The sequence below is a fragment of the Podarcis bocagei genome, assembly GCF_964188305.1.
Source record: "Podarcis bocagei genome assembly, chromosome: 7".
In the NCBI taxonomy this organism is placed as follows: domain Eukaryota; kingdom Metazoa; phylum Chordata; class Lepidosauria; order Squamata; family Lacertidae; genus Podarcis; species Podarcis bocagei.
This window is the reverse complement of record NC_138132.1, coordinates 83,976,378-84,193,544: the sequence shown is the minus strand read 5'-3', so window position 1 is coordinate 84,193,544 and position 217,167 is coordinate 83,976,378. Positions and strand designations below refer to the sequence as shown.

Sequence of the window (217,167 nt, the reverse complement as noted above, 5' to 3'; positions counted from 1 at the left end):
CCTCGACGGGGTGAGCTCCCATTGCTCGGTCCCTGCTCCTGCCAACCTAGCAGTTCTAAAGCATGCCAGTGCAAGTAGATAAATAGGTACCGCTCCAGCGGGAAGGTAAACGGCGTTTCCGTGCGCTGCTCTGGTTTGCCAGAAGCGGCTTAGTCATGCTGGCCACATGTACGCCAGCTCCCTCGGCCAGTGGAGAGCCAGTGTGGTGTAGTGGTTAAGAGCGGTAGTCTCGTAATCTGCGGAACTGGGTTCGCGTCTCCGCTCCTCCACATGCAGCTGCTGGGTGACCTTGGGCCAGTAACACTTCTCTGAAGTCTCTCAGCCCCACTCACCTCACAGAGTGTTTGTTGTGGGGGAGGAAGGGAAAGGAGAATGTTAGCCGATTTGAGACTCCTTAAAGGGAGTGAAAGGCGGGATATCAAATCCAAACTCTTCTTCTTCAGTAAAGCGAGATGAGCACCACAACCCCAGAGTCAGCCATGACTGGACCCAATGGTCAGGGGTCCCTTTACCTTTACTTTTTACTGCAGCCCACACCTGCACATGTTTGCATTTGTTTATGGGGACCAACTTCTGTCTTTTCCTGTTCATACCAGCAGACATTCTTCTTTTTTGGGGGGGGGGTCATTGCTTTCTAATCTGTTGATTCTATTGCACCCATAAAACACCAGCAGAGCGTGCACACAGAGAGCTACTAATGCTACTAATGCACCTTGTTTTTCACAAAACTGTAGATAGTTATGCAAATAAGGGATCAAAAGTGACGTTCAGTGATTCAACTCAGTGATTCAGCTTAGAGAGTGGCCGCATCTGGCTGTGCTCTGATGTCCATCGATCCCACCTTCGTCGCCAGTGTTAGGTTGTGGGTGAACATATCAGACGACACAGCGATTCTTCAAACAGCTCTTGTTTATTGACAGGCCAGAACAGAACTGAACTGAAGGGTTCAGTCGGCCTGCTTATATAGAGCTCCAGTACAACGTAACTGTAAATTTTCTAAAACTATCCAGTATCACTGAGCTACAGACTGGTGTTGCAACCCAGAGGGACCGTAGGGCCTAGTCCACCAGGCTTAAAATGGAAAGGGGGAGCAGGCAGCGCAGGTGGTGAGACTTCGGGGAACCCCAGTTTGGGACAACACTCCCCACAAACTCCCCCCAGTAGAATCATGGAATCAGAGATATTTTTTTCCTGGGATGACATCACTCCCCCTGTAATCCTGGCAGCCTCACTCTCCCAGCTCTGCTATTGCTTTTTGCAAACTAACGCACAGCTGGAGTCTATCCCCTTTCTTGCCTGAAACTGAATGTCCCGCCTTTTCTGCCATCACCTGTTTTTGTTCTTCAATGGCACCTCTCCCAGCCACTCTCCTGAGGAAGCTGGCTTGACTTATATTTTAGGCCTGCCAAATCTTTTAACCGAACCCCTCATTTACTAATTTCAGAAACTGTGGGGAGAACCGGGCACCCAGGAATTTTAGGAGACCCTTGCTCCCTGCAAACCCATAACTATATAGTTTATGCTTACCCAACAGTTTCATAATGTGAAGGCAGTCCTCTGTTTTCATTTTTAGCTGTGTACGTAATAAAGCTGTACCAATCTATTGCAAAAGAGTCTTTGTGCTTTAAACCATGTGTGAATTTTATTCTGTTAGTCAATTTTCCCACAAGTGCTGCTTAACATACTTCATTGTACCAGTTTGTCAAAGAAGCAGACCCCCCCCCCCCCGATTCTTCCAGCATCTCATTATTACAAGCCTGGCCACCAGGGGTTTGAACTGTAACTTAGTGCTACCTCGTGCAGAAAGGCTGAGCAGAACCAACTCTGGACATTTAGACGTGTTTGGTTCAGTATTTGCTTCTATTTCAACAAATTCTTCTTGGAACTGAGCCACTTTCCCACATGCCCACCACATGCTGATGAGACCCCAACGTTCTCTAGCATTTTGATGACTAGGAAGAGCCAATGTCGGATGGGCGTATCGGTGTGAGATACCATTTTTGCAATGCAGTGCAATTGCATCTTATGGGCAATTGACTTGCACAATTTCAACCCTGCAAATTGAAACCTTGCAGATTAATTACATGCAAGGTGGAGAACATAAAAAGCTCATTTTGTGCTGTGTTTTCCTGATGTGGAAAGAGCTTTTAAGCACCCCACGTTGCCTACTGGGCTTTGGGATGCTCTCACAAGATTTCACGGGAACTTAAATGGCCCAACGAGATCTCGTGAGAGCATCCCAGAGCTTGTGTGCTAAATGAGACTTGCACAGTAAGGAAAACAGAGTGCTTAAAAACTCTGTCTTGCTTGGGGGGGGGGGGTAAGGTCTGCTCTTGTGCCGGCTCAGGAAAGTAAGGAGGGTCACAGGAGGGCAGTTCAAGTATATGTGGTTTTGCATATATGGGGCTGTGCAATATCTGGTTTCCAACATCGCAATATATCACCAGCTAAACATAGCAATATACCGATATATCATGTTGTCTGAAATAAGGCTGGAGCTATGTAGAGGCATTGGCTGGCTTCACGGTTTCCCCCACATTGTGATTTTTGCATAGTACACACACACGCACATCACGTTTTGCGATATATTGCCAGGTCAAAAACTATGATGCCAATATCACAGTATAGACTTCAAACCACTTTTGGACGTTGTATCAATATATCGCCCAGCCCTAAATGTAACTCACATGCCAGATGCGATTTTGCTGTATTTTTAGTGCTACCTGTTTCATCTACTTCATTGCTATTATAAGCAGAAGGTTGTGCTGAATTTTATTTTATTTACACATTGAGTGTATTGCTCATGGTAATGAGATTTATAGCAAGACCTTCCTCTGAGGAAGTCAGGGTGTATTTCATCCTGGGATTCATTGCTGCCTGGGGCTTGGAGCCCACGCCCTCCGCATTAAACGTGATCAGAAGGAACTACAGTGGAACCTCGGGTTGTGGACGTAATCCGTGATGGAGGCACGTCCGCAACCCACAGCGTTCGCATCCTGAAGCGCCGCGTCTGCACAGGCGCAATTCAGTGCTTCTGTGCATGCGCGATTCAGCGCATGTGCGAGCGGCGAAACCCAGAAGTAACCTGTTCTGGTACTTCCGGGTTTCTCGCAGTCTGTAACCCGAAAACACGTAGCTGTGTACGTAATAAAGCTGTACCAATCTATTGCAAAAGAGAAGGTGGAGGCTGCTCCTACTTGACCTCTATCCAAAAGGAAAGCCGTGCCCAACCTGGTGATAACAAAATAAACAATGCAAGGAGGGAACTGCAGCCCAATATAGGAGAAGTGGTGGGAAAGGAACACCTAGCTACGTTAAACAAATTCAAAGCTCCAGGATCTGATGAGCTGTACCCAAGGGTACTAAAGGGGTTGGAGAATGTAATCTCAGAGCCTCTGTCTATAATCTTTGAGAATTCCTGGAGAACAGGTGACGTCCCTACAGACTGGAGGCAGGCAAATGTTGTCCCTGTTAAGTTGTGGGTGAACATATCAGACGACACAGCGATTCTTCAAACAGCTCTTCTTTATTCAGAGGCCAGAACAGAAACTGAGCTGAAGGGCTCAGTCAGCCTGCTTATATAGAGCTCCAGTACACATAATTGTTACAACTTTCTAAAACTATCCAATCACTGAACGTCACTTTCGATCCCTTATTTGCATAACTATCTACAGTATCCCCCTGCTGGCCCAGGGTGAGAACTTCAGTACATAACAGTCCCCATCTTCAAAAAAGGGGGAAAGAAGACCCAGGTAACAACCGACAAGTGAGCACCGACATCAATACCAGGAAAGGTCCTAGAACTGATAATTCAAAAGTCAGCCTATGAGCATTTAGAAAAGGATGCTGTGATTACTAAGACCCAGCATGGGTTTTTCAAAAACTAAGTCATTCCAGACAAATCATATTTCTTCTTGTGATAGAGTTACAAGCTTGGGGGAATGCTGTGGACATAGTGTATCTTGATTTCGATAAGACTTTTGACAAAGCCCACCCATGATATTCTTATGAGGAAGATGGTAAAATGTGGGTTTAATTAGGTTAACAGGTGGATTTGTAGCTGGTTGTAGCTGGTTGACTGGTTGACTGACTGAATGCTGGGTCTGGTGAGACACTTGCATGTTTGCATGTCTGGGCCAGTTCAAACTGCTCTGGGCAAGTTGGAACCTACCTGAACATTTTCCAACTGGTTTGGGCAGGTTTGAACCTCTTGCACTGGATCCAAATGGTATGAACTGGTTCCAACTGCTCTGGGCTGGTTCCAAGTGACATAGGACAGTCCCAACCGGCCTGGAACTGTTCTAACCAGCTTGGGCCAGTTTCAAATGGCCTGCACCTGCTCCAACTGGCCTGGACCTGCTGGAAGCTGTCTGGAACTGTTCAAACTGGCTTGGGCCGGATCAAACCAGCCTAGACCTGTTTAAACCAGCCTGGACCGGCAGAAAGAGGCCTGTTGTTGTTGTTGTTTAGTCGTTTAGTCATGTCCGACTCTTCGTGACCCAATGGACCAGAGCACGCCAGGCATTTCTGTCTTCCACTGCCTCCCGCAGTTTAGTCAAACGCATGCTGGTAGCTTCGAGAACACTATCCAACCATCTCGTCCTCTGTCATCCCCTTCTCCTTGTGCCCTCCATCTTTCCCAACATCAGTGTCTTTTCCAGGGAGTCTTCTCATGAGGTGGCCAAAGTATTGGAGCCTCAGCTTCAGGATCTGTCCTTCCAGTGAGCACTCAGGGCTGATTTCCTGAAGAATGGAGAGGTCTCCTCCAGCACCATAATTCAAAAGCATCCATTCTTCGGCGATCAGCCTTCTTTATGGTCCAGCTCTCACTTCCATTTATAACTACTGGGAAAACTATGGCTTTAACTATACAGACTTTTGTTGGCAAGGTAATGTCTCTGCTTTTTAAGATGTTGTCTAGGTTTGTGATTGCTCTTCTCCCAAAAAGCAGGTGTCTTTTAATTTTGTGACTGCTGTCACCATCTGCAGTGATCATGGAGCCCAAGAAAGTAAAATCTGTCACTGCCTCCATTTTTCCCCCTTCTATTTGCCAGGAGGTGATGGGACCAGTGGCCATGATCTTCGGGTTTTTTTTTGTTTTGTTTTTTGATGTTGAGCTTCAAACCATATTTTGCGCTCTCCTCTTTCACCCTCATTAAAAGGTTCTTTAATTCCTCCTCACTTTCTGCCATCAATGTTGTGTCATCTGCATCTCTAAGGTTGTTGATATTTCTTCCGGCAATCTTAATTCCGCCTAGGGATCTATCAAGCCCAGCCTTTCGCACGATGAATTCTGCATATAAGTTAAATAAGCAGGGAGACAATATACAGCCTTGTCATACTCCCTTCCCAATAGGGATTTTTTCAAAAAAAGTTGTTCAGAGGTCGAGGGCTAATTCTGTTTCCGATGATAAAAGCCGATCTGTTTCCACCGAAAAAGATTTCAGGGGATCGTTTGTAACAGTTTGCAAACATTTTTGAGTGAATAGCAGAACATCACATTTTTGCTAAAATTGTGACCGCGCGGCTTAGGGATTTTTTCAAAAAAAGTTGTGCAGAGGTCGAGGGCTAATTCTGTTTCCGATGATAAAAACCCATCTGTTTCCACCGAAAAACCTTTCAGGGGATCGTTTGTAACAGTTTGCCAACATTTTTGAGTGAATAGCAGAACGTCACATTTATGCTAAAATTGTGACCGCGCGGCTTAGGGATTTTTTAAAAAAAAAGTTGTTCAGACGTTGAGGGCTAATTCTGTTTCTGATGAGAAAAACGCATCTGTTTCCACCGAAAAACCTTTCAGGGGATCGTTTGTAACAGTTTGCCAACATTTTTGAGTGAATTGCAGAACGTCGGATTTTTGCTGAAATTGTGACCGCGCGGCTTAGGGATTTTTTCAAAAAAAGTTGTTCAGACGTCGAGGGCTAATTCTGTTTCACATGACAAAAACGCATTCGATTCCACCGAAAAACCTTTCAGGGTATCGTTTGCAAGAGTTTGCCAAAAATTTTGAGCGAATAGCAGAACGTCAGATTTTTGCTAAAATTGTGACCGCGCGGCTTAGGGATTTTTTCAAAAGAAGTTGTTCAGAGGTCGAGGGCTAATTCTGTTTCCGATTATAAAAACCCATCTGATTCCACCGAAAAACCATTCAGGGGATCGTTTGCAACAGTTTGCCAACATTTTTGAGTGAATTGCAGAACGTCGGATTTTTGCTGAAATTGTGACCGCGCGGCTTAGGGATTTTTTCAAAAAACGTTGTTCAGAGGTCGAGGGCTAATTCTGTTTCCGCTGATAAAAACGCATCTGTTTCCACCGAAAAACCTTTCAGGGGATCGTTCGCAACAGTTTGCCAACATTTTTGAGTGAATTGCAGAACGTCGGATTTTTGCTGAAATTGTGACCGCGCGGCTTAGGGATTTTTTCAAAAAAAAGGTGTTCAGACGTCGAGGGCTAATTCTGTTTCCGATGATAAAAACCCATCTGATTCCACCGAAAAACCTTTCAGGGGATCGTTTGCAACAGTTTGCCAACATTTTTGAGTGAATTGCAGAACGTCATATTTTTGCTGAAATTGTGACCGCGCGGCTTAGGGATTTTTTCAAAAAAAGTTGTTCAGACGTCGAGGGCTAATTCTGTTTCCGCTGATAAAAACGCATCTGTTTCCACCGAAAAACCTTTCAAGGGATCGTTTACAACACTCTGACAACATTTTTGAGTGAATAGCAGAACGTCAGATTTTTGCCAAAATTGTGACCGCGCGGCTTAGGGTTTTTTTCAAAAAACGTTGTTCAGAGGTCGAGGGCTAATTCTGTTTCCGATGATAAAAACCCATCTGTTTCCACTGAAAAAGATTTCAGGGGATCATTTGTAACAGTTTGCCAACATTTTTGAGTGAATAGCAGAACGTCAGATTTTTGCTAAAATTGTGACCGTGCGGCTTAGAGATTTTTCCGAAAAAAGTTGTTCAGACGTCGAGGGCTAATTCTGTTTCTGATGATAAAAACCTATCTGATTCCACCGTAAAACCTTTCAGGGGATTGTTCGCAACAGTTTGCCAACATTTTTGAGTGAATAGCAGAACGTCGGATTTTTGCTAAAATTGTGACCGCGCGGCTTAGGGATTTTTTCAAAAAAAAGTTGTTCAGACGTCGAGGGCTAATTCTGTTTCCGATGATAAAAACCCATCTGTTTCCACTGAAAAACCTTTCAGGGGATCGTTTGCAACACTCTGACAACATTTTTGAGTGAATAGCAGAACGTCGGATTTTTGCTAAAATTGTGACCGCGCGGCTTAGGGATTTTTTCAAAAAAAAGTTGTTCAGACGTCGAGGGCTAATTCTGTTTCCGATGATAAAAACCTATCTGATTCCATCGAATAACCTTTCAGGGGATCGTTTGCAACAGTCCGCCAACATTTTTGAGTGAATTGCAGAACGTCATATTCCAAAAAAGTTGTTCAGACGTCGAGGGCTAATTCTGTTTCCGATGATAAAAAGCCATCTGTTTCCACTGAAAAACTTTTCAGGGTATCGTTTGCAACAGTTTGCCAACATTTTTGAGTGAATTGCAGAACGTCGGATTTTTGCTGAAATTGTGACTGCACAGCTTAGGGATTTTTTCAAAAAAAAGTTGTTCAGATGAGGGCTAATTCTGTTTCACATGATAAAAACGCATCTGATTCCACCGAAAAACCTTTCAGGGGATCGTTTGCAACACTCTGACAACATTTTTGAGTGAATAGCAGAACGTCAGATTTTTGCTAAAATTGTGACCGCGCGGCTTAGGGATTTTTTCAAAAAAAGTTGTTCAGACAACGAGGGCTAATTCTGTTTCCGATGATAAAAACCCATCTGTTTCCACCGAAAAACATTTCAGGGGATCGTTTGCAACAGTTTGCCAACATTTTTTAGTGAATTGCAGAACGTCGGATTTTTGCTGAAATTGTGACCGCGCGGCTTAGGGATTTTTTCAAAAAAAAGGTGTTCAGACGTCGAGGGCTAATTCTGTTTCCGATGATAAAAACCCATCTGATTCCACCGAAAAACCTTTCAGGGGATCGTTTGCAACAGTTTGCCAACATTTTTGAGTGAATTGCAGAACGTCATATTTTTGCTGAAATTGTGACCGCGCGGCTTAGGGATTTTTTCAAAAAAAGTTGTTCAGACGTCGAGGGCTAATTCTGTTTCCGATGATAAAAACCCATCTGATTCCACCGAAAAACCATTCAGGGCATCGTTTGCAACAGTTTGCCAACATTTTTGAGTGAATTGCAGAACGTCATATTTTTGCAGAAATTGTGACCGCGCGGCTTAGAGATTTTTTCAAAAAAAATTGTTCAGACGTTGAGGGCTAATTCTGTTTCCGCTGATAAAAACGCATCTGTTTCCACCGAAAAACCTTTCAGGGGATCGCTCACTCTTGCCCAACGTTCCTGTCCCCTTTGGGACCATTCTGTACAAACCCAACACACACCCACACCCCAAAAAATACCTTCAGTCCCAGGCAGTCTGCAAGCAGGAGACAGAGAGAGGGGACCAGTCTAAGGACACAGGGTGGGGAGGAAGATGAACTGAGAGACATGGAGAGATTTGCTAATGACTTTTATTAATCCTTGCAAGCTTTCATCGTACATGAATGCCCGTGGAGAAAACCCACATAAACCGGGCAGGGCTTGACACCGCAAATATAAGTTAGCTAACTTCCGGCAAGGGGCAGGGTAAGTGGAGCTGAGAAGCAAAGGGCCTGAAGGGATGTCAGGCGCTGACTGCCTTTTCCTTGTAGGTGGCCATCATCTTCTTGATCTCAGCAATCGCTTTTCCAGGGTTCAGCCCCTGAAACAAGAACAGGAAAGGCGGAGAAAGTCCTTCAACTGCTAGTGCAACCCCATTGCCAAGTCCGACACAAGAAGGCAACATCTGCTCATCCAAGAGGCAAATGGAAATGTGGCAGCAGGTAGGGAGCTCCCTTCATCCCTTTGCACGATAACTGGCAGACGGGGAGAGACAAGAGCCCTCAAGGTGCTGCTGGGATATGATTCTCACCTGCAGAAGTCCATGACCACCAACCCTGCTGACTGGCATGATGGGGCTGCTGGGACTGCAGCAACACCCGGAGTTCCCCATCCTGGCCACCATCTGCCCCTGACCCACATGGACTGAGTCACCCATTTCCAGAGGCTGCCCCCAAGAAAACACAGCAGAGCAGCCTGCATAAACAAGCCCAGAACAGCCGCACGGAGTCAGTACCTGCTGGACTCACATGGAGCCAGAAACATCCCCATGTCCTTCTCAAAGTGTCCCAATAGCATTTCTGGCCAAGCCCCTGGGGGAAGGGGGAGAGAAACGACTGCAGGTTCTTCCCTCCCCTCCATTCCCCCAGTGTGGACTGTGCTGGCGAGGTGAAGGGGGAGAGCCCTCACCTTGGGGCAGGTCTTTGTGCAGTTCATGATGGTGTGGCAACGGTATAGGGAAAAGGGGTCCTGCAGCTGAGCTAGGCGCTCCTCTGTGTAATCGTCCCGGGAGTCAATCATCCAACGATAAGCCTGGAAGACAGAAAAAGAGGGTGCTGGGTGTGAATGTTTGCACAGAAGAGGGGCTTACATGCCCAGGGGTCTCCCTAAAGCCTCCTTCCCCCTCCCTCTGCCTTTCACCATGACACCTTTTGCCCATTCAGCTGGCTCCCTCTTCTCTTTCCAGGGTCTTCTGCACCCACCTGCTGGCCCACCAGAAACGCACCCCCTGGCTCCTGTCCAATCCAGCCTCTCCCTCCTTCAACCTGAGAACCACTGAGCATCTCCCCATACCTGGTCCTCCCCTCCCCTCATACCCCATTGATGATTGGCAGGAGTCTTCCTGCCCCACTGGAAACATGGACTGAGTTCTGGGCTTCCCCACCCGGCTATTCCCTGGCAGCCAGTGGGCACTTCTGGTCTTTTTACCTGCATGAGCACAGCGGGGCCCAGGTACTTGTCTCCGTTCCACCAGTAGCTGGGGCAGCTGGTGCTGCAGCAGGCACAGAGGATGCATTCGTATAGCCCGTCCTGGCAGGGAGCAAAAGAGGAGCCACAGAGTCAAAGGACTATTTAGCATCTGCCATGAGGGGAAATGAAGCGCAGCCCCACCAGAGGAACAGCTTGTGTGGGTCCCAATCCACCCAGACAACCGCCGGTGAAGTGAACAAAAGCAGGGGAAGGGGACTTGGTGGGCCACCACAATTCCAGTTTGTTCCCTAGCAAGTGGTTTTCAGGGGTGCACTGCCTTGAAACACGGAAAGCTCCCTCCCAAACTGCAGTGGCAAGGAGCAGGCCTGACACGGCCACTGAAATGACACTTAGAGGTCTTCTGAAACCACCCAAGGCGGGGTACCCCTGTCATCACATCAAATGGCAAGTCTGTAAGTCAAGAATTGTGCAGTGTGTGTGTGTGTGACAGCTTGTGTGCAGCAACTGCAGCTCCTGTTTCACTACATGCCCCCCCCCCCCGTTTCAGTCTCTTTCACGTTTTTTCCCTTCTTACTTCTTACTTCTCTGCCAGGTAAATTTACTCCTGAGTAAGCTTCCTTTAAAGGAAACTGCAATGGGGGGGGGGAGCAATCTTTCCTAAGGTACCCTGCATCTCACTTTCCTATGTGTAGTTATTAAAAAAATAATAATCTAAATTAGGTTTACTATTCCTCTGCAAGTTCAGGAAAAATTGTTCACTTTTGTATTCCTTTTAAATCAAATCTATGGGTGTTTTAACTATGCTTTATAAGAGATCCTCTCCCTATCTTAGGAAAAAATGTTCACTTCAATCTTCCTTTAAAGATCATTTCTCTAGGAACTTGCACTCTTTAGTCTAAGGAAGCAAACTCACTCAAACTATCTCAAGATCTGCTAAAAGGGTTCTGTGTAAAGTTGGGTACTTTTATTTTCCTATTCCTTAGTACATGTGCGTGCTTGCATGATAGGAGCATAGATGTGTCAGGAGTGCTCTGGTGGTGTTTCCTGCTTGGCAGGGGGTTGGACTCGATGGCCCTTGTGGTCTCTTCCAACTCTATGATTCTATGATTCTAGGATGTTTGGCATGGAGATCCCCTGCCTGGCTCCAGGCTCTGACATAATGGAACTGCCCTCCTCCCACCTGGCTTCAGGCTGAAGGACCTGAAGGCTCCTGTAAGACCCTTCAAGGGGAGGAAGGCCAGCGATCTGCTGAAGGAGGCCACTTGGGGGCATGAAGCGGGAGAGGGGGGGTTCCACCTCTCCGCTAAGAACTGCACCAGTCTTTTAGCCAGGCTCGATGTGCAGACCCCTGCCCAATTGCCCCAGGCAACTCAGCTTTGCCTCTGAGTGACCGACCAGGCAGAAAAGGAGGCCATTTTCATCTCCTAGACTACCTCAGCCTCGAAGCCCAGAGCAGCAGTAGCTGCTGCTGCCACCCAACAAAATGAAAGATGCACAACTTCCTGGGCAGAAAGAGAGGCTGAGGTGGGATGGGGCAGATTCATGGCTTGAAAGGGGGATTTAGACAAATTCACTGAGGAGGACAAGGCTTTTGATGGCTACGGTTGTGCAGTACTTCCATTGCCAGAGGTAAGAAGCCTTCGTGTGCCAATTGCTGGGGACCAAAGGGCCAGAGAGTGGTGTGTGCTCCTGTCCTGCTCGAAAATGCCCCACAGGAAGAGAGGATATTGGGCAAGATGGGCCTGATCCTGCTTCAGGGCTCTTCTTAGATGCCCATAAAAACTAGCGGCAGGGGCTTGGTGCACAATGTCCTGGGTTCAGTTCCTGGAGGCACTTCTTAAGCAGAGCTCTTGGGTAGCAGCAGGGACAAGAGAGGGCTTCTTCTGACAGTAGAGGAGCAGAACCCTGAAGTAGAGTAAGCCAGGCAGGCCTCTCAGTGATGAGGGTCTCAAGACAGGAAGGAGGGGTGACCTGGGGAGGTGAGACTGCAGCTGCCAATACTAGAGGCTGCCTCCCCATGGGAAGAAGTTAAGACAGGCCAAAACACCAATGAAGAAGAATGAAGAGAAAAGAGTAATGACCAGCTTCTCCCGATCTTCTATGGACTGGAGGTATTGCTCTTTGCCTTGCTGCGACTCATCCTTCTTTTTCAAATACGGCTGGATGGCTTTGTACTGGGCATAGAAGTTGCTCAAGTCCTGGAATGAGAAAAAGCATTTGTTGAGTGCAACGGACTCAAGAAGGGGCAAAGGCTGGGCCCAGTTGGACAGCCCCCTGCGTCTCAGAGCCCCTCACCCCCGTACAAGGGCAGGGGGCCATCTCAGAGACAAAAACTTGGCACCCCAATACATTCTGCTATATTTCCTTAGTTCTCCTGCTTCCAAAGAAATAACAATACCTTCTGCCAACTGGGCTACAAAGAAGGTGTGAACTTACTGGTACAAGATCCTTCACCACATACATGTGGGGGAGAGGGTATATTTTGGCGACCTTGCCAAGGTCGGTGTCAATCCTCGTGGTACAAGCCAAACTGTTGCCTCCACCAATGTTCATTGCGCAGGAGCCACAGATGCCTAGGACAAGGAGAGGACAAGTCACAACAGGGCCGGTGGCTCACTGCCTCCCGCCACAGGAATACAGAAAGCTGCCTCACATCAAGTCAGGCCACGGGTTCATTATCAGCACAACGGCAGGGATCTCTCTCAGACTGACTGAGAGTTGCTGGGGACTGAACCTGGGACCTTATGCAGCAAAGCTGATGTTCTACCACTGAACTAAGGCCCTTCCCTGGTCCTACTCAAAATCTCCATCTTCCTACATCTAAGATCCTCACGTCAAAGCTGTTTTAATTTTTCAAAAGGAAGCATTGCTTCTCTTTCCTCAAAGCCTCTTAAAAAGCTTGTGGCAATTTGAAGAGACAGTGCAAACTCTTTGTTTGCTTCTTGTTTTACAACAGGCCTAAGCGGAGAGAGTATGTTATTAAACAGAGCTATTTATAGCCACGTTATGTATGCCAATTACAGATCTAATTATAAACAACAGAGAACGCTTGTCCCAAAGAGCTTTGAGGTTATATCCAAAGCCTTTTTTCCTAGGCAGTCATGGGTCTGTCCCAGCATACTTTCCTCAACCTGATGCCTTCCATAAGTTTTATACCAGAGGTTCCCAATCGGTGGTCCACGCACCCCAGGGGGTCCGCATAACCCACCCAGGAGGTCCATGGCAGCATTCACATACAATAATTACCATAGAGATATCAACATTTTCAAAAGCCCATAGCTTTTGAATTGAAAACCGCTGTTTTTGACTACAGTTACTATCATCAGCCTCGGTCATGGCTATGGGGTCAGAGGATGCTGAAGCTGATAGGAGTTAGTCCTACTCAGAGTAGCCCCATGAAAATTAATTCTCATTATCAGCTTAGGTCCATTAATTGCAATGGGCCTATGTTGAGTAAAACTTAGCTGGATTCAACCATTAATCTTTTAAGCAATTCTGATTCCTAAGTCTGGTTAGACGGGCTTTAACCATCTCAACCTCAAAACTTGCAAAAGCTGCCATGTGTTGATTTCAGAATTTGGCCTCTTCACAAGGTTTTAGCAGGTGATGGAGAGAGGTGGCTCTCTCCCATTTAGGCCAACCTAAATCGAGTTGTTCAAATGCTCTGACAGCAGAAAGGCTGTGATGTGAACAGGTAGGAGGTGATAAATAAAAAAATTCCTTCCTGTAGCACCTTAAAGACCAACTAAGTTAGTTCTGGTATAAGCTTTCGTGTGCATGCACACTTCTTCAGGAGGTGGGCCTTGCCTTGACCATCCCTCACCTGAGCCCACCTGGGCTCCTCAGAAGAAAGCAAACAGGGCACAAGTTTACCTTCTCTGCAGGACCTGCGGAAGGTCAGGGTGGAGTCCATTTCATTCTTAATCTTGATCAGGGCGTCAAGAACCATCGGTCCACATCTAGAAAGAGAAATACCAAGTTCTCTGCTCATCTCTAAGTCCACTGCTCTCCTTCCTTTCCTTCCTTATATGGTCCCCCCACCACACATGGGATAAATGGGATAAAGCAGAAGAAAGATGTCACCGCATTACCACAGCAAGGTCACAACCTGTCCAAGCCACCAAATATGATGCCAGGTCACTTGCTAGCAGCAGCAATTCAAATGTTTTTGAAAAGCAGGCGGCGGCTGCTCTGAAGCAAAGTCCAGCTGGAGGCAAGCTACATTTCTGTGTGCTATGTTGGCCGGACTTAACGTGTGGCCCTGCTGAAGGTGCCTGCTACAATTTTCCCATGCTCTGATGAATGCCTCCATCTTGGGTTACCAAACTGAAGGCACCTTCATCTTTGTGCCTCAACACCTGATACCAACGCCCTTTGCTTGCTGCCATTGATTGCACTGTTATAATTGCTATACAGCCCTCCCCTCCCTCAATGGATCACCTTGTTGGTCAGAGAAATGAACAAAAACGGAGACAAGGCCAGGCTGTAGAAAGCAAGGCTGCCTTTTCTTTATTGGCTGTTTCATTTGCAAACAAGAGTCCCTCCCCGTTACCCCGCCTTGTAAGAGAGGTGAGAAGCCTCAAGCAAAGTTGTGTAACATCTTTCAAAACCTCAGAAAGTATTCACCCCCCTTTTACAGAAAGACCGCCCCAAAACATCACAGATACATGACAAGTCTGTCAATCGAGATGCCTGACAATACCTGATAATTGCCCTTCCTGGCCTGGCCTGAAATGGTGGATACCTTGACACCAGAATCCATTGTCAATGAGCTTTTTCTTTTATACATAGATATTGGCTCTTTTGACAAGTCCACTTCCTCAGGAAGAATTTCCTGCTATGTGACTGGAGAGGGTCTTTGGGGTTGACCAAAGCTAAACTTGGTCTTGGACTTGTTCTGTGTTTTCGTTTCATTCTCATGATTTAGAGATGGATGCCATTTTATTTGAAGGCAAAAGGAGATATTTGGGATTATGCATTTATGTATGTATACTCCTGGCTGTGTGTGTATTGTATAACATGTTATAATTGTTACGTAACATATAAATTGTTGTATAACATGTTATAATTGTATAACATGATGCACAGGAGCACCCAAGGGTGGGCAACATCCCTTGGCGGAGGGCAGAGGGGTCTTGTCCAGCCCCTTCTTCAAAGCACTACTCACTTGTTCAGATCAACTTCATATGTCTGCATACGAGGTTTCTCCCCGGGGTTGTCTGGGTTCCACCGATATATTGCAAACTTCTTAATGCGAGTGGCTGTCTGTGTGTCAGGCGCGGCGGCAGCAGCAGCTGCGTGTGCCCTGCGGCAAACCTGTACACCAAGGAAGAAGGAAAGGAGACGCAAGCCATGAGCAAGAGGCATGCACAGCAGGGCACACAGTTCCATCTCTGAGACAAGTGTGCGCTTGGGGCCAGCCAGAGTTTACTACCATCAACATTATGTCTCTTTTGCACTGCGGGTGGGGGGACTTGGACTGAGGGTGCCTTGCTTGAAGCAATGCAGACACAGTTGGTAGGGGCACCTTGCCCTCCTCCATTGCCTGGTAGGCTACGGCCGCTGCTCCCTCCTTCCCGCCGCTGCAGCTGCCCGTAGCATTTGGTGGTGGGTACTTCCCCCCCCCATTCGAGAATGGAGACAAAGGAACCAACTCCTAGGGGCCAAGGTCCCTTTGCTCCCTCCCCCCAAGTCAATGAACATTGCCATTCAATGCCCCCTCCAAATTTTATTCAATCTGGCAGCCCTGGGCGGAGATACCCAGGCATCAGCCTCTGCCCCTCCAGCCCCTCTCCGCTGCAAGCAGAGTCCCCATCTGCCCTTCCGGCTACAGCAGTCAGGAATGAAGATAGGGAGCGGGGCGGCCGCATAGCTGTCAACTTTTCCCTTTTCTTGCGGGGAACCCTATTCGGAATAAGGGAATTTCCCTTAAAAGAAGGGACACGTTGACAGCTATGGGCGGCCGGGAGGACGCCGCTGCTGTTGCTCCCTCGGCAAAAGCCTCCTGGGTTGGACCCAGCCGCCCAGGCAGCCACGTTCCTCGGAGCCAGGACGGCAGAGGACAGGACTGGCCAGCGGCCCGGCACCTTCCTCCTTTTCCTCACTGAGGACTAGCCGCCTCCCGAGGCCAACCGCTGCGGAGCCCCTCCACGCGCCCCCCCCCCCCGGACACTCCGGCCTCGCTCGCCTGCAGCAACCGCAGCGCCCCCGCCGGGCCTCGCCGAAAGGACAAGGACGCGCCCGCCGCCCGCTCAGCCGCCAACGCCGCCGCCACCGCCACGGTCACAGAACCCGCTGCCATCTTGCGCCCTCTGAGCGGACACCCTGACAGCTGCTTCCGGAAGGGGAGGAGCCGTAAGGCCCACTTCCGGTCTGCGGACATATTGAGAGAGGCGACGGGGGAAGGCGCCTTGTTGGGAGTGGCCGTGGGTACGCAAGCACGTAGGTGCGCGCGGGAGGAGGCGGTCCCGCGGCGTTTGGAGCGCCTGACGCGAGAGTGGGGCTTTCGACGTCGGCCGTAGTGGGACTAGTGCGGCCGCCATGTTGAGGGTGGCGGGAGGAGGAGAACGTAGACACAAGAAAGCGCAAGAGCTGAATTAATCCTGACTGCGGCCATGGAAGAGACCTCCCCTTGCTCCCGAGTTAAGGGGCTCGTGCGTGCGCGCTTCCTGCCCCTGCTCAAAAGTTGCCGTGGGTGTGTCGGGGGGTCCCAGGGAGGGTCACGGAGCTCCGAGGATCGGGGTGCCCCGACGGTCGCCTGGTGGGTGTGCCACGTGCTACGTTCACGTGTAAATGGGGAGACGCGCGTTGAGCACGGAGAAGGCTGCTGCGATTCTCCCGACCCGCCGCCTTCCTGAGTCCTTCCAGCAACGGGTAGCCTCCCGACTGTGGAGGCAGAGCAGAGCCATCGCGGCTTGTAGCTGTTGGCTACCCTCTCCCCCAGAAATTTGTCTACTCCTTTTATGACTGCACTATTTCTGGTTTAGCGGAGGCTGTAACCTGAAGCGTCTGTAACCTGAAGCGTCTGTAACCCGAGGTTCCACTGTATAGGACAGGATAGCGGTATTGGTGTGCTTTTCTTTCTCCACCTGGTGCTGAAATGACTTCAGAGCAATCCATTCCAGTCTACTGCAGCCTAACTCTTACATTTGTCACACGCACATAATTTTGTAAATCTGTGCTTTGCTCTCCGGAGCTGGAATATACAACCTTTTCCACACATACGCAGTCCTGTGCAACAATGCATGCAGTAGGCGGGGGCATATTCTGATGAGGGGATGAGCTTTCTTCCACTTGTTAAATTTCTGAAGAAGAGGGAGAAAGTGTGGTTGGAAGGAGTTACTTCTCCCCCGCCCGGCTCCTCTCTCAAATATCATGCAGATCATGTTCAGAACAGAAGCTTCTGGGCTACACTGACACAGAACGACTTGTTGCTGGAGCCTCGGAAGGGACAGGGCCTGGTGCTCCCAGGTGGATGGCTACAGGGGACTGGAAAGGACAAACATAAAACCCTTGCCCTGGTTTGCTCCACCTTGGGACCAGGTGAGAAGATGGAATGAGGCGAAAAAAGGAAAGGAAAGAAGTGAGAGGCAGGGGGAGCAGCAGCAGCCGCAGGGCAGAAATAGGGAAAATACAGGACAAAGTGTGCCATTTTACATTGAAATAAGGGACAATCCTGTATTCTACAGGGTGGGTGGCAACCCTGCCTGCAGTGCAGGAATCACAGCTCAATAATGACCACACAGAGATTTTACTTTCTTGGGCTCCATGATCACTGCAGATGGTGACAGCAGTCACGAAATTAAAAGACCCCTGCTTCTTGGGAGGAAAGCAATGACAAACCTAGACAACATCTTAAAAAGCAGAGACATCACCTTGCCAACAAAGGTCTGTACAGTGGTACCTTGGGTTACATACGCTTCAGGTTACAGACTCCGCTAACCCAGAAATAGTGCTTCAGGTTAAGAACTTTGCTTCAGGATGAGAACAGATATCGTGCTCCGGCAGCGCGGCAGCAGTCAGAGGCCCCATTAGCTAAAGTGGTGCTTCAAGTTAAGAACAGTTTCAGGTTAAGAACGGACCTCCGGAACGAATTAAGTACTTAACCCGAGGTACCTGTATAGTTAAAGCTATGGTTTTCCCAGTAGTGATGTATGGAAGTGAGAGCTGGACCATAAAGAAGGCCGAAGAATTGATGCTTTTAAATTATGGTGCTGGAGGAGACTCTTGAGAGTCCCATGGACTGCAAGAAGATCAAACCTCTCCATTCTGAAGGAAATCAGCCCTGAGTGCTCACTGGAAGGACAGATCCTGAAGCTGAGGCTCCAATACTTTGGCCACCTCATGAGAAGAGAAGACTCCCTGGAAAAGACCCTGATGTTGGGGAAGTTGGCGGGCACAAGGAGAAGGGGATGACAGAGGAGGAGATGGTTGGACAGTGTTCTCGAAGCTACCAGCATGAGTCTGACCAAACTGCGAGAGGCAGTGGAAGACAGGAGTGCCTGGCGTGCTCTGGTCCATGGGGTCACGAAGAGTCCGACATGACTAAATGACTAAACAACAAATGGTTTCTTGGGAGAAGCTATAGAAAAAAGATATGGAATTCACTGCCTGTTGCGCTTTAAATGAAAACTGTTTGAAAATGATGGACTCATAGAATCTTAGAGTTCGAAAGTACCCAGGGGTCATCTAGCCCAACCCCCTGCAGTGCAGGAATCTCAGCTAAAGCATCCATGACAGGTGGCCATTCAACTATTGTTTAAAAGCTTCCAAGGAAGAGGGAGAAGAGTCGGTGGAAGAAGATTGGAAGAAATTTAAAGACTATCTACAGAAATATTGTAAAATTAATGAATGTTAGAATGATGTTGGATAGAAATTAAGTGGTTTTCAGCTGTAATACTATAAGGGAATATGAAAAGTGGATTATTAATAGGTAAAAATTTAACGTTACAGTAGCTTAAGATTAAAGGCTAGGATAAACAAAGAGGGTAAGGATTTGCTGAACCAACAAACTGAACTGGAATACAAAAAAGGGAGGTGTGAGGAGGTGCGGGAAATAAGCTAATGAAAAATAAGTAATGGAAAGAATGAGTTGTTTTTAACCATTTTTATTTTGTATTTTCTTACTTTTTTATTTTTATTTTGTAATACTTTGAAAATCTTAATAAATATCTTATAAAAAAAAAAAAGCTTGCAAGGAAGGAGAGTCCATCACCTCTCGTGGGAGTCTGTTCCAGTGCTGAACGGCTCTTACTCCTCCAGAAGGAGGAGGACTACCAGGAAGAATGGAAGAAATTTAAAGACTATTTAGCTAAATATGTCAAAACAATTTAATTAGAAAAGCTTGCAAATACAAGATAGGCTTAAGATTTAAGTACGTAAGGATAGAATTCAAGATCTTTAAAGACAAATTTGAAAGAATGAAAGATGTTAAGTGACTAAGTTTACTTTTCGAGAAAATTGAGTTTGGAAAACCGTTAAAATGATATACAACAAAATTCAACCAAGGGGATTTGAGGAAGTCACTAATTAATGTTACCAAGATTTAAATAGGATATATGTTTGTGTGTTTTAAAGGTTTTGGAAAATTACGGTAATTTTAAAAAATGGGGGGGAGGGAGTTTTTCCCCCCCAAATGTTTAGTTAGAATCTCCTTTCTTGCAACTTGAAGCCATTGATTCGAGTCCTACCCTCCGAAGCAGGAGAAAACAGAGAAGCAGACACGGAGCAATGGATCCAAACTACAAGAAAGAAGATTCCACCTAAGCATTAGGAAGAACTTCCTGACAGTAAGAGCTGTTCGACAGTGGAATTTGCTGCCAAGGAGTGTGGTGGAGTCTCCTTCTTTGGAGGTCTTTAAGCAGAGGCTTGACAACCATATGTCAGGAGTGCTCTGATGGTGTTTCCTGCTTGGCAGGGGGTTGGACTCGATGGCCCTTCTGGACTCTTCCAACTCTATGATTCTAACAAGCATGCTCCCTCCTCCAAGTGACAGCCCTTAAAATATTTGAAGATCGCTATCATATCTTCTCTCAGTCTCCTCTTTTCCAAGCTAAACATACCCAGCTCCTTCAAGCGCTCCTCATAAGGCTCTTGATCATCCTACTTGCCCTCCTCTGCACACATTCCAGCTTGTCAACATCCTTCTTAAATTGTGGTGCCCAGAATTGGACACAGTATTGCAAACGTGGTCTGACTAAGGCAGAATAAAGTGGTACTAGTACTTCCCCTGATACTTCTGTTGATGCAACCTAGATGTACAGGTGGTATTTAACGTCATAACACAGACAGAAATGTCATTCTTTCGGATGTGGTGGGCATGTAAAAGGCTAAAGGCTTTGGGGAAATGATTTATAACGAAATGAAGAAGCTGTTCAAGAGTGCTATTCCCAAAAGACCTGACGTTTTTCTTATAGGGATAACAGGGACAGACATTCTGAAGAAGACAACCAAACTATTTATACATGTGACAACATCAGCTAGAATATTGTATGCACAGAAATGGAAAGAAGAAAAGGTTCCAGTGAAGGAACAATGGCTTTTAAAAGGACTGTGTGGAAATGGCAAAGTTGAGAACAAAATTAAGACACCAAAATGATGAACTTTCTGTAGAAGAGTGGAGGCCTTTTTCGACAATTCGGATTATTCCTACTTAAGTGTAGAACCTTGTATTTGTTCCTATTGAGATTCATTTTAGTTAGCTTTGGTCCCATTCTCCAATCTGTTAAGGTCCTATTGAATCCCAGTTCTTCTCTTCTGTTTGGAGTCATCTGCAAAGTGGATGAGCATCCCTTCAGTTCTTTCTCCCAAGTAAAGATGCTGAACAGCACCAGGCCTGGGACAGAACCCTGCGGCACCCCACTTGGCACTCCCCCCCCCCCAGGATCAGTGCTCTTTGGGTTCTGTCAGTCATCTCCAAATCCACCCAACATTGACATTTCCTGCCATACCTTTTACCAGCTTCTCAAGAAGGCTTTGTGGAAAGCCTTGATGAAATCAAGACGTTTTACATCCACAGCTTCCCCCTGATCCACCAAGCTTGCAACTCTTATCAAAAACAGAAGTAAGGTTGGTCTGGCATAACTTGTTCTTTAGAAGCCTGTTATGTACTGAGTTGAATAGGATCCAAACTGCAGCAGTCTGATTGGTCCTAGAACAATAGGATCCAAAATGCAGCAGTTTGATTGGTCCTAGAACAATGCAGCAGTATGATTGGTTGGCAGGAACCACCCAATCCTGCTCCAGATAGAAGTGAATCCACAACCTGATTGGCTTACAGTAGAATTCCGCAATTAGCCAATCATGTGCAGCCCATTGTGTAAATAATGTACCGTATATAAAGCAGATACTGTGAGGGGACTTTCATTCATTCCTCCTCACCACTATGAGCTGAATAAAGAGCATGAAATCACTTTGCGACTCTGAGTATATTTCAAAGCCCATGCTTGCTCTAGCGACCTCAGTATACTTTTCTAAGTCCTCACAGACCAATTGTTTAATTCAGTGTTTCCCAACCATTGTTCCGCGGCACACTAGTGTGCCGCGAGATGTTGCCTGGTGTGCCGCGAGATGTTGCCTGGAGGGAGGCGGGCGAGTCAGGCGGAGAGAGGCGGGGCGGCGGCGGCGAGGAGAGGCCGCCCAGCGCGGGGCTCTCGCCATCTGCCTGCCTGGCTGCCTGCGAGCTCAGCGGGCAGCGCCTCCGTCCGCAGCGCCCGCCTCGCGGCTCTCATTCCCTGCCCCTGCCAAAGCTCACCCAGCCAAGCCGCGCTCTCCTTCCTGCCTCGCTTTGCTGCCTCCTCCACCCCCACCCCCAAAGCTTGGAGGTTCCCCGGCAAGGGGGAGGGGAAAAAATTGTGCGTCCCTCCCGGCGTGACGCTGCGCGCTGACGTCACGGGGCTGTAATGGTGGTGTGCCTCGAGATTTTTTTCATCAAACAAGTGTGCCTTTGCCCAACAAAGGTTGGGAAACACTGGTTAATTATCTGTTGTAAGACCTTTGCTGGTCTCGAAGTCAACCTGTCTGATTTGTAGTTCCCTGGTCCTCTTCCCTCCCTTTCTGAAGATTGGGGCAGTTGCATGCCTCCAGTCTGCAGAGACCTCACCTGTTGTTGTTCTTCCCTGCTCCTTCTCTCTGGTTTTAATTAAGTGGGATGGGGTTGAAATGTGTGGAAACCCGCTGCCTTTAAAGCAAGGTAGCATTAGGACCCAGGGGAGAGGCTGCATTGCAAGACAGATTTCTTTCCTCCTCTCTTGAAAGTGGGCAAAAGAGATCCAGTCTCTGGGAGGATAGCAGGGGGACTGAGAGGAAAAGAGACCTTCAGACCAGTAAGTCACTCCTGTGTGTCTCTGTGCATGCACAGAGCTTTTGTGCCATTTTTGGATGTTCCTCTTTAGAGCTCACCAGTAGGCAAGAGTGGTGGGCAAAATGTACAGGGACCATTTCGCCTTCAGTCAGGATCACAACCCCCCCAAAACTAAAGCAAATGGCAGTGGAGGAGTAAGGGGGTGGGGTGGGAATCATTCGTGTTTTTCGGAAAGGCAGGTTTACATTTCTTGTTTTAACTCCAGCTTTTAATCCAGAGCAAAGGTGGCTTTGAGGGGTCCCTGGTTAACTTTTGTCTAAATACCAAATTGCATGTTGGCGTTGTTCTAAGGGAATTTCCAATGGAAGGGGAAACTTTGGTAGGATGAAGAAAAGGTAGTGAGATTAAGGACAAGATGTGTGCTCTATTCATTGTAAATGCAACAGCTCAGCGAGTGAGTTGGCCGGGTAGATGTTGAGCGCCCCCCCCCTTTCCATTTCCTGATGTCTGGAATTTTGGCTGGGGGCAGAGAGGAGGGGGATTGTCTTTCTTGGAAAGTCACTATGAAAGCTCTTGTAAGTAAGGGCTTGGGGGGGGGGGAGACATTGTGGGTTGATTTTGGAGGTCCAAAATCCTTGCAATATCTGTGTTGGTGGGGGGGGAGGGGGGTTCCCTTTTGTTCTCTGCTCCCTCTCCTGGCCTTTGGAGGAGGGGGCTTTTCCTAGAAGGTGGGGTTTCAGGCGGTTCCTGAGGCATTCTTTCCTTTGCAGGAGCTGACTGATTTTTCCCAGATGTGCCTTGCAAAAAAAACATCTGGTTTCCCTAAAAGTGTTACCCTCCCACATCTTGGGCATTGAGGAGGGCCTTTTCTCTCTCCCCCCCCCCCCCAATTTCAGCATCTTCTGCCAACAGCATCAGTGCAGTGGGGGCCTTGCAGGAGGGAGGGAGAGTGGGAGCAGGGTCTGGGAAGGGAATAGTCTTTTCTGGCTAGAGGGGGACGGTGAGGGAGGTTCTTTGATGTGGAGGAGGGAGGGCTCAACTACCCTATCTTGCTCCAATGCCCCTAGTGAACTTGCATTACATCTCTGCCCATGCGCAAAGGGCTTTCCCCCCACACCATGTAATTGGAGCCAGCCCGACCTACAAGCCAAATTTAATACATCTATTTAAACCAATTGCTGAGAAGGAGGCCCTACAGTCACTATGTGCTTAATTATCTTCTTGGGATGTGGGGGATGTTAGGTTTGGGGGGACACCGTTGTGCTCCTCCTGGGGTAGTTTTCCACCTTTCCCCCCCCAAAAAAATTATTGGTTTTCCAAATTTATAACAAACATAAAAGAAAAACATTACAATAGAAAAAAAAACCAACATTTATCCTAACTGTTATAATCCCACTTTTGTTACCATTGTTAGATGACTTCCTCAAACCTCCCTAGCTGAGTTTCTATATAGCTCATTGTAGCAGTTTTCCAATACTATTTTCCAATAAAATTAACTTAGTCAATTAACATCTTTCTTTCTTTTAATATTTACTTCTATCCATAGCGTTATGCAATTTAACATATTTAACTCCTAAGCCAATTTGGTACTCGCAAGCAATTCTACTTACAGGGGTACCTTGGGTTACATACGCTTCAGGTTACAGACTCCGCTAACCCAGAAATAGTACCTCAGGTTAAGAACTTTGCTTCAGGACGAGAACAGAAATGGTGCAGCGGCAGCAGGAGGCCCCATTAGCTAAAGTGGTACCTCAGGTTAAGAACAGTTTCAAGTTAAGAACGGACCTCCGGAAAGAATTAAGTACTTAACCCGAGGTACCACTGTATATTATCTTAGAGTATTTAACTAAATAATCCTTGAATTTCTTCCATTCTTCTTGGTACTCCTCCTCTTTCTGTTCGCGGATTCTTCCGGTTAGGTCAGCCAGCTCCAAAAAGTCCATCATCTGGTAGTTTGGCCACCTTTGGCCCCTACCCTGGGCTCTCACATGTGGCTTCCAGAAACTGACAGCATCCACATGCTGGGAGCAACATCAACTGCCCAGCTAAACTAGGTGAGGGTAGCCGGTGGATCTCAAACCCTCGGGTGAGTTAGGGTCTTCCCCTGCCTGTAAAGACAGGCTCTGACGGAGATTGAGCAGACGTAACCAAGAGTGGGTCTAATGGTCAAGAAAGTGGCTTCAGCCTGTGCTGTAGAAAGAGGCGAGGGGCAGATGGGGCTCATCAACCTGAGAAGATAGCTCACCAAGAAGGAAACGCTGATCCTAAACTTTTGTGGGTGCATTTACCTCTTGTTACGTTCCTGCACTTGTTTACAGTTTGCCTAATTCCTATGACATGGACGCGGGTGGCGCTGTGGGTTAAACCACAGAGCCTAGGAATTGCCGATCAGAAGGTCGGTGGTTTGAACCCCCGTGACGGGGTGAGCTCCCGTTGCTCGGTCCCTGCTCCAGTGTGGTGTAGTGGTTAAGAGCGGTGGACTCGTAATCTGGTGAACCGCCTTCGCTTCCCTGCTCCTCCACATGCAGCTTGCTGGGTGACCTTGGGCCAGTCACACTTCTCTGAAGTCTCTCAACCCCACTCACCTCACAGAGTGTTTGTTGTGGGGGAGGGAGGGAAAAGGAGATTGTTAGCTGCTTTGAGACTCCTTAAGGGGAGTGAAAGGTGGGATATCAAGTCCAAACTCTTCTTCTTCTTCCCCTGCCAACCTAGCAGTTCAAAAGCACGTCAAAGTGCAAGTAGATAAATAGGTACCACTCCGGTGGGAAGGTAAACGGTGTTTCCGTGCGCTGCTTTGGTTCACCAGAAGCGGCTTAGTCATGCTGGCCACTTGACCTGGAAGCTGTACGCCGGCTCCCTCGGCCAATAAAGCGAGATGAGAGCCGCAACCCCAGAGTCGGCCACGACTGGACCTAATGGTCAGGGGTCCCTTTAACTTTACCTTTAATTCCTATGACAAAGGGAGCAATCATGTTTTAAGCTGGCTGCACTGGAGATGCCCAGCCAAAGGACAAAGCAACTCTCTCCCTCTCTCCTGAACTGTGCAAACAGGCATGGCGAGAGAGGGGGGGCGGGGGATTTTGCTGCTGTTGGAGATGGATTCAGAATCCCAGCGTGGAAGAGGTCCTGCTGGCAGCCTGCTGCAGCATCCACCCCCCACCAGACTCTTAAATGACTTCTGCAGAGGCAGGGGAAAGCATTCCAGGAAACTTTCCTCAACTACGAGTCGGGTTCCAGGCCAGGCCTCTTTGTTCAGAGCACCTGGGCATCTATTTTAGTATCTGGCAAGGAGCTTTGCGCCTCTTTCCTTTCCTCTTCCCCTTCCTGCTCCTGCAGTGTTGGGCAACGATGCATGGAGAAATCGAAGCAATTAAAAATAAAAAGGGCACTGCATTGCTGGAAAGTGGTCAGGTTGAGTTTCTTTCAACAGAACATTTCCTGACAGCATCTCCCCTCTTAATTGGTGTTTCTGGTCTTTTGTGACCTCCAGACTTGAAGCCCTGCACCGCCTTCTACAGACATAAAAAGGGTTACAGGGAGTCCATGTTTAGGCTCCCTGCTCATTGTACCCGCAGCCTACAAAATTATGGTGGGAACAACACTGACACAACAAGGATGGTGAGCAGCCATGGTTTTTGTTTTTTGTTTTTAAAGTGGTGCTTCAGGTTAAGAACAGTTTCAGGTTAAGAACGGACCTCCAGAACGAATTAAGTTCGTAACCCGAGGTACCACTCGTGAGCAGCCATGTTAATTGAGATCCTGTTCTTTCGGTCTCTTGACGGACAGGTATTCAGATGCTGAGGGTCTTGGAGACAGAACTACCGTATTCTTCTCTCCATAAGACGCACTTTTTTCTTCCTAAAAAGTAAGGGGAAATGTCTGTGCGTCTTATGGAGCGAATGCGTGGTCCCTGGAGCCGAATTGCCCAGGGGCAAAAAGCAGATCATGCTTTCTTTTTTGAAAGAGGGAAGTGGGTGTTGAAACAAAGCCGCTGATCATTTGCCGATCGGGGAGAGAGATAAGGGACACTAGAGATAAAGGAGGCTGTTGCATGCAAAAACGTGGTTACAAAGCACAGATCCACATGGATCCTCAGGATTTTTGCATTGGATCACCCCAACTTCACCATCAGATCACATGTCTGTGGCCACAGCATGAACCACAAAAATCATACGTCCACTGTTTCGTTCAGAATATTTTTTTCCCCTTGTTTTCCTCCTCTAAAAACTAGGTGTGTCTTATGGTGTATCTGAAGAAGTGTGCATGCACACGAAAGCTCATACCAAGAACTAACTTAGTTGGTCTTTAAGGTGCTACTGGAAGGAATTTTTTTATTTTGATTATGGTCAGGTGTGTCTTATGGAGCAAAAAATACGGTATATATTTCAACCGCCTATGGGGTACATTTCCTTAGGCATCTCTTGCAGGGGCTGCATGCAAAACCATACCCTCCAAGTGTCCTGGTTTTCCAGGGACAGTCCCGGAATTGTGAAAGCCCTCCCAGTTTCTGATTTCATCCCGGGATGTCCCCATTTCCCCTGCCGGTGCTGAGCTCTGGTGCTTGTCCTTAACGACAGTTTGTGGCTGTGCGAGAGCATCCCATTGCCAGCCTCCTTCCTTGGGCAGCTCATAGTGGCTGCTGGAGAGTTGGCAAGGAGACGAGGCTGCAGCCAGTTCTGAGGGGCAGGAAGAAAAAGGGAGCGTAGCTGTTGTAAATAAAAAATATGCCCTTTTCCCTTATGGGGTATCCAAGAGCCCATATAGAGTCCGTACATAGGTTCCCTATTGGTAGGAGAAAATAACAGAGGCCAACCAGAGAATATTGAGAAGCAAAGCAGCTAGTAAGCCTGATCTTTATTGATCTGTTGCAACAGGGTGCTCCCCTTCACACGCAGGAGAGAAAGAGGACCCACAAAAATGTTGTGCAAGGGCTTATAAAGAGTTTTGAAATTCCCATCCTCTAGATCAAGACCACCCCCAGAAACATTATGCATACATCACAGAAGGGGTGTGACCTAAGACCACCCCTCAGATACATCCCACCTACATCACAGAAATTTTAATGTTGTTTTTCTCCTGTCACAGTTTATCTCCTGTCTGGCAGGTTACTTGACTGGATTTCCTGGGGAGCCTGGCCATTCTTTTGTAGTGGTAAAATACTTATTTCCTGGGCCAGGTCACAGGCTCACACCTTATTCATATCTTAAATGTGTCCTTAAGACAGGATTTGTGAGGAAAGAGACAATGAGGAGACTTTTCCAGTTTGACCTAGCAGAGAAAACTTTTGGTCAGTTTAGGAATCAAAATGGTTCCAGGTTGGCCTTCCCGTGCTGATCTATGTATGTGCGGTTATGAACATTGCCATATATCTAAGACCATAAAATTCCTATCACATAGCGAAGCTGAGTTCAAGGAGTCCTGATACTTTATTTTTTAATAAAATGTTGTGTGTCTGCGTCTAATCTTGCCCCTTTCTAAACATTTATTTATTATGTGTGTGTCTTTCGTTTTGTAAATCTACCAAGGAATAAAACGAAATCGGGACTTGCCCATCTTCTGATAGGAAGCACTCCGCAGGGGAGGGGAAACGTTGGGGGGAGGCAGCGGCGTAGCGTGGGTTATCAGCACCCGGGGCAAGGCAAGTAATTTGCGCCCCCTAACCCGGGGCAAGGCAAGTAATTTGCGCCCCCTAACCCCTAACCATGGTCATTAATACTGACGGCTCTACTCTGGGGCAAACGTCGTGGTGACTACTGCCCTCCGTGGTGTTGTTTTTGCAATTAAAGGACCCCTGCCTCAAATAAAGCATCTTGGGGATTGGGGACTGGGATTTGCCAAGGGAGCTGGAAATTGCAGTTCAGTGGCGGGTCAGGGGGAGAGGGTCCCTTCCGTGTCTGGGTGCCGCGGGCCCCTTTGCGCCAAGACGCGCGTCTTTGGCGCGGGTGGGGGGGGCCCCGTTGGGGCGGGTGGGCGGTCTTGGCGTGCAGGCACTAGAGCGCCGCCGATGGCGCGTTTGGCGGGCTGCGCGCGTCCAGACAGCGACCCGAGCCTGGGCGGCGTGGCGCTTGGTGCCGAAGCCTCCGCCCGCAGCGCCCCGTCGGGAGACCCGGCCGGAAGGAGCCTCGAGCCGGCTGTCGGACGCGGTTGAAGCAGCCAGTGCGGCATGGCAGGCGGCGTGCACCCCCTGCACCCCCCACGCTACGCCACTGCTCTCCGCCCCACCGCCAGGCTTCGGAGCATCCTTCCGAAGGCTGGCGGCGGGAGGAGGTCTCTCCGCCCCACCGCCAGCCTTCGGAGGAGGTCCGAGGACAGTGGGGTTCCTGCTTCCTCGAGGAGGGCCGGCCAAACGCGCCCCCCAAATGTTGCGCCCGGTGCGGCCGGCACCCCTGGCACCCCCCACGCTACGCCACTGGGGGGAGGGTCGAGGAAGGTCAGTTTTGGGGAGTGAGAAATGTCCCTACAGTGGTACCTCGAGTTAGGAACTTAATTCGTTCCGGAGGTCCGTTCTTAACCTGAAACTGTTCTTAACCTGAAGCACCACTTTAGCTAATGGGGCCGCCACACTGCCGCTGCACGATTTCTGTTCTCATCCTGAAGCAAAGTTCTTAACCCGAGGTAATATTTCTGGGTTAGTGGAGTCTGTAACCTGAAGTGTATGTAACCTGAAGCGTATGTAACCCGAGGTACCACTGTATTTTCATCTGAGGAATGTTGGAGGGTATGCAAGACCTGAGTCATCTTTCAGCGCAAATGTAGTTTATCTGAATGAATTCGCCATGGCCCTCAGGGTGACAGCAGTGAGCAATCATTCTTCGACGAAGACGTTGTGGAGGGTTCTCAGCAGTTAAAAATGGGGAGGGGGCAACCAGGGGCAGCCTTCCTGCGGGTTCTGTGCAGCTCTTGGCTTTGTTCTGAAAGCTCTGTGCAAGCAGTCAGTTTAGACTTCTGGAATGAGCTATTTAACCATCAGAGGAGGAGGAGGGGTGACCCCTCCCACCTTTGGCTTCTTCCACAGTTAACATGTGTCTTCCCCCTGACTCCCCACAACACACACTAAGGAATGCAGCCCTCAGGCGGAAAACTGCTTGCCTGCCCCAGCTTTTGGCGAGAGCTCTTGGTTTTGTGTTGCTTGTTAAATGTACAGTGTTCAGTCAACAGAACATTTGGCAGGTGCCCCCTTTCCAGTTTTCCTCTCCCCGCCAGGGTACCGCAAACCACATCTGGCTATGCGCTTCTGATGGAAATTGCAGCGTCCCCAATGGAAACCAACAATAACAACTGGGCTCCGCTGAGCCTACACATTTGACTTTCTTTGTGCCTAAATCCCCCCCAAAGGTTTCCCAGGTCTCCAGTGCCATTTGGGGACAGATTTATTGGTTCTGCAGCAGGGCACAAGATCAACAGGGGCTTTGCAAAGTCGGCATAACTTTTTGAGAGCTTGTTTTGAGGGAGGGGCAGGACTTCTGCTTTCCAATCCCAACAGAAGCTGAAGGCAGGAGGTGGAGGAGGTGTATGCAGACACTGCTAGGCCTGCAGAGGCCATGCCTGGCAGGACCCAGGGGGTCTCTTGGGAGTGGAAAGGAATCTCCATCTTTCTTTCAGACAGGAGACAGCCCAGATCTCCTCTAAGGTGTGTTTTTCTGCACAGTTGCCATGTGATTACTTGGCATGCCAATAAAATAAATGCGAAAGGGCGGCCGTATGAAACATAAAGGTAAAGGGACCCCTGACCATTAGGTCCAGTCGTGGCCGACTCTGGGGTTGCGGCGCTCATCTCGCTTTATTGGCCGAGGGAGCCAGCGTACAGCTTCCAGGTCAAGTGGCCAGCATGACTAAGCCGCTTCTGGTGAACCAAAGCAGCGCACGGAAACACCGTTTACCTTCCCACCGGAGTGGTACCTATTTATCTACTTGCACTTTGACATGCTTTCGAACTGCTAGGTTGGCAGGAGCAGGGACCGAGCAACGGGAGCTCACCCTGTCACGGGGTGACGGGTATGAAACATATTGCAGTACAAAATGGCATTAAAACATAAATATGGGCACACTTTCCATAAGGATAGATGTGGTAAGGAGAACAGTCAACACAAATGTCAAATGAACGGCTGCACTTTAGCCCAAGCTGTGCTGCTCAGCCTTTTCCCCTTCCTGACCCTACGGGTGTTTCTTCCCCAGCCCAGCAGGACTGCCCCAGACTGAGAATGAGGAGGACATTGAATCTCTTCCTCCTGTGCCTGCCAGGTGAGTGGTAATGGAAGCAATCTGATCCAGGGCTCTGCCTCCAGAACCTCTCTTAACTTGCTGCCCTTGAAAATACAAGGTGTGACCGGAAAGTTCGGTGAATGGTCACAGAAATCAGACAGCGAGAAATATTCAAACATACATGCCTTTTTTTGTTGTTGTTTAGTCGTGTCCGACTCTTCGTGACCCCATGGACCAGAGCACGCCAGGCACTCCTGTCTTCCACTGCCTCCCGCAGTTTGGTCAGACTCATGCTGGTAGCTTCCAGAACACTGTCCAACCATCTCGCCCTCTGTCGACCCCTCCATCTTTCCCAACATCAGGGTCTTTTCCAGGGAGTCTTCTCTTCTCATGAGGTGGCCAAAGTACTGGAGCCTCAGCTTCACGATCTGTCCTTCCAGTGAGCACTCAGGGCTGATTTCCTTCAGAATACATGTCTTACAGGCCTTCAAAGTAGGCCCCCTCTGATATAATGCACCGTTGACAACGTTCTTAGAACTGTTGGAAACTTCTGGAGAAGCCCTCTTTTCATAATGCTTTCAGTTCCCTCGTCAGAGCAGCTCGGACGTGTGAAATGTTGGGAAATCTTTACGCTTTCAGTGCAGATTTCAGTTTTGGAAAAAGAAAGAAATCCGGTGGGGCCAGATCGGGAGAATATGCAGGGTGGGACAACTCAGTAACCTCAGTAACGATTTCACACAGAATATGCAATTATTCCGCCATCTGGATGCACAAATGCCGATCCCGCATTGTCAGGGAACTGACATCGGAGCAAGAGGCGAAGGGGAGGCTCCCAGATGATGCTGGCGAAGGACCCAGCAGCAGGGGGAGAAACAGCTCAGTAGAGGGGGAAGCCAATCAGCGCAACACCAGGGATAAAGGGAGGCAGACGGGGGAAGTGGAGAGAGGGCTCCAGGACTCTTCACTGGACATCAGTGAGGAGAGCCCAGGTCCTCCGCTACCCACGCCTTCCCTGCGCAGAAGACTCCCGCGCAGTGAGAGGAGGAGGAGACTGGGTGTCAAACAACTTTTATGCTAGAAGAGGTTCAAGAAACGCCCACTGACGGATTCTGCCAGTGACTGAGGCAGCCACTATGAGAAGGGGCTGTGCAGTCAGAAAGGTTTAACAAGGCAAATTAACCAAGAAAGGCACCAGTTTACGTACGAGTAACTCATACCTATTACACGCATCAATAATTCATGGACTCTGTCGGCATTTGCTGCCGTTCAGCTCGTCAATGGTCTTCCAAACAGAGGGTCCTCTTCGATGGTTTGATTTCTGTGACAATTCACCGAACTTTCCGGTCACACCTTGTATTAAAAAATGATCATCAAGAGCTTTTGGGGGGCGGGTGTAGTGTGTGTGTGTGTTTGTGTGTGTGTCCGTCTGTCTGTCCATCCGTGCAGCGAGAGAAGCATTTCAGGGAATGAATGTGGCTCAGGGGTGGAGAATCTTTGCATGCAGAAGGTGGGCTGCACTGGTGTGCCTTTTCCATTTGGCCCTTTGGGGAGCCAAGCTTGGCTCTTGCTGCAGAGTGCTCGGGGCAGGCAGACGCTTCCTTCTGGATTCTCGCAGTATGCAGCTGCAGCCCCTAGACTGCACCCGTGATCTGGTGGTGATGGGGAGACCCAGCTGAGCCCCTGCCTCTTTCTAACCAGCAGCACTCCTGGCTCAAGGGCAATACGACATCGAGGACCCGGCCTACCATGACACACCTTACGTGCCTTATGAAATAGGTGAGTGCATTGCAGCCTGGCGGAAACTCCCCACTCCCTGTCTCATGCCATTCAAATCAAGGACACTAGGCTGTGCATACCTTAGAACTCTCTCCATCTGGGGAGCAGCCAAAGGTTGCAAACCCCAGGATCTCCCAGCCACAATGTGGGGAAATGCTATCGCCTCTGCCCCCTGCTCCCCATCCTCCTGCGAAACACAGCCTCAGTGGAATTAAACTGTGCATCTTTGGTGTTATGTACTGAAGTTCTCCCCCTGGGCCAGCAGGGGGATACTGTAGATAGTTTTCACTCAGGTCCGCATATGCAAATAAGGGATTGAAAGTGACATTCAGTGATTGGATAGTTACAGAAAGTTGCTACTGTTTCATTGTAGTTGAGCTCTATATAAGCAGGTTGGCTGAACCCTTCAGTTCAGTTCTGTTCTGGCCTGTGAATAAACAAGAGCTGTTTGAAGAATCGCTGTGTCACCTGATATGTTCACCCACAACCTAACATTTTCCTTCCTTCTTTTTTTTTAGACAGCCAAGATTATTATGACTATGCTGGTAATGGTGAGTCAACTTTTCCCTCTGCTCCGTGGGAGTTTGGGGGAAGGGAAGAACTTATTTCCACCACAATCCCCCTCAAAAGCACGTCCTGAGCCTTAGACTTTGGGGTGGAAATGGGAGAGCCAGGCTGGCTGAAGCTGAACCTCCTCCTTTTCCCTCCCCACTTTCCACAGCAGACATTGCTCCACAGACCCCGGAGGAGCAATATCAGTACCAGTCCCAACAGCAGAACCAGCAGGAAGTCATCCCTGCGCCAACCCAAGGTAAGCCCACCTTCTTTTGGTAGGGAGGTGTTGTGCAAGGGGCATTGCACCACAACCACCAGAAGGAGAAGCAAGGGGAACAATGCAGGGAATCAGGGCCAGATTAAGACCTTCAGAGGCCCTAAGCACTTAAAAGATCTTGGTGCCCCCATATATATCCAATTCAAAACTTAAACCATAAAATCAAATTTTTAGTTTTCAAAACAAAACAGAACCTGCAGTAAGATGGAAAATGTTTATTTTTGCATACTCCCACTTTGTTTATATTTGAAATTTTTTAATCCGACTTTTAGCCAAGTCTTTGATCAGATCCTCAAAACCAATCTTACGTAACACATCTGCTTCTACAATTAGTAGAGAACAGGCATCCAGCCTGCCTTGTCGCATAGTTGTTCTGAAGTTAAATATACGTCGGCTGAGAAAATGAACGCTCAGCTGAGCAACGGGTGACCATTGATGTTAAAAATCCGGCCATGGGAAATTTCTGTGGTCCCCCCTCACTTTCCCTTGATGTCCTAAGCATGGGCTTATTTTGCCTAACGGTTAATCCACCTGGTGGGGGGGGGGGGGAAACAACGCTTGGCCCCTGTTGCTGGGAGCTGTGCAAAAAATGTCAGACTCCTCCTCTTCTGGAAGGTCCAAACTGATCTGCTTCAGTTATAGAGAGTTTAACTATTGAGATATCCCTGGCTGGCTGTGTTGTGGCTTTCATATTGTGGTGTAAATAAAGGCAAGGCCACAAGCCCATCCCTGTTTGCACCTGTGCTTGCAATGAAAACTATCAAGAGCCCTGAAGTTGGATCTGTAACCCTAATTCTCTTTCCCCCTACCTAACCTGTTCTAGATGTTCCCGAGACAGAACCCACTGAACCAGGCCCCCTCGGTAAGTAAGCATGCTGTAAAATTTGGGGTTGCTTGTGTCAGGAGCTCGCCCTACACTCGAGTAGGACCCTGGCAGAGACACATGCCCAACTGGCATGTTCTCTCCCTCCTGGTCGTTCGTTCAGGAGCTTAAAAAGTTTTCTTCAGCCCGAACATCACAGCGACCGATGCCAACAGACATTGGCACACTTAGGGATGTGCAGAGTCTGCGCAGTTCGCGTGAGAGACCTCAGCATTTTGGCTAATCTACTTTATTTACATATAAACACACACGGAGCACTGCAACATGGCTCCCTCTCTCTCTCTCTAGCATCAGACAGCAAAGAGAAAGAGCAAAAGACAATAGTCCCACTTCACGGAACACAGTAACACAAACATCCTGTCTCCGTCACTTCCCACTCTGTGGAGTCAAAACATATACCGTCATGTGATAGACAACAATCCCATGACTGCAATCACAGAGCAGGAATTCTAACAGCTTGGTGGAATTTAAATCAGCTTCCCAGCTGTGACATTCATGTTCCCATTCTTATTTGTAACCACGATACTGTGCTTTCTTAACGGGGAGGGGGTTATGATCAAACCCTCCCGATTTTCCAGGGACAGTCCTGGAATTACAAAAGCCATCCCAGCTTCCAGTTTGATCCCAGAATGTCCCTATTTTCCCTGCCTGTGCTGCAACTGCTGCCGAGAGCAGGGAGGGAGATGAGCCTTGTACCAAACGGTGGCGGCAGCTGGCCGAGTTTCGTGTTTTCGTTCTTATAAACCAGCCTGAAAATTCTTTTGAATGAAAGCCAGTATAGGAATGAATGGAAACGCTTGTGATCATTGCTCAAGTTGCTTGCCTCTTAAGTGTTAGTGAATGAAGGCAGCCTATTGCAGCTCTGAGCTCAGCGTTGACCCCAGTGCCATGACTTGATGCTTCGGCCTGTAGACTCTGGCACAGCCTTTCTCAACTTGTGGGTCGCCAGATGTTGTTGAACTACAACTCCCATCACCCCTAGCTAGCAAGGCCAGAGCTCAGGGATGATGGGAGTTGTAGTCCAACAACATGTGGGGACCCACAGGTTGAGAACCGCTGCCTGAGGGCTGGTGTCATCCAAAACAACCTCTGCCCCTGAGGCTCTACAGAAGAAATCGCCCCACCCCAAAGCTCAGGGGGTCACTGCACTTGTAGTAACTCACTCCATCCCCTTCCTCTCCATTCCCAGACTGCCAGGAGGAGCAGTATCCCTGCACCAGACTCTACTCGGTCCATAAGCCTTGCAAACAGTGCCTGAACGAAATCTGCTTTTACAGGTGAGCAGCCACTGGAGGAAGGTCACTATCTGGCTTAGGGAGAGTCCTTCACCCAAAGACCCACAGAGGATGGGGACAGATCTAAAGAGGGTGTTCACTTGCACCTCCGCCAGGCATGGAAAGCACCTCTGTTGCTCTTTCAAAGCTCGCAGTAGATGGAGGCCCCCCCAAACATCTGGATGGGCCACAGTTGGTTGCCTTCTCTGCAGAGATTTGAGCAGAGCTGGGTGATATCTGGTTTCCAACATCGCTATATATCGCCAGCTAGGGACATGGGTGGTGCTGTGGTCTAAACCACTGAGCCTCTTGGGCTTGCCAGTCAGAAGGTTGGCGGTTCGAATCCCCGCAACAGAGTGAGCTCCCGTTGCTCGGTCCCAGCTCCTGCCAACCTAGCAGTTCGAAAGCACGCCAGTGCAAGTAGATAAATAGGTACCACTGCGGTGGGAAGGTAAATGGCATTTCCGTGTGCTCTGGCTTCCGTCATGGTGTCCCGTTGTGCCAGAAGCAGTTTAGTCCCGCTGGCCACTGACCCGGAAAGCTGTCTGTGGACATACGCCGGCTACCTCGGTCTAAAAGCGAGATGAGCGCTGCAACCCCAGTTGCCTTTGACTGGACTTAACCGTCCAGGGGTCCTTTACCTATATCACCAGCTAAGCATCGCAATATACCAATATATATCACAATGTCTGAAATAAGGATGGAGTTACGCAGAGTCACTGGCTGGTTTCACAGTTTTCCCCACATTGTGATTCTTTCATAGCACACGTACACATACCAGATCAAAAATTATAAAACCTATATTAGATTTTGTTGTTGTTGTTTAGTCATTTAGTGGTGTCTGACTCTTCGTGACCCCATGGACCAGAGCACGCCAGGCACTCCTGTCTTCCACTGCCTCCCGCAGTTTGGTCAAACTCATGTTCGTAGCTTCAAGAACACTGTCCAACCATCTTGTCCTCTGTCGTCCCCTTCTCCTTGTGCCCTCCATCTTTCCCAACATCAGGGTCTTTTCCAGGGAGTCTTCTCTTCTCATGATATGGCCAAAGTACTGGAGCCTCAGCTTCACGATCTGTCCTTCCAGTGAGCACTCAGGGCTGATTTCCTTCAGAATGGATGCGTTTGATCTTGCCTCCTCCAGCACCAGAATTCAAAAGCATCAATTCTTCGGCGATCAGCCTTCTTTATGGTCCAGCTCTCACTTCCATACATCACTACTGGGAAAACCATAGCTTTAACTATACAGACCTTTGTTGGCAAGGTGATGTCTCTGCTTTTTAAGATGCTGTCTAGGTTTGCCATCACCTTTCTCCCAAGAAGCAGGCGTCTTTTAATTTCGTGGCTGCTGTCACCATCTGCAGTGATCATGGAGCCCAAGAAAGTAAAATCTCTTACTGCCTCCATTTCTTCCCCTTCTATTTGCCAGGAGGTGATGGGACCAGTGGCCATGATCTTAGTTCTTTTGATGTTGAGCTTCAGACCATATTTTGAGCTCTCCTCTTTCACCCTCATTAAAAGCTTCTTTAATTCCTCCTCACTTTCTGCCATCAAGGTTGTGTCATCTGTATATCTGAGGTTGTTGATATTAGATTAGAAGGTGATTTCTAAGGCATCTGGCCCTCGGTGTGTTCTGTCTGTGGTACGAGATACTGATCCCCACTCCAAATGCCTGCCAAGGCAGAGGATTGAGAAGCAGTGCTTTTTAATTTCTGAACGCCATAAATCAACTTCACCACTTAACAGCCATTGCTGTCCTCTTTTAACGGGCTTCGTGCGCAAGCCAATGTCACAGGAGGACCTTGAACCCTGGAGGGTGGGAAAGGGTGGCATTGCTCACTAATATCTTGGGCAGAGCGAAACGGCGGAAAAGGTTCTAGTGCAGAAACGGCCACGGAGGGGCGAGGCCCAACTGCAGGGCTGCGACGTTCTCTTCACCCCCTCGCACAATCTCTCCCTAGCCTCCGCCGCGTTTACGTGATCAATAAGGAGATCTGCATCCGCACCATCTGTGCCCATGAAGAGCTGCTCAGAGGTAAGCAGGCCTGGATGGGCCACCTTCCCCCCCCCCCACGCGTTGCCTCGGAAAGCCCAGCAGATGAAGCAGTCCTGGGGGCAGACATGGGCTGTGAGGGCCATGGGTGGGCAGTAGCTTTCCAAAGAGGGCATCTAGCCCCGATACGATGGATCTCCGCCTGCTTATGAGGTCTCTGAGGGGCTTGAGGAGACCTCTGTTTGCTCCCCGCTTCCCCCTGCAGCTGACCTTTGCCGGGACAAGTTCTCCAAGTGTGGCGTCATGGCGACCAGCGGCCTCTGCCAGAGTGTGGCCACCTCCTGCGTCAGAAGCTGTGGCGGCTGCTGAGCTGGAGCTGGACAAGAGGGGAGCCCTTTCTGCACCACGGATGCCGCCGCAGGAGCCCACCCCCAGAGGAGGAGGGAGAGTGACTCAGCCGCAAGACCGCCTCTCCTGACTGGCGTTTTGCTCCTTCTGCTTGGCCTCACAGGAAGTCATTGGTGCTATTTGAGGCGGCGGCGGGGGGCAAGGGCAGAGTCCCACCTTGTGCACATTCATAGTCTAGTGTGTTTAATTTTCATTACTTTTTTTTTATTAAAAAACGGTGCTAGAGGGAAAGCAGCTTAACCCGTGATTCACGGGCTCTGCAGGGGCCAGTGGGATATTAAAAACCACTAGGAGGGCCAAGGGGCTATTAAGACTCCCATTTCCATTTCCCCACCACCATGAAGCGCAACCAAAGGTCAGGGTGCAGCTGTTTTTACTTCCCCCATAGCTGTACGCCTACTTTTTGTATGATTCCCCCTCCCTACTTTTCTACAAAACGTTTAAATAAATAAAACAAACCCCTAAGTATTGCAATTTCTTTCCTCCAAGAACCAACCGAGTGTGAGGAGGTTTTTATTCTTGTTCACATTTATCCATAATAACAAACACCACCAGAAATATAAAAATATAAGTTTCTACGTTCGTTGATTAACGGTTACACAAAGAACCAAAGAAAGAGAAATATATACATACACAATTAGTGTGAGCATTTTGGTAAAAAACAACCACCACCAACACCACCTTGGTCACATTTAAGAAAGGGAGGAAACATCAGCCTAGATGGATTGATCTGTGCCTCCTCTCAGGCCCCTCTCCCTGCAGGGCTTTGCCTGCCCCCTCACGAGCCCCACAGCTGCCCATGGGGCAGGGGGAAGAATAGCGCTATTTGAAAATAAACTGTGACAAAATGCATCTCTTTGCAATGGTGAGCCGAAGGGAGGAGTTCCAGATGCAGTCCAAATAGGCGTCAATTAAAATAAAAAGCGCGGCTTGTGGCCAACATTAGTCCTATTCAGAGTAGACCCAGTGGAATGAATGAACTTCAGCCTATTAATCTGAATCGGTCAGATCTGAGCAAATGGGCAAGAAAAAAAGAAACCTTGCCATTTGTCTTTTACACAAATCAATGGAGAGGTTTGCAGATCCCAGAAGCAGGCTGGCCAAATGGTGGTTAGCTTGTTTAGTAGTAAGAAGGTGGGACACAGGGTTGTTCATGGTGGGGGGGGGGGTGTCCAGCCTAGGGGGCCGAGAGGATGGATGCTGGGGTGAACTTGGCTTGGCCCTTCCGTACCTCCTGGTGCAGCTGCTCCTTCAGGGTGGAGATCTGTGGGAGAAGCAGGAAGCAGGGGTCATTTGGGTCCTCCTGTGGTCATAGCACCCCCCCTGCCTCCCGGACTGCCACGGAGGCAGAGAAAGAAGCGCACCTGCTCCTCAAGGCCCTTGACCCGCTGCCGGTGGGCCCTCTCCCGGGCATCCAAGGTGTGTTCTGCCTGGAGCTGAGAGCTGCGCAGCCGTTCGGCCTCCAACTGCAGGTCCTGCCGGTGTCGGGTTGAGGAGTCCACCCTGGTCTGGGCCTGCTCCAACTCTGCCACCTGTGCCTGGGCAAGGAGAGGGTGGAGGACAACCTCGCCAGGGGGGCCAGCGCCTTCCCGAGCCTCATGGTTGCTGGGAAAACCTGCCGCCTCCCCAGCAAATCTCCCAGAATTCAATAGTTGCAACCACCTCTGCTTTCAACCGACAGCCAAGTTCCTAGTCCTTAAGACTGGAGATAAGCCTCAGAAGCATGTGCAGTGCCTGCTGATCTCCTGCCAGCCTAGCCAAAGGCCCATCAGGGGCGGGTGGTCAGTGTTCTGCAGAGCTCCTTTGGCCCCTCCGTGGTTGAACCAGAGAAATGAGGCAAAAATGGGCTATGCTGAATCCTTTAGCTCCTTGTGGGCAATGCTCGCATTTCCTTAACAGGGCCAAAGGCAGAACTGGCAGGAGGAGACCAGCAGGCAGTTCTCTCTTTCCCCTCCAAACTCCTTGTAGAGAGAGACAGGGCTCTTTGTCTCCTCCTAGCCAAAGCAGCTGGATAGCTCAGTTGGTTAGAGCGTGGTGCTGATAACACCAAGGTTGCAGGTTCGATCCCTGCAAGGGACAGCTGCGTCTTCTTGCATTACAGGGGGTTGCACTAGATCATGGACAGGCAAACTAAGGCCCGGGGGCTGGATCCGGCCCAATCGCCTTCTAAATCCGGCCCACGGACAGTCCGGGAATCAGTGTGTTTTTACATGAGTAGAATGTGTCCTTTTATTTAAAATGCATCTCTGGGTTATTTGTGGGGCATAGGAATTAATTTCCCCCCCCAAAAAATATAGTCCAGCCCCCCACAAGGTCTGAGGGACAGTGGACCGGCCCCCTGCTGAAAAAGTTTGCTGACCCCAGCACTAGGTCCCTTTCCAACTCTAGGATTCTGTGATTCTATGGCTGAGGTCCAGCCTTGGGCCGTAGGGGAGTTGGAGCAGGCAGGGCTGCTCCCCTGGGAAGCACTTGGGTCAAGCTTGCCAGAGTGGCCTGGGAAGGGCACAAGGACTCCATGCTAGGGTCCGCCAGATGGTGCCGAGCTTCTCCTCCAGGGGGAAGGCAGCCCAATCAAAGGAGAGAAAGCAGTTGAGCCCACCAATCGGAATGGAGGAAATTCGAGTCGGGAAATTCAAGCGTCGCCTAAAAGCGGGGAGCAGAGCCTGGCCAGGTAACCGAGTCAGATTTCCCAAGGAGGAAACCCCACAGAGACCAATTGGGAAGGGGCCTACTCCTGAGTAGGTGTGCCTAGGACCACTGGAGCAGATGGAGAAAGGAGATGTGATGGCTCTCCTACAAGGCAACCGCAGACAGAGGGACTGGGTACAAAATGTACCATACTAGGAACGACTTCTGTTAAAGGTAGAGAGTTGCTAATGAAGTCTTAGTTCTTGGTATGGTGGTCGCCTCTGCACATTCCCCCAGACAGACTGGAACATTTGAGTCAGCTGTGGGGGGAGGAAAACCTTCGCTGGGGGGCAGGGAGAGTCGTTACCTCAAGGAGCCGGATCTGTTGCTGAGCCTCCGTCAGCTCCTGCTCCAAACTGGCAAGGGACCTGTCCAGGCGACCCTTTTCGGCAGAGAGGCGCACAGAGTCCTCATGGGTCTTCAGCTTCTCCCGCTCCACCTGGGGGAGTGTCAAAGCAGAGGTGTCAGGAAGCTGAGTGCCCGCCCCCTACCCCCCGCTGCCTCTTGCGGATGTGTTTCTTCACGGAAAGGCACACTGCACATGCCCAAGCTGTTCTTTCAGAAGGAAGGCAAGCTCCGAGAGACCACCTGCCCATCCCGCTGGCCCCTGCCCTCCCTTCTGCTTGGACCCCGAGGGGCTCACCTTGTCGAGGGTCTTCCTGAGGGCGTTCCTGTCCTTCTCCAGGCGCAGGGACGAGCGCTCTGCCTCCCGCTTCTCGTTCTCCAGCTGCGCCAAGGCACGCTGCAGGCTGCTGGCGCGCTCCTGGAAGAGGCGCCTGTCGCCCTGCACCTTCTGCAGGCTCCGCAAGCCGATGGCCTCGCTTTCCTGGCTCTGGCGCAGCAGCTGCAATGGAAGGGAGGAGAGAAAGGCAATGCGGAGCTCTGCAGGTCGCCCTGGCGGGACCATTCAGCTCCCTCCGCCCCTGCCCACCTGTCTGGTTCAAACCACATGGTACCTCTAGGGCAACAGGTGGGAGGCTCAGGGGTGGAGAAGCCCGGCTCTGGGCACAAGATCCCACCCCCAAAACTTCCATTAAAAAAACCCCCGACGAAAACATCTCAGGCTCGAGTCTGCCAGACCCTGCTGGGACCTCAGGAGGATGCTCTGCAGCTACCGTATTTTTTGCTCCATAAGACGCACCAGACCATAAGACGCACCTAGTTCTTAGAGGAGGAAAGGAGGAAAGCCCCGTTTTGGGGGGGGGTCAGCTCACAGTTTTGCAGCTTCTTTTGCAAAGGGGAAACGCCCCTTCTTTTGAGGATCAGCTCAAAGCTCTTGAGTTTACTTTGCAAAGGGAAAAAATCCTGTTTTTATGGGGTTCAACTCACAGTTCTGCAGCTTCTTTAGGAAAGGAAAGGGAGCCCTTTCTACAGTTTCCAGACACATAATCTAATGTCGCTGGGGAAACAAACAGCCTCCGCCTGCAGAACATTCAATGGAGGCCTGGGCAAGGGAGCGGAGCCAGAAAGGGAGCCAGCGATCGACCACACATTCACTCCATAAGACGCACAGACATTTCCCCTTATTTTTAGGAGGGGAAAAGTGTGTCTTATAGAGCGAAAAATATGCTACTTCCCAAGCAATAAAGCCGTTCTGCGTTGTATTATGCATGCCTGGCAGAATTTGCACAGCAGGTCGCAGAATTCCATTTTCCCTGGAGTATTTTTGCTGGGGGAACCTGCTGCCACTGCCCCCTAAGTTTTCCGCTGGGAGCCTTTCCTCCAATCCCCCCAACCCCATGCTCTGTCCAGGGACTCACTTCTTCCTGCTGCTTGACCAGCCCCTCCAGCTCTTCCTTCTGCAGTTCCAACTCCCCCTGCTGCCCCTTCATCGCCTGGAGCTGCTCGGAGAGGATCCCGTTCTGCTTCTTGGCTTCCGAGAGGGCCTGGCGGGCCGCATCCAGCCGCTCCTGAAACAGGCAACAACATGGACGTGGGTTCTTGCTGTGAAGCCATCCCCCTTCCCCCATTCTGCTGCCTCGCCTGCCCTTCTTGGAGGTGGGGGGACTTACCAGTGGGGCCAACCCAGGGCGAGGAGGCAGCAGTTGCCAGCCCAAGGGCCTGCCTGGCACACTGCTGATCAGCCCCCTTACCTGCAAGACCCTCCGGTCGTGCTCACTGGCCGCCAGGGCCTTCTGCAGCTGCAGCACTTTCTCCTGGGCTGAGCTGGCACTGTTTTGGCTCTCAGAGAGGGAGGCGCTGAGCCCCTGTACCTTCTCCTTCAGGGAGCTTTCGGCCTCTGTAGCCTTCGCCAGAGAAAGACTGAGGCGGTCTAAGGAGAGCTGCAGGGAGCTGGCCTTCTGCTCTGCCTCAGACACCTGCGGGGTGGGAGAGGACACAGATTAGGCTGCCCGGTTCAGACCCACCAAGTGTCCCTATTTTCCAGGGACAGTCCCAGATTTACAGAAGCCGTCCCAGTTTCCGATTTCATCCCAGAATGTCCCGCTTTCCCTTAGGACGTCCCTATTTTCATTGGAGAAATGTAGGAGGAAAAGGAGTTATGCAACACACACACACCCAAGACAAGGAGAGAATTGTGGGAATGTTCTGGGGTGCAGGAGAGGATATATTGACTAATTATATCCTTATCCAACTTGTCCTAACAAGTTCCCAAAATATCAGCAGAGTTTATATACATTCCCCTTTAAGTTTGCAACGGTAACGTGTGCACAGGTTCGCTAGAACCTCTATAATAATTACCCTGGCAATTTCCCCTTTGTTCCCTCTTAAAATACAAGACACAACACAGTCTTTATAAAAGTATAAAAGAGTTTACTCACGATCTGTTCACAATATGATCCCAGACGGCAGACAGGCTTAAAAAGGTAAAATACACTTAGAATCTATCTTATGGGAAGATAGCCCTCTCCTCTCTTGGCTGAGAGCCAAGAGGGCATCCTGCTTCTTCGAAAGGTGATGGCAGAGAGAGAGAGATGGCTGCCTGCCCTGTGCTTTTTGTCATTACCTGCACAGGTGAGGCCACACCCACCTCTGGTCACATGCGGAGGAAGTCCGTCCCCAGGAAGTTTACCTGCTTGCTGGACAGACATCCCTCCCCATGTTTCTAACATGTACACTCTAGGAATGTTGTCATTGACTGCTCCTGTGTTTACATCCCACATACCCCTTCTCAGGCAATACAACATATACAAAACATAAACAACTTTATTCAACCACCCAGAGTCCCAGCTTGACACGTAGATTCTGGAAACTCTCTCTTGGTAGGGGTTTCGTCAGGATGTCAGCAGTCATCTCTTGGGTGCTGCAGTAGGATAGCTCCACAAGTCCATCCTGGATCATCTGGCGTATGTAGTGGTATTTAACCCCAATGTGTTTCGTTCTGGCCAGGAACTTCTCACTCTGCGTCAGCTTCAGGCAACTTTGATTGTCCTCTAGCAAGCTGACAGGCCCTTTTCTCACCAACCCAAAGTCCTTTATGAGTTGATCAAGCCAGGCGATCTCTCTGCAGGCTTCTGTTGCTGCAACATATTCTGATTCTGTGGAAGATAATGCTACACAGCTCTGTTTATAACTGCCCCATGAAACAGGTCCATCCCCAAACATAAAAACATGACCACTTGTTGATTTATAATCAGCATTATCCCCAGCCCAATCAGCATCAGTATACCCAACCAACTTAGGGTCTCTGACGGCTGGTAACCTTAATTTACAATTCATGGTACCCTTCAAATATCGCACCACCCTCTTTACACCTGCCCAATCATGCTCAGTGGGAGAATTCACTTTTCTGCTAAGAATCCCCACAGCATTAGCTAAGTCAGGTCTACATGTGGTAACTAAATACAAAAGTTTACCAATCGCCGACCTGTAGTCATTGTTGTCTGGCAACTGCTTCGAATCCTGCTGATTCTTCAGGAAGTCAGTAGCCATCGGTGTAGCAACTGGATGTGCGTCTTGCATCTGCATGTGCTCAACTAGCTCGTGGATCTTCTGTCTTTGGCTGAGAAGAAATGAGCCGTCCTCTTCTCTTTCCACCTGGATCCCGAGGTAATACTGGACATCTCCTAGCTCCTTGACCTCCACCTCCTTGCTAAGGTGTTTTACTATCTGTGTATAGTCTTTCTCACTTGCTGTGGCAATAATCAGGTCATCAACAAATGCTAGGATATATGAGAATTGTCCATTATTTGACTTACTGTACAAGCACTTGTCAGCGTCGCCTTGCTTGTACCCAAGTTGCGTCAGCATTTTATGCAACTTCTGGTTCCAGGCTCTGGCAGCCTGTTTAAGTCCATAAAGTCCTTTCTGCAGTTTGCACACTAGATGTGCCTCATGTGGTTTTACAAAACCTTTGGGCTGTTTCATGTAAATTTCCTCTGAAATCTGCCCATGTAGAAAAGCGGTAGCAATGTCTATGTGTTTCACCCTCATTTTCTTGGAGGCTGCAATGCTTAAAAGCATTCTTACGCTGCTGTACCTCACAGTTGGTGCAAAAACTTCATCATAGTCTTCACCAAAACGCTGTGAAAATCCCTGTGCCACAAGTCTAGCTTTGTAGCGCTGCACTTCTCCTTCTGACCCCTTCTTAACCTTGAAAACCCATTTACTGCCAATGGCCTTCTTACCGGGAGGCAGCTCAGTGAGTGTCCAGGTCTTGTTTTGATGCAGTGCATCCATCTCCTCCTGCGCGGCCTTCCTCCAGAGACTGGCTTCTGCAGCTGGCATCTCCCGTATCTCTTCCCAAGTGGAAGGTTCCTGTGGAAACGCCGACCCTGCAAGGTAGGACAACCGTACTGGTGGGACACCTTTGTTGGTTCTGGATGAGCGTCTGACTTCTGGTTCTGCGACCGCATCAGCTTCCTCATCCTCCTCCAACGCAGGCATGTCCCCATCTGAGTCCTCATCTTCGTCTCTGGTGCCGCCAGGGTTCTGGTCCTCTGCGTCTTCTGGTGCGTCGCCTGTAGGGGGCGCTGTAACACTCGAAGGCAGATAATTACTTTGTGGGGTCTCAAAAGGGAAATATATAAACTCTTGAGTCCTTTCTGACTCGCTGGAAGAATCCACAACAGTGTTCTTAGTGTCTACTTTTCCATATTCATCAACATAAACTGCATGGTATGCATTTGTCTTACCAGTTTGTAAGTCCATAATTCTGTATCCTTTGCCTCCAGAAGCATATCCCACAAGGATACCTGCTTTTGCCCTGGAGTCAAGCTTGTGTCTGTGTTCCTTGGGCACGTGGAAGTAACACGGACTTCCAAACACACGTATGTGCGACAGATTGGGAGCTTTCCCATGCCAAAGTTCAAATGGTGTGCGCTCTGCACCTTTAGTTGGCAGTCTATTCTGCAAATAGACCGACGTGTATACTCCTTCGGCCCACAGCTTTTGTGGCAAACGTGCATCCTTTAGCATGCACCTTGTCATGTCCATAATGGACCTAAACTTTCTCTCAGCTATGGCATTCTGCTGTGGTGTGTAAGGAATTGTGGTTACGTGTGCAATTCCTTCCTTGGCCAGGAGAGCCTGCATTTCATTTGAGCAGTACTCACCTCCATTGTCACTCATTAACACAGCTGGAGCTCTCTGGAATTTGTTCTTGACCATGGCAATGTATTCCTGGAGCTTCTCCACTGTCTCACTCTTCTCTTTGAGGAAATATACAACACAAAATCTTGAAAAGTCATCCAGAAATATTAAAATATATCTATTCTTTCCCAGTGAGGGAACATTCATGGGTCCACATATGTCAGTGTGCACTATGTCAAGCACTTTGTTGCTTCTTTGTTCTGCACAACGTGGAAATGAAGGTTTTATAGCCTTCTCAGTAATACAGCTTATGCACTTTGCTGGAGCTTTGTTGCTCTGCTTTACCTGCAAACCTCTTACAAGATTTCTTTTCTGTAGATCCAGAATGACGCTGGCGTCCCTGTGTCCTAGCCTTCTGTGCCATAGGTCCAGATCTGCTTCATCCTTCTGGCTGGAATGTGCCACTTTTGCAGACTGGTTCTCTGAAAGATCAAGCTCATATACACCATTTATTAGCTTTGCTTGAGCAAACACTTTGCCATTTCTAGTCACTTTACATTCTCCATTTCCAAATGTGATCTGGAAACCTTTCTTGTCCAAAGTGGACACGCTGATTAAATTGCAGCTCAGCTCTGGAACATACAAAACTCTAGAGATTGTGTTCTCAATGCATTCATTGTTTATATTGCATTTCAGGCTCATGGAACCTGCACCTTTTGCTTTAACAATGTTGCCATCTGCAATCTCAATTTCAGATCCTTCTTCATCATTTATTTCATTAATCTCATTAAAATAGTCCTTTTTATATGAAAAATGCGAACTGGCACCTGAATCTAAAATCCATTTATTACGTTTACTTTCACGATTCTGGACAGCTAAGTTCCTTTCTTGCAGTAACCATGTGCATTCACATTTCCCCTTCTTTTCCCCTTTTGGCTGAAAGGGGTGGGGTTTCCTCGCTTTAGGAGCTCTGCAGTTCTTTGCAATGTGTCCTTCTTTGTTACAATTAAAGCAAATCACTTTCTTAGGCATCTCTTTGGACTTTGTACATTGCCTATATGCATAACTGCTGTCCTTGCTTCTAGCATTTCTCACTGGAGATTCAGCTCTATCTCTGCATTCTTCTTTTAAATAACCAATCAAGTCTTTAAAAGTCAGACCTTGTCTATGAGCCATCAAACTTACAAATGCGCTAAAGCGTGGTCCAAGTGATGATAACAAAAATGCTATCTTTGTATCCTCATCAAAAGCTTTGGGAGTCAGATCAATTCTTTGAATAATCTCAGTAAACTTGATGTGCTCTGTGAATTCCTCTTTTGAATTCATCCTCAATCTGGTTAATTTACACACCAAGTTTCTGAAGCTGTTTATGCTAGATTCTCCATACACGCGCTCAATATCTCTTAAGATTTGAGATGCATCATCTGTACTATTTATTAATGATAGCTGCTCATCACGAAGTCCACTCAAAATTATGTGTCTAGCTTCACTGTTCATGCGTTTCCAAGCACTTATCTTGGCTAAATCCTCCTCAGACGATCCTGTAGGCTGAGGCTCTAAAGCTTCCAAAATGTGCTTATAATCTAAACATGCTATCAAGCGCTGCTTCCAGTGCATGAAATTGTACTCATTCAGCACAGGCATTCCTAGCTTTGCATCACTATCAAAAGCTGCTCTAGCCATCTTAAAATCCAAAATTTGAAAATTCTTCAAAATTTCAAAAATTTCTCAAAATTTTAAAATCAAAATCTCAAAAATCTCAAAATACAAAACAATTCTTCACTGCCTTGGGTCACTGTGAACTCTGAGGGAAGGGGGGGTTGCTTAATCCCCACTGCACAATGGAACAAAGGACCATGTGCTTACCAGGAAGTTAACTCAGAAAAATACTACTCAACTCAAAATCACAATCCAATGCAATCCTTCAAAAATACGCAGAAATATGCAATACTGGGGCCACTAACCCTTTGTGGGAATGTTCTGGGGTGCAGGAGAGGATATATTGACTAATTATATCCTTATCCAACTTGTCCTAACAAGTTCCCAAAATATCAGCAGAGTTTATATACATTCCCCTTTAAGTTTGCAACGGTAACGTGTGCACAGGTTCGCTAGAACCTCTATAATAATTACCCTGGCAATTTCCCCTTTGTTCCCTCTTAAAATACAAGACACAACACAGTCTTTATAAAAGTATAAAAGAGTTTACTCACGATCTGTTCACAATATGATCCCAGACGGCAGACAGGCTTAAAAAGGTAAAATACACTTAGAATCTATCTTATGGGAAGATAGCCCTCTCCTCTCTTGGCTGAGAGCCAAGAGGGCATCCTGCTTCTTCGAAAGGTGATGGCAGAGAGAGAGAGATGGCTGCCTGCCCTGTGCTTTTTGTCATTACCTGCACAGGTGAGGCCACACCCACCTCTGGTCACATGCGGAGGAAGTCCGTCCCCAGGAAGTTTACCTGCTTGCTGGACAGACATCCCTCCCCATGTTTCTAACATGTACACTCTAGGAATGTTGTCATTGACTGCTCCTGTGTTTACATCCCACAAGAATTAACTATACAACCTTTAGAAGACACCTGAAGGAAGCCCTGTATAGTGAAGTGTTTTTTTTATAAAAAAAATTAATGTTTTATTATGTTTTTATATGCAGTGGTACCTCGGGTTAAGAACTTAATTCGTTCTGGAGGTCCGTTCTTAACCTGAAACTGTTCTTAACCTGAGGTACCACTAATGGGGCCTCCCACTGCCGCCGTGCGATTTCTGTTCTCATCCTGAAGCAAAGTTCTTAATCCAAGGTACTATTTCTGGTTTAGTGGAGTCTGTAACCTGAAGCGTCTGTAACCTGAGGTACCACTGTATATTGGAAGCCACCCAGAGGGGCTGGGGCTACCTAGTCAAATAGGTGGGCTAGAAGGAGGAGGAGGAGGAAGAGGTATTTATACGCTGCCCATCTCGCTGGGCTTCCCCAGCCACTCTGGGCAGCTACCAACAGAATATTAAAAACACGATAAAACATCAAACATTACGAACTTCCCTAAACAGGGATGCCTTCAGGTGTCTTCTAAAAGTCAGATAGTTGTTTATTTCCTTGACATCTGATGGGAGGGCATTCCACAGGGCGGGCGCCACTACTGAGAAGGCTCCCTGCCTGATTCCCTGTAACTTCGCTTCTCACAGGGAAGGAGGGAATTGCCACAAGGCCCTCGGAGCTGGACCTCAGTGTCCGGGCTGGAAGATGGGGGTGGAGACGCTCCTTCAGGTATACTGGGCAGAGGCCGTTTGAATAGGACGTCCCTATTTTCTTTGGAGAAACGTTGGAGGGTATAGAAGCCCAACGGCTCTTGAGAGGTGGCAGCCAAAGAAATCCTCTTCCCCGCTTGCCGGTCGCATGTCCTGTCCACAAACTGTGGCCAAGCAGAGCCGGCTGCCACCTCCTGTGATCGCAAGAAGCCTTCCAGGCTCTGACCATGGAGGTCCTGGGTTCAACCCCAGAAGCACCTGCAAGAGGGACGGGGAAAGCTGAACCCCTACCCTGCCCACCCAGCCACCCTCCTCTCAGAGGCCCCAGAGAGCAGCTGCTGCCAGTCCAGGCAAGGCTGATCAGGATGGCTTGAGGGGGGTCACCTGTCTCTGCAGGATGTCGATTCTGTCATGCAGCCCCTGGATCTCCGCCTCGCGGTCGCTCAGCACCAGCTTGGACCTCTGCAGCTCGCCCTCCAGCGACCGCCTCAGGAGCTCCAGCTTGGTGCTACGGCTCTCAGAGGCATCCAGGATGTCTTTGAGGCGACGCTTCTCCAGCTCCAGCTTGGCCTCGCCGGCCTTCATCTTGCCGATCTTCTCCTGAGGGAAGAAGAGAGGAGGGAGAGGGCGGCCACTGCCAGTTGCCTCAGGCCTTTTCTGAGGAAACTGGCCGGGTTGAAGAAGCCCCAGCAGAGGGAACAGAGAGCTTAGAGCAGGGGTAGGCAACCGAAGGGCCGTGGGCTGGATGCGGCCCAATTGCCTTCTCAATCCGGCCTGCGGACGGTCCGGGAATCGGCGTGTTTTTACATGAGTAGAATGTGTCATTTTATTTAAAATGCATCTCTGGGTTATTTTGGGGGCATAGGAATTCGTTCTTCTTCTTTTTTCCCCAAAATATAGTCCGGCCCACCACATGGTCTGAGAGATGGTGGACCGGCCCACGGCTGAAAAAGGTTGCTGACCCCTGGCTTAGAGGGAATGAAAACCTGCTGAGAGGCAGAACTGGACAGCAGGCCAAACAGCGTTTGGGGGGGGGCACAGAGGGGTCCAAGAGCTGCGCTTTGCCAGGGTCTTCTTGCTCCTCTCAGCCAATGGCTTCTGAGGGTCTCTCTGGCAACTCTGAAGGACTCCAGAGGAATCCCAATGATAATTTGGGGCTCTGGGCTTCATCTGCATTCATTGCCTTAGAATTTGCCTCCTTTTCCCCATTGGGAACGATATGCTTCCTTTCACTTTTCCTCTGCATAAATTATTGCTCTTTTTATGGCGGATGGGGGGGTCAGTGGTTTCAAGGAGGTGCCTAAGACACAAAAACTTCCGGCAATTCCCTCAGTCCTGAGGGAAAACTCTTTTCCTCTAAATTTGCCTCCTTTCCTCCGAGAATTTGGGCATCTCACATTTGTCTGGGGAGGAAATGACCTGGAATAGGACTCCCCCCCCCCTTCACACACACAAAAAGGTAAAGGTAAAGGACCCCTGACAGTTCAGTCCAGTCATGAACGACTCTGGGGTTGCAGCGCTCATCTCGCTTTACTGGCCGAGGGAGTGTTTGTCCGCAGACAGTTTATCCGGGTCATGTGGCCAGCATAACTAAGCTGCTTCTGGCGAAACCAGTGCATGGAAACGCCGTTTACCTTCCTGCCGGAGCGGTACCTATTTATCTACTTGCACTTTGACGTGCTCTCGAACTGCTAGGTTGGCAGGAGCAGGGACCGAGCAAAGGGAGCTCACCCCGTAGCAGGGATTCGAACCGCCGACCTTTTTATTGGTAAGCCCTAGGCTCAGTGATTTAGACCACAGCGCCACCCACGTCCCTTGTTTCACACCCACAACTACATGGTTAAAAACCTCCAGTGTTAACCATGCCAAGCAGGGGGGGAAGGCAGCCTTGAAAACAACCATTTTCTTCTCATCTGGCCATATTGGCGATTAATTATCCCCACCAGCACTCAAGAGATTTCACTGCTCTCCTCCAGCCAAATTACCTCACCCACACAAGTGCCACCCTTTCCACAGAGAAGCCAGGACCAGCTCCAGGCACGGAAAAGCACTCTGCACACGCTCAGTGGCACTTTAAAAACAAAACAAAACCCCACACCTTCTTCTTGTATCAACAGTTTTCAGAGCAGTTCAAGTATCACGCGGGAACATTTCACTAGAATTTGACCAGCTCAGCAACATTCACCAAGAAAGAATGTCTCTTCTGAGCCAACATTTAAGCAAATGTTTTCTAGCATTTTATTAGGCATTAGTCACACGCTTTAGTGCCCCCCCATGCCTCCTGCTCCTTTCTCCCCATCCCCTCATGGCTCCCCCCATCGCATGGGGACCCCTTCTTCCAACTCTCAACCCAAGAAAAGGGAACAGCAGCCTCCTTCTCTACGAGAAACGGTGCCAAGCTCAGGGAGAGCACGACTGGTGGCCCAAACCTGAGCTGGACCTGCTGCTGCTGCTGCTCGCCCCCCTCTCCCTCATCAGCTCAGCCTATTCCTTGGCCTCTGCCAGGCCCCTTGGCAGCCACCCAACTTTGTTCCTTGATCGGAGCAAAATTTACACGAGGCTTAGTTTGGTCAGAATTGAGTATACACTTTCAGAGTTAACGCTAAATACATTACTTCCGGTCAATGAACCACCATAGCTGCTAGACGGCCATGGCTTTTTAGACTCATCTACCCAGACGCGGGTGGCGCTGTGGGTTAAACCACAGAACCTAGGACTTGCCTATCAGAAGGTTGGCAGTTCGAATCCCCGCGACGGGGTGAGCTCCCGTTGCTCGGTCCCTGCTCCTGTCAACCTAGCAGTTCGAAAGCACGCCAGTGCAAGTAAATAAATAGGTACCGCTCCGGCGGGAAGGTAAACGGCGTTTCCGTGCCCTGCTCTGGTTTGCCAGAAGCGGCTTAGTCATGCTGGCCACATGACCCAGAAGCTGTATGCCGGCTCCCTCGGCCAATAAAGCGAGATCAGCGTGACAACCCCAGATCTGCCACAACTGGACCTAATGGTCAGGGGTCCCTTTACCTTTACCCAGATATTATCTGAAACCAAAGCGGCATGTTGGTTGTCAGATGTGGAGTTCTCCCCCGGCTCTCCTACCCCACCAGAGGAGTAACCCACACAGATCAGCTGACGGCTAAGCCTTGTGTGTGTAAAATGACCCCTCCTAGCCCATCCAGTGATGGACCTGGTGACTGGGGAGGGAGCTTCAAGTCCACTGTCCGTCCCCCCACCCCCTAAGTTTTGCTGCCAGGACCAAAACTGAGTCCTTCCAGGAGTGAGGAGGGCGGACAGCAGAGGTGGAGCTCACAGACCGACCTTCTGCCGGCACCTTCCTCACCCTGCGGTCCCGCTTCCCTGCCTAGCGCGGCCTCACCTGGGTGGCCCTGCGCTCGCTGTCAGCCGCCTGCAGGCTCCGCTCCAATGCGGCCAGCCTGTCCGCCAGGGCCTTGCGTTCCCTTTCGTTCCGGCGCAGGGTCTCCTCCTGCTGCATCAGGGCCGCCTGGGCACTGCTCAGCTTCCCGTCCGCACTGCGCCTCCCTGCGGAGGAGGAAAGAGGGCAGAGCGCTCAGCGGGCAGAGGCAGGGCAAGGCAGGGCTTGGGACCCTTGAAATCTCCCCTAGAAATCTCCATCTTGGTGGAAAGCAATTACACATCACGGCATGGAGCTCCCAGTGACTCAGGAGAGTCAGCAAATCCCGCCCCCCCAATCTCTCAGCAGGAAATGGCGTCACCCACCCCAGTCCCTTAAGGCTGATGAGTAGAAAGAGACCTCCTTTGCCCCACCCCACCCCCTCACATGGGCTCCATCCTGCCACATTCTGCTAGGTCCTTAAGGCCAGGCCAGGCAGATTCATGACCCAGCTCCTCTTAGATAGGGGGCACCCCACACTTCACTTCCCCAGTGGGAAATGCAGTTTAACGGCTTAGCTGATGTTTTCTTAAACCCACCCCCCTTGCTCTGCGTACAAAACTCGGGAGGGGGTGTTATTCAAGGGAACCTTTGAAAAAAACCACCACAGAAACGAGGCTGGTGGTGATTAGGGCTGGGTGATATATCAATATATCATCCAAAAGGGATTTGAAATCCGTAATGTGATATCGGTTTCATAGCTTCTGACCTGGCAATATATCATGAATCACGGCGTTTGTGTGTGCTGTGCAAAAATCACAATGTGGGGAAAACCATGAAGCCAGCCAATTCCTCTACACAGCTTCATCCTTATTTCAGACATTGCGATATATCAGCATATTGCAATGTTCAGCTGGTGATACAAAGTTGAATACCAACTCCACTCTTATTTCAGACACTGCAAAATATCAGCATACTGCAATGTTCAGCTCGTGATCTATCGCGACGTTGGAAACCAGATATCGCCCAGCCCTAAGGGTGACACAGCAGAGTAGACAGAGACCTCCGACCCCACCTCTGACCCACCTTCATCGCATTCGGCCACCTGCTTTTGCAGCTGCTGCACTCGAGTCACAGCGACGTCCCGCTCGGCCTCCATCTCTGCCAGCTGGCCGTTCAAGGTGCCCAGCTGGGAACGGGCTTCGTCCTGGACCCCAAGGAGGACGGACGGGAAGGGGGAGAGGAAGGGAGGAAGAACAACAAGGCAACTGGCTGTCAGGATCTGAGCATGGAGGGGCCCACGAAGGCTCAGAACCTCGTGGGAAAGCAGAGATCCACCCGCCCCTGCGCCAGCCATACCCGCTCTCGCTGCGTCTCCCTCAGTTCTTGCAGGAAGTCCCGGAGCGCAGAGCGCACCACCTCTGGGTCGATGTCGGCTACCAGCTGCTCACTCCGACTGGGGGAGCCAGCAAGCTCCGGGGAGAGAGGGCGGGAGGCCAAGCTGCCTGCCTGTGGTGTGGGGCTGCCTGGCCCGTCTGCGGTGACATCCCCTAGAAAGAGAAAGCGTGAAGGTTGTGGAAGAAAGGGGTTAAGTTTACTGCATTTACTGTATTAAAAGAAAATATTATGAAAATGATGTATAGATGGTACTTAACCCCGGCGAAACTAGCAAATATGCATCATACGAATAATAACTTACGTTGGAAATGTAAAGAAAAAGAAGGTACTTTCTATCAGATGTGGTGGAGGTGTCCTAAGGTGAAAGACTTCTGGGAAAAGATTTATAATGAGTTGAAAAAAATGTTGAAAAATACATTTATTAAGAAACCAGAAGCCTTTCTACTTGGAATAATAGGATTGGAATTGTCCAAAAAAGATGTTAGATTGTTTTTGTATGCCACTACAGCAGCAAGACTTTTATTAGCCAAAAATTGGAAATCACAAGAGATACCAACAATAGAAGAATGGCAGATGAAGATGTTGGACTTTATGGAGCTCACCGACCTGACTGGAAGACTCCGCAACCAGAAAGAAGAGGAGACACAAGAGGATTGGAAGAAATTTAAAGAATATTTAGCTAAATATTGTAATATAAGATAAAGAGAAAATTCTTGGAAGTAATAAATAGGCTTAGGGGTAGAATAAGAATATGTGTAAGTAAATATTAAGGATGAGAATATTAATAAAGAAGATGAGGTTAGTAAAGGAAAGGAGTTAATATTATTAGAAATATGAATTTGGAGAACAGGTGATATAATGAAATTCAGTGATTTGAGGCAGTTGGTTATCAATGTATTGAAATTATGGATGTGAAGTACAGTGGTACCCCGCAAGACGAACGCCTCGGAAGACGAAAAACTCACTAGACAAAGGAGTTTTTCGTTTTCTTAGCCACTTCGCAAGACGCATTTCCCTATGGGCTTGCTTCGCAAAACGAAGCTTGCCCCGCAAGCTCCGGGGATAGCGGGGAAGCGCAGCGCGTCTTCCCTGCTGTCCCCGGACCTCTTTTGAAGCAAGGGGCGGCGGGGAGAAGATCACTTCTCCCCGTTGCCAGCCCCGCAATCTCCGGGGACAGAGGGGAAGGCACGCGCACCTTCCCCTCTCTCCCCGAACCCCTTTTGAACCAAGGGGCGGCAACGGGGAGAAGCGATCTTCTCCCCTCCGCCCCTTGCTTCAAAAGAGGGGACAGAGGGGAAGGCGCACGCACCTTCCCCTCTCTCCCCGGACCCCTTTTGAACCAAGGGGCGGCAACGGGGAGAAGCGATCTTCTCCCCTCCACCCCTTGCTTCAAAAGAGGGGACAGAGGGGAAGGCGCACGCACCTTCCCCTCTCTCCCCGGACCCCTTTTGAACCAAGGGGCGGCAACGGGGAGAAGCGATCTTCTCCCCGCCGCCCCTTGCTTTAAACAGGTCCGGGGACAGAGGGGAAGGCGCGTTGCGCTTCCCCTCTGTCCCCGGACGGTCTCCATAGGAACGCATTGAGTGATTTTCAATGCATTCCTATGGGAAACCGTGCTTCGCAAGACGAAAAACTTGCAAGAAGAAAAAACTTGCGGAACGAATTAATTTCGTCTTGCGAGGCACCACTGTAATAATTCTCTTTTGTGTTCTTTCTTTCTGTCTTGTATGTTTTGATATGTTTTGTAACTTTTTCTTTCTGTGATAATTATGAAAATCAATAAAAAAAATTGATTAAAAGAGAGAGAGAAAGTGTTAAGGAAGTGGCTGCCAGTGTCAAAAAGCCGCCAAGATCTCAGCGAAAGGCCAGTGGACAGTGGATCTACCCTCCCCTCAGAGTGTGGTACTTACCTTTCGGGGGGGAGAAGAGCCTCTTGGGGGAGCCGCCACGGGCCCTGAAGGCAGGGCTTGGGGCGCGGCCCCCATGGCCGATGCCCATTGTGCGCCGGAGGGCCGAGTGGAGGCGGCCCAGCTTGAACTCCACGTCGCGCTTCAGGCCCTCCACGCGGGCGAGCTCTGCTTCCAGGCCATGGACCCGTCCTTCGGAGGCGCTCAGCCGCAGGCTCAGCTCAGCCCCCTCGGCCTGCGCCTTCTCCAGCTTGATCTCCAGGTTGCGGCCGTTGTCCATCAGCTTCTTCTCGTTGCCGCGGGCCTCCTCCAGGCTCCCCAGAAGGCCCCTCTCCCGCAGGCGGAACTCGCCCTCCAAGTCCACGATCTTCCTCTGCAGGTTGAGGAGCTGGCGAGGAGGGAAGAAGAGGCACAGGCTGGGCAAGCATATCAACCGCCCCAGACTCTGTGTTCACCATCAGAGGCCCTTCTTTGTGTGCCTCCTCCAGGTGAGGTCTGGAAGGTGGCAACACGAGGCGGGGCCTTTTCTGCAGTGGCTCCCCGTTTGTGGAACACTCTCCCCAGGGAGGCTCTCCCAGCGCCTTCATTACATATATTCAGGCGCCTGGAGAAACCAGGCCTTTGGCGGATTAATATCCTACAGCCTTTTAAATATGTCCGTGGGACGGTTGGGTTATTGTTTTGTTGTCTTGGTTTAATTATTTACTGGTGTATTTTATTCTGTGAACTGCCTTGAGATCTTTGGATGAGGGGCGCGGTATATAAATTTAATAAATAAAATAAAATAAGTCTGCTGGGGGCCACATACAAGAAGTGGGCAGAGTCAGAGGCAAAGAAGTGCTCCCAGCTTCAGTTTTCACCAGAGGAACCTCAGAGTAAAACTGTTAGTCTTGTGCAGGTCTACTCAGAAGTAATCTCCTAAATAAGCGCAACAAGCAACTAAGAGGGAGGGATGCAGTCCATCCCCCCTTAGTCAGTGGTAGGGCTGACAGAATGAGCCAATAATTTTATAAGTGGTGTGCCCTTGTTTCTCAGTTTGATCCTTTTACATGGTTGGGTCTGTTTTGTGGTCTTTTATGTCATTACTTGTTACCGATTATAATTTAGTAATTATTTACTGTAATCGTTAAGTGCAAACTGCTTAGTTATTACTTGCTGATATTTAATTTTACTGTTTACTATGCTATTCTAAGTGATCACTGGATATTGCTTTGTTCCGTGTGAGTTGCTTTTTTAAAGTTATATTTTTATTGTGACTTTTTTGAATTGGATCAGATAGCTATTAGGAGTGTGATCTGTGCTATTCTGTTGTTTCTTCGGCTCGAAATCCGCCTTGTGTATAGTAATACAGAAAGGCGGGATACAAATAAAAAAACGAAATGAAAGGAAGTGCACATGACAGGTCAGAAACGGAGCTTTCATCCAAGGGCACCCTGAAGGCTGGGCTCAGGTCAATCACACTCTGCCGTGGGAATTTGCCATATACAGTGGTGCCTCGCAAGACGAAAAGAATCCGTTCTGTGATTCTCTTCGTCTAGCGGTTTTTTCGTCTTGCGAAGCAAGCCCATTGACGGATTAGCGGATTAGCGCTATTAGCGGCTTTTAGCGGCTTATCGGATCAGCTGATAAGCGGCTTAGCGGCTTAGAAAAAGGGGGGAGGGGAAAAAACCCCGCAGGAACTCGCAAGACATTTTCGTCTTGCGAAGCAAGCCCATAGGAGATTCGTTTTGCGAAGCACCTCCAAAACGGAAAACTCTTTCGTCTAGCGAGTTTTCCGTCTTGCGAGGCATTCGTCTTGCGGGGCACCACTGTATCAAGGTCCCAGGAAGCAGCGCCCACCCCAAAAGAGCTTGAGGGGATTTCCTGGCTGCCCAGGACAATGCCCAGTTGCAAAAGATTTGCAGGCCAGGCCCTCACCTCCTTCCGGGTCGACTCCCGTGTGGCTTCACTCTCCACGATCTTCTGCTTGAGGCTGAAAGACTCCCTCCTGCTCTCCTCGTCCCGCTGCTCATCCAGGGCCACCCGGGCCTGAAGCTCAGCCACTTCTTGGCTCTTCTTGGTGTTTTCGCTGTCAAGCATCTTGACCTGTGCAAAGGGCGACAAAGGGAGGGGTCCTGGTTCTTGCAAGCTGAGAAAGAGCGAAGGGGGTGGACCCGGAGGTGGACGGGCCCTTGTCTTTTCAGAGGGGCAGAAGGAGGTTCGAGAGGGAAGGAGGATGTGGCGCTGCAGCAGGCTGCCGCCATTCGCGGCTCATTTCGGCCTGTGGAAAACAGGTCCTGCAGGCTCCTGAACAGTTTCCAAAGCCTGCCAAACCTATCGGAGCCAAAGGCGGAACAAGCTTCCGAAACATCTTCCACAGCGCTCTTGGAAGCTAGCTGTCTCCAACCAGATAAACAGAGAGAAGGTGGGTGGAGGGAGGGAGAGAGATTCAGAAACAAAAACAAAAAAGGCATGCAGGTGGCGCTGTGGGTTAAACCACAGAGCCTAGGGCTTCCCAATCAGAAGGTGAGCGGTTCGAATCCCTGCCATGGGGTGAGCTCCCATTGCTTGGTCCCTGCTCTTGCCCACCTAGCAGTTCAAAAGCACGTCAAAGTGCAAGTAGATAAATAGGTACCGCTCCGGCGGGAAGGTAAACAGCGTTTCTGTGCGCTGCTCTGGTTCGCCAGAAGCGGCTTAGTCATGCTGGCCACATGACCCGGAAGCTGTACGCCGGCTCCCTCGGCCATTAAAGCGAGATGAGCGCCGCAACCCCAGAGTCGGTCACGACTGGACCTAATGGTCAGGGGTCCCTTTACCTTTTAAGGCTGGGTAAATTCTGGTTTTCAACACTGTGATATATCACCAGCTAAACATCACGATATACCGATATATCACGATGCCTGAAATAAGGATGGAGCTATGTAGAGGCATTGGCTGGCTTCACGGTTTTCCCCACATCGTGATTTTCTGCTCTTGTGAGAGACCTGAGGCGGCAGAGTTAAAGGGACTGCAGGAATCAACAGAAGCATTGGTGGTTTCCCCCACATTGCGGTTTTTGCATAGCACACACACACACACATCATGATTTGCAACATATTGCCAGGCCAAAAATTAGGAAACCGATACCACTATGTGGACTTCAAACCAGTTTCAGATGATATATCGCCCAGCCCTAGCAGCGGCATGAAAACGTGAGAAAGAGAACTGGGGAAGAGAAGAGAGAACGCGTCAAGGAGGAGGGAGCAAGAAATAGGGGGGTGATGGAGCCCCACAGTGAATGACCTGGAACCCCCACATTCAGGCACTACATCTAACAAGATGGCTGTCTAATACTTTTGTTCTAATTACCCATGTACAGTGGTGCCCCGCAAGACGAATGCCTCGCAAGACGGAAAACTCGCTAGACGAAGAGAATCACAGAACGGATTCTTTTCGTCTTGCGAGGCACCACTGTACTATCAAACTTCCAATCCAACCAGAAAACCTAAAAAATTGATTCTGAGAGACATGCTCATTATAGACTATGCACCAGGGATCCCATTTAACACCAGAACAGAAACGAAAACCATCAGCTGAGCCCATTGATCAACTTCAAACTTCTAAGCAGCAGCCCAAGGATGGCAGCCAAGGCAGCAAAACTCTCTGGGAGACGAGACGATTGCCAGTTTCCTTCTCACTGAGCTCACTGCCCAACTGGATAAGCCGAGAGACGAGATCTAAGGCAAGATCTAACCTTAGAGTTAAAAGCACCTTTGACCCCGATCGAGAAAAGACTCGACATGGCAGAAACCCAGGTCTCTGATGTCCCAAAGACTGCAAATGAAGCTCTAAACTCAGGAATCAGACAGATGGGGGAAATCAATCAACGAGGAGCCAAAACTAGAGAGAGAAAGCTTTGTCTGAAGGAAGCAAGCAATAATTCTCTCCAATGTGAGAGGCCTACCAGAATCTCTGGAAGACCAAGATTTACTTCCTTTTATGATTTCCTGGTTTAATCATATGTTCCCTAATCTTTTTTTTTTATATAAGATATTTATTGAGATTTTCAAAGTGTTACAAAATAAAATAAAAGCAGAAGAAAATACAAAATAAAAATAGTTAACAAAGTAGAAAAAGAAAAAAATAACAAACCCCTTCCAACCATACGAATGCAAATTCAAAAATAAGAAAAAGATACAGAAAAAAATATAAAAATACACCACAAACAATTAAGAACATTTAAAAACAAATTCATTATTCTTCAATCCTCAACTGTCATTACCTACTTTCTTTGACCTCCTCCTCCTCCCTTTCTTTGTATCCTAGTTATTAATTATCCCAGCAAATCCTTTCCATATTTCATAATATTCTGTCATTACATTACCCTAAACTGTTTTAATCTTATCTTTCTATAGAAAAATAAACCTTAAAGCTTAAAACTTAAATCTTATCCTTACCAACTTCTCATAACCATAATATTCTTTCATAATTCTTTAAACATCTTTACTAAAGCCGAGTAATTTCATTCCAACATTTTTCTGACATTCATCAATTTTATAAAACAGTTCTAATGGTAAAAAAAAGAAATACAAACAGATCCAATCTTCATCCAACGTCCCTTCCATATGTTCCCTAATCTTAAGCTTAATGCCAGGGTTAGCCGACAGAGCAGGCCAGCACTTCCAAACTGTCAACAGCAGGTCCAGAGTCATTATTTTTGAACTTCCCTGCTTTTCTACTAAGGAGACCATTTTAAAAGAACTTTCTACACTTGACGGTCTGGAATGGGAGGGCCAAAATACACCTATTATGCAGGATTTGTGTCTGGCAACCTTAAATCACAGGCGTGCCTTTAAAACCTATACAGAAAAATGCTGGAATGTACTATAGATGGGGCTACCCATTCAACCCGACAGTGCCGCTGGAAGGGGTACAATGTGAAGCATCAACCCGCAAGGAGGCAAGACAACTCATGAGCGTGCTAAAACTGTCTGTAATGAACAACCTCGAAGCCAGCACCCATGATTCAGACCCATCAACAATGTTCTACGTTGGCAGGAGCTGCAAGATTGCCCCAAAACATCTCAAAAGCGCTGCTTTCAGTGCACTGAAACCCACCATGTCCCAGGAATCGGAAGAGGGTATGTATGGGCAATCTATCTGGAAGATATTTGCATTTTGAGGAGATAGTGCTCTAACATGGTTATCATTCCTGTTCCTGTTTGCTTCCCCCCCTAAGCTCTTTGATGGCTGAAAAACAGCCTTTAATTTCCTAGTCCTAATCTGTTGGAAGGACGTGGGTGGCGCTGTGGTCTAAACCACAGAGCCTAGGACTTGCCGATCAGAAGGTTGGCGGTTCGAATCCCCGTGACAGGGTGAGCTCCCGTTGCTTAGTCCCTGCTCCTGCCCACCTAGCAGTTCAAAAGCACGTCAAAGTGGAAGTAGATAAATAGATACCGCTCCGGCGGGAAGGTAAACGGCGTTTCCATGCGCTGCTCTGGTTTCGCCAGAAGCAGCTTAGTCAAGCTGGCCACATGACCCGGAAAAACTGTCTGCGGACAAATGCCAGCTCCCTCAGCCAATAAAGCGAGATGAGTGCCGCAACTCCAGAGTTATTCATGATTGGACTTAACTGTCAGGGGTCCTTTACCTTTACCTTTTTAATCTGTTGGAAGGTAGTGATATTGCTGAGTACAGTGGTACCTCGGGTTACAGATGCTTCAGGTTACAGACTCCACTAACCCAGAAATAGTACCTCGGGTTAAGAACTTTGCTTCAGGATGAGAACAGAAATTGCGCAGCGGCAGCGGGAGGCCCCATTAGCTAAAGTGGTACCTCAGGTTAAGAACAGTTTCAGGTTAAGAACGGACCTCCAGAACGAATTAAGTTCTTAACCCGAGGTACCACTGTACCTTCTTTTGATGTTGGACATTGTTGAAGAAAGTGAGGTATTGGAAGAGGTGGCTAATGAATAATTTGTTCGTAGCTGGTAGCACATAGGCAGTCAGGCAAACCACACAGGTTAGCTATCTATAAATCAGATGGTGTTGGGCCAAGTTCTGAGAAGCTCCTGCACAGACTGATCGATCGCAGGGCCATGCAAACTAAGGCTACCTGGGGGAGTCGTTTCTCTGCTTCTTGAGGGCTTCCAAGTGGCATATCGAAGTGCTTGCTTGGTAATGTATACAATGCTTGCTGTTTAGAATAAAATCTTTAACCTTCTCACTCACTTGTGTTTGTATTGCCTCTGAATCTCATTTTAAAAGAGCCGCATTTGGCAAGACATACTGTATTTTTCGCTCCATAAGACACACTTTTTTCCTCCTAGAAAGTAAGGGGAAATGTCTGTGCGTCTTATGGAGCGAATGTGTGGTCGATCGCTGGCTCCTTTTCTGGCCTCACCCCCTTGCCCAGGCCTCCATTGTTGAATGTTCTGCAGACGGAGGCTGTTTGTTTCCCCAGCAACATGGGACTGGCTGATTAGATTATCTGTCTGGAAACTGTAGAAAGGGCTCCCTTTCCTTTCCTAAAGAAGCTGCAGAACTGTGACTTGAACCCCATAAAAACAGGATTTTTTCTGTTGAGCAAAGTAAGCTCAACAACTTTGAGCTGATCCTCAAGAAAGGGGGGCTTTCCCCCTTTCCTCCTCTAAAAACTAGGTGCGTCTTATGGTCAGGTGTGTCTTATGGAGCAAAAAATATGGTAAATTGGCCAGAGCAGTAGTCCACAGAATACCTTTGCATCAACTAACTGTGCACCTGCTGTCTCTTCCCACCCAGTGGAAAGGGAGGCTGAGTTGTGGCTCCCACTTCCCTGGCAGCCCCTCCCCTCTCCCGTGCCAGGCCTTACCTGCCGCCGCAGCTCCTGCAGTTCCCGGCGGGCCTCCAGCCGCGAACGCTCCACATCCTGGAGGCTGCTGCGGAGGTCGGCTGCCTCCTTGCCCACAGCTGCCCGGGCCTCCTCCAAGATGGCGACTTTCTGCTCCTTCTCCTCGTTGGCCCGCTTCAAACTGGAGGCAAGCAGAGAGGAGGGGTGTTTGGATGCCAGCGATGTGGTCCTTCCTGCCCCCAGGGGGAGAGGCCCAGGAATCAACCACCAAGATGGAGCCAAGCTGCGAAGCTATCACATGTTTCCTCCATCCACTCCGTGGAACTGACTTTGCCATTATGCCCCTTTTACAGTCAAAGAACCGAGGCCGAGAGACACCATGTGGGGTGGAGGAAGAGATTAAATCTGTGGCAGAGGTGGGATTTAGGCAGTCAAATCCTGCCCCCCCTCCATTCTCCCCTTCCCTGGAGCAGAAGGCAGCAGGGCAGTGGCGTAGCGTGGGTTGTCAGCACCCGGGGCAAGGCAAGTAATTTGCGCCCCCTAACCCGTGGGTTTTAGCACTCGGGGTAGGGGCAGAGAGCTGCGAGTGCGAGCGCCCCCCAGATGTTGCGCCCAGTGCGGCCGGCCCCCCTGCACCCCCCACGCTACGCCACTGCAGCAGGGTCCTCTCTCCCCACCTGACGCGCTCGCTCTCGGCCCTCTTCACAGCAACGCGCAGCTCCCCATTGGACCTCTGCAGGGCCTCCTTCTCCTTGGCCTCATCGCTCAGGCTCCTCCGCAGGTCCACGGCCTCCTTGCGCTGAGCCTCCAGGGCCTCGTGGGCCTCCCGCGACTTGCGGTGCGCTTCCAGCAGCTCCCGGCGGGTCTGGTCCCTCGCGTCCTCCACCATCTGCACCTGCATCTTCAGCTCCTCCACCTGGCCAGGAAGAGGATGGAGCAAAGAGCCAGAGTTGGGCTCCTGCCAGGAATTCTGAGGCTGTCTGAAGTGGGAGGGCAGGAGTGTGGGGAGCTGCCTTATGCAGGGTTAGGCCCTCAGCCTGTCCACCTCTGCTGTGATGGGCAGCGGCAGGTGCTCTCCTGGGTTCAGGCAAGGGCTTGAACCCGGGGCCTTCTGCATGCAGTGCAAAGCAGCTGCTCCACTGAAGGGGTAACAGACCTCCTGCAGAATAATGGTGGGATAACCAGCCTCACATAACCAGCATGCTTAAGTCTAATTAATGCATGAAGGGGTTAATGCCATAGAGTAAGCTGCCTTGCCAGGCTTAGCAATGTCCATTGCCCTCACCTTGGGAGGAAATAGGTACCGTATTTTTTGCACCATAACACTCACTTTTTTCCTCCTAGAAAGTAAGGGGAAATGTCTGTGCGTGTTATGGAGCGAATGCCTACGGATGACAGGGGGATCTGCTGCAGTCGTGAGCAGAGGATCCATGGTTACAGCCTGCACCAAAAAAATCACGCACCCACTGTTGCCTGGGGCCACAATGGTGCAAAAACATGGTTACAAAGCATGGATCCACATGGATCCTCAGGATTTTTGCATTGGGCCACCCCAAACTCACCGTCAGATCACATGTCTGTGGCTGCAGCATGAACCACAAAAATCATACATCCACTCGTTTAGAATATTCGTTTAGAATATTTTTTTTCTTGTTTTCCTCCTCTCAAAACTATGTGCGTGTTATGGTCAGGTGCGTGTTATAGAGCGAAAAATACGGTGTTTTGGTCTTCCCCAGACTATCAGAGCAGCTCAGGGGGTGGTGTTATTGTCACTGACTCTCAATGAAGGCCTCCCTCCCTCCCATCGCCCCCTCACCTCGCGGAGGGCCGACTCTCGCTGCTTCATCAGATCCCTGGCCTGTTCGTGGAGGACCTTCACCTCCCGTTCGTGGCCCATAATGGCCTCCTCAAACTGGGCACGCAGGCCCCGCAGCTCCGAGTTCAAGGCGTTGATGGTGCTCTGCAACAAGGCGAAGAAATGGAGCTCTCTGGCCTAGAAGACGTGCCCCCCACCCCTCAGCAGCCAGGCACCATTTTGTCTTGGTAACGGAGATAGGGAAGAATATTCCACAGGGAGAAAATACAGAAAAGGCCATGGAGGAAGAGGCCTGAACAAAGCTCCACAGAGCTTCTGCTTTTGGCTTATCCTTGCATAACGCTCCATATGCTACCAGCCAGGGTGGGCTTGCATGCGGTGCTATTTTTCTAGAAAAGGAGGTGCCGGAACTCACCACGAACACCTCCCTTGTTCTCTTATAGTGGCAATGGCACCCAACTAAGTTCCGGCTTTAAAAAAGAAGAAGCTTGTATGCAACACAGGATGAAGCACCAGGCAAAGGGTGCGACCTCCTGAGAAACTCAGATCATGCTTAGAACAATAAAGGAAAAGATGGAGCAAGTTTCTAGCCCTCAGTGTCGAAAGCAAGTTGGAAACATCTGCTTTCACGTCTGCTGTCGAAAAGGGAGAGGCAAAATAAAGCTTCCAGCAGCACAGGGCGCTGCAGAGGCGCTCAGTATGCAGATGACACCCAGCTCTACCTCTCCTATAAATCAGAACCAGTGAAGGCGGTGAAGGTCCTGTGTGAGTGCCTGGAGGCAGTTGGAGGATGGATGGCGGCTAACAGATTGAGGTTGAATCCGGACAAGACAGAAGTACTGTTTTTGGGGGACAGGAGGCGGGCAGGTGTGGAGGATTCCCTGGTCCTGAATGGGGTAACTGTGCCCCTGAAGGACCAGGTGTGCAGCCTGGGAGTCATTTTGGACTCACAGCTGTCCATGGAGGCACAGGTTAACTCTGTGTCCAGGGCAGCTGTCTACCAGCTCCATCTGGTACGCAGAATGAGACCCTACCTGCCCGCAGACTGTCTCACCAGAGTGGTGCATGCTCTAGTTATCTCCTGCTTGGACTACTGCGACGCGCTCTACGTGGGGCTACCTTTGAAGGTGACCCGGAAACTGCAATTAATCCAGAATGCGGCAGCTAGACTGGTGACTGGGAGTGGCCGCCGGGACCACATAACACCGGTTCTGAGAGATCTGCATTGGCTCCCAGTACGTTTCCGAGCATGATTCAAAGTGTTGGTGCTGACCTTGAAAGCCCTAAACGGCCTCGGTCCTGTATACCTGAAGGAGCGTCTCCACCCCCATCGTTCAGCCCGGACACTGAGATCCGGCGCCGAGGGCCTTCTGGCGGTTCCCTCATTGAGAGAAGTGAGGCTACAGGGAACCAGACAGAGGGCCTTCTCGGTAGTGGCGCCCGCCCTGTGGAACGCCCTCCCATCAGATGTCAAAGAGATAAATAATTACCTGACATTCAGAAGACATCTTAAGGCAGCCCTGTTCAGGGAAGTTTTTAATATGTAACACTGTACTGTTTTTAACACTGATTGGGAGCCGCCCAGAGTGGCTGGGGAAACTCAGCCAGATGGGCAGGGTATAAATAATAAATTATTATTATTACAGAGCTCCTTGCTCCAGGAAAAAGTTGTGTATGGGGTGGGGGGGAATGAGGGGTTCAGAAAAAAACCAAAAGTACAATTCGAGCCTGCCCCATTCACCTAAGCTGAGCCAGGTTGCAGGAGCTGGCCCTTCGTGGTGCAAATATTGCCCGCCTGCTTCCACACACATTTGTTCTCCATCAGACAGCCCCCCCCCCCGACCCTGACTCTGCCACCGCCTACCCGCTCTTGCTCCTGTAGACTCTGAGCGTCTCGCTTGTGCCTCTCTGCCTCCAGGCTGACGCTGGCCAGGCTCTGTTGCACCCCTGAAAGCTTCTCCAGGAGAATGGCCTTCTCCGACTCCTTGAGAGAGAGCGCCTGGGGGCAAGGAGGCGAGGGAGTCAGTAGTGGCCTCTGGAGCAGCAGGGAGACCCACTGGGGAGCCGCATCTCCACTCTTGTAGCCCTCCTGCGCACAGAGGGAGGCTCAACGCCACAACTGCCACATTGGCGGAACAGCGAATCATGCAAATTTGACGCCTCGGTGGTCTCTGGAGCTAGGTGGGCTGTTTCTTTCTCCACCCCAAAGCCTTGGGCTATGGCCAGTGAGGAGAGGCACCAGGCAAGGTTCCTCTGTGGTAAGATTGGGTGTCCTGCTTTGGGGAATTTACAGTGTGTGGGGAGTCTTGCAGAGCTGGCAGTAGACTGGGGCCTTGCACCCAGTGGCATAGCATGGGTTGCCAGGGCCCGGGGCCATGCAGAGCGGGGTGGTGGGGTAAACAGATGGAGCGTGCATGCATATTCAACTGCCTAAAAGAAGAATTGTTCCATTGCCTGGTGAGGTCGCTTCCTGCTTCGCACGGAGGAGCCATGTGATGGAAGCGTACAACTTTAATACAGCGGCACCGGGTGTTGAAATTTTGCACCCCTAAGAATTTTGCACCCGGGGCAGCCTCCTCCATGGGCCCCCCATGCTACGCCACTGCTTGCACCTCCTTCCTTCCCCGTCCCCCAGACTTTCACCTGCTGCTTCTCATTCTCGGCCAGAAGGAGTCCCTCGTCCCGCTCCTGCTGGAGGCTGGTGATCTCCTCGCTCAGCTCCTCCTTCTCCGCCTCGTGGCGGGCCAGGATCTCCTCGCGCTCTTGGCTCAGCCGCTGCAGCATCTCCTCGCGCTCTGCTTCCAGCTCCAGGCGCAGCGCCTCCTGCCAGGCCGACAGGGTGAAGAAGCTCAGGAGTGGACCCTCCCCTCCCCATGTGGACAAGGAGATGGGGGCCCCCAGCACCCATAGCAAGGCCTCCGCCACAGCCAAGTTTCAATGGCTAAAAAGAACCACTCCTTGTCAATCAACCGAAAGCTCTCATACCAGGCGAGTGAGTGCTTGGCACAAGATTGATTCCAGGGCGATATCGGGGTTTTCGACATCGCGAAATATTTCCAGGTTTAAAAATTACGAAACCAGTATCACGATTTGGACTTCAAACCAGTTTTGGACAATATATTGACATATCGGCCCGCCCTACCCTGCAGTATTATTATTATTATTGTTGTTGTTGTTGTTGTTATTGTTATTATTGTTATTAGAATTTATATACCACCCTATACCCGGAGGTCTCAGGGCGGTTCACAAAAAAGGATCACAGTATATAAAATAAAAATAAAAACAATAACCCAATAACAAAAAGACCCACATTTTAAAAGGGTATAGGATGTTGATCAGGTCAACCAAAGGCCTGGTTAAAAAGGAACGTTTTTGCCTGGTGCCTAAAGGTGTGTAATGAAGGCGCCAGGCGAACCGCCCTGGAGAGAGCATTCCACAGACAGGGAGCCACTGCAGAGAAGGCCCCGTTCTCATGTTGCCACCCTCCAGAGACTTCTCAAGGAGGAGGCACATGAAGGAGGGACCAAAAGATAGGAAATGAAAACCCGTAAGGTTAATGGAATTTAATTTTAACCAAACCAAAAAAAAAAAAACCTAAAAATTGAGGGAAGCAGGGAACATGTGACAGGCAAGCATGTTAACATGCTGTGGTGAAAGCTGAGCAGGAAAAAGAGGCTTCTCCCTCATAGTTGGGGGTCACCCAATGAGGTGGGTGGGCAGAGGATATTTATTTATTTATTTATTTATTCTATTTATATCCCGCCCTCCCTGGCCAAGACAGGGCAGCTAACATCAGGTATAAAAACAATTGATTAAAATACAACTTAAGAACAAGATTAAAATGCTACTTAAAATGCAGCCTCATTTCAGAACTGTTTCAGGCAACACGGTGCCCCTGGCTTTTAAAAAGGGTCAGACAGATTCCTGGAGGGGAAGGATTGAGTCACCTGCCAACGTCAGAGCAGCTGCGCGTGCTTAACAGCTTAGGGACAGCGAGAGCCAGCAAAGAGCAAATGGCCTGCATGTCAAGGGATCTGGCCGGCACCTTTGTATCCATTCCTGCGAGCCCCACCAACATCTGGGGCCTTCTGCAGTCCAGGCTCCTCACTCCTCTGCAGTTCTGTCCCCCGAGGGCAGCGTGTTACCTGAGGAACAGAGCGGTCCTGGACCCAGCCCTCTGCACCTGATCGGGGGGGGGGGGGCGGCACGTACTTTCTCCCTCTGGAGACGGTCCACGTCCTCCTCGTGATCCGCCTGCGCACTCCTCAAGGCGGCCTGGGTCTCCTGCTCTGTCTGAATGAGCTTCTGGGCTGCCAGGTCCTTGTCTCGCTCTAGTCGGCTCACCTCGGCCTCCATCTCCTTGTGGACGGCCGCCAGCTCCGCTGGGGCAGGACAGATGGACAGAGGTCAAGACAGCAAAGGGGATAAATAATAATAATAATAATAATAATAATAATAATAATAATAATAATAATAATAATAATAATAATAATTTATTTATACCCCGCCCATCTGGCTGGGTTTCCCCAGCCACTCTGGGCAGCTTCCAACAGAACACTAAAATACAATAACCTATTCAACATTAAAAGCTTCCCTAAACAGGGCTGCCTTCAGAAGTCGCCTAAAAGTTTGGTAGTTGTTTTTCTCTTTGACATCTGGTAGGAGGGCGTTCCACAGGGCAGGTGCCACTACCGAGAAGGCCCTCTGCCTGGTTCCCTATAACTTGGCTTCTCGCAGCGAGGGAACCGCCAGAAGGCCCTCGGCACTGGACCTCAGTGTCCGGGCAGGACGATGGGGGTGGAGACGCTCCTTCAGGTATACTGGGCCGAGGCCGTTTAGGGCTTTAAAGATCAGCACCAACACTTTGAATTGTGCTCGGAAATGTACTGGGAGCCAGTGTAGGTCTTTCAAGACCGGTGTTATACGGTCTCGGTGGCCACTCCCAGTCACCAGTCTAGCTGCCGCATTCTGGATTAGTTGCAGTTTCCGGGTCACCTTCAAAGGTAGCCCCACGTAGAGCGCATTGCAGTAGTCCAAGTGGGAGATAACCAGAGCATGCACCACTCTGGCGAGACAGTCCGCAGGCAGGGAGGGTCTCAGCCTGTGTACGAGATGGAGCTGATAAACAGCTGCCCTGGACACAGATTTGACCTGCGCCTCCATGGACAGCTGTGAGTCCAGAATGACTCCCAGGCTGCGCACCTGGTCCTTCAGGGGCACAGTAACCCCATTCAGGACCAGGGAGTCCTCCACACCCGCCTGCCTCCTGTCCCCCAAAACCTTGTATGGAGCGAGGAGGGGCGTTTATCTGAAGAGGGGCTTGATTGGGGGCAAGGACAGCCCAGCGGGCACCACTGCATGCAAGGGGGCGTGGCTAGGCTTGAGAGGGCGGCGGCTTAGCAGCCGAAAGCCCCGCCTCTGTTGGGAGAAAGCCCCGCCCCTTCTAAAGAACAGGAAAGCAAGGAGGGTCCCAGGTGCATTCGAAGGAGGCAGGCACACAGCTTAAAAGCAGGTACATCTGCCGGCGAAGTCGGATAATAAAAACCTCCATCTGCACTCCCACACCCAGTCACTGAAGGGAAAGAGACGGGGGTGGCACAAGAGGACCCAAAGGAAGACCTTCCTCCCAGGATACCTTGCAAGGCTTCCTTCGCATGGAGCAAGCCCTGCCTCTCGGCTTCCAGCTGCTCCTTCCGGGTCTCCAGCTGGGCGAGGTGTTGCTGGATCTCAAAGAGGGTCGTCTCCAAGGCGTCTTTTTCAGACCTGGGCAGAAGGGGAGAGGGGGGACGACAGAAGGACTGTATTATCATTCCCCCCATCTTTTGTCGTTTTCGTCTTTGCTCATCAGCCATCTTGCATCTATTCTGCCTGGTAGGCTCTGTCTGCATCCTCTTTCGGGGCTTAGGCCAGAAATCCCAGCTGGGTCAGTGAGGAGACGTGTCTGTGTGCATCAAGGTGGAGATGCAAAGCTGAGAAAAGGAAAGCAGCTGAGCAGAAGATGCCTCTCTGCTGGGGCAAAGGCTCTGCCTCCCTGCAGCCTCCCCTGCCCCAGCCTGTTTGCAAACACTGTGTGAGGTGGCTACCATCTTCCAGCAACCTCAGGGGGGACAGAAGTGTTGGGATACTGCCAGGGAGACAAAGTCCATCATGGCCCCAAGCCGTCTGCCGGACGATCCATCGATCTCCCGTAGGCACGCAGTATCAGCAATTAGTGACATGAGTTTCCTGAAATATCTTGCCACATTCCAGAGCTCATGCACACTCTATCAGCAGATAATACACAGCAAAAGTCGCACTCGGGAGAGCATTATTTACAAGTTTTATTCAGCGTTGATCAGAACAAAGAAAGACATGACTGCCTGCGTCAGTGTCTCCAGACAGAGAGAAAACGAAAGCAATAGAAAACATAAACTTCCTGTGAACAGGAAATACGCAGACTCTGTGACTCACAGCCTGCTCCCTTTTAAGGTGGAACGGAAACATCCTAACAAGAAGAATCAGCCGGACAACTGTTGTGGTTCTGGACAGTTGAGAGTTAACACTCCCATGAGGTGTTCTTATTAAGTGGGTGCACTGCCCATATAATCCGGGCATTTTCCTTTGAGCTGAGCTCTCTCTGGGCTGCAGAGTGTCTGAGAATGTGAGAGAGTTACCATATTTTTCACTCTATAAGACGCACCTGACCACAAGACACACCTAGTTTTTAGAGGGGAAATGCAAGAAAAAAAATTCTTTAAATGGAGCGCCGAGCAGAGCCTGTATGCATCTCAGGTTCTGCTCAGCGTTCCCTTTCACGAGCCGCGTGGAGTGTGTGTGCGGCGCTTGCACACACTTGTTCTAGCTTCTGGCTTAGTGGGCTTTTGCGGGAGGTGGTAGAAGGGACAGAGCGCAGCTAAGCCAGAAGCTAGAACAGCGAGAGGGAGCGCAGCGCAGCGATCCCTCTCGCTGTTCTGGCTTCTGGGATAGCTGCGCAGCCTGCATTCGCTCCATAAGACGCAGACACATTTCCCCTTACTTTTTAGGAGGGGAAAAGTGCATCTTATAGAGCGAAAAATACGGTAGTTTCATTTTGTTAGCGGGAGAACGCTGCAAGCATGCAGCTTGATTCTGTAGGTTTTCTTTTGTTTCTGTATGCTTCTAAATAAACAGTTGATAGAATAGGGCTGAGTTATTGAAGACACCACATTGACACAGACAAAGCCATTTTTTGCTGCGTATAAACTCTGCTAACGTCCGACAACTGAGAAGAGAGCAGTGTGGGCGCCATAGAAGTGTCAGAGTGCTCGTAAACAGACTAATTGCAGTGCCGATGCAGCAGACCTGTGGGTCAAAGGATTTACAACCCACAAACTTCACCAACAACACGCTGCCCCTCCCTGCCAGCCCCATAACAAAGCCCCAGGCTAGGAGGCAGGAGGGCTATGTTTTAAATCTCCACGCTTCCACGGAGCTCATTGGGCGACCTTGAGCTGGTCGCTGCAACTCTCAGCCTTATGGGGCTGTTGCAAAGAGGAAACGGGACAGTGAACTGTGTTTGAGCTCCTTGGAGGAATGGTGGGACGCAAATGGAAGAAATAAATCAGAATAAATAATAATAGGTGCTAAAGTGGGGGCACACACGCACATGAATTGATTTTAGAATGTATTTCAATTAATTGATTGTGATTTTATGTAAATTGTGTTATTTTTATTGTTCTTAGCCGCTCTGAGCCCAGCTTCAGCTGGGGAGGGCGGGATATAAATAAATTATTATTATTATTATTATTATTATTATACATACCTGAGGCCAGAGATCTCCTCTGCCAGGCCCCGGTTCTCTCGCTCCGAGGCTGCCAGCTGCACCACCAAGCTGGCTTTTTCCTTCATCAGTGACTCCTTCTCCTTGGCTGCCCGCAGAGATGCTTCACTGTGGCGTTCTAGCTCCCTTCGCACCTGCCCCAGCTCCTCTCCCGTGGCACTCCTGTGGCGGGAAAGCTGAGCGGGAGAGAAAGAGAGGGAGGGAAATGCTGTATAGATGGTATATAACACCAGTACAGATAGCAAAAATGTACAAAACCGGCTCAAATACTTGTTGGAAATGTAAAGAAAAGGAAGGGACCTTTTATCATATGTGGTGGGAGTGTAGAGAAGTTAAAAAAAATGGGAAATGATATATAATGAATTGAAAAAAATGTTTAAAATGACGTTTGTAAAAAAAACCCAGAAGCATTTTTGTTAGGGATTGTAGGACAAGACCTGCCAAGGAAAACAAAGAATTTATTCATGTATGCTACAACAGCGGCAAGAGTCTTGATAGCACAAGGATGGAAGAATGAGGAAACCCTGACGAAAGAACAGTGGCAAGAGAGATTGATGAATTATGCAGAACTGGCCAAATTGACTTACAAGTTGCGAGACAAGGACAACTGTGACTTCAAGGAGGAATGGGTACTTTTTACAAACTATCTAAAAAGACAACAAAATGAACTGGACTCCTTGGCAGAATTTGAATAAACATACACAAATTTATTGGTTGATAACATGATGGATAGATATGTAAGGATATGTACAATTTTATAATATGCAGAGAAAATATGTGAAGAGAAATCAGGCAGAGGAGCTGAGGGAAGTCCTCGGGGGGCGGGGAAGGGGGGGGAAACAATGTATGTGATTATAGGGTTTGATAATTTGTTATGTGGAAATTGATCAATAACAAATATTTAATGGGGGGAAAAGAAAGAGAGGGAGAAAAGGAAGGAGGGAGGGGCAGCTTAGACACCACTTAGATGCCCCCTTGGCTGTTGTGGTCCCTCTCTGTTCCCCCAGCCCCTCCACCCAGCAGGGCTAAAGCAAGAGCCTGGTGTTGACGATGCCAACCTCAGCCCTGCAACAAAAACCATTCAGCCACTGCCAGCTCAGCAGATCCCAGATTTGGCTGCGAATATTAGAAAACATTAGCTTTGCAAGCTCTGTGTTATGAAGACCTGAGCGACACAGCTTCTGCAAAGGTCTGCTCCCGAGATCTCAGTTGTGAGCTCTCTCGCAACTGAAGATTACATTCTCGTGAGCTGCCCTGAGATCATGTGATGGGAGGAATATAAGTACAGTGGTGCCCCGCAAGACGAATGCCTCGCAAGACGGAAAACTCGCTAGACAAAAGAGTTTTCCGTTTTGGAGGTGCTTCGCAAAATGAATCTCCTATGGGCTTGCTTCGCAAGACGACAATGTCTTGCAAGTTCCTGCTGGTTTTTTTTCCTCCCCCCCCCCTTTTTCTAAGCCGCTAAGCCGCTTATCAGCTGATCCGATCAGCAGATAAGCCGCTAAAAGCTGCTAATAGCGCTAATAGCGCTAAGTCACTTATCAGCTGATCCAATCAGCAGATAAGCTGCTAATAGCTGCTAATAGCGCTAAGCCGCTTATCAGCTGATCCGATGAGCAGATAAGCCGCTAAAAGCTGCTAATAGCGCTAAGCCGCTTATCAGCTGATCCGATCAGCAGATAAGCCGTTAAAACTGCTAATAGCGCTAAGCCGCTTATCAGCTGATCCGATCAGCAGATAAACCGCTAAAAGCCTCTAAAAGCCGCTAATAGCGCTAATAGCGCTAATCCTTCAATGGGCTTGCTTCGCAAGACGAAAAAACCGCTAGACGAAGAGAATCACAGAACGGATTCTTTTCGTCTTGCGAGGCACCACTGTATAGTAAATCACCACCATCATCAAAGTGGTGGAGGTCTGTGAGGAATGACCAGCAACTCAAACATCGCAATGATCAACTAGCTTGCACTAAGTAGCTGTGTCCTGTCTTGCAGGACAATCTGCTTTGAGCTTTAGAAAAGTGAATTGCAGACAGAGCAGCAGCAGGAGGATGACGAAGAAGAAGTTTGGATTTGATATCCTGCTTTCTCACTACCCGAAGGAGTCTCAAAGCGGCTAACATTCTCCTTTCCCTTCCTCCCCCACAACGAACACTCTATGAGATGAGTGAGGCTGAGACTTCAGAGAAGTGTGACTAGCCCAAGGTCACCCAGCAGCTACATGTGGAGGAGCGGGGAATCGAACCCGGTTCACCAGGTTACGAGACTACCGCTCTTGACTGTTATAAGAATTTTAAGGTCTCAAATATAGAATAAATATTCACAAACGCACACATATCTAAGTATATGAACCAGGTGTCTGAAACAGTATAGGAGAGCAATCCTGAAGCCATTTTGACTCTCCCAGTGACCTCAAATATTCCTCTGCAGGAAGGGAGGCAAATGGGGAAAGCTTCCCCATTGTCTTTTTGCTTACAAATCCTGTCTTGAGGGTGCAGTTGTGTATGAATAGGGTGAGCCTGTGACTTGGATTCAGGAACTGAAGTATTAACCATGACAGAAGAATGGCCAGGATGCCCAGGTAATGCAATCAGCAACCATTATCAGGTGTCCTGGCAGACAGGATTTCTGTTGTAGACTGCCTCCTTCTGCGAGGTATGTATGATGTATCTGGGGGTGGTCTTGGGCTACAGGTTGGGCAATTTCAAAAGTCTATATAAGGGCTTGCGCACCATTGTTCTGGGTTCCTCCTCCCTCCTGCGTCTGGTGAGTGAAGACCCTGTTGCAACAGTTGGATAAAGATCAGGCTTACTAGCTGCTTTGCTTCTCAGTATCCTCTGGTTATATACTGCCAGTGTGGTGTAGTGGTTAAGAACGATGGACTCGTAATCTGGGGAACCGGGTTTGATTCCCCGCTCCTCCACATGCAGCTGCTGGGTGACCTTGGGCCAGTCACACTTCTTTAAAGTCTCTCAGCCCCACTCACCTCACAGAGTGTTTGTTGTGGGGGAGGAAGGGAAAGGAGAATGTTAGCTGCTTTGAGACCTCTTAAAGGGAGTGAAAGGCGGGATATCAAATCCAAACTCTTCTTCTTCTTCTCTGTTATTTCATCCTACCAATAGGCAACCCACTTAAGGATTCTATACAGGCTCTTGGATAAGGGAAAGGGAGCAGTTTTTTTTCTCCTAACAGGACAAAGGCTGCCTGCCAGTGCTGCCCTCACCTGTCCCAGCTGCTCCTGGAGCTGCCCTCTCTCCTTTTGCAGGATCAGCACCTCCTGCTCCAGCGTCGCCCGGCTCTGCTCCACAGCCTGCAGGGAGTGGCCCAATCCGTGGCGCTCTGTGTCCAGGTCCAGCTTCTCCTGCTCCAGCCGCACCAACTCGTCCCGGATCGTGGCTTTCTCCTGCTCCACTTCCTGCTTCTTCCCCAAGAGAGAAGACTTCTCTTCTTCTAGCTGAGCCCAGAAGGGTGGGGAGGGAGAAAGCGGGAGGATGGCAGTGAGGGTTACTCAGCACACAGGATGCTGAGCAGGGAGAAAGCTGTTCTGTCTTCCCCCCCCCCAAAAAAAAACAACCACACACGTATATACACAATAGGACACCTCTCACAGAAAGTTGTTTTGCCATCGTTGGCATGACTGTATACTTTGGAAAAGCCAAAAACACACACACACCCGTTTATAATAGATTTAATTCACACAGAAATGGAAAATGTATGTGTAGTATCGAAGTTTTGAAATGGAAAACGGCTAAATGTGCATTGCTGAAGGGTTGCTAACATTGGGTGTTTTCCAGCATTGTTTTCTAAAGGACTCTGAGCTCCTTAATGAGGTAATGAATAACCGCTGATTGTTTTGGAGAGTGAAACTTTAATCATGTGATAAAGGTATTGAGTTGCAAATTCGCCATCTTGAAAGCTTGGCGGATGTTCAAGTTTCTCTGAACTATGCGTGCCAATGTCTCTCCAAGAGCTGCATTAGCCTAAGGCAGGCATAGGCACACTCGGCCCTCCAGATGTTTTGGGACTACAATTCCCATCATCCCTGACCACTGGTCCTGTTAGCTAGGGATCATGGGAGTTGTAGTCCCAACATCTGGAGGGCCGAGTTTGCCTATGCCTGGCCTAACGCCAACTGAGGCTTGGATGGGGGAAGAGACACAGTTTGGATTTTTGAAATCTTTTATTTCTAAGAAGACGCTGAGCCTGTGCTGGACAGAACAAGATAATGTATGGATTTTTTTTGGATGTATCTTTGATGCTTATGTTGTTTTTAAAAGAGTTCAGCAAGCAAAAGTTTGAATAATAATTTCATGCGCCCAGACAATGATTCCTTCCAAAAGGAGTCAGTTCTTACGCTTCCAGTCGCTTCAAATTGCGCAATATTAATACCTGCAACATCTGCTGTCCCAAATAATTATGGGCAAAGCAGTGCTGGACCTGGTGCCCAAGCTGGAAGGAGGTACCGTATTTTTCGCTCCATAAGATGCACTTTTTTCTTCCTGAAAAGTAAGGGGAAATGTCTGTGCGTCTTATGGAGCGAATGCATGGTCCCTGGAGCCGAATTGCCCAAGGGCGAAAAGCAGATCATGCTTTTTTTAAAAAAAAAAAAAAAAAAGAGGGAAGTGGGTGTTGAAACAAAGCCACTGATCGGCAAGCGATCGGGAGGGAGATAAGGGACGCTAGCAATAAAGGAGGCTGCCTGGGAGGGGGGAGGTAAAGACAGAAAACTTGCATGGAGAGGAGACAGGAATACTAAAGCAAGGAGAGAAATTAGAAGAAAAGGAAGAGCAAAAAACTGCTCCAGCTAAGGAAAAGACACTAAGGCAAACAAGAGGGAAGGGGGGTGTTGAAAGGAAGCAGCTGATCGATAAGCGATCGGGAAGGAGATAAGGGACGCTAGCGATAAAAGGAGGCTGCCTGGGAGGGGGGAGGTAAAAGCCCATGGATCCTCAGGATTTTTGCATTGGGTCACCCCAAATTCACCATCAGATCACATAGCATGTCCTACAGCCTGCACCAAAAAAATCACGCATCCACTGTTGCGTGGGGCCTCAGTGGTGCAAAAACATGGTTACAAAGCACGGATCAACATGGACCCTCAGGATTTTTGCATTGGGCTACTGCAAACTCACTGTCAAATCACATGTCTGTGGCCACAGCATGAACCACAAAAATCATACATCCACTGTTTCGTTCAGAATATTTTTTTTCTTGTTTTCCTCCTCTAAAAACTAGGTGCGTCTTATGGTCAGGTGTGTCTTATGGAGCGAAAAATACGGCACTTCCTGAGCAGAAACTGTTTTTCCTGCCTCATGGACAAAGACCTCCAGACATTCTCCCACTCCCTGACAAACCCTACACTCTGACACCTCCTTCTGGCACAAATCCTTCAGATGTGGATGTTCTTGGCTTGCAGACAATACAAGACACACTTCTCTCTCTGCAGCCACTAGCCCCCCTCCCTCTTACCTGGATGATTATCCGGTTGAGCTCCATCTTATCCTGTGCCAGCCCCTCGTTGAGGGCACTCATCTTGGAGAGCGAGTCGCGCAGGGAGGACTCCTCCGACTTCAGGCGGCTCAAGGCCAGCTCCAGCTCAGCCCGGCTCGCCTCGGCCTGGGACAGGAAAAGAAAGGAGGTGCAAAAGAGCCTGTGACCCCAGGTGCCAAACCTAGGCCCCTGCAAGAAGCAAGAGCCATCCCACAAAGGCCTGGCGCCTCAGGTTCCATATGAACCTCCTTGGACCCTGAGATCATCTTCTGAGACCCTCCTTCGTGTGCCTCCTCCTAGAGAGGTCCAGAGGGTGGCAACACGAGAACGGGGCCTTCTCTGCAGTGGCTCCCCGTCTGTGGAATGCTCTCCCCAGGGAAGTTTGCCTGGCGCCTTCATTATACACCTTAAGGTGACAGGCAAAAATGTTCCTTTTTAACCAGGCCTTTGGTTGATCTGATTGACACCCTATGCACTTTTAAAATGTGGGTCTTTTGGGGGGGAGGGTGTTATTGGGTTATTGTTCTAATTTTGATTTTATATATTGTGATCTTTTCTGTGAACCGCCCTGAGACCTCCAGGTATAGGGCGGTACAGAGATTCAGTAAATAATAATAATACAGTGGTGCCTCGCAAGACGAAAAGAATCCGTTCTGTGATTCTCTTCGTCTAGCAGTTTTTTCGTCTTGCGAAGCAAGCCCATTGACGGATTAGCGAATTAGCGCTATTAGCGGCTTTTAGCGGCTTATCAGATCAGCTGATAAGCGGCTTAGAAAAAGGGGGGAAAGGGGAAAAACCCCACAGGAACTCGCAAGACATTGTCGTCTTGCGAAGCAAGCCCATAGGAGATTCGTTTTGCGAAGCACCTCCAAAACAGAAAACTCTTTCGTCTAGCGAGTTTTCCGTCTTGCGAGGCATTCGTCTTGCGGGGCACCACTGTAATAATATATATATTTTTTAATACACCTGCTTGCTGGGACTAGAGCAAAGCAAGCTGCCAAGACAGGCTGAAGGCTGCCTGTGGCCTAATCCTACAGGACCCACCTTATGGTCTCAAGCAAGCATGATGGTGTGCATGCTCTGGATCCCTAAACATAGGCATGAGGGCAGCCTTAGCCTCATTGATTGCACTTCTTGTTTTGGACGTACTGAAAGGCACCTGGGTGGGCTGCCAAATTTTATTTATTTATTTAATTTGTATACAGCCCTCTATACCTGCAGGTCTCAGGGCCGTTACAACATAAAATCAGAATATACAAACGCAAAATACATAATAAAAAGAAAAGCAAAAGCATCCCAATAACACACACACACACACACACACACACACACACACACACCCTGCAGCCTTCCCCTAACATTTTTTTTTACAAGGTAATAATCCTAAATAAATAAGAATAAAAAAGTGGGTGCACACCCCAAGACCATTCCATTGTAACTATCCAGCCTCCAAAACTTCAATGCCTCTTGCGATGGTTTGACCCCTTTCTGTTTTAACAGTACAAATTCTACAAACACCTTCCATATCTCCTTGAAATCATTTCTCCTGCATATTCCCCATCTTAACGGTAAAGGTACCCCTGACCATTAGGACCAGTCATGACCAACTCTAGGGTTGCGGCGCTCATCTTCCTTTATTGGCCAAGGGAGCCGGCGTACAGCTTCCGGGTCAGGTGGCCAGCATGACTAAGCCGCTTCTGGCGAACCAGAGCAGCGCACGGAAACGCCATTTACCTTCCCGCCGGAGTGGTACCTATTTATCTACTTGCACTTTGACGTGCTTTCCAACTGCTAGGTTGGCAGGAGCAGGGACCAAGCAACAGGAGCTCACCCCATTGCGGGGATTCGAACCGCCAACCTTCTGATCGGCAAGTCCTAAGCTCTGCGGTTTAACCCACAGCACCACCCACGTCCCCATCTTACCTTAATGTTAATTCATCATTAATAGCTATATCCCACACTTCTTTATGCTATCCTTCCATTTTATATTCTGCTTGCCCCTTCCACTTCCTAGCTATCATAATTCGTGCAGCTGTCAATAAATTTGTGAGCAAGTCCTTCCTAGCCAACGAACCTTCCGCCCCAGGCATCCCCAACCTTCGGCCCTCCAGATGTTCTGGACTACAATTCCCATCATCCCTGACCACTGGTCCTGTTAGCTAGGGATCATGGGAGTTGTAGGCCAAAACATCTGGAGGGCCGCAGGTTGGGGATGCCTGTTCCACCCCATCGTAAATTGATAATAATGCTACCTCTGGACCCCCAACACATTTCAGAAGGGCATTGGGTGTGCAAGTCTCTCCCTCCCCAGCAGCTGCCTCCTTGCCTTGGACAGGGCTTCATCCCCCTCGGCCTTCTCATGCTGAGAGACCTCCTTCTCTAGAAGGGCTTTGCTCAGGGCTTCCTTCACCAGCACAAGCTCCTTCTTCAGGCTGGACTTCTTTGCTTCCAGCTGCTCCAGCTGCTTGCGACTGGGAGACAGAAGAGGGGAGAAACTGAAATTGAAATACTTTATTGTCACTTGTACAACTTGTATACAGTGAGATTACACGAGCACCCCCCACTCAGCTCTCTAAGTCTTAATTCCCCTCGTTTACTGATGCACACCCACCAAACCCAAAAGTCAGTTGCCCTGTTGTTATCTTTTCATTCAGCAGCCTAACAGCTCACGGATAGAAGCTGTTCTTTACCCTGTTGGTGTGACTAATCGTGCTTCTATATCTTCTGCCTAAGGGCAGGAGATCAAGAAAGTGCCGGCCAGGGTGTGAATCACCCCTGAGAATTGTCCTCACTCTTCTGAGGCAAGGTTCTTCCACTATTTCATCCAGCGGATTCACGGGACAGCCCATAATATCTTGTGCTGTATTCGCCACCCTCTGTAGACACTTCCTATCAGTTGATGTCAAACCAGCGTACCACACTGTGATGCAGTATGAAAGGACACTTTCTATTGTTGACCGGTAGAAGGAGATCATCAAACGCTGATTGACATCGTTCTTCCGCAATACTCCAAGGAGATGGAGTCTCTGTTGGGCTTTCTTAACCACCTGGGTTGTACTGATTTTCCAAGTAAGATCTTCTCTGAGATAAACTCCTAGGAATTTAAAGGAAGAGACTCTCTCCACACAGCCCTCCCCGATGTACAGCGAGGCTAGTTTTCTCTTCCTCCGAAAGTCCAACACCATCTCCTTTGTCTTGCTGATATTAAGGTGCAAGTTGTTCCCTAGGCACCACATGATTCCTGGGCAGACAACATTCAACGTTTTTGCAGAGTCCGCTGCTTTTGACTTGGTGTTTTGAAGGAAGCTCCATACCTTCCCAGCATGCCTCTGTGCCACTGCAAGATGTCCCCCAACCCTAGTGCCAGAGAACTGGACCTGAGACCACATCAGCTTCAGTCCCTCTCGAAGAAAGGGGACACCCACCCCCAAGAAAAAAATCTCACCAATCTCCCACTTTACCTCCGCTCAATTTCCTTCCGAGCCCTTTCCTGGTCCTTTAAGATGTCCTCTTTCTCCTCTTCCAGGCCATCACGCTGTCGCTGAAGGTCGATGTTAGCCAGCTGCAGTTTCTCCTTTTCCAGATGGAGGACCTCCAGCTTCTGCTGCAACAGCTGAAGGTTCTTTTCCAGGTTCGTCTTCTCGCTGGAGAGGAAAAAGGAGGGGACACTACAGCACGGCGAGGACAGTAAGGGAGCAGAGGACAGCGCTCATTCCATCAACTTCCCACAACAGCCGTTGAGCCTGTTCCGTCCCAGTGCATTCACAACCATGAGCATCTCTCTCTCTCTTGAGAAGAGGGGGAGTCCAATGGGCAAGTGGACAGACATCTGTTAAGGGCAATAAGTTTAAAATAACCAAAAAGAAAAAAGAAAAGAAGGTAATATAAGGTTAGCCTAAATTTAACTACCCATTGTGTGTTTTGGTTGTTCTGCACAATCTGTCGACTTGAGGGAACTGGAAACCAGGGTCCCAACAATCGTAGTAGCCTTCTCTGCTGAACTGTGTTTATTGGTGCTTAGGTCATTTTAGACATCAGGGAAGTATTTAATGTGTGACATCTTCGTGTGTTTTTGGTCTTTTAAGTCAGATGGGCAGGGTATAAATTATTATTATTATTATTATTATTATTATTATTATTATTATTATTATTATTATTAGGAAAGGGATGTGAATTGGAAATAACTGGGAAAACAATGCAGCAAAAAGAGGCGGAGTAAAAGGTAAAGGGACCCCGGACCATTAGGTCCAGTCGTGGTGCAACTGGGGTTGCGGCGCTCATCTCGCTTTATTGGCCGAGGGAGCCGGCGTACAGCTTCCGGGTCATGTGGCCAGCATGACTAAGCCACTTCTGGCGAACCAGAGCAGCGCATGGAAATGCCGTTTACCTTCCTGCCTGAGTGGTACCTATTTATCTACTTGCACTTTGAGGGGCATTCGAACTGCTAGGTTGGCAGGAGCAGGGACCGAGCAACTGGAGCTCACCCCGTCGTGGGGATTCGAACCGCCGACCTTCTGATTGGCAAGTCCTAGGCTCTGTGGTTTAACCCACAGCGCCATCCACGTCCCCCCAAGAGGCGGAGTACAAGAAGCCAATTTTTGGAAATGCTGGGGTCAGTAACTCTCCTTCAGGTATCCAGGGCCAAGGCCAGGTGAGGGACCCCCCGCTCCAACAGCACAGTGCTGAATTACTCCTCCAGACTGGAAAGAAGGCAGCCCAGAGCGCTGACTCACACAGAGACACACAAGCCTCCTCTGGATACAGGTTGTTCTGCCCCCCTCTGTGCAGAGGGGGGTTCAGTCTTTATATGCCAACATACACACAAGCCCTTTCAGCGGAGGCTGCTGGGAAGGAGACACAGCCAGGGCAGGAACTCAGACAGAGAAGCAGTGGGGAAATTTCACAAAGGCATGCCTTGCCTTCCTGGTGCTCCTTGCTTCCTTCCAGAGGGCAATTTGAGGTGCCTCACCTGCCCAGCAGTTCCGCGGATGACCGAAAGCGGTTGGCATCGTGAGCCGCGTCCTCCTTGGCTTGCGACAGCCTGTCCAAGTCCCCCTTCAGCTGCAGGATCTTCTGCTCCAGGGAACGGCGCTCGTTGTCACTCTCTGCCAACTGCCTCTTCAGGGACGACACAAGGTCCTGCGCAGCCTCGTATTTTCCCCGGAGGTCCTGGGTGTAAAAAGTAAAAGCCAGCAGCAACGTCAGGCTCAGGAACAGACCGGCAGGTAGCAAAGCCCACACCCAGATGAGGAAAAGGAGAACTCTGATCGCTGGGGTTGTTACCACTGTATTTCTCTCCCAGAGAGCAGCTCACAGCACAGCAAACCACCATAAATGAAGCAGTTAAAGGATGTCTAAAATGACCTAAGCACCAACAATCACAGTTCAGCAGAGAAGGATACTACAATTGTTGGGACTCTGGTTTCCAGTTTCCTCAAGTCGACAGATTGTGCAGAACAACCAAAACGCACAATGGGTAGTAAATTTAGGCTAGCAAGGAGGGCTTACTTGTCGGCCTTGCATTCTGGTTGCACATGTTTTGTGTACATGTTTACTTTCTCTATCTATTGTTGTCTTGTACAATTCTATGGAAGCCTCCTGAGAATCTCTCTTTCTGACTGTCTTTCCCAAAGGTAAGGCCCCTGGACGGTTAAGTCCAGTCAAAGGCGACTCTGGGGTTGCGGCGCTCATCTCACTTTCAGGCTGAGGGAGCCAGTGTTTGTCCACAGACAGCTTTCCAGGTCATGCGGCCAGCATGACTAAACCACTTCTGGCACAATGGAACACCGTGAGGGAAACCAGAGCACACAGAAATGCCATTTACCTTCACACCACAGTGGTACCTATTTATCTACTTGCACTGGTGTGCTTTCAAATTGTTAGGTTGGCAGGAGCTGGGACAGAGCAATGGGAGCTCACCCCATCACGGGGATTGAGCTGCCGACCTTCTGAGAGGCAAGCCCAAGAGGCTCAGTGGTTTAGACCACAGTGCCACCCATGTCCCCTGTGTCTTTCCAAAAACCAGGCTATTAGCCCCCCCCACACACATCATGGCAGGTGATGAGGCTGCCAACTAAGTCTGCAAAACCAGAGGTGAGAAGCCGGATGCCATTTGGAAAACAGGTGTCCCTGATCCGGGTGACAAGAATCAAAATAAGTTATGGAAAACGAGACCAATTGAGGACATTTGCACGGTCTAGACAGGGAAGAAGCCCAGTTTGTATTCCTGCTCTCACACAGGGAGAGTGAGCGATGTCTTTTTGGGGGTGGCCTCTCCCATTGCAGTTTAGGGACTCCTCTCTCCCCTTCCCGCCCCCAATCTTGAGTGTCAGTCAGTCAAGCTTATTGCTTATAGACAAAGGCTGCTGCAATGTATACAATGTCATTCAATAAAATATATACTAGTTTGACACAAAAACTTAAAACATTTACATTGTCCAAACATGACCTAATCTGAACAAAGCTATGGAAACTCCTCAATATATAAATTGAAACATTAGACAATGAAATTTATAAGCTAAAATCACTGTGGGGCCTCTAATATATTAAAAGTAATATTAAACAATAAAAGACAATTATGTACAAAGTTTAGCGAGAAAGATACAGCTTGGTGTAGATGGGGTCAAATAAATACATCTCCTTTGCAGTTGATAGCTATCTCGGCTATATAATATTTTTCTAATTTTCCTGGCGGCAGTTGCAAAAAGTGCTACACGCCAGGCCACATACTTATCAATGTCTGCAAGGAGATATAGAATCATGGCCCAATCTTAAGTGAGACAAACACTGTTTAGGGAAGCTTTTCAATGTTCAGTGTTTTATTATGCTTTTATATATGTTGCAAGCGGCCCAGAGAGGCTGCGGCAAAATTATTATTATTATCCTCTCCTGCGCTCCCTTCCATGAAGTGGGCCTGCTCAGGATTTTGGAATAGGCCTTCTTCCCCCAAAGTGCCCCACCTGCCTCCCTGGCCTTTGGGGTGATTGGGGCTGTGGGGTGGGAATCGGACGCCCCCTCCTCCCTCACCTGAAGCTGCAGCTGGCGCTTCTGCAGGGCCGACTGCACCACCACCAGCGTGGAGTCAGGAAAGATGGGGGACAGGCTGCGGCGGTGGGGGGAGGAACGGCGCAGCGGGGAGGGCGTCCGGAAGCTGGAGGACAAGCCCCGCAGACTGAGCCCGGTGGCGTCACTGTCTGAGGTGTCCGTGGCCGGGAGGTGGATGGCACTGTCCGCATCGGAGATCACGGCCTACAGGGAGAACAAAAATAAAAGCTCACAGTGGGACCAGGCAGAAGTGCCCCCTTGGCTGCATACCTGTATACCTGAAGGAGCGTCTCCACCCCCATCATCCAGCCTGGACACTGAGATCCAGCACCGAGGGCTTTCTGGCGGTTCCCTCCCTGCGAGAAGTGAGGTTACAGGGAACCAGGCAGAGGGTCTTCTCAGTAGTGGCGCCTGCCCTGTGGAACCCCCTCCCAGCAAATGTCAAGGCAATAAATAACTAGTAAAGGTAAAGGGACCCCTGACCATTAGGTCCAGTCGTGACTGACTCTGGGGTTGCGGCTCTCATCTTGCTTTATTGGCCAAGGGAGCCGGCGTACAGCTTCCGGGTCAGGTGGCCAGCATCACTAAGCTGCTTCTGGCGAAACAGAGCAGCGCACGGAAACACTGTTTACCTTCCCGCCAAAGTGGTACCTCTTTATCTACTTGCCCTTTGACATGCTTTCGAACTGCTAGGTTGGCAGGAGCAGGGACCAAGCAACGGGAGCTCACCTTGTCGTGGGGATTCGAACCGCCAGCCTTCTGATTGGCAAGTCCTAGGCTCTGTGGTTTAACCCACAGCACCACCCGCGTCCCTAATAAACAACTATTTTACTTTTAAAAGACACCTGAACTTCCTGTTTAGGGAAGTTTTTAATGTCTGACACTGTATTGCTTTTGATACTTGGCTGGAAGCCACCCAGAGTGGCTGGGGAGACCCAGTCAGATGGGCGGGGTATAAATAATAAATTATTATTATTATTATTATTACATCCCAGCTTCAAAATAGATGAGCCAGACAGTGGGGGTCCTCTGCCCTGTACCTGAGCGAGGTCGCGCAGGGTCTGCTGCAGCAACTCAGATTCTGTCCGCAGGGCTTCCACCTCCTCGGCCTCGGCCGCAGCCTGTTCCTGGGCATGGGAGGCTTCCTGGAACCAGACATGGGGCAGGACGATCAGCAAAGCAAGAGGGGCTCTCTAACAGGTTCTGGCTGCTGGGCATTTGCAGGCAGGCAGCTTGGAAGGAACTCAGAGGAACAGAGGATCCACGAAGAAATAAAGAAAATACTAAGAATATCATATAGTAAAAGGCGAGAGGCATTCCTTTTAGGAATTTTAAATGATGATATTCCGAAAGACAAAACTAATTTTTACTTATACGCGACGTCTGCAGCAAGAATCCTGGTGGCTAAGTACTGGAAAGGGAATCAGTTACCCACTAGGGGAGAGTGGTTATGTAAGCTTTCAGAATATTTAGAATTAGCCAAATTGAAAGACATAATAAAACAAAAACAAAAAAGTGAAGTAAAAAAAAGAATGGGAGTGCCTAAATGAATACCTTAAAAGTCAAGGTTCGAGGATAGAAATCTGGCTGAGTCTGGAATAAGCTTGTGAAGTGAAATGGAAATGAAAGGGACATCGGTATTCAGACCAGGAATGTAAAAATCAGGCAGCAAAGTTTCTTAAAGAAAAAGTTTTTATTTGGATTTTTGTCCGACAAAAAGCAAATAGGGTGCATTCAGGAAAATGAAGAATGCCCGCCCCCCCTTTGGGGCAGTCAACTTATATATCTTTCTGCAAAGCACAGTTCAGCCCCTTGGCATCCCTTTAGCCAATGATTGACAATTTCCTATGGTCATTGATACATATTCATTAAAGCTCAACCAATGAATAAATTTGGTGTGTCCTTTTGGTTCCAAGTTGCCTATTCCACTAGGTGGCGCTACTGGCTTATAAACTAATTAACCTGTTTACTAGTTCCAGGAACTGCCCCTGAGCAGGTGTTTACTGGAAACGCGTCCTGTGGTTTTGACAGTTTCTCTCTCAGAGTTATATCTGGATTTAGGTGGTTAGCTACGTCCTGCTACTTGCCTTTGTCAGGGGTCGTTTCTCAGAAATGGCTTAACCTCAGGTGCAAGCTACCCTAACCACATCCTTGCAAGCTTGCATGCTTGCTGCCTCTGCAAAAGGTGGCAAAGTGACAAACATGAGAAAGAGAAATAGTCTTTAGCTCTCTAAAATGGCTTCAGAGGTTCTTAGCCTGGCTCTCTATTGGTCATCCTGACCTTCACCCCTGCATTCCCCCCTTTCCATCACGAAAATGCTGACCGGTCACGGTTCTCCATTTTCGCTTGATGGACCTATAGGTGCAACATCATAGAGAGCCAGGATATAGGTACGTGTTGCTGCATTAACTGAGCGGCTTACCATTTGGCGTACAATCTGAATAAGGCAAGGCAAAAAGCATGATAAGAGTAATATGGTAACGAAGAGAAGTAAAATCACAAGCAAAATCTCTTTTAACCATGACCAACCTGGGAGCTAAGAACTAATTCAACTACATACACTGGGGAGACCTGCACCATCTAGACTAATTTTGTGGTACAAATCAGCCTGTAACACTCATACCTGTTCAGGCTCTTAGCTACAGCTGTTGTCATATTCAGGAAGGTGTTTTCCTTCCACCCTGTGGCCATTTGAGAGGTGAGAACCATCAGGAGGCAGGGTATGATCCACATCCTGATTCGAGGAATGTTCGGTGCCCCAGAACAAAGAACTGTACCACGAACACAGAAATACCACAAAAAGGGTAATACCACAAGCCAAAGGGATGGTGGCCCACGAAGGCCAGGTCATGGGGCCTCTAACTCCTGGCCCTGCTACGGCGTGAACAGCGTCTACCCACAAAACGTTCCCACTCTACACAGGGAAAAGTGGCCGCCTGGCACTGATACACTGTTAGGCCTCGGGAGCTATAGGGATGGCAATAGACTCTGTAAAGTTCAAAGGCTGGTCCTACTGGGTAGCGGTCACCTACGTGGTCTCTGACCAGGGCCTATGGAGGCTGAAGCCTGGGGTGGCAACCATTATGCAGCCACAAGAATACCCTACCACATTCAAGGGTATTAGATGTGGAGTTACCAGGCCCAGTAGTTCAGGCAGTATTCTGGGATTTTTTTGGGAGGCTCGAGCCACCACGACAACCACAGGTGGGGCTGCAGGATTTACTGGCACTTGTTCAGCAATTTCAATGTGCACCTGGTTCAGGCTCCCTCCCCTGCAATATTTGCATTAAGATAGGCTCCGTCCCATGCAACACCTGGATTAAGATTAGGACCTGGTCTACCAGATGGGGTTGGTACAGTGCTCTACCTCCCGATTGACAGTTGGTTACCCCCCCCCCACAACAGCAAGAGCGGTCCAGAACTCGATAGATTTCGACTGTCTCTGCAACTTCCCGTAGGAGCAGTACCCATGTGCGCTGGACAGTGGTGTGGAAGAGAAGCCACAGTGGGGTAGTGGGATGTTTCAATACGGCAACCTCATCAAACCCCTGTTCCCAATAGCCAATGAGCACGCCATTTCTTACCACTGGCAAGACGAACCAGTCGTAGCAGAGGTCCGCAGGCCAATAGGGTTGGTATGGCTCAGTGGGGTCAGGACAATAGGACATAGAGCAAAAAGGGCAGTAGGACATAGAGCAAATCAATACAGAACATAATAGAGAAAAGGGGAAAGTCCTTGTGAAAGTCCTTGTGATGATCAGTCGCAGGATCTCGTTGCCCGTGGCCTAACGCGTTTCCGGTAGCGTCAGACACAAGGTGATGATCAGACGCGTGTGATGCACCCAGGGAGTCACGTCGGCTACTCTCACCGCAGTTGGGATGGAGAGGAGGACGGTATATGGGCCTCGCCACTTAGGGATGAGGGGGTTGCGCTTCCACACTGTCACCCGGCTGGAACTGGTGGACCGCTCAGCGAGACTGCACGGTGTAGGCTCGAGGTAGTACCTGGAAAGGGAAGCAAACACACACGGGGACAGGAATTGCACTTGTTCCTGAGTGATGTGATCTCCCACCCGCCCCAAACTGGCGGGGATGTCTCGGACGAAAGGGGTTGGCCTGCCATACAAAAGTTCAAAGGGTGATAGTCTCAGTCTCTTGGTTGGAGTGTAGTCCTGACTCCTGGGTCAGCTTGGCCAAGTGGGTCTTCAAGGTGCGATTCATACGCTCAGGTTTTCCCGAACTCTGGGGTCTGTAGGCTGTGTGTAGCCTCCAGTTTATCTGCAGCGCCTTGCACACTTCTTGCACAACTTTATCAATGAAGGCAGGGCCATTGTCACTGCCAATACTTCTGGGGAGGCCAAATCGGGGTATGAGTTCATGTAACAGTTTCTTGGATACTTCACGAGGTATCTCTGTTCTAGTGGGGTATGCCTCTGTCCAGCCCGTCAGGGTGAAGACAAACACAAGCAGGTATTTGATACCCCTAGCTGGAGGCAATTCAGTGAAGTCCACAATCAGGCTTTCCATAGGGGTAAAGCCCACGTGTTGTACACCCGGTGGGGGGAGGTGGCCTTGTCTGGGGGTGTTCTTGGCGCACAGGACACACCTCTGGGATATAGCAGCAACTAGTTGAGAAAGGTTAGTGATATAGAAAAGTCTCCCAAGGTGTGCTCTGGCAGCTGGACCCCCTAGATGAGTGGACTCGTGGTAATTCTTCACAATCACGGTAGCCAGATGTTGGGGCACAAAAACACGGTTTTCTGGTAGACGGAACCATCCCTCCTGGAGTGTTGCTCCTTCCTGGCGTGCCCACTGTTGCTCCTCCGGTGTGTAGCATGGTTCCACATCGTCTGGAGTGAGTTGTGGGATGAGGGCTGCGTTGAGTGCTGGTGGAGGTTTCAAAGCTGCTTCACGAGCTGCGTTGTCTGCCTTCCGGTTGCCCCTAGTGTCCATGTCCCGGCCTCTCCCATGGGCTTTGCAGTGCATCACGGCAATCTCTTCGGGACCCCATACTGCTTCCAGTAACGTCTCAACTTCTGGACATGCAGGGCAATGCCTTTTGCTGTTGGACTTCGCCTCAAAACACAAACAACTCTTGGAGACTTTGGCTTTCTTAGAGCTCTTGGAACGGCTTGCCTGGCTTGCACCCCCACTTCTGGGTGCTCTGCTGCCTGAGGAACAACTTATTGAAGCGTAGAAACAGCTTCCCAAAACAGCCTCAGCCCCCTCTGGGCTTGGTACTTTTTCTGGGCATCCTCTAGCCCCCTCTGGGCTTTCTGGGCGTCCCACAGCCCCTTCTGGTCTGGCTGCCACTGTGGCCTGACATGCTGTCTTCAGTGGCTGCCACGCTACCCAGGGCTTCCTCCCTTGGAGTATTGCCAACAGCCAAGAATCAACGCTGGCCCTTAAAATGACTAGGACCCTTTGGTCTCTCTAGAACATCAGGCACGTCTGCTTCACAAACTTCCACTGCGCCTGTAGACTCCTCAATGGGTTGGGCAAAGCCTGTTTCAGTCTGTGTACCCCTTATATTCCATAAGGGTGAGAACCAAATGGGGCACATTCACATGCATCTCCTGGCCAAACATGAACTTGTCTGCTTCTTCCACTAGTGTGGCGGTGGCAGTGACAGGCCACAGACAGGGTGGCCAGCCTTTCACTGTGGAATCTAATTGCTTGATAGTCTCAAAGGCTTCTTGTTGGGCCGGTCCCCACTCAAAGGGGTCACTTTCCCTTCCTCTGGTAACTTCATTTAGAGGTTTTGCTAAAATACTGAAGCCTTGGATCAGGATTCTGCAAAAGCCTGCTGCTCCACAACTTTAAACTTGTCTTTTAGGGATATCCCAATCTCTGCCTTTTTTGCAGTGACCTTTTGACAATTTCTAGATGGTCAGTATGTTCAGCAAGTTGTCTGGATAAATTAGCCAAAATCTTCATCCCCCCTTTTTTTTTGCATTTTGTAAAGTGAGCTGGTTGTGTGAATCTTTCACTGATTTCAGCTCATTCACAAAACTTTGTTCTTTGTTTTTCTTTTAATTTTAGTAACTTGTTCAAGTTCTCCTTTACAGAGATATGTTCATCGACCTGGGATTTAAAATGGTCTGTTTCCTCCTTACATTCTATTTCTGTTTCTTGCAATTTTTAGCTGATTTACTTATTTGTTCTTTAAGCAATTTAATTTGTGAGTCACACTCCATGAGTTTGTTGTTTTAAGTAACATCACAAGTATTGATTGTAGAATGAAGATCTTTAACTGTTTGGCTAGTCTCTTTGTTTTGCCTAACAAATTCTTCATTCTCTTTTGTTTTACTAGCGTTTTTAATTTTTTTTTTTCTCAGCCAGTTATGATTTTATTGCACTTAACTGTTCAGAAAGTTCTGAAAGCTTTCTGCCTCCACTGTTCACACCTTTGGTTTGTAGATCTTTCAGTAACTGGACTTCCCTTTCAGCCTTAGACAACACTATTTCCCTGTCTTGCATTTCATCCTCTTTGCACTTGATCTGACATTTCAGAATATTAATCTGCTCAGAATACACATTTGTATTTGAAATAATAGCAGAAATTTCTTTGTCTTTCTCAGCTAAAACCTCTCTGAGGTTGTCAAATTCTCTTCCATACCTCTGGAGGTCTTGAATTAGTTGAGACCTCTCTTCTAAATGACTTGTGTTTAATCTATTAAGTCCTTCATTTGTCTGTTCAAGATCCTGTTACATTAATTCTATAGCAGCATCCTGTTTCATGCTCTTTTCTTTTATTTTCCTCTGTTAATGCAGTAATAACTGCTTACTGTTCTGTACACTCTTCTCCATAAACACTGCACTTCTTCTGGACATCTTCCCTCTCCAAAACCTGACATGAGGGAGTGACTTTGCAATGTTCAGTCCTGCATTTCTTCAACCAGGGGGGGTGATTGTCATCTACCACCTTCAGCCAGTTGTCTATATAGGGAATCTGGTCAGGATGTCCCCCCTGGTCTATGCTGATTTTGGTCCTTCCTTGAAGTTGTTTAACATACATTGAACGGGAATTACTGGACCTTTCAAGCCTTTCAAGCCTCCCCCCTCCCATTTTCAGTATGGCCCTGTACAGCGTCCCCACACCAAACACTCACACATTCATTTCGCAACTTTTCTCACCCAGGTGCGGTCGCCCGACTGGGAAATGGAGTAATTGTTGCTACGACCCCAGGGGAATGCCCCGGGGTAACACACATACATGCACAAAATGCCTCTCTCGTTGGACGCTTGCACGACACACTAACCACCCTGTGCCCTCCCTTTTTCTCCTTCCTAATACCAAAGCGTGGGTGGTTGTCAGCAGTCAACCCTTCTACTTAATGCCACTATCCACGCTGGAGATGTGATCAGTATCTCCCTTCTCCTTAATTAAAAGGAGGATTTCCTATCCCCTCAGGGGTTATTGCCATGTACTCACCCCAGCCGGCTTTTCTCTGTCCTGTCCTCCCAACCTCGGCTCTTCAAATCCGTTGTCCTCTGTCCCAGGATACAGCAAGAGGGTCAAGTTGCCTTCTGCCCCCCTCCGAAGAAAAGGTTCGGTGTGCACGTGGAAGCCAGGAGGTCTGTTGACCCTCCCCTGTCTCTGCCCAGAGGGCAAGGGAGCTGCCTCCTGGTCTCTGAGGACACTTAAAGTCCTTCTGATCCGAGTCACTTTTGGCACCAGAAATGAAAGGGACATCGGTATTCAGACCAGGAATGTAAAAATCAGGCAGCAAAGTTTCTTAAAGAAAAAGTTTTTATTTGGATTTTTGTCCGACAAAAAGCAAATAGGGTGCATTCAGGAAAATGAAGAATGCCCGCCCCCCCTTTGGGGCAGTCAACTTATATATCTTTCTGCAAAGCACAGTTCAGCCCCTTGGCATCCCTTTAGCCAATGATTGACAATTTCCTATGGTCATTGATACATATTCATTAAAGCTCAACCAATGAATAAATTTGGTGTGTCCTTTTGGTTCCAAGTTGCCTATTCCACTAGGTGGCGCTACTGGCTTATAAACTAATTAACCTGTTTACTAGTTCCAGGAACTGCCCCTGAGCAGGTGTTTACTGGAAACGCGTCCTGTGGTTTTGACAGTTTCTCTCTCAGAGTTATATCTGGATTTAGGTGGTTAGCTACGTCCTGCTACTTGCCTTTGTCAGGGGTCGTTTCTCAGAAATGGCTTAACCTCAGGTGCAAGCTACCCTAACCACATCCTTGCAAGCTTGCATGCTTGCTGCCTCTGCAAAAGGTGGCAAAGTGACAAACATGAGAAAGAGAAATAGTCTTTAGCTCTCTAAAATGGCTTCAGAGGTTCTTAGCCTGGCTCTCTATTGGTCATCCTGACCTTCACCCCTGCAATAAGAAAGAGGGGTTTATATCTAGATGTTAGGATAGAGATGATAAGGAAAACAGGAAGACACAATGAGAGATAAAGGAGGTGCTGTGGGACTGGTAGAAGTCAATGTTTGTTGTTCTTTTTAGTGTTTATATTATTAACTTGTAAGATATGGATTTGCTTTTTTTGTTTTTTGAATGTTGGTTTTTGTGTTTTCTTTCCCCCTTATCTCCCCAATCTCTCAACAAATGCAACTGATTTGTAAAAACGTTACATGGAAAAAATATATATACGAGAGAGACATTGCACACACTTTTGTAAATCAAGAAAAACATACATACATACATACATACATACATACATACATACATACATAAATAAATAAAGGGAATATTGGAGCACAGAAAGCAGGAGGAAGACAAAGGTTGGATGAAAGCAACAGAGTCCCAGGCTCAAGTGGGACAGGAAGGGGAGGGGGGGACACATGCCAGCCTGGGGGGGGGCAGAACCAGGGGGGGCCGCGGCACCAAGAGTGGAGAGACCCCTTAGGGCCACACGGCCCCTGCCAGAGAAGATGCCTGGCGAGCTTCTTCTTCTTGAGGGCCACCCAATCCTCCCCCTCCCAAACCCAGCTGCCTCCTCTCACCAAACTCTCCAGCTTCTGGGTCAACGCCTCAATTGCCTTGGTCTTCTCTGCGTTCTGGCCTTTCAAGCGCTCCAGGCTGGACGTGACTTCGTTGATCCTGGAGGGCAAGGGAAGAGAAAGCCTTGGTGGTCAGTTCTGGGCCGGTGGGGGCGCTTGGGGGTCCTTTCTGGCCTTGCGGGGGCGGCGGAGAGCTTTGGAAGTAGTCCTCTTGCAGGCAAAGCAGATGGGCCCTGCGCCTGAGCCAAGCTCCTCAGCAGAAACCCCACATGCAAAGAGTGAGGAACATTTCAAAGGGGGGGGGGCAGGCCATAGCTCAGTGGTTGAAAGACATCTGAAGCCAGCCCTGTATCAGAAAGGTTTTATTTTATTGTGTTTTTAGGTGTTAGAAGCTGCCCAGAGTAGCTGGGGAAGCCCAGCCAGATTGGCGGGGTATAAACAATATATATAAGGTAAAGGTACCCCTGTCCGTTCGGGCCAGTCTTGCCAGACTCTAGGGTTGTGCACTCATCTCACTCTAGAGGCCGGGAGCCAGCGCTGTCCGCAGACACTTCCGGGTCATGTGGCCAGCGTGACAAGCTGCATCTGGCAAGCCAGCGCAGCACACGGAAAGCCGTTTACCTTTCCGCTGGTAAGCGGTCCCTATTTATCTACTTGCACCCGGGGGTGCTTTCGAACTGCTAGGTTGGCAGGAGCTGGGACCGAACGACGAGAGCTCACCCTGCCGCGGGGATTCGAACCGCCAACCATGCGATCGGGAAGTCCTAGGCGCTGAGGTTTTACCCACAGCGCCACCCGCGTCCAAATAATACACACACACACACACACACACACACACACACACACACAAATATATATATTTCCCCCCAGCCAATCTGGGTGGCTCCCAACAGAAATAAATAAATAAATAAATAAATAAATAAATAAATAAATAAATTAATAATAATAATAATAATAATAATAATAATAATAATAATAATGCAACAAAGCACCAGACATTAAAAAACTTCCCTAAACAGGGCTGCCTTCGGACGTCTTCTAAAAGTCAGATACAGTGGTACCTCGGGTTACGAACTTAATTCGTTCCAGAGGTCCATTCTTAACCTGAAACCGTTCTTAACCTGAGGTACCACTTTAGCTAATGGGGCCTCCCGCTGCTGCCGCGCCGCCGGAGCACGATTTCTGTTCTCATCCTGAAGCAAAGTTCTTAACCCAAGGTACTACTTCTGGGTTAGCGGAGCCTATAACCCGAAGTGTTTGTAACCTGTGGTGTTTGTAACCTGAGGTACCACTGTAATTGTTTATTTCCTTGACATCTGATGGGAGGGCGTTCCACAGGGCAGGTGCCACCACTGAGAAGACCCTCTGCCTGGTTCCTTCTACCCTGACCACAGGCCATGCTGGAGGCCAGAGCAGGCTTCACCGCCGGGTGCTCAACCTGTGTCCCCCAACCGATACCCCCTCCCTGTTACCTGTTGCCCAGCTCGGCCTTCTCCATGTCGCAGCGGACCTGCAGCTGGATCATGTCGCGGACTTTGTCCTTCAGCTGCTCCTCCAGCTGCGCCATCAGCAGCGCCTGCTTCTCCAGGGTGGCGCCGGTGCTGCTCTCTGACAGGCGCAGGTTGCTGCTCAGGTTCAGGCAGGCAGCGTGGACCGTGCGGCTGGAGCGGGAGAGTTCGTGGCCCAGCTCAGAGAGGTCCCTGCCGAGACAGGGAGCAAGAGGAGTCGCTCAGGGGAGAGAAATCCAGGTAATAATATACCATATTTTGCGCTCTATAAGACGCACTTTTCCCTTTCTAAAAAGTAAGGGGAAACGTGCGTGCGTCTTTTGGAGTGAATGCAGGCGGGAGGCTCTGCTCAGCGCTCCCTTTAAAGAGCTGCTGGAGCGTGTGTGCGGCTCTTGGGGGCTTTTCCACTCTTTAAAGGGAGCGCGGCTCTTGGGGGCGCCTTAGCCAGGCACAGCCTCCCCCAGGCAGGGGATGAAGGCTCCCCATGCCAGGGAGAGGATGCGCGCGGCTATTCCATAAGGCAGGACAGCAAGCGGGATCGCTGCGCAGCAATCCCGCTTGCTGTCCTGGCTTATGGGATTCAGAATTTTTTCCCCTTGTTTTCCTATTCCAAAAACTAGGTGCGTCTTATGGCCTGGTGCGTCTTATAGAGTGAAAAATACGGTAAGTGCAGTGGTACCTCTGGATACGAACGGGATCCGTTCCGGAGCCCCGTTCACATCCTGAGCAGAATGCGACCCGCATCTGCGCGTCGCCGCTTCTGCGCATGTGCATGCCGTCATTTTGAGCGTCTGCGCATGCACGAGCGACGAAACCCAGAAGTAATGCGTTCTGTTACTTCCAGGTCGCCGCGGAGCATAACCTGAAGACGCTCAACCTGAAGCGACTTTAACCCGAGGTATGACTGTACCGACATCGCAAAGGAGCAGAAAAGACTTTTTATGTCTGGGACAACAGCTGCTCAGATGCTACTAGCCCAGAGATGGAAAGAAGACAAAGGAGAGAGAAATGGCAAGCTAAGTTGATGGACTACGTTGAAATGGCAAAGCTGACTGGAAAACTCACGAACCAAGAGGACAATTTTTTTAAAAAAAGAATGGGAAAATGTTTATAATTTATCTAGAGACCCCTGCAAGCAAATAGAAACATTAGCAGGATTTGAAACCCACTTGTAATGTAACAAATACCATGGATAATATGATTTAAAATATAGAATACGGAATAATATGCAGCTGTAAATGTTGACAATAGGACCCATGGAGGGGATGGGGTGGAAGTTTTGAGATTCAGAGTAATCTCTATAGTATATGGATATGCATTTGGAATGTTATAAATTTGTATTTGTAAAATCAAAGAAAAATGATTTCAAGAAGAAAAAAGAAATGCAGGCAATAACATGCACCTCCTCCTCACGAGCCACTGTGCAGGCAGCACCACCAAGAGTGCGCTTAAAACTGTGCTCTGGGCTTCTTAAGATTCCCAGCTACCATTTTAGCTCAGGTTACTAGACCTCATGTGGTATGCTGATCTAACATGATTTTCAAATGACTAGGGCAAGGTGCTCAAAATGATGAGCAGACAAGGGAAAAAACATTCCACACAAAAAAAGCACTGAGAGGGACATCTGCTCGATTTAATCAATTAGTATATTTTTGTGCAAATTATTATTTTATTATTATTTATTGAATTCATATACAACCCTGTACCTGGAGGTCTCAGGGCGGTTCACAGAACAAAATCAAAATATAAAATGACAAAATATATACAGTCATACCTTGGATCTCGGACGCTTTGGCTCCCGAACGTTTTGGCTCCTGAGTGTCGCAAACTCAGAAGTGATTGTTCCAGTTTGCAAACTGTTTTTGGAAGCCGAACATCCGACGGGGCTTCCGATTGGCTGCAGGAGCTTCCTGCAGCCAATCAGAAGACGCGCTTGGGTTTTTGAATGTTTTGGAAGTCGAATGGCCTTCTGGAATGGAGTCCGTTCGACTCCCAAGGTACAACTGTAATCAAAATGAAAACAACAAACCAGTAACACACACACCCCAAAACCCCACCACATTTTAAAAGGACAGAATCAAGCCGTTTTGTATAACTTATCAATTATACACAGATCTGCCCAGTTTTCTCAGTGGCTGTTTTTGGAAATGTCCACTAATACTGGCTCCAAGGGAGTTTGTGGCACAATCAGGACCAGATTTAGGTTTGATGAGGCCCTAAGCTACTGAACGTAATGGGGCCCTTTATATGTCCAGATGTCCTTTGTCAACAACAAATTGTCATTTTTGTGTGTGTTGAATATACGCTATATGGTCATTTATGGACCTCATAGATATCTAAAGCCATTTGCACATGTTGCCATGCAACCAGTACATGCAGAACGTAGGCACCCTATGTATAGAAACGAGCAAACCAGTGATATTTTAGGGCAGGGGTAGGCAACCTAAGGCCCGGGGGCCGGATGCGGCCCAATCGCCTTCTCAATCCGGCCTGTGGACAGTCCGGGAGTCAGTGTGTTTTTACATGAGTAGAATGTGTCCTTTTATTTAAAGGTTATTTGTGGGGCATACGAATTCATTCATTATTATTTTTTCAAAATATAGTCTGGCCAACCACATGGTCTGAGGGACAGTGGACCGGCCCACAGGTGAAAAAGGTTGCTGACCCCTGTTTTAGGGAACAGGTTAGCAGGCGGGGCTCATTACTTACGGTACATCATAGGAGCCTACACAACACAAAACACTGTTGCTGTATGTAGGTTTTATTTTATTTGTTTTTTTATCTTATATTTTGGAAATGTACATCCAGGCTTTTTTCCTTTAAATTTTTTTGGGGGGCCCCCGAGAGAGTGGGGCCCTAAGCTATAGCTTGTTTAACCTATATGTGAATCTAGCACTGGGCGCAGTAACAACAGCAGCTTGAGCCTGGGCAGTGCGGACAGGCCCAGGGTTGGGGCTGTGGCCAAGGTTCGTGTTCTGAGGGCTGACCTTTCCATCGTGGTCTTCATCTCCCCAAAGTGCCTTCTGAACCCCACCACTTGCCGCCAGAGGGTGAGCAGGCGGCTGTGCTCATTGCGGAAGTACGTGTTGAAGGTCTGCAAGGGAGAAGGAGAAGCCGCAGGCTGAGGACGGTGCCGGCAACGAGAAAGCCCTTCTGCAATGCTAGCCCCGAAAATGTCAGCAGTCGGGGGGCAGGCAGCCGGCTTCTAAGGGAGGCAGGTCCTGCAAGTTCCCCCCTCATTTCATTTTTTTTTTAACTAACCACCAAAACACAAACAGTAAAACCCCCCAGGCGGCTGATACATTGGGTATACAATACTCAATAATATATATATTCAATAATAACATTTTCAAATTAACCATATGTACACTTCTATATACCTTAACACTCCTCCTTCCACAACGTTTATTTAACTTTTAACATTTTAAAGGTAAAGGTAAAGGGACCCCTGACCATTAGGTCCGGTCGTGGCCGACTCTGGGGTTGTGGCGCTCATCTTGCTTTATTGGCTGAGGGACCCGGCGTACAGCTTCCGGGTATTGTGGCCAGCATGACTAAGCCACTTCTGGCGAACCAGAGCAGCGCACGGAAACGACGCTTACCTTCCCACCAGAGCGGTACCTATTTATCTACTTGCACATTGACGTGCTTTCGAACTGCTAGGTTGGCAGGAGCAGGGACCGAGCAACAGGAGCTCACCCCGTCACAGGGATTCAAACCGCCGACCTTCTGATCAGTAAGTCCTAGGCTCTGTGGTTTAACCCGCAGTGCCACCCGCGTCCCTTTAACATTTTAATTGCCCCAAGTTGTTCAAACCTACTCAAATAATTCAATATCTTCTCACACCAATCATCCTCTTTCTCACTGACCTTAAACCCTTTCATTCTATGTATCTTCATGGTTAGATATTCTAAAATTATAATATTATTCAGTTTTTTGCTCCATTGGTTCACCCCTAGCTTTTCTGCACTTTTCCAATTGCTTGCTATAACCTGTCTGGCTGCAATAACCATTAATTTTACCCATTTGCATTCCTCTTTCCCCCCTCATTTCAAAACCTGCCAAACCCTTTTCACCAGAGGCGACGAAGGCACCGAGGACAGGCTCTGTGCTCTGGCATCCCTCTGCCTCTTCTCAAACCGCTTTCCGTCCCTCCCCAAACCTGCCCCCTACCTCAAGCCCCCCACCGCACCCCAGGTTCTCCCGTGCCCCAGACCTCCTCCTCTCGCCTCCAGTCCACCTCCCGCTGCTCCAGCTCATCCCGGGCCTTGGTCCAGTCAGCCGTCAGCTTGCGGATGTCCTCACTGAGGGCCTGGTTGGCCGTGTTCGCCTGGTCCAGCTGCTCCCTCAGCATGGCATTGACCTGGGCAAGGCTGGTGCTCCTGCAGGTGACAGGGGGCAGCAGGTAAGGAGGCAGGTCTATTTGGTTTTTTATATACTGGTAATCTTTTCTTAAAAAACCCCCAAAGCCTTTCTTTTAGGAATTCTCGGTGCCGAAATCCCAAGGGAGCTGAAAAGACTATTTAAGTATGTGACCATGGCTGCGTGGATGTTACTGGCCCAGAGATGCAAAGAAATTCCTGCCGGAGAAGAATGGCAGATCAAATTGATGGATTATCCTGAAATGTACAAAATGACCGGAAGAATCAGAAATCAGGAAGACCAAAACTTTAATAAGGAATGGGGAAAATTTATAACGTATCTCAAAAACCATTGTACAGTGGTGCCTCGCAAGACGAAAAGAATCCGTTCTGTGATTCTCTTCGTCTAGCGGTTTTTTCGTCTTGCGAAGCAAGCCCATTGACGGATTAGCGGATTAGCGCTTTTAGCGGCTTTTAGCGGCTTATCAGTTTATCAGATCAGCTGATAAGCATCTTAGCGGCTTAGAAAAGGGGGGGAGGGGGGAAAACCCGCAGGAACTCGCAAGACATTTTCGTCTTGCAAAGCAAGCCCATAGGAGATTCGTTTTGCGAAGCACCTCCAAAACGGAAAACTCTTTCGTCTAGCGAGTTTTCCGTCTTGCGAGGCATTCGTCTTGCGGGGCACCACTGTATACAGTGAAAATCATTAGTAGGATTGGAATATGCCTCATAGTCTAACGGTGAATTTTGGACACACTGGAGAGGTAAAAGATTTGATGATCATAAAAGATGCAGAAGGAAATGATTAACAACAGGACCCACAAAGGGGAGGAGGGAAGACCAGGAGATTCCATGGAATCTTGTTTTTATGTTGTATGTTGGATAATGTAACTGTAAAATTTTAATCTGAAGAACCAAATAAATATTACTATTTTTTTTTTTAAAAAAAAAGGTACATAAAAGGTAAAGGGACCCCTGACCGTTAGGTCCAGTCATGACCGACTCTGGGGTTGCGGCGCTCATCTCGCTTTATTGGCCGAGGGAGCCAGCGTACAGCTTCCGGGTCATGTGGCCAGCATGACGAAGCCACTTCTGGCAAACCAGAGCAGAGTATGGAAATGCCATTTACCTTCCTGCCGGAGCGGTATATATATATCTATTTGTACTTTGTGCTTTCGAACTGCTAAGTTGACAGGTACATGAACGAACGCAAATGGCTTGCAGAATCTTTCTGTTTGTTTGCTTAAATTAGGTTGATTTCCAGGGGGGTGCTGAGTAATTTATTTATTTTTCTGAAAATTTATTATTTACATGCCACCCATCCGACTGGCTTGCCCCAGCCACTCTGGGAGGCTCCCAACAAAAAAACCAGTAAAAGCGCAACACAACATCACACACTAAAAACGTCCCCAAATAAGTTTGGGAACCACTCGCTTGGGGGATGGACAAAAGGGGTTGGGGTTTAGTGACTTGGGTGAGCTGTGCCTTGTAAAAGGCCCCCGCCCTGCCCTGCCCCCCCCTCCCACACTGGCCTTTGTTGCTCTTCTTCCAGCCGGATGAGAGCACTTTCCAGGTCACTGCTGTGCTCCTCCTCCTGCCGCAAGCGTGATTCTGTGATGTCCAGACGGCTCTGTGGGAGAAGGGAGCAGAAAGAAGCCGCTGCTGGGGCTTTGACAGACATGCACGGGCTCAAAAAAGGCTTAGCTCCGGAAGCTGGGGCAGCAGGACTCTGCGCCGGAGCGTGTCCAGAAAGGAGCAGCGTTTATCTGAGCATGCACAAAAGCACGGCTTAATCCAGGCTTCTTCCCCCCTCCCCAGAAGATTCCACACCGAATCCCAGTCCTCAAATATGTGCAGGGATCCTGAGCATGTGAAGAGGGCCACCCATTCACATAAAGGGCACCCCAATGGCAACAGGGAAAACCCACACACTTCTGGGAAGCAAAATCAGCTGACAGTTCGAGGCCTGGAGGGAGAGAGGGAGCAGAAAGCAAGACCCCATGTGAAAGAGGCACTCACCACTAGGCGCTGCTGCTCCAGCTCCGTCGATTTCTCAAGCAGTTGCTCTTCTTGCTCCCCACACTTCTTTTTGTACTGGACAACCTAGAGAGGTGGGAGGTATGGACTTCAAACCGGTTCTGGACAATAGATATTGCCCAGCCCCAATTGCAGTATCGGTTTCCTAATTTTTGAGCCGGCAATGCGAATCATGAGGGGTGCATGTGTGTGTGTTTGCTCTGCAAAAATCACAACGCAGGGAAAACCATGGAGCCGGCCGACGCCTCTACAGAGCTCCTTATTTCCGAAACCGTAATACAGTGGTACCTTGGTTGTCGAACTTAATCCATTCTGGGAGTTCGGAACCATTCAAAAACCAAGGCACAGCTTCTGATTGGCTATTGGAGCTTCAATCAGAAGCTGCAGAAGCTGCATTGGACGTTCGGCTTCCAAAAAACGTTCGCAAACTGGAACACACACTTCTGGGTTTGCGGCGTTCGGAGCCCATTTGTTTGGGAGCCAAGCCGTTTGAGTACCAAGGTACCACTGTATATCGGTAAATTGCGAGGTTTAGTTGCTGACATATCCTGATGCTGAAAACCAGGTATTGCTCCATTCTACTCATCGACCTGGTCGGCAGGTGCCGCCGTGGGGCAGGGGAAGGGTTGGGTCAACTGTCAACTTACAGATTTGAAAATAATGGCTATCAACTTACAGATTTGAAAATAAGGGACCAGCAGCCTCAAAAATAAGGGATCAGCTGCCCAAATAAGGGATTTGGCTTAGCTTATAGAGAAATCTGGCACTGATGGAGCCATGCTGCTTTTGCTGCGACTGACTGTGTTTTGCAGGGGATTGGACTACATGATCCTAAGGGTCTACAGCTCTGACCAAAGAAGACGGGCAGACAGAACTGATGAACGACATCGAGATGGCAAAGCTTACAGGAATTAGAAACCAGGAAGAGGACCTCTTTAATAAAGAATGGGGGAAGTTTATAATTTATTTGAAAAGCTATTATAAAGAGTTACATACTGTCAGGGGTTCAGAAGCAGAGACGCAGAGAAGGGAGGAGACAGAGAGCGAGGGGGAGGAATACGAAGGAAAGATGAGTGGGGATGACGAACCGAGATCGCCGAGCTTATCCAGTGAGTCCGAGGATTCCCAGAAGGGAGCGCCAGCAGTCAGAGCAAGGGGGGAAAGCAGGGGGACATCCCAGGAAGAAGGGTCCAGAGAGGAATCAGAGAGCAGCAGTTGGAGATCGGGACCCACGTACCCAGACGGGAACAGCGGGGAGAAAGGGGACCAGATATCGGGTTCCGGAGGCTTTCAGAAGGAGGGAGGGCATGAGTCAGGAGTAGTCACGCCCACCTCGGGGAGCGACGAAACGATCAAGAGGAAGGTTGAGAGTTGGGCGCGCGCGCCAAGTTCAAATGTAGCGGAAGCTGGCGCAGTAAGCAGCCCAGAGAGTGAACCAGGTCCCAAAGCCCGCCGCAAGGAGGCGGAAGGGTCAGGGGGGTCCGCGTCAGAAGAGAGTAGGAAAAAGGAGACCCCGGGGGGCAGAAGGACCCAGAGACGGAGGGAAAGGCGCAGGAGGTGGAGCAAGGCTAGGGTATTAAGCTGGTGTGCTAGAGGCGGAGACTCAGACGGGTCTTCGCCGGTCTGACCTAGAAGAAGTAGGGCTGCACATTGCAGTTTGGAAATGGAACCTGTAATCCAATAAAGACTCTTTTAACCTGAACGCTGGCTAGCGTGGTCCTATGTGAGCTGGGACTGAGTGGCAGCACTGACAGTAAGACCCGTCTCTTTAAAGCTTCGGACACCTGATACCTCGCAGCGGAGGCAGAAGCAGCGAGAGGAGGAAATTGGTGTTTGGGAGCGAGCTCACAACGGTTGGCAGAGATGACGGAAGCAGAGAAAATTTCAGCGCTGCAACAGGCAGTGACCCAATTGAACGCGGAGGTACAGGCATCCAAGAAAAGGGAGGAGGATGCGGCAGCCGCCTACAGAGATCTCCACGCCAGGTTTGAAGCATTGGTTAAGCATGGGCAGCCAGGACCCAGACCGGAGGGGGTTGGGTTGGCACGGAGAGCAGGAGGGCTTGTGGCTCACTTCGATGGGAATTTACAACAGTACCCCAATTTTCGAACAGACGTAATGTGCGCACTGCAACTGCTGGCGAAAGACTTTAGGGATGAGGAAGAGAAAGTGGGGTTTATACTATCCCATTTGCATGGGGATGCGAAAGCGTGGCTACGCAATTTGTGGAGGGATAAAGATCCGGCGCTTCAGAATGCAGATGCCTTTATCAAAGCGATGGATGCGTGCTTTTTATCTACCATTGACGTGGATCTTGCCCGACGGGAGATTCATGGACTGAAACAAGGGAGGGCGAGCGTACGCCAGTATCACGCCCGCTTTTTTGCGCTGGTCAGTGCCTTAGAATGGGACCGGGATTCGCCCCCAGTCAGAGACCTCTTCTGGGAAGGTTTGAGCAGTGCTGTTAAAGACGAAATTGCGAGGGGGGAGAGGCCCCGGAGCACGCAGGAGGTGGTCCAAAGGGCGCTGACTGTGGGGGTGAGGCTGGAAGAACGTCCATGGTGCAGAGACGAAGGACGTGGAGGGCGCGAAGCAGCGAGAAGTTTCTCTTTCGTTCCCAGGGAAGCTGCGCGTGCGCAATCCACACCTCCGCCAGGAGGGGGAGTGGAACCTATGGAGGCGGGAGGCACCAGGGCTCAGTCAGCTACCAGAGCCCCTGCACCGGCGGCAGTCAAGACTAAACCTCCTAGAGGGACCAGGAAGTGTTATATATGCGACAGCTCTCAACACTTGGCGAAAGAGTGTCCCCAGAGGAGCTCCAAGCACACTGCAGCCTCCGCAATGGTGAAAGCGGCCACGCAACACAGCGAACAACAGCAGGGAAACGACGATGTCTGGCTGGAGACAGAGGCACTGGGGCCCAGCCAGACGCATCACTGAAGCAGTCCCCAGCAATCTTGCAACCCACGGACCCCCTCCCACCCAAACCAGTAGTGCAACTCACAGCATCTCTCCAGCTGCCCGATGGCGTCACTATCGAAGTGCCGCTTTCTGTGGATTCTGGAAGCAACGCAGACTTTATAGCACAGGATTTTGTGGAGCAGCACGCTATACAGCTATTACCGGCCACTCTGCCCCTGCAAGTCGTCACAGTGGATGGTAGAGAGTTGCTGGGGGGGCAGGTGGTGAAGCAAACGCCGCCAATGGTGATGCGCCTTGGCAACCACAGGGAAGTCATCAGTTTTAACGTCACCCGCCTGTCGGACACGCCCATTGTGTTGGGCATGAGTTGGCTGGACAGGCACAGTCCGACACTGGCTTGGTACCAGCGACAGCTGATCTTCGGCTCCTCTTACTGCACAGAACACTGCATCCTGCCCGAACAGGAGGGAGAGGAGGAGGAATCACACCTGCAGTTGGGAACGTTGCAAGCAGTCCCCCACAAATATGCAGACTTTCTGGAGGTCTTCTGCGAGAAGGAGGCAGACAAGTTACCACCGCACAGGCAATATGACTGCAAGATTGACCTCCTACCAGGGGCGACGCTACCGAAGGGGAGGCTGTATTCCATGTCGGAGGATGAACTACAGGAACTCAAACAGTTCATAGATCACAATTTGGAGCGCGGTTTCATCCGGGAGTCCAGGGCAGTAGGGGGCAGTCCTGTTTTCTTTGTGAAGAAAAAGGACACGCCCCAAAAAAGGCTGGTGGTGGATTTTCGCCTCTTGAACAAGATGACCAAGCCCTCTGATTTCCCCATGCCCAGGATTGACGACCTACTGGCGACGGTGCGCAAGGGACGCGTGTTTACCAAGTTGGACCTGCGAGGGGCGTACAATCTCATCCGCATGAGGGAGGGCGATGAGTGGAAGACAGCCATGTTCACGCCTCTGGGAACCTACGAGTACAGAGTGATGCCGTTTGGATTGCAAAATGGCTCCCACGTTTTTCAAGCTTTCATGCATCATGTGTTGGCGGGACTCCTCTACAAGAAGTGCGTCTGCTTTCTGGATGACATCCTGATATTCTCCGAGTCGCAGCAAGCGCATGACCAGGATGTTCGGGAGGTGCTGGAGAGGTTGCAGCAGCATAGACTGTACGCCAAACTGGAGAAGTGCCAGTTCGACACGACGGAGGTGGATTTCTTGGGTTACAAGTTGTCGGACAAGGGGCTAGCCATGGACAGCGCCAAGGTGCGAGCGGTGTTGGATTGGAAGAGCCCGCGCAACCGGAAGGAGGTCCAGCGGTTTGTCGGCTTCGCCAACTTCTATCGCAAGTTTATCAAAGGGTTCGCGATGCAGACGGCGGCTATTACGGACACGCTAAGCTCCAAGAAAAAGAAATTCATCTGGACGGAGCAGGCAGAGCAGTCCTTTCAGGCACTCAAGCGTCTCTTCGCGTCGGAAGAGCAACTGCTGCATATCGACCCTAGCAGACCGATGCGGGTAGAGACAGACGCGTCCGATAGAGCAGTGGGAGCTGTCCTGCTGCAGAGGGACCCACAGGGGGTCTGGAGACCGGGAGCGTTCTACTCCAGAAAGCTCAGCAAGTCGGAGCAGAACTACACCATCTGGGACAGGGAGTTGCTTGCCATTCATGCAGCATTCAAAGCATGGAGGCACTTCCTGATCGGCGCCAAGCACACGGTGCAGGTCTGCACGGACCACAAGAATCTGGAGCACTGGCGCACGGCGAAGTTCCTGAACCAGAGGCAGATACGTTGGGCGGAGTTCTTTGCTGACTTCGATTTCCGAATAGAGTACGTCCCAGGCGACACCAACATCATGGCGGATGCACTGTCCCGAAAACCGCAATACCTCGAAGAGGCGACGCCAGCGGCAGCCATGCACATCTTCGCGCCAACAGCGTGGGCGTGCGCTTCAGCCACAGTAGACCTGGATGCGGTGCGGCGGGCGTTGCAGGACGACTCATTCGCGCAGGCGAAGATGGCCGAGGTGCACAAGGGCACGGCGAAGAGCGACGAGTTCCAGATACGGGACGGCTTGCTCTTACGTAAAGGGGCCATCTACGTGCCGGGAGATGAACTTCGCGCCAAGGTACTGCAGCAGTTGCACGACGCACCCACGGCCGGGCACTTTGGCACGGAAAAAACGGTGGAATTAGTCGCAAGGGACTTTTGGTGGCCCAGACTGAGAGGGGAAGTCGCGGACTACGTCGCGAGGTGCGACACCTGCCAGAGGGCCAAGCCGGTGCACAAACCACTGGCGGGACTGCTCGAACCGCTGCAAACGCCGTTTGAACCGTGGGAGAGGGTGGCCCTGGACTTTGTCACGGATCTACGCAGCTCGAGAGGCAAGACGGCTGTACTAGTGGTGGTGGACTTGTTCACCAAGATGGCACACTTCATACCGTGTGCGAAGGTGGCCACGGCAGAACAAACAGCCAAACTGTTCATAGATCACGTGTTCAAAGTGCACGGGCTGCCGCGGTCTATACTGTCCGACCGCGGTTGCCAGTTCATCTCGAATTTCTGGCAGAAGCTGATGGGCTTCCTGAACGTCAAAATCAACCTGACATCAGCGAGACACCCGCAGACCAACGGGCAAGCGGAGAGGGTCAATGCCATCATGCAGCAGTACCTGAGATGCTATGCCAATCAACAGCCTGCGACGTGGGTGGATTACCTGCCGCTCGCCGAGTTCGCCTACAACAACACGAAGCACGTGTCCACAGGGGTGACACCGTTCTTCGCCAACAATGGGAGGAATCCCAGAACCTTCCCGGGACTGGACAGAGTGGGGGAAGGGGAACCGCAGACGGCGGACGCTTTCGCGTCTGAGTTGCAGGAGGTCCACGATCAACTCCGACGGCAGCTGGAGCTAGCGAAGCACGCATACAAGGTGCAAGCGGACAAGCACAGGCGGGTTGGCGAAGAGATCCGAGTGGGAGACTGGGTCTGGTTGGCAGCCCACGCAGTGCCGACCAGATCGTTAGCCAAAAAGAAGTTGGGGCACAAGCAACTCGGTCCATACCAAGTCGAAGCGCAGATCAATCCAGTAGCTTTCAGGCTGGTGCTCCCGGAGGGTTCCAGGATGCATCCGGTGTTCCACAGGTCAGTGCTCACTCCCTACAGGACACCTCACAGGTTCCAGGAACCAGGAACAGCACCGAGTCCGTCTCAGGAGCGGTCGGAGGCGGGAAGATTGCCACAGCAGGACCCCATCAACGAAGTCACGGAGATTTTGGACTCCAGATGGGGGGAAGACGGAGTGGAATACCTCCTAGCCAGAGAGGGCACCCGGGCTAGTGCTAATAGCTGGGTGCCAGACTACGCGTTGGAGGAACCCCTGCTCAAGGACGAGTTTCATGCCCTTTTCCCACACAGACCCATGCCAGCAGGCTTCTTCGACGACTGGTTGTTCACGCCCACACTTTCCTCCAGCACGTTCCATGGCTTCGACTCGGACGGGGAGCCCGCACAGCGCACACATTCCCCAGAGGGGTCACCGGAGGGTTCGGCGTCCGACACCTCGTATTGGTGGGACGATCGGCCAGAGGAGCAGTGGCGCCGGAGGTGGCTGGAGATGCCAGGTCAAGCGACCGACGCAGAGACTGACATGGACGTGTGCGGGGAGGATCTCGGTTTCGAGCACGGCGGCACTGAAATGGAGGCGGAGCAGCTCACCGTTGACGAACGCGAGGAGGAAGACTCGGAGGTCTTCAGTTGGCGGCCAGCAACGAGGAGCGAACTGTATCCGGCATTCACTCCTGTGATGATGGAGCACCCTGCAACCACCCTTGAAAGTGGGGAGGGGGGAAGGGGGGGCTTCGAGGGGGGGATGGATGTCAGGGGTTCAGAAGCAGAGACGCAGAGAAGGGAGGAGACAGAGAGCGAGGGGGAGGAATACGAAGGAAAGATGAGTGGGGATGACGAACCGAGATCGCCGAGCTTATCCAGTGAGTCCGAGGATTCCCAGAAGGGAGCGCCAGCAGTCAGAGCAAGGGGGGAAAGCAGGGGGACATCCCAGGAAGAAGGGTCCAGAGAGGAATCAGAGAGCAGCAGTTGGAGATCGGGACCCACGTACCCAGACGGGAACAGCGGGGAGAAAGGGGACCAGATATCGGGTTCCGGAGGCTTTCAGAAGGAGGGAGGGCATGAGTCAGGAGTAGTCACGCCCACCTCGGGGAGCGACGAAACGATCAAGAGGAAGGTTGAGAGTTGGGCGCGCGCGCCAAGTTCAAATGTAGCGGAAGCTGGCGCAGTAAGCAGCCCAGAGAGTGAACCAGGTCCCAAAGCCCGCCGCAAGGAGGCGGAAGGGTCAGGGGGGTCCGCGTCAGAAGAGAGTAGGAAAAAGGAGACCCCGGGGGGCAGAAGGACCCAGAGACGGAGGGAAAGGCGCAGGAGGTGGAGCAAGGCTAGGGTATTAAGCTGGTGTGCTAGAGGCGGAGACTCAGACGGGTCTTCGCCGGTCTGACCTAGAAGAAGTAGGGCTGCACATTGCAGTTTGGAAATGGAACCTGTAATCCAATAAAGACTCTTTTAACCTGAACGCTGGCTAGCGTGGTCCTATGTGAGCTGGGACTGAGTGGCAGCCCTGACACATACATTGGTAGGATTGACAGAAAACTTGTAGTAAAAATTTGAACTATGGATGGACAAATGATTTATAAAAATAGTGTTATGAAAGGGATGCAGAGGGGGAAATCACTACATTAAGATGCTGCACTGGTTTGAGGGTATGCTAAGCAGCACGTCGGGGCTGCCGTCGTCCTGGTGCGAGGAGTTCCATCGGCCCTTCCCCGCCTGAGAGGGAGGGAGGGAGGGAGGGAGACTCCCACCCATGCCGCCCACGAGCCCAGCATGAGGCGGTTGCGGCGCTGCAACGGCAGCTGAAGCACCGCCCTTCTGCGTCCCTCCCCTGGCAGCATGGCGGAAGTCTCGCAAGAGAGGGCCTGCCTACCCGTCTCCTCACGGCGTGCCCTCTCATGCGCGCTCTCTCTCGGCGGAGGACTCCGAGCCGCTGCTTCCCTCCCGAGCTGGGCGAGCATGAAACCCGGGAAATTTAAGGGACATCATCAATCCGGGACAGCAGCGGGAAACGGCGCTGGGATAAGGGAGTTTCCCACCAAATAAGGGACGGTTGACAGTTATGGTTGGGGGTGCTGCTGGCGCATGGAGGGACTTATGGGGGTCTCACCTTGGCTTGCAGCTTCTGCACCAGCTGTGCCTGCCGCTGCTGGCCTTCCTGGTAGGCCTGGAGCTTCCGCTTGTAGCCTGCCTGCTCTTCCTCCAGCCGCCGGCGCAGCTCCACGTTTTGCTGAGCCAAGCTCTTATTCTCCAATGCCTCCCTTTCCCGCTCACCCGACTCCAGGCGCAGCGCCTGCTCCAGCTGAGGAGTCCAAGGAAAGAAAGGGGAAGAGGATCAGGGCCCCTCGTGCCTAAACCTCGCCTGCCCCAACTCCCAGGAAGAGCAAGAGAGCCATCCCCTAAGCTTGTGCCCATTGCCCATCACGGTTGCGTGGAACTTCCATGTCCCAAGGCAGTCTACCCTCTGGGCACCAGTTGCCAGAGGGCCTTGGGGAGCCCGCAGCCTGTCAAAAGAAGCCAGCTCTGGGCTGATGGACTGCAGAGGACCGCCGCAAGGCTAAGAAGAAATAACAGCCAGACTGAACCACACACACCAATTTGGCAGGTAATTTGGCAACTAATCCTTTTTTTAAAAAATCAATCTTCCCAAGCCTGGGACAATTTAAACACAGAGCATCTGCAGGAGATTGCCCTTTGCTCCCACTTTCAAAGGCTTTGTCAAAAGGGTTGTGCATGGTTTTGTTTTTGTTTTTAACAGAAAAATGGCTTGGGGGGGGGGGAATTGGGTGCAAGATGTAGAATGCAGGAGCGAAGTTTGCCCTCTTCCCAGGCAACGGCTGCCATGGCAACCTGCAGCCCATTTAAATTATCCTGCTAGTCGCCATGGTCACCGGAGCATGTGAGCCCAGCCCCCAATACAGTCTTGTAAGGAGAGGAGCCCCCCAGCCCCCCCCCCAGAGCAGAAATTCTTAGGAGAATTGTTTCCTACAACCAAGAGGTAGGCAGACCCAGCTATGCTTTGAAGAAAACATCCCTCTGGTTCAGAGCTCTAGAAGGTTTCAGGAGCAAAAAAAAAAACCCCCAGCCTGAGCATATATTCCTTTGGTTATGGACTCCCCAATCTCAGCCTCAGTTCCCCACCCCCAGCTGCAAAAGAGGGAAGACAACACTGTCTTTCTGTACAGAGCTGTTGCAATGATTATGGCAGCCCCTTGAAATTTGATTTATTTGTTTTTTTAAGAAAAGCCCTGGGGTGCCATTGGCAGCCCCTTGAAAATTGCTGATTTATTCCGGTGCCATCTCAGGAGCCAGCTGAGCCCCTCCCTCCCTCACATTTCTAAGGTGGGGCCTGGTAGCAATTTAAGCACAAAGAAATATTTTTTTCGGGGGGGGGGGTACGAAATGCTTCATCCTGATGTGAAATTACAGAGAATTAAACTAGCTAGCTAGCTAACCTACCGATATTTCTTTGATCCAATGGACAGCCCTGCTTTGAACACTGGGGAGCACGAGATCACTGTCAATACGTATTTTTTGTGTGTGCCTCCTTCCTTCCAAGGCGTTTCACGCCTGGTTCTTAAATCCACTAATTCAGGTCAAGCGTGAGTGGCAGGGCACATGCAAACACCCGCACGTCCCCTTTGCAAACTGCACAGCCGAGAGGCAGGTCTCAACCAGCCCGGGTGCCATTCAGTCAGCCGGACCTGTCCAGGCAGGCCAAAGCTTTTGGACATGGAGGAAGAATTTTAAAATGCTCAATTCCGCCTCCCACTCCCCCCAATACTCTGGAAAGCAGCCAGAAAATGTTTTCCATAGAGACCCTTAGCCAGAATTGAGCACAGGAGACAAGACTGGGGTGGGGGGAGCAGGGCATGCTGGGAAACTGACCAAGGAAATAATGGGACCCATTCTAGTATGCCAGGACTTTTTTGGTTTTTGGAAGGGGCCAAGTTGGATCCTGGCAGGGCCCTCTGATGCCTCTCTTTCTCCAGCTCCTCAAATCTCCCTTGCCAGAGCTCAACCCCTCCCTCTGCGACAGCGCATCTGTAAACACCTCAAGCCATCCTCACCCCAACAGAGTCTGCGCCTTCCTACTTGCATTGAGTGTTCGAAATTAGCCACGCGCCAGGAGCATTTTGCACCTGGCTGCTGGTCACTTGTGACCAAGTGCAGATGGCACATGACATCTCCACCATCTGGGAATCATTGGATCTGGACTGTTTTCACATACTAATACCATATCCTGTGGAATTCTGTGAGTTATATTTGATCTGCACAATCAGGGTAATAATAATAATAATAATAATAATAATAATAATAATAATAATAATAAATTTATTTATATCCCGCCCTCCCCAGCCAAAGCCGGGCTCAGAGCAGCTAACAAAAATAAAACAACAATAAAAGTACCACAGCATTATTTTGGCTTTACATGCTATTCCTAGAACAGAACCTGCACAAAAGATGAGAGTCGACTGGACCATAAAACCTATTCACTAGCTCTATTATTCATAAAAGTAGAAAACTGCAAAGCATCATTGGGTTGCTAGCCTCCAGTACAGACTGGATGAATCTCAGGAACCAAAATGCTTTTTCTGTGCAGCCTGAGCAGAAGCAGTAAACAACATTACATTCGTACCTTGGTTGTCAAACGCCTTGGTACTTCGACGTTTTGGCTCCTTGGAAACCCGGAAGTGAGTATTCCGGTTTGCGAATGATTTTTGGAAGCCGAACGTCCAACACGGCTTCCGATTGAGTGCAGGAAGCTCCTGCAGCCAATCGGAAGCTGTACCATGGTTTTCGAACCGTTCCAGGAGTCAAACGGACTCCAGGAACGGATTAAGTTTGACGACCAAGGTACCACTTTATAGTTAATTGTTGAAGCTTGTTTTCACTTATGAAGAAGAAGAGTTTGGATTTGATATCCCGCCTTTCACTCCCCTCAAAGTCTCAAAGCGGCTAACATTCTCCTTTCCCTTCCTCCCCCACAACAAACACTCTGTGAGGTGAGTGGGGCTGAGAGACCTCAAAGAAGTGTGACTAGCCCAAGGTCACCCAGCAGCTGCAGGTGGAGGAGCAGGGAATCGAACCCGATTCACCAGATTATGAGACTACCGCTCTTAACCACTACACCATACTGGCTCTCCCACTACCCTGCCTGCTCACAGTTGTGAAGATTCTTACATTGTAAATGATCCGTGTCACCATTAAGAAAAAGAGGTCGGAGTGGGCCAATGTATACGTGGATTGTCCCTAGACCAAGCGACTTTTCTTCTTTTAAGCTCTCAAAGCTCTTAGCCTAGCTCAAGGCTGCCATCAGAACTAGCCAGATGTCCAACTGAGAACCAATCACAGTCAGTGGGTCATTTGAAAAATAAGACTTTAGAGCTATTTTGCCCCAAATGGCAACTAGACAGTCTGTTTTGGTGGCTGTCATTTAAGGAGCCGTTTGGTGCCTAAGCGTATATATCTGAGTTTTTCCCACTGCTTGCATTGCTCTGCAAATCTGCAGGTAAGTCCTCAATGTCTTTCAGAGAAAGAGAATACACAAGTAATAATAATAATGATAATGATAATAATAATAATAATTTATACCCCGCCCATCTGGCTGGGTTTCCCCAGCCACTCTGGGCGGCTTCCAACAAAACACTAAAATACAATAACCTATTAAACATTAAAAGCTTCCCTAAACAGGGCTGCCTTCAGATGTCGCTTAAAAGTTTGGTAGTTGTTTTTCTCTTTGACATCTGGTGGGAGGGCGTTCCACAGGGCGGGTGCCACTACCAAGAAGGCCCTCTGCCTGGTTCCCTGTAACTTGGCTTCTCGCAACGAGGGAACCGCCAGAAGGCCCTCGGCCCTGGACCTCAGTGTCCACACAGTAAGTAAGCAAAGGGTGCCCAGCAGGGCCTCCAAATGACACCCACCCCTGGTTGCTTGGATCTGCCCCCAGAGCAGAGAACCTGCACTGCCTGCTTGCTGGCGCCAGGTGAAGACTTCATAGACCCATTTGCCTGGAAAGGCTTGCTGGGAAGGGAGGAGAGGTCCCTGCCTGCCTCCTGCACCTACCCGCTCACTGATGGCGTTGTACTTGATGGCCAGTTCATCCCGCTCAGCCCGGCTCTGGGCCAGCAAATCCTCCACCCGAGAAAGCTCCTGCTGCAAGATGCGGTTCTCCTCCTGGAGGGAAAGCAAGGACGACATCTCGGCGTGGGAGGCCACTGTGGGAAGAGAGGAGCACAGAGGTAGAGAGACAGACACACACACACACACACACACACACACACACACACCAAATGCATTTCCGCAGTTGGACAAGCCGCCCTGGGCTCCCTTTGGAACGAAGGGCAGGAGAGAAGTTTAAGAAATACAGTGGTACCTCAGGTTAAGAACTTAATTCATTCTGGAGGTCCGTTCTGAACCTGAAACTGTTCTTAACCTGAGGTACCACTTTAGCTAATGGGGCCTCCCGCTGCCGCTGCACCACCACCGCACAATTTCTGTTCTCATCCTGAAGCAAAGTTCTTAACCCGAGGTACTATTTCTGGGTTAGCGGAGTCTGTAACCTGAAGCATCTGTAACCCAAGGTACCACTGTAAACAGAACAAAGCAAAGCAAGGGAACCTGGGATGCACTGCCAGAACACCTGGAATACAGGTGTGCTAAACGGACTGTTGCGATTCCATAGAACAGGGATGTCCAACAGGTTGACCGGGATCGATGGGATGATCCCCGGGAGCTTTTGGTAGATTGCGGTAGATCGGTGGTTCCTCCATCTGGCACCTCCCCCTCTCCACCCTCTAGATCGCTAGAACAGAAGTCAGAGTTCGCGCAGCAAGGCTGACTGTCTCCTTATCGATCGCTGAGCGCCTCTTTCCATTCATTAGGCCTGAACACCCCCCCAAAAAAAAACCCAGGACGTTCCTCCCTAAAATAAACTCAACAACTTTGACCTGAACCCCCCAAAAAGGGGTAGATCACTGCCAGATTTTAATCGTGTGAGTAGATCGCAGTCTCTTGGAAGTTGGACGTCCCTGGCATAGAATATTCACAAACATTTTCTTGCTGCTGGCTGGAAAGGCATCGGCAACAGGTTGTTGCTAATGGGGCAGCTTCTGCCAGGGAAGAGGCAGCGCTCACCTCGTCCCAGAAGCGGTCCTGCAGTTTTCGCCTTTTATTTCAGCCCCCAGAGACTCCCCTTTATTGGGATGAGCGACCATGGAAGAAATGGAGGGGTGGCTCCCCTTTGCAACCACATGTCTTCTGTAAAGCTCATTCTTCTTGAACTGCGGGCGCCGGCATCAGCCGCCCTCCCCCTCAATGCACAACTGATTTATAGGATTTGCTGCCACAATCTGTGGCAAAAAGCCGTGGGCTTTGGTTCGGACCTCCATGTGAAGTAGCAATCTATCCCTGAACGCCAGATACCCAAATGCGCCAGCAAGAGAAAGTTGTTGCCTTCCATGTCTTGCGGGAGCATTTGTCTGGTCACCGTGAGCGCCATAAAACTGGGTCTGATCCAGCAGCAGCCAGACTCCTTCTGATGTCTTATGTGAGTTCCGAAAAGGTGCATCACCCATTGAGAGTCACTTACACAGCGGCCGCAAGAGTTCTGGTAGCACAAGGATGGAAGACTGAAGAAACCCCAACTAAATAATCGTGGCAAGAAAAATTGACGGATTATGCAGAACTGGCAAAACTGACATAAAAGCTACGAGACAAGGATAACTGTGACTTTAAGGATGAATGGGAACCCTTTACAAAGTATCTGAAGATGCAACAAAGTGAAGTGGACTCCTTAGCAGGTTTTGAATAAACATTCACAAACTTTTTATTGATAATAACCAGCTAAATAGTTTGAGGATCTATACTACTTTGTAACATGCAGAAAACAGCAGTCTCAGAGAAACCAAAGATTGGAACTGAGGAAGGTTGGTGGGTGGGGGCGGGTGGGTTTTTTTGGGGGGAGGGAGGAAAAATGGGAGAAAAAACAAGGATGATATGTTTTTGGATAATATGTCTTGTTTTAATTTTGGGAAAAAAATATTTTTTTTAAAAGAGAGTCGCTCACACAGAGTCTCTCCCTCCCTCCCTCTCACACACAGAGAGAGCTTCCTATTTGCTGCCTTCCCTCCTTCCGCTTCTCTCTCCTCATCCATCTGTTCCGAATTCCTTTTGCCTCCCAGGTATTGTTTGGAAACAGAGCATGTCGCAGCAGCACGAAGCCCCTGGTCCCAGCCAGCAGCACTGTGGCCAGCTTGGCACAGTTTGGCCTCTTTGTCCTGTCCAGAAGGGATGACAGGCAGGTGGGCCAGGCAGGGGTGTCCTGAAGCTCAGCAGAGGATGAAGTGTCATATTAGACAGCAAAAAAAAACTTGTTTTGATGAATTGGAAGAGCCACAAAAAGATTCCTTTGAGCACATGGATTGACAATATGGACAAACTAGCTACATACAAACAAATTGCATATCGACGCAAATTAAGAATGGATAAATATTAAGAAATCTGGAAGGAATACTTAAGCGATAAGGCGGACAGTGGTGGGAAGTAGGGGGAGGAGAGGTGGGGAAATATTGTTAAAAAGGTGTAGTTATAGGTACCATGTTTTTCGCTCCACAGGACGCACTTTTTTCCTCCTATAAAGTAAGGGGAAATGTGAGTGCGTCTTATGGAGTGAATGGCGCTGCGCAGAGGGAGAACTGCGCAGCGCCCCTTCAGCCACGCGCCTGCCCTGTTCTTGCTGTTCTGGCTTCAAAATATTTTGTTTTTGTTTTTGTTTTCCTCCCCCCCAAACTAGGTGTGTCTTATCATCTGGTGCATCCTATAGAGCGAAAAATATGGCATATCAGTACTCAAATCTGAATTGTTAAATTGTGTTATTAGTGTCATTGTGGTTTCCGTTGTACAGTGGTACCTCGGGTTAAGTACTTAATTCGTTCCGGAGGTCCGTTCTTAACCTGAAGCACCACTTTAGCTAATGGGGCCTCCTGCTGCCGCTGCGCCGCCAAAGCACGATTTCTGTTCTCATCCTGAAGCAAAGTTCTTAAGCTGAAGCACTATTTCTGGGTTAGCGGAGTCTGTAACCTGAAGCATATGTAACCTGAGGTACCACTGTATGTGGTTTTTGTGGTTGCTGTTTGTATTGAAAAAAATGATTTTATATATATATATATATATATATATATATATATATATATATATATATATATATATTTTAAAGCAGAGGATGAAGTGTCGGATACAACAAGATGGAGTACCAGAATGTCAGGAGTTGGGTTTCATCCTTTCCACCTGTCACTTCCCAGGAGTTGGAAGAGGAAAGGACCCATCCTGCCAGGTACGCAGCCAGAGCGGAGATCAGCTCCCTCCTCCTTTCTGAAGGAGCGTCTCCACCCCCATCGTTCTACCCGGACACTGAGGTCCAGCACCGAGGGCCTTCTGGCAGTTCCCTCACTGCAAGAAGCCAAGTTACAGGGAACCAGGCAGAGGGCCTTCTTGGTAGTGGCTCCCACCCTGTGGAACACCCTCCCATCAGATGTCAAAGGAATAAACGACTGTCTGACTTTTAGAAGACATCTGAAGGCAGCCCTGTTTAGGGAAGTTTTTAATGTTTGGTGTTTTATTGTGTTTTTAATATTCTTTTGGAAGCCGCCCAGAGTGGCTGGGGAGGCCCAGCCAGATGGGCAGGGTAAAATAATAAATTATTATTATTATTATTATTATTATTATTATTATTATTATTATTTCTGTCTTGCTTGCAGGGGGAACCAAGCCAGGCCAGGAGATGAAGAGCCTAGCAAGAAGAAGCGTCTTCTCCAAACATACCTTGGCAATCGCTTTGCGAGAGGTTCTTGGTGACGATCTCCCGGATCCTAGCCGGCAAGCGGGTGGGTGGAGAGTCTTCACAAGAGCCCCTGACAGAGAGGCTTTTTCCTTCTGCTGAGACCAGGATGCTGTCTTCCACTTTCTGCAGGGTGAGAACAAGCCAGTCTCAGCAACCAGGGACCGGCCCTGAAGAAGCCAAGACAGAGTCTCCTCTGGGCCAAGATGGGGAGCCCAAGATGGTGTTGCCCAACTGCAAGATGCAGAGGCAGCATGGAGCAGGAACAGGCCACACTGGCCAAAAAAGGTTGCCAGCCGCCCAGCAGGTGAAAAATTGGCCTCTGGTGCCAGGAGAACTGAGGCAGCCTCTTGCCTCTATTCCAGGCTCCCTGGCTTGGCTTTGGGCTCTTTGAGTCAAGCCTCTCCCTCAGTGGCCCCATCAATAAGATGGGAATAAGAGTGCCCTGTCTCTGGGACACACACACACACACACACACACACACACACACACACACACACGGAGACATCAATATCATTGCTAAATTAAAAACCAGATGAAGTTTCTCTATAGTTTTACACACCTATATAGCAGTCAGTGAACTACATATCACTCTGTGGTTTGGGTGGAACCAAAACTTCCATGCAGGCTGACCCATATATCAGTCCCCGGCCCAGTTCAGCAACTGGGACTGTACTGGGTAAGCCAAGCGAGGCAGCAGCCTGCAGGCTGCAAGGAGAGATGAGTAACCCCAGAAGGAATCCACAGGGGTGGAGGGAAATCTGAACATATTCCGCACTTAGGGGGCAGCTCTATCCTCATGCAGCAGAGGGTGGCCTGTCTCAGGAGTGGGGGTCCCCAGTACAAAAACCCAACCTTCTCCCAGAATCTCCAGCCCATGAAGCTCACGGAGGAGGGACTAAAATGAGTAACTGGGCCTGGCCGCAAATGGGGCTCAGTACTTCATTGTGGCCTGGAGCGTGGAAAGAGAAGGGAAGTGGGCAACTCAAATGGGCAACTTGGGGCGGGGGGGGGCTCTCTCTCCCTTGCCAGGGCCGGGCCTTGAATCAGCGCCCCCCCCCTCACTGTGCCTTGGGACCCTGTTCCTCCACGGCTTCAGTATAAAAGGATGTCCAGATTTAGTGTCCTAATGCCCAGCAATCCAATAAATGTTCCTCCTTGGCCCTTTGTTATCCCATAGAAGGTTTAAAGGTCACCTCCAAAACGGGACTCGGGACTTGGCTGACTTCTTTGCGAAGTGTGGGGGAGGGAGAGGCTCCCCCCCCCCAACTTAGGCACTCAACATCAACTTCGTTGGACTGGTCATGTTGTGCGGATGCCTGATGATCGTCTTCCAAAGCAACTACTCTATTTCGAACTTAAAAATGGAAAGCGTAATGCTGGTGGTCAACAAAAGAGGTTTAAAGACTCTCTCAAGGCAAATCTAAAAAAAAGTAGAATAAACACCGACAACTGAGGAACACTGGCCTGCAACTGTTCCAATTGGAGAACAGCCTTTACCAAAGGTGTTGTGGGCTTTGAAGACACTCGAACTCAGAACACAAGGGAGAAATGTGCTAAGACGAAGGCACGCTTGACAAATCCACACTGTGATCAACTCCCGCCCGGAAACCTATGTCCCCACTGTGGAAGGACGTGTGGATCCAGAACTGGCCTCCACAGTCACTTATGGACTCATTGTTAAAACCATATTTATGGAAGACAATCTTACTTGGCTATGAGTGATAGAAGAAGAAGAAGAAGAAGAAGAAAATCATACTACTCCCCCTAGCTCCCAGACTCAAGACACATCCCCCAACCTGTTCACGGAAGAAGCCGCCAAGGATGGAGATGTGAAAAAAACAACCCTGGATCTTTTGGTCAACTGGCCCAGATGTTCTTCATCAAGCGCTCCCCAAAACCGAGCAACCCCTCTTGCACAAACCCAACAACAACTTTGCAAGGTAGCTAAGTATAGTTATGCCTTTGGTTCAGAAGGGGAGCTGAGACTGAGAAGTTGTGGCTGGAATGGGGAGTTTACTCAGTCTGATGGGACTTCATCATGCCTCCTTCTCGCTGGATCAAGCCCACAGAGTCATTCAACACCATGAGTAGGCAAACTAAGGCCCGGGGGCCAGATCCGGCCCAATCGCCTTCTCAATCTGGCCCGCGGACGGTCTGGGAATCAGCGTGTTTTTACATGAGCAGAATGTGTGCTTTTATTTAAAATGCATCTCTGGGTTATTTGTGGGGCTTAGGAATTTGTTCAACCCCCCCCCCTTCAAAATATAGCCTGGCCCCCCACAAGGTCTGAGGGACATTGGACCAGCCCCCTGCTGGAAAAGTTTGCTGACCCCTGTCCAACACCTTCAGAGTCACCAAAGTCCTAAGGAGTGCAGAAGATTTCGCTCCACAGTGAGGCTACATTTACTTTAGATGGCCCGCCTGTTAAATCAGGACAGATGACTGGGATGCAACTTCAGATTGCAGCGCGAATTTAGCTTTACACCTGTAAACCTCCTGTAACACTAAGGATCCAACAGCAGCTCCTACACAAATAAGATTATTCTCTTTTCCAGTAAACACTTGGGTTGATTTTAGCTTTCTAATGCAATCCCTCACGATTAAACCTTGCTTTCCTCAGCTTTTAGATCAGCTACCAAAAGCTAGTTTGTTTGTTTTTAAGGATAACTAAAAGGGGGGAGGAGAGAGAGATTTGCCTTCAAGAGAGGAGACATTACAAACCTTTGCCTGATCCAAAGGTACAAATATTTTTCAGCATCCAACCCGCCCCGCAAGGCAAGACTAATTTGGAAAAAATCCCATAAAAGGCAGGTAAAGAGTAGAATAAAGGGAATTCAGCGAGACGACGGGCTAGGGGGCCTTTCTTTTAGGGGGTTGTTTCTGGCGCCAACTTCGGAGTCTGTATGCAGAAGATGCGCCCAAGTTCCCCAAAAAAGGAGATTATATTCTCCCAGAAAGAAAGAAAGAAAGAAAGAAAGAAAGAAAGAAAGAAAGAAAGAAAGAAAGAAAGAAAGAAAGAAAGAAAGAAAGAAAGAAAGAAAGAAAGGCGGGTTGCCGGAGGGGGTTGAAGGATGCTCCCGCTTCCGCCGCCAGGCAGCCCCCACCGACCTGAACCGCAGCCTCCAGCTTCAGCTCCGCAGCCTCCGCGTTGCTCATGGGGAGGGGGCCGCCGCCGCTCTACTGCCGGGCTCCGGGGGGCTCCTGCCGGGCAGGGGGGGGCGCCTCCATGGCCCTTTGCACGGCAGATGCGATGCTTACTGCTGCTGCTGCTGCTGCTGCTGCTGCTGCTGGAGAGGGGCAGGACCCGGGGAGGAGCGCCAGCCCGAGCAGCCCCCCCCCCGCCTCTTTCCCGGGTCCCGCGGCTGCAGGGGGGAGCCGGGCTGGACCAATCGCCGCCCGGCAGCAGAAGAGAGGGGGGGGGGCGGCGGCTGCAGCCTGCCTCCCCCGCGGACTCAACCCGTGGCGCTCCCGGGTCCTAGAGGCCGCCGCTTCTCCGGTTTGATGCAGTCACGACGACCCCTTCCCCAAAGTTTGCAGCTCGGATATTCTGCAGGGGGCAGATACCGGGCGGAGCAGCAGCCCGAGCCCCCACCGAGCGAGCCGGCTCAACTTTCTCATCGGGGAATGTGCCCCTTTGCCGGGAGGGCACGGAGCAGAAACTCAACAAATGGAGCCTCGCCCGCGCCTGGCCGAGGCTGCACCTGTTGGATTTCTGCCCCATCCAACCTGTCAAAGGGGAAGGAGCCCCATCTGCAGTTTTGAAGGCGCTGTGCAAGCGCAGTGGGGAGTTTTTAGGTCGGTTGAATTCAAAGGCGCGAATTCCTTTGCTTGCAACTTGTCCAGTGTGCGAAAAGGGGTACCTGGCGCCCCACCTGCGAAAGCTCAGTCCCGACGCTGCGCTTCTGGAGCCGGAAGGGGGTGGACGGGAGGCTGTTGTGCAGTGCCTCGGAGCATGTGTGGAGTGCAGGGCCTTCCCTGCCCAGCAGAGCATCAGCCCTGGCCCCTAACCTCCTAGTGACCCAGGACAGAGCAGCCCCCCATCGCCAAGCCAGCCCCTCACCTGGCACAGGTGGCTCTGCTGAGTGGTCAGCTGCCTTCTCAAACTGCAGCAGCGTTACTATAGCGCCGGGCAGCGGTGGAGGAGGGCGTGTTTCTGATGGCGCCCTTGGCCGGCCCAAGAACGCCGCTTCCTCCTCCTCTTGTTCTTCCAGGCCAAGGCGCGTGCCAAAGGCTCTGGTTGCACCGGGGGAAAACCCAGGCAGCACCAGCATAAGCTGCTTAAGTCTCTGGGAATTACGGCCACCCTGCGGGGCGGCTGAGCGCTGCCTTCTTACCGAAAGGGAGGCTTTTCTTGCATGTCCCAGTGACCCCCAACTAGGACACAGCCGCCGCTTCCCGCCAGGATTTTGCAAAAACTGGAAGCGGCTCTGTATGCCAGGCCTGACATGTCAGGAAAAGTGAAAGGGTGATAGGGCTTTGGGAGGCAGCCTCTCCCTGGGTCATCTTCTTCCATAGCTAGAAGCTTGTTTGAGGCCTGGGGACACCACCAGAATTTGTGGGGGCAAATTCAAAGCCAAGGAGATTGTTCAGAGGCAGCACTGCAATTCCCCTGTCCCAGAGAAAGGCAAGCAGGACTCAGCATTTGGCTTGAGAGGGGAAAATCCCACCTTGCATCCCCCGAAATGATACTGCTTTTTGGGGTTCTGGGGCTGTTTTTTTTGGCTGGAAAAGGTTCTTTGCTCACAGTCACAAAAGCCAGCCAAGGAACTTGGGGAACAAGAGAACTGTACCTCTGGGCATGAACAGAGTGCCAATCCTCAACAAACAAACACACACAATAGAAGTCCTAATCAGAGGAGCCCCACTAAAATAGCCGCATCTACTAAATTCAACGGGTCCAACATTGGGCACCACGCTTTGGTGTAGGAAAGTGTCCTTGGGAACCCACCCATGATCCACCCAACATGTGAATCTCACTGAGACACTGTTTTTAACTTAGTTGGTCTTTAAGGTGCTACTGGAAGGAATTTTTTTATTTTGACTATGGCAGACCAACACGGCTACCTATCTGTAACTGTTTTTACTAATTCTTTTGGCATTTTCACTCTCCCACCTGGGTCCATTTCTGCTTCCCCAGCCCCTTTCCCAAAGACAAATAAAGGCTTTTATACAGATAAATATATATACATATACATTTTTAATAAGGAACCAGCTCAGAATTAACAAAACAAAAGGCAGCAAAAACTTCATGGAGTTTCACAGTAAGAAAACGTTCTGTAAAAGGCCTTCGTCTTAGAATAAATAGGACAGGAGTGAATACAAAGATCTATATTTCAAAAGAGAATTAAAACCCGGTTCCGTAAGAGGGCCCAGAGGGCAGTTTTTGTCCTTCACAATGTCTGAGGCACCTGCGATAGGAGAAAAACCCAGGGTCTCTCCGAAAGTAAAAGGGTAATTTGTTGTGTGTGCGCATGTTAAAAGTTACACCAATATGGAATGTGAGAAGTTCCACTGCTCTTGCTGCTCAAAAGGCCAGTTTTAGCAGGGGAGGGAGAAGGAAAAAGAGAAGGCACTTCACAAGGCAAAGCAGAGCCAGGGACCCCCGCCCTCAAAGGACATCGGCGTGGCATCATTGCTCGCCGCCTCTGCAGCCAGCTGACGACTCTCCTCTCGTCTCCACCACAACCATCAGAGGCAGAGCAACATGACAGAATCGGGGCCCAGCGTCCTTCCAGTGTGGAAGGCACCCTGGAAATTCCGAGAGGGAGATGTGCAACAGGTAAGCCCATTTCAAGTTTGCAAGGTGGGCTGCGAAGGCAGGGCACTGCCAGTCACCTCCTGCGAGGGAAGCCGCCTTTGCCCGCGTGCAGAGTGTGTGTTTCCTAGGGCGGCTGCGCCACAAAATCCCTCCAAGCTAGAAAGGGGGCGAGGCGAGACAAGCATATCAAAGAAACACCGTTAAGACACCACACAAGACAGGAAAAAAGGCAAGAGACAGGAAGGAGCCTCTTTCTTTCTGGACAGGCCCAGCTGTCTCCCTCTTTCCCAGGTTCTTAAGCTGTGATCTGAACCCAGGAAAAACTCCCTCCCCTTTCAGGAACCCCAAGTGCTGAGGGAGTAGATGGAGGTAGAGGGAGAGAGAAGAGGATCTGCACAGCCCCAGCTGACCCCCACCTTCCCTATCCCATAAAATGCCCCAAGCAAACATCCAAACACGTCCAGGACTGGGATCTCAAGATGCACGACGAGGGCAAAGTAGCTTCCTCTTTGGTCCACAAGGGTCCTTCCGTGGCCTTCACCCCAGACCAGAGAAGCACAAGATGCTCAGCTCAAAACTGGACCCAGCTGGTGGAGCTCTGCTGAGCCTGACTGGAGGCAGACCTAGGAGGAGAAAGAAGAGGCGCTCCCTTCAGCAAGGAGTGGATTTGCAGGGGCCCAGGGCCTGCACTGGGGACAAAGAGGGTCCCTTCCTCCTGAACATCTGGACGTAACCTCCTCCCATCACACAGTGAATGGCATGAGGAGGCAATGGAGTTTCACTGCTTCTCCAAGAAAGCAGCCCTACCCTTTGGATAAGAGGATCTCCCCACCACTGGGACTTGAACGTCATGAACCTGGCACCCCTTGGGTCCCATCAACTAATAATAATAATAATATATTATTTATACCCCGCCCATCTGGCTGGGTTTCCCCAGCCACTCTGGGCAGCTTCCAACAGAACACTAAAATACAATAACCTATTCAACATTAAAAGCTTCCCTAAACAGAGCTGCCTTCAGATGTTGCCTAAAAGTTTGGTAGTTATTTTTCTCTTTGACATCTCGTGGGAGGGCGTTCCACAGGGTGGGCACCACTACCGAGAAGGCCCTCTGCCTGGTTCCCTGTAACTTGGCTTCTCGCAGCAAGGGAACCGCCAGAAGGCCCTCGGAGCTGGACCTCAGTGTCCGGGCAGAACGATGGTGGTGGAGATGCTCCTTCAGGTGTGTCAGATGTCAGATTAGGGAGTTTTCCGGCTAAAGGGTGGGGTGGGTGGAAGGGGACACATTTCAACTTCTGCAATCCACGTGTGACTCTCACCCGGAAGCTTTTGTGAAGTCTCCCCAGATGTCCGCAGCTGCTTCTGCTGTAGAATTTGAAGCCTGCGGAGGCGGCCACGGGATGGAGACGTCTGCTGATAAACAGGATACAGGGAGGGAGAGTCAGAGAGATAACCGTTCGTCACTTGGGATATATATTTGGGATATATATTTTGGGATATATATTTCACAGCCCTTTCTTGGCCAGCCCTTTAAGAGCCCCTGGGACCTGGTGGAGAGGAAGACTCCAGAAAGGCAGGCAGCCGAGACAATGCTGGGGGGCGGGGCGGAGTTTAACCTGAGCAGCCTCCTCTGCTCTGAAGCTTGCCTACCCCGAGAAAACCAGCAATGCAAGGCTGGGAAATCGCCTGCCCATAACCACAAGCAAGCCTGGCTTGGGGAAAACCAGCTGGAAAGTAGGATGGCTGTGCATTGCCATAAGGGACTTTCCACTTTGCGAGTGAGATCAGCAGAAAACACAGACCTGCCTCAGCAGCAGACGAAAGCTGCTCCCCTGTCAGGGTGGCCTTTCCTCCAGGAGGGGGTGGGATGAGGCTGGGGCCCCCAGAGCCTGTTGCTTGGGGCCTGCTGGCCGAGGAGGAGCCGTCCTTCTTCTTCACGTTCTGAAAGGAGATTGAATGGCATGGTCAGTCACTCAAAGGGGCGAAGGGCGTTCCCCGGCCCATGGCTGCATCTCTGCGTGGGTAGCAATCCCAGCTGAAAGGAGAGAAAGGCTTCATCCACCTGCAAGCAACCTGCAGCTCCAGCCAGCATGTTGGGGATGTTCCCTTGACCACAAGTCAAGGCCTGGGCTGAGATGACTTTGAACAATTGCCTTTGTCTCATCTCCTTGCACACACTGACACACAGTGGACACACGAGCAAAAAGACTCTCCCCCCACCCCACTCCTTTGACCTTGTATAGTGTTGTTCGTTTCTAAAAAGCCATTATCATGTGGTCAAGTGATATAGAGGCAGAAACAGGGCACAGGGGTATGATGCTGGTGTGTGTGTGTGTGTGTGTGTGTGTGTGTGTGTGTGTGTGTGTCTATGTCTCAAAAGAAATCCCTTTGGGATGAGGGAGGGTATAATCTGCTGATGATCGGATTAAGGTAAAGGTAAAGGGACCCCTGACCGTTAAGTCCAGTCGTGAACAACTCTGGGGTTGCAGCACTCATCTCGCTTTATTGGCCGAGAGAGCCAGCGTACAGCTTCCGGGTCATGTAGCTAGCATGACTAAGCTGCTTCTGGCGAACCAGAGCAGCACATGGAAATGCCGTTTACCTTCCTGCTGGAGCGGTACCTATTTATCTACTTGCACTTTGACGTCCTTTCGAACTGCTAGGAGCAGGGACCGAGCAACAGGAGCTCACCCCGCCACGGGGATTCGAACCGCCGACCTTCTGATCAGCAAGCCCTAGACTCTGTGGTTTAACCCACAGCACCACCCGCATCCCTCGATGATCGGATTAGTTCCCCATCCATTTGGGGTCAGAAAGGAACTTTCTTCCAGGTCCTACAGGCTATCAACTCTGGGTGGTGTCTCTTGGTAACCCATGGCTTGACTTGCTGATTTCAGCCTCTCGTTAGCATTTGCTTTGTGACTCCTTTTCCACAGCCTATCCCCCACCCCTTCTGCCACAGCCGGACAAGCCCAGAGAGGTCCCTCCTCCTCACCGCAATGTTGAGCTTGATTGTCTGTCCTTCTTTGAAGCCCAGGTCCAGTTTGGGACCCTGGTCTGGATTCAGGGCCTGCTTGGCCAGCTCACTCTGCTGTTTGACCCACCTGTTGAGAGAATAAATTGGGGTGGGGTGGGGTGTCATGAGGGAGCAGGGCAAAAAGCCTAAGGTGCTGGCAGCGGGCAGTGTAGGGAAAGTAGCTATGTTGCGCTCAGCACCCAAGGCCATGAAAGCAAGCACCTTCTCTTTCAGAAGAAATCTGTCGCAGCCACAAAGGCAGCACCCAAAACCCTGTGTTTGATTTCAATTGGTGGGAGGAGTGTCTGCAGGGAGTCATGGCTGCTTTTCCCCTGCAACCCTCATCTGTCTGGGATATCCATCCCGCCCCACCCAGCCTGGGTAGATGGAGAGTTGCAGGGGGGAAACTCCTTCCAGCTGCTGCTCCTCTGCAAGTCCCCCCCCCCCCGCTTCCATCCTCAGAATCAGCCCCCTCCCCGGTTCCCCTAGCTCGCCTGCTGAAATCCTCCAATTTGCCGGCGGTTTACCAGAATGCAGGCTCCTTCAGGAAAGCAGACACCAGGGCTACAGAGAGCAAAAGGGGACTGCAAGTCGTGACAGAATCTGCCCCCTCCTGCAATCGGCAGCTGCCCAAAACCCCGCTTTCTTTCTTTCCTTCACTTCTCACACTGCTGCTTTCACAGGGTTGAGGTTTTTGTTTTGTTTTGCACCAGCAGAGCCAGGAAGGGGCATTTGAAGGAACCCCAGAAGGCAAAAGGTAGCTTGCACCAGCTCAGGAGAATTAGCTTGGCTCGCATGAAAAGGCGCCTTGCTCTTCCAAGGCTCCACCCGGTGTAGCATAGATTCCACCTGCTCCCCTTGGGCTGGGGAAGGTCTGGACTCCCAGGCACTCTGCAAAGTGGGAGGCAGATGCTCACTTGAAATGGTCCTGCAGAGCGACGTTGAAGTCGAAGGCATCACCTCGGTCAACAAAGCCGACTCCAATGAAGGCCCGGCGCCCTGCAAGAGAAGCCATGCTCATTCTCTCGGCAGCAGAGCTTTCATTGTGGCACACCAAGGAAGTGCCGAGAGGCCCCGGCTGCCCACAGAGTGGAGAGGGAGCCAGGCAGCCCTAGGAGCAGAGGAAGGGCAGCACCTACAAGAGGGGCAGCTCAGTGGCACCAGGGGTGCCAGGAGTGGCTGTGACAGCAAGCTGGCCAGAGGCAAAAGGCCCACATGGGGCCTCACTGGCACCGAGGACAGAAGCCAACTTCCCAGGGACAAAAACCACACCAAAGCAGAAGAGCCTCGCAGACACTATGGCAATTGCAAGGACAGTGCCCTCTCCTATCGTTGGACCTGACTGTTAGTGTAGCCTTATTGGAGTTCACTGATTGGGTCTGCGTTGCTCCGGGACAGGAGGAAGGAAGTCAAAATGACACCGAGTTGGTTCAAAGAGTTTATTCTGCTCTCCGGATAGCAGAAGGCACTTGCGTGATTAGTCCACAGCAAGTCCAAAGAAATGACAAGTTTCATGCAGTATTTATATCCTCCAGGCACCCTCTCCCTCCTTCCAACCACGTCAGCCTATGTATGCAGGTTGACATCACATATGTTCCTGCTCTGGTACTCTCAACCATAAAAGGGATTTCCTTCCTGCACTCCTGACCATAAAAGGATATTCCTGTTCCTACTCCTATCTTGGAGCAAAAGGTCACTACTGGTGACCTTTGGGTGTGTGACATTGATGCAGAGATTCTGAGTATTATTATTATTATTACTTCCGAGAACATGCTCTGGCGTTAGTCCCAGACTTGGGTCTCCCCGTCATTTGTGGTCAGAACATAAGATATGTCTGTGTCTGTTCTACTGGTAAAGTCAAGGCCAGTCTTGCCGTCAAACTGATAAGGGAGAGAGCTGTGTTCTTGTTTTGCATTTGCTCAACGGCTAAAGTTTATGCATTTTAGCTAAGGAGAAATGGGGATTTTGGTGCAGTTTAAAAATGCCTGTACAGTCAGTTTTGGGTTTGGGAAACCCATTCCTTCATTAGCCAACCCAAACAAGGCAAAAAGCAGGAGGCTGGAAGAGATCTGAGGGCAGAGTGAGAGGGGGGGCAGTGACCAAAAAGCAGCAGCCCTGGGGGAGGCAAGCTGTGTCAGCACCAGGAAGGCCAGAAAACAGCATGCTGAGGAAATGGGTGCAGAAGGTCCTCTTCCCAAAGGCCCCCCAAGTCCTGGCAAATCCCAGTTTGCTGCAAGAAGGAAGCTTTGGGTTTTGAGGGAAAAAGGAAGGGGGGCTTGCAGGTGCTGCCTTAGGATCATTCCTGGAGATGCACAATTGGGGAACTGATTCCCGCTGCCCTGCGTGCCTAGGAGGACACGATCCAAACCTCCGCCTCCATACCGTTCCCGTCCTCAATGCGGATGACAAAGTATCGGCTGGAATCCGTCACACCTTCCACAGTACTGCTGGGGAACTGGTCCACAGAAGCCTGGGCAAAAAGTTCTCCTGGAAGGGGGGAAAGTGAGGGTGTGAAACCCGCTGGTCAGTTTCTCCCTCCCATCCGACCAAAGATGAGTGCATCCCATAGTTAGCAGATTGTGTTACTTCTCTTCATACTTGTGCATTTTGGTTCAATGAAAGTGACCCCCCCCCCAACGCAATGGGTGTGTGACATTGATGCAGAGATTCTGAATCAATGCTCATTCATGTCCTTCAAAATTCTTTGAACTGGAAACTTAAGTTCACAAATAAGTTGGGGGGGGGGGAGGGAGGACTCTACAGTTTAAGATGTGCCCTTTCTGCCTTCCGGAAAATTAACTATTGGACTCCTGGGCACTGCAAGCGAGTCAGGCTCACCACCACCACCACCCTGAATGTAGTTTGCCCAAGATTAGCACACATGCACACCCTGCAATTGCTTCCGTTCGGGTGTGGCAGTGAGGGCTGGGATTCAGGGTAGCTTGACAGACCCATAAAAGAACCTCATTCCGGCTTTCTATGGACAATCAACCTGGCTAAAAAGGATTGGCCTTTTGCCTGAGGCTTAGCTAAGGCCTGAACCAAGTTCTGGGCTAGGAAAAGCTCCCTTGCTGCACAGAGACGACAGACACCTCACTCCCCATTACCTGAGTTTTTGTCCTCCAGCTTGATGTAGGCCATGTTCCCTTTGGCTGTTATGCGCATGCGCCCGCTCCATGCTGGCTCGTCCAGCTGCCACTCCGCAGCTCTAGCACCAGGGAGAGAAGACAGCGCCGCTGCTCAGGGCTAAAAGTCACCCAACAGAATCAAAAGCATTGGAAGGGGCCCCCGGAACACCAGCTTCCCAACCCCCTCCCCGCTTTTTGCAGTGCAGAAAAACCGCAGCTGCAACACACACAAAGACATCAGGCGGCCTCGTCGCACTTCGGAGCAAATTTCTCTTCCACGCCATGTTTGTTAAAGGAGTAGGCTAGGCACTGTGGGTTAAACCACAGAGCCTAGGACTTGCCGATCAGAAGGTCGGCGGTTTGAATCCCCGCAACGGGGTGAGCTCCCATTGCTCGGTCCCTGCTCCTGCCAACTTAGCAGTTCGAAAGCACATCAAAGTGCAAGTAGATAAATAGGTACCACTTCGGCGGGAAAGTAAACGGCGTTTCCATGCGCTGCTCTGGTTCGGCAGAAGTGGCTTAGTCATGCTGGCCACATGACACAGAAAAACTGTCTGCGGACAAACGCTCCTTCAGCCAGTAAAGCAAGATGAGCACCGCAACCCCAGAGTCGGCCACGACTGGACCTAATGGTCGGGGGTCCCCTTACCTTTACCTTTACGCAGATATTATCTGAAACCAAAGTGGCACGTTGGTTGCCAGATGTGGATTTTCCTCCCCGGCTCTCCTACCCCACCAGAGGAGTAACCCACACAGATCAGCTGACAGCTAAGCCTTGTGTGTGTAAAATAACCCCTCCTGGCCTATCCAGTGATGGACCTGGTGACTGGGGAGGGAGCTTCAAGTCCACTGTCTGTCCCCCCCCCCCCAGTTTTGCTGCCAGGGCCTGAAAGGAGTGAGGGGGGCAGGGAGCGGAGGTGGAGCTCCTTCCTCACAGACCGACCTCCTGCTGGGCACCTTCCTTGTCCTGCGGTCCGCTTCCCTGCCTAGCGTGGCCTCACCTGGGTCGCCCTGCGCTCTCTGTTGGCCGCCTGCAGGCTCCGCTCCAATGCGGCCAGCCTGTCCGCCAGGGCCTTGTACGCCGGCTCCCTCGGCCAGTAAAGCGAGATGAGCGCCACAACCCCAGAGTCGGCCACGACTGGACCTAATGGTCAGGAGTCCCTTTACCTTTACTAAGCACCTTATCCAAAAAAACCCCCACCCCTGCCATGTTCCTCCTTCGCGGCCACCCCTTCAAAACTCCCCTTTCAACACGACGGTGGTGCCACTGTAGGCCCCTTCAGACTCCCCAGCAGCGCAAACTGAGCCTTGAGCCCCAACCCGCAGCGACACCATTGGTTTGAAAGGGGGGGAGGGGAGAGAGTCCGAGGCAGGGAAAGGAGGACACTCTGCACATGCCCCGGGGCTCTCCGGCTCACCTGTAGCCCCGGTTAGAGGCGCGCGGGGGCACTCGGTAGACGTGGACCTCCGGCTTGACGCAGAGCACCGACTCGTACTCCTCGCCCTCCGCCATCTCAACTGCCTACTCCACGGAACCCGGAAGCGCGGCTCCTCTCCGCCCACGGAGGCGCATGCGCAGACGCGAGCGAACCGGAAGGGTCCGTCACCCTTCTTTTGCGTCACTTCCTGGGGGGTGTTCCGGCTCCAAGGTACCTCCTGCCTCTTGCGACGAAGGCGAAGACGGCAGTGAAATAAAGCCTCGCCGGCCAAGGCAGCGGAGCCCCCTCAAAGGCCTTTCCGGCTCCGCGGCCCCTCCTTCGTCTCCGTTCGCTCTTGCGGACAACCTCCGCTCGGGGAATGGCCCTCGCCTCCCGCCGTCAGGCTGAGGAGGGCGCATAGACTTGCGAAAATTGTAGAGTGGTGCTCGCTGTGATTTCAATGGAAGCTTCCGGGTTCTTCGGGCCTTTTTAACGTTGTGGTTCCGAGGGGCTGCCTGATGGAAAACAGGCAAAATCCACGGCACTGAAGCGCCGTCTCCCCACCTTCGCAGTAAGCAACCAGAAACGTGGGACCCCAGCCTTCTTCCGCGCTAAGGACTCCGAATCCAGGAATTGGGGAAGGCCACTCTACCCTTTCTTATATCTACGCGGGCGGGGTGGGAAATGTTTTGTTTCTCCATGGTGGAAGCATAGGGCTAGAAGGGACATAAAAGGGAGAGCGAGAGAGAAAGAATGGTTTTCGCTGTTCCCCTTGGTGGCCGGGAAGGGCGTCGGCAGCCGCGTCTCCGCTGAGCCGACGGCGCTCAATGTGTCGAACTTGCGGGAGGCGGGCCGAGAACTATTTTAAGGGACCCGGTTCGAGCCAGGGCCCCTTTCCCGGGGGAGGTGAGGGTCCAGGGGCAGGAGGCGGCATTGCACGGTGGGGCAAAAGAAAATCCAGTTCATCTATGCTAAAGGTGGGTACATAGCTGTCAACGTTTTCCTTTTTTTAAGGGAAATTCCCTTATTCCGAATAGGATTCCTCGCGAGAAAAGGGGAAAGTTGACAGCTATGGGTGGGGAGCGGGGGCTGCAACTGAGCAGGAACGAGGGACCGGCGGGCGGTGTGGGGTCGCACCCGATGCCGGGGCAGGGAGACGGTCCCCCTAGCTGATTCTTATCAAATGACTTGAAAAATAAAAGTGTCAGAACTTTGAACACCCCGCGCCGAACTTCTTGCTTCCGCCTGCAAAATGACATTTTTGGATCTGGAAAAGGCTAGCTTGAGAGAGAGTAGCGATCCAGCAAGCGGAGTGGCCATTCACAGGCTTCTGGAACAGGCACGAAGCTAGCAGTGCTTTTCCCACTGGGTGACTCCAGAATCTGGTATGCGGAAGATCCATTCCCCAGAAGTAATAATGCACGTTGCCTAATGTAGGGGAATCCCCAACCCCACCTCTTGCCAACATAGCCCAGGTAGACTTCTGTCTCCTCCCCCACTCCCGTCCTCCATACTGTTTTGCAACCAGAAGCAAACCCCCCTCCCCAACGCTGCCCTTCAGTCCTACAGGAGAGCATCTTCATCCATAAAAGCTGGCCTACATCAAAGGGGCAGCCACCCCCACCCCAAAACCCAATTTGATTCTAGGCTGCATCAACAGAGGTGTAGTGTTCAGATCAAGGACACTATTCTGCCTTGGTTAGGCCACACCTGGAGACCTGTGTCTACTTCTGGCCACTGCAGTTTAGGAAGGCTATTGACTAACTGGAACATGTATAGAAAAAGGGGAACCAAGACCGTCAAGGTTCTGGAAACCAAGCCTTATGAGGAATGGTTGAGAGAAATGGGTATGTTTAGCTGAGGAAAAGAGGAGACTAAAAGGGAACATAGAAGAGGGAACAAGCTCGTTTTCTCCTGCTCCAGAGGCTAGAACCCAAACCAATGGCTTCAAAGTCACAAGAAAGCAGGTTCTGCATAAAGTTCAGGAAGAACTTTCCAACACTAAGTGCTGTTTGACAGTGGAATGACTTCCCTTGGAAGGTGGTGGGAGTCTGCTTCACTGGAGGTTTTCAATCGGGGACTGGACTGGGTGGTCCTTTGCCAAGGATGCTTAACTAAAGCATCCTTGGCAAAGGACCACCCACTCCCTGATTGACAACCTCCAATGCATTGGAGATTCTTGCATTGCAAGGTGTGGGTTTAGGTGAGCCTTGGGGTCCCTTCCAACTCCACAATTTGATCATTCTATGCCTGGGAAATGCATGCAAGCGCACCAAGAGGAAATAAGAAGAATAAATGAGGCCGCATACTTAAAAGTTAACACATTTATTTAAAATACATTTATAAAATGTTTTGTCTGCATATGTAGGATGGCTGTGGGCTGGTGAAGCCTCTTTGCTTGCCATGTGGGAACACATGCACACACCCTAAGAACTGTCCCCCTTTCTAACACACGCACAAACACACACTCCCCCCCCCCCCCGAAGAGGGCCTTCAACTTATTCCAACACTGATTCTTGGACAAGACCATAGCCCCATTGTCCGTGCCAGAGAAGCCCCCCAATGGCAGACAGCGAAAAGGGTGCCACCACCCTGCCTGCAGGATGGAAGCACCCCCCCCCCTTTGACCATGGTGCAGCTGGTGGCACAGCAGTAACCGCCTTTCTTCTTGGTGGGGCTTGGGCCCTCCTCCTAGGAGCAACTTGCAAGTAGGTAAGTACAGCTCCGGGGGAGATGGGGGAGACTTAATCCTAAGTGGAAGAAAGGAGGCAGCCAGAGAAGAGCAGTTGGGTGGAGCAGCAGCAGCAGCAGCAGCCAAAGACGGCATTTCCCGCAAGGCAACCAATCCCAAAGCAGAGTTAAGGAAAGTCATGGTGATGCCAGGCAGTTATTGCTCACATATTTCTCCCTACTCTTGGGCAGGAGGGATAACTATCTCTCTCCCACCTCCCTCGCTACACCCGGAAAGAAAGCGTCAGGGCCATGTTACAGAAGCCATCCAAGGGTCAGGGTCCTGCAGAAATGTCAAGCTCTCCCAAGGCCCAGCGCTCCCGAGGAGGACGAGGAGACGACTATCTTGCTGCCAGTGCTCGGGCAAAGCGGCGCAGAGCAGCCCATGAGGCTGAAGGATGCCACTGGAGGAACCAAATGGAGGAAGGGAGCAAATTCAACACAGCAACGGTCCATCGTGTCTTTCACTTTTTATACACAGGTAGTTTTATTGTTATTATTACTCTTTTGACCAGTTATTTATTCTGCAATATTTTTGTACATGTCTCGGGTTGATGTACAAACAGACACCTTTCCCCACAACTCCCACCCCCTCCCAAAGTAGGCAAAAGTTCCGCTTCCGTTCCAGCACAAGAGGAGGCATCGCTGCGGTGCGCTGGGCACTTGGCCCCAAACCAGTCAAAGCAGCTCCCGCATACCCCACTATCCCACCCAGGACATCCTCCAAAACCAGACAGTAAAACCAAAAGAGAGAGAGAGAGAGAGAGAGAGAGAGAGAGAGAGAGAAAGGCAGACTCTGGAAACACAGTGAAGCAAGCAGGCCCACAGTCACTCAGAGAGGGGGGTGCTGGGGGAGCCCCTCCCCAATATGGCTACTAGAGAGGACGGGGGAGGCCCAACCGAGCACCTACAACGCAGCAGACCTGGGCCAGCATGCATGGAGCTGCTGGCTACACGCCAGGGATTGGGCCCAACCAGGGGCTTCTTGTTGCTTGAGGAAAAACCAACTGATTCTGTCTGAGTTAGAAAAGCAACACAGAAGAAGCTGCTTGCCATCCTGAGTCTTACTCGGCGGCGTCTGAAAACAGATTTCTGCACCCAGCAAGACATGCAGCAGCTGAGCCCGACGCCCTCCCACTTTGCAAGGGAAGGCAATCCACTCCCTGCCCCGCATGGCAGCTACTGCTTGTGCCCAGCTCCTTTGCCCCCTGGTGGCAAACTGACCCGAGACAGGACCGGAAGCACACCTGGAGCAACAAGCCACGATCCTGGCCCACGGCTCACAGCTCGCCTGCCACGGCTTCCGACTCTGGCCAGCACAAGCATCGCTGGGCCACGGGGCTTCCCCCTATCCCTTTCCATGGCCTCAGCAGAGGACAGCAGCAGGGAAACTAAACTAGTCTAAGGCCGGGGAAGCTCATCGCCCCAATGGCAAAAAGCACCTGCCCACCCTCCGCCTGGAAGCAGCACAAGCAGTTGAGGGAGGCACTGGCCACGGCCCCTCCACCCTCCAGGCCAGGGGTGCAGGCCAAGACGAGTCACCCCAAGCCAGAGGCCTCGCCAAAGCCCACCACGCAGACGGCTGAGAGCCCTTTCCATCTGCTTCGCAGCAGCAGCAGCAGCGGATAGGGGAAGCCGGGCACGCGAAAACCTCTCCCCACTACTATCTGAAGCGCCTCCAAATCCATTTCGCTTCTCTTCGAACTATGCCAACCCCCGCTTCTGAGATAAACAAGCCAAATAGTGAACACACCCGCCCCTTCGTCACTGGCGTCTTCTTCCCCTCCGGTTCCCAGAAAGCAAACCAATGCAGTTCTGTACACGCCTCGCGCCGAGCCTAGCTCCTCGCTCCTCAAGCAACCTGGACAGACATGCACATTCCCAGAAGCAGAATGCCGCCCGGCCCTTCTGCCATCCCGCCCGGAGACGCAAACGTTTATTATTACTATTATTGCTGGTGCTGGCTTTGGCAGGCGTGGCTGTGTGGGCAAGCCCAGCAACCCGGAGGAGCCTGCCCTGCCCTGCCGTGCCCCCGCCCCCTCAGTATGCCAATCCCAGTGGGGGAAGCGGCAGGCGGGGGTCACAGTGCCAGGGGCAGAAGGGCACAGGAGGCAGAGCAAAAGGGGGGGGGAGGAGGAGATCACAGTGCAAGTCACCCGGGTAGTTTCCCCCTGCTCAGGTTCGTGTGTCCACTGCCGCCACCGCGCAGCCCAGGGTGGGGGAGGTGCCCGCTCGAGTGCCGCCAAGTCGGCCGGACGGCCATTCCTATCTGCGCTGCTTGAAGCCTTGCGAGCCGTCGGGGCCCAGCGGCTGCCGGATCACATTGCTGGGCTGCCGGGCCTCCTCTGGCTGGGAGATTCTTGTGGGCCTGTCAAGAGAAAGAGCAGGGAGGGCAGCCTTAAGAGGACGGCAACGCAGCGCAGCGCTCCAGAGACTCACACAGAGGGGACGCCCAGCATGGCCGAGCAAAGGGCCCGCAGGCAACATGAAATAGGCGATTCCCCTGGGAACCACGGGCTCAGGACAGCTCCCTTTCTGAGGGGGCTGGGTTCAGGGGACACAACCTCCCACCTTCTGGCTAGAAAGGAGAGCAGGCACAAGCCAGGCTCCTCATCTGTCCCCAGTAGGGCTGGCTTGGGACTGTCAAACTAAGCCTGCTGCTCAGGTGCCTGGTGTGGGGGCATGTCCTGCAGCTGGGGGCAGGGCGAGCCTCTCCACCGCCTCCCCCTCAGCTGCAGGGCACCTGAGGGAGAAGCAGTAGGCAGACGCACGTCCCACACTGACATTTCAGGCCGCGCGGAACCTGCAGGTGCCTAAGCCACCACATCACTCCTAAAAAGTTTTGTGAACCCACCCCCTTTTTAAAGAAAACTCATTTTGCCACCCTCCCAATCAGTGATGACACCTGGTGTGGGGGCGCACCCCCTTCCTCCGCCACTGCCTGCTGCACTTGGGGGGGAGCAGAGGGGGAACCCCAAGAGCTTATTCTCTCTCACAACACAAGCAGCTGGAACAGGACAACAGCTGAGCCCCTGGTGGGTCCCCGTTCCTGGCTAGCACATGACACATGCCTGCTTGCTGGGGCAGAAGAACTCAGCTCAAGGCCAGCCAGTGTGCCCCCACCTCCTCCTGAGCCCCAGTCCCACCGGGGCCTTGCCCCAGAGGGGGAACTCCAGCTTGTCTGGGCCTCTTGCGGTAGGAGATCAGGGCCCCGCCGTTGCCGCTGCAGCCCTGCACCTGTCGAGGATGGGCTTGTCCTGCTCCTCCTCCGGGCTGGCGCTGCCCAGGATCCGCTTCCGGGCTTCGGCGTATTCGGCCTCCCTCTGTGCCAACGTCTTCACCGGGAGGGCTGGCCGGCTGGCAGAGTTGGGGTTGCTGAGCACCCCGTTGCTTGTAGGCCGCTTTAAGATCCGGATCTGCGGAGGCGGCCCCGAGGGAAGGCTGTCGTCCTGGATCACAATGGGCACTTTAGGCGGGGACTTGGATTTCCTGCTGTTGAGAGGGAGAGAGCGGAGGGGGAAATAAGGGGTCCCGCTCTTTGCAGAGGGGCTGAGGACCCTCACCTGGCCGAAAACAGACACATGCAAAGCACAAGTTACAGAAAACACACCTCAGACGATGTTTACAGCGAAGGAACTGTCAGCACGCAATAAAACCCACCAGGCCTCCCCACTGTGTGCTCCTTTTCCACTCCCACTGCAGAAAGTTCAATTCCCCTTCCCGCAAGCACCAACACTCCTGCAAGAAACAGTCAAGGAGCTTAGGCAGCAGCCCTGGGCTCCAGCCCTCGTCTCCTGGCAGCTGGATCAGCAGAGCCCAAGTGAGACTGGCTGGGAGAGCAGAACCAAGCAGCATTCATCTGGGAGAGCTCGGTCAGTAGAGCATGAGGCTCTTTGTCTCAGTGTTGTGGGCTCCAGCCCCACAACGGGCAAAATGTGGGTTACTGCATTGCAGGCAGTTGGACTAGACGACCTCTGTGGTGCCTTCCAACCCAATGATTCTATGTTTCCCCTGTTCAGCATTCACAGATACACTCAGCACTTTCCCTCCAAAGCCACCTAGCGGCCAGAAGTGGCCTCTCCGGAATCAGCGGAAACTGAAGGCACTACCGCCCTGCAAGAAGATGCTTCAGGCAGCTCTTATTCCTTAGACAACCCTCCTTTTGAAGGAAGTGAAATACAACCCCAACTCTCCACTGACCCCCACAAGGTCCTAGCAATAGCCAAGCCCAGAGGATGAAGCGTCCTCACCTTTCCTTCTGGGTGATCTTCAGCTTTTTTTCTAGCCGCCTGTCTATTTCCTGCAAGGCAACAAAACGGGGCAGGGTTCAAATCTCACATAGTGCATTTCAGAGTCACAGGTGAAGGGGGATCCCCATTGGCCTCCCCGAGCCAGGGTGAACCCTCTGTGGCTGCCCTGCTGCTCCCAGGGGAACTTGAAGATGCTCCTGCGGCATCGCAAAGATCAACTGGGTCCAGCCTCTTTGCATAATGAAAGTCTGGCACTCACTTCCACAGGAAGGAGAGATAGTCACTAACTTGGATGGGTTTGGAAGAGGATCAGGCAAATTCATGGAGAAGAGAATGCTCTGGTGCTCGAATCCTGGTTGAGGGATTTTCCTAATGGGCACCTGCTTCGCCAATGTAAAAACAAGATGCTGGACTAAATGGGCAATTGGCCTGATCTACCTACAGTGCTCTTCTTATGCTCTTATGTCAGGGAGGATAGGAGTGGGCATCCAATGATTATCTGGAGGGCCACAGATGTTCCCTATACGGGGGGACGGGATGGGATGAAAAAAGGTACATGAGAATTGTGGAGGAAGGGCAGAGCCTCCCCTTTGCCAGGCTCTGTCCTGACATCAGATCTGCCTGTAACTATTCCTGCCAACCGCTCTTGGCGGGTGCTTGGCCACCGAGCTGTGCAGAAAGTGGGTTAAAATTAGTGTCCGACTTTCAGCCTGGCCAAATGAAGCAGCTGACAGATAAGTCTATTTTTATGGGTGCAGCAAACACCCCTGGGTGCAAGTGTGGCACACGGCAAATGCATCACCTGGGTGCCTGTACCTCCCAGGCAGACCCACAAGGAAACCGGTGGGTGGGGTGGGTGCTAGCTGTCTTGGGCCCAAAGCAGAGAGTGAGCACCTCCAGTTAAAAAAATTATCAGGGGGAGGGGAGACTCCCCCAAACAAGCAGAACAGGAGACCCACAAGGCCTCTTGCAAAGACCCAACTGGAACAATCCTACTTGTAGGGGGTACCCCTTAAAAAGATACCCCCTCCTCCTATGAGGATCAATTTCATCACCACCCCACACCTGTCCTGGATTGCATGGAGGAGGGGAAACCCCTCACTGTGCCATGTGCTAACCCTTTATGGTTCAAAAATTAACTCATCCACCAGACTTTGGACTAGGAGACAAGTTCTGTTAAACAGAGCTATTAAATTAGAGCCTCTCCATTGCGAAAGAGGCAGCCAGAGTGTGAACAGACACTGAGGGACGGGTGCAGATGGCCCCTGGCCTCTCTACCCAAAAAGAAGCCACGAAGCCCACATTTGAACAACAGCGCTGCTCAGTCAGAACACGGGAGCAATGGGGGGGTAACATCCTGGTCCAGCTATCCCACCCCAGCTGGCCAAACAAGTGCCTCCAGGCAGCCCAAAAAAGGAGCACAAAACTATCACCCCACTGCCCAGAACAGCCCGATTCAGCGGCTGTGATTAATCGAGGAGTAAAAAAGGCCCCTATCTGTCCTGGCTTTCTCAGAAGCTTCTGACAAGCTTGCTTTTAAGCCTCTTCCAAACAACTACCAGGCAGTATGTGGGTGGGTGGGGGGATAGCCCACAACTCCCACTCCTCAGTTCCTCACTTGCCAAAAGCGCTTCTCTTCCCTCCACCTCTTCAGAAAGGCTGAGGAAGTGTGGGTGCTGCAGGGCCAGCTCTGAGGGGCCCTGGAAGAAAGTGGCTGCTTGTCTGGCCCGCAGGAGCTGAACCGCACATAGCAACAGTTCTTCCTTCTGAGCCAAGGGGGGTTGCCAGGATGCTAGCCAGAGCAAGGGGTGCATTCTGTGGGAGCTCCCCAAATCTACCATCCTGAAAACTGTAGTGAAGGCTTCGCCCCTTCTCGCCAAATTCGACAGACAGAAACCGCCCACGTTTCCTCAAGGGCTTCCCGCCCGCAATTTAAATATGCAAAACAGCACAGTGCCATCTCTCAGCAAGCCTGACCCACAGCCCCATCAGCTGCTGCAAGGTGCTGGATCCTATAAAAACAAGGGAAATGCCTGGAGGGTGGAGAGGCAGAGATGGAGGAAATCGACTCCCGAGGGAGACCAGACAGCACCCCAAGGCAAAGGGCAGCCCGCAGGCCTTTAGGTCTCTGCCACCCAGAACGCAGGGTGCAAGACTGAACAATGAGATGCCCTGGCACCCTCACACACACATATGGCCAGCCACCAAGGCCACACTCACATCTGGAGGTCAGTTGGAAGATGTGGGCAGGCTGCTTGGATGAGTGAAGTCAACCACTTGTCTCCTTGACTCTTGCCCATCTTGGCTCATGAAAGCAAGCCAAGCAGGGATGGGCAATGAGCTCCATGGAGTGGTGAATGCTTCCCTCTATGAATGAGTCTTCCTGGACGCCCTTAATGGTTATGAAACCACTTCTTTAAAAAAAAATATTTGGACTCGGCCATTATGGCCAATTATCACCCCATTCCAAATCTTCCATTCCTGGGCAAGGTGATTGAGCAGGTAGTCACAGAACAGCTCCAGTGGTGGGGGGGATGAGTGTTCGGACCCTTGGGCACTCACTTGTGGGATGCCTCAGGGCTCCATCCTCTCCCCCATGCTTTTTAGCATCTGTATGAAGCTGCTGGGACATCTATATGGTTTGCGCAGGGTGTTCACCAGTATGTAGATGATACCCAGCTCCTCGTCTCATTTGAATCGGAACCAGTAAAGGTGATGAATGTCCTGTGTGAGCATCTCAAGGCAGTTAAAGGATTGAGGTTGAATCCTGACAAGTCAGAAGTACTGTTTCTAGGGGACAGGAGGCAGGCAGCTGTGGGGGCTCCCTGATTCTGAATGGACTAACTGTGCCCTTAAAGGACCAGGTGTGCAGGCTTGGGGTCATTTTGGACTCTCACCTGGAGGTGCAGGTTAATTCTGTCCAGGATGGCTACAAGTCCCATCTGGTATGCTAGCTGAGACTCTACCTGCCTGCGCGCTAGCTTGTCAGAGTACATGCTCTGATTATCTCCTGTTTGTATCAGTGCAGTGCACTACCTTTGAAGATGACTCAAAAACTACAACTAATCCAGAATGCGGCATCTAGACTAGTGACCAGCAGCAGCAGCCGGGACCATATAACACCAGTCCTAAAGGATCTACATTGGCTCCCAGTATGCTTCCAAGCACAATTCAAACTGTTGGTGCTGAACTTTACAGCCCTAAATGGCCCTAGCCCTGTATATACCCCCATCATTCAGCCTGCACACTGAGATCCAGCTCTGAGGCCCTTCTGGCAGTTGCCTCACTGCAAGAAGTGAAGTTACAAGGAACCAGGCAGGGGGCCTTCTTGGTAGTGGCAACCGTCTTGTGAAATGCCCTCCCACCCGATGTCAAACATATAAACAACTACCGGTATATGACTTTTAGCAGACGTCTGAAGGGAAGTTCTTAATGTTTGTTTTCTTGTGTTTTTGTATTTTGCTGGAAACCGACCAGAGTGGCTGGGGCAACCCAGTCCAATAGGCAGCATATAAATAATAACATTGTTGTTGTTGTTGTTGTTGTTGTTGTTGTTGTTGTTGTTGTTGTTGTTGTAAAGCTCTCTGCCTGGAAGGCGGAGGGCAAAACTTGATAGACCTTTGCCTACCCGCCCTGCTGTAGCCTCTGACAAGGTACTCGGGGGCTGCCAGAGGCAAAACCAAAACAGATCACTACCTCTTAGGCAAATGAATGGTCCAAAGGCACTGCATGCAGCACCAGTGGGAACCAAGAAAAGAGTGATAAAATGTATTTAATTGGAGTCTACCTAGCTGACCAATGGCTAGAACCTGGGTGAGCAGACGTGCTGTCTACTGGTGGGACACTTAAGAAATTCCTGGGATTCTTCCAGGGAAGACTCTGCTGATAGGAAGCAAGTTGACCGACTCCAAGCTGCTCTGTGGTTAAGGGATCTGGAGCCTACAAGCTCCTGCTGTGTCCATTTCAACACATGCTATGCAGACAGCCTCTCAAATCCAGGCCATACAACCACCCTCCCTCTACATGCCATGTCCCTATTATTGAGATCCCTGCCTTGGTGGTGTCTGAGGGCAGAGCTTCCTGGAAATATTCTCGAAGTCACTTACTAGTCCTAAGCCTTCAATTGCCTCCAAATGAGGCATCACACAACCATCCCTAGCAGCACAATCCTACTACATACTGTTTACTCGGAGATAAGCCCACGGGTGCTCAGCAAGGCTCGCTCCCAGGGTTTGGAGGCCCCCGCTTTGCATGTACTGTAGAAGATCCCCAGAGCCGTGGAGCTGCCCCTTACAGCCCCGGGAGAGGAGTACCAGCTGGGCCAGCAAGCGAAAGAGCCTAGTCCGGGCCCAAGGCGTCTCCCTCTGTTGTTCGAGGGGCGACGCGGGGCCACCTGCAGCCCCTCAGAGGCCGGGGTCCCCTCTTCCCTCGGCCCCAACAGGCAAGGCGAATGCGGGGAGATGCAGCTGAGCCTTTTCACCCTGAAGTGCAAACCACCCCTCTTTCGGGTGGGCCACCCAAGGGAGGGAGAGGCGTCCCAGAACCACATCGCGCCCCTCCTTGCAAAAGAGGAACGGGAGGGGGAAGGCCCCCCCACACACGCGGAGATCGGAGCCCCGGGACACCTCCTCGGCAGCTCCCTTAGACAGCCCCTTCGGAGAGCTTGGGGGGGTGGGGGTCCGCGCAGGGAGCACGTGGTCCGGGGAAAATGGGGCGCGGCCCCTTTAAGAGGCCTAGCAGGCGCCGCGGAGCCCAAGGCGCCTCACCGCCAGCCATGAGAGGCCGGGCCCAGTCGCTCTTCCCGCGGCCCCCCCCTGCTGTTGGCGGCCTCCCCCGCCGCCCCCGGTCCGGGCTCGGGCTCACCCCGCTGTCGGCCGCTTCCTCCCAGCTCTCGGCGACCTCCTCATCTTCCATTGTAATTCCCCTCCGCCGCCAGCCCGCCCAACGCGCATGCGCGCGACGCTCCCCGCACTGGCGGCGGCGGCGCAGCTGCCAAAGCGCCGCTGTTCACTTCGGCACGCGCACTCGCGGCTCTGCTTCTCTCGGCGCATGCGCGTTTCTGGCGGTTCCCGTTCCCTTTACCGAAGCAAAGGGTTTTTCCTGCGCGTGCGTGGGCAGCGCGGCTCTCCCCTATAGAATACCCATATGCGAGATTCCCGGATGGATAAGGCACATGCGCATTCGCCATAGCTCATGACAGGCGCATACAAATCTCAGGTTGGAGTCGCCGCGCATGCGTAACTTTTTGGCTCGCTGGTCTTTAGCGCATGCGCAAAAACAGACGTGTTATTACCCGGGAATATAGTACCGTATGTACTGTATTGTATCACCTTGCCAACAAAGGTCCGTATAGCTAAGGCTATGGTTTTCCCAGTAGTGATGTATGGAAGTGAAAGCTGGACCATAAAGAAGGCTGATCTCCGAAGAATTGATGCTTTTGAATTCTGGTGCTGGAGGAGACTCTTGAGAGTCCCATGGACTGCAAGAAGATCAAACCTCTCCATCCTGAAGGAAATCAGCCCTGAGTGCTCACTGGAAGGACAGATCCTGAAGCTGAGGCTCCAATACTTTGGCCACCTCATGAGAAGAGAAGACTCCCTGGAAAAGACCCTGATGCTGGGAAAGATGGAGGGCACAAGGAGGAGGGGATGACAGAGGACGAGATGGCTGGACAGTGTTCTCGAAGCTACCAGCATGAGTTTGACCAAACTGTGGGAGGCAGTGGAAGACAGGAGTGGCTGGCGTGCTCTGGTCCAGGGGGTCACGAAGAGTCGGACACGACTAAACAACTAAACAACAACATGTACTGTATTCCCCTTCTCCCGAGGCAGAGTGTCCACTCCCGAAAGAACCGTACAGTTTAGCGGAAACACAGAGCGCTCTACACACAGTAGCACAATAAGCACAAAACACAGTAAAATTATAATATCACAGTAATCAGAGACAATGGAGCACCCACCGCTGTAGGCTATGGAAAAAACGATTTTGTGGGAGATGAATGGCGCCTCCTTATCCAGGGACAGTCTGCCTCTTAACACCAGTAGCTGGCACAGGACAGGAACCAACAGAGAAAAGGGTTCTCTGAAAGCACTTGCTTGGTGACAGGATAGTGGGTTGGAGGGATCTCCTGCCTGACCCAGGACTCTTCTTTCTAAGAGCATAAGGAGATCCCTGCAACTCGATCAGATTTAAAGGAGGCCCACCTAGTGGGCAAAAAGACACCGGGTCTCTGGGAAGCCCCCAAGAAGGACCTGAGCGCAGCGGCAGCCCTCTCTTCATTTGTGTCCTCTCGGACTCGTATCCAGAAGCAATACTGCCTCCGACACACCTTCTGCTATGAATTTATCTAATCCTCTCTTAAAACCATTTGGCTTGGTGACCCCCATTGCCTCTTGCAGGAGTGAGTTCCCTGGTTTAACTGGGCCCCGGGTTAAAAAGCTCTTCCTTTCCTTTGGCTTGTCCTGAGCGACAGTCGGCTTCCTTGCTGGGACTAGTATCACGAGAGTGGAAGGACAACCCCAGAGGCTTTGATGGAATTGCCAAGAATAAAGGAGCATTCCAGCAGCTGGATCAAGTCCAGTCTTCTGCTCCCCAGGCAGTGGCCAACTAGGGACTCCTAGAGCAGGCATAGGCAAACTGCCCTCCAGATGTTTTGGGACTACAGTGGTACCTCGGGCCATTCTTATTAGGGATAATTAATGAAGAAATTCATTAAAAAGATGTAAATTTATTTATGTATGCCACAACGGCAGCGAGAATTCTCTTGGCTCAAAGGTGGAAACAGCAAGAACTCCCTACATTGGAAGATTGGAGAATTAAGATGGTAGAATTTGTGGAGTTGGCGAAGCTGACGGGGAGAATTAGGAATCGACCCGAAGAAAAATACCAAAAGGACTGGAGCAAATTTATTTATTATTTGAAAGAAAATTGTACTTATATGAAAACGTTTGTAGCATTAACGTGATATGTTCTGTAATGAGGAATTTTGATGCTGATTTATAAACAAAAATATGATTTCTTAAGGCTAATATATGATAAAGAAGTGATCATGAGAATGCGATAGATATGTTAAATGTCATAGGGATGTCAGAAAGAGAGACGGAAGGAAGTCAAAGCTCATTTGGAGCAAATAATATAAGTTGTGAATATGTGTATGGAATTAAGATGAAATACAGAAAAAATCAATAAAAATTATGTTAAAAAACAACAACAGTGGTACCTCAGGTTACATACACTTCAGGTTACAGACTCCATTAAACCAGAAATAGTACCTCGGGTTAAGAACTTTGCTTCAGGATGAGAACAGAAATCGTGCAGCGGCAGCATGGTGGCAGCGGGAGGCCCCATTGGCTACAGTGGTACCTCAGGTTAAGAACAGTTTCAGGTTAAGAACGGACCTCCGAAACGAATTAAGTACTTAACCCGAGATCCCTAACCAACTCCCATGATCCCTAACCAACAGGACCAGTGGTCAGGGATGGTGGGAATTGTAGTCCCAAAACATCTGGAGGGCCGAGTTTGCCTATGCCTGTCCTAGAGCAAAGCGCCAGAAGATCCCTGGTTCAGTCCCCAACTGCCTGGGAGAGATCCCTGCATGAAGCCGAGGAGAGTCGTCGCCATTCAGTGGAGGCAGCCCTGAGCTAGGTGGGACAGTTGCCAGACTCAGCAACGAGGCACCTTCGCGTGTTCCTAGTGCGAAGACCGAAGACGGCGCCTAAGCGCAGCCTCCTCCTTCCGGCGGACCTTCCATGCGCAAGAGCAGTCTACCCCGCCGGTGTCTGAGGGAGGCTCCCGCATCCCGCTAGCGGCGTCTGGTTGGCTACAGGTTTCTCGGCTGACTCCGCCCCACTGAGACCCCTCCCCGTCGTCCCACATGGCGTCACAATCCCTCCAAAGATGGCGCGCGCCTGCCGACAGGGGTCCCGTTAGCCCCTCCCCTTCGCCCCATTCCATCCCCCGCCGGCGCCGCCTTTGCCCTTCCCAACATGGCGGCCGCGTAGCGCCCTTTACGTGGTGGGGACACGTGACACTCGCTCTTCAACAGGACTTCTCCCTGCCGTTCCGCCGCGGGTCACGTGTCCGGCGGTCTTGCCCGCGCGCGCCTGCGCGTTAGCAACTCTCGTCCCTCTTCGCCACCTCTCCCTCGGCCCCATCCCTTCCCTCCCCCTTTCCTCCTTCCCCGGCCGGGACGGCGGCGGCGGCAAGATGGCGGCAGCGACGGTGGCTGGGAGGGCTCAGGCTCAGACTCCGCGCGAAGGTGGCTTGGGCTCCTCTGGGCGCCCGCCCAGGCGGCAGGAAAGACTCTGAGGCGGCGGCGGCGAGGAGGAGGAAGCGGCAGCCAGGTGAGGAAGGGGCTCCCGCGACTCCCCCTGCCACACCCTCCCCCCCGCACGCGCACCTGAGCACCGGGAGGGAGGGGCGCCCCACCTCCCAGGAGGCGACGGGGTGGGGGGGAGAAGGGCTGAAGGAGCACTCTAGGGTGACCCCCCCGCCCTCTTATATGTGGAAGGGGACGCAGGTAGGCAGACCCCTCCCCGCAATAGACACCCGTGGCACCTGCGGAGGGAGATAAGGAGTCCCCCCCCCCATCCACGCACGTTGCCTGTTTTCTCCAGAGGGAGGGGGCTTCGCCTGGGCAAATGGGGAGGAGGGTGGGGTTGGCCCGAAGGGGCCACCCTGGATATCTCCGCCGGCCCCCCCCCCCCCAGCGTCAGAGGAATGCCTGGACAGACGTACCTGGGGAGGGGGCTTTTGGGAAAGGGGGGGAGCCTCATTAGCTCAATTTCCAGCGATGCCTGAAAAGGGGGTGCAGTTATCAAACAAGGACCCCCTTGTTATCAAGCGAGGACCTGAAAAGGGGGTGCCGTTATCAAGCGAGGGGCGGTGTTGAGGGGTTTCCACGCAGCGAAGGCTGGAGGGCGATGCCAAAAGCCGGAGGCTCTGACTGAGGCTTGGAGGAAGTTCCTTCTGGCCCAGGCAGGGCTGAGGACAGGAACCGCCTGGCCCCTTTGCTCCGTCATGGGAAGGAGAGTGGCCCCGCCTGAAATGGCAGTCGGGATAGGGACTCCGTCGTGGGACTGGGGCCAGGCCAAGGCAAGGGCCTCCTTGGCTGGGTCTCTCTCTTTAAGGTAGCTGAGCTGCCTGCCCAGCAGGGGAGAGCGAACCAGGGGGTGCCTCCTCTGCCTGCAATGGCTGCTGCGCTGAGCTGCGCCTCTCCTCTCCAGCCCAGAGGGCCCACCCCTCCTGTTTTTGCCCAGGTGGGCTCAGTGTTTTCCTGCTCCGCTGAGGCCCCCAGAGCCTCTTTGCCCAGCAGGATGACACAGGCACTGGCTTCTCTGCCTCAGCGCCTGCTCCTCCTGCTGCCAGAATTTGTCATGTGAAGAAGACAAATTCTGCTTTCACTTTCTTGGCTTTGCTTGTGCTGGTCTGATGTGGCAGAAATGGCCCTGCTGCGAGGGGGGGCATGTGGGTTGTTATTTTGTGGGGGGGATGCCTTCCCAGCAGCTATATTGAGGTGCAGTGGCGTAGCGAGGGGGGTGCAGGGGGGCCGGCCGCACCGGGCGCAACATCTGGGGGGGCGCTCGCACTCGCAGTGCTAAAATCAGTGCTAAAATCCACGGGTTAGGGGGCGCAAATTACTTCCCTTGCCCTGGGTGCTGACAACCCACGCTACGCCACTGTTGAGGTTTCTCACCGCTGTTACCCATGGGCACTCTTGCCAACTCCTTCTGCGTGGTGGCGGTTTTGAGAGTGGTACCTCCAGAGCAGGGCTTGGCACAGTGGGCCGTTGTTCGTTTGTGTTAAGTGGTATTTTGTGTTAAGTGGTATCAGAGAATATTCTAGATTCTTAGCCAAACGAGGGGTTGGTTTAAAAAAGCAAAACACTTTAGCCAAGAAATGGAAGTTGCTTGTTCTGAGTGGGAAATACTGAGGAAAGTTCTTGAGCAGTGTCTGAATTCAGCACCAATCCTAACACACCCACTGTGAACAAATGGAGGTGTCCCCACTCCCTGAACTTAACTTCAGCTGAGCCCTTGGAAGCCTCTTTAACCAGTCCAGCATCCTGTCTCTCACGCTGGCCCAGAGAAGTCACAAAAGCAGGTCATGAGGCCACACTTACTCTGTTGCCCCTTCCTGTTTGCCGGCCCACAAACTGCCTCCTGGGGGAAAGGGCCAAGGTGGCTGGTACTCCTGGGGCTGGCATCCTATATGGCATTTAATGCCCAAGTCAACGTGGGCAGGACTGGAGTGTAAACTCTGAAAGGAGGCTCTGAAGTGTTGCTCTGCTTGGGCAGAAATTACTTCAACCAGAGGCTGCGAGGGTCAGGGACGCTCCATGGGCAGGCTACCTCCGCTTCTAGGGGTGAGAGAACTGTATCTCCCACTTTTTGCCAGCTGGTGTAAAGCTCTTTCCGTGCATCCTGGGTGCAAATGTCAACTGTGGCACTTTGCAGTGGGACTTTGATCTCTGTGGGGTGGAGCACACCCTCTCCCAGCCTCACTTTTGGAGCAAACAGGGCTGGTGTTCCTCTGCTGGCTTTCCATGGCCCTCTGAGGGTTGGTCTTGGGTTTCAGCTCCTCTCAGCCGCAGCCAATCCTTGTAGCCAATGAGAGTTGTACTAAAGGAACTTCAGGGCAGCTCCGTTTCCCTAGAGTCATGGTCCAAGGGCATAAGCCTCACTTTTGGTGCTAAGCGGCTAAAATTCAAATCCACAACTAGCACGTTTTATTTTCACGTTGCAATATTTATATCCTACTTGATTGTAATAAACCTTGATGCCCATGTGAGCAGAGAGGAGAGGAAAGCACATGCCAAAGAATTTGAGGGGAAGGACACTTGTTTTGCATGCAGAAAGTTCAGCATCTCTAGGTAGGACAGGGAGAGACTCCTGCCCAAAACTCTGGGGAGTTATCACTGCCAGTCAGTGCAGTACGCAACTAGGTGAACCTAGGTGACTGCACAGAAGGCAGCTTCCTAGCTCCCGAGTTTGAACAGGATGCTGCATCCTCATTGAGGAACCCCAGAGTTCACCGGAAGAGACCCTGATCTGCTTGGCATAAGGGCCCTGAAGATAGTTTGGGGGAGGGGTTCCTACCACAGGGGAGGGGGGACAGACACTTTCCCCTTTGTCTTGTGAGGACAGGCAGCAGGTCATTCTTTGCAGTTCCCATTTATCGAATTTTGAGATTGATAGGGTGTTTTATTTAGAATTATTGCCCCTCTGTCGGTTGTGAAATTTGAGGCAGCAAGTATGATGAAGCACAATGCAGACGCAGAGATATAAATATATAGGAAGCTTTTGCCAGTTTCAGTTGCCTGTGGCTCTCGCTGTGAAGAGGCAGCCCATAATAGTTCCATCCTGAAAGGCCAACTTGTCTTGACATTTGGGCCCTGAATGGAAACAGAAGGCCTCCCGCTCAATTTCTTTTCCAGGATGTCGGTGCAGGAAGGAGGGAATTGATCAGCCAATGACAGCTGAACAGGAGGGCCGGGAGAGGGGAGAGATGTGGCCCTGCAGGCCTCTCTGTCTGACCCTTTGGGACTCTTTCAGGTCCCACTCCTCACTGGCTTCACTTTGCCCCTTCCCCTTGAGTGCTTTTGGCTGGATGGGATATGGTATTGAACTCTGATGGTACCTCACTTCCCCGGGGCATTTGTAGAAAGCAGCCTACTCTACAGAGGCAAAACCCACATTTGTTGCTCCACCCACTTCTGCCTCTGGCCTTGCCCACCCCACCCCCCAGCATGTGGTCCCCAGAACAGGGATGTGGCCCTTGGGCTATTCAGCAGAAAATTGTGATCCTTTATGCTTGCCTGTTAATTGAAACTCCTGGAAGGGAAGAGGCAACTTTGTCTCCCGCTTGGATTTTCTGCCTCTTTAGATGTGAGAAGGATGCAGAAGCCATTATTGGGGGGGGGGGTCTCCTTTCCGCGGGAGGCACTGATGGCCTCTGGCGATCCACTTGGTCAGTTGGCTTCTCAGCATCTCTGTTGCACCGCTAAAAACCTCTGCAATGGGGCTGCCAGCTGAGCGAACAGCCCGTTTTTGCAGTGTGGGAGTGGTCTCTAGATCTGTGCCCCCCATTCTTCAGATGTTGTATTGTGTTTTTACTATTTTTTGTTGGGAGCTGCCTAGAGTCCCTGGGGCAAGATGGGTGGCATATTATTATTGTTATCATTAATAATAATAATAATAATAATAATAATAATAATAATAATAATATGTTCCCTCTCCCCTGGGTCTCCTGCCCTCCATGGGCCATAGGGCTCTCACCTACCTTGCACCATTGCAGCAACCCTCTAGGGAGGATTTGACTTGCCTGCCCAAGAGGCCACTTTCATGGCTCAGCAGAGATTTGAAGGGTTCTGCTCCCCACCACCCCAACCCCATATTGATGGCTGATTTACGATTATCCATCTGGATTTGAGCAGAGGAGCAGTTTTGTGCAACGGTAAAGCAGGTGACTTGCTGGCTAGGTGTACAGCCTTTAGTTTTGCGGTGAGAAACCTGTAGCCAGTCCTGGGAATGAATCTTCTCTGGTAGGGAAAGGATGAAAGCAAAGCCTGACTTGCATGTGGGAAGACCCTGCAGGGAGCCAGAGAACTTGCCCTAAAAGCAGCAGGGGGCAGAAGCTCTGGCTGGATTGGGTCCCCCCCCCCCTGCTTTAAGACCTGAGAAGAGCTCCGCTGGTGGGGCTCCTCAGACCTTGGTGACTTTTCCCTGCAGGAGGACACACAGCACCCCCTCCCTTGAGGTTGTAGCTCATCCCTCCCTCTGCAAGGGCCGGCTTCTGCCTTCCAGGGGCCAGAGCAGAGATCTCTGTGAGAGCCAGCGTTGGACTTTCCTTTCTGCCAGCCATTCCTGGTTTGGGCCGACTTTGAGCAAAATGGGGGTGGGTGGGGGGCGTGGACCGAAACCTTGGCAAGCTGTCCCTGCCCCGGCAATTACAACGTCAGGCAGATTCCGAGGCAACAACCGGCAATTAAGAGGGTTGGGTTTCCCCTCTTTCTCCTCCCATGAAGTTCAGGGAATTTGGGCTGCAGGCTGTTGGGCTGCATTGGCTGGGGCGCCTGGGAGAGATGCACAAACACACCCCAGGCAGGGAAAGGCTCCTGGTGGGAATGGCTGGAGGCTGGGAAGGTTTGCATTTTGAATGCCTGCCAGCCCGCCTAGAGAAAAACCTGTTAATCGTAGAATTGCAGAGTTGGAAATGAACCCAAGGGTCATATAGTCCAGCCCTCTGCAACGCAGAAATTGCAACTAAAGCATCCCAGAAAGGTGGCTATCCAATCTCTGCTTAAAAATCTCCAATGAAGGAGAGTCCACCACCTTCAGGACGCCTCCATGAGGCTGTGGCAGAAAGCATAACAGGCCAGCCGTGAAGGGAACTATTTCTTACCTGATGGTATAAAGTGCTCTGCAGGAAAATAGTTTACAAAGTTTGCAGGAAGGGTTTTCACTCTCTCGCACACAGGCTGCGCGATAGACTGTGCATGCAGCTGGTATGAAGCTCGCAATTCAGAAGCCTAAGAATTTATGCTTAAAAAACCCAAGTTGTTAGTCCTTATGGCTGCAGGTTCACCCTCCAGCAGCTGGTTCAAACATGGCTGCCCCCTCCTGTTCAGGGGGGGGGCATTTGGCAACAGGCTCCCAGCACTGACCCATCGTTACCTCCAGGCTTGGCTTGGCTTCAAGTTATTTTGAAAAATACCAAAGAGAAGTCTTAACATCAAATGTGAATCCTTGGAACTGCCAAACCCATTGTCCTTTCATCTCAAACCTGTGCATCTTCCATTAATGCATTCCTTCAGAGCTATGGGTGTGTGCGGGGGGGGGGGGGGAGAGACCCTACCCAATTTTTTTCTGAGGGAGGGGTCTTGCTCCAGCCTGGAAGGGCTTAAGGGTATGGATGGAGACTAAGGACATAGCCAGGACCCCTCAGGGAGGGTTTTGCTTCATGACATCCTTCTTAGCAAGGAGCATTCAGAAGAGACATGTGTTTTATTTAAGCAGGGAGGAATGCAAAGATGTTGAACTTTCTAGCAAATCCTCAAGAAGGGTCTTAGCCTGTGAACCCACAGGGTTGGTAGCTGGAGCACAAACTATTTTCCGTTTATATGGATTAATATCACTATTAAAGCATTTCTACCACACAGTTTAGCCAGAAAGGCTCCCAGAGTGATTTATAGAACAATAAGTAAAACAAGGCAGTTCCTGCCCTCAGGCTGACAGTCTGAAAGACATGACACAGAAGGAAAATTGGGTGGGGAAGAAGGAGGAAGAAAAACAAACTTAGGCACCAGCTTTTAACGTTACAGCTGAAGGAGCCCTTCTTCTTCTTCTTCTTCTTCTTCTTCTTCTTCTTCTTCTTCTTCTTCTCTTTCTCCTCCTCCTCCTCCTCCTCCTCCTCTCTCTGGCCCTTGAGAAGGGCAATGTCTTTCTTTTATCCACTAAGTCACAGTCATGGGCAGGCTCTCTCCTCTCAACAGTCTCTCCTTTTCTCAGTTGGGGTGTGTGTAGGCATAGCACCCTCCTTTGAGTCCTGCTTCGGGGGGGGGGGGAGGCTATCGAGCGTGAGGCTGATGGAAGCTCCCTGAGGCATGCAAGGCACTGATATGAATGTTTGGAAGCGTGGAAAGGGTGAGCTTTGTGGGCTGGTTTGGGAGCCCATTGTAGGCCGGAAGGACCAGTGTGGTTAGCATATATGTGTGTGTGTTGGGGAAGATGCAGAGAGACTCTCCTTTGTGACTGCAGATAGGGTGTATTGGCCAAGACCTGCACCTGAGCCGTGTTGGGTGGAGGTCTCTTGATGCTCCAGGTCTTGTTCCTGCCCCCAAGGGTCCTGAGCAGGTACAGGGGACCTGTGGTGGGTGTGTCAGCCAGGCACCCTCTCCAGACCTCTCTGCTGTGCCGAGGAAAGGGCAGAACTGCCTGTCGTCTGAGGTGGGGCAGGGCCTTCCCCTCTTCCCCTCTCACACATCTCTCTCGGGGAAGCCAAATCGTAAGAGCAGCAGGCAGGTCGGGAAGCGAGCGAGGGAGACGGCGGCCGCCTCCACTGTCCGCTTGAGGGCGTGCCAGAGAACTGGGGACCTCTGGCTGGGCCAGACTGACAGCCATGGGGTCTGAATAACGTGTGTGGCTTTTCTCTCTCCGCCCCCTCTCTTGTTTTGAAGCTGCCACGTGGAATGGTGCCATGGCCAACTCCTCAGACAGCGACGAAGACAGCTTCATGGCCGTGGACCCCGAGGAAGCTGCGGCCGACGGAGCCACCATGGAGCAGGATGGGGGGGAGCCCAGCGCCAGGCCGGAGGAAGAGGGCGAGGGAGGGGGCGCCAGGCTCCGAGGGTCCATGCAGGAGCTGCCGGAAGAAGTGCTGGAGTACATATTGTCCTTCCTCTCGCCCTACCAGGAGCACAAGATGGCAGCCCTGGTTTGCAAACAGTGGTACCGCCTTATCAAAGGTACTTGCGTTTGGCGGGGGAGGACAGCTGGAGTCTCCCCTGATGGCAAGCCAAGCTTCCCCGTAGTTCACAGGCCTCTCCCGAGTTTCTGCTCCCAAAAAGACTCGCCCGGAGAAGCAGCAGAAGCAGGCTGCGCAGAAGGTGTTTGGCCAGGGTTCTCAGTATCCTGCTCAGCCCTTGGTTGGCAGAATCAGAGCCACCTCGCACTGCTTGAAATCTCGAGGGAGCTGCAAGAGGTGCCTGACCTCTGTGGTCAGGGCTGCCCCAATGTGGAGCCCCAGAGGGCTGGAGCCAGCTTGGCCTTGGGGCAGTTACGGGTCTTGGGCTGGAAATTCCCGGCGGTGATGCCTGCCTCTCTCTCTCTTCCTCCTCCAGGTGTGGCCCACCAGTGCTACCACGGCTTCATCAAGGCGGTTCAAGAAGGCAACATCCAGTGGGAGAGCCGCACCTATCCCTACCCTGGGACCCCCATAACCCAGCGCTTCTCACACAGTGAGTCCCTGGCTGGGGAGCTGACTACAGGGCGTAGGGGGGTGTGGCAGAGGCCTGCAGCCCTGGGACCCCTTTCTCAGCTTCCTTGCATGGAAGATTTCAAGTCTGGAGGTGGCCTTGTTTTCAACAGAGAGCAGGGGAGGTGGAAGGTGGGGATTGGGAAATGGGCCGGGGGGGATTCAGCCCTTTGCAGAGCAGCCGTGGGAAAGGGGGAACTTCTGGCTCCTTTGCCTCATGATTCCTTCAGGAGCCCCAGTTGACCCACAGGCCCATTCTCCCCAAGGCTTCTGGTGTGGGGCAGCTAAAGTTGTCGCTGCTCCCTGGAAAGTGTGCTGCCAGCCAGCTGATCGCCAGGGCCCACGGTGGATAAAGGAAAATGCTTCACCTGACCTCTGGGTGGCCCATCCAGAGAGCCCTGCAGCAGCAGGATCAGGCCAGAGGGACCCGTCTTGGCCTCCAAACCTTCCTCCTCCTCGTAGTCATTTGTGGGCAAGCCCTGCTTTCTTTTTGACAACCATCTTTCTCACAAGACAATGGAGTCACCTCCAGGGGTGACACTGAACTGCTGGGTTAGCACTGAAGTGACCCCCCTGGGACACAAGCCTGGGCAGCGGGCATGGAGGTCCTGGGCTGCCCAGAAGACAAGACCCTGCTCTCAGCCTCACTGAAGTGGTCCAAAGGGAAACAGAGCAATACCTTTGACAGTCAGCTGGAAGGAGGCGTACAACACGGGGAGGGGTGTCGCCAGCCATGTCAGTAAATGGGCAGAGGAGAGATGCCTCTGTGGAGCCTGCAGGTTCAGAGGCAGTCAACCACTCAAGGACAGTCAGCTTATGGGGGCCGAGTGCTGCTTGTGGGTTTCCTCCAGGCCACAGTAAGGCAAGAGGCTGCTGGGCCAGATGGAGTCCTCTGGGGGCCAGGGGTGGGCTTGGGCCTGGCTCCCATGTCTCTCCCCCTCTCTCTCAGGGTGGGGCTTGAGCTTGCCAGGCACTCAGGGCTGGCGTTCCTTCCTTCTTTCCTGGTCCCTCCAGGCGCCTGTTACTACGATGCCAACCAGTCCATGTATGTCTTTGGCGGCTGCACCCAGAGCAGCTGCAACGCTGCTTTCAACGACCTCTGGAGGCTCGACCTGAACAGCAAAGAGTGGATCCGGCCACTGGCCTCAGGTGAGAGCAGGTGCAAGCTTGGGGTTGGCTGGGAGGAGGCTGCCATCCTGGGGCCACCCAGAGGAGTTCTTTTTTAAAAAAATGATATTTATTAAGCATTTTAAAATTACAGAAAAAACAAAAAGACAAAGAAGAAGAAAAAACAAAGGAAAAACAAACAGCAATCAAACAATACAAATCAATAAAAAGCAAAAGCAAAAAGCAAAAGCAAAACACATAGCACCTCAAAGTCAAAAAACAAAAATGAACCACAAAAATTTAAAAACAAATCCAATATTCTCAAATCCTGTCATTAACTAATTTCATCGACCTCCTCACACCTCCCTTTTTTGTATTCTAGTTATTAATTATCACAGCAAATCCTTCCCATTTTTCATAATATTCTGTCATTAAATGACCTTAATCTATTTTAACCTTATCTTACTATAAAAAACCCTAAAACTTAAAACTTAAATCTTATTTATACCAATTTCTCATAACCATAACATATTCTTGCATTGTTCTTTTTAACCTTTCTGCTAAAGCCAAACAATTTCGTTCCAACATTTTTCTAATACTCATTAATTTTACAAAACAATCCTAAATAAATTTTTTTTTAAACTTTCTTCCAATCTTCATCCAACGTCTCTTCCTCCTGGTCCCGGGTTTTGTCAGTCCTTTCTATCCCATCCATCTAGTTCATTAACCTGGTAATCTTATGTCCGAGGCCCTTAAGTCTCTTCCATGTCCCTTCCGCAGATCTTCTTCATATTTATACCTGTACTTTACTTTGTCTCCTGGTCCTTTCACTCGTGGAAACTCCAACTTGACAGTATTTTTGTCCCTTCTCGACAGATCAGCCCCTTTTCCATAGTCCATACTGAACTCCATGTGGTATTTAAAAGCATGTTTCAAGGTCCCTCCAGAGTTGAGGACCCCCACAACCCCAAACTCCTCACAGCCCATTGCCAGACTTGAAAAGTCAAGACATCCCTGCATAGGGGGGTCTATCCAGCCCCCCATCTCCAAGCCAAACAAAACTCTATCTCTCCAAAACTGGCTTTTTCCAAGTTCATTTATCAGATCCAACAACTCATGTTCCTGCTGGGCCACAGCTCCCTCCATCTCTGCCACCCAAGGTCCAGCAACAACCTCCTCCCTCATCTGATCTGTCAGAGCACACTCCTGAGTTGATTCCGGGTGGGCTCTATATAGATACCCACTACCTGTCCAAAATTTCTAATCGCAACAGTCATCAAATCCGTCTTCTCATGTAACTGTTCCAATAAAGCACTTGTCTTGCAGAAAGCACGCACCAGAGCCTCTGAATACATTGTTATGCAAGGTCAGAAGTCTGTTCCCACGATCTTAATCTGTTTGCAGCTGCATAGCTCCCCAGTTCAAATTTAATAACAGTTTCACAAGCTCCCTCTAGGGGAAGAACTTCTATTTGTATCAATCTCTTTTCTTCTTCTTCTTCTTCTTTTTTTTAGCAGCAGATCTAACAACAAAGTTTCCTTTTTCAGATATTTTGTCAATATTTGTTCCTTTAGAATGCGAAAGAGAACAATGGAATCCCTATGTTTCTCTTCTTTTAACTGTCTGTCAAAAACATTTGTCTATAGTCAATGAACTTCCCCAAAAAAAGTCTGTCCTGACACCCCGTTCCCAGGTTCAAGACGGTGGAAAATTACTTTTCTTTACACTCTCCTCTGCAGGTTTAAACAATCCGGAAAAAATCCCCCCTCTTCTCCTGCTTCCGAAGGGGGTTCAGTAGTTTTAGATGATGAAAGTTGATCCTTTACAAATGATTTTCTAGACTCTAGTTTGCCATGTCTTTGCTTTAATCTATCTACAAGAAACGGAAGGCTGACTTCCTGTTTAGACCTTCTCGCTTCAATGCCAAATTAAGAGGAATTTCTTAATCCAATTTTCCGTTCTACTCACAGATCGTTGTTTAAAGTCCAATTGTCCAAATTTGATCTGCTCACAGGTAGTTGTTTTTGTAGCCAAATTGTCCCAGGAAATAGATGGCGCTCTCCGGCAACGGCTGTGCGGCTTCGCTCCACGGAAGAAGCAGTTGACTCTCAGCACCACGCCACTAGCCCCTCTTCGCTCTAGAGCCCGTAATTGGGTTCCTTTACAAATTGGGGGGGCGCGAAAGGTGCCCGCCGAGTCCCATGGTCACAGGCGTCATCCGCCTGTGATTTTTTAAAGGGTCTCCGCTTCGCCGTAGCGGAACAGACCTGTTTTCCGTGGAGCCAGTCCCTCCGGATCAGAGGGAATCCGCCATTACCTATGGCGCCACCCCGGAAGTGATCCACCCAGAGGAATTCTTGGCCAGAAACCTGGGCTGAAGCGGAGTCAGAGGGGGCCCCTTTTCATCCATGCCTCTTGGTCATGGGATGCAGCTCCTTGAATGCTAAGGAGGAAGGGAGGATGACATCCAAGGCCCTGTAGACGTTGCTAGACCTCTCCTCGAGAGGAGCAGGGAGGCAGGAGAGGAGGTTTCCACCCTCATTCGCCTGGGGTGGCAGTTGCTGTCTACAGCTCAGGTACAGAGCCAGAAAGAGCCACAGGCTGAATGGCTTCTGCCTTCCACACAGAGCAAGATGGGGGCAAGGGTGCTCTTGGGCTGCCTCGCTGATGTCTGGAGTGCCTGCCTGCTCCTAACGCAGGGCCAAGCGTTCCCCATCACTCTGGGAGCTCCCCTTTTGGGGCTTGGGAGAGCCGGATGAGGTGGCTCCCACGGCAGCCAGAGGGAGTGTGGGAAATGGGCGATCCTTCCCACAACCCTCAGCTTCACTGATGGTACCAAGAAGTTCCCACAACCACCCGGTTTTTAATAACAACAATGGGGATGGCTTTAACACCTTAAAAAAGAAATTGCTGCAGGAAATTGGGGGAGGCATTTCGTGGGTTCCGCTATGCAGGGGGTCAAGGACCGAAAGCTCCCCCCCAAAAAAAAACCTCAGGATAGGGTTTTCTTGCCACCATCCCTCCCGCTGGCTTCTCCATGGATCTTCTGTCGCTAATGTTGCATACAGTCATTTCTTAATTCTTTTCCTTTGCTGTTAGAAATTCCTGCTTCACACGGCAGCTTCTTTCTTCACCTGCCAGGGAGCGTGTTTTGTAAAGAACCAAATCTGATGGGGGGCCGTTGGCTTCTGGGGCACCCCCACCTGTCCTGCTGACCTTCAGAAGCACCTGCCCCATGGCAAGGTCTGGCTGCAGCAGCTGGGGCCTTTGGGGCAAGGAGGTGGGGAGGTGGCAAGCATCGCCACCCCCACCCCCCTTCCTGCCATGGAGTCCCCTTGCAGCTGGGGCTGGGAAGAGTGATGGGAGCCTGCAGGGTGTGGACGTAGGTGGGTGGAGAGGCAGGACTGTGGGGCAGGGTTAGACAGAACTCTAAATGCCCCACATGCAACCCCTCAGCCTCTTCGATTGGCGAAACACATAACACCAGTTCCACAATTACAGACGTACCTCGGAAGTTGAACGGAATCCGTTCCAGAAGTCCGTTCGACTTCTGAAATATTTGGAAACCAAGGTGCGGCTTCTGATTGGTTCCCAATTGCACAGGCGCGCCAGAAACAATAGTGGAAGCCATTCCAGACGTTCGTCTTCCAAAAGTTTGAAAACTTCCGGTTTTCAATTGTTCAGGAGCAGAACATTCGACTCCCAAGGCGTTCGGGAGCCGAGGCACAACCATAAGAATTCAGTTGTTTAGTGTGTCAGGATCTGCACTTTGGAACTCCCTGCCTGTTGACATCAAGCAGGTGCCTTCACTGTCTTCTTTTCAATGCCTGCTAAAAGCATTACTATTTAGACAAGCCAGATGCTTAGAAAGTTGAATTTTGACTTTATATATGTTCTAAAGTACCACTGGTAAGTTTTTGTTGATTTTATTGTTTTATCTCTTTGTAAACCGCTTTGAGGGGTGTTGCAATATGCCATCCACCCAAAGCAAAAAAAAGTGGGAGAGCTGATGGGTGCTAGTGGGGTGTAGATGTTCCAGCAGGTGGCGGGGACATCTAGGCGACACCCCTCCGCACACACACTCTGGTCTGGATGCTGAAATGCAGCCCAGCTGTGAGTCTCCTCCCTTGCAATGGCAGGAGAGACAAAGCTTGAGTTGGGGAAGGAAAGCCCCCCCCCCAGCAAATTGCCAGGGAGTTGCAGGCGGGGCGTCCTCAACCCCCCAACACCTGCCTGTCAGCCTGGCAGGAAATTAGGGGTTTTGTGCTTCCCCTTTCAAGAGCTGCCTGACGAAAGCATTAATTAACTTCTACAAGGAGCTGCCAGCTCTTCCCTCGACTGCTCCCCCCTCCACGGAAAGGAAGGAGGGAGTTCAATTTGCAGGCAGGTGGCAGGTCCCTCTGCTTCCGGCAAATGGGAGCAAGATATGCAGGCTATTCTCTTTTTTGGGGGGGTCTGTCATGACCACAGGGCCCCCTTGCATCCCCAACACCCCACCCCTTAGAGCAGTGCGTTCGGTGTTTCTCCTTTTCATTTCTTAAAACAAACCAAGAAACGGGTTCCTAGTCCTCAAGGGGGCAGACGTGGAACTGGCAAAAAGGGAGGGTCTGTGGGCGGATGTGGCCCTGTCCTGCATGCTCTGTGTTTCCTCTTTGTCTTTCTTTGGGTGCAGACAGAGGAGCAGAAATGCTGCTTTCTCTGAAGTAAAAGCGTAGCCCTTTCACACACACAGAAGCTCGCTGCATTCCTGATTCTCTTCCCCCCTCCCCGGCACTTGACAATGAAGTTTCCGCCAGGGAGGGCTATTTTTGTCCCAGCGCTGCACTGCCCTGTCCACTTCCTCTGGAATCCAGGGAGGCTCTCCAGGGAACTGTGGGATCTGTTGAGCCTGGGGGGGGGGGGTTGCCAGGTGCCAGGCTTTGCATGGTCTAGCTTTAGGGGCCTATTTTTGCAGTCTTGCAGGCGTGAGCTGCAAATAGCCCCATCCCCAATTTTGGTCTTGGATCCTGCTGGCAACTCTGGCCTCTGACTCTCGAGGTCGCCTTGGAAGTGTTGGTGGCGCCAAGTTCCCAAGGACGCATCTGGCTGCCCAGTTACCTTTCCTGCATGTATCCCCACCCCATTGGTTAGGACTGAAGTATCCCACCCACCAGCCCTGTCTGCTCTCTCCACGAAAGGAGAATCCTCTGGAGGAAGAAACAGCGTCTCCTGGCTTGGGAAGAATCAGAGGCTGGAGCCGCAGGCGCTTTCCTCTCTCCGTGTTGGCTGTCTCGGGGACAGGGAGGCATTATAAAGCTGTAGAAGTGGAAGGGACCTCAAAAGCCATCTATCCCAACCCTCTGTAGTGTAGGAATCACTCTGAGCCCAGTGGTTAGGATTCCGTGAACTTGCTTAGAATCATTAGGTACCACTTCATAGCAGCAGCTTCTCACAGTAAAAATCGGATTTGATAACAGAAATCGCCCGTTACTGGCAGGATAGGTTGCGGCAGGTGGCGTTTCCAGGGGGCAGAGAGCCCAGCTTTCTTGCTGACATTGGCACTCGGGCAACAGGAAAGGGGCAGCCCCAAGACTCCTCTGCTCTTGGCTCAACTTCATTTGCAGACAGGATGCAGGGGCTTCTTCAAAATGGGATCTCCTTGCCTTCTGACCAGGGCTTCCCATTCCACTTTGGAGACAGACAGCGGCTTGTGTCCCGCATTTCTTGCCCAACTTCAGGCAGAACGGCAAACTCTGGCCATTGCAAATCGGGTAGTTGCTGGTGGGTCAGGTCCTCGGCTGTCTGTGGCTTTTTCATCCATGTCTGTATCCAGGAAGCCCTTTCCTAAGCGAGGTCTGCTTTTCTCTCCCTCCTCCCTGCAGGCTCTTACCCTTCACCCAAGGCGGGGGCCACCCTGGTGGTATACAAAGACCTGCTGGTGCTGTTTGGAGGCTGGACGCGACCCAGCCCTTACCCCCTTCACCAGCCAGAGAGGTTCTTCGACGAAATCCATACCTATTCGCCCTCCAAGAATTGGTAAGAACTGTTCGGAACAACGGTCTGCCATTCTCAAACCTTCATTTCAGGTGTATAGAATCTCAGAACTGTAGATTTGGGGTCCCACGGGTCACCTGGTCCTGCGATGCTGGAATCACAGCTAAAGAATTGCTAGCAAGTGCCCAACCAATCTCCTGCTTAAATACCTGCAATGAAGGAGAGCCCACGAGTGTCCGATGGAGACCTTCAGAAAGCTCCTCCTGATGTTTAGTCAGAATCTCCTTTCTTGGAACTTGAATCTGTTGGTTCAGGTCTGGAGCAGCAGAAAACAAGCTGCCTCCATCTTCCATGGGACAGGCCTTCAGATGTTTGGCTGTCTAAAGGGCCATCACATGGACGATAGAGCAAACCTCTCTCCCGCCCCTCCTTTTTATTTATTCAGTGATTTGTACACTGCCCAATAACAGCCATCCTGCATAGATTTGATTTTTGATTTTTTTGCTGTGGAAATTGGAGCGTGAGCACGTTAAGAATTTTCATTAACTTATAACCCAGTTAACAAAATAACATTTTGTGGGGCGAGCGCACGAAAGATAAACCGAGCCAAATCCAGGCTAGGATGGGATGTTACGTGCGCAAGAGAAAGCAATAAAGCTGGTTATCCAGAGATCTGCGATAAGATACAGACAAGTGGGCCCAGCTGTGGGCAGCCTGAGGAAGTACCACTCCCTTGGGCCTGCCCACAAAAAGCACTCGCTGCTTCCAGGAACTCTTCTCGTGGTGAGACTGTTGTGGGTGAGCTGAGCATTTGTGGGACCCCGGGGTGAGAACCCGGAGGCTGAGAAGAAGGGAGAGTGTGTCCAAAGGAAAATGAATTAATATTGATGTATATTTATCAGCAACTCTGTATTGATGCAACATTTTCATATATATTTTTGTAATGTTTTGTTCAAGTTGCCCGTCGTTGGTTTTTGCACACCACTTGGAGATTTTAAGCAGTATAGAAATTTAAAGATCAAGGGAGGTAGTGTGTGTGCGCGTGCACGCTCGCACTGTTTTGTAGCTTCATCTTGCCCCTCTTTCTTCTCCTGCCTCCCCCCCTTCAGGTGGAACTGCGTGGTTACCACCCATGGACCCCCTCCCATGGCTGGCCACTCCTCCTGTGTCATCCAGGACAAAATGATTGTCTTTGGGGGGTCCCTCGGATCTCGGCAAATGTAAGTCCGTTCTTCTCCCCTCCCCTCTTCAAATGAAAAACACGATAATATCCCGCAAGACCACCACCAAAAAGAAGGCGGCTTCCATCTAAGGTTCTCTCTTTCTGGCAGGAGTAATGAAGTCTGGATACTGGACCTGGAGCACTGGGCCTGGTCCAAGCCAACCATCTCCGGGCCCACCCCTCATCCGCGAGGAGGCCAATCACAGGTGAGAGTCTCCTTACCCGCCCCCCCCCCAGCATCTCTGCTTGCAGTGAGGCCCACCGGGGGCCAAGGGTGGCAGGACCCCTTCCCTTTCTTCTGCGTCCCCTGCCTCATCCTGCAAGAAACCACCACCTCCCATCTCCGGTGCCTAAAAAGGCCTTGTGCCAAGTTAGCTCCCTGGTCTGCCTAGCTCAGTGCTGCCTCCACTGACTGGCAGCAATGGCTCTGCAGGAAGTCTTTCCCACTCCTGCCTGGAGATACTGCCAGCGGGGATTGAACGAGGGGCTTTCTGGAATGCCCTGTGCCATTGGGATACAGCTGCTCCTGACCTTGGGAAGGTCTTGGGTAGGCAGAGCTTGGCTTCAGTGGGCCAGGCAGGGGCCTGACCCAGTGGAGGGCAGCAGGTGGTTTGCAGGCTCCTGGCCTCTCTGGGCTCCCCAAGACTACATACCCACTTTTCTCTCTCCCTCTCTGCCAGATCGTCATAGACGACAAAACCATCCTGGTCCTCGGAGGCTGTGGGGGCCCCAATGCGGTGAGTAGGCCGTGTTGCGGGGGCTCTTCACTCCCCCATTTGTCCACTTTTAAGGCTCCAGTCTACTGTGGTGATGATGATAATTTATTATTTATACCCCGCCCATCTGGCTGGGTTTCCCCAGCCACTCTGGTCGGCTTCCAACAGAACACTAAAATACAATAACCTATAAAACATTAAAAGCTTCCCTAAACAGGGCTGCCTTCAGATATCTTCTAAAAGTTTGGTAGTTGTTTTTCTCTTTGACATCTGGTGGGAGGGCGTTCCACAGGGCGGGTGCCACTACCGAGAAGGCCCTCTGCCTGGTTCCCTGTAACTTGGCTTCTCCCAGCGAGGGAACCGCCAGAAGGCCCTTGGAGCTGGACCTCAGTGTCCGGGCAGAACGATGGGGGTGGAGACGCTCCTGTAGAAGCACCCAGCCAGATTCTGCGGGTGCTGCTTTCCTAGAAGCCACCCAAGACTGGCTTTCTGGCTCTCTGCTCCACTTAGGCAAAGCAAGTGAGTTGCCCTCCTTTCTGCCTGCTGCCTGTCTTTGGTGGGGGAGGAAAGTGGGGGGCGGTTCTGCAGGAGCAAGATCAGCATCAAAGGGGGCGGGATATTGGGCCTGTCTAGCGCTATTCCGAAAGAGGTCACCACTGGCTGCCTTTTGAAGAGCAAAGGCAGCCCTTCCTCATCTTGGGGGTGTCCCCAACCGGCTCCCTTTGCACCCCAGAAAGAGGACCCCCTCCTGTGCCCGGCTGACCCCTCCTTCCTTTTCTGTCCAACAATGCTAACCTGCCACCTTGCCCCCAGTTGTTCAAGGACGTCTGGTTGCTGCACATGAGCTCCGACCCTTGGACCTGGCAGCCCCTGAAGGTGGAGAATGAAGAGCAGGGCGCCCCCGAGCTCTGGTGCCATCCGGCTTGCAGGGTGAGCGAGGAGGGGGGTTGTGGAGGGGGGGAAGGAACAGCTGCCAGGGCTGCCTCTTCACCCACAGCTCTTTCAGTGTGGCGGGCTTCCATTAAAAAAATTAAAAGAGGGAGGGAGGGAAATAATGAGACCCCACCTCCCAAGTGGGTTGGTCGGCTAGCTGAGCTGGGATTTGAACTTGCAGCTCTCAAGGCCAGAGGCAAATGTGCCTTAGGCATTTGTGGAACATATGTACCAACAGTAGCGGCTCTCGGGCTTTCAGGCAAGGGCAATTCCCAGCCCTGCCTGGAGGTGCTGTTAGGGTTGAGTCTCTTCCCCTCCTGTAGCGTTCCCAAAGCAAGGAAGGATTGGACTCTGATTAATAAAATACACACGAGGCTTGATCAGCAAGACTCTGGGAGGAGGTGCATATAATAATCCTCTCCACCCACCGGCCCAGTTCGTTTTATTCACGAAAGAACTTTTTACACAGTGTTCGTAAGAACCAATCAGATTTCCTCTGAGCATTTCAAAAACCCCATGTGGGACAAAGTCAGATCAGAAGAAATCCTGTTAACTATAAAGACTACTTTGAGCATGCATACATATCTGAGAGTAAATAAAACAAGACTAGAGGAACGCATTCAGCAAAACCCTGGAGGTCATAAACAAGCAGTAAAACATGATAGGAAGGATGGCAAAGGAAGATAGGTATCTTTATCACCTTCATGTGAAACTTATTTCCTGGCCCTAAGATTAACAAAACCAAGGAAGGGTACATCAAAGCTACCTATCAACTTTATGGCCTAGGATGCCTGGTGCAGCAACCAGCAACTGGTCTGTGTCCTAGAATGCTTATACGTGCTTGTCAGGTGTAGAGGAAGCAAATGACAGAGGCTTGTGGGATTTGATCAGAAACCATTGTCAAGGAATCAAACCCAGTCCACGCAATGCTTTCATTGTGGACACAATGGCTTGCTTCATTTTTCATAATGCCTCATAATGCCACATGACCCCCAGACTCTGGATATTTGCACACACACACCCCTTGAGCGGGACTCAGATAGAGGAGGAGCTCAGCACCGTCCAGCCCCTGGGAGCCCCTGTTGCGTTTCTCAGCCCCCTTGCTTTGGGCAGCAGAGAGGATGACGCTGTGCCCCCTTGCTTTCTTCTCTTGCAGGTGGGGCAGTGCGTGGTGGTCTTCAGTCAGGCCCCCAGCGGGCGGGCGCCTCTCAGCCCCAGCTTGAACTCCCGCCCATCCCCCATCAGCGCCACCCCGCCGGCCCTGGGTCCCGAGGCACGGGAATATCGCTCCCAGTCCCCGGTGCGGACGGCGGATGAGGCGCCCTGCGTCAACGGCCGGTGGGGCACCCTGAGGCCCCGGGCACAGCGGCAGACGCCCTCTGGCTCCCGGGAAGGGAGCCTCTCGCCGGCAAGGGAGGACGGCTCGCCCATCTTGAACGGCAGCGGGGGCTTGTCGCCCGGCCCCCTGGCCACAGGGGGGGCCTCTCTGGACAGCCCCCTGCAGGCCGCTTCTCCCGGCATGCCTTCCGCCATCAAAGAACACGACCCCAATGCTGGCCTGCCCCTGGGCCCCCGGCGAGGCTCCCTCCCTGACCAGCAGGACCTGCGGCTGGCGGTGGCTGACTTAACCTGGGAGCCGAAGCCTCCGGCTACTTCCCTGGCCTGCCAACTGGACGCTGCAGAGAACAGGACGGTCAGCCTGGCCTTCAGGAACCCTCCGGAACAGACCAACGGCCTCCATACCCCGCCCCACACGGCCAGCTCCTTGGTGGGCGCCGTCTCCCCTAGTGCCCTGCGGCGGAGTCTGGAGGCGGTGAAAGCCCTCTCGGCCAAGGGACCCCCTACCCTGGCCGTCCTCAGTCCCCCTCTGGTCTCCTCGCCAGCGTCCCCTGGCAGCCAGAGCGGCAGCACTAGCAGCACGGAGGGGGCGGCGGCAGCCGCCCCCAGCATCCCCCGGCCCGTCTCCACCCAGGGGGACGCTCACGCCTTGCCCCCCATCGCCCGCCGGCTCGGCCACCACCCGCCGCAGTCACTGAACGTGGGCAAGCCCCTGTACCAGAGTGTGAACTGCAAGCCCATGCAGATGTACGTGCTGGACGTCCGGGGGGCCCAGGAGCACGGGCGGGTGGCCTGGAAGGTCTTCCACAGCAGCTGTGTGGTAGGGCCCCCCGAGACCAGCCTGCACACCGTGGTGCAGGGCCGGGGGGAGGTCATCATCTTTGGCGGCCTGATGGACAAGAAGCAGAACGTCAAGTACTATCCCAAAACCAATGCCTTGTACTTTGTCCGAGCAAAGAGATAATGCAGCGGCGGAAGTGGCTCCCCCCCTCCCCTCAAGACCCCCTCATCGTCGTCGTCCTCTTCCTCCTCCGTGCTCTGTCAGGCGGGCTGTGAATCTGGGCATCCACCCACCAATAAAAAAAAGATCTAAGCAACTGGAACGAATGTTCTTACCCCTCCAGGTCCCCAGCATGAGCCCAAAGTGCCAAACACACACACCTTTTTCCAGAGCGGGGGTGGTTCCAGACTGGAGGGTGGTGAGCAGGCCCTTCAGTGTACATTGCGGCTTTCTCAACATACTTCCAACCCCGTGGCAGTTGTGGAGGGTTGCCAAGGGATTGGGGTGGGCACCATTCTTCTCCCTGCTGTGGGGCTGCAGTGATGCTTTCCCCCTGACCATTATCCTTTTGGAATCTCCCCCCCCCCGTTCTTGTTGCTGTAGCCCCCCTGTAAGTTGCTGTCTGATTGATGTGAGTCTCTGGAGGCTGTCCCTTGGAGCAGGGTGGTTGAGATGTTCCTGGCTATGAGGAGCAGCCTGGCAGGGTGTGCTGGTCCATCACAGCAAAAGCAGTCAGCTGCCGGGGTGGGGGGCAGAGTGGCTTAAAGCAGTACCAGCTTATTTTGCAGATGCCACAGGAAGGGCCCCCATTGCCAGCCTTGTGTGTAATGAGAGGGGCCTTTGTCCATGGAGTCCTGCCGCTCCAGCAGGCGCAAGGGAGTTAGCAAGCAAGCAAACCTGGAGTTCGGACCTAGCCTGTTCCATGGCTCGTGTTGCAGCCTCCCTGCCTGCCTTTCTCCTGCAGCCGCTCCAGTGGAAATGGACTTGCTTTGGCATCAGATTCCCTGCTGGTTCCTAGAGGAAGCACTGACTCCTCCCAGCGGGTAGGGTGGGTGGAGGGGCCCTTGTGGCTGCTGCTCCCCACCAAAGCACACTTCCACATTGGGAAGGAAGAGGGGCAGGATCCGCACACAGGCCCCGGGTTCTGCTGTTGTGTGAGGGACATAGCTGAGCAGGTGCAATAGGATGCCCCCTTGACCCGTGGCCTTGGCAGGTGCCATTGGCAGGGGGAGTCGGGGACGGCATACTCTTCAACAGCATAAAAAGCGGGACAGGCCCTGGAGTGAGTGGGAGACTGCTCTGTGGCTTGCCTGTTGAGCAGAAACTCCCTCTGATGTGATGAAAAACTACATCTGTAGCTCACTCACTCCCATCCTTCAATTGTCAGCAATCATAGTGGCTCCTCCAGGTTTTCTAGCAGTGCTCCAGGCCAAAATTCAGGCCACCCTTCACCCCAGATGGTGGGCAGGTGGGAAGGCTGTCCCTAGAGGCCACTGGCTGCTTTCAGTGGTCTATGCTTTTGCTTCTGGCCACCTGTCTTGCCGGATGTCCCGAGCGCTTTTCATCTTCCCTATTTCTAGGACCAGAAAGGATAAAAAGAAAGCTCCAAAAGCTCCTTTTTCCTGGCTCTGCACTCTGGGTAAGACAGGAATGGGGTGGGGAGTCCAGGATCTGTCACTGCCACCCCCACCCTATATGATACCAGCTGATTGAAACCCCACCTTCCTGAACTACACGACTGTCTTAAAACATGCTTTTGACTTAACGGAAGTGGGGCACGATCCCCCTCGCCCTACACCTCGAAAGCACTTGGCAAAATTTTCCTTTGCAAAAATGATAAGCTTTCTTAATGGTTGCTAAGTTGCCACAACTGCCCCCCCAACAAAATTTAGAGCTGTTCTCTTCCTCTCCCCCCCCCCCCGCGGCCCAGAAATCCAGCATTATGTTTTGGGCAACATCTTCACCTACTAGGCTCTTCCGTATTTCACAACCGCCTCCCTTCAAATCCCTTTAGTCCTTGATTTTTTTTTGGGGGGGGAGCTGCTTTTATTTTGTATTCGCCTGATGGAAGCAGAGACGCAGCCATTGCTGGTGGCTCCCTGGCGCTACTGGCTGGAGTGACAATGCCCCCCACCGCTCACTTCTGCCCTACAAGAGGGAGGCAGTGCCGCTTGGGGGGCTGCAGTCGTGATCCCAGCCCCTTATCCGGGCTAGAAATGCACCCTGGGGAAACCGGTCCTGCGGGCGCTTGGTTTGTGGGGGTCCCACCCGTGGCAGAAATCCTGTGATCTAAGTCTCTCCACCCTGATTTCCTGACTTATGAATGGCAGAAAGGCCCCGCCCATCTTCCACGTCCCCCACCGCCACGACCAGCAAAACCCACATCGTGATCTGCGTGTAAGATGGCAAGATGCGTTCTTGCCCCTCCCGTTTCTCGAAAATGACTCAGGTGCGCCCAAGACGCGCCCCACCCGCCTCCCCAACTCGTCCTTGTAGACTCTCCCCCACCCCCGGTGTAAGAATGGAAGTGGATCGTGCGTGATATTTAAGAAAAGGAAAGTGAAAAGGGATCTGTGTAGATTTCATTTTCCTTTTGTTCCATGTTACCACCACCCCCTACTCCCTGATGGATTTTTTGCAATTAAATTAAAAAGAAAAATAAATCAAGTTCTCTTTGCTTGCTCCGGTGTGTGTGTTGCTCTGCAGAAGCCCCCTTTCGATGCTGGGGCAGCTCCGAGAGTCGTGGGGTGGGGGGCAGGGACATTGGTAAAAGGTGTCCAGTACCAATATAAAGGTGTTCGTGGCGCAAAACGAGCGCAAACCTTTGTAGGGGACCCAAGATTTCGTCAATTGCCCTCCGCAATGTCCTATTTACAGGGTATTTTTACCCGCGATTTCCCAAAGATTTCCTAAAAAGGATGCTCAACAACTTTGGCTGCCCCCCCCCCCCAATAGCTGTCAACTTTTCCTTTTTCTTTCGAGGAATCCATTCGGAATAAGGGAATTTCCCTTAAAAAAAGGAAAACGTTGACAGCTATGCCCCCAACACACACATAAAATCCTGGCTACGCCCATGGCTGCCACCTTAAATAATAATAATAATAATAATAATAATAATAATAATAATAATAATAATAATAATAATAATTAGTACCCCGCCCATTTTGCTGGGTTTCCCCAGCCACTCTGGGCGGCTTAAATGCTTAACAACTGAAAAACAAAAGCAACCCGCTATCAACACAAGCAAGCCCTCGGCGAGCAAAAGCAGCGGCTCGTTTCTTGCCCAGCCACAAATCCGCGCAAATCTTGCAGTGATTCCTGCGGCGCTACGGCCGGACCACATTCTCCCCCTTGAATGAGATTGGCATTCAAACCCGTGTCTCGAAAGGATGCGCCCCTCTTCCCCTTTCGTAGCTCTTTGGTGGACGGCTGGGGGGCGGGGCCGGGGCGGAACGCTTCGTTTACGTGGTGACGCCAGACGCAAGCGGGGCGGAAATGTCTGCCCAGGTACGGCGGAGAGGGAAGCGGCGCACCTTCTTAAAGGGGCAGCTCGCGAAGGGACGAGGTTGCCTTTCGTGGGCTGAGCAGGCGACCTCGCGAGGGTGGGGAGGATCGGTGGGTCGGAAAACACATACAGACGCCGGGGGTCCCTGCGGAGGTCGGGGCAGCTGAGTACCCTTTGCCCCGGGCCTGGCTGGGCTAAGGGGGCCAAGCCAGGGTCCAGGGATCGGGTGCTTTTTTGCATGCGGGGTTTGGGTCTTGGGAGGTTTGTGCTGCGGGGCTGGGAACGGCCCGCCTCCCCTTAGAGGGCTCCTTTCTGCCTAGCCAAGATTGATGTTGAGGGGTGGGGTGAGATGGGGCAGGAAGCCCACCTGCCATCATCCTCTGTCTCTTAGATTCGGAATGAAACTTCTCAACCACAGTAGTTCTAAATTACTTTCTTTTTATCCCAAGTGCTCAGAAAAATCCGTCCAAATCTTCAGTCGTTTGAAAACTTTTGTTGTTGTTGTTGTTTAGTTGTTGAGTCGTGTCCGACTCTTCAGGACCCCCTGGACCAGAGCACGCCAGGCACTTCTGTCTTCCACTGCCTCCCGCAGTTTGGTCAAACTCATGTTTGTAGCTTCGAGAACACTGTCCAACCATCTCGTCCTCTGTCGACTCCTCCATCTTTCCCAACACCAGGGTCTTTTCCAGGGAGTCTTCTCTTCTCACGAGGTGGCCAAAGTATTGGAGCCTCAGCTTCAGGATCTGTCCTTCCAGTGAGCACTCAGGGCTGATTTCCTTAGGAATGGAGAGGTTTGATCTTCTTGCAGTCCATGGGACTCTCAAGAGTCTCCTCCAGCACCATAATTCAAAAGCATCAATTCTTCGGCGATCAGCCTTCTTTATGGTCCAGCTCTCACTTCCATACATCAGTACTGGGAAAACCATAGCTTTAACTATACGGACCTTTGTTGGCAAGGTGATGTCTCTGCTTTTTAAGATGCTGTCTAGGTTTGTCATTGCTTTTCTCCCAAGAAGCAGGCATCTTTTAATTTCGTGACTGCTGTCACCATCTGCAGTGATCATGGAGCCCAAGAAAGTAAAATCTCTCACTGCCTCCATTTCTTCCCCTTCTATTTTCCAGGTGATGGGACCAGTGGCCATGATCTTAGTTTTTTTGATGTTGAGCTTCAGACCATATTTTGCGCTCTCCCCTTAGAGGGCTCCTTTTTGCCTAGCCAGGATTGGTATTGAGGGGTGGGGTGAGATGGGGCAGGAAGCCCGCCTGCCATCATCCTCTGTCTCACAGATTCGGAATGAAACGTCTCAACAACAGTAATAATAATAATAATAATAATAATAATAATAATAATAATAATAATTTATTATTTATACCCCGCCCATCTGGCTGGCTTCCAATCGAGTGTTAAAAATAGTACAGCATTAAATATTAAAAACGTCCCTAAACAGGGCTGCCTTCAGATGTCTTTTAAAGATAAGACAGCTACTTATTTCCTTTACATCTGAAGGGAGGGTGTTCCACAGGGCAGGTGCCACTACCGAGAAAGCCCTCTATCTGGTTCCCTGTAACCTCACTTGTCACAATGAGGGAACTGCCAGAAGGCCCTCGGCGCTGGATCTCAGTGTCCAGGCTGAACGATGGGGGTGGAGACGCTCCTTCAGTTATACAGGACCGAAGCCATTCTAAATTACTTTCTTTTGATCCCAAGTGCTCAGAAAAATCCGTCCAAATCTTCAGTCGTTTGAAAACTAGGAAGTTAAATAGAACAATAACACCAGGGAGTACCTTCCATGCGGTTAACGAATATATTTTGCAAAATTGACAAAGAACCCGCCTGTTTGCATCTTAAACTAAAGCAAGTTTTCTTGGATTGGCTGGAAACCTTTTCGGTACTGTACTTCCTTCTCAAATTCCTCCTTTTTCTTCCAGTGCAGTTTTTCTGTGCACATTCAGCAAGCGTAGCCCATTGAGACGCTCCCCCATCATTCTTGACCAGGTCTTTACTCTCCACAAGTACTGAAGGGCCGCTCTGCTGTTGCTGCATGGCTGAGCAAGAGAAATGAGCAGAGCCTTTTTTGTGGTACGGTAAAAGATTTTTGCCTCTTTTACTAGGGTCTGGCAACTTCTGTTTCAGTGTATCTGAAGAAGTTTGCATGCACACGAAAGCTCATACCAAGAACTAACTTAGTTGGTCTTTAAGGTGCTACTGGAAGGAATTTTTTTATTTTGACTATGGCAGACCAACACGGCTACCTATCTGTAACTAGGTCTGGTACGTTCATCTCCTTCAACTGCTCTTTGTGAGCATTTCAGTTTTAAATATTCCGATTATTTCTACTTTTTTTTTTTAAATAAATTTTTTATTGGTTTTACAACATTTTTTAGACAATACAAACAGATAAAAAGACAAACAAACAAGTATAATTTCATGACCTTTTTTTCATAACCCTCATTTCTCGGACTTCCCCATACCTCCCCTTTCTGCATCCCAATTTACTAAATTATTTCAGCAGCTTCTAAATAGTTTTTGTCAAATATATGATCTCTTAATCTTTTCTTTAACTTAATCATATGTCGCTGTGTCCCTTTTTCTCTCTACACCTCGGCATTTTAGCATTCATCAAGTTTATAATAGTCCTTAAGATAAATTTTAAATTTCTTCCAATCTTCATCCGCCGTCTCTTTCCCCTGCTCACGGATTCTGTCAGTCATCTCAGCCAATGTCATATAGTCCATCACTTTCATCTGCCATTCTTCCAGGGTGGGTAGATCTTGTGTCTTCCAATACTTTGCAATGAGTATTCTTGCTGCTGTTGTGGCATACATGAAGAATGTTCTGTCTTTCTTTGACACCAATTGGCCGACAATGCCCAGGAGAAAGGCCTCTGGTTTCTTAGGGAAAGTACATTTAAGTACCTTTTTCATTTCATTATATTATTTCTACTTTTATTTAAGTATTTTTATTTATTTTATTTATTTACTTGATTGCCGGGGGGGGGGGCGGCAGCTGACCCCCTGGCTACACCTTTTTTTCATGGAGGGCAAGGCTACCAATGGGTCTCTGTCTCTCCTCTGTCAGACGCCTCATGCCTGGAATCACAGGTGCTGGCAAAGTGCTGTGACACCTGTGTCTATCTGAGCGCTGGGCCAAGTGGGCCACTGGCCTGATCCAGATGCAGGCTGTCCTTATGCGTCCCTACTTCCTCTCTGTGCAGGGGTGCCTCCTCAACCAGGACCAGCTCAAGGTATTCTTCTGCCTGAGGCACTTGAGAGGCAGGATTCCCACCCCGTTCCCTGTACAGGATCTGGCTCAGCTGGTTGTTGAATCTCAGGCAATGGGACAAGGTGGCAGCAGTAGCTTAGGAGACTCCTGGCAGATGCCTCGCTCTCTGCCTAATGATAGGGCCAGCCCAGTTCTTCTTGGCTGCAGGGGATTCCTTTCTGAGGCTTCCTCCAGGAAGGAATAATGGAGAAGGGATGTTTCTGAGCATGTGCAGAGTGCATTTCCATCTCCACCAGCCTCTATGTTACAGGAGAATGTAGGGGTGGGCAGGCGGTTAAGGTGGAAACCACTAAGCTTGAGCTTTCAACACCTTTTTCCGAATCCCCCCCCCCCAGACATGTTCTGGGATCACAGTGCACACACACCGCTTTTCTGCCTGCCGGGGTAAGGGGAGAGACTCCATCAGGCAAGGCCTCTTTCCACCTGCCTTGCCCTACCCTCCGACCCTAGGAGTCCTCATAAGGGAGCTGTTCCTAAAGGAAGAACTGAGGGGAGAGACTCCATCAGACAAGGCCTCCTTCCACCTGCCTTGCTCCACCCTCTAGTCCCTGCTTCTCAATGTGTATTGTATTATTTTATGTACTGTGGCTTGCCGTTGTTTTAGTTTAGATATTATTTATTGTAACTGTTGAGTGGCTTTCTGTTTAACTTTTATATTTTGATATTATTTTATACTATTCTAATGATTAGTTGAATGTTACTTTTTAAGTAGGTTGCCTATTTTAAAGTTATGTTTTATTATCACATTTTTGTATTGCATTAGATTGTTATAAGATGTACATTTTTTGTTTCTTCAGCTTGTAAACCGCCTTGAGTATTGTAAGGTAGAAAGATGGTATGCAAATTTTAAAATGATGATGGGGCTTCATGTCGTGTGCAGTCTCTCCTCTATATCCTCGTAGTCACCAATTGCTCTGTCTTGCTTTGCAGAAATATCAAGGAAGGTGAGTATGATTGTCCCCCCGGGATCTGTCGTCGTCATGGATTGGCACAAGACTCCAGAGGGCAAGGAATACTTCGCCACTCTCTTGCACCAGAACAAGCGCAGGCTCTTTGGTGAGTAGGAGGGTGACAAGAGCCTTTTGGCATGCCAACCGGAGTGCAGACTTCTCTGGCAAGGAGAAGGCGCTCTGCATGTGCTCAGAGGCACTGTCGGTTTACTGCCATCACTCTGACATGTCTCCACATTTTGTGAGCTGGGAATGTGTACTTTCACTTTGGGTTGCTTGAGGCTGCAGTGGCCGACTCACAGGGCTTGTTGTTCCTTTGCAGGGCTGACTGAAAGGCCAGTGCTGCCCCCACAAGTGGGTGCTGATATTGCAAGCTACAAGGTCTTCGTGTCGGGGAAGAGCGGCGTGGGCAAGACCGCCCTGGTGGCGAAGCTGGCTGGTCTGGAGGTGCCGTTGGTCCACCACGAGACAACAGGTGATGCTGGCAAGGGAAGGAGGCAGTCGCGGTTTTCTCCCTCTCCAAGGAAATATTTCTCCCTTTGCAAAACTGAGCTCATTGCCTCCATCTTAAACATGTGTCAGAGACCAGGCTGAGGAGTACAGCTCTGAAGCTGCCCAGGAGCAATGGAGCAGTATAGATTTGGAATAGTGGTTTGCAGAGGGGCATAGTTCTGAAGACAAAAGTTGGGAAGAACTGGGGGGTGAACAGCAAAGTGAAGAACAGGAAGAGAGAGAGCTAACAGACGCTCTCTCGCTGGAAGGTATTCAGCATATCAGTCCAAGGTCACGTAGAGTGGATAAGGTGGCTATACAAAAAGCACGGTGGTTGCAAGATCAGGTTGCAAGGCAGAAGTGACTAGGGGGGAAGTGGGTGGAATCCTTAACTGGGAACACCTTTATTCTGAGATGCGGGTGGCGCTGTGGTGTAAACCACTCAGCCTCTTGGGCTTGCCAATCGGAAGGTTGGCAGTTGGAATCCCCACGATGGAGTGAGCTCCCGTTGCATGGTCCCTACTCCTGCCAACCTAGCAGTTCGAAGCACTTGCAGGAAGGTAAACGACGTTTCTGTGTGCTACTCTGGTTCACCAGAAGCAGCTTAGTCATTCTGGCCACATGACCTGGAAACTGTCTGTGGACAAACGCCGGCTCCCTCTGCCAGTAAAGCGAGATGAGCGCCGCAACCCCAGAGTCATTCACGACTGAACTTAACTGTCAGGGGTCCTTTACCTTTACCTTTTATTCCGAGAATGGATGCTTTGTTCTTTTGCTGTGATCATTAAAGACTTAAATGGTAAGGGACTATTTTCACTTTGTCCTGCTTATCTACAGCTAAAGGGGGGGGGGGAGGAAGCCAAGTCCTCGGAGCCTGACAACATGTCAGTGAAGTGCTATTTTAGGCAAAGTGATATGTTAATTTGGGCCACATCACCAGGCTTCTGGATTTCACAGAACTCTTCATCAGACACTTTTTCCTAAGCAAATATGTCGTGAAATTCAGAAAGTTGCACAGTCCTGCACTCATTGAAGTCACTCCAACAAGGCTCCTTTTATCTCCTTTGTCCATTGGGACCCACAAAGCAACTTCTGCCTGTTGAACTTCATGATTACAAATATAACTCTGGCAGCATGAGGCCTATAGGGTTGCTGTTTTTTAAATCGAAAGCCGAGACACCCATGAGTCTGTTCTAGCTGAAGCTGTTGTGTTGCAGGGATCCAGACCACAACTGTGTATTGGCCAGCCAAGCTCAGAGAGAGTGGGAAAGCCGTCTTCTTCAAGTTCTCCTTCTGGGACTGTGGCGAAGGCGTCCTTAAGAAGTTTGATCATGTACTGCCGGTGAGTGTGCTTGCAGAAGGAGGTTCAGTCCTCTTCACAGAGCCAAGCTGCATCCTGACATTCAGAGAAATATCAGCTGTTGGGATCAGGTCAGGCGCACCATTGCTAATTCCTTTCCAAGAGAGATCAGGCAGGTCCCACATCTCTATACAGTGGTGCCCTCGCAAGACGAAAAACCCACTAGACGAAAGGGTTTTCCGTTTTTCAATGCGGTTCGCAAGACGAATTTCCCTATGGGCTTGCTTCGCAGGACGAAAACGTCTTGCGAGTCTTGCGACTTTTTTCGCTCCCCCCCCCCTTTTTCTAAGCCGCTAATAGCCTTTTAGCCGCTAAGCCTTTAATAGCCGCTAAACCGCTAATAGCGCTAATCCGCTAAGCCGCTAATAGGGTTGCTTCGCAAGACGAAAAAACCGCTAGACAAAGAGACTCGTGGAACGGATTAATTTTGTCTTGTGAGGCACCACTGTATGTTGTACAGCAGGCCCTGTTCTTTGCTGCTTTCTCAGAACGGTATGTATTTGTTTGTTTCCTTAATAATTTTTATAAAAAATAAAATTTTCAATTTTTACACATTGTAAGTAATATAGCTTCTCTATAAGGGAGTAAAAGAAGACTCTGAAAGGGTGGATGGGAAGTCAACGGATATGAGAGATTTGTTTTGACTGTATTTTAAAAGAATATGTAAAATTTCAGAACGGTTTTAATTGGGCTCCTAAAATTTGCATTGCTTTTATTTAAAAAAACTCTCATCATATTGTGATTTTACAGTTTTGCTGATCATTCTTTTAACGTACTATTTCATTAAATGCTTTAAAATTTTGCTTAAGATATTGCTGGCTGTATGTTTGCTTAATTTGTCCTTGTTTCCTTGTGGGAAAATGCTTCTGAAGTGCAGGATATACCATTTGTTAAATACCGTAAATGATGAAACAAGGGAAGAAAAAGGTGGGCTGATTTCTGCTTCTGCTCTCCCCATGCCCCAACAGGCTTGCACAGAGAAAGTGGACGGTCTCCTGCTCCTCTTTTCGTTCACAGACCGGGCATCCTTTGACGACCTGCCAAACCAAATCTCTCGGGTGACTGATGGGGCCAATAATGCCATCAGAATGGTGGTTGGCACCAAGTATCCTTCCAGCTGTTTGGTGCGTGTGCCATTAAAACTCACGACTTGTTGCAAGGTGCTTGAAGGGGGAAGGCAACTCTGCACGTGCTCAGAGGCATTTTACCCTTAGGATCTCTTTCTTTAAGTGAAAAGTTTGCACTGGAGGAAAGCACTGCACATGCTCAGAGGTACTCATGACTGGTTTTTTGTTTTCACCTTCTTTATCCTGCCTTTCCAAAAAAAAAAATCACACAGGTAAAACTTGCAGGTAGTGTAGCAGTGCTATTTTTCTAGAAAAAGAGGTACTGGAACTCACCATAAACACCTCCCTCGTTCTCTTAGAATGGCAATGGCACCCACCTGAGAGGTGCTGGAACTGAGTTGCCCCTGGGGAAAAAAGCCCTGGGTGTAGGTTTTTTAAAAAACAAACAAACCACCAGGTTAAAAAGCCACCTCAGCAACTTCAGATAAAAAACATTGTCACCAGATGCTCTGTGTAATAAAATAGACCATTCTAAGGAGCCCATTTAAAAGCAAGTAAAGAGGGTGACAGATGGGGAAAATGAATCTCTGAACAAATTTTTGTCTTTTGGAAATGGAAGGTGTCAAGAAAATAAAATCGACACATTGTTGTTTCATTTTATTTTCTGCGTCGTCTAGGGTGAGTGGGGGGGCATCACTATGATTTTGAGCTGCTTAGTTGTAGAAAAGTTAGGAAAGAATAAAACATTGAAACCAAAATAATTAAACAGTAGTACGAAAGAGCGTGGATCAGGGCCAAACTTTGTGTGGTGATAAATGCACTGAATTAAAAGCAGGCTAAAGCTGGCCACTTTTCTGTTGAGGAAAAGGCTGCCGCAGGGGACTGATGCAGACTGTTGTAGGAGCAAGTCCTGGATTGGGCAGTTTTTGCTTCAGAATAAAAGCGGCCAGTTTAACCACACTGTTAAAAAATGCATGTTCCTCCCCAAAGGGAGCTCATCCCTCAGGCCGGGGTCTTCAGAGACGAGCTACTGTGCCTTTGTTGTGGTCTGTGGGGAGAGAGATTTGCCGGGCCCACATTGACCTTGATGGGGGGTGGAGCGGAGTGTCTGGCGATCCACTTCCTTGACCGGCTCCCTGCAGGTTTGACCAGTTCGCCCACACCGACGTCACGGACCGGGACGTGGCCGCCTTCCGCCATACTTGGGGCTTGCCTGTCTTGCGGGCCAAGAGCGTCAACGCGCCACGGTTGGCCGACGGACAGACCCTGGACGGCCGTGCTGGACTCTCGGATGTGGCCCACCTCCTGAACGGGCTGGCAGAGCATCTCTGGCGGCAAGACCAACTGGTGGCCGGCCTCATTGTTCCCTCCATGACTCCTGGGCCCCTGGAAGAGCAAAATCCCTGGTAAAAGTACCCTGGGGTGGCCCGTCTTTTTTCTTTTTCTTTTTTTTAAAAAATATTTATTAGAGTTTCCAATTTTTTACAAACAAAAAGAAAAAAACAAACATAAAAACATTAAAAACATACAAATTTCACAACTTATTTTCTCATAACATATTTCCCCGACCTCCTCATACCTCCCCTTCTTGTATATCCAGTTCAAATTATTTATACAGCAAATCCTTATCTCAAAGCATTACAGCTTAAAAAAAAAGAAAAAGGAAACACCTTATTTTCTCTCCAACATCTTAGATTATTATAACTTTAAATTCTTGCTTACAAAAAGAAAACCATTTTATCATAATTACAGCTTGAAAACACTTAATTTCAATCCAGCATCATCCAACATTCCTTAATTTTACAGTATTTTTGTAGATAGTCCTTAAATTTTTTCCAGTCTTCTTCTGCCGACTCTTCTCCCTGGTCACGGATTCTGCCAGTCATTTCTGCCAGTCCCATACAGTCAATCAGCTTCATCTGCCATTCTTCCAAAGTGGGCAAATCTTGCATCTTCCAATACTTTGCAATAAGTATTCTTGCTGCTGTCGTCGCATACAGAAAGAAAGTTCTTTTTTCATAGCTTTTTTCTCCAGAAGAGCCATTGGGTGGCACTCAAGACCTTTGAGTAAAAAGGCTTCTGCCAAGCCTGGGCCCGGAGGACCGCTAGGCCGAAGCCATCGCTGCCATGGCAACCATGGTGGCAGGAACACATTATAGCCATGCTTAGGAGAGAGCAGGTCTGGCTGATGGAGAAGACAGCCTCCTCAAGGCCGGGTGGCCCTCTGAGAGACTCTTCCTCCGCCACCTCCACGAAGCCCACAGCGCTCTTATTGTTTGCGCAGATTAATCCGGGGTCTGTTAACACTGAATTTGGGCTCTGGGCTTCGACTTGGTAGGAAGAAGAGAGAGGAATACTTCTGCCTTCTTCTTAGCCATGAGCAGAAGGTGTCCCAAAAGAAAATCAGCCTCTCCCTGTGGTGGAGTCGGATCGTGCCCACAGGGAGTGGGCAAAGTGTACCCAGCCCTCCCCCCCGTAGTTTGGTGTTGCTTTCATGCCAAGAAATCTAGTAAATGGCTTTCATTTAGCTGAGAGCTTGTGTGGCGTGTGCTTCATTCTGCTAAAGGCTCAGTAGCAGCATCCCAACCACCGTCCCCCCAGTCCAGTTTGGGCTCCTGCTGAGGTCACCCCCTGCTTCTTTCCCCATGGATCTCCCCTCGCCCGGTAAATTCTGTGTAATGAAAGACTTGGCAGGTCTGGAGATGCTGTTCGGCTGGAAGACCCAAGTGCTTTGCAGTGAACGCTTCCCAAACGGCAGGCAGCAGATGGTCCTAAGTGTATTGGGACTTGCCATACGTGCTATCTGCCAGGCTTACTTGGGGGCAGGAGGGAGGCGCAGGCACTGTCTCCACAGAATGTTTCCATGGATCCCTTCCACGGCTTTTGTGGCTGCTGGCTGCCCTCCCCTCAGCTCAGTGCTCCTGGGATGCAGGCAAGCTGGTCCTTTCTCTCCCTTTCTGATGATAAACTTTGGTTAGAGGTTTCCTGACACAACCCCACTGGAAGGCTCTGGGTGGGCAGGAAACAGCAGGACCCCCAGGCAGAAAACGGCAGTGTAGAAAAATGGTTGCACTTTTCAGGTCCTTGGGTCCTTGCCCACCACTGCCTCCCTGCTGAACCTGCCAGCGTGGTGTAGTGGTTAAGAGCAGTGGACTCGTAATCATGTTGTGGTTAAGAGCAGTGGACTTGTAATCTGGTGAACCAGGTTCGATTCCCCGCTCCTCCACATGCAGCTGCTGGGTGACCTTGGGCCAGTCACACTTCTCTGAAGTCTCTCATCCCCACTCACCTCACAGAGTGTTTGTTGTGGGAGAGGAAGGGAAAGGAGATTGTTAGCCGCTTTGAGACTCCTTAGGGTAGTGATAAAGAGGGATATCAAATCCAAACTCTTCTTCTGATATCTGAACCTTAAAAGGCCCCCTTCCTACAAGGTCTGCAACCCAGGACTGGCTTCACCTGTGCCCTCATCCCTCCTGCTGACACCTCTCTCATGGCATTGGGGAACTCGGTAGAGCATGAGATGCTTGATCTCAGGGTGATGATTGCAGCGGGTTGGACTAGATGACCCTCGTGGTCCCTTCCAACTCTGCAATTCTGTGATGAACGTTAACCCAGTATGCAGTGTTTTAGCATTTGCCTTCACAATCATCCTGCAAGATGGGCCAGTGGGGGCGGGATTGTAACTGGCTGCCTTCCCCAAACTCTGTGCTGTGAGAAATCGTGACGTGCAAGGAAAGGCTCTCAGCCAGGGCCTGACTGCTCCCTATGTCCACTTAATCTCTGACCCCACAGGCGCTGCTTTGCTCTGTGCAGCTTAGAGAGGAGGCTAAGGGGCCTGGGAGGTTTTCCTACCTCTCCAGAGAGGCCGAGGCAACTTCTCGTATGTGAATACCCCAGTATCATCTTTTTTTAAAGGCGGCTTTTTCATAATACAATACAATAAAGAAACTAATCTAAATGAAAGCACAAAAACAAAAAACCCAACAGAAGTAAGAGTAAAGCAAGGAAGGAAGAGGAAAAAGAAGCGGGAAGATAAAAATAATAGAAGAATGAAAAAACATTGAATCGTAGAGTTGGAAGGGACCACAAGGGTCATCTAGTTCAACCCCCTGCAATGTGGGTTTGACTCGAACCCACAACCCTCAGATTAAGAGTCTCATGGTCTACCAACAGAGCTATCCTAAAGTATTCACTCCATCTGCTTGGTGAGATTTTCCCAGTCTTCAGACTCCGACATTTCAAGTTCATTCATTTTTCCTTCCACACAAAAAGTCTAAAAGGGGTTCTCCAATTACTGTATTTTTCCATGTATAAGACTAGGTTTCCCACCCTTAAAAATAATGTCAAAAATTAGGGGGCGTCTTATACTCTGGGCCATCTCCCTCCATTTTCTTAAATCTGAGTCCCCAAAAATAGGGGACGTCTTATACATGGGGACGTCTTATAGACAGAAAAATACGGCCTTATTATCAATAAATTTCAGCAAAAGTCTCCCTCCAGACCAGCATAACAACTTTACCTCAAATGTTGAGAAGCAATGAATCCTTCATCTTTATTCACAGAGTTTCTTCAGTGTAATCAGATTAAAACAGTACTCTATAGTTATTCACTTATTGTATATTCATTAATTCACACCCAGTTCCATATGTTCCATTCCTGATTCTTGCTGGCCATGGTTTTCCAACCTGATTTAGAAAAATAAAATCCGCCTATTTCCTTGTCCTCCAGTCTTCTTCCAGGAATCTGACAGTCCTCCATCAATAGTATTCTCCAAAGGTTCTGGGTCTTCTTTAACCTCATCTTTCTCTGGTTCATTTTCATTCACCACTTTATCCATTTCAGTTCTGATCTCTTTTGGTTGCTCATCCAATAATTGTTGCATGATGCCAACAATGGCATCATGGGGTGTCCAACAGTGTTTTTACCATTACTGAGTGCTCTTGGGCTTATTAACAGGTCACTTTCTTGAAGATCTTACAGTCTCTGCTTTGAGTCTGAGTCCCCTGGATTTTTATCAAACCACATTTTCCGCATTCTTTTCTCACAGTAGCATAATTATGCTAGTTAGTTTCATTTTGCAACCAGCACTTTATCCAGAAGGACAGAGCGTTAAAAATAAAAGACAGCAAAGATTTCTAACAGTTGGAACACCTTAGCAGTTTAAAATATTTTGGGGGCCACAATTAAAGCATTGCTTTTCGTTTTGCTTTCAACCTTTTGATTTTCGTCTCTCTTCTTAAGCCAGCAGTCGGGTTGCATTCTAGATTTATATTTCAACTGGCAGACAGAAAACCTCAGGCGTAATTTATAATAGTCTCACAAATAAATAAAGGGAGGTTTAGCTGACTTTATGTCCCTTGGGACTATTACGTGGTGTTTGGGCAGAGCAGTGGAAAACAGCCTTTCGGAACCTCGGAGCTTAATCTCGGTTATCTCTGTTTTCCCGGAGATTATGTGATAACCGAGATTTATGGCTGGGCTATCATTAACCATCACATAATTATCTCCATGGACAGGGTGTCTGTCAACAAGAGATATGTAGTCCACCATTTTTCCTTCCTGGGCATGCCCCATAAGAGCAGTCAATTTGTGTCTGTTCCTGACTCTGAAGATCCTGACCCAGGCTCCATTTTGCCAAGGCCAGCACTTCCTGAAAACATTACTGAAGAGTTCAGACAGCTCTTTTCTTGCTTGCCTGCCTGGAGCCAGAGTAAATATTTAATGCAACTCGAGGGAGCTGAAGGAAGGATGTTTCTGGAATTGGAGACTGTGGTGATTCTCCTAATAGCGTGGGCTCCTCAAATTCATCTCACACCGGGATGGGCTAGGCTGGAAGGAAGCTGAAGAGCTGAAGATTCTTTGCAACCTTGCAGGCAGCAGCTTCAGTTGCATCAAAGGTTTGCCTGCAGTCCATCATAGAACGGTAGAATTTAAAGGGACCCACGGGTCATCTAGCCCAACCCCCTGCGTTGCCAGGCCTGCAGGTACTTTAAAACCAGAGGGTCTTACAAAGGAAGAACATACATAAAAGTTCTTCCAGAGGACCAAAAATGATGCCACCCCAGAGGCTCATCAATGGATTGCAGCTCCCAGAAACCAGCCTTGGGTTCTCCATGGGCCGGTCTAGTTTGCCTCTTCCCCTGACCTCTTTGGAGGCTGAAAGTGCCACTTGGCTCCTGCTACCTGCTAAAATCACACCCCTCCTTCCTCTTTCTCCAGTGCTGTTGTTTATCCCCAATCTCTGGCTTTCCTCCTGTAAACTGCAGTGGTAGTTGTGATCGGAATTTTGAGGTCTTAGATAGATGGTAATGTTCATAAGCGTACCAACCAAGCACGTACATAGATCAGCACAGGAAGACCAACCTGGAACCATTTTGATTCCTAAACTGAGCAAATGTTTTCTCTGCAAGGTCAAAGTGGGAAACCTCCTCATTGTCTCTTTCCTCACAAATCCTGTCTTAAGGGCACGTTTAAGATATGAATAGGGTGTGAGCCTGTGACATGTCCCAGGAACTAAGTATTTATCATTACAAAAGATTGGCCAGGCTCCCCAGGCAATCCAGTCAAGTAACCTGCCAGACAGGAGATAAACAATGACAGGAGAAAAACAGCATTCAAATTTCTGTTTTAGACCGCCTTTTCTGTGATGTAGGTGTGATGTATTTGAGGGGTGGTCTTAGGTTACACCCCTTCTGTGATGTATGTATGTTGTTTCTGGGGGTGGTCTTGATCTACAGGGTGGCAATTTCAGAAGTCTTTATATGGCCTTGCGTGCCATTTTTCTGGGTCCCTCCTCTCTCCTGCGGGTGAGGGGAGCACCCTGTTGCAACAGATCAATAAAGATCAGGCTTACTAGCTGCTTTGCTTCTCAATATTCTCTGGCTGGCCTCTGTTATTTTCTCCTACCAATAGGGAACCTATGTAAGGACTCTATATGGGCTCTTGAATACCCCATAAGGGAAAAGGGCAATTTTTGTTTACAACAGCACTCAGAATTATGCAGCACTCAGTACTGTCTTCAAGTAGCAATTGTTCTGTATTTATTTACTTATTAATCTTGGTTTTCCCGTATAGCTGTGAAATTAATCTAACCACAACCAAGTATTATTATCGGAACCATATTTTATCAGGTAGATTTGAAGCAACGCTCCTTATTATTATTTGAGATGTTTTGATTAGGATGCCAGATGCAAATGGGTGTAGATCATGTCCCAAATTTTATTTATTTATTTGAGGACACGACTACCATATGTTATATTATTATTGATAACAAGAAACGTGTATATGCCTTGATGTAGCAAGAATGGTCCCTTATAGAGTTAAATTGACTCATCTGGACAAATGCCCCCTTAAAGAATGGCTTTGGTTTTAACATATTGGTTTTGAAACGCTGAGAACCATGGGGCAAGATAAACTCAAATTGGACTCAGTTTGAATTGGGCAAGTGTATCCAGGCTGCAATTAGCTTTTTGGTCCTTTAAGTGCAAGTGAGCAACTTCCCATGAGTGCAAGACCACAGCCTATAATAAAATCCCATAGCTAAAGGCCAAGGCAAAGATATCTCTCTCACGAGATGTCCAAACCTGTGCCAGCTATGGTGAATGCCAGGCGACATGGTTAAATGAAAGCCCCGAGGGGATTCAACAGACAGGATGTGTTGCTGTAGCACTATGCCGGTGTGAGACCACAGAAGAGCTAGCTTGGCACCTGAGAACACAAAAACGGTGGGGCTAAAAAGCAAACTGCATTTTTCAGTCAGTAGTGGACCTTCCTGCTAAATGTAAAGCATACACCACTATTGAAAATGTTTCTCCCAAGAGCTAGGATGCCACGAGTAATTTAGCAACAAAATACAAGAGGTGTTCTTTTATATAATACCCTATATGCAGCTACCTGCACTACTATACTTGCAAATGACCGTAAGAGGCATGGCTTGCAAGTCCCTTTCAGGTTTGCATAAACCCACACATCTGGTATTATTTAGCGCATATCTATATAACACGCGCGTACATTGTATTCGTCCGTGTTGCTCCCTCTTTTGCTGCCCTGCTCAACCCACCTCCTTTTCCATTAGAGCCTATTCCTACTCACAAGGCACCCCTACATTCACCGAGATTTAGGGTGCGGAGAAAAGATTTGCAAGTTCTTACAGAACTTTAATGCAAATCTATCTCCGAATGGGGGACTGATACGGAAGGGGGGGCATGTCTTCTTCACCTCCTTCTTCGCTACAATATATCCATTTATTTCCAACTGTCAATGTCAAAAGGGACTAAAATCTATAAAAAATCCACGTGCCAATTTGCTCAATTTCTCTAGGACCCCATGACACCCCCCCTGTCCTCCATAATCCCTCAAGCAAGGTGTCAAGACCCTAATCCGGTCAAATCGCTCTGCCAAGCCCTTCCTCCGGGCGATGCCAGGTGACAGACTATGCATACATGGACCATTGTCTTCTCAGGATGTGCTTATCTGCGCATATCTCCAGCTCTCTGCATATTCCCCCCTCCCTCCTCCATATCTCCAGCTCTCTGCATATTCCCCCCTCCCTCCTCCATATGTTAATCTGTGTAACCCAACCTCTTAATGTATTCATGATGTAACTGGGATGTATTTTGCACTGTATTCTGGGATATGGAGGGAAATTTCAAAAGTTCATGTCACCCCTTTCTCGCTGTTCAATCTCGCCTTGAACCTGTTGCGCAATAAACTTGGATCTTCTGCAGTTTGCTCCTGTCCGGCTGAGCTCATTTTCTTCCGCAGGGACCCGCGGACCTAGTCCGACGAGCTGGGTGGCAGAGTAGCCCCGCACCCAGATTTTTCCGTAACAAGGGTATGTCTGTGTATGAATAGGGTGAGCCTGTGACTTGGCTCAGGAACTAAGTACAGTGGTACCTCGGGTTACATACGCTTCAGGTGTGATAGGAATTTTATGGTCTTAGATATATGGTAATGTTCATAACTGCACATACATAGATCAACACAGGAAGACCAACCTGGAACCATTTTGATTCCTAAACTGACCAAATCCTTTCTCTGCAAGGTTAAACTGGAAAAGCCTCCCCATTGTCTCTTTCCTGACAAATCCTGTCTCACAAAGATATGAATAAGGTGTGAGCCTGTGACCTGGCCCAGGAAATAAGTATTTTACCACTACAAAAGAATGGCCAGGCTCCCCAGGAAATCCAATCAAGTAACTTGCCAGACAGGAGATAAACTGTGACAGGAGAAAAACAACATTAAAATTTCTGTGATGTAGGTGGGATGTATCTGAGGGGTGGCCTTAGGTTACACCCCTTCTGTGATGTATGCATAATGTTTCTGGGGGTGGTCTTGATCTAGAGGATGGGAATTTCAAAAGTCTTTATAAGCCATTGCACAGCATTTTTGGTGGTCCTCTTCCTCTCCTGCGTGTGAGGGGCGGACCCTGTTGCAACAGATCAGCCTTAGCCCGCCCTTTCTGTGATGTAGGTATGATGTTTCTGGGGGTGGTCTTTTACTCCAAGGTGGGCAATTTAAAATGTCTATATAAGGGTGGACACACCTTTGTTCTGGGTCCTCCTCCTTCTCCTGTGTGTGAAAGGAGCACCCTGTTGCAACAGTTCAATAAAGATCAGGCTTACGAGCTGCTTTGCTTCTCAATATTCTCTGGCTGGCCTCTGTTATTTTCTCCTACCAATAGGGAACCTATGTAAGGACTCTATATGGGCTCTTGGATACCCCATAAGGGAAAAGGGCATATTTTTATTTACAACACAGGTTACATACGCTTCAGGTTACAGACTCCGCTAACCCAGAAATAGTGCTTCAGGTTAAGAACTTTGCTTCAGGATGAGAACAGAAATCGTGCAGGAGGCCCCATTAGCTAAAGTGGTGCTCCATAAGGGAATAAGGGCAGATTTTTCGTTTATTACAATTTATTACGGTCAAAGACCAGCTCACGTAACATAACGCAATAAAAACAGCGTTCATAAAGATAAAATAAACAATCGGAACAGATTGCAGCAATAGCTCATGAGTTAAAATTGAGATATATACATACACCCGTACAACTGAGATTTGGGCTACCATAAAAAAATTGACCCTGAGGCACCCCAAAGGGCAACTTCAGCATTTCCCTAGTAAGCTATTTTATTCTAGAGGATGATCTGTGCCTACAAATCTGGGCGCAGAATCTGGCTTCCAGCCAGGTAGTTCAGTGGTAGAACAGCTGCTTGGCATGGAGAAGGCCCCAGGTTCAATCCCCGCTGGCAGCATCGCCTGGTAGGGCTAGGGACAGACCCCCTGCCTGAAAACCCGCCGGAGAGCCACTGCTGCCAGCCAGTGCAGACAATGGTGGGGCCGGTTGAAAGAACATTGGCAGCCATGGGTTAGTTAGAATTGCAAGGTGGCAGCCTCTTCTTGCAGTACTGTCCCCCCCTCCCCTGGAAACGATGCCTTATGAGGAACGGCTAAGGGAGCTGGGCATGTTTAGCCTGGAGAAGAGGAGGTTAAGGGGTGATATGATAGCCATGTTCAAATATATAAAAGGATGTCACATAGAGGAGGGAGAAAGGTTGTTTTCTGCTGCTCCAGAGAAGCGGACACGGAGCAATGGATCCAAGCTACAAGAAAGAAGATTCCACCTAAACATTAGGAAGAACTTCCTGACAGTAAGAGCTGTTCGACAGTGGAATTTGCTGCCAAGGAGTGTGGTGGAGTCTCCTACTTTGGAGGTCTTTAAGCAGAGGCTTGACAACCATATGTCAGGAGTGCTCTGATGGTGTTTCCTGCTTGGCAGGGGGTTGGACTCGATGGCCCTTGTGGTCTCTTCCAACTCTATGATTCTATGAAATCTACAGAGCAGATGTGTTTTGGATAAGGAAAGGGGGAGTGAGGGGGCAGGACTGGTGGATTGTGCCCCTCCTTAATTTGACGACCCTCTTCCAGGCAGAAGGCTGTTGCAGGGATGGAGACACCATCTGCCTGCTGGAATGTCAGCCTGCTTCCGACTCTGTTTCTCTTACACAAAGAGAGGATGCTTGAATGGCAGGTGAAGATGATGGACTATATAGAACTTGCTGAACTGACTGGGAGACTCCTGAGACCAGAGAGAAGAGATTGTGGAAAAAGACTGGAAGAAGTTTAAAGAATATTTGAAGAAATATGTTAATATTTAAATCTTAGAATAGCTTTGGAAGTAGATATAGGCTGTAGGGTTAGAAGTAGAAGGTAAAGGTAAAGGTAAAGGGACCTTTACCTTTCATTTTACCATTAGGTCCAGTCATGACCGACTCTGGGGTTGTGGTGCTCATCTCGCTTTATTGGCCGAGGGAGCCGGTGTACAGCTCCCGGGTCATGTGGCCAGCATGACTAAGCCGCTTCTGGCGAACCAGAGCAGCGCACGGAAACACCGTTTACCTTCCCACCGAAGCAGTACCTATTTATCTACGTGCACTTTGTGTTGCGGGGATTTGAACCGCTGACCTTCTGATCAGCAAGTCTTAGGCTCTGTGGTTTAACCCACAGCACTACCTGTAGAAGATAGTGTATTTTAAAATAATATTCTTTGTAAGCGATAAAATGTGAAGATTTTTATGGTAAATGTAAGTGTGATAAAAAACGGTTATGATATATGAAACTGAATTATGATATATGAAACTGCTAAAGATGAGGTGAAATGAAAATCAGATAGGGGGGACTTGGGGAAGCTCACCTAACAATGTTTAGGAATAATAAGGATAAGGCCAAAAAAATTTGTATTTTTGTATTTCTGTTTGTATTGTTTATTTGTGTTATAAAATGAATAATTTAAAAAAAACAAAAACAAAGAGAGGATGCTCTGATTTCTCCCTGACCACCCACCTCTTTCCCCCTCCTCCCACCTTTGCACAATCCCTCTTTGCCACCCACCCACCCCTCCGTGCCCCCCCCCCCAGGCTGACAGGCAGCAAGAGATTGTGCCGGGAAGCCTCCTCTGCTTCTGCTGCTGCTGCTCCTCCTCCTCCTCCATCCCATAGCTGCTCAGCAACAGCAGAGCAGGGGCCTGCCAGTGCGTAGGGCTGGGGGGGGGGGCAACAGGCAGGCAGCGGGCTGGCGTGGCTCCCAGCGCCCCTCCTTTCCCAGGCCATAGGCACTGCCTCTCCTGCTGCTGCTGCTCTGACATCACTGCTCCATCTCCTTTGCAGGACCAGAAAGATGCTGCACAGCGCAGAATGATGGAGGTCCCCAGGCCATGGATGAGGAGCTAGGGGAGGGCAGGGAGACTCTCTGGCTTTGGAGGGCCCCCCACCCACCCAAATGAGCTTCTCTCCTGCATCCCACCTCCCTATGGAAGGACTGAAGCGGTGATGGAAGCTGCAGCCTGAGTCTCCTTCCCCGACAACGCCCCCCCCCCAAGCTACCATGATCCGCAAGAAGGTCTCTGGGTCAGATGCCCAGGACACCGGCCTGCTCATCGGCCTGGGGAAAAGCCCGTCGGGCCTCTACGAGGATTCCAGTATTCTCCCCAACGGGGGCGCTGGAAGGGACACCTTCGTAAGTACACGGGGAAGGCAGGGCAAGCAATCCCAGTAAGGGGTTCTTTCCAGAACTAGGGGGTGTTGGGATCAACGCCTTTCATGCCTCCCGCACGGGGAGGTTTTTCCTTGGGCCCCTGAGGGTGTTTGGAGCCTAGATGCGATTGCCCAGTGGCAAGGGGGAGGCGCTCTGTGTGTGCTCAGGGACTACACTCCTCCGCCAGCTTTATTTAGAACCAAGTCCTGGGTGTGTCTCAAGAAAGAAAGAAAAGAAGGAAAGGGGTTCAGATCTTCAGGTGTAAGACCCCCGTACCCCTAACAGCATCACTTGGTGGGGTCTCTCCTTCAAATCCAGCGCTGGGAGGAGGGAGGAGGCACAATTCTGCTGTCGGACCACAACCCAGAAAAGCAGCAGAACTTTTGTCCCCATTTAAAAATGCAATTGTGGGGTTCAGCTGCCCACTGCTACTGTACACAAATAGGGTGGGGGTGGAGCCAGTGGGCAAAGCCTTTCCGTGCCCCTTGGGTCTTTTTGCTGCAAACTGTGAGCCCCCCCCCCCAAAGTTGCACGAAGGCTGAGCTGCTGATTAAGGACTGGCAGGTGGGAGGGCCCCAATTCTGGGCCAGGCCAGGCCAGTTAATCCCAGATTAAAAAAACCAAAACAATAAGAGCAGGTCCTATTAACAGGAAGGAGGGGGTTCCCCATCTAGGACTGGCTGGCCCACTTTGCAAGGCTGCAGCCTCAGGCACCCACCAGGCTCTACAGGGGCTTCCACATTCCGTCTCAGACGCAGCATAGTCCCCCAAATGTGGCCCCATCCTGATTTTGTTTTCAGGATGTGGACGACGACGACCCCATCTACATTTATGGAGATGAAACTTATGGCTACCCCAGCAGTGCCAGCGGGAATTACTTCCGAGATGGGAAGACCAAGATAGGCAAGTATAACCCCTTCTTCCTTGCCCCAGTGTTTTGCCCGAGTTGCAGTTTTGCAACCGCAGAGCAAAGGGGTCTTCGGCTTCCGCGAACTCCGAGCAGCAGGCAGCGCGAAAATGAACCCGCGTTGCTCTGGCCACATGCTCTGGCCTTGTGGGGGTGGGCGGCACTTCGGTTGTGGAACAGGGCACCCCCAGGGCGCCCACAATTCCCTTGCCATCTCCTTCTCTGCCTGCAGATTTTGTGCTGGTCTGGGAGGAGAAGCTGCGTCCCTCGAAGAAGAGGCGCAACAAACAGCCCCACCCGGAAGGCGAGAGGGCAGCGGGCCAGGGGGCCGGGTGGGAGGCGGCCCGTGGGCGTCACGAGAGGTGGAGACAGAAGTTCCTCAAGAACCTGCGCACTGCCGGCCTTTTGATGGAGAAGGTGAGGGGGCTTTGCTGGCAGGGGTCTCCTGGAGGGCTTCGGGCAAAGTTGTACCAAGGCTCCCTTGTGCCCTTGGCAAGGAGCTGCACTGGCACCTCTGAAGCTGGGATAGACCATGAAGCAGAAACTCAAAAAGTTCGCTTTCTGTCTGCCAGCCTGCCTGCCTTCTTTTCCACTATTGGGCACTCCACTCATTTCATTTCATTTCACTTTTCCATATTACCATACGCAATGCGGTTTACAGCAACAAAATATACAGCAAAGAACCCACACCTTAGAACAGGCATAGGCAAGCTTGGCCCTCCAGATGTTTTGGGACTACAACTCCCATCATCCCTAGCTAACAGGACCAGTGGTCAGGGATGATGGGAATTGTAGTCCCAAAACATCTGGAGGGCCGAGTTTGCCTATGCCTGCCTTAGGATAATGTGATCGAATACAAAAAGTCATAATAAAATATAACTTTAAAATGGGACGGCTTATATTGGACTTATATCCAATAAAGTATAGTCATACCTCATGTTACGTCTACTTCAGCTTACGTTCTTTCAGGTTACGTCCCCGGCGACCCGGAAGTACCGGAAAGGGTTACTTCTGGGTTTTGCCGCTCGCGCATGCGCAGAAGCGCAAAATGACATCACACGCATGCACAGCCGTGGCGAATAGCAACCCGTGCATGCGCAGACGCGCCACTGCGGGTTGCATTCTTTCCATGTTGCGAACGGACCTCCGGAATGGATCCCGTTCGCAACCAGAGGTACCACTGTACAGTCAAACCTCGGTTGTCCAACATAATCCGTTCCGGAAGTCCGTTTGGCTTCCGAAACGTTCAACAACCAAGGAGCAGCTTCCGATTGGTTGCAAGCGCATCCTGCACTCAAGCAGAAGCTGCGTTGGCAATTCAGCTTCCGAAAAACGTTCGAAAATGGAGCCGTTTGGTGCCAAGGTTTGACTGTAGTATCCAATAATCTCTGGGAATATAATAGTACACAACTAACTCTCAAAACATCGGCAAATAATAATTAAACAGAAATTCACTCTTAGCATATACAGTAAATAATAACTAAACTGTGATCCGTAAAAACAAAAAGATAGACGCAAGTCACAATGCATAAAATACCACATATTTGTTATAATTGTGGAAAATCTATTTTTTTAAAAAAAAACCACACACAAAACAATGCATAAAATACCACAATACGTACAAAACCATGTAAAAGGATCAAGTGGAGAAACAAAGATGCCTGATGATTTATTTTTAAGAAATCCCAAACTCCTCCACTCATGCTTCTAATAGCTCCACCAGCCAACTGGGGAGGGGGCCCAGGCTTCAGGCTTGTGTTTTCTTGGGGGCCACAGTCTTTGTGCTGCACTCCATGTGGAAGAGAGCTTGGCCGAGGCTTCCAGGAAGCCCCTCACCCTCTTCTCAGCAGCCTGTCTACTTCTCAGGAGGAGACTCTGAGCGACCGCAAGGGCATTCACTACATGAAGCTGAGCGCGCCCTGGGAAGTGCTGGTTTACTACGCTGAGGAGCTGTGCATGCGGGCCCCTCTCCAGGTAAGTGCCGGCGCATGCAGGTACGGTGGGGGACCCATTTGGCTTCCGAGCAGGCTGCCTTTTTGCCAGCGGTCTACCTCCTAGCCCCTCCATCTCCTCTTGTGCCCCCATCGCAGGCCCACCCCAACCCGGACCGCAACAGCTCTGACGACCTGCTTCGGAAATTGCACCTGCCGAACATCATGGCGCAGCAGGTGCCCAAGAAGCCCGTCGACTACTACACCTGTGCCTTCCGAAAGTCCAAGCTGGACAAGTGAGTGAGGGCAGTGTGGGGAACCACCAAAGGGGGGGGGACCTCCAAGCGGTGAACCCCAGGTGGCCCTCAGGCCTTTCTGTGTGGCCCATAGCTGTCAACGTACAGATTTGAAAATAAGGGACCAGCAGCCTCAACAATAAGGGATCAGCAGCCAAAATAAAAGATTTTGCGGACACAAATATGTTCAACTTCTGAGCCCCTCCGAGCCAAAGGCAGAAAGCCCAGCCAGCAGCCAAACGAAGCCTCAAGCGGTGGTTCCCACAGCGCAGCAACCCGGCAAAGGGGATGCAGCAAGGAAAACCACCATCACCTTTCCGCTGGGAAGCGCTGAGCAAAGGCAAGTCCCCAGGCAACACAGCCGATTTGATCGGCACAAGGCATGCAAGCTCCACCTCCCAGTCGTTCTTAGGCCCCTTATTGGGTGAGCAACGCAGCCAAGCAACACAGTTGGAGCCTCCCTCCTCCCTGGCCGGCAGGGAGGGAGGGAGGGAGAGGAGCTGCTTCCTTTGAAACCCAGGAAATTTAAGGGACATCATCAATAAGGGACAGCAGCGGGACACAGCACTGGGATAAGGGAGTTTCCCGCCAAATACGGGACAGTTGACAGCTATGGTGTGGCCCCCAGGACACTTCTCAGACCATACCCACCTTCTTGGTCTCCAAAGGAAGCCTTTCAGCAGTCGTGCCGTGTTTGGGCATGGCTGGGAAGTTTCTGAGGATGCCTGCAAGGTCTTTTGTCCAACTGGAGAAGGGCTGCGGTGCTGGGGGGAGGCAAGACCTGTGGCTTTTGTGTGGCTGGAAGATATCAAGAGAAGAGTCACTTCCATTGCCCCACCCAATTTTTGCCTCTGGCCATGCCCACCAATGCCACACAGCCCTCAAGGACCACCTCTTTCCATATGAACCTACCCAGACCCTGCAATCATCACCTGAGGCCCTTCTTTGTCTGTAGTGTAGCAGCATGAGAACGGGGCCTTTTTGGCGGTGGCTCCCCATTTGTGGAATGCTCTCCCCAGGGAGGCTCGCCTGGCGCCTTCATTATACACCTTTAGGTGCCAGGCGAAATCGTTCCTCTTTAACCAGGCCTTTGGCTGACTGACAGACATCCATGCCCTTTTAAAACGTGTGTGTGTGTGTGTGTGTGTGTGTGTGTGTTTGTGTGTGTGTGTGTGTGTGTGTGTGTGTGCATTTCTTGGGTTGTTCTTGTTTTCAGTGTGCATTTTGCGTTTGCGTTTTTATATTGTGATTTTACGTTGTAACTGCCCTGAGATTTGCGGGTATAGGGCAATATGCAAATATAATAATAATAATAATAATAATAATAATAATAATAATAATAATAATAATAATAATAATAATAATAATAATAATAGCAGCCTAGTGGGGGGTCTGGCAGGCCAGATAGAGAAGCATGAGGGCTGTAGTTGTGCCTGCAATTACCCTGCTCCGTTCCCAAAACTGCTTTGGCCAGAGGTGACAAAAGCTGCCCAGGCTGAAGAATGGCAGATCAAGGTGATGCACTACATGGAACTGGCAGAAATGACTGGCAGAATCCGAGATCAGGGAGAAGAGTCGGTGGAAGAAGAATGGGAAAAATTCAAAGACTACTTGCAGAAATACTGTAAAATTAATGAATGTTAAAGGGATGTTGGATTGAAAACAAGGGGTGTTGGTAAAAAGATTAACAAGAATATGTAAATATGGATTGATAATGGTGGAAAATATATATTTATAATAGGTTAAGATGCTGGGCAAGGACAAAAGATAGAGGGTAAGGACTAGCTGAATTAAATATCTGAACTGGAATACAAAAAGGGAGGTGTGAGGAGGTCAGGAAACTAGTAAATGAAGTATAAGATTTGAAATTACTGATTTTCTTTTTCTATTTTCTTTTCTTTTTGTTAACTGTTTTCTATTTTGTATTTTTCATGTGTTTTGTTTTTGTATTTTTGTAATTTTTCCCCCTATTCTATTAAGGTTAGTCTCTGTCTTTATTTTTTAAGCTTAAACTTTGAAATCTATTAATGTTTGTAAAACTTCAATAAATATCATTTTTTTAAAAAAAAAGCTGCCCAGGCTGAGGCCTTGGGGAAGCTGCCCAGTGCTTCCACCCCAGCCTGTGCCCAGCTCTCCTTCTCTCCCTCTCTCTCCCTATTTCAGGTTCCTGGGCAGCGAGCAGCACGATTCGTACTTCACCAACACGCAGAGGCATCGCATTGTGAGTCCTTTGGGTGGGGAATGGGGCAGCCTGGCAGCAAAGAGGAGGAGGAGGAAAGGGAGGAGGAGGCAACTTGGACCACCTCTCTTGTCCATGCCCTTTCCTTTTCCTCCCACCTGGCTAAACCGCCCCCCTGACCACCACCCCTCTCTCTCCCAGGTGTATGAGATCCTGGCCCGGACCATCTATGGGAAGAGGAAGCATGCAGAGATGGGAATTGACCGGCTGCTGAACGAAGGGGTCTACTCCGCAGCCTTCCCACTGCATGAGGTGAGAGAGACGCTGGGGGGGGGGGTTCGGATAATAATAATAATAATTTATATCCCGCCCTCCCCAGCCGAAGCTGGGCTCAGAGCGGCTAACAACAGTAAAATAATACAGCATTCTAAAATCAATTCATTATAAAATCAGTTTAAATCAAATTAATGGCAACCATTGGGCTAGAGTTCTGTGAGGAGCCAGTTTAGGGATTCCCTAACGCATGAGAGGGGGCCGAGACCCCCTGCTCCTTGACTCCAGGTCTCTGCGGGTGCTGGTTGCAGTTCCTTAGCGCTGGGGTTGGGGGTGGTTCAGTAGAGAAACAGCTGCTCTGCATGCAGAAGGTCCCAAGTTCACTCCTTGGTATCTCCAGCGAGGAATGGGAGAGACCCCATCTCTGGGACTCTGCAGAGCTGCTGCGGCTGCCAGTCAGTGTGAGCAGTACTATGCTGTATGGATGCACTGACCTGTTCTTGGAGGGCACTTTGCATGTGCCCCAAGGCACCCTTTTCCCTCTGCTTATGGTCATGGCTGTTTCACTTGTGCTGTTTCACTTGTGCAGAGCTCGTCCAAGGTGGAAGTTAGAATAAAATTAAAAACTGAAAACGAAGAAGCAGCCAGTCTGTGACGTGGTTCCCCAACCACCTTAGCCCTCCCAGGCCCGGGGCAAGGGTACCTGGCCACTGCATGGGCTTCCTTGCCTCTCACACAAATGATAAACCCCATGGAAAATATTGTATGTAGATAATATCAGATAAAAAAATCAGGTTATATCTAACATAAAAGGCAAGCAGTGAGTGCAAAGAACAGCGCATTATATTTCACAGGATGTTACAGGTTGTTGGTTTTTTTGGTAACTGTCTTTTCATCTTTACTTTCCCCCCAACTGAAATTAAAATCCTGCTACTTTTCGTGAGGCTGTACACCTTGGCCTCTACACCCTTGTCCCTTGGGAGTCTGGGATCCTCCCCAAGGATGGCTGTGCTACCTTCTGACATCATTTCCTGTGGGTGATGATGTGACTTCCTGTGGGTGATGATGTCACATGTCCACTTAACCTCTTCCCTTCCGGCTCCTCCTCCCGCAGGGCCCCTTCGAGCTGCCCGAGTACGAGGTCCTGGGCGAAGAGCTGAACCCCCGGCAGATCCTGTACCGCTTCTGGGCCCAGTGGCGCTGCTGGTACAAATACCAGCCTTTGGACCACATCCGGGAATACTTTGGGGAAAAGGTGGCCATTTATTTCGCCTGGCTGGGTGAGGCGCCCTCTTTTGTCTCCTCCTTGGCTGTGGCAAGACGCTGTTCAGAACTCCGGAAAAGGGAAGCAAGGAAGGTGCAGAGGCAGGCAGGGGCCCAAAATCACTCTGCGGTTGCTCAGAGGCCATGTGCACACCAAGCCTTTGTTGTTGTTTTTTAAATAATGTTTATTAAGGTTTCACAAACAATAACAAGTTTCAAAATTTAAACATAAGAAAAGCTTCAAGAATAAAAACATACAAGAACAAAACAGATAAAAAATAGACAGTAAAAAACAATTAGCAAAAGAAAGGAAGGAAGAAAAGAAAAGAAAGAAAAGAAAAACCAAAAAGCAGAACAGAAAATAGGTTAATATTTTCATCTCTTATACTTCATTCACTAGTTTCTTGACCTCCTCACACCTCCCATTTTGTATTCCAGTTCAGATATTAAATTCAGCAAATCCTTACCCTCTAGCATTTATCCTTTATCAATCCCCATTTACATTTTCTTAATAATCTTTTTACCAATACCACTTCTTTTCAATCAAACATCATTTTAACATTCCTTAATTTTACAGTGCTTCTGCAAGTAGTCTTTAAATTTCTTCCAGTCTTCCTCCACCGAATCTTCTCCCTGGTCGCGAATTCTGCCAGCCATTTCTGCCAATTCCATGTAGTCCATGCACACCAAGCCTTTGAAGCACACCCCCAAAGAATCCTGGGAATTGTAGTTTGTTCAGGCTGCTGGGAAATAAACTACGGTTCCCAGGAACCTTGAGGGATGGGGTAGCTGTATGCTTCGAAGTGTGTGAGTGTGAGCTGCCAGAGGTCTCCCTCTTCTTTACATTCCCATATACCGTATTTTTCACTCTATAAGACGCACTTTTCCCCTCCTAAAAAGTAAGGGGGAATGTGTGTGCGTCTTATGGAGTGAATGCAGGCTGCGCAGCTATCCCTGAAGCCAGGAGAGCGAAATAGCCATGCAAAGCCTCTGGAGCGCAGCGGGAAGATCGCTCCCCCTGCCCTGAAGAGGCTTAGCGTGGCTATCCCAGAAGCCAGAACAGCAAGAGGGACAGCTGCTGTCGCTGCACAGTGATCCCTCTTGCTGTTCTGACTTTGCTTCGCTGGAGAGGTGCTGCGCAGAGAGAGAAAGCTGCGCAGCGCTCCTTCAGCAAAGCGGGAGGAGAAATGGAGCCCCTTCCATTTCTCCTCCTGCTTTGCTGGAGAGGCACTGCGCAGAGAGGGAGAGAATATATTTTTTTCTTGTTCTCCTCTAAAACTAGCTGCGTCTTATGGTCGGGTGCGTCTTATAGAGCGAAAAATATGGCACCTTATTTCTCTTCTGTTATTGTGTGTGCTCCTGTTTGAGCCTTGCACTCTCCACGTGCTCAGAGATAACCTTTGAAGCGGCTTTGGGTCTCATGAGGTGCCGAGTTCAGCTCCTGCTCTGCATCTAAGTCCTGAGCAGGGAGACTTGGGGGTGGGGGAAATCTGGGCTTGAGGAAACTCTGGCCTGGAAGGGGCTCAGGTTGGGGGGCGGCAGGGCAATGTTGGGTGCCCTCTGCTCATGGGCTCGGCCTCACCTGTCTCCCCTGCAGGCTTCTACACAGCTTGGCTCCTCCCGGCGGCCGCTGTCGGCACTTTGGTCTTCCTTGCCGGCCTCTTCACCATGGGGACAAACACGCCAGCGTGAGTGGGGCAGGGCTTGTGGGGAGGAGGAGGGCAGTCAGCTTGTGGGAGAGCCAGCATGTCTCACCCCCAGCATGACACCCCCCCTTTCCAAGCATCCCTTTCCAAACCCTCATCCTGCATCTTGGGCCCCATGGGGGTGGGAAGCTCCATCTCTTTTATGGCTGTGCATCAGGCAGAAGTTCAACTGGTGAAGCATTTCCTAGCCTGCATCTGCATGGGCAGGAGGAGACTGGCCACACACTGGGCCTTCAGTGTCGCCTTGGTGGGTGGGGGTCCCAGAGGCACCTTGGGAACAGACCACCTTGGAAAATCAGCTGAAAGGACTGTCCAAGTCCTGAGATTTCTGAAGGCCGAGGAACAAGGAATAAGAGAGAAATAGCCTCCTCGGAGCAAGCACCTAGTTGATGACCGAAGAAAACACGATGCAGAGCTCTCTTTTTTCAAAATAATCATATTTAGAGGAATAAAAGCAGGTTCCTTTATCCTCTGTCCATTGCGCTCCATCATGCAGAGCACGATGGGCTGCCTCGGCCTGATCCTGCCGTTTCAGCTGCAAATGCCCGGTGGTGGAGTTATACAGCAGTGGAGAGGACTTTGCGCCCTGCTTGTGGGTTTGTGGCTGCCCCCCTGTCAGAAGCAGGATACTGGGTTGGGTTAGATCAGGGAGTGGATTCTTCCTTGTCTGCCTTTTCTCATTCCTGCCCTCTGACCCAGGATCCTGGTCCTCTCTAGCCTCAGATAGGTGATTGTGCCAATTCTGGGCAAAGGAAAGGGCATCTCCAGATGCGTAGAGGGGCTCTCTTTCGATTGCTTCATGCACAAAGAGCTCCAGTTATTTAAAAAACACACACCACTTCCTGAGTTAGTTTTAAGCTCTGGGCAGAGAGCTGAAAGGAACCCAGCTGGCCTTGAGTGTAGTGATCCGGTGGGATTGCTATGAGGAATTATAAAAAATATGGGACAAGCCATTTGTGTCAGCAATGAAAGCATTGCGTTGACTGGGTTTGAGACATTTTGATATGATTCCTGATCAACCCATGCCTCTGCATCTATGTCCTAGTTCTCTGCCTGACAGGCACGTATAAGCATTCTAAACACAGGCCAGTTGCTTCATCAGGCATCCTGGGTCATAAAGATAGTAGGAAACTTTGATGTAGATTTGTTAATCTTTAGATAGATCTTAAGGGCCAGGAAGAGAGTTCACAAGGAGATGTTAAATACTGACCTCCGGGGTTTGCTGAATGCATTCCTCCTTTTAGTCCTGTTTTATTTACTCTGAACTACGTATGCATGCTCAAATTAGCTCTTTGTAGTTTTAACTTTGTCCCCACGTGGTTTGTTTTTTTAAATGCTCAGAGGAAATCTGATTGGTTCTTACAAACACTGTGCAAAAAGTTCTTTTGTGAATAAAACGACCTGGGCCAAGGGGTGGACAGGATTATTATTAGTATTCGCACTGCCTCCCAGAGTCTTGCTGGTCAAGCCTCGTGTGTATTTTATTAATCAGAGTCCAATCCTTCCTTGCTTTGGGAACGCTACAGGTGAGCATCATGAAACACACCTTGGGTGAGCCCCCCAAATGCCCCCCCAACCCTGAGTGACATCCTCCACTGACCCTCACCCTCTGCTCTTCCCCAGGCAAGAGATCTGCAACAGTGGAGGGCAGTTCCTCATGTGCCCCCTGTGTGACACCTGCGGCAACTGGAACCTCTCTGAGATCTGCCCCATGGCAAAGGTGAGGGGACTTCCTGGCTGCTGGGCCTTATGGGGATTGTTCTTGGAGGGGGGAAGAATGGGAGGCAGGGCATTCAGTGACATCACAGAGAGCCAAGGAGCTCTCTCTGTGGGGTGTGGGAATGCAACGGATTGCCTGCTCCCAAAGTGGAGCTCCCAAAGTCTCTCTTAAAAAAAAATTTAAAATTTAAAATTTAAATTTAAAAATAATAATAATAAAACTGGTTTTTCAAATTACAGTTTTACAATCACATACCCAACATAAAAACCACATTTTTTGGAATCTGCTGGACTTCCTCCCCTTTGTGGGTCCTATTATTAGTCCTTTCCTCCTGCATCTTTTAGGGATGCGGGTGGCGCTGTGGGTTAAACCACAGAGCCTAGGACTTGCCGATCAGAAGGTCGGCGGTTTGAATCTCCGCGATGGGGTGAGCTCCCGTTGCTCGGTCCCTGCTCCTGCCAACCTGTTGTTGCTTTGGAAAAGGTTATTTTAAACATTTTAACAGGTTCTCTCCCTGTCTCATCGGTTCAGGCAAGCCAGCCTTTGGTGCCCTCAGTTCCCCCATCTGCAGAATGGGAGCCATAGTGATCTATAAGGGATTTTTGTTTTGCTTTGTTTAGAAAAACGTTCGTTGGTCATTCATCTATTCAGTACCGGCAGCTTTGTACCCAGCATGGCTCAGGAATGCTAACAACCCTCTAAATCAGTGCAGTTTTCAAAGGCGCAGCCCACAACCTTCATTCAATCAGTCAGTCTTATTGCACATAGTCAAAGGCTGCTGCGATGTACAATCTTGATTCGAAATGGCACACGGCTGTATCCAAATATCGGCCAAAACCTGCTCCTTCCTCTCAAGCCAATTTGGTTAGGATCTCTTTAAGAGGTGCCTAATACATGGAGCAAGGGACACGGGTGGCGCTGTGGGTTAAACCACAGAGACTAGGACTTGCTGATCAGAAGGTCGGTGGTTCGAATCCCCACGACAGTGTGAGCTCCTGTTGCTCGGTCCCTGCTCCTGCCAACCTAGCAGTTCGAAAGCACGTCAAAGTGCAAGTAGATAAATAGGTACCACTCCGGCAGGAAGGTAAATGGTGTTTCCGTGCGCTGCTCTTGTTCGCCAGAAGCGGCTTAGTCATGCTGGCCACATGACCCAGAAGCTGTCTGCGGACAAATGCCGGCTCCCTCGGCCAATAAAGCGAGATGAGCGCCGCAACCCCAGAGTCGGCCACGACTGGACCTAATGGTTAGGGGTCCCTTTACCTTTAATACATGGAGCACAAAACCTTTTCCCCAAAACGGGCATGGGCATGGTGTAGCTACCACTGGGTGGATTTGATTCCATTGGAGTGTCTGTATGGCAGCTGTTCCTGGACGTCTTCCCCTCCCCCCTCTCCTGTTCTGACCACAGGTGGGCTACCTCTTTGACCACCCAGGGACCGTCTTCTTCAGCATCTTCATGTCCTTCTGGGCCGTGACCTTCCTGGAGTACTGGAAGCGGAAAAACGCCACGTTGGCCCACCACTGGGACTGCATGGACTTCCAGGAGGACGAGGCAAGTGGGAGGCAAATTGGGGCCTGCCAGGCCTCCCTCAACCCACCTTTTAGGTGGGGGTGTGGCAAACTTAGGCAGTGTTCCCTGCAGCAGCAAAAGCAAAAAGCAGAAGCAGTTTTGCTGCGCCAGCCACTTTAAAGCCCTAAACGGCCTCGGTCCAGTATCCCTGAAGGAGCATCTCCACCTCCATCGTTCTGCCTGGACTGAGGTCCAGCGCTGAGGGCCTTCTGGCAGTTCCCTCGCTGCGAGAAGCCAAGTTACAGGGAACCAGGCAGAGGGCCTTCTCAGTAGTGGCAGCCGCCCTGTGGAACGCCCTCCCACCAGATGTCAAAGAGAAGAACAACTACCAGACTTTTAGAAGACATCTGAAGGCAGCCCTGTTTAGGGAAGCTTTTAATGTTTAACAGACCACTGTATTTTAATAATTCGTTGGAAGCTGCCCAGAGTGGCTGGGGAAACCCAGCCAGATGGGCGGGGTATAAATAAATAAATAAAATCATCATCATCATCATCATCATCATCATCATCATCATTATTATGGTGCCAGCTAACACCAATCAGGCTAGCACGGTGCATCTAGTATGGTGGGTGGGCAGGAGTTTGCCCCCTTCCCTCCTGGCGCAGCTCCTGTGGCTGGATGCCAGCAAGAGCCATTTCGCACGATGTTTCCGACGAAATGCCATTTCCGAACGTCTGAAAAGCGTTTCTCTCTCTCTAGCCCTTCGGTGTCGAGACAGCGTTCCCAGGTCGTGCTCAGAGAAGCAGGATTTAGGAATAAAGATGTTAATAACGTTGGCAGCATTAAGATAAATTCAACAGTGTAAATAAGTTTTGACGGACGTAAAAATGGAATAGGAAGGAAATAAGCAGCTATCTTCTCTTTAAAAGACATCTGAAGGCAGCCCTGTTTAGGGAAGTTTTTAATATTTAATGCTGTATTGTTTTTAACACTTGATTGGAAGCCGCCCAGAGTGGCTGGCGAAACTCAGCCAGATGGGCGAGGTATAAATAATAAATTATTATTATTATTATTATTATTATTATTATTATTATTATTATTATTATTATTATACTGAATGGTTTAGTTTATGTAAACTACGCTGGGATGGCATGCAAACTGAACCATGGGAAGAGAGGAAAGGAAGTCACTGATATTTTAACCTTGTTTAAATGAATATTATAAAATGTAAAATAGAAAAAACTTAATAAAAAATATACAAAAAAAGAAAAGGAACAAAGATATTAATGTACCAAGCTAGTGCATAGCAACGGAACACCCTAAACACATCACAAAATGGTCATTTTCATGACCTCGTGGTCCTTTTCCAGCTCTGCGATTCTGTGCACCACAAGGCTTGTAATATAATCCTAAACATCTCTGCACAGGGTTAAAGGCCATTTGCGTCCAAAGGGTTTTCTCCTTTGTTTAGGAATCTGAGAGGTCTGTGTTCCCCAACCCCACTTTGTCCCCAGAAGCCGTTTCATAGGATTTCGTAGAGGTGGAAGGGACTCCCAAGGTTCATCTAGCCTAACCCCTACGATGCAGGAATAGCAGCTAAAGAATCCCTGGCAGATGGCTGCCCGAGCCCTGCTTAAAAATCCTCCAAGGAAGGGAGAGCCCAACACCTTCTGGGCTTCGTCTCTCCATCTCAACCGCTCTCTGTCTCTCCTTCCCCCAGGAGCGTCCTCGGCCAGAGTTTGCCGCCATGGCCCCCCGCATGGAGCAGAATCCCGTCACGGGGGTGAAGGAGCCGTACTTCCCTGAACGGGACCGTCTCTCCCGCATCCTGACGGGATCCATGGCCATCATCATCATGGTGAGGGGAGTCCCCTGTCCCCAGCACATGCCAGGCAGAGGCCTGGGCTGCGGGGCTGGGCTGAGCTGAGAGCCTTCCGGTCTCAGCGCTGATCCTGAACGCTTTGCTTCTCCCGTCAGCTCTGTGTGGTGATGATCTTCCTCGTCTCGGTGATCATGTACAGAGGAATTGTCAGCACCATGATGTACCACACAGGGAACACGATTTTGATGACCCAGGTGAGAGCAGAGAGGCCGTGAGGCCTGGTCCATCCACACACACCCCTTAGAGACATTGAACCCCGAATGTTAAGCGATGGATTTTGTAGGGAAATGGTTTTGTGCAAAGCGTACGGTGCGTTTCCCCCCGCACTGCCGCATTCTGGGAACTGTAGCTGACCCCTCATAGAGCTACAACTCCCAACATCGTTAAAATCGTTAGTAGGGTTGGAGTATCACTTGTAGTTGAAGGGTGAATTCTGGACGCGATGGAGATGTAAAAGATTTGGATCATCATCAAAGATGCAGGAAGAAATTATTAATAACATGACCCACAAAGGGGAGGAGAGAAATCCAGGAGATTCCTTGGAATCCTGTTTTTATGATTTATGTTTGATACTGTAAGATTTTAATTTGAAAAACCAAATAAATAATTTTTTTTAAAGAAACCACAATTCCCAACATCATTAAAACTACAGTTCCCAGAATTTGGGTGTGTATGCTACTCTCTAAATGTGCTAAAAATGCACCATGTATATGCAGTCAAAGTCTATCTCCCTCTCTCCCTCTCTCTCTCTCTCTCCCCCTCTTTCTGTTTTGCATTCTCTGGATATACATATAAAAAGTCCAGGCAGAATTCCCCCGCAGTTAGGGTTGGATTTTAGATTATAAGCCCCTCAGTGGCAGAGACCTGCCCCTCTCATCCTCTGCCGGGCACACTGGGCATTCAGAGATGCAGTAAGGGCTCCTCCACACTTCCCTTGCCCTGCTGCTCTTTCGTGCTCAGTTGGAGCAAACAGCAATTTGGGTTTTCTACGGATTGACGTTTGCTCCAATTTAGCACTAAAGAGAGGATTTTCCTTGTGTGTTGAGTTTGAGCCCAGGGGGTCTCTGTGGTCCCACACCCAGTATTTCTAGGCTATTGGGTTCCCCTTCTTCTCTGTGCGTTTTGAGGAGGGAGAGAATTCGCTGGTCTTTGGAGAGGACTGGGGCGGCGACGTTCGGTCTTTCCCCTGCAGGCGGGGAACATTGCTAACATCAGCAGCTGCATGGTGAACCTAGTGCTCATCCTCCTCATGAGTCAGGTCTACACCTCTCTGGCTGAGAAGCTCACCAGGTGGGGTGAGTCTGAGATGCCAACCCCCCACCCCACCCCGATTTCCCAGCAAGCCCAAACTCTGTCCCTATTTTGTCCCTGCACTGCCACTGCCAACTGTCTGAGCTCAGTTCATGAGGCTCCCTTTGTGCATGATGGGGCGGTGGCCTGCAAAATGCCCCTTGGGGATTTCTGGAGCATGAGCAGCTCCTATGCCATGGGGCTGGCTGCCCCCAAATCTCCCCTTCTCCTGCTCCTCCTCCTTCCTCTCTGGCCAACATGCCTCCCTGCCACCCTGTACTGGGCTGTCCCCTTTTGCAGAAATGCACCGGACTCAGACGCAGCATGAAGACGCCTTCACCTTCAAGGTCTTCATTTTCCAGTTTGTCAACTTCTACTCCTCCCCGTTCTACGTGGCCTTCTTCAAGGGCAGGTGAGGCTGCTAGTCTCTAGACCCCTTGCACAGGGGCAGGGAAACAACCCCAGAAAGCAGGGAGGGAGTGACTTCCCAGCCACAGAGCGCGAGGCCTGCTTCGCCGTGGCTGTGGCTACAAGGAGGCATAATAATAATAATAATAATAATAATAATAATAATAATAATAATAATAATAATAATTTATTATTTATACCCCGCCCATCTGGCTGGGTTTCCTCAGCCACTCTGGGTGGCTTCCAACAGAATATTAAAATACAATAACCTATTAAACATTAAAAGCTTCCCTAAACAGAGCTGCCTTGAGATGTCTTCTAAAAGTCTGGTAGTTGTTTTTCTCTTTGACATCTGGTGGAAGTGCGTTCCACAGGGCGGGCGCCACTACCAAGAAAGCCCTCTGCCTGGTTCCCTGTAACTTGGCTTCTCGCAGTGAGGGAACCGCCAGAAGGCCCTCAGCGCTGGACCTCAGTGTCTGGGCAGAACGATGGGGGTGGAGACGCTCCTTCAGGTATACTGGACCAAGGCAGTTTAGGGCTTTAAAGGTCAACCCCAACACTTTGAATTGTGCTCGGAAACGTACTGGGAGCCAGTGGCAGTGGCATGTCGTGCGGCTCCACCACTTGGGCTGGGCGCCCCCACTCCCCACTTCCTTTATGGCTTTGCCTTCTCCCCACGGGACTCTCAGCTTCCCCTGAGCTTTCCCAGTGCAGAGCTGAGAGTTGCCATTTTGAACGTTCCCCCATTGCGGGGGTGAGGCTTCCAAACACCAGGCAGACCCTTCTCTTTGTCCCAGCAGGTTTGTGGGGTATCCCGGCCAATATGGAAAACTCCTGGGCATGAGGAACGAAGACGTAAGTACCAGGGCAGGGGGCAAGTTTTCTCTCTTGCCTCGGTCTGGGCACTGCCCACCTGGCGGGCTCTGCATCCAGATGCTGGAGCCAGGCAGGTCCTTCTCCAAAGAGTTTGCTGCAGGTGTGTGTGTGTGTGTGCACGCGTACGTGTTTCGGTTTCTACTGCCGTCACCCCAGATCAAACCGTGTGTTTTTTTCTTTTTTTTAATCTGCAAGGTTCAACTTTAATTGGAGGGTTGTGATTTAAGAGCTTTGTTTTAGATTATTTTGGTTCTGGTTTCTGTTTTAGGTATTGGCATACCTACATACATACAGTGGTACCTCGGGTTAAGTACTTAATTTGTTCTGGAGGTCCGTTCTTAACCTGAAACTGTTCTTAACCTGGAGCACTACTTTAGCTAATGGGGCCTCCTGCTGCCGCTATGCCGCCAGAGCACGATTTCTGTTCTCATCCTGAAGCAAAGTTCTTAACCCGAGGTACTATTTCTGGGTTAGCGGAGTCTGTAACCTGAAGCGTATGTAACCTGAAGAGTATGTAACCCGAGGTACCGCTGTATATACATAATTTTTTTTTGTATGCCACCTTTGCTTAGTTCAAACCTTGCTCAAGGCAGCTCGCAGCATGAAAAAAATACATAACTACAACGTAACAAATGTAGTCATAAACAATAAACAGCATTGAAAACACAAAAAGAAACTGAACTATTTCCACATAAATCACAAAAAGATCTAAAATAGGGATACAAAAAAACCAGCATCAGCAACCTCCACAACAAAAGGTCCCAAACAACACTCCAGCCCAAGAGTGACAAACAAAGCATTAAAGATTTTTCAAAGCACCCAGAGTCCTGCCAGGCCTGTTTGGCTAAAGGCAGAATTGGTGAAGGAAAATTCTGCTTCTCCACATAACTGTGGCATTATGGGAAGTTCTTGCTTCTTTTCTCTGGCATTCTGGGAAGTCTCGCTTATAAGCTTTTCTCTGCTTCTGCACATACTGTACAACCTGTTCCAAAGACCAAGACATTCCCTCATTTCCCTAGACTGCTCAGTTCATCTTAAGTTCATGAAAACCGCTATGATCTGTTCTTAATGCATAGCTGACCACATCTACGGAATTCAATTATTATATTCTTTCATGTTATGATCAATCATTAGTAATTGTTTTAGTCATGCTATATCAATCTTTAGTTATAATTTAATTAGGAGGTTTCATGCCTGTCTAGTTCTGTGCTCCTTTTCCCAGCCTTTAATCTATTGGTGATTAATGTCTATACGTAATCCTCGCCTTGCACTTGTGTGAACCAATCAGCAACAAGTTGCTTTGTGTTTGTATCAACCAATCAGCCAGAAGCACACCTGTGGCAATGTTTGTAATATTCAATAAAAGAGAGTTCTCGGGGCTTGCTCCAAGAGACGCCTCTCACATGACACCTGCTACTCGTCTGTCGTGGTTTCATTCCAACAAATTGGGATGTCTTCTTTTCGGGTGGAAATGGTCCCTCTGGGAACTGTTTCCTTGGGGCACAGGGTTTCCAGACTCGCTCCCTAGAGCTCTGCTGACGTCCTCTCCCCCCCCCCCCCCTTCTCCCTGCAGTGCGGTCCTGGCGGGTGCCTGATTGAGCTAGCCCAGCAACTCTTCATCATCATGGTGGGGAAGCAGATTGTCAGCAACATCCAGGAGTTTCTGATTCCGTGAGTTGCCAGCTGCAGGGAGGAGAAGGAAGACCTGGCAGGTCTAGAGAACGACTGGGAGGTCCAGGGGGATGCTCACTCTATGCAATTCCAGCCATGGAAACAGAGCACCCCACAAAACCTAATGTTTTCGGGGGGGTCCCTTTCAATGGGAGCCCCTCTCTCCTGCTCCAATGCCTCTCTTGTCCACTTCTTCCCCTGCAGGAAACTGAAATCCTGGCGCCAGAAGAGGAAGCTGGCTCGGGTGCGAGGGGGTCAGATCTGCCAGGAGCCCAAGCGCTGGGAGGAAGATTATGAACTGATTGAGTGCGAAGGCCTCTTTGAGGAGTACCTGGAGATGGGTAAGCGGGAGGGAGGGCGGAGCCGGTTTGGGTTCTTACCCTGCGCAAGCCAGTCCATTTTCCGATCGCTTTCCCTTTTGCAAAATGTCCTGTCTTTTGTGGGGTCGCCGGTTCGTTGCATGAGAACTCCCAGGCCGCTGTAATGGCCCAGTTGCTGGGATGCGACTGGTTCCCAGGCAAAAACGAGGCTGGGAAGTGTTGCGTTCTGAAGGCAAAGGAAAGGTGTGCTGGTGGTTTAAAAGAATATGGAAAAATGGGATTTTTAATAGGTAAAAATTTAATGTTATAATATATTAAGATTAAAGATCAGGATAATAAGGAGGGAAAGGAATTGCTGAACTAATAAATTGAACTGGAATACAAAAAAAGGAGGTATGAGGAGGTCCGGGAAATAAGTAAATGAAAGATAAGTGATGTAAAGATGGAATTATTTTTAACTGTTTTTTATTTCCTATTTTTTCTTTTTTCTTTTTCATCATGTAATACTGTGAAAACTTTAATAAATATTTATAAAATAAAAAAAGGAAAGGTGTGCTGGTCCTGGGGGGTTACCGTGCGGCGTGGTCCGAGTCCAGTCCGAGGTCGAGGGTGTGGTATGGGGACTGTCCATCAAGGCTGAAGCTGGGTCCAAGGCAAGGAGTCGGGTGAGGTCAGGAACTCTGGCAGAAGAGCAGGACAGGGTGCCGGCAGGAACAGGCTACCAACAATGTTGCTCCCGCAACCTGGGACTGGGCTGGCTGGCTTTTATCTGCCCTGAGGCATAGGGTGGCCCCGGTCCACAGGTGACTCGCCTCTCCTGGCCTGGAGGTGAGCACTCCTGTGAGAACTTAGTTCCTTCCGCCTCTCTGCCCTGAGCCTCTGCAGCTCAGGAGGGGCTGGAGGGTTACCGGACCCAGAGGCAACCTCACCTTCCCCTGACAGGGCTGAGAGTGGAGCACCTGCAGGCAATGGGTCCTCGACCTCCGGAGGCAGAGCAGATTCAGCTGGTGTCTGCTCCTGAGGATTCGGCACAGGTGAGGACCCTTCAGGTTCAAGCCCCAGCCCCAGCTCAGCTGGTCCTGGAGGCGGGGACTCCTGTGCAGGCTGGGATTCCTCAGGTTCAGCCTCTGAATCCAATTCCCAGGCCATCACAAAAGGATTGGACCCTGATTAATAAAATAGACGCGAGGCTTGGCCAGCAAGACTCTGGGAGGAAGTGCGACTCTCACCACCCCCTGACCGAGGTCGTTTTATTCACAAAATAACTTTTTACACAGTGTTCGTAAGAACCAATCAGATTTCCTCTGAGCATTTCAGAAAACCCCACGTGGGGACAAAACCAGATCAGAGGAAGCCTCTTAAATACAAAGAACTACTTGAGCATGCATACATGTTTTAGGGTAAATAAAACAGGAATCGAGGAGCAATGCATTTAGCAAACCCCGGAGGTCGTAAACAGGAAAGAGAAAGATAGGCATTTACCACTTCCATGTGAACTTTCCTGACACAATGGCTTGCTTCATTTTTTGTAATTCCTCATAGCAATCCCACCTGACCACCACAGGGAAGTGGAGATCGCTCCGTTCTCCTTCTGCCACCCCAGCTCCAGCTCGGAGCTGTACGTCAGGGGCCGCCAATGCCAGCCTCCATTCTGCCCCCTTCCTTTGGGGAGGCTTGTCGATCTAACCCTGATGAACTTCCCTGCTCTCCCTCAGTACTCCAGTTTGGCTTCATCACCATTTTCGTGGCTGCCTTCCCGCTGGCTCCGCTCTTCGCCCTGCTCAACAACTGGGTCGAGATCCGCCTGGACGCCCAGAAGTTCGCCTGCGAGTATCGGCGCCCCGTGGCCGAGCGCGCCCAAGACATCAGCGTCTGGTTCTTCATCCTGGATGTCCTGGCCCAGATCTCCGTCATCGTCAACGTGAGTCTGGAAGGAACTCAATAACCCACCCCACCCATGAACCCACGAAGCTCCGAGATTGGGGCAGGGGGCTTCTCCACCCAGCAGCCCTTCCCCCCCAAAGCAGCTGGCCCCCAAGCCAAGTCCAAGACGAGTGGCTGCTGGTAGGGGCTGCAGAAGCCCAAAAGGGAAAGCATTTCATCACAGAAGCATAGAATAGCAGAGTTGGAAACAGAGTTATTCAATTTTTTTGACTTCCATCAATCACATCTGAAAATTTTCCAATCTTTTCCACTTAATTTACATTTCTTACTTTCACTATTACATTTAAATATCATAACTAATATCTCTCTTCTTTCTTTTCTTTGCAATATTTCGTATATTCCTCCTTACAAAACCTCTTCTAGTCCTACTAGCGTAATTTGTTGATTACAGTTGCTCTTCAAATAATTTGTATATTTCTTCCAATCTTCTGTGAATCTCTGGTCCCGCAGGTTTCAAATCCTTCCTGTCATTTTGTCCAATTTTGCATAGTCCATTAATTTCGTCTGCCATTCTTCTTTCGTTGGTATTTCTTCTTGCTTCCATTTCTGGGCCAACAATACTCTTGCTGCTCTTGTTGCGTATAAAAACAGTTTAATGCCCTGTCTATTAATGTCCTCACTTATAATACCAAGTAAAAAATGCTTCTGGTCTTTTTAAAAATGTATATTTCAACATCTTTTTCATCTCATTATATATCATTTCCCAGAAGTTTTTTACTTTCTTACATTCCCACCACATATGATAAAATGATCCTTCTTTTTCTTTACATTTCCAACATTTATTACTTGTCATATACATTTTAGCTAATTTCACAGGTGTAATATACCATCTATACATCATTTTCATCATATTCTCTTTCAAAGCATTACATGCTGTAAATTTTATTCTTTTTCCCCACAACCTCTCCCATTCTTTTAGCTACATATTGTATCCAAAATCTTTTGCCCAGGGTACCATAACCGATTTCACAGCTCTTAATTTTATTCTAGCTGCACCTCGAGGTGTGACAGGGCCCCTAGATCTGTAGCGTTCCCAAAGCAAGGAAGGCTTGGACTCTGATTAATAAAATATACACGAGGCTTGACCAGCAAGACTCTGGGAGGAGTGCCAATAATAATTCCTCTCCACCCCTCGGCCCAGGTCGTTTTATTCACAAAAGAACTTTTTGCACAGTGTTCGTAAGAACCAATCAGATTTCCTCTGAGCATTTCAAAAACCCCACGTGGGGACAAATTTAAAACTACAAAGAGCTAATTTCCTACTTGAGCATGCATACATAGTTCAGAGTAAATAAAACAGCACTACAGGAATGCATTCAGCAAAACCCCGGAGGTCATAAACAGGCAGGCAGGAAAGGAAGGAAGGAAGGAAGGATGGCAAGGAAAGAGTATTTGCCATCTCCTTGTGAACTCTCTTCCTGGCCCTTAAGATCTATCTAAAGATTAACAGACTACATCAAAGTAACCTACTATCTTTATGTACTGAGGATGCCCGGTGAAGCAACTGGCCTGTGTTTAGAATGCTTATACAGTGGTGCCCCGCAAGACGAATGCCTCGCAAGACGGAAAACCCGCTAGACGAAAGGGTTTTCCGTTTTTGAGCTGCTTCGCAAGATGATTTTCCCTATGGGCTTGCTTTGCAAGATGAAAACGTCTTGCGAGTGTTCCGATTTTTTTCCGCTTCCCCCCCTTTTTCTAAGCCGCTAAGCCGCTAATAGCCTTTTAGCCGCTAATCCGCTAAGCCTTTAATAGCCGCTAAGCCTTTAATAGCGCTAAGCCGCTAATAGGGTTGCTTCGCAAGACGAAAAAACCGCTAGACAAAGAGACTCGCGGAACGGATTAATTTCATCTTGCGAGGCACCACTGTACGTGCCTGTCAGGTGCAGAGGCTTGTGGGATTTGATCAGAAACTACTGTCAGTGAATCAAACCCAGTCAACGCAATGCTTTCATTGTGAGTCAAGGACCCGCCCACCGCATAGGATTATAGTAAGACAAACAGACACATTATTTTAGGTTAATGGGCAAAATTAGGCCACAACTTTTATTGGTTACAGCATGTGAGTAGTATTGGTTTAGGCATTGGATGATACCAGACTCCACCCTGCACAGCCAGGAGTAATATCAGGGTTAACAACCAATGGGAGGAGCTTGTTGATGCAAATACAACTGGAAGCTCCCCCATGACGTCACTGGGGGTTGTGCCATGGCCCTAGCCACCAGCAGGGCATCGGACAGGATTGGATTCCTTTAACGGAATACCCAAAAGAGGAGGGGTAGATGATGGCCCGTACCCAGTCCTCCAACACAGCACACATATTCCAGTGCCTAACCGCCAATACCAGAAAGTTGTGACGAATTGCTACGAGGTAGGCGAAAAATCCAAGAGGCTGGTGCCAATTTGCCAAATGGATAAAAAAGTCATAGAATCATAGAGTTGGAAGAGACTACAAGGGCCATCGAGTCCAACCCCCTGCCAAGCAGGAAACACCATCAGAGCACTCCTGACATATGGTTGTCAAGCCTCTGCTTAAAGACCTCCAAAAGAGGAGACTCCACCACACTCCTTGGCAGCAAATTCCACTGTCAAACAGCTCTTACTGTCAGGAAGTTCTTCCTAATGTTTAGGTGGAATCTTCTTTCTTGTAGTTTGGATCCATTGCTCCATGTCCGCTTCTCTGGAGCAGCAGAAAACAACCTTTCTCCCTCCTCTATGTGACATCCTTTTATATATTTGAACATGGCTATCATATCACCCCTTAACCACCTCTTCTCCAGGCTAAACATGCCCAGCTCCCTTAGCTGTTTCTCATAAGGCATCGTTTCCAGGCCTTTGACCATTTTGGTTGCCCTCCTCTGGACACGTTCCAGTTTGTCAGTGTCCTTCTTTAACTGTGGTGCCCAGAACTGGACACAGTACTCCAGGTGAGGTCTGACCAGAGCAGAATACAGTGGCACTATTACTTCCCTTGATCTAGATGCTATACTCCTATTGATGCAGCCCAGAATTGCATTGGCTTTTTTAGCTGCCGCGTCACACTGTTGGCTCATGTCAACAGTGTCCTACCTGGCCCCTTGGGCAACCAAGGCAACCAAACGAAATCCATAGCAAGGTCAATACGCAAAAGAAGCTGACCTAAGAGGGAGGGAGGGCAGGAGATCCGAAGAAAACAGGAACAGACTGGGAGCAGAGCGCTGCCACGCCGTTTGAATGCAGCAAGCCCCGCCCACCAGTCGGCCCTATTGGTTGGCTGGGAGGCTTGGCCGCGGCAGCAGAAGCAATCAGGAGCAGGGAGCTGAGCACGCCTCCCTGCCTCATTGGGAAGCTTCTCCCGCTCACAATCCCTCCCCTCTGGGAGGAGGAGAGGCCTTGCTGACACAAATGGCTTGCTCCATCTTTCATAATTCCTCATAGCAATCACACCTGACCCCCACACTCTGGATATTTGCACCCCTACATAGATCACCCATTCCCCCCCCAATATGAGTCTTCTTGTCTCCCCACAGGCCTTCCTCATTGCCTTCACGTCGGACTTCCTCCCTCGCCTCCTGTACCAATACGAGTACGACAGCCACCTGCGCGGCTACGTGAACTTCACCCTGGCCTATGCCCCGCCGAGTTTCGTGGACGGCAACCACACCATGTGCCGGTGAGAGCAGAGACCTCGCTCCCCCCCCCCGCACAGCCCCAGGGAATGCATCCTGGCACACACATGCACGCCCAGCCCTGTTGACCCACGGAAATGGCATCTCCCCCCAGGTACAAGGCCTTCCGCGACCCCCATGGAAGCCAAACTCTCTTCTACTGGAAGCTGCTAGCTATCCGCCTGGGCTTCATCATTGCCTTCGAGGTGAGCGTCTTGAGGGGGATGTAGCTTAGTGGTAGGGCAGCCGCCCTGCATGCAGAAGGTCCTGGGTTCAAGCCCCGCCGGCAGCATTTCCAGGTTGGGCTGGGGGGAAACTTGCCTGCCTGAAATCCTGGAGAGCCGCTGCTGCCAGTCCGTGTAGGCAGCACAGAGGCAGGTGGACCCAAGGGTTTGACTCAGTATGGGGCTGAGGGGACATAAGCACATGGTAGGGCTAGCAGAAGGGCAGCTGGCGCTGATAAGTGGGGGGAAATGAAGTTGGTGTCCTGCCTGGGGCAAGTGGCTGTATTTATGACTATTTACGTGGGTGGCGCTGTGGGTTAAACCAGAGCCTAGGACTTACCGATCAGAAGGTGGGTGGTTCGAATCCCCGCAACAGGGTGAGCTCCCGTTGCTCGATCCCAGCTCCTGCCAACCTAGCAGTTCGAAAGCCCATCAAAGTGCAAGTAGATAAATAGGTACCACTCCGGCGGAAGTTCCATCTTAAATTGCTGATCAGAGTGGCCCGAGTGGCATTCCCTTTCAAACCAAGCCTCAGTTTTCCCGTCTGTGGCATGGGGAGAATAACACAGCGTCACAAAGAGCCGTGGAGGCCCCTGGCGCCCCTAACCACCGGACTTTCCTCCCGGCTCCCAGCATGTGGTCTTCTTCTGCCTGCGCCTCATTGACTGGCTGGTCCCAGACGTCCCCGAGTCCCTGGAGGTGAAGATCAAGCGGGAACGCTACCTGGCCAAGCAGGCTCTGGCCGACAACCAGGATGTGCTGCTGACGGTGAGTGGCGACTCCTCCCCCTCGCCAGGTCAGTTTGCGAAAGAAGCACCTGCCTGTCCGTGCCGTCTTCTTGTTGCAACACCAGAAACCCAGGAGCAGGAGCAGAGCGCAGAGGTGGGGTCTGCAGGAGGGGATTCTTCCACACAAACCCAGCCTGCTCCACTCCCAAACGTGTTGCCTTGTGAGGAGGCGAGGTCCACTCTTGGTCCTTGCTCCCCATTCATTAGGGATGGGTGGAGGCTTGGTAGGATGTCCACAGAGAAGAGCACCTCTGGGCATAGGCAGAGTGCATTGCCTTTGCTCTCGGCACATCCAGGGCAAGGGGCTAGGGCGTCTCCACCGGAAGGTGTGGCTGACAAAACCAGAACTTCTTTCTGCATATTTGCTACACTCCCACAGTTGTGGAAGAGTTTGAGACTCTTTGGGCCTGAGAGAAGAGAGAGAGAGAGGTTGGATAGCCCCTTTTCCTCGCCCTCCCCTCCTGTGCCTTCCTGACCAATTCTCACTCCTCCTCGGTGCGTGAGAGGCGACAAGGAATCAGGAGTTCATCCCGCCTGGACAAGGCTGAGGAGCACCAGGGAGACCGCGTGCTAGAGTCTCTGGGCCTTCTGGGGACTGGCATAGCCACGAATCCGCTGCCCACAGAATCCTCTTGCTGCAAGAGAAGCCCCTCTGTGCCTGGGCGGGGGGGGGGGGGGGCCTGCAGTTGGCAGCCAACAATCCCTGTTTCCCTTTCTGAAACGAAGCCCTGCCCCTGTTACTGGGTAGCTGTGCGCCATCTGTGTTGTCGTGCTGTGGTGTGTCCGGTGTTGTGTTCCAGGCCGTCCCACAAATTGTTTCTTCTCCATGGCAGTGTGGTTGTCCATTCCCAGTCACTGGCACGGCCCAGTGACCTTGTGCTGGGTGTGGGCATGTTGTCCCGCTGCCACACTGGCTGTGTCACACGGAACCGCCGTGCCTCAGTGGCGCTTGGTCCATGAGACACCGTCCTCCATCTGCAACCCAGCCACATCTCAGGGTCACTGCCCCCCTACTCACTGCTGCCAAACCATCGCTCTTTTGCAGTTGCGATTTCTTGGTATGGCAACAAAATTAGGTTGTTCAGTTTAAGTGGATCTGGCCCTCTTGTTCAAGGATCCCCCTTCCCCCCGGAGGCCTGTCTTCACTTGAGCAGAGTCTGAGAGTGCTGGGCCCCAGGACCTATTTGTTGAGGCCAAGGCTGAGCCCTGGGCAAAGAACTAAGCAGGAACCAAGGTGGGGAGGGTTTCAGGCCAATGGAAATAAGAGCCACAGAACCCACAGGCAGCCAAAATGGCGCCCTCAATGTGGGGCTGGACTCCCAGTTCCAGTCGGTCCCTTCAACCAGCATGGCCAATGCTCAGGGACGCAGCTTTGAGCCGCAGCCCAGCAACATTTGGAAGCTGCCCTGGGCCTCTGTGCTTTGGGGCGGATCTACACTCACTGTTTTTAACGTTAAGGAAGGGTTAAGGAATTGCTTTGATAACATATATGGACACATTACATCCTACTTTTAACACTCGTAATGTGTTATTAAAATGTGACACCAGAGCAGCCAGCAGGAGGGAGACAGGGTTTTGACCGGGGGGGGGGGGAACCAAGGTAAAAAACGCTTTAATTCACAAGTATGTCCTGTGACGTTTTAGAACGATAGATCTGATATCGTTCTAATAATGTTAAGCAGGTCAGAGTAGATCCAGCCTTGGAACAGCTTCTGGCAGAAACCTGAAAGCGCCTCATCCCGATTGGTCAGAAAAAGAAACTTTCCTCTTTGTCCCCTGACTGCCGCTCCTGGTTCCCACAAACCTCTGAACCTGCTGTCCTGGTTTTATATATTGGCGGTTACTGTTATTATTACCTCTTCCTCCTTTTCCTCCTCCCTATACAGCAAGCAGCCTTTTACCCAGCAGCGTGAACTAGCGCCCCCCGCAGGTGCAGCCACTTCAGACCACACACATCGGCCCTGATGAAGAGGAGGCGCAGCCAAGGCAATGGAGGAAGGATTCCCAGAGGGCTCCGTCAGTGGCACAAACTCAGCCAAGAGTCTCGTGGCTCCTTCAAGGACCAGGAAGGTGGGCAAGAGAGGCTGGGCTCGTGGGGTGCTGAGGGTTGCATGCCCTTTGCACCCCCCGCCACTGCTACAATGAGGGCCACTTTGCTTCTGTGGCTGTCCTGAGGCCCTCCTGCCTAGCCTCTCTTCGCCTTCCCCTCTCGACCTTTTTCCTGCTCCTCAGAGATGGACCGCAGGGACTGTGGAAATGGCATCGCCAACCATTTCCCCAGCCCAAGTTCCTTTCCAACCCAAAGGGAAGGGCTGATCCTTCTTCTGACGGCTTGGAGGACAGGCTGGCTTGTGTGGCCCCCTCCTTCCCAAGGCCATTGTCTCCCAGAAGCCTTTGCTTCACTTGAGGACAGCAGCGGGCGTTTCGGCAGCAGTGTCTCCTAGGCCAAGGAGGGAGGAGGCCGGGGTTGCACTTTTGCAGGCAAGGTCCTCTGCGGAGGGTTTCTAGCACAGATCCCTGGTAAGAGGGATCGCATCCGCAATATTGATCCAGTGTGTTGTGGAAGAGCCATTCCCGCCGCCACAGGCTGCTTCGAGAACTCACGCTTTCCGTGTTAAGATGTGTGGAAACGCCGTCCCCGCTGCAAAACCGAGCGACTGTGCTGTTTTGCTCACCTGCCTCAGGGGTTTGTGGAAGGGATGCCCTTAGATTGCAGGAACGGTGTTCTCCTGGGAGCCTTGAGGACCATACCCATGCATGCTGAATATTGTTCATGTTTTGATCCTGCCCAAGGGGAAGCGAGGAAGTGGAAGGAGGTTGGAAGCAGGGCCCCTCCTCAAACAGAAACACTGGGCGCCTTCCACAAGAGCATCATCGGCCGACTCACTTTTTACAGTGCACCCACACAACGTGGCTGTTGAATTGTTGCGTTCCTGTGTCTTCTGTGCTTGCGTCCCCGCCAACACCTGACCTTTCCGGACTGGCAAAGTGCAAGTGAGACTTGGAAGAGGGGCTCCTTTGCCTTGAGTTAGAAGCTTCCTGCTGTTTGCGGTTTCTTGCTCTGCTTTCTGTTCAACCTCTCGGTGCCACATCCGGGGCTGCGCGGAACTACCATCTTAATCCCACGCCCTCCAGATTGTGGAAAAGCAACGCCTCAAGAGTGCTGAAAGACCCTCAAACGGAGGACCCTCTGGGAGTATCATGGCTAAGCAGGGAATTCGAAGCCAAGTCTACACCTAGCATTCTGTGTCCGCTGATCCTGTGGTTGGGCTGGTCCGGAAGGACTCTGGAAGTCTGGCTGACCGTTGAGTGTCACCCAGGCCTTCCCAGGCAGCTAGAGCAACAGGCAAGGGACATTTTCATCCGAGGAGCAGAGGAACCAAGATGGGCAGCCCTGGTAGCAGCTAGCACAGGA

At 50.3% G+C, this 217,167-nt stretch overlaps 8 protein-coding genes across 20 annotated transcripts; 4 read left to right on the top strand and 4 right to left on the bottom strand.

Moving 5' to 3' along the window:
- Positions 1-8,583: 8,583 nt before the first annotated feature.
- SDHB (succinate dehydrogenase complex iron sulfur subunit B) lies at positions 8,584-16,337 on the bottom strand. The gene is made up of 8 exons (XM_081203196.1): positions 16,128-16,337; positions 15,108-15,256; positions 13,814-13,899; positions 12,377-12,513; positions 12,022-12,138; positions 9,938-10,039; positions 9,419-9,541; positions 8,584-8,831 (listed from the first exon to the last, which is right to left on the bottom strand). Exons 1-8 carry the CDS (start codon positions 16,320-16,322, stop codon positions 8,754-8,756), a joined length of 987 nt encoding a protein of 328 aa, XP_081059322.1. The 5' UTR covers positions 16,323-16,337; the 3' UTR covers positions 8,584-8,753.
- Positions 16,338-16,539: 202 nt separating this feature from the next.
- On the top strand, positions 16,540-38,074 carry MFAP2 (microfibril associated protein 2). 6 transcript variants are annotated; one of them, XM_081203264.1, is made up of 9 exons: positions 16,540-16,624; positions 30,417-30,482; positions 32,145-32,219; positions 32,738-32,770; positions 32,941-33,030; positions 33,875-33,913; positions 35,124-35,211; positions 37,167-37,240; positions 37,464-38,074. In XM_081203264.1, the coding sequence occupies exons 1-9, from the start codon at positions 16,555-16,557 to the stop codon at positions 37,565-37,567; spliced, it is 639 nt and encodes a 212-aa protein (XP_081059390.1). In that variant the 5' UTR covers positions 16,540-16,554; the 3' UTR covers positions 37,568-38,074. The 6 variants fall into 6 exon arrangements, with proteins under 6 accessions (XP_081059390.1, XP_081059389.1, XP_081059393.1 ...); XM_081203263.1 differs by having other exon boundaries at positions 32,142-32,219; XM_081203267.1 differs by lacking the exon at positions 16,540-16,624 and adding an exon at positions 22,129-22,263.
- Positions 38,075-121,553, bottom strand: CROCC (ciliary rootlet coiled-coil, rootletin). 6 transcript variants are annotated; one of them, XM_081202872.1, is made up of 37 exons: positions 121,447-121,553; positions 117,368-117,509; positions 113,612-113,763; positions 109,656-109,847; positions 101,479-101,562; positions 100,992-101,089; positions 99,315-99,480; positions 98,086-98,192; positions 95,063-95,290; positions 93,594-93,690; positions 85,654-85,758; positions 84,596-84,817; positions 82,539-82,738; positions 81,031-81,213; positions 79,896-80,040; positions 77,549-77,695; positions 75,303-75,533; positions 72,066-72,259; positions 69,921-70,048; positions 68,498-68,667; positions 66,929-67,108; positions 66,150-66,284; positions 64,286-64,429; positions 63,147-63,385; positions 62,491-62,650; positions 57,601-57,768; positions 55,687-56,071; positions 53,738-53,928; positions 53,465-53,585; positions 52,403-52,566; positions 49,417-49,632; positions 42,388-42,612; positions 42,055-42,204; positions 40,938-41,138; positions 40,602-40,733; positions 38,971-39,144; positions 38,075-38,870 (listed from the first exon to the last, which is right to left on the bottom strand). In XM_081202872.1, exons 3-37 carry the CDS (start codon positions 113,744-113,746, stop codon positions 38,784-38,786), a joined length of 5,904 nt encoding a protein of 1,967 aa, XP_081058998.1. In that variant the 5' UTR covers positions 113,747-113,763; positions 117,368-117,509; positions 121,447-121,553; the 3' UTR covers positions 38,075-38,783. The 6 variants fall into 6 exon arrangements, with proteins under 6 accessions (XP_081058998.1, XP_081058995.1, XP_081058996.1 ...); XM_081202869.1 differs by lacking the exon at positions 121,447-121,553 and adding an exon at positions 120,495-120,652; XM_081202870.1 differs by lacking the exon at positions 121,447-121,553 and adding an exon at positions 120,495-120,652 and having other exon boundaries at positions 38,971-39,138.
- A 1,007-nt stretch (positions 121,554-122,560) lies between these two features.
- NECAP2 (NECAP endocytosis associated 2) lies at positions 122,561-130,866 on the bottom strand. Of its 3 annotated transcripts, none has more exons than XM_081203244.1 (8): positions 130,707-130,866; positions 129,268-129,368; positions 128,543-128,647; positions 127,078-127,159; positions 126,140-126,248; positions 124,947-125,085; positions 124,464-124,557; positions 122,561-123,767 (listed from the first exon to the last, which is right to left on the bottom strand). In XM_081203244.1, the coding sequence occupies exons 1-8, from the start codon at positions 130,799-130,801 to the stop codon at positions 123,716-123,718; spliced, it is 777 nt and encodes a 258-aa protein (XP_081059370.1). In that variant the 5' UTR covers positions 130,802-130,866; the 3' UTR covers positions 122,561-123,715. The 3 variants fall into 3 exon arrangements, with proteins under 3 accessions (XP_081059370.1, XP_081059371.1, XP_081059372.1); XM_081203245.1 differs by having other exon boundaries at positions 124,464-124,554; XM_081203246.1 differs by having other exon boundaries at positions 129,268-129,406; positions 130,707-130,841.
- Positions 130,867-133,015: 2,149 nt separating this feature from the next.
- SZRD1 (SUZ RNA binding domain containing 1) lies at positions 133,016-142,698 on the bottom strand. The gene is made up of 4 exons (XM_081203292.1): positions 142,550-142,698; positions 137,687-137,736; positions 136,674-136,928; positions 133,016-135,804 (listed from the first exon to the last, which is right to left on the bottom strand). The coding sequence occupies exons 1-4, from the start codon at positions 142,598-142,600 to the stop codon at positions 135,702-135,704; spliced, it is 459 nt and encodes a 152-aa protein (XP_081059418.1). The 5' UTR covers positions 142,601-142,698; the 3' UTR covers positions 133,016-135,701.
- A 3,208-nt stretch (positions 142,699-145,906) lies between these two features.
- Positions 145,907-166,050, top strand: FBXO42 (F-box protein 42). The gene is made up of 10 exons (XM_081203032.1): positions 145,907-146,028; positions 152,862-153,149; positions 153,525-153,641; positions 154,673-154,807; positions 160,627-160,780; positions 161,848-161,958; positions 162,070-162,166; positions 162,641-162,697; positions 163,490-163,606; positions 164,766-166,050. Exons 2-10 carry the CDS (start codon positions 152,882-152,884, stop codon positions 165,909-165,911), a joined length of 2,202 nt encoding a protein of 733 aa, XP_081059158.1. The 5' UTR covers positions 145,907-146,028; positions 152,862-152,881; the 3' UTR covers positions 165,912-166,050.
- A 6,174-nt stretch (positions 166,051-172,224) lies between these two features.
- On the top strand, positions 172,225-178,917 carry CPLANE2 (ciliogenesis and planar polarity effector complex subunit 2). The gene is given in 8 exon segments (XM_081203480.1): positions 172,225-172,449; positions 172,452-172,478; positions 173,447-173,572; positions 173,789-173,941; positions 175,176-175,300; positions 176,287-176,423; positions 177,528-177,814; positions 178,394-178,917. Coding segments are annotated over 7 exon segments (879 nt in total). The 5' UTR covers positions 172,225-172,406; the 3' UTR covers positions 177,796-177,814; positions 178,394-178,917.
- A 9,401-nt stretch (positions 178,918-188,318) lies between these two features.
- LOC308592050 (anoctamin-7-like) lies at positions 188,319-216,511 on the top strand. The gene is made up of 23 exons (XM_081203320.1): positions 188,319-188,901; positions 189,720-189,822; positions 190,059-190,243; positions 191,693-191,800; positions 191,917-192,053; positions 194,217-194,274; positions 194,434-194,544; positions 195,620-195,785; positions 197,366-197,456; positions 199,098-199,194; positions 200,603-200,746; positions 202,426-202,563; positions 202,683-202,781; positions 203,780-203,882; positions 204,178-204,289; positions 205,086-205,140; positions 206,735-206,832; positions 207,037-207,173; positions 208,868-209,073; positions 212,603-212,745; positions 212,856-212,946; positions 213,598-213,760; positions 215,639-216,511. The coding sequence occupies exons 1-23, from the start codon at positions 188,770-188,772 to the stop codon at positions 215,668-215,670; spliced, it is 2,709 nt and encodes a 902-aa protein (XP_081059446.1). The 5' UTR covers positions 188,319-188,769; the 3' UTR covers positions 215,671-216,511.
- Positions 216,512-217,167: the final 656 nt, after the last annotated feature.

Coding starts and splice junctions, on each gene's coding strand:
- SDHB (XM_081203196.1), bottom strand. CDS start 16,322: ATGTCCGCAGACCGGAAGTGGGCCTTACGGCTCCTCCCCTTCCGGAAG. Junction 15,257..16,127: donor GGGCGCTGCGGTTGCTGCAG/GCGAGCGAGGCC, acceptor CTTGGTGTACAG/GTTTGCCGCAGGGCACACGC. Junction 10,040..12,021: donor TAGAAGATCGGGAGAAGCTG/GTCATTACTCTT, acceptor GCTCCCTGCCAG/GACGGGCTATACGAATGCAT.
- MFAP2 (XM_081203263.1), top strand. CDS start 16,555: ATGGAAGAGACCTCCCCTTGCTCCCGAGTTAAGGGGCTCGTGCGTGCG. Junction 16,625..30,416: donor CTTCCTGCCCCTGCTCAAAA/GTTGCCGTGGGT, acceptor TTTCTTCCCCAG/CCCAGCAGGACTGCCCCAGA. Junction 30,483..32,141: donor CTTCCTCCTGTGCCTGCCAG/GTGAGTGGTAAT, acceptor CTTTCTAACCAG/CAGCACTCCTGGCTCAAGGG.
- CROCC (XM_081202869.1), bottom strand. CDS start 120,542: ATGAGCAACGCGGAGGCTGCGGAGCTGAAGCTGGAGGCTGCGGTTCAG. Junction 101,563..109,655: donor TGCAGAAGCTGCAAGCCAAG/GTGAGACCCCCA, acceptor CCACCTCTCTAG/GTTGTCCAGTACAAAAAGAA. Junction 38,871..38,970: donor TCAAGGGCCTTGAGGAGCAG/GTGCGCTTCTTT, acceptor CTTCTCCCACAG/ATCTCCACCCTGAAGGAGCA.
- NECAP2 (XM_081203244.1), bottom strand. CDS start 130,801: ATGGCGGAGGGCGAGGAGTACGAGTCGGTGCTCTGCGTCAAGCCGGAG. Junction 128,648..129,267: donor GCTGGAGGACAAAAACTCAG/GTAATGGGGAGT, acceptor CCCCCCTTCCAG/GAGAACTTTTTGCCCAGGCT. Junction 123,768..124,463: donor GACTTCACAAAAGCTTCCGG/GTGAGAGTCACA, acceptor TTCTCCTCCTAG/GTCTGCCTCCAGTCAGGCTC.
- SZRD1 (XM_081203292.1), bottom strand. CDS start 142,600: ATGGAAGATGAGGAGGTCGCCGAGAGCTGGGAGGAAGCGGCCGACAGC. Junction 137,737..142,549: donor AGGAAGCGGCCGACAGCGGG/GTGAGCCCGAGC, acceptor GTTGCCTTGCAG/GAAATAGACAGGCGGCTAGA. Junction 136,929..137,686: donor AAGATCACCCAGAAGGAAAG/GTGAGGACGCTT, acceptor CCCTCTCAACAG/CAGGAAATCCAAGTCCCCGC.
- FBXO42 (XM_081203032.1), top strand. CDS start 152,882: ATGGCCAACTCCTCAGACAGCGACGAAGACAGCTTCATGGCCGTGGAC. Junction 154,808..160,626: donor GATCCGGCCACTGGCCTCAG/GTGAGAGCAGGT, acceptor TCCTCCCTGCAG/GCTCTTACCCTTCACCCAAG. Junction 162,167..162,640: donor CGCGAGGAGGCCAATCACAG/GTGAGAGTCTCC, acceptor CCTCTCTGCCAG/ATCGTCATAGACGACAAAAC.
- LOC308592050 (XM_081203320.1), top strand. CDS start 188,770: ATGATCCGCAAGAAGGTCTCTGGGTCAGATGCCCAGGACACCGGCCTG. Junction 195,786..197,365: donor CATTTATTTCGCCTGGCTGG/GTGAGGCGCCCT, acceptor TCTCCCCTGCAG/GCTTCTACACAGCTTGGCTC. Junction 212,947..213,597: donor GCTTCATCATTGCCTTCGAG/GTGAGCGTCTTG, acceptor CCCGGCTCCCAG/CATGTGGTCTTCTTCTGCCT.